At 37.9% G+C, this 288,358-nt stretch overlaps 4 protein-coding genes and 1 non-coding gene across 9 annotated transcripts; 3 read left to right on the top strand and 2 right to left on the bottom strand.

Annotated features, from left to right (window-relative positions):
• The first annotated feature begins 38,664 nt into the window (after positions 1–38,664).
• LOC149845484 (uncharacterized) lies at positions 38,665–48,158 on the top strand. Of its 2 annotated transcripts, XM_089995779.1 has the most exons (8): positions 38,665–38,893; positions 39,681–40,153; positions 40,262–40,334; positions 41,253–41,333; positions 41,483–41,546; positions 45,924–46,011; positions 46,152–46,236; positions 47,846–48,158. In XM_089995779.1, exons 1-8 carry the CDS (start codon positions 38,801–38,803, stop codon positions 47,882–47,884), a joined length of 996 nt encoding a protein of 331 aa, XP_089851905.1. In that variant the 5' UTR covers positions 38,665–38,800; the 3' UTR covers positions 47,885–48,158. The 2 variants fall into 2 exon arrangements, with proteins under 2 accessions (XP_089851905.1, XP_089851904.1); XM_089995778.1 differs by lacking the exon at positions 46,152–46,236.
• A 5,694-nt stretch (positions 48,159–53,852) lies between these two features.
• LOC149845483 (phragmoplastin DRP1E-like) lies at positions 53,853–59,846 on the bottom strand. 3 transcript variants are annotated; one of them, XM_089997642.1, is made up of 7 exons: positions 59,345–59,846; positions 55,632–57,409; positions 55,450–55,496; positions 55,098–55,291; positions 54,899–55,018; positions 54,663–54,787; positions 53,853–54,277 (listed from the first exon to the last, which is right to left on the bottom strand). In XM_089997642.1, exons 4-7 carry the CDS (start codon positions 55,203–55,205, stop codon positions 54,181–54,183), a joined length of 450 nt encoding a protein of 149 aa, XP_089853768.1. In that variant the 5' UTR covers positions 55,206–55,291; positions 55,450–55,496; positions 55,632–57,409; positions 59,345–59,846; the 3' UTR covers positions 53,853–54,180. The 3 variants fall into 3 exon arrangements, with proteins under 3 accessions (XP_089853768.1, XP_089853769.1, XP_089853767.1); XM_089997643.1 differs by having other exon boundaries at positions 55,098–55,248; XM_089997641.1 differs by having other exon boundaries at positions 55,098–55,243.
• A 2,916-nt stretch (positions 59,847–62,762) lies between these two features.
• LOC149845482 (pre-mRNA-processing factor 19-like) lies at positions 62,763–105,538 on the bottom strand. The gene is made up of 18 exons (XM_089995777.1): positions 105,355–105,538; positions 105,154–105,239; positions 104,987–105,058; positions 104,812–104,874; positions 103,428–103,514; positions 83,098–83,245; positions 82,866–82,987; positions 82,570–82,686; positions 81,820–81,915; positions 81,536–81,595; positions 65,733–65,807; positions 64,488–64,601; positions 64,296–64,412; positions 64,112–64,189; positions 63,855–63,951; positions 63,534–63,585; positions 63,342–63,412; positions 62,763–63,265 (listed from the first exon to the last, which is right to left on the bottom strand). The coding sequence occupies exons 1-18, from the start codon at positions 105,365–105,367 to the stop codon at positions 63,153–63,155; spliced, it is 1,581 nt and encodes a 526-aa protein (XP_089851903.1). The 5' UTR covers positions 105,368–105,538; the 3' UTR covers positions 62,763–63,152.
• A 24,865-nt stretch (positions 105,539–130,403) lies between these two features.
• On the top strand, positions 130,404–130,475 carry TRNAT-CGU (transfer RNA threonine (anticodon CGU)). The gene has a single exon. It is a non-coding gene; the product is annotated as a tRNA-Thr (tRNA).
• Positions 130,476–130,766: 291 nt separating this feature from the next.
• Positions 130,767–243,326, top strand: NMNAT (nicotinate/nicotinamide mononucleotide adenyltransferase). 2 transcript variants are annotated; one of them, XM_089995775.1, is made up of 11 exons: positions 130,767–130,886; positions 131,142–131,223; positions 136,791–136,861; positions 138,577–138,662; positions 139,349–139,432; positions 192,010–192,094; positions 218,285–218,364; positions 218,844–218,945; positions 239,242–239,300; positions 239,631–239,737; positions 243,057–243,326. In XM_089995775.1, the coding sequence occupies exons 2-11, from the start codon at positions 131,147–131,149 to the stop codon at positions 243,119–243,121; spliced, it is 816 nt and encodes a 271-aa protein (XP_089851901.1). In that variant the 5' UTR covers positions 130,767–130,886; positions 131,142–131,146; the 3' UTR covers positions 243,122–243,326. The 2 variants fall into 2 exon arrangements, with proteins under 2 accessions (XP_089851901.1, XP_089851902.1); XM_089995776.1 differs by lacking the exon at positions 243,057–243,326 and having other exon boundaries at positions 239,631–239,922.
• The last annotated feature ends 45,032 nt before the right edge of the window (positions 243,327–288,358 follow it).

Genomic DNA, 288,358 nt, shown 5'->3' with positions numbered 1-288,358 from the left:
ACCATGCTTAAAATTCAAAAACAAAAGGGGTGCCCATGGTGGATTTCATGGCAAAAGCATAAAAAAAAAACTTTAAATCCATGGTTGAACTTTACCTTGGATGGTTGCATCTGCAAGAGAGGAAGGAAGGCTGGTTGGGAGGAGAGAGAAGCTCCAAGAAATCTCAAAGAAAGGAATAGGGGATGACTCCTTTTTTTGGCTCTTTAAATAGAAAAAATTTAGGTCTAATTTAGAGGAAGTTCTAGTTTAATTAGAACTCTTCACATGGGGGGGATTTCTTTGGGGATTTCCTATTATGACCCTAGCTTTAACTAACCTAATTAAACTTCTAATTAATCTAAAAGACTTCCAATTGTGGCACCACCTAGTGTGGGCCCACATTGGGTTTTTAAAACTTGAATTTAAAACTTTAAAACCCACTAGTTAAAAACCAAAGCAAAAGTGGATTTTTTAAAATCAATTTAAACTCTTCTAAACTTCTAACCTAACTAGAACACTGACTAACCTTAGTCTAACCCTGATTTCTTCAAATGTAGCGCCACCCAGAGTGGGCCTCGTTTGATTTTTCAAAAATGATTTCAAAACTTGAGAAAGAAGGATTTTCAAAAGAGGTTTAAAAGTAGACTTGAAATTGAAAGTTTTGAAATGACACAGAGTCCTGATTAGATCAGAACTCCTCCAGATATGGTGCCAATAGAGTGAGCCACACATCAGAGTTTTGAAAAAGTTGAAAGAAAGACTGAAAATGGTTTTAAAATGGAGTTAAAATCAATAGGTGAAATTCAAAGGTTTTGAAAATAGAGTCCTAAACGGACTGAAACTCTGGACCAGAGTCCTGAACCAACTAAAAGTCTGAGATTTAGGTTTTTGAAAGCCAAATTAAAGAAGTTTTTGAAAGATTTTCTCAGAATTGGTGAAAATAAGTTAAAAAATACAGTCGAGGTTAAAGTCCTAACTCAACCGAAACTCTGAAATAGAGTCCTGAATCAACTGGAACTCTGCAAAATGAACTAATTTTTTACAACAAGTAGAGAAAATGAGAATGAAGATAGAAACAATAATCAGAATGGAGTCCTGAGCAGATTAGGTTTATGGATCAAAGTCCTGATCGGACTGAAACTCTAGATTTTTTGTATTTTCTAAAAAACATATGAAGAAATTTTCAAAAATCAGTGAAAATAGCAACAAGCAATGAAATCAAAACAGAGTTCTGATTCAGCTGGGACTCTGGGGACAGAGTCCTAATTTTATTAGGGCTCTTAAAATTTTAGATTTTTTTAGAAAACAAACAAGAGGATTTGGGAAAACAGTTGAAATAAGGTAGAAATTAAAGTCTGGTTCAGAGTCCTGATCTGACTAGGACTCTTAGAAAGAGTCATGATCTGACTAGGACTCTTAGAAAGAGTCCTAATCCGACTAGAACTCTAAGAATTTTTTATTTTCTAGAAAGCAAAAGATGAGATTTTAAAAAAACACTTTTGAAAACAGGTAAAAATAAAGTAAGAAAATGAAATCAGGATAGAGCCCTGATTCGATTGGGACTCTGGGATAGAGCCTCAGAATTTTGAAACTATGTGATAAAAGTGTAACAGTTTTGGTTTCTGAAGAAATTTTTGAAAGATTCTCTCAAAATTGAAATCAGGGTTAGAGTCCTGATCCAACTAGGACTCTTTAAATAGAGTCCTAGTTCAACTAAAACTCTGAGTTTTTGACTTCTTCTGAAAGGTTTTGAAAGATTTGGTTGAAAACAAGTAAAAATAGCAACAAAAAATAGAGTCCTAATCCGACCGACACTCTGAAGAAGAGTCCTAATCCTACTGGAACTCTAGAATTTTAACTAAAATGAAAGATTTTAAAAGGTTTTCTCAGAAAATTGGTAGAAATAATAGTAAAACGTAGAGTCCTGATCCGACTGGGACTCTGAAAAAGAGTCCTAATCCAACTGGGACTATGAGATTTTGGCTATTTTAAAAATCAGATTAGAAGGTTTTCGAAAACAGGTGAAGAACAGGAGTAAAGAATGAAATCGAGATAGAGTCCTGATTCATATAGGACTCTGGGAAAGAGTCCTAATTCGACTGGGACTCTAAGATTTTGGCCAAAATGAAAAGAATGGGCAAGGGATATGACTATATCTAGTTTAAAATCAAAATGGAGTTTTGAAGAGGTTTAAAAAGATGAAAAGACAGAGTCTCGATCCAACTAGGACTCTAAAAATTTTAAGAAATCTAATAAATAAAGGAATCCAAAAGTGACACCACCTAGATGGATCTCATCTGAGAATTAAAATCAATTAAAATTGAGTTTAAAATGAATCCAGATTGTTTTCTGTGAAAATATTCTGAAATATAAGATCCTGGGGGTTGGCAAATGGCAAAATGTCGATTTAAAACCTAGATTTTGAAATTGATTTCGAAAGAAAAGTTTTAAAACTCGAATCTGGATTCAATATTTTGAAAACAGGAGTGTTGGATCTCGATAATGAGATGTAATGGCATGCAATGCAATGAAGTGATATGCCAAATGCATCCAGTGATATGCAATGACACATAAAATGTAAACTCTGGACGAGGGAATTAAAATCTCGGACCCCTGACAGAGACAAAGAATTTGAAGATTCTCATTTGAGGGTGAGAACTGATAATTGAAATTGAGCCAAAATAAGGATTGAATCTTGATTGTAGGATGGAGTATTAAATTTTTTGTAAATTTTGGGCTATGAATAACCCTGGCTCAGATATTGACCAGTTGGTTCCCTGAAGACTGCAGAGAGTGGGTCTCAGTGGTAGGAGGTAGGTGTTTGTGAATGAGGGTGAAAATTTTGGGTGTTTACAATAAGGTAGGAGTTTACTGACTTTGAATATGTGTATGGACTAGGGCACACGATTCATGTATTGTGGATGATTTTCCTATGCATCCCAACACATATATTAGTCTAGATCTATGTAGGATCTAATATGTGCTATGTATTTATGCTTTAAAAAATCTTGAAATAGGTTTTGAAAATCATTTTTAAACACATTTTCTTTATGGAATGATTGTTCTCATGTATGGGTTCATGATATGTGTTCTATATCCATATCTACAACATGATTAGATGATTGCATGTATGGACTAATATTATACTAGATATGGAGGTTTTAAGAAACTCCAATAAGGTTTTTGAAAAATAGCATGAATCATTTTTTTAAATTGTTGTATTAAAATATGATCAGCATGTATTCAATTAGTACGATGTTAAAACTGATATTAATTGTTTATGACTGATTTAAAAATCTAAGAATAAGATTCATCTATGTGAAACTGATTTTTTTTTAGAAATCATATTTTCCTATGTAAATATATTGGATCTTGCATTTGATTCATATTATGAATTTGATCTCTTTAATTCCAACAAGCTTAGATGTGTGCAAGCATGTATATGATGTGTTTATAATGAATCAAAATCATGTGATGCTTGATTATGCTGTATTTTTTATGAAAAATATAAATTTTTTTATGTGCTTATTGAAAATGCATGTTGTCTTGTTATTACTATTCTGACCAGTCTTAAAAAATTTTACAATAAACCTAAAAATTCTTTAATTTTAAAGAGAAGTTTTAGGCATGTAGGAGCAATTCAAAGAAAAAATGTTCGTTTGAGTGCTGAGTTGGGAGATACGACTTATGCACGTCATCCCAAATAACAAAAATTTTGTATAGGGTGCACATTTTTATTGATTTTACTACTCTCAGACCACTTTAGATTTATGGCCAATATTTTTATATGTATTAACTTATATATTAAAGAAACAAGATAAAAATTTGGTGCATTGATTTATTATGGTTTGAGAATTAAAAAACACAAAAAAATTGTCCCTAAACCTAAAACTTTTGGAACACAATTTGTCTAAGAACAGAAATAGATTGTAGTGCATTCATTTTAATTCTTTACTTGTATGAATTTTAGACCTAATTTCTTTTGAAACTTGTATCAGACACATCAAGCTAACTATAGTAAAAATTATACAATTTATTTTATTTCGTAAATTCGTTGACTGATGTTTCTTCGAAAAGACCAAAGTGGACAATTATGTTTTGTGAACATAAAACAGGATTCAGTTAGAGATTTAATATTCCTTGATCCAAAATGAGTTTGGGTTTGAGTATTCTCCTGTAGACAGCTAACATATATATGCATCTATAGTAAATATCTTAGATTTAAATTCATGGTATACAAGTTATGAAAGAATTTACACCAACTGATAAATTTTGTTCATGCAGTTCCAAGATTTGAACTCTTATTTGCATACATGTTATGATTCAAAAAGTAGACCAGTTGAAAATAAATGAGTTTCAAAGCTGAAACAGATGGACAAACACCTTATTAGAGTGTAGTATGTGGGCCTAATGGGGTTATATAGTTGTGCATTTAATTTGAAACATGTATTGATTCATATGATATAATTTTTTTATAAAATATTAGAATGAGTTGCATGCTTTATTAATATGCTTGTGTGATGACATGATATGCAAAATGATGATATCATCTAGTCTGAACTAAATTGTACATACAAATACAAATGATTGTAGTTTATGTGTGTGTGGAGAGAGAGAGAGATATATGTGTAGCTTCCCAACAATTTATCCCCCAAAGTGTCTTAGACCCCATTGAAAGACACAGTTGCTTGTATTTTTGCTTAATCCAAACCTATACATGTGGTCTCTAAAGTCTTTTATTAGAAAAAGTATATTAGATTAAACATTTTTCATGTTTGGGTGTTTTTAACTCATTAAAAAATCAACAATTCATTCACCCTTCGCCTTGTAGAAGCACATAGGTAAAGAAATGAGCATTCATCTCTTTTGATTTGAGCTAATGAACTTTTGCTTTTTGCTTTCATCTAATACACTCTCTCCCTCTCCATTCTCCAATACACTCTACAAGTTTTTGCCTTTCAATTTTCGGTTTTGAAACCATTTCTGTCACTAACATCCTCTTCCCGCCTTTAAAGCACCTTCAATTGCTCCTTCCGATCATGGAGAGTAGCTTATCAGTAAAGGATTCGATCAAATACATAATTTTTAGCATACAATCAATGATAAACAAACTTACATGTTTAGGTCGAGCAAAAAATACATGTATAAACTATAAATTATGTTTTTATCAAGTGTTTAGGACATTTTGGAGATATAATAAAACTGTCTATGCAGTTTAAAAAGGAAAAACTATAGTGTAAATAAACGTTGTAAGCGATATAAAAAAAAGTTAATTGACACATCACGAATATAATGCTATATTAAAGCGTAGTCAGTGTATACTTTATTGTCATCTATCATTGGTGTGTTATGTTAGGGCCACCAAGGGCTTGTTTGAGGGCTTAGAAATTATGATTTTTTAATTAATAAAATGCATTTCTCTTTGTTGTTGTTCTAATATTCTATGTTTGCCCACCATGGGTTTATGTGAGGGTCTACACAAATTATGTTTTTTTTTTTAAATAAAACTCATTTCTCTTTGTCTTTGTTCTGATATTCTAAGACTTAAGGATACTCCTGCACGTTTGACTCTTATATAGATATTGACTGGGTTGGTCGATAGACAAAAAATGGGGTCTGCTATTATTTAACCCATTGGTTTGAATCTATATATAGTTCTTTATTCCAATCAACCACATTTACTTTTAAATATTATATCACATTCGATAACTTTAAAATATTATCTTTACTCAAAACACACTTTAAAATATTATCACCATTGTGGAGGTTGCCCACACGGCGAGGCCAGCGGGGTGGTTATGAGGGTGTTGAGTTGAAGGCACCGGATCAAACCCCGCTGACACATGGATGTGTCTGTAGCATTCAAAGGTGGGTCACTTATGGCAGGTTGGTTGTGAGGCCCCACCTGAGATTTTTCCTTGATTCGGTGTGGGTTCCTCATCATAAAAATAAATAAATAAATCTACTTGTCTAGCCAGAGCAGTTAGTGCACATCACTTTGTGTTGGGACGTTGCAAGTTGGGATCCCAATGGTATATGGTTGTATAACTGCTAGGGGTTTGCCTAACTCCAGCTTTCTCTATAAAAAAAATTAAAATATTATCACGTTGAAACTTTTTTTTTTAATTGTTTGATGCACTAATATGCTAATGGGAGTTCGATACCTCAGTTCACTCAATCCACGAGCTAGAAATAAAAGAAATTAAGGAAATTCAAAAAGTAATAGGAAATTTATTGGATGCTTAAAATATAGAAATTATCTCATACCCCTCTTATCTATATATAAGTGAGATACTTTTTTATTATGAGGAACCCTTACCAAAGCAAGGAAAACCTCGGGTGAGGCCCGTGACCACTCTGCTTTACGTGGCCCATCTCTAAAAGCTATGGACACACCCATCCACCAACAAGGTTTGATCTGGTGCCTTCGTCTCATCACCCCACGGGCCCCATGGGCGACCCCGCGGTGGTATATAGATGAAATATTACAATCTCAAATTATTCAAGTTTCTTATTTGGATGAGAACCTAACCAAGAAAGGTAAACTTTTTTTGGATGTGTTAGGCGAAACCCTACCAGTTATACAACCATACCATTGGGATTCGAACTTGTAACTTTCCAACACAAGGTGGCGTGCACTAACTGCTCCTGCCAGACTGCAAAAGTAGATCTCAGCTCTACTAAAATGTTAAAATGGAATACTGATCAATTACTCTAATCTAATATCTATTACAAATGACCCAATATATGAAAATATCCAAAATTAAAAATATGGATCTCAAATAATCCAATGAACCTGGTTCACTCAACTCCCCTCCCATAAACATGTTTTATATTCAATTTATTATGTTCGCGTGAACGCAGACAAGAACCCAATGAGACTCAGCAGACCCAAACTTCTAAGTGATTGAGCATGATAGCTCTCTCTCTCTCTCTCTCTCTCTCTCTCTCTCTCTCTCTCTCTCTCTCTCTCTCTCTCTCTCTCTCTCTCTCTCATGCTGACACAAAAGATCTAACACAGTAAAACCTATAAATTTTGGATATTATTAATAAATAAATAATTTATCTTTATCTTCAAGTTAGAAATGTGTTTTCATCATTTGAATCTCATTTATTGGTGTTTAAATGCTCAATTACTCATTTCTGGCTAACAAGGGTAAATTTGGTATTTTTAAAATTATTTTAGATATTTGACAATTAATTATATTACTTCTGATCAAAAATATATTTTTAAAAGTTTTGTAAAATATTGGTGTGATAACATTGAATTTTAGAATTTACTAGATGAATTTTGCAACTTAAAAAACTTAATTTTTAACCAAGGGGCATTTTGGTTATTTTAATCAAAAGTACTATTTAAAATATTTAATATATGTTTTGCAGTAACTAAATTTGGTGAGATGGAGATGTTGGTGTAGCAGCATTTTTTGCTCGACAGTTAATATTTATTGGTGGTTCACCCTATCTTTCTAGATTTTTGTGAATTTCATATTTTAGAGCTTTTGATATTTTTGACCGTGCACCAAGTGTTCGGTGCATCATTACTTAAGTGGTCTTTGTGGATTTTGAAACTCCTTGGTCTTTTGGGTTTCAATTTATTGTTATTTACATTATTAAAGTAAGTTTCCTTAACTGAACTTGTAAAGAGCATGTTTAGGCACTAATTGCATAAACATGATGTTGTTATGCTAACTTCACATAATTGTAAATACAAGTTATGCGTACACACCGCATGTAGTTGTGGATATCTAGAGGTGTTATAGTTGCCTATATGTTTAACTGATTTGAGTGCATGATATACTAAAAATATGATACTTATGATGAGTATCAAAACAATTACAAGCCAATGTGCATTGAATGCAATGCAATGCAATGTGAAATGCATATCAAGTAAATGTTTGTGGTAAGTACGTGATGCAAATGCATCACTCAATAAATTTATTTTTATTATATGCAACACTTTACTGCTCATACACACCAATTAGTTATGGATATCTAGGACTGTTGTAATTTTAGTTTTAAGATCATGCTGAGCATGATTTAAATATATGAAAATAAATATAATTTTTTATCGTAGTTCAGAGATCATACTCGTTATGATTTTAGATAGCAAAATATGGAGTGCGTTTGTTGCAGGTACGTGTTTGAGAACACATTTGTAGAATAAATGTTGCATGAGTTGATGTGTTTGATATAACTATATTGAATGCTAGTATGAAATAATAACTATGTAATTATGCACAAAAGCATGAGCGATAGAATCATGTTCATGATAGGATTATACAAATATTGTTATGCATGGACTGATACGTCTCGTGCTCTCATAAATGAACCATGATTTGTGTGAATGCTATATATATATATATATATATATTTATATATATATATATATGAGACACATTATGCATGAAATGTTTACTTTGGATATTGATTCATGTGGTGAAACAATGCATATATGACTTGAATCTTGTGAGAAAAACTCGAACTACGTAGGAGTTACGTATGTTGAGGTTTAGTTGCTTTCATATTATGAAATATGCATATTCACGTATACATGCATAGAACTCATATTTTGTTTACGCATGCTTCGATGTTCAATTTATAAAATGCAACATTTTTTATAGCGATGATATAATGCGTAGGATAATATGCTTCTATATGATATGACTGAAATACCACGTGATATGAAATTGTGAATGCATGTGATAAATGTTTAAATTTAATAGTGAACTATGGTTTATGAAACCTTATTTGGTTAAATATGTGATTTTATGATATAAGTGTCATATTAAGTGATGTATAATGTGATGCATATTGATTGTATGCATGCTTGTGCTCGTGTTGGTGGCTATCGACCTTGGGAGTGGTCAATTATATTGATGCATGTATCATAATAGTTTTTACTGGCTATGATACCCGTTAAGAAATTGTTCTCAAAGGATTCTCTATAAGGGTGTGCATGACCAGATCAGGTAATCCGGCTAGAGCAGTAAGTTTCTGTGAGGAAGCGCATTGTCCAAGAGTGGGTAGCCTATGAAAATGGTATATTCGTGTGAGAAAGTGCATTGTTCAAGATCAGGCAGACCATCCGTCTAGGGCAGTAACTCATTGTGAGGTTATATATTTCTCAGACCAAGCGATCTGACATGGATCTTGTAAATATTTATATGATTAAATGAAATGTTATGATAAATTATGATGATCTTCTGAGTTGATTGAGATAGCTAGTTATGAATCTATAGATTTAGATTTTCTATTATAACATTATTATATACTGAACTCAGATGTGAGAATCATATCCTTATTGATTTTAGATCTTGATATGATGTTATAATTATAACATTTATCTTAGCGTATATGTGAATGACGCATCACACCTACAAATGACTAGTTTTGACTTATTAAGTGAATGATACATCACGCCTATATAGTTTCATTGAAACTTATTGCATTATGAATGTCTGAGTGAATATATCACACATATGTATCATGATTGATGTGTATCGTGAATATCTAACTAAATTACTTAGAAGGTATGTGTGTGTGTTTCATGTTGGAATGGTCAAATATGATTTGACTTATTGTTTATATGAATTATGAATCATATGAAAATGATGCAATGATCTGAATATATATATATATATATATATATATATATATATATATATATATTATTTATTTATATGATGACTTGTATAATTGCATATAGATTATGCTTTTATTATGTGTGTTAAGGTTGAATAGAATATTAAGTGATGAAATATTCTTAAATACTTTATGTTCGAATGCTTGAAATGAATGACTCATAGGACGTTGTTCTCTTGTCTATCACTTAACAATTGATGAATAATATATCATGTCTTTACCTTTAAATGCTTGATATATTTTTTTTAAGTTTGAGTTTGGGTTGCTTTACCAGACTTTAGCGAGTCTGACTCTATTTTATGGAGGGCGGGTAATGCAGATAAAGTATGATGAGTAGTTGGAGCGAAAGACTAGTCGAGTTGCATCACCGAGAGTTCACTCTTACCTTGCGATCTTGGTAGACATGATCTTTTTGTTTCAAGTACTTGATCAAGTAGAGATTGAACTATTATTTTTATACTCTGATTTGAAATGAAATTAAAACTTTTTATATTTCAGTCTTATATTGTATGTGGTTTGAAATGTGTATATCTCGTACATTTTGATTTGATTGTTATTTTTAGTGTAACTATGTCCAATGTCTTAACCATTTTTTAAAATCGTTATCATATTATAAGATCTGATTTATTTATACTTGTCAAAAAAAAATTGATCTCAAAATTTTAACATTTAAACAATAATTAAGGTTAAAATTTTGAGAGTGTCATTGTGAATGCTCTCTCTCTCTCTCTCTCTCTCTCTCTCTCTCTCTCTCTCTCTCTCTCTCTCTCTCTCTCTCTCTGTGTGTGTGTGTGTGTGGCAAACACAAAAGATATTGTGAATGGCCCCACATATGCAATCTATCCGAGCAGATATGGACTCAATACAGAAAGCAGTTTTGAGTAGATGTCCAGCCGTCCATTCCAAAGAGAGTCTATCATCACTTGTGTTTTTAGTGCAAGCACAACATTATCAAAGAAACTGTTCTTTGATCTACACAATCTTATCTCCAAGGTAGAATGAAAAAGGTTTTTTAAAAAGCATCACACTATCAATTTAAAGTCAAATCATTTCTCCAATATGATAGTTACAGCTAAGAATGTTATGTCCATGTCTAACATAGATGGTTGCGGACCGACCACCCTAAAGCGCCATCCTTGCAAAGCAATGCATATCCTAGAGATGGATGTATGGCCCTTGTTGGATCAACCCATGTCATAGAATTTATTCAATAATTTTCATAATTTATCAAACATCTGCAACATCTTTGGTGTAAAGAATCCAAGACTTAGACACAAGGGGTTTGGTGTAGTGGGATGGGGCCTAGACCGTTTGACAGGCAGTCTCTGTTCAAATCCCATGAGCGTTAAGACGAAGCTTGGTGACTCCCTGGGTTTGAGGCGCAAGTCTTTAGAGTTTTACACCAATATGAACAGAGACCGTATGTAGGGCAGGCTGAGCCAGTGCAGCTAGCTAGGTCTCTGCGCCTGGGGCGGTTTCTCCTAGTAAAAAAAAAAAGAATCCAAGACTTGTCTTCCCAAACTTTGTCGCATTCGTTTGTTGGAGAATATCTGGATCTTTGGAACAATTAGGATGTCATGAAAGTCTATCTTTTAGGTCTTTAGAATCATGTTGACATTACCAATTAATTAATTGACAGGGACAAACTTATATGCGTTGGAAAGGCCAGGCTTTCTTTAGTTAATTGACAGCTTTCTATACTAAATTCTCTCTTAACATAATTCTAAACATTTTCTTCCAAGGCATGTTTGGATTGTCACATGAAACGCGACCAAGTTCAAAAAATTCTTGTTTCTATTAGTAGAATTTCATGAACTTGGTCAGTTTTTACCAATACGCTTACCGTGCATGGCATTGAATTAGCTAGCTCTAACTAAGAAATTCATAATATTTAGGGTATCACTTGCATTCGTTTTATGTAGGTTGGCTGGCATTTCCATGATAAGATTTGAGATGACAACTTTTCCTCTCTCTCTCTCTCTCTCTCTCGATCTCTCTCTGTTACTGTGGCAATGAAGCCTTAAACTGTGCCAGCAAAAAAACTTTAAAAAAATTGCCATCCATTGTATACATAAAAAATGATTTCATATGGTTTTAGGTGTTTGATTCAATATGTTTATTGATAGAGATCCGCTTTTTGAGAAAATTTATATTGGAGCAGAATTAGATATATGATAAGATTTGAGATGACAACGAATATGAGTGGTGAAAGTGATTTTGGGAGCGCCATCTACTCTACCTAATTCTATTTCCAAAGACAGTCATTTACTAAAAACAAAAGGAAGGAAAAGAAAAAAAATACGTGAAACTCGAGTAGAAAGTGAGGTCATTGTGGTCGATCTGAAAAATCCGCCTGCTACAAGAAGGTTGGCTAAAATTTCATGTGTGTTTGCATAGCATAGTCACAAATCTCGGCAAAGGAAAAACATAGCGTTAAATTAAAAAAAAAAAATCGTTTTTCTAGTAAAAAATCTGAGGAAAATTATTGTTATATTTAAATTTTAAAGTATATAAGAAAATTATAAAAAACGCATTGAAATATATAAAATGTTAATATTTAAATCTTGAAGTATATAAGAAATTTATACAAAATATAAGAAAAAACATTAAAATATATAAAAATGTAAATATTGTGTTAATAGCCTGATAACATCACAATAAAAACATGACATCTTCAAAAGTATTGCATTTTTCTGGATTATATCAGTTTCATAAAATGATTGATATTTGTGACTATGGTGTGTAGCTCCAATGGATCATGCTTCATAACTGCAAAAATGGCACAAGGATGTGTGTGTGTATGCCTGCGAGAGCTTGCGCATGTACGTGCAAGTGTGTGTATGTGTGCAGCTCCAATTGAACAAGGATTCATACCTGCAAAATGGCACAAGGAAAATCCAAAATTTTCTACAGTTGAGTGAAGATACTCAAAACCCTTTTATTCCTTTCTAAAACAAAATACATTTTTTTAGAGGAGGAAAATACAAAAATATGTTAATGTCATGAAATAAATCCATCCTTTTACTATTCTTTTACTAAGGGAGAGCCTACCAAGACAAACAACATAATGGCCCTACCATAACCCCCAAAAACAAGCAACTAAATGGCCCTGTGATACAGATCATGAATCTTCTTCCACGACTCCTCCCTCTGCATCTTCATCTGCTTGTAGAAGTTACCAATGAAAATCTCTGCTTTGGCAAACAGCTCCTGTGCACTCAATTCATCAGCGCCCACCTCCTCTTCCTTCTCCTCTTCAGTTGGCTCATTATGGTCATCTATAAAGAACAAGCTAGGAGTAGATGGGCATTTCTTCACCTTCCTCACTCTAACAGCAACCTTCACAAATTTATCAGCAGCAGTTTTCTTCTCTACCACCTTAGAACCAACATCACCACTGACACTGCTGCCTCCACCATGAGTGGTTTTCTCATCTTTTTTCTCCTTGTGAGAGACAATGATGGTGGTAGAAGGCTTATTCTCCTCATGGGATTTCTTATTGAAGTTGGCAAAGATGCCTGACTCGGCACCAAGTGCAAGAATGAGAAGATTGAGAAGAAGGAAGAGAAAAGAAGGTTTCATCCATGTAGAAACAAATGGAGTGAACAGGAGAACAAAGAGAGCAATCAAAACTAGCTTAGCCAACTGTGATCTCTTCAGCTTTTCCATCACCCTTGGCAAATGAGAGAAAAAGTAAGGTGTAAGGCTACAACCAATTCTCTGTGTATATATAGAAAAAAAAAGAAAAACTTTTTTTAACAAGTAAAAAAAAGTCTCATTCATACGTCATATACTTTGACCACATCTATAACCATATAGTAGCAGCAATTGGAGATCATGCAAATAGACAAATACAATACTGTACCAAAGTAGGATTGGCGCATAAAAATACCAACTTTGTTCTAATTTTGACTTTACAAATCACCAAGACAACTTCTTGGTTAACTTTTTCTCCTTAAAGAGTATATATGATACTTTGAAGTGTAGGGGTAGGCAATGGCCCAACCTGGACCCATTTATCTTTGGTCCACCTGATCCAAGGATGACCCGACCCATTAAGGCCCATTTACTGACAGGTTTGGTTTTACCAATCACCCTGGTTTGATATGGGTCCGGGTCTCAAAGTTTGCCCGGACTAGGTCATAACTGCCTTCCTATACTTATTCAATTGTGGCAAATGCTAGCATAATGCCTACTAGGACAGGGGTTTTTTATTGGATGTTGGGACAAGTTTTTGTAAAATCTTTGGTCTTTAAGGGGGTGTTTGAATGCCGTGGATCTTTAAAGACATTCATGGACATGTGGATTAAGCATGGAGCCCACGCATTGATCCGACTCCCTCTCAAACGAGGGATCTTAGATCCGTGGATTTGAGATCCTTGTTTTAGCCTAAAATCTCACCAATATCTGCAGATCTCTAATCTGATTGAGGTGGTGCGGAGGTGTTTCAGACTAAAGATCCTTGGATCTTAGATTTAGAGATCTCTGGTCTGAGATTTGAGGGATTTAACCCCCTGCCCTGGTACAATAAGGTTCATCCTGGAAAAGATCTAATCCCCCTTGAATTTAGGCAGTTTTCTGAATCTCTCTCTCTCTCTCTCCTCTACAGTTTCTCTGTTTTTCTCCTCCCTCACTGCGCACACCCTCAATCCTAAATTTCCTGCACCATTCAGATTGAGCCAGGTTTCAGCCAGATATGTAATGGGTCATGACTTAAAACCCTGACCCAAACCCATCTCAAGGTCAGCCGGGTGGGCTTGGCCTGCTGGCGACCCGATCCGTTGCCCACCCCTACTCAATAGTAAATGATACTTTTGTCATACATGAACAAATAAGGCAGTATTCCACTCGATAGGTGGTGTCTTTCACCCAAAAATGCAGGGAGAATTTATTAATTTTATTTGCATAGAGAAATATTGAATTTAATTGGAGGAGGGCAGATAAGGTCGGTGGACCATATAAACTTAGCTTGATTTCTACGCTGCTGCAATTCATCAACAAACAGCACGTCTTTCTTCCAACACCAAAAGCAGTAGGCCCAGTGTTTCCCTTCTTTAGGATGTCTGCTGCTCATTTCAAAGGAGAGAATCTTTGTGGGCGAGCTTCCCACTTGGGGGGGAAAGTGCAAGTTTTGGTCCCCATCTGTGTGGTATTACAACAATATTGTGAATGTAAAACCTGTGGTAAGGAAATCAGATACGTATACTCCCTTGAATGTATTACTGAAATTGACTTGATTCTTCAAACTGCATTGGCTTTTGAATGCAGCTAAAAGCTATGTAACATGGACACGCCTAAAAGGACACAGGACATACCGTTCGAGTTTAGCCTTTAATTAAGAATGATATACAAGGGATCCCTTGTGTCACATGGATACTCCATTTTCTGTCATTCTGTATCAAGGGATATGGGAGCCAGACGCTGCGGAAACCAAAAAAAGGTTTTGATTTGGTTACCAAAAATGAAATGAAGTTTTCACCTTAAACTACATTACATGGACACAGCTAAAAGGACACGGGGCACACTATTTTTGTGAAGTTTTTCATAAAAAATAATATACTGCCAACAATTGAAAAACTTTCATAAAAAATGACTCTATCCACGTATCTGCAGCTGTATCCATGTGACATGGCATAAGAATAAAATTGGAGTATCCTTATGCCATAGGCCAAAGCTTGAGGGAGACTAATAACCATCTCATCTCGATTTTATTATCATGGTCAAAAAAATCACAAATTCTAACGAAAACGCCCTATTTTGTGAAATTGGTCACACTTCATGTCATGCATAAATGAGTTTCTTTTTTTTTCTCTAAGAATATCCAAAAAGCAATAAGAGAATCTTAGTGGGCATTTAATTTTCAGCTATTTTCTTGTTTCTTTTGGCCACCTACAAGATTCTGGGATTATTCTTAAGCTTCTATCAATTTGAGGAGTACCAAGTGATTAGGGTACTGAGAAATCTCTCAGAAAGTTTCTCTCGACGACCTTCTGCAGCCTACTTTTCTTAATTCCACGGCAAGTGGAGCCTCATATTGTACTGTACTCCTTAGACTAGAGGGATGATGAAATGGGAAAAGTGGAAAAAGGGAAGAACAGAAAGAGATAATTTCCAAAGAGTAGAATGTAGAGTACAGGTAGGAGGATCCGACAATGGGTTGCTTTCAGCACTTTCCTTTCACGCACTCACTCGGAGGCATAACAGATCTGAATGGAATATTGCAGTACTTTTTTATCATCTGTACCATACAAAGAGATGAATGTGGTTAGCCGAATGGCTTGGACTGCTTTCTCCAGAAATACCTGACCTTAAATTTGTCAGACTAATTGGTTATCAAGAGAGAGAGAGAGAGAGAGAGAGAGAGAGAAGTGTATGGCTCCAAAGAAAATGTCCTTAGTTTTCTGTCTACATCAATTCATCATGCTTTTAAATAAGATAACAAAGATACCCAGTTTCTGCTTTATCCTTTATGGCACATGAGTTGTCTGTGAACATGCACAACCAACACCAACTACAAGAATTGTTAGTGTTACGTCAAAATAACATCATTCGTGGTTTATTCTAGGCCAGATCTGAATATGTTTTGCAATGAACAGACTTTCGAGTCTTTATAATCCTCCCACTTGGACTAGCCAACTTAACTGCTGGTTTTGAACAGAGCTATTCCCATGCCTGCTGTTTAACTTTGTCAAAAACCTTTCTTTTTCATTTCCATGTTCACATTGATACTCATTCATCTTATATACATGTATCGAAGACTACCCTTCACAGTATGTTCTTTTTTGTCCGACTATTTTTGGAGAAATCAGAAAAGAGAGTTATTCTTAATCAACTTTCGGTAGTGCAGTTGAACACTTGATGGAGACATTAAGGCTATGCTTTCCTTTGTCTTTGAAGTAGATTTCCACTGTATTAGGTGGCATCCAACTAAAATTCAAGTCGGGGAGTCTATCTTAAAGAAAACGGTTCTGCAATGCAATCAAAGCCATAGGCGTTGTACCCTTGATTTTAATTTATTTCTGTCAATCTGCTGAAAATTTGGAGCATATTTCTCAACATTCCCTCCAACTAAATGACCAACATATTCAACAGTGTGCAACAAATATCCAAACTTAGCAGCATATACATTAAAACAATCAGCATTATTGGTCCAAGCCAACATAAGGGATAAAAGGGAATAGCCCAAGTCCTGACCTACCTCAGCTTGGTCATGTGGCCTTAGTAGGTAGGTTCATGAGGGATCAGGTTCAGGCTTGATAGAGAAGAAGGCTCTATAGCAGGGAAAAGCTTGCAAGAAAAATAATGAACGAATCGTCAAGAGTTTAATGGATATGAGGATGGCTAGAGTTCACAAGCAACTGGAAACCATTAAAAAATCAATGTTTTTGTTATAATCATTAATGAAGGCAAGTTGGCAGTCTTTCATAGATTAGACTAAGACAGGATCAACTTTGAGTTTCAAAAGATTCAGTTAACTCTGGCCAACCAAACAAGTTTCAAGAATGGTGACTTGGGCTAGATATCAGCAAAAGCCAGGCCAAATAGCATAAAGATCACCAACCCAAACCGACTTTGCCGAACACAGAAAGATAAATGGTCTGCATAGCACACGGTAAGACTTACATAGTAAGTACCTTGAAAGTTCTCGTGCTAGAATATTAAAAGCTCTTGATGATTTTCATTCATTTTCCTTTTCATGACTGCATCCAATGAGTTTAACAAATTATAAACTTCTACAATATGTGGGTGTGAGCTGTCTCCAGCAAGAAATACATGCACACAGTCCTTGATCTCTATCCAACTGCAACCAGGTTGTTTTTTTACACCATTTTCCCTCATCAGAGCAAGAAGCTCCCCTGCATCCTGTCTCCTTCCTTGAGCGACATATAGGTCAGACAACATTAAATATGCAGCAGCATTACACGATTCGATCAAAAGAACTTGCTTAGCTGCAAGCTCACCCAATTCAACATTTCCATGAATTCTACAAGCCCCAAGCAAGGCACCCCACACACTTGCACTAGAACTGACTTCTTGAGATTTCATCTGGCATATGAACTTCAGCGCTTCATCAAAAATTCCAAATCTACCAAACAAGTCTACTATGCAAGTATAATGCTCTGAAGTTGGTTTGATGCAATAATGCTGTGTCATGAGATTAAAATAATACTGGCCCTTATCGACAAAACCAGCATGACTACAAGCATTGAGAACACTGATGAAGGTTATTTCATTTGGTTTAATATTTGTTAGTTTCATTTGCTCAAATAGTTCAACTGCCTCCTTTGCATTACCATGCTGAGCATATCCGCATATAACAGAGTTCCAAGAGATGACATCATGGTTAGTCATGTATATAAATTTCTTTAGAGATGAAGTGATGCTTCCACATCTAGCATACATAGTTATAATAGCATTCCCCATGGCAACGACCGAGTCAAAACCAAACTTGATTATTTGTCCATGAGCTTGTCTACCACAATCTAAAGACGATAATGATGAAATAATACTCAAAACACTGATAAAAGTAGCATGATCAGGCTTCACACCTTCCGCATGCATCCATAAGTACAGAACTAGACCCTCTTCACCAAGCTCATTCTTTGAGTAGCCAGCAATTGCTGCATTCCATGTAACTTCATCCCGAACCGGCATCACGTCAAACAATTTTCTGGCTGCACTCACATCTCCAACATCGAAATAACCTATTGTTAGATTTGTCCATGAAACCAAGTGCTTCCATGGAGCCTTCTCAAACAGAGCATGAGCTTCCTCCAGCAATCCACAATCAATCAAACCCATAACAATACTATTCCAAGACACAATTGGTTTTTCTGGTGATTCCATGAAAAGTCTGATTGCATCAATAAACCTCCGACAGCCAACGAACCCGGTAATCAGTTCCAACCACGAGCATGTATCCCGTTCTGGCATCTTTGCAAACAGCCCTTCAGCAATCTCAACACTCCCATTCTTTACATATCCAGAAATCATCGTGTTCCACGACTGCACATCTCTCTCAGGCATGTCTTCAAACAATCGGCGTGCATCACGAATCCGACGCTCACCAGCAAAGGCCGATATCATGATCGTCCACGAAGCAACATCTCGTTCGGGCATCCTTCCAAACATTTCCTCGGCAACACCCACATCAGGTTTACATGCGTACCCACCAATCAACAAGTTCCAGGAGATTACGTTTCGCTGTGGCATCTCGTCAAACAGTTTGTGGGCATTCTCTAAATTCGAGCTCCGAACATATCCCATGATCATGGCGTTCCAGGAGACGATATCTCGTAGAGGCATTCGGTCAAAATACTCGAGAGCATCCCTTAATCTCCCATTTTGGGCGTAACCAGCGACCATAGCGTTCCACGTGACCACATCTCTTTGAGGCATTTCATCGAACAGTTTCCGCGCGGTTTCCACCATACCAGCTTTCATGTACTTTGTTATGGTCGCATTCAAGGAAACAAGCTCTCCGGAAATTGCTTTTCCGGCGTACTTCCGAGTGCATATCCGGATCTTTAGATGTTCGATCAGCCGCTGAGCCAAGATTCTGGCGAGGCCGTGGAATAAGATCAGCATGAAACCACCATCTGGTAGCAAGAATAGTTGCAAGCGTGAGAATAAAAGCCGTTATTGGAAGCAGCACTTCCATGGCCGTCCATCGTGCAAAGATGATACGTGGGGCGTTCATCTTCATGGTGCGCTTGATACAAAGGTAGTTAATGAAGAAACAAGGCCCGCACTAGTCTCCTGCCACGTTAACAGTCGTGAAGATATTCTAAGTTAAATGGTCTGCAAAAGACTTAAACCGCTAGTGTATTTAAAGATCAAGAAAAGCAATTGCGACCCTGCGATCTGTGTGCCTCACTGGGCCGGATAGCCATTTGGAAAAAGATTGAGGTGTTTTCTTAGAACAAATTAATAACTTTAGAAGTGGGGGAATGCAAATTGGAGAGACTTGGCTTAGATTTTACCTCAGGTTTAACTCGAGCTCACTATGAACTCAAACTCAGCTTAGCTTGCCACAAGAACGAGTCAAGCTTGAACACTTCAAACTATGTTTATCTCGAGCTCATCATAAGTTCAAACTCAGCTTGGCTTGCCACAAGAATGAGTCAAGCTTGAACACTTCAAACTCATAGTTCGGCTTACTTACCAGCCCTTCCAACAATCAATGGGTTTTTATTTTACATATTTTTATTTTTGTTTTATCTGCCAATGTAATCAAACATGCCTATTTCCAACTAGTCCTTCCTTAAACTTTAGTGAGATCACAACAAATAAGTACAAAATGTAACCGAAACTTTAGCTTTATTCTGAAAAACTTTATTATATCATAGAATGTCCAAATACAAACTCTCATTAAACCAGCATATCATAAAATGATAAAACACCTATTCGAGCAGTATGCTCGTGAAAGACCTTGGGTGGCAAACCTTTAGTAAGCAAATCCGCAATCATGGAGTTTGTGCCAATATGTTCTAGCAATATCTAATCATTCTACACTCTTTCTTTAACAACAAGGAACTTAATGTCAATAGGGTTTGACTTTGATGAGCTCATGTTATTATTACAATATAGCACTGCCAAATTATTGTCATAATATAACTTTAGCGGTCTCTCAACATTATCCAAAATCCTCAGCTCTGTGACAAAATTATATAACCATATTCCATGATTGGATGCCTCATAACAAGCTACAAATTTTGTTGTCATGGTGGGAGAAGCAATGAGTATCTTCTTGGCACTCCACCAGGAAATAGCTTTCTCGGCCAATAAAAAAACATAACCTAACATGGATATGCGACTGTCTTAGCATCCTACAAAGTTAGAATCAGAATACCCAATGATCTCCAACTGATCTGACTTCCTGTATGTGAGCATGTAACCTTTTGTTCTCTGCAAATACCACATAACCCGTTTGGCTGCTTTCCAATGATTCATACCTAGGTTACTAAGATATTTGCCTAACATCCCAATAATGTATGCTAAATCTAGATGGGTACATACCTGAGCATACATACTCTCCACAACAGATACATATGGAATTTGTTTCATATCCTTAATTTCAGACTAGTGTTCGGGGCACTGAGCGAGACTAAACTTGTCTCCCTTAGCAACACGAGTATCTTCTGGTTTGCAATCATTCATGTCAAATCAATCTAGAATTCTTTCGATATATCTCTTTTGCGCTAATTCAAGAATACCCCAAGAGTGGTTTCAATGTATTTGGATCTCTAATACAAAAGAGGTATTTGTTACGACAATGAAGCCATACATGATACTTCAAGAACAAGGTTTTGATGATGAGCAAGTAGAATCAACTGCATTTCAGCTAAGGCTATGAAGAAATTGAAGAATTCGATGAAGAATCTTTGAAGACTAGTGTGCAAATGTTTAATTCATTAAAAGTCTTAGATTCTTGTAAGAGCCTTACTTAGAGTGCATATTTAGGTTGCATTTCACCTTAAAAGTCTTTAGAAAAACTTTTCTAAAAAAGAACCCTCTTGAAAATCTTTTTAAAAAACTATTTTCTTAAATTTTCATGTTTATTAGTCGACCAATAGACTTACTAGTCGACTAATCCTTTTGTGCCATATTTTCTATAAAAAAAAGTCATTTTTGTCAAATTAGTCGACCAAAGGTTTTATCAGTCGACTTGACAGAATGTCTGTGTTCTGGAATATTAGCAGCAGTCGACTAATGGTTTTATCAGTCAACTAAACAGAACATGTGTTTTCTGAAAATTTAGCAGCAGTCGACTAATGTTTTTATCAGTCGACCGGACAGAATGTTTGTTTTTCAGAAGATTTTAGCAGCAGTTGATTGAAAGGTTTTTTGGTCTACTGATGATATTATCAGTCGACTAATTTTTCTCTAGTCGACTAAGTTTCAAAAGTTCATATTTTCAAACGGCTCGATTAACAGATCAGTCGACCGACGATAACTGTCAGTCTACTAATAACTAACTATTAGTCGACTAACTGATGTTTCAGTCGACTAATTTTGTTGTTTTCCTAAAACTTCAAAAAGGCGTGTCTTCTCATTTTTCAAACATTTTGATCATTCAAAATGGACGGTTTTGACACCCTTTCATACTCTCAACGTATGGAATCTTTCAACTATAAATATGAGTGCATTTTACACTAAAAAAACAAGAATTCAATCGATTTGAATCATTTACTTCTTGTTTTTCACTCCTATTTATTCAAGTATTTGTTTTCTCACCCACTTGATATTTTCACTTCAGTTTTTCACTCAAATCACTTTGGGAGATAGTGAATTCGTGAGTAGAGTATTTCAACAACCTCAAAAGCCAATTGCATCTTATTCGCATTCAAAAGAAAGGCTCATAGGTTGTATTGTAAGTTGTTACTTATTTTCTGTAAAAAGAAGGACTTCTTGGTATAAATGAGTTGTTTGCTTTCAGTAGGGTTGTTACTAAAAGTGGGACCGGTTTTGGTCTATGTGATCTTGTAGTTAACAAGGTTGATAGTGGAAATCTCAAGCTGGTTTTGCTTGGGGACTGGATGTAGGTCGGGATAGACCGAACCAGGATAAAATTTTGTGTTCTTTGTGTGTTTGCTTTTCAAATTGCAAAATCCTTCAATATTCTGCAAACAATTTTTAAAAGCACTATTCATCTCCCCCCCCTCTAGTGCTTGTTGCCTCAATCCTAGTGCACTTTCATTTGGTATCAGAGCAGGTTTGCTATTATTTTGATTTGATCATCATCTAGCATGACAACTACAACATCTCAGCACAAAGAAGGATGCTCCTCTATTTGTCCTCCTCTCTTTGACGGAACAAACTATGGTTACTGAAAAGTAAGAATGACAATATTTTTGCAATCCATGGATCTAGATATTTGGAGAGTTGTTTCAGAAAAGTACCAAACTCCATCAACTGATTTCAGCCGATGGATCGATGAAGAAAAGAAGACTGCTTCACTTAATGCAAAGGCAATGAATGCATTATATTGTGGCGTTGACAAGGTAGAGTTCAATCACATCTCTCAATGCTCTACAGCAAATAAAATCTGGCATACTCTTCTCGTGACACACGAAGGTACGTCAAAGGTAAAGGAATCTAAAATTGCTTCTTTAGTTCATAAATTTGAATTGTTCAAAATGAAGCAAAATAAATCTATATCGGACATGGTAACTAGAATGACCGATATAACTAACACTTTGAAATCCCTTGGAAAAGAATATTCACAATTGGATTTAGTCAAAAAGATCCTAAGGTGTTTAACTCCTGAATGGGAGAGAAAAACCACTGCTATTGAAAAAGCAAATGATCTTAATACTCTCACTCTTGAAGATTTGGTTGGTAACCTTATGGCATATGAAGTCCAACTTCAAGACAGACAAGAAGAAGAGCCCAAGAAGAAATCTCTTGCTTTTAAGGCTACTTCTGACTCAGAAAATTTAAAAGAAGATGAAGATGAAGATATTGCCCTCATCACAAGGCAATTCAGAAGATTCATCAAAAAGAGAAGATTTCAAAGAAAGGTAAAGAAAGCAGATTCTTCTAATCCCAATGAAGTCAAGTGCTTTAACTGCAAAAAGGCAGGACATATCAAGAAAGGTTGTCATCTTCTCAAAATCAAGCCCAAGGACCAATTCAAGAAGAAAAAGGCATTTCAAGCATGTTGGGATGATAGTGACTCATCTTCCGATGAAGAATCAAATGAAGAAGTCGTCAACATGTGTTTTGTAGTACAAGAAGATTCGGTAAGTCAATTTGACTATGATGAATTATTTGAAGCATTTAATGATTTATATGATAAATTTAAGAGTCTAAGTTCTAAAAATAAAGAGTTAAAAACTGAAAATTTAACTCTTGGCTCTCAAAATAAAGTGTTACTTCAAGAGATAGAAGATCTCAAGAAGGAAAACTCTTGCCAAGCATTTGAGATAAAAGAAGTTGGAGTTAGAACAAATCTCTTACAAAAAGAAATATCTAGTCTAAAAGAAAAATCAAATGATCTTCTTTTCATAGTGACCAAATTCACAAATGGTCAAGAGAATCTAGAAAAACTTCTTGGTTCTCAAAGATGCTCGGTTAATAAAACCGGATTGGGATATAGCTTCTTTGATACTCAAAATAGACCAAACTATGTGGTGAAAAATCAAAGACATTATTCTCAACCTTTTGTTTATAGAACTAAACTTTCTAGTTCTAATAGAAATGCATCTAATCATGGAAACTATAATGCTTATATGCCTAAACATGATTATTCTAGACATGATAAATCCTTTTATAGAAAGAATATTTATTATCAAAGGAAACCAAAATCCAAATGGATATGAGTTTCTAAGACTAACTCTCATGGACCCGAAAATAGAAAGGGGTCAAATGCTCTGTTTTCTAATTTTGTTGTAGGTACACAACATAAGGAGCAAATGGATATTGGACAGCGGTTGTTTCAAACATATGACTGGAAGGCAGGAGTTATTTTTCACCTTCCAAAATAAGGATGGAGGAACCATCACCTTTGGTGACAATAACAAGGAAAAAGTAATAGGTATTGGTAATATTGGTAATCCAAAATTTCCTTTGATAGAAAATGTTCTTTTAGTAGATGGTTTAATGCATAATTTAATATCTATTAGTCAATTATGTGATAAAGGTTTTCATGTTTCTTTTGAAAATGATTCATGCTTAATTTCTGATTTTCAATCTAAAAAGATCATTTTTAAAGGTAAAAGAAGGAACAATGTGTATGAACTATATATAGATTAATTACCCACTTTTAATGAAAAATGTCTTATTGTTTCAAATGAAATTCAATGGTTATGGCACAAGAGACTTGGACATGTTAACTTTAAAATTATTTCAAAGTTATCCAAGAATGATCTTGTAAGAGGCCTACCTAGAATACCATATAAGAAAGATCACTTATGTGATGCTTGCCAAAGGGGTAAACAAATCAAGAGTTCTTTTAAAGCAAAAGATATTGTTTCAACAAAACGTCCTCTTGAACTTTTACATTTAGATCTATTTGGACCATCTAGAATTCAAAGTTTGAATGGTAGCAAGTATGCTTTTGTTATAGTAGATGATTATTCTCGGTTTACATGGGTAATTTTTCTAAAAAGCAAAAATGATGCTTTTTCGGAATTTTCTAAACTTTGTAGAAGAATTACAACTGAAAAATCTACATCTATAATTAAAATTCGTAGTGATCATGGTGGTGAATTTGAAAATAAATCTTTTCTAAAGTTTTGTGATTTACATGGTATATCTAACAACTTTGCTTTTCTTAGAGCGGCTCTACAAAATGAAGTTGTTGAAAAAAAGAATAGAACTTTGCAAGAATGTGCTAGAACCATGCTTCAAGATAAAAATTTACCAAAATACTTTTGGGCTGAAGCAATAAATACAGCATGTTATGTTTTGAACCGTGTTCTTATTCGACCAATTTTACCTAAAATATGTTTTGAATTGTATTATGATTGTATACCAAAGATCTCATATTTCAAAATTTTTGGTAGTAAATGTTTCTTGTTAAATACCAAAGATAATCTTGATAAGTTTGATTCAAAATCAGATGAATCAATATTTCTTGGATATTCTTCTAGAAGTAAAGCTTATCGTATATTCAATAAAAGAACATCTTGTATTGAAGAATCTTTACATGTTGCATTTGATGAGAATTGTGAGCAGATTATACCTCTAAGCGAAGGAGAAGAAGTAATACTTCAAGAAGAACCCTTGATAGAGAGTACTTCTCAAGAAAATATTTCTCTTCAACCGGTTTGGAAAGAAGTTCCTAATCATCCACATGAACAAGTTATTGGTGAAATAAAGAATGGTGTCCAAACTAGAAGGCAATTAGAAAAATATATTGCAAATGTTGCTTTCATATCTAAATTAGAACCAAAAAATATCAATGAGGCATGTGATGATGAATTTTGGCTTTTGGCCATGTCTGAAGAACTTAACCAATTTACTAGAAATGATGTTTGGGATCCAGTTGATAGACCAAAGGATCATCCAGTAATTGGAACAAGATGGGTCTTCCGAAATAAGCTGGACGAAAATGGTGAAGTCATTCGTAACAAAGCAAGGCTAGTAGCACAAGGCTATAATCAAGAAGAAGGCATAGATTTTGATGAAACCTATGCACCAGTGGCTCGATTAGAGTCAATTCGAATGATGCTTGCTTTTGCTAGTTACATGAACTTCAAGTTATATCAAATTGATGTTAAGAGTGCATTCTTAAATGGACACATCAATGAAGAAGTTTATGTAGAGCAACCTTCAGGCTTTGAAAATGAGAAATATCCAGCAAAAGTCTACAAATTGAAAAGAGCTTTGTATGGACTCAAACAAACACCAAGAGCGTGGTATGAAAGACTACGAAATTTTTTAGAACAATCTGGTTTTTCCATTGGTCGGGTAGACTCCACTTTATTTATTAAAAATCTTAATTCAGATATTCTTATTGTGCAAATTTATGTCGATGACATAATATTTGGTTCTACTAATGATTCTCTTTGTCAAGAATTTGCTAAAGCTATGCAGGAAGAGTTTGAAATGAGCTTGATGGGCGAATTAAACTACTTCCTTGGACTTCAAAAAAAGCAAATTGAAGAAGGAATCTTCATCAATCAGGCTAAGTATACAAAAGAACTTCTTAAGAGATTTGGGATGGACTCATCGAAATCAAGAAGGAATCCTATGAGTACAACTACTTCTCTTGATAAAGATGAAAATGGTAAAAGTGTAGATACTAAGCTCTACAGAGGTATGATCGGATCTCTATTATATTTAACTGTTAGTCGACCTGATATTATGTTTAGTGTTTGTATGTGTGCAAGATTTCAAGCTAATCCAAAGGAATCTCATTTAACTGCAGTAAAACAAATTCTTCGTTATTTGAAAGATACTTCAGATTTCGGTTTGTTTTACCCAAAATCATCTTTCTTTGATTTAGTTTCATATAGTGATGCAGATTTTGCAGGAAGTAAATCTGATCGCAAGAGTACTAGTGGAACTTGTCATTTCTTAGGAAATTCTTTAGTCTCTTGGTTTAGTAAAAAGCAAAATTCAGTGTCACTCTCAACAACTGAAGCAGAATATATAGCGGCTAGTTTAGCATGTTCACAAGTACTATGGATGAAACAGACCTTAAAAGATTTTGGTTTAAATTACTCCACAACAACTATTTATTGTGATAACACTAGTGCTATAAATCTCTCGAAAAATCCTGTTCAGCACTCAAGAACTAAGCATATTGAAGTTAGACATCATTTTATAAGAGATCATGTGTTAAAAGGAGATATTTCGTTAAATTTTATTTCCACTAAAGAACAACATGCCGATATCTTCACTAAACCTCTTAAAAATGAAGATTTTATGAGAATTAGGAGAGAACTAGGTATTTGCTCGTTTTTGGATTTATAAAAATGTTAATTTTTAAACAAAAACTCAAAATCGCACTATATTAGTCGACCGACAAAATTCTAGTCGACTGATGTTTTAAAATTTTAGAATGAATCGCACCATATTAGTCGACCGATATATTTCTAGTCGACTGATGTTTTTAGAATGAGTCATACATTCTTAGTCGACCGATAAAGTTTTAGTCGACTAAAATTTTTTAAAAAAATTTAAATGAAGGGACCCGATACCCCTTGGATTTTAAAAAAAAAAACGTCTTTTTTAAATAGGCATCGTTTCACTTCAATTTCGTACCTTTTCATTTTTCTTAAAAACGAAACCCTTAAAACGAAAACCCTCTTTCTCTTTTGCCTCTCTCTTTTGAAAAACCCTCGGAGTGTCGTTCGATCCCATCTTCGCTGGGATTTTCTTGTCGAGACAGGGAGACGCCGGAATCTTCTGGCCGTGATCTTGAAACGTCGGAATCCTCTTGCAGTAACTGGCGCATCTTCAAAACACGCTGGAACCCTCTTGCCGTGACAGTGTATTTTATGCCTTTGCTGGAATCCCCTTGTGGTCGACTTCACACTCACCGTCAGCCACCGTATCTTCCTTCGTTTCTGAACGTCGGACAACATTTTCCTTTTGCCGGACGTCATTTGGAAGCCGACATTTTTTTTTGGTAACTCTGTTTTTAACCATGCCTCGTACGAAGTCTGCATCTGCAAAAGGTTTAGGTTCTCATCCTCCTACACCTTCTTCAAGACATGGTTTTTCACTAAGATTACTCTCAAATCCTCTCTTATATGATACTTTTGGATCAATTTCTGCACTACCTATTTTACCAGGCCAAAATGTTCTATTTCACCTATTTTCTCGTTACAACATAAGAGAATTATTTCCTGGAATTTCACATCTTTTTTATGCTTGTGCAGATACCCTTCACTATCCTTTTCTGATTTACTTGTTTTACACGAATTTACAAATTAATCATGAAACTGGAGTTTTGTCCTCTCTTGTTCGTGATGTTGAAATCGAGTTTGATTCGAAACTACTTGGAGAAATTCTTGAAATTCCACCTTCAGACACTCTTTTCAACACTATTAATTAAATGATGAAAGAATTTTTGAATAAATTCTTCTTCCAGGTGCACCTCACTGTCCTCCTTTCAAAAATACTAATCTTCAAATTTGTGCACGCATTGCTGGACGAATCCTTGCCCACAATGTTCTTCCTAAAACTGGTTCTTTTGATTATTATTCCACAGATCTATCTACGGCTCTTTATGTTTTATTTGCAAATATTTCTGTAAATTGGGCCAATGTGTATTTTACAAATTTGTGGAAACAAAAACCATTTCTTCCTTATGGATGTCTTCTAACTCGTATTTTTAGACATTTTAAAGTTCCCTTAACAAATGAAAAATATATTGAGCAAAAAGAGTTCTTTGATCAAACAATTTTTAAAAGAATGAAAATTAAATATCTGTCTCCTTTAAATGTTGATCAAACTGAACCATCTGATCCTACTGAACCATCAATTTCTGAACCTTCACCTTCTGCGACACCTTCATCTCATGCAAAAAAAAAGAAATTTTCTACAAGTCAAGACAGTGATGAAGTTATGCAGAGACTGGAAGCTTTGGAGTTGCATCAACACACTTTTCGTGAAGATGTGACTCAACAACTATCTTCGATTCAGAAAGAGATTACTTCAATCAAGGATTTGCTCAACTCACTTTTTTGATCTTTGTTGTCTAAACTTTCATACTTTATGGGTTGTAATATTTTAAACTTATATCTCTATTTTGCTTATGCTATTTCTGCCCTTATTCTTTTTTATTATGACAAAGGGGGAGAAAAAGATAAAAGATAAAATATAGCATTACATTGAAATTGCAGGAGATCTTGCAAGAGAAATGCAAAATTAAAAAAAAAAAAGTAAGCTTTGAATGAATGCATTTGTAAATGCATGAAGTAATGATGAATGGAAATGCAAATCAATCAATATGTGATATATGTGCTTTAAATGTGCTAACTTTTAATGCTTTGCAGCATATTGATAGGGGGAGTAAAATCTCCATCTATGCAACTAAATGCTTCATCTTTGATTAAGTTTGTCATCATCAAAAAGGGGGAGATTGTTACGATAATGAAGCCATACATGATACTTCAAGAACAAGGTTTTGATGATGAGCAAGTAGAATCAACTGCATTTCAGCTAAGGCTATGAAGAAATTGAAGAAATTGAAGAAATTGAAGAATTCGATGAAGAATCTTTGAAGACTACTGTGCAAATGTTTAATTCATTAAAAGTCTTAAATTCTTGTAAGAGCCTTACTTAGAGTGCATATTTAGGTTGTATTTCACCTTAAAAGTCTTTAGAAAAACTTTTCTAAAAAGAACCCTCTTGAAAATCTTTTTAGAAAACTCTTTTCTTAAATTTTCATGTTTATTAGTCGACCAATAGACTTACTAGTCGACTAATCCTTTCGCGCCATATTTTCTAAAAAAAAAAGTCATTTTTGTCAAATTAGTCGACCAAAGGTTTTATCAGTCAACTGGACAGAATGTCTGTGTTCTGGAATATTAGCACCAGTCGACTAATGGTTTTATCAGTCAACTGAACAGAACATGTGTTTTCTGAAAATTTAGCAGCAGTCGACTAATGTTTTTATCAGTCGACCAGACAGAATGTTTGTTTTTCAGAAGATTTTAGCAGCAGTTGATTGAAAGGTTTTTCAGTCTACTGATGATATTATCAGTCGACTAATTTTTCTCTAGTCGACTAAGTTTCAAAAGTTCAGATTTTCAAACGGCTCGATTAACAGATCAGTCGACCGACGATAACTGTCAGTCTACTAATAACTAACTATTAGTCGACTAACTGATGTTTCAGTCGACTAATTTTGTCGTTTTCCTGAAACTTCAAAAAGGCGTGTCTTTTCATTTTTCAAACGTTTTGCTCGTTCAAAATGGACGGTTTTGACACCCTTTCATACTCTCAACGTATGGAATCGTTCAACTATAAATATGAGTGCATTTTACACTAAAAAAAACAAGAATTCAATCGATTTGAATCATTTACTTCTTGCTTTTCACTCCTATTCATTCAAGTATTTGTTTTCTCACTCACTTGATATTTTCACTTCAGTTTTTCACTCAAATCACTTTGGGAGATAGTGAATTCGTGAGTAGAGTATTTCAACAACCTTAAAAGTCAATTGCATCTCATTCGCATTCAAAAGAAAGGCTCATAGGTTGTATTGTAAGTTGTTACTTATTTTCTGTAAAAAGAAGGACTCCTTGGTGTAAAGGAGTTGTTTGCTTTCAGTAGGGTTGTTACTGAAAGTGGGACCGGTTTTGGTCTGTGTGATCTTGTAGTTAACAAGGTTGATAGTGGAAATCTCAAGCTGGTTTTGCTTGGGGACTGGATGTAGGTCGGGATAGACCGAACCAGGATAAAATCTTGTGTTCTTTGTGTGTTTGCTTTTCAAATTGCAAAATCCTTCAATATTCCGCAGACAATTTTTAAAAGCACTATTCACCCCCCTTCTAGTGCTCGTTGCCTCGATCCTAGTGCACTTTCAGCATCCCCAAAATCTTTCATTTCGAATTTCTTTATCAAAAATCTCTTAGTTTCATATAGTATCCTTATATCATTACTGGCAACCAATATTTTATCAATATATAAAATTAGGAAAATATATTTACTCTCACTTAACTTATGGTATATGCATTCATCAACTAGATTCATCTCAAAGCCGAATGAGAGAACAACTTGATGAAATTTATGATACCACTGACAAGAAGCTTGCTTAAGTCCATAGATGAATTTTTTTAGTTTGCAAACTACTTTCTTGGCATCGCCTGAGACAAAATGTTCTGGTTGAACAATATATGTTGTCTCATCAATGTCACCATTAAGGAATGTAGTCTTTACATCCATCTGATGCAGCTCCAAATCATAATGAGCCACAAGTGCTATCATAATCCTAAAAGAATCTTTCGTAGAAACTGGAGAAAAAGTCTTTTTGTAGTCAATGGCTTTCTTTTGAGTAAACCCTTTTGCAATAAGGTGGGCCTTATATCTTTTCATGTTACCTTTTGAATCTCTTTTGGTTTTAAAAATCTATTTGCAGTCAATAGGTTTTACACCTTCAGGTAATGTGACAAGATCTCACATGTCATTGTTCTTCAAGGATTTATTCTCCTCATGCATTGCTTCAATCCACTTTGAAGAGTTAGAACTTTGTGTTTTTTGATGGAAGTTGATTGGATCATCTTCCCTTAAACCAGTATCACCCTCGTGTTCTTGTAGAAAGATAATATAATCATCTGAAATTGTCCTTCTTCTTTCTCTAGTAGATTTTTTTAGTAGCACTGGTTCTTAAGGTTGTTGAGTTTGTACTATAAGAGTAAAAACTTTATTTTGGATAGAGATATCTAAAATATTGCCTTGATCCAGATTTGTAGGGACAATGTTAGAAATGGAAATCTGAGCATTATCAACTACAATTGTAGAAAGAGAATGAGATTCTTCTTCAAAAGCAATGTCTTTTACTTTATCACTCTCCCCAAACTCAGCACCCTCAAAGAAACAAATGTTTTCCGTTTCAAAAAAGAACTTATTCCAAGAGTTATAAAACTTATAGCCCCTGGATCTTTCATAATACCCAACAAAGTAATATCTAATTGTTTTTAAATTTATTTATTTTTTATGTGGTATGTAGGGCTTAACCTCAGCTAGACATCTCCAAATATTAAAATATTTTATACTAGGCCTTTTGTCTATCCACAATTCATATGGGTCTTGGTTACTTCTTTAAAGGGTACCTTATTCAAAACATAAGTTGTAGTCTTTAATGCATCTCCTCAAAGGGACTCTAGTAAAGTAGAATAAGAAATCATACTCCTTACCATATCCTTAAGGGTCATGTTTCATCTCTCAGCAACACCATTCATGCTAGAAGTGTCTGGCATGGTATACTGAAGGATAATCTCATATTTCTTTAAGAATTTAGCAAAGGGCCTTGGACATTGTTCACCTGACCCATCATATCTATCATAGTACTTATCACCACGGTCAAATCTGACGGCCTTAATTCTTTTGTCAAGTTAGTTTTCAACTTCAACCTTAAAAGATTTGAATACATCTAAGGACTGCGACTTTTTATGAATTAAATATAGGTACCCATAACAAGAATAGTTGTCTATAAACGTAATAAAATATTGTTAATCATTCCAAGAAGTTATAGGAAAGGGCCCATAAATATCTATATGAATTAGTTTTTTGACATCTTTTCTCGTTTCGGTACCTAATTTCCTTATGTCTGTTTGTTTCTCTTTTATACACTTGATACAAATCTGAAAGTCGATGAAATCAAGAGAATCAAAAATCTCACTCGACACAAACCTTTTAATTCTTTATTTAAAAATATGATCTAAGCGCTTATGCCATAATAAAGCAGAATTCTCATTTGTTAATTTTTGCTTTGTACCACGAGAACTTAAATGCAAGGTTTCATTATACGAGACAACAGTATTAAGCAAATAAAGGTTATCAACCGTAGATAAAGAACTGGTCCCAATAAGATTTGAATCAATAAATAATTTAAATTCACTATTTTTAAATAAACAAGAATAACCATATTTGTCTAAAGTAAAAATAGAAACAAATTTCTCCTAAAAGATGGCACAATAAGTGTTTCTTTCAAATCTAAATAAATTTTAGTCTCTAAAAGTAACCTAAATATCTCTATTGCCTCGACTTAAACTGATTTTCCATCACCCATATAGATGAATCTTTCAGCATCAATTGGCGGTCGGCAACCATGTATAAAAAAACTTATATGAGTGGTAGCACCAGAATCCATCCACCAAGTGTGTTTAAGCACATAAGTTAAATTAACTTCAGAACAAACCAAAGTAAGGAGTCTATCTTTCTTTTCACATCAGGCATGATACTTAGTACAGTCATTCTTCATGTAACCCTCTCCTTTGCAAAAGAAACAACTAAACTTTGGGTCCTGATGTCTTTTTTGTTTCTTCTGTGATTGAGGGTCCACTGGAGCTTCCTTAGTCATTTTCTTTTTCTTAAACTTGTCTTTAGAGGTCACTACCAAATGAACACTCTTTGTCTTCTCTTTCTTCATCATATTCTCTTCTTGCACACATTGTAAAATATGTTAATTAAGAGTCTATTTTTCCTTCTAGCAATTATAACTGACCTTAAACTTGCTGTATTGTGCAGGAATGGATATCAAAACCAAGTGCAAGAGTAAGTCCTTAAACAACTCTAACTTCAATGCCTCTAGTTTCGAAGCAAGATGGGACATTTTCATAATGTACTCCATAATGTTCTTGTTACCTTTGTATCTTATAGAAACAAGAGTCGAAAGAAGAGTGTTTGTCTAAGCCTTTTCGTTATTCGCAAAATATATTTTTATTTCTTCAAGAAAACCTTCGGCATTAACCACTTTGGACATAGTGCCCCTGAAGGATTCAGGAATTATACGTTTCATGATCATGAGACTCATATGATTAGATTGATTCCACCATTCAAAGTTTCATTTATCCTCAGTGGAACTCCTATCCGTAAGAGCAGGTGGTTGATCTTCTCTTAGTGCAAGATCCAAATTCATACATCCAAAAATAATCATGACATTTTCTTTTCAGTTTTTGAAATTTAAACCACTCAAAACAGAGATAGAATTAATGTTTACAGATATCATAGAAGCAGAGATATTAATTGAATCAAGAACAAAAAAAGCTCATGATTAACATACTTTTTATATGCATTAATATAAAATAACATATTTAAACAGTGGTGAACCCCGTCATAAGATACCTAGCACAATATTGACATTTAGTCTTTGGACAGAAATGTTAACTTATAAGTGGTACACTCGATACAATAATCAAACATGGACAATTAATTCTGTCAAACAACACGCATTTCTTTGGATCGACTCATTATTCACATAGAAAATTGTATAATTATCCCATATTTATTTCTGAAAAAAATACATATTTGAGTTCATCCAAATAGTAATCTTCCTTTGGTCTGATCGCTATTCGCATGAACCACAAATATATAAACATCGCAATATTCCAAAACAAGCTAATCTACACAATAGAGGTTATTTTGGCAACATATTGATTCAATCAATTCGATTTAGAATATCAAACCCATAATCAAAAGAATACCAACGTTCAAGTATATTAATCAATGCATATAAACATAAAGAAAGCACAATAATAATATGCATGAGGCCGAGAATAACTGAATTTGACCCTCCAAAGTGGCTCATAATGCATACCCAATAGCCTTAATAAAATCCTCAAAAAAAAATTTTTATGGCTAGTGCACGGGTCCGGCCAAACCGACCTGGCTGGACCCACTTGCGGGTCCCAAAAGTGGTCTAACCCGGATTAGATCAGACCCAGCAACAACATATGGTTGGGTACTGACCCAAAAATAGAATCGGGTTTGACCCGGTTCAGCCCCCTCCAATGCAAATGGGGACTAAATTGATCCCTGAACCCCACCTAACTTGATTCAGCCCTCAACTAAATCAGGTTGAATCGGGTTAGCAGGCTCTCACCTTTGAAGGATACTCAGGCCGACTCGGTCCAGGTCTGAGCACCGAACCGGCTGGGTTGCAAGTGAAGCATGTACTCGATAAAACACAGGACCAAACTGGTCCTATGCACAGAGATTGTATCGACCTGGACCAAACGGTCGAACCGACTCTGAAACAAAAGCTCAACCCGACCCGAGACCAACATCCAGATAGCCATGCCTGACTGAGTCGAAAAATGGCTATCCTTCACGCCATCGCCTCCCTCCTCTGCTTTTCAATTTCTTCCTCCCTTTCCCTTTTCTTCTCTTCCTTCTCGTGCTTTTTCCTTTTACTTTCCTTCTCTTCCTCCTCTTGCTTTTTCCTTTCACTTTCTTTCTCTTTCTCTTCCTGCTTCTTCCTTTCTTTTTCCTTATCTTCCTTGTCCTCCTTCTCCTTCCTTTGCTTTTCATTATCTTCTTTGTCCTTCTCCTTCCTTTGCCTTTTCTTCTCTTCCTTATCCTGATGCTTCTTTCTTTGCATTTCCTCTTCCATCTTCATCATTTACCTTTCATTCTCTTCCTCCTCTTTCTTCTTCTTCAATTGCCTTTCCCTCTCCTCATTTTCCTCCTTATTCTTTTTTTGCCTTTCCCTCTCCTCTGCCGCCTTCTTCATTTGCCTTATCCTCTTTTGCTTTTCAAAATATTTTTGCTTCATCAGTTGTCTTTTCTTCTCTTCCGACTCTTTCTTCTTCAATTGTCTTTCTCTCTCCTCCTCCTCCTCCTTCTTCATTTGTATTTTTTTTATTTGTTTTTCATTCTCCTCCTCCTTCTTCCTTTGCCTTTCCCTCTCCTCTGCCTTCTTTCTTTGCCTTTTCTTTTCATTTTCCTCCTTCTTTCTTTGCTTTTTCTTCCCTTCGTCATCCTTCTTCTTCTTCTTCATCTTTAGTTCTTCATCATTCTTCCTTTGCTCTTCATCCTTAATATCTGATGGATAATTCTCTGCATAATACAATTCCAACGCTTTGTCCATATCTTTATCATTCTCAATCTTTATTATATTTTGGTACCTTTCATAACGCTCATATAGATGGGACTGGCAGATAACTTCTCTAATATTCATCCCATAGAACGAAAGAAGATTTCTTGTCTTACGAATTGTAGTCATTGCTAACTTGCACAACACATAAATTTAACCGCATCATTATATGTTACAACCGCCTCCCCAAATATATATTAATACAAATTATCTCATTCGTTACACAATCACCAATATTACAAATCATCGCAATATTTGGCTTCATAAGTAAACATTGTTATAAGAATTAGCAAACTTAAGTACAAATTGAGGTAACTTCATAAATACACATCACTAGTACTTTAAATGTATAAATTGTTGTTGCTTCAAACTTACAAATCGTTGTATAAATTGCAACCTTCATAAGTGCATATCGTTGTAATGTTTCGCTTCATACATATACATTGTTATACGATTTATCAAACGTAAGTACAAATCGTGGTAGTTTCATTAAATCGTTACTATTTCAAATGTATAAATCGTTGTTGCATCAAACATATAAATTGTTTTAGAAATTTAGCCTTCATAAGTACACATCATTCAAATGTTTGGCCTTCATCAGAATAAATTGTGCTAACTATTTTTCAACGCCCAGTAGGTGGATAGGTACAAATCAATTTGTTTTAGTATGAAAATAGGTGTTATTTAGCATGAATAGTAAAACCAGCTGTAAGATTTAGCATTCATATTTACAAATCAATTTGTTTGCATAACCAAACCTTGGTAATCCGACAATAGAGGAGAAACACACAGAAGGTAGACACAGTCGATGGTAGCAACGATGATGTCATTGCGCAGTCGAAGGCAAAAGATGCTTTGGCGGCAGCAGACGACAAAAAAGGGTGCTCCAAAGGCAGTAGACAACGGCAAAGGATGCTCTGACGACATCAGACGATGGCAAAGGAGGGTTCTGTCGGTCCGGTGGCAGCAGACGACGTCAAAGGATATGTCATCAAAGGGAGTTTCTGTTACAACAGATGGTGCAAAAGTTTATTGCTTAAGGCAAAAACGGAACGTTTGGACTTTAAAGAGTTAACATCATTCTCAAACCGGCGTTTCACTTTTCTAGATGGAGGATCTTGAATCGTCGTTTCCCTTTTTTTGAATGGAGGACATTTTTGTCATCTTTCTGAACCGCCATTTCATGACAAGAATGGCGGGAAAGGGTACTTATGTTTTTGCAATTGCACCGGATTACAATGCTAAGTAATGCCGACACACACAGGGATATGAGCCCCACGAGCTTATATATGTAGCACTCATTGGGACCCCTGAACACGCACTGTGGCTAACGGCCATCGGGGGGGGCATATAACGCTTCGTTCTATCAGATATGGGTTGAATCCTACATGATCTGATTCTGGATTTGAATTGTATGCACATTATTCTAATCCAAAATAGATCCAATGAACTAAGATGGAATCCAATCTGAACTATGTGGTAATACTGGTTTGCAAAAGCATATCCAAAACCTGCTCTTTGCGTGTAAAAAATGCAACAGGTTCAGATTTTGACCTGAATTCGAATAACTCAAAATATTCATTCAAATCCAAAATTTATCCAATAAAGTGAATCCAAGTTCAACTCAAATGCACATTCGGGTCGGTCTTGAATTTTGACTCCAAAAATTGTATGCCAGATTTGGATTGGATATCCAATCATATCCCATAAGTTTGCACCTCCGAGGGGAATCGTTTCTTTCAGTTTGAACCCTAAAGTTTGGCACACAATATAGGCATTTACACAGAGAGCCAAACAAAGAATTACACTGAATAAGGCTTCTTAAAATTTTGGCATAAGAACTATCAGGTTTCGTTCTCCATGCAATTTAAAAGAAATCTTTTTTTTGTTGGGTAAGAAAAAAAAAACACTTTGCTCATTGAGTTTATTGGTGTAAAACCGCAATCTCCCTTGACTGCACCCAACATGAATACCTGGCCACGCTGGCTCAGCCTGCCATACCTAAGGTGGTCGTGCAGGCAGCTAGGGGTGTAAACAGAATGGGTTTGGTTCGGATACCAACCAAACTGAACCCTTTTACTCAGGTTTGGTAGAAAAATTCAGATCCAATTAATAATCAGATTCAGGCCTATATTGAGTTTTGCATTCAAACCCGAACCTGCCCCTGATTAAGTATAAATGTTGGGTTTTAAGCTAGCCGGTTCCGGATTCAGTTTTATCTGATTCTATCTGAACCCGAATCCAAAACAAAAACTGATTAGGCCACACCTGATTAAGTCAGACTTGATAATACCTAAACCCGATTCCCATACCAGTTATACAACTATACCATTGGGTTTTGAACCTGCAACATCCCACCACAAGGCCATGGGCACTAGCTGCTCCTACTAGACAATCTGAGAGAGCGTGCCATGAAATGAGATGTGTTGTGGGTGATAGAAAAAATTCTTTCACCCTTTTTCAATAAAAATTTATTTTTTCTTTCTTACATTTTTCTTACCATTTTTGCGCTTCCCTAGTTTACCGGATCAAGTGGCACCTTTCTCATTGACTATTGGATCTGACTCTGTTCAATTCGGTTCGGAATCCAGACCCCGCCAAAAAGCTTCACACGGCCATCGAATCCGGATCAGAACGAACCCAGATCCGAACCATTTACAACCACGAGGCTTCGCGGCAATTACGGAACCGCGAGTGTGACCGTGACAACAGCCGGGACTGCGACGAAACCGATGAGAACTCTCCTTACATTACTCGCCGAGTAACACGGTATCTCCGCAGAAGGCGGTCGGTTAATTTATAACAGTACGTTGACTTAATGTCGAACTCAAAGGTTAAGTTACGTGCTTTACGCCACCACTTGTACATAAGGTCCCATCAAAATTTAGCAAACATAATTTACGGAACTACGTGGCGAGAAATTAATGGAGGGTTTAATTTTATAACTCAATCAATTTTCTTCCAACTGTTTCACCTCCCTCCCTCCTGCGCTTCCCGCCTACCTTTTTTAACCCTTGCCGCTCGGCCCCCTCGGAAGAGCAACAGCTTCGCAGATCGGCGGTCAGTAGTTGCCACCGACACTCCCTTCTTGTCGCTCCACCCACCCTTTCTCCAGACTCATCAGAGAATTTTTATGGTTAGGTTCTTCTTGCTCCGCCGTATCTCCGGCCGCCGGAGATGAATTACTGGAAGGAGAAGGTCGCGGACAAGCTCTCCCGCCTCCTCGCGGACTCTCCGTCGACTTCGCCTCATCACCGAAGTGAAACTCAGGTCCATCTCCTGTGTCCTTTCTCCTTCTTTTTCTATTTAGTCGTTCCAGTGAGAAATTGCACTCAATGTCAATTAACTTTGCATCGACACGGATGCAGCGCTGATATTTCAGATAATCTCAAATTATTGTTTATTCCATGGATGGTTTCAGCGATTGTGTCATTGTCCTTCTTGGACAGTTTTTTGTTGTTTTTCTGGGTGGTGTGTTGAATTTCTGGAGAAATTTGATCGATTCGTATTGATATCTTCGGTGATCTCTGTTGTTCAATAGGGTTTAAGTTTTGGATCTGCATTATAAGCGTATATACGACCTAAGAGGGATTCGTTTTTGTATCAATATATATATATATATATATATATATATATATTGAATCCGGAGCCATCAGAATCAGATCGATCTGTATTTTTTGTTTTCTTGTCGTTGTTGAGTTATGCTGTGCTGTAGAGCTAGGTTTTAAGTCCGTATTATAAGGATGTGCATGCTTCAAGATTGGAATTGTTTGTCTACGGGAATCAACGATTGCTCGGAAATTAGGGGCTCTGGATACAAGTGGATCTGATGCAAATCTTGCTTGCAGTTGTGGCGTGGAAACCTTGGTACATGTTGATGGGTGGAATTTATATGTTTTTTTCAATGCGTTACTGTTAATAGAAGCCATGTTTCTGGCGATAGTTGATGGAGATATTGATATACGAATTTGAGATTGGAGACGAGATGAAATTTATTATTTGTGGATGTTTGATACCAAAACCTTGTTAATCTGTTTTATGCTTTTGATCTTAACAGGCAACTCCCTTGTCCACCGAGAGTTTACGTGATCCAAATGATCCATCTCTCTCTTCCCTTCTTCTGTCACTTCTCCCAAATCTAAGCCCTAGATCTACTGGGCACAAAGTGAACAAGAGTTCTGAACAGCATAAGGACACATCATCTTTGTTTCGATCAGTTTCTTGCAGGATACGGAGAAGTAAAAACTTATTATTTGAGGAAAACGCTGTAGATTGCAGCCCAACTTTCAGAAAAGAATGTGGCTCGAATGGGAGCTTGGAGACTTGCGAAGAAGATGGAAATTTCAGTGACCTTCGGAGACACACAAATATCTCTGACAGTACCGATGAAGTCTCAACCTCGGATAATATATCAAAGAGCCTTCCTAATCTCATGGATGATTCTTCATTCATATCGACCGACTTATATGAGTTTTTGCATTCTTCAATTCCCAATATAGTGAGGGGTTGCCAGTGGGTACTGCTTTATAGGTAAGATCAGTAGGACACTTTTCTTTCAATGTAAGCCCGATTGCGGCCTCTCTCTTTTTTTATAATTTTCTTTCATGATTGTAATTTACTCTTTCAAATGAAGGGCAGTACGGTGAAACATGGAATTTCGCTCCGCACTCTTCTACGCAATAGTGTCGATCTTCCAGGCCCTTGTTTACTGGTAGGTATGCTCACAATATGATAGTTTTTTTTGTCTGAAGAAATGTATTCTAAACATCTCAAATGGGAAATTCAGAACATATAGATCTTTTTTCCCCTTCCCACTTATTGCACATGATGCACACTTTTGACATGTATCAAACAGGTTGTATACTTGTATTCATGTATTATTGAGTTCATATTGTCACTTATTTATTAAAAGAATGTTTCTACAAAACTACTATAAGATAAAGGATTTTGTATGGTGATGAGTGTTGAGCAACTTAGATAGCGACAAAAGAACAGTGTGCATGTTGTGGAAATGCATATGTTAAGATGGATGATTGAATTACAAAAGAAGATAAGACCAGATGTGAATATATCAGAAAATGTTTAGAAGTAATACCAATAACCTCAAGTGAAAAAAATTAAAGAACATTATTTAAGATGGTTTGAAAAATGCTTTGTAGAAACCTATCACAACTACATTAAGAAGGGTTGACACAAGGAAAATAGAAAAAATTTGGGAAAAAGATGAAGACCATTGAAGACTTGGAGGGAAACAGTGAAAGGTTCTATGAAAATAAGGTGACTGTGGTTGTAGCTCTGGACAGGAAAGATTAGAAAAGCAAGACCTCTAAAAAGACTCATGTAGTTGGGATGAGGCTTAGTGATGATGATGATGATATTGTCATGCATTTCATGCATATGCATATGTGCACGTGTAGGTCATGTTACTCATGCATATTAAAGTCACAATTGTAGGCAATGTGCATATATGTGGGGATGAATAAATGCTGATTTCTTATTCTCATTCACTGAGTGGCACTGATTATGCACTTACCACATGCATTGTAGAGTTGAGAATTCTGTATGTAATTTTTTCGGCTTCATTGTTTTGCATCTAATTCTTTTTTTTTCTTCTCCCCTGGATTTTTAGGTTGTTGGGGATATGCAGGGTGCTGTATTTGGTGGATTGTTGAATGGCCCTCTGAAACCAACAGCAAAACGGAAGTATCAGGTAAGTGTTCACAGATTTTATGTCGCATATCCACATTGAGCAGCTTTTTTTTGTTCACTTGTTTTCCCTTTCATTTTTTCTTTCCATATTTTATATATGAAGCAGCTTGGTTTCCTGCTAATACCAACTTGGTCAAATCTTGCTTACAGGGGACAAATCAAACTTTTGTGTTTACAACTATATATGGTGGACCAAGACTTTTTAGAGCAACAGGTAAATGGCACAATGGGAGCTCTTTATTTTCTCCATGTTGTAAGTCTTACTATATTATTTGTCTCTCTTTGTCACAACCTGATTGGTATTACCAAAATATTGGGTAGTCTTCCTGACTCCAGTTAGATTATCCACCATGCTTTTTTGCTTCTCATGGGTTACATTTTTCTTGATCAGATTAAAATGATCTTACAATTCGTTTGTCATGCACTGTTGGCATTCACTGGGATATGATATGGAGTACTGTAGATGCATCTATTTGGAAAGTTACATAGGAGCACCTGACAAGCATGTTTTCTATTGGAAAGAGGCTATACTACTAAAACGTGGAGAAGAATGCCTAAATATCATGTTAGTGAGAATAATAATACAACCTAGAATTCAGGCAGGGTCCTCTGATTTTCCAATGATCAGATACCTGAAAGGCACAATATCAAAAAATGCAGTAATTTCAATTTACTACATTGGTTATCTAGTTGTCTGTAGGTACTCATGTGAAGCTATCCCAAGCATATGGGTCCCATCAATGAATTTTCAAGTCTATAGCTCATGGGCACATAAATCTATTCAGATGTAGATTGTAGGGATGATTTTATGTATAGAGTTCATGTGGGTGGGTAGATGCGCTTATATGATTGTTTATTTTTTGGGATGAAGTTGTTTGTCAGCGTTACTGTTGATAATAAATTAATAATAGTATAAATGACTGGCAATGCCTGCTTCTAGATCCATCATATCCATTTGATACAAAATTTATCCCTTGAGCGTAAAAGACTAAACTACCGTCTGCATACTTTTTCACATGTTGATCTTAAGATCTACTTGAGGAAGATCCAAGGGTTGTAATAAAGTAAGGTTGTGTACCACAACTATGTTTATTGAAATCTATCTACTTGGTGAGACAGATAATGGAACAGAGTGGGGAGGGGGAATACTAGGGGTATGTTCGAATACTCCTTTCAAAACATGATTCAGAATCACATGGGTTCTCATGTGATTTTGAATCTCAGGCAAATTAGAAAGTGACTATCATTTTCAAAGGCAAATGAGATTCACTTTCTCACAGCTTACCTTTTTTATGTTCGGCTGCTTATACAAATGAGATTCACTTTCTCATTTTGCTTGAGAGTGACTCTCATTTGCAAAGGCAAATGAGATTCACTTTCTCACAGCTTACCTTTTTATGTTTGGCTGCTTATACAAATGAGATTCACTTTCTCAGGCAAATTAGAAAGTGAATCTCATGTGATCCAACCGAACATGCCCTATGTTTAGCTTTCTTAATTTTGTGTACAAGCACCTTGGAGATGATCTTGTGCTTCTAACATTGCAACTATATAACCAAATATACAAGCCCATGGATTATGTATTTGATGGTTGCTATTAATCTTCTTAATGACCTTATGATTGCTATGGACTTCAAAGCCATGTTAACGGTGGAGCATGTGGTTTAATTCGATGCAAAGTGAAGGAATCAGGGCTTGACATGCCACGAATCCTCTTGGTTCCATGATAACATAATACCTAGGTTGAAAATATGAAAACTAAGGGGAATACCATAAGAACGAGGAACTCTATCAAGTGAAAATTAAAGAGCATGCTTATATGCGTTGTCTCACATACTCTGAAAGCACTTGATTAGCCATTGGGTGTGAAGGTTCATAACCAATTTAGCTTCTGCATGAACCAATAATGGGAATATTCACCTGGGAGGTGACTTCATTCTAATCAAATAGGCTACAAAAGTTTTAGCTCATGTGGGTTGACCCAACATGGGGCCATGGGATAGGTTCAGCTAGACCTACAAGGAAAAACCAGTGGGTCAACTCACAGTGTTCTGCAGACAAACAAAGTGACCAAGAAATATGTAAACAGGCCAAGACATACATCTGGAATCTTGAAAGATCAGTTTTGGTGAGAATGGATGTTTGTTAGGACTCCTATAAAACTGGATACATACATAACAGATTTGGTCAGTGCAATTCAGTTATTTGAGCAAGTGAAATTTACGCTTAGTGAAAATATACAGGCATAGAGGGCCAATGACCTGTCACCTGGGTCAGATGGGTCTCAAAAATTTCCTCCCTCTTCTAGGATACTTTGAAGACCAAAAATGCCCTAGTTCCAATAATATCTGTGTTTGAGGAACATAATCTCCTTTCTTGTCTTGATTTTAAAAGGAGTGCCAAGTACATTACTAGATTTTAAAAGGAGTGCCAAGTACATCATCACTAGTCTTTGTTGAAAAACTTAAAGTTGTAACTGCCCAAAATAGCTTCTATAGATGAAATGTGCTGTCAAAGGGGCATGCACACTCGGCAGAATGGGTGGGATACGTGAAGTGGTACACTGCTAATAAAAGTAGGACCAAAACACTTCTACTAAAGGTTGACACAAAAAATTCTCTTTGATCAGGTGGGCTGGTTTTTCAATCTTCTTTCCTAAGGAGATTGGCTCTTAGTTTGAATATAATGAATTTTGTGGGGCTTATTTTTCATCCCTCAGTGTTCATGTTGATCATTTTTGGAGCAATATTTCTAACTTGTGTGAAACTTGGTGATGGGTATACTTGTTCTCTTTATTTAGGCCATGTTTGAAATGTGCTGTGATTCTTGAATCCTGTGATTATTAATCACAATCACCATACTTTCTCAAGGTTAGTGGAACATAAAAAAGTAAAAGTTGGGATTGTGATTGGCAGTTGTGATTGTTTTTGTCTCTTTTTGCCTTGAATCTTGTGAAAGTAGATCAGATTGACATTATGATTCACAATCACATCATCTACTTTCTCACCTGTGACCAAAGCAAACATGCCCTTAATGTTGTGAATCCCTTTCTACACCATTGAAGTGAAGTGTTGGAGTTGGAAATGATTGGTGTCATGTTATTGCAATTTATTTGCCTCTGAATTCTGATTCACTTGCTCTGTGTGGATGATAAGCTATCTCACATAGACACGTCCCTGGACCCCCTGGACCCATGTCGACACAGCAGGACATGGGTACCAAACTCAGTGTGGGTATGCACTGGGTCGGGTCCAACCTTGACCCGGCCCAAAACCCTTTTTTAGGGTTTTCTTACCTTGGTCAAAGGGGTGGGACCATTTTGGTCTTTGGTCCCCTCCTCACCACTATAACACCTCTCTCTCTCTCTCTCTCTCTCTCTCTCTCTCTCTCTCTCTCTCTCTCTCTCCACGATAAAACCCCTCCCCCACTCTCTCATTTACCTTCTTCTTCCCTCTTGTCTCCCTCCCCCACTCTCTCATTTACCTTCTTCTTCCCTCTTGTCTCCCCCCCCCCCCTCTCTCTCTCTCATTTTCCCCGTGATTTACCCCCTCCCTGGTAATACGATAGAGAAAGAGGAAGAAAAAGAAGTAGAAGAGAGCATATCGAACCCGCTTCTTCTTCTTCTTCCAATCTGCCAGAGAGAGAGAGAGCTTTTGTGCCCTCTCAGCCCAAACTCACGTATGACCTACCTTTTTAATTAAAAAAAAATCATTCCCCCTCCCCCTTCTTTTCAAAAATTACAGTCCCCTTACAAACTTTTTTTTTATTTCTGATATGGATCCTAATATGGATTCACACTTGATCCAGACCCAAACTATATATATAGCTGTGTCCGTACCCATGTAACATAGATGATAACCATATTTCTATATTTTGCATATATGGTGGATTTGGTTCATCCTGAATTGTTTTAGGCAAGCTTAGCACTTAGTGGATCAGGCAATTCACCCTTAAGTTGAGCAAGTTGCTTCCTTGAAACAAGTCTGAGATGTAAGGTTGATCACCTTCTTTTTAAACATCTTGGTTTGCTAACTTGCTATGTAGAGGGCATATTGGAAGATAGTTGAAGATAGTATTTACAAGTGTACTTCATCGAGCTCTTTGCAGGTGTTATATGCAGGTACATAACTAAGATGCATACCGGGAGGTGCCTTAAGGATACTGGCTGGGCTATCCTATGGTTAAGGCATAGAAGAGGGTTGCCTAGTGCCATTCTACATCTATCTCTTAGGGGCTTGCCTAAGGATCCATCCAATATGTTTGCCCATGCAACTTTTCAAACTGAAACATTTCCCTTGCTAACTAGTAGGTGGTGTCATTTTTCTGTGACAGTAGATCTGTGATTCAACTTGACCAATTATTTTATCGAACATTTAGCATTTTGTTTTGTAATCCTCATCTGCGTTCATATTTTTGGTATTATTGAATCTGATTCTCCATCCATTACATTTATATTTGCTCGTATTCAAAGGGAGAGATTCTTCATATGTGCACATATGTCTGTGCATATATTTATATGTTCAACTGTGATATTTTTATATTTATATATATTGTTACTTGTGGCAACAATAGTGATCTTTTCTGTATTTAGGTGCAAATCGATACTACTACATCTGTTTGAATGACCTACTGGCACTTGGAGGAGGTGGCAATTTTGCTCTCCGCTTGGATGGAGATCTGTAAGTCTCTTTTGGCACTGCTATTGTGAAAGATATCATGATTTTGTTGATTTAATTGCTAGGTAGTGCCAACGACATGGACCTTTATGTTTTAAACTTTTAATCATCATTTTGATTCCTGAACACGTTTTCTTGGAAAGGTTGCATGGAACTAGTGGGCCATGTGAAACTTTTGGGAATGAATGCTTAGCTCATAACGAAGAGTTTGAATTGAAGAATGTTGAGGTGAGAATTAGGTTGGACTTTTCTTCTTAATGCGCTCTCTCTCTCTCTCATATTTATCTTGTGCAGTATGCCATAAAAGAGATGATAATATTGATTTAGATGGTTGATATAGTATCACAAGTGCAGTTTATTGAATGTTGGTTGTTAATGTTCAAAAACTCAGTCAGTCGGGACTGGGCTCATTTCCGTTTGACTCATGATTTGACCAGGTCAATAAGTTGATTCGACCAAGATCTGTCAACTTCTGTTCTTATATAAAATAGTGAATTTATTGTCAAAGATTCATGATGACATAAATGCATGTAACATTAAGAAATAACTCAAATAAGATTAAGCTAATGAACAATTCAAATACATTTAGTGATAAAAATTGAGCAACTAAACTAGTTTATATTGTATGACACAACGAACTATGAAGACCAAGACCAAATAAAAATCAACAAAATCAAGCAATCAAGATTTTCAAGTCCAGCACAAGAAAATCAATAGAAAAACATTAGTAAAGTAGTATTTACCAAAAAGATTTTACTAGTGTCTCAACAACAAACAAGCAACAATTAAAGGGCCATTGTTAATTTTCATATTTGATGATACTTCAAAGTTCACTTTAATTTTAAATGGGTATACATGTACCTTGACATGAATTCACCATTCACAAAATGATGCAAAGGTTATGGTAAAAGTTAAAGCAATATTGTATCTAAAACATTACCAGTCACTAGGGTTGGGCAACAAGCATGCAAAGGTTATGGTAAAAGTTAAAGCAATATTGTATCTAAAACATTACCAGTCACTAGGGGTGGGCAATGGGCCGGGCTGGCCCGCTAATGGACCAGGCCGGGCCAAAAGCCCAGTTCGGTCGGGCCGGGGTTTTAGGCCCGGTCCAGGACAAAAGCCCAGTTCGGACCGAGCTTGGGCCTAATTTAGCAGTTTGACCATAAACTGGTTTCATGCATCCATTATCACCATCATTGGAACTTAAGGGCACAATTTTATAGTCTTTTAATGTGTTATTCTGATCTGATTACAAAAGTGTCATAAGTAATGCATGAAACCACCATTTCATTTTTAAATTCTTTTGGTGTCCCCAAGGGGAGTTTGGCGTAGTGGGGATGGACCTTGGCTATCAAACGGGTGGTTAAGGTTCTATCCCTGTGAGCATCACCTTCCTGCACAAACCAACACCCAGCATAGGCCCTGGGGTCGAGGGTCCTAGCCACGGAATTTCCCCCCCTGGGGGATCTATCTATGATATACCCGTTCCCAGGCCTTGGGTTTCTCCATCTAACTAGATCAAAAAACAATTCTTTTGGTGATATAAACTTGAGGTGAATGTGTTGACGTCCACAGCACACGCTCGTTGCTTCTAATAATTTAAAAGATATTTTTCAGCTAGAGGTAAGGCTTTGTTGTTAAATAAACATGCATGTCGAGCGGCATAAGTCCTGTTAATATAGAATATTGGCATCTAACTAATGTCTGAGCGCAGTAAAAGCTGTGAATGAGAATTTTTTGCTTTTAAAATGCCTCACTTTGATCATTTGCAATTCTTATGGAGTGGTATTATGTTTATTATTTACTTAATGCTCTTGTTTGTTGATCTCTACAGCTTTGGGGTTTTACTCATTCTTCGAGATATCTTGCCTGAACGATTAGCACATGTTTCAGTTCGCCATTGGCATAAACAAACGACGCTTCTTTCGTGGGGACAGTTAATTTCCTCTCATCTTTTATTGTAGTTTTGGTTCTTTATATGCATTTAATTATTTGTGGTATGTAATTTAGAAATTTGAGTGTATATTGCCAGATAGAAGATCATAGGAAGAACCATCCTATGCTTCCCATGCCATGGGACTTGTGAGGCTTGATTGCATATTTTCTTGGTATGAATAAAAAACCCTTCCAGATTTGCTTTCACGTTATCCAATTCTTTATTTATTGGAATGTGAGTTCTGGTGGTGTGGTATCTTGTTAGGTATTCCATTCCTTGTGTTATGATTTACTCTTAATGCTATTTCTTGGTAATTGCTTCTATGGGTTTTGGGTTACTACCATAAGAAGCGGAATCAAGAAAAGATACAGGAATGTTATGTCATTCTGATTAACAAGAAAGAGGAAGATGCAGAAACTATTCGAAACTAACGTGAAGCGAAGAAAAAAAAACATTGTAATTCAGAGCGTATTCAATTGAAAAAGCAAGCTTTTAAGTAGTCTTTTGCCGGTCACAGTCCTCGTCAAGTTCACCCCCCCCCCCCCCCCCCCCCCAAGGTCCTATACTCACCAACTTGGCCTAGCATTATACAACTCTATTTATTTAATATATTTATTATTTTCTCAGATGGTTCAGTCATTGAGTTACATGGTCTGCTGGGTCCCAGTGTAACTGTAGCCCATTGTAGAGCCCCAAGCCAAGTTGGCTTCACCTGGACCATCACAGTGTTGGTGTCTCTATTTGCTGAGCTGGGTTAGGTTTACCAGGAATCTGAACCATGTCACGAGCCAAGCCTCAGGGTGCGTGTAGCTTCGGCTTACGCACAAGAGTTGCCCACTGCAGGTTTCGTACATGAGATGTGGAGGATAGCACTGCCTCTGTCACCCGATGCCAAACCACATGGGCGGTCCGGACCCTGCAGGGCTGGATGTGTGCTACTTTACTACTTTACATATTCATGGCTGTGAAAGACATGCAGCTCGTCCCTTTCATGAGATCCTGCAACAAGTGAGGTTGGTGACCCCCATGGCTAGCTGCCTCAATAGAAGAGCTTGGTGTTAGGCTTAGGGCTTGTGCTATGTTTTAAATGGGATGGAGGGGAAGGTGTATGCTTTCTTTTCCATACCTAACTGTGAGTTGAGTTGAAGAGAAGTCTTGTGAAGGTGACAGTTCCACCTTCAAGACTTCCAAGTTAAGGCGTTTAGGAGGGTTGCATGCTACATTTAAACAACTCATTAAAAGCAAGCTTCTGCTTGGGAGATGTCCATGGGTTTGGATTTCGGGTACGCAATTCAAATAGTGTTTTATGACAGATCGGATCTTGTTGCCTGGTAAGTTTGGATCGGTATCACCAACCATGGTGTACTAGAATATGCTGCATTTGGTGTGGACTCTGTCACGTGGGTGCCGTTCCAGGTTGAACCTCTGGTACTGGGTTCAGATCCAGGTCAGGTGAAGTTTGGATTTTATATGTCCAATATGGTCTAAAAAAAAATCGACAGAGAAAGCTGGGGTTAGGCAGACCCTTATCAGTTATACAACCATACCATTTGGGGTTCGAACTTGAAACGTCCCAACACAAGGTGACGTGCACTAACTGCTCCTGCCAGACAAGCCCGTTATTAATATGGTCCAAACTTGGCAAAACCAAAAATGATCCATCACCACCTTAATTCTTGGCAGTTCTCGGTCAGAATTGGAGTGGTAGGTTGCTATGGTAGTTGGATCCAAACCATATTGATCTTGAATATGTCTGATCCCATTCACCGGTTCTGTTCAAGTGTCAAAAGCACCATGGTTCCTTTGCATGAAAGGTGGCTAAACTTGTGAACTTAACAGACTAACAAACCATTTTTCTTTGTCCTTTGAAATTTGAGCCGTGTCAGTTGTTGAGAGGTCCAACTCCACAAGTGGAGTGGATTCTAGACTGTCACAAAGACACTTGGACACGAGGATGCGTGACACAGGTTGGACTCGTAAGTTCGAATTTTTCTTTTTTGAAAAACGCAGAGAGGCTGGCACATTATGTGACCTGATTCTCAGTGAGGGTTTTCCTTCGTCATAAGAAAGAATACATGGACGGGGTTTTTAAATTTTTTAATCAATAAAAACCTATTTTTGATATCTTAATGTTAAAATTGTATTTTTATTGAAATACTTGTAAGCATTAAAAAACATTAAAATATTGTCCATACACATTGGTGTTGGTGTCAACATGTCCAAGCGTGTCTGTTCGTGTCACCAAGGACACACCAGCAAAATGACGTGTCCCTGTGACAGATTCTAGAAAAGAATGTGCATTGCTTTGTGTATAACTGGATACCCTTTACTTACGCATAACAATTGGCACCATTATATTTTCCTGTTCTTTTCTGGCCATGATTAGGTTTGGATTTGGATCAGTCGTGTCAGGTTCAATGACATCCATCACGAATTTGATGCCGTTTGAGCTGAGCTTGGTCAGCATTGTGGACCTCAGCCTGGCCTGAAACCTCACATAGGTCAGAACCTTCAACAGGCTGGTCAGTCCAGCCAAAAATACATGGGCTGGGCCAAGCCAACCCAGCAGCTTGCCTTATTACAAGAGCAGGCGGCCTGTGACCCACCTGCCTGGGTTAAGGCAAGGTTGAGATTTTGAACCCTGACCTGGCCCGTTCATTTGGACGTACAAGGCGCTTTTGACTGGGCTGCGGCTTAACCTAATCAAAAAATGAGGAGAGCTAGGCTGGGCTGGACATTATTTACCTCTAATTGCTTGCAAAGAGAAAGCCTAGGGTTTGATTCCTCCAGTTTTCTTCTTTTTTTTCGAGCAACCACCATTCTGGTTGGGGTTGGACATCTCCGATATGGGCTGGGAGGTGTAAAGTTGACTGCAGACTTGTTTTTGGTGTGACCCCTCAAGCTATATTAGCTTACTCTACTTGTAATTTGATAGGGTCTGCCTAACCCCACCTTGCTTTTAAGAGAGAGAGCGAGAGAGAGAGATGCCCAAGGCGTTTGACGTAGTTGGAGGGGACCTTGGCTGCGAGTGGTCAGGGCAATGTTGTCAGTATCGAAATCGGACCTGTATCATTTGGCCAACGATTCAGTTGAATTGACCCATACCAATTCTCAAGTGAATGGCTCTGAATCAGAACGTGACACATGTTAAAGCTATTAAAATAATTTTAATTTTTTTATATTTATTAAAAAATAGCTGATTCAGGTCAGTAGCCTATCAATTTTCTGGCAATACGCACCGATACTGGGTCAGGGTTCCATTCCAAGGGGGTGTCAGCCCCTTGCATATAAGAAGGGGCAAAGACATTATGTCCTTTACTGGTGCCAAAGCAAAGGTATTTCAGGGGCAAGTTGCATATAAGAAGGGGGCAAAGACATTATGTCCTTTACTGGTGCCAAAGCAAAGATATTTCAGGGGCAAGGTGTGTCACGGGTTTACACCATCAGAAAGTCTCTGATCCCATGGGTGGTTTCCCTGTTCCTTTGAGAGAGATGCACAAGAAACCTATTCCGTTGATCACTTTCCTGTATTATTTTGGTGTTCAAGATACAAAAATTTAAACTTCAATTCTATCTAATTACCATAGTCTAAAGAAAGGCTTATAGATATTGGCCCAGTCTGGAGAAATGATTGGATTTATCGTTAGAGAGTCACCAACATGTGGTCAAGATGTTTATGATGCAAAATCAAAGGATTTAACACCAAAACGCAAACTGCACTACTTTACCCAATAATCCAAACAAGGTCCAAGTTGGTGAATGCTAAGCTCCTCTAAAATTGCATCTATAGATGAAATTAGCTCGTTTTCATTTAATCTAATGTATTATAGAAACTATCCAACTTTAAGTACAACATTCAAAAAGTTGGACATTTTTTTATAAAAATAAATAATTATAATCCTTGATAAATATTTTCATACCAAAAGAAAATATTTGCTTGTCTGCTTGAGGGGTCCCACATCCCAACTCTCCCACACAAGACTGACTATTCCCAACATTGTGGCTCAAAGAACTGGTATGAATCAGGAAACTCATCAATGAGTTGGGCTTAGTCGCATGGAACAAGTTAATTCCTTCATGGTTCCCACTTTGACCGAAGGGGGTGAAATTTTTAACTGAGCTAGCCCAGTTTAGCGAGTCTGCGATGTAGTACTAAGAATTGGAATAATGTTGTTAGCAGGTCAGCTCCAGCCACATTCTAGTTATTTTAGAATAAAGACCATGCAGAGGATTTGACCTGGCTGCAATTGGTCGCCTAGGGCTGCAGATGGTTTCGATCTGTGTCAAGCACCTAACTTAACCCAAATCTAGTCAATTTCGGATACTGGCATGATGCAAGAATGGGGAAGGCTTGAAACCCACAAATTTGACACCCACATGATACTAAAAACTAAATTATCTAAGAACAAGATCTATATCCAAGAAAATGTACTGGTATGAATCAAAATCTGGCTGAACCCAGACATTTCACACCCCTAGATGACATTTAATTGTGATCTAACACTAGGCGATGCCGGCAACTAGTTGACCATGTTGGTGAGGGGTCACTAGCCAATGACGTTCTTGTGCCCGCCTGGTGGCCAAGAACCGAGGTGTAGCTCCGGGGAACGCCCTGTGAAGAAGAATCTTGGACCATGCCCATTGAGTGTTCTTGATGCGGAGTTGAGGAGGGGCTACTGCCGATGCCGCCAACCAGTTGACCACATTGGTGAGGGGCTACCAGTCGATGGTGTCCAACATCATGTTGCATAAGCTTCAGCTTTATGAACTAAGGGTGGTCCGTGGGCAATAGGCAGACCCATCAATGGGTTACACCACCAGTCGAACCGGCAGGCTCAATCTGATCACAGGCTGGTTGACTAGGCTATGACCCAAAAATGGGCGTGTCTTCCATTTTGGCTACCGAAAAACCAGCCCAGTCCTAGACCAAATGAGTTAAATGGCAGCCTACAAAAATGGACTCAGCAAGCTAAACACGAACACAGCTTACTACTCACCATTCACAAATGATGTATAAGTTATGATAAAACAATATTACATTAAAACCATTACAAACACCATATTAGAACAAAAAAGTATAACCTAAATTGAAGGTTTAAATCGATGATTAAGATAAAACTATATATATATAGAGAGAGAGAGAGAGAGAGAGTAGGTGCTTAATGGGGTTTTCAGGTTTTTTCGTTTTATTTTTAAATTCTGACCATACAGATGTGATCTATGTACTTGATTTTATAGGGATCAGCTCTTGAAGTGTTCGATTCTTGGGTGAATTTTTATAAGGTTCAAAAAATCAACTGTCTAAAATCTTTGTAAATTTTTAGGCTCCAAATATCATTTTTTTCAGCAAAAACACATGATCCAAGTGTGGATTATTTGTAAATCAACCATGCGCAACACATTCATGGGGTCGGAACTGCAAAAAAAATACCGGAAGAACAGAAAAACCCATTAAACACGTATGATTAAGCACCTACACTCTAGACAGGCGTATCATGAGACATAAACATCGGACATAAACAACAAACTAACTTTAACCACTGATCATCACGACATTAAAGTCGCTTTTTTGCACCACATCAATGTGCATGGTGTGTTCAATGTTTGTTTGCCGATAAGGCGTTCACCGTGTCTCTGTATCTCTCAGTGTGATGCGCATAGTGCGTTCATTGTTTGTTTGTCTTTTTTTTTAATATATTATATTTTATTTATATATTTTATATTTACGTTTAAATATATTTATATTTTTGTATTTACAATAAATAGATAGTTAAATATATTTATATAAATGGCATGCATGTCCACACGCACAGACATGCGAGGACTTTCATCTTAAAAGAAAATGAATTGATCAGTCAATATTACACACAAACACACGCATGTCCACACGCACGTGTGAGCACATACACCACACAAAAAACAATTTTATTTCAATTCTTACAAACTCCGAAGAACATATTATTCATGACAATGCCCTCACAACAAACATCTTGAACCACAGACACTGAACTTCACAACGGAAGGTATTCTCAAAACGCAAGCTTCAGGATCAGTTATAATTGCAAGTCTGTACAACTATCCGATGGAAGATATGAAGATATGAAACAACATAATCTTAGAGAAGGAAATGATTACTGCATCAACCAATGCTTCAGTTGGTCCCTTGAAATAGTCAAGAGCCCCATCCATCAGACTTCTGCTCAGGAGCAATCAAACGAGGTTGACCATCAGCCTCAGACACCACTTTCCGCACACTCCTGCGGCAGTTTTCTTAAAGCCGCAGGAAGTTGGTTGTCAAAAACTCCATATATCCGATCGCCACCAGGCCGTCTAAGAAGTTGGAGAACAGAAAATTTAAAAAAAAATCATAAAAAAAAATGTTAAAACCATGTCTTATGTAGTAAAAAGTGCAGTAATAGAGAAGAAAAATGGCACCAACAGTCAGAATTAATTTATTCAAATGGGGTAAGCAAACAAAACACATGGCATAGAGAAGTATCAGTAAGCATTTCATGTACATGTCTATAACTGTTAATCATATTGCATACTAGTAATAAGATAAGTATTACAAACTCTAGAGGAAGCATATATGCACGAGAGAGAGAGAGAGAGACCCATTCTAACACATGCACATGCAAAGATTAAAGGTTATTTCCCTTATTCTGGCTATATGATTATGAAAGAGAAATGAACAAAAGAAAAGTTAATGCCCCACCTGCCATCAAGATGCTCTTTAAAATTACGATCAAACGTACGACAAAACTCCAAAATTGTGTACAATTGGGCCTCTTTAAAAATACGATCAAACACACAAAACTCCAAAATTGTGTACAATTGGGCCTGAAGAAAACACAAAGTTTCAAATTACAGATGTTTTCAAGCGCCAATTTGTTGAAATGGAGTGAATAACAATCATAACAGCAACAATAACTACGACAGAAATAGCAATACCCCAGCATCAACAACAATAGGTCTATCAAGATGGTCCATCTCTGCCTCCAACTCATCAATGCTTTTGTTTATCAGCGATGATATACTTGGTATTTGTGCCTTAATTACAGACTCCAAGTGCTGCAGAATGAATAAAATTATCAAAAAACTGTCACAGGACAACTAACTATAGTTTTACATATGCAACAAGATGCGTTACCCTTGAGAGAAGTTTTGCAAGATATTCAGAGCCCATTTTACTTGCTAGGTGCCCGTAGTCAGGGCTTGTTGCAAAATATTCCCTCTCCTTGTGTCGTGCAGCAATCATGTCAACATTCTTGTTAATATCTGCTTCTGAACGATTCACTATCCTAACCCAAGGATGTTGTAATCTGTAAGCTTTTCCTTCAAGAACTTGAAAAGCAGAGTACGAATTCAAAAAAATCCAAACAAAAAAAAAAACTATTTTTTGGGGGCAAATGCAGATTCTTTCATAAAACAAACAGTCAAAGGATATCAATAAGAAACCATAAACAGATATCAAATTGTCATACATCTAATGCATTTGTTACCTTGTCCATTAGATCAAACTTGGTCAACACTCCAAATGTCGTTTCACCTAAACATCACCAATTTAAACAAATTTCATCACATTGATCAGTAAAACTAGATACACAATAACTAAACTACAAGAAATCAAGTACGTGCATAGGCTCAACAAAATGGATTTTGACCAACCAACACCACCAATCACCTGTTGGATCAACTTCTCTTGCAATTTTAATAGCATCAGACGTTGCTAAGTCCTGATTTGCTGGTGATATCACCAATATGATGCAATTTGGCTACATAAACAAGTACCATCATTGCACACAACAAAATGAACAATCAATAACAACAAATTGACCAAAAAAGGTGACATCATATATATTCTAATTCTAGAAAACAGGATGACAGGCAGCATTTACATGCATGTGTGTGTACTTGTGTGTTCATCTGTGTACGTATTATGTTTACTATTATGGCCTAGACAAACAGACAGGCAACCAAGAAATAAAAATATTAGTGATGAGCAACATATCAAAATCAGTAGTGTTATATTTTGTATGCACAGTGTAACTAGAAATCCAAGGGGAACACTACAAAAAAAATGATTAGCAACAAAACTTACCTCTATCTGAAAAAGGATTTGAGTCTGTGACAAACATCACATTCACTGTATTTGAATTACTCATTCAACAAAGTTATAATGAGAAATGGGTTAAAGGAAGCTGTCACATGCAAAACCTCCACTAACAGTAAATGAAGGCATTGGAAAAATATTGTACTCAAGAACAATGAAAGCATGGAAAGTATGATCATATAGCATCCCTGAAACATTTCTGATTCAATCACAAACCTTCTACCAATTCATCTAGAAATAATTCAAGATCAAGATCATGTATTACAATCTATTAAAACAAGTAAATGATGTATTACAATTCAAGATCAAGATAGTGTAAATGGTGCATTCATTGAAGCACATTTCAAACATAACCAGAATTATGTAAGATAACAATGCCATCATATGTTAAATCAACAAGGCTTTGCTGTCATATGTAAAGTTATTAGAGCATATTCACAAAATCTCCTTCCCCTTTTCCATGTATTACAAAAACACCCTTCACTTGTTTTACATTTATATCTAAAACTTTAAACATATAACCATAATTATATAAGACTGAAAAACAAGAAAAGCATATAGTGCACAAAAAAGACACGCATCCTAAACTATTTGAGATAGACCACCCCCACGATATTCTCTGTGCTCCATAGACTGCTTGAAAATAGTATTATTATTCCAACTAAACCTATCGAGGTTTAAAGAATAAATTTTCATGGAGTTTGCTTTCACTCCTTCACACTTCTTTTGATAGCCAATCTAAGATTGATGGCCACCTTTTGGCATGAAAACTTTCTATGCGAAAACTCCAAGACATTGTCACCAAGTCTCTCCACAATGCATTGTATTAGCCAAATTCAACATTAAAACAGTTCACAACCTTTTGTCACAAGACATCAAAAAAACTTTTATATTTTCAAAAATCCGAGAAAAAGAATGCATGGTAACTGCTGATAAAAGAATATGAAATTTCAGACAAATAGAAAGCATATAGGGTTCATAGTGAAGAATAGAAAATATGTACCTTAACCTTGTTGAGGATAAATCAAAGGGCCAACAAGAATCCACTTGGGGAAAAGTGAGAAATAAGGCAATATATCACAGATCATCCAAACTTATGCCAAGAATGCTTTCAACTCAGCATTATCAGAAAGCAAAAAAAAATTACGTAGAGAAAAATGAATTTGGATATTACAAATGGATGGCACAACTTCATAGTGATGGTATTAAGACACAGGGAACTTATATGAATGTGTGGTGACCTTGCTATGAACTTTGCCAATGTGCTCCATTGTTTAAAAGCTTGATATAGGATTCCTTGAAATCTTCAAAGAACTTTTTTTCAACACTTGCAATATGTTGTGATCCACCTGCAGGGATGAATAAAATCTTAATACAAATCATAAAGTTTAACATCAGCAGTTTAAGCAATATACATAAACCTTAACACTCATCATCTTCAACTGATAGGGTGGATTTGGACTGAGCCATGCATTGCTCCTTTTCTTTTTTGAAAGGCAAGTTGGGGTTAGGCAGACCCCTACCAGAATCCATTGATATAGAAGAATCAGTACATAATGTTATATACGGTCCCTCAATAGGGACCAGTCTAGGGGGTGGTCCTTTCAGGACTTACTCAGACCCCCTTTTCCATGTGTGCACTGTGCATATTCACAAAACCCCAAAAAACAAGCTTCCCTATATTCCACTATTTGTCTTGTGGTACATGTATAAAGATATATACATTATAGTTCAATAAAATTGAAAAATCGTTCTCTTGGCATGCAGCAATCAATCAAATAAATGCAGTGTGAAGGGTGCTGACTATGACAGAAAGTAGTTTGAAGACAGTAACAATCGTTTTACAAGGTGCTGTTAGAGGCTCCAACGGGATACGCCTTTAAATCCCCTAGCTAACAAGAATCTTAGAGGCCTAAGCCTATTTCATGGGTAAAAGGGGGGCGATGACTCTTTCCCAAAGAGGCCTAGCCTCCATGTGAGGCTTAGGCTTCTATGAGAGGTATGGGCCTCTCAATAAGCTTCACATATACAACATTACCTAGGTAACCATCACTTGGTCATCTTATTAAAGAATTACATAATAAGAATGAGAAAGTGATACATCTTAGACACCCTTGTAAAATAAAAAATTTTACCAACAACTATTGAAAGTTAGAAAATTGATATAAGAGAGTACTGTTGACATGTGATAGAGAAGCATAGCGAAAAAAACAGAGATAGCTTTTTCTTCTTCCTAGGTTATCCCTTGTTTCAGAAGGAGCAAGATGTAGCACCTACTAGCACAATCTGCTACTAAGACAGCATACACAATCATAACCTCAAAAATAGCAGAGATAGTGATGCTTGATACAGGTTACTTGCTGTGGACTGAATTCAACATATTTTGAGAATTGTGATGTTACACATATTGCCAAAATACTCTGAATTCATGAAAGAAAATGAAAATTTATTATCATGTCCACCAAGAATTTTGGGTTGGGATGATTTTGCTTCAGTATGTCTCAATACAAATGCTTTCTTAACTCTCCTATTACTCTCTTCCTCGGAGACTCTTGAAAGTTTTAGCCTCCTTTTCATATCAAGTTTGTCATGTCATATATCACTATTCAGCTAATGAGAGTGAAGCCTTGTATGCTCTCCTCCTATTTGCTCACCTTCATAAGCACAAACCTGCATTAGAAATTTTTCAAATTCTTGGACAGTTGCTCAGTTCGTTGGATAGTTGTGACCTAAAATTTTTTCTTTTATTTGATATGATACTCAGACTACCTTGTAAGCTCACCATGGATGGCTTTAAATATCGTTCCAGCTTGCATGTATGCTGCAGCATTCATCGTGATGCAACTCACAGACTCGAACCTAATTGACAAAATGTCCAAGAACTGCATACTTCAACATTTGAAACAATAAATAGTTCATCCTAAATACATATGTTTCCAACACAATTTTCCATGTGCGACCTGACAGAACTATTTGATTGCAAGCTATGTAACATGAGCACTTCAAGAGGGTGATGTGCCCATGTTGCTTTGACGTGAGAGAATGGAGCATGAGAAGACTCATTTTTCAAACCAAAAGTGAGTTGTTTTCTCATTTGCATGTAACTCAGATAATAACAATAATGAACAATGAATAATAAACAAAGCAACTAACTAAATTCATCAAATATTTGAAAAAAATATATCAATATCATAAACAAACAAATTTCACCGAATGTAAAACCCTAACTATCGACACAGTGAAATTCATTGGAGCTAAAGCACAACGATGGCGTTAACCCCAACCTAAGCGAGAGAGGAGTGCGCGAGTGAGCTGCTTCCTCAATGATCGGAGTGTTGCTTGCTTGCTTGAGAATGATCACAGGTATTTGGATGATCAGAGAGTTGCTTCTTCAACGATCGGAGTGCCTATTGACCTATTGAATGATTTTCAGGCATTTCGATGATCAGACAATGAGGGTTAAGACGGCCGATCTGTAGAGATCGAGAGACCAAATCGACCTCCACCGTGGGGTTCCCGCGGCTATCGACGATCTGCCTCGTCCTGAGCGTCTTCACAGCGCTGTCCTTCACGGCCCTTGCCGGAGCCACGGCGATGGAGCATCGAAATCCGAAGGGCTCGGTCCTGAAAGCCGGCAGGGAAGAGGTGGAGGAGGAGAGAGAGGAGATCTCCGGCGAGAGGGAGGGCCATCGCTGGAGAGAGGTATGCAGAGTGAAGGGTTAGCGCATTCATCGCTGGAGAGAGGAGATCTGTTTCATGAATCCAGGCTAATAGGAAAAACTCAGGTTTATTGAGATTACTCTTTATGTGGATGGATGACAACATGAATGGTTTGCATTTTCCATGTCTTAAAAGGACCAAAGTGACAAAAGCTAAAAACGGCAAAATTTCGGCAGCCAAAAAACTCGGGAGATTTTGAATTTTTTCATAAATCTCGTATTTTTTCGTCAAAATCTTGGGAATAAAAAATAATTTTTATAAGAAAATATAAATAAAACACATTTAAAATAAAAACAGAGTGTGAGAAATTGCCGTTTTAAACTTTCAGGCAATTTCTCAAAATATATCGGCGAAATTTTTTATAAATCTCGCGATATTTGTCACTGAACTTAGGACATTTTCAGTTCATCTCACAGCCCATACGTTATTAGAAATTAGAGTTGTTTTGAAAGATATTGTTCCAAATGTCTTTACTGATTCTCCGGTTCTTAGTTCCTTTATTCCGGCATTTCATATTCTGACAATAAAGTATATATATATACCAAAGGAAGGGAGAGGCCTCCGCGTGGAGAGAGAGAGAGAGAGAGAGAGAGAGAGAATAGGATGCACATCAGGTTGAAGGGTCGGCTGAACTGAACGAGAGGTGAGGCCTTTTTTTGCATTTTAGTGACGGTCTTGACTGTCACTATAACTAAAACTCAATGGATTATAAACTGTCACTGTTTTCTTGTAGTAACATCTTCACCATCCGTTGCTTTATCCCCAGTGTTATCAGTAAGTCGTAAAAAAATTTTATTGTTTTTAGGCCGATACAGCTGAATCGGCAGCCCAACGACTCAGGGCCGATACCGAATACCAATACCGTCAACATTGTTCATCCCACAAGGACCTCATGGTTCTTGTGTACGGTGAGGATGCCAAATCACTTTTCTAAAAGTGATTTAGTGATTTGGCAGATCACTTGATATGCTCTCTATATAAATTGATGTCATCTGAGTGGTGCTCTTAGGTAGGGCTCTGCTCATCTGGTAGGAGCCACTTGTGAATGTCACCAATTTGACGAGACTTCACAAGTTTGAAACCCACAGGTGGTGTCCCTTGTCGCAAGGTCAAAACTGGGTGTACCTTTCGATAGACAGGGGGGACCTCGAGGGTTTTACCAACCGGAGGGTAGCCAGTGTGGGGTTGGTGATGTTTAGGGGGTCAAATGGACCATCTTTACAAGTCTTGAAACTTTGTACTTTCATCCACATGGTAACATAGATAGGGACATTGTTTTATGAATAAGCACAGCTATTTTCATATAGCTTGATGGATTTTTATTATCACTATCAGCATGTTTTAGATCTTGAGTGATCCATTAACGAATTGGCTCTTATGTAATGGAACTCTCTCTCCCTTTCTTCTGTATTCTCTTTAATAAATAATGTATTATTCTTATTTGTTCAAATTTACATCGTTTGCAAGTTGGGGAGCGAGACCGATGCCAGAATAGCTTAAAGGATTAGTTGTGATTGAATTCACCAAAGCGAACATAGGAGCATTTACAGGGGCATGAATCAAACTATGACTGGTGAGTCTTTACCTGAATAAAATGTAGAGCATCTGCATGAACTAGCATGATAACCATTCAATGACCTACAGTCCCACCCTTTCTCTGAATGACTGTGGCACATTCTCTTTGTGAAGATTTGTTTAGATTTTTCTTTTATGACAATTTCATAAGTTGTTTGGATGGAGGTGGGATAAACTGTTCTGCTAAATTTTTACGTATGCCTTGTATGTCGGGCTGATATGCATCCTTGAACCTCGGTCTGTATCGAATTAGATTTAATTTAGTTATATTCAAAATGATTTTGTTTGTAATCAAGTTGAATCTAAACCACATTGGGTTGGTTCTTGAAGTCTTGGTATTCCAACAAGCTAGGTGAACACCTTGAACCGAACTAACCAAACTTTCATTGTGTTGGTGGTGGGAGAAAGTCATGCTGGACCCACATGAGAAAAGGAGAAAATTTTTCGAGGAAGCCTTTCTTTTGCTTCACCCACCCCCCATCACACACACACACATTTCGATTGAGTGGATCTGAAATGATGAAGTCTCCTTGCTCTCCAACTAGAGATTTTGAGTCCTCACTTTCTGTTTGGTTGCTTGTCCCACCATTCTCCTTGAGGCAAGAGGTTATGTTTTAAAGCTTTTCTCGCTTGTGTGAATGTTTCTGCTTTTTATTTAAATTAGCTTTTTGGTTCATTTCTTGATAATATATTCTCTTAGTTTTTTCTGTTTTCATATGAGAAATGTGTAAGACCATATTTGGTTCTTCTCCCTCAACCCCACCCCCACCTTTTTTTTATTGGGTTTTGTTACCATGAAGAAGACATTTGGTAGGGGTTAGTTTTAATTATTTTAGGTGGTTGATATTGGGACAGGATTGAGTTTGGACTCATGTCAATTGTTTGGACATGGTGATCAATACGGTATGTTTGGTGAGTGTTGGATTTTAAATGTATAGAATTGTATTGAAACTTTGTCTTTGCTTAACTAAATGATTGAATTGAGCATAGAGAAACTCTTTTACTGTAATTCAAAAAAAAAAGTTGACTACCCGAGGGAAAGTCACTTTTTAATATGGAAGTTTGTGAAATAAGTTGCCATTTATTTATCTAAAACACCTAAATGTTGTGTTTGTCATTAGGTTTGTTGTTTTTTTTTAATAAAACTTTTTCATACGTCTTTATTCTTTGCAAAAGTCAATTTTTTTTACCATTTCAGTCATCTTGCAGACCCCTGACATATGGACGAGCCGATGGTCTGGTAATAACTATAAAAGCATATTAGCATCACCAAAATTTGACATACAGATAAAAACATATCTCACAACGAACCACACACAAAACGCATGTGTGGGGGAGGTCGATTTCTATTTTTAAAATCGATCGTTAGCCTTGACCAATCCAGAAGCAGTGAATAGGAACAGAGAATTTTTCAATAGTCTACACGTTAATGAGACCAATCCAGAAGCGCAAATTACAGTACGATGGATCTCGACAAAGTACCCTCTTGTCCACACTCTACGTGCCAAATTACAGTAAGAAAGATTTTGACTCGGAAGATCGATTTTAATAAATTCCACATCAGAGCGCTGCAAAAATGCCTCCCTGTGCAAGCGTATGCCTTTTAAACCTCACAGCAAAGTATTAACGTGACAATAAAAATACATTAAAATGAAAGATGAGACACATGCAGAGAAAGACAGGAGAAAGACAACCATTGAATCGGACAGTTTCTGTTCGTTTGCTTTCTCTTATCCGAGGCAGCTAATCTGCAGCTGCAGGGAAAAAGGAGAAGCTGAGAGATTTCATTGTGCGTGTTCATGTCTCTTCTGATCCAGCTACAGGCAAGCCAAAGGTACGAAGGTTTCTGTCCATAGTCCCCACTGCTAAGTACTTTGCATCCGGCCCAAATTTGACCGAAGTAACTCTTTCTGCAGCCAAAAACATACAATAAACATAAGCTTTGCGCAGGGGCACGGGCACACACACACACACACACACACACACCTGTTCCCGACAAATCTGGTAAGGTGTTAATACAGTCCCATTCTTGTTTGACGCTACCAACGTTATAGATCCTGCAGCAATTCAAATGTCCCTATTGTATCATCCTTTCCACACAGAAGATGCTATGACCTCTAAAATTAGGCTTGCGGAAATTTAGTACAACCGTTTCTTTCCATGACAGAAAAGACCAACCTTATGTCTGAACCAGCTATTGCAAGGTAAGAACCACTGTGATCAAATTCCACTGCAAAGCACATGATATGTCAGTTCACCCATCCACAATGCAACCTGAAAAAAACATATATACTAGACCACCTAGGCCAAGGCCAACCAATGTTAAAGGTCTGTACATAACTCAGCACGTCTTGCAGTTGTCCAGCCAATCAAATAAAAGACCGAGATGGATTACAATTCACAACTGAGATATGGAACTTTCAATCTTGTCAACAAAAGAAACCTACTACTAATTCTGAACTAGATTCTCCAGAAATAACCATGTGGAAATAATCTAACCAGAGTTTGTTGGTGTATTTGGCTCATATGGGCTGAAGGAACGAAAGTTTCTTAATTTACGCAGATCCCAAAGTTTCACGCCATCTCCAGCTGCAGTCTGATATTTAGTTGAAATATAAGTTATCAGTACTTCATCTTCACTTTTCAGCATTATTGCAACTTGTAATAACCATAAGCTGATGACAGGTTTTAAAATTGCAATGCGTAATACAGGGTAATCAGGATTTTGAAATTCTATGTTATGGAACAACACTTACTGCAAGGTAGTATCCGTTTTCTGAGAATGAGATAGCAGTCACTGGTCCAACATGTCCATCAAAAGTTGCAACATTTGTCTACACGTAAACAACATAAAAATAATAAATAGAAAAGGATATGCAGGAAAAGAACTGCTGTTAATTCCATAGAAATTTAATACTAATTGATATAGATTCAGGATACCTGAGTTTTCACATCCCAAATTCTCACAGCAGCTCCTGCAGTTCCAGTTCCAAGGATGAGACCATCAGGATGAAAAGCAGCAGAAGTATATCCTTCCTCACCAGAAGAATCATCAGCCTGCATAACCATCTCAATCAAGTAGCTGCACAACCTACATGCATGTGCACACGGGCAAGAGAGAGAGAGAGAGACCTTCAGGACTTGTGCCAGGCACATCCCTGATGTGATATCATAAAAACACCATGTTGCATCCATAGAAGCAGTCACAAAGTAATTATGAGTGGCATGTACTGTTACAGCTTGCACCTGGCAATAAAAAATTGGGAGGCTAATGAGCAGAAAGATGCATCATGCAACTGAAAAACAGAAAACTAAAAGGAAGTCAGGCACACAGACACATAAAAGATCAACAGTTGTGAAAGGAATGCATTTTCCACTTTGTTGCCCTTGCACATGAAAAGAGATACAAGTGGTCTAAGAACTAAAATGACAGAAGAAATTGCCAAGACCAACAACCTGGACAAAATATAATGATCAGAGCAACAATATATATAACCATAATTTCAGCTCGAAAACTTTCAAGTCTATTGATCAAAAGCCATTTAAAAGGAACCAGATTCTTCTACATTAGACATGAGGACCTCCTGAATTAACCTCACGTGATATTGATTGTGTGAAGAAAAGACCACCTGTGATTCATTGAGAAAATACCATACTTTATGGCTCCTAGTTTGTGTAACAATAGAACATTTACATGTATGATAGAAGGGTTAAAAGTTAAAACTGCATTGTTAAATGATGAATTAGAAAATGACACACATGAAAAGATTCAGGAACAAATCCTTAAGACTGATTTTCATTGTAATTCCCTTGATACAGATGATCTTATGCGGTCAGGATGTTTGTAATCCTCATGGTTATCCACACACACACACACACCTGTAATTTTCACTTAAAACAAATCTTAATAGCATCAAGCAACAGTTCAAATGGTGAAGATTCTTTCCACCAAAGAGTGGATTCATCCCTTTACATAGATATCAAGTATAATTAAGAACTCAATGTGTCCTCCAAGCATTCAGAATGCATTTAACTGACCCCCATGAAAAAATATACCTAATAGTGTAATATGCAGTCCACCAGTTCTCATCAACTGACATCCGTGCATGCATGCAAATACATTCTGTCTGTGTGTGTGTACAGGAGGTACGAGCAAAATGTGCATTCAAAAGAATGTAGCAACACAAGTATAAGAAACCAAATTAATGTGTCAAAACACTTGAGACAGATTTTAACCATAAAGTATTTCAAGATCCAGCTTCAATTGTTCATCCTTTCTCATAAGCGATGGATCAAACTCAGAAGTTGATAGAATAATGTGCAAAAAAGATACATTAGAAGAGTCAAGAATAACTTTTTAAGTCAAAGAAAATAAACCTCTGCTGTATGATCCTTCAAGATGTGCAGACAATTGTAGTTCTCAGTTTCAGACCCTTTCCATAAGCGGACTGTCTGCAATAAATAAAGGCATTTAAAAATATTAAACACTATGCCCAAGCTCTGAACAGTGATAAAAAATTAAAACAAATGACTAAGCTTAAACTAGGTACTTATTACACATCAATTTAGAGTCTAACGATTCTAAAACCTATTCCAACAATGGAGCACAATTTCTTGCATGAATATGGTCATGGCATAGATAAAAACCAAAAAACAAGAGGATGCAAAAGGGCAAACCAAGAAATCTTTCCTAGAGGGAAAAAGAAAAAGGATGTTTAGAAGTTAGTTTGCTTATACAATGCAGTAAGATTCGTAAATCTATGAACTAGAGGTGAGAAGCAAACTCAAGTAAAGGAACTCAGAAATGGGTCTAAGATCTCTACTGGTCCATAAAACTTAAATCCATGTACTGGTCAACTATGAATCACATTCACATTATCCATGAGAAATTGAACCTCTCACATTATTTTCATACTATTGTTAAAACCCTTAAGAAGAAAAAGACTTTGTAAGCACTAGAATTCAAATATCTCATATTTTGCAAAATTATCATGATAATATCGTGTCACATAGACACATACAGGTATGGGACAGGACATGGACATGCTTGATACGGTACACAAATTTCGTACAATCAGGACACGAGTGTTAATATATATATATATATATATATATATATATATATATGTGTGTGTGTGTGTGTGTGTGTGTGTGTGTGTGTATGTATACCAGATAGGGGTATTTTAGTCTTTTTACATAGTTGCTTCTAAAAACAACTATTTTAATTTAGGGAGATTCCTTTTTTTTATTTTTCATTTTATTTCTTTTTTTTTCTTTTTAATATGCATTGGGGGTCCCAACATAGAGTCGTTGGGGACTCCCAACGACTCCATGTGGGAGCCCCCAATGGCTTTTCACTTCTTCTTTGTGTATAAATAGGGGACTTCACCCCTTGTATTGGTCATGCCTTTCAAGGCTCTCTTGAATAAATATTTCATTGTTTTTCATGCTTGTGTAGCCTTTTTAGGCTTTTGTATAGTCCCTTGTGGACTTCTTACTTGTATGCCTTAGTGCTTGTCCATTGAGTTATATTTCCGCATATTTCCTTACATGGTATCAGAGCTTGGTGATCAAGCTAAATTTATTTTCGGTGCATCAGGAAACATGCCACTCAAAGTTTGGAAAAGAAGTGAAGTTCCTTTCAAAATCATGATCGTTGTGTGGCTTGGATTCAAGGAAAGTATTTACCCAGTATGTATCTCATATTTTCTAAGTATTTCTTGTATTATTTATTTCATGCATTATGCATGAGAAAACACTTATTTTCTTTATCAGTATATATATATATATACTTTTGTTATTTTTAAAACAAAAAAAATCCTTTTAAATGGTTTTTTAATCATCGTTGGACTTGTTTTTTTATTAAAACTTATTTGGTTATTTTTTGAGCAAACTAGATACATGTATTTTCTTTCGATTCTCTACTTTAAATATTTATGGTATGCATTTAAAATGTCGTAGCTTCTTGCTAAATATGTTAAAAATGAATAAATTTTTAAATTAATTATTAGAACTTGTGCGTAAGCAAGTTTCCATAAAATATTTGTTTTAATTATGCATTTCATCATAAAATTTATATTTTACAAGAATATGTGTTTTTCCTTTGAAATCTTAAATATTATACTTATCTTTCATGTTGCTAATTTGCTTGTTGTACGTATTTTGTTTTATCGTAATGATCATTGGTGATTCTAGACATGTGTTAAAACATGTTTTTTAGGTATATTATATGAATTTTATGTGTTCCTTAAAACTTTAGAATCTTGTACGATGTATACCTAAGTCATCATGTTTTTTAACTCTTTAGCAATATCGTGGATATTTTGTATATTGACATGTTCATGTCCCATATTTTATGTGATTTCAATGGTTGACTTCAAGATGTCTCTCTCATTTTGCAAAAATAATTCTCTGAAAAACATACTCTATTGATTATGCTTGAGAATGATCTTAGATATTTGTGTTCATCTCTATTTGACATTCGCATAGAAAATGAATCTTGCATTGGATGCTTTGAATGTATTTTATAATGCTAACTCGTTTTCTCTAAAAATGTGTAATAGTTATACAAAATAGATTGTATTTTGCCCCCTAGTGGGTTCTAGTACTTGTGCCCCTTAGAAGGTTTATGTTTGATGCATTATGAATGATGTTTGGTATATTAAATTTCATAGCTTCTGTATAGCCCAGAGTTACCGGAAGCGCCTATGCTTGAGGGGAAGCATGCTTCCCCGATACGCGCTTCGGAAGCGCGAAACGTGATGCTTCCGAAACGTACGGGGAAGCGCACTTTTATATCAGGAACTGTGTACCCCTTTAAAGTGGTACGCGTACCCCTTTAATGGGGTACTTAATGGGGTACGCGTACCCCTTTAAAGGGGTATGGGTAGCCTATTACTATTTTGCCCTTTTGTTTTAAAAGAAAGAGTTTTTTTATCAAGGGCAAAATGGGAATAAACTCGTGAAAAGAAATCTTAAAAGAGGGCTTTAGGGTTTTTTTCAGGCCTCTTCCGAGTTTGTCTTCCTCCCTCTCTCTCTCAGGATTTTGGCCACCGACCGGCGACCTTCAGAACTTACGGTGACCTTTTCCGACGTTCGGCGACCTCCACCGACCGGCGATGAGGATATTCAAGTACGTGTATCTATTTTCCCTGTCTCTTCTCTCCTCGCTCTATCCCGCCCACGAGATGCAGATTCATCAATTTTTTTCTTCCTCCACCCTTCAACTTCTAGTGGAGCTCGTTGTGAGCTCGTTCCTCTCCACCCCGCCCCCTGCAGCCCTACTAGTGGAGCCCGTCGTGAGCTCCTTCCTCTCCACCCTTCCCCTGCAACCATGCTAGTGGAGCTCTCCATGAGCTCCTTCCTCTCCACCCCTCCCCCTGCAGCCCTGCTAGTGGAGCTTGTCGTGAGCTCCTTCCTCTAGACCCCTGCTAGTGGAGCTTGTTATGAGCTCCTTCCTCTCCACCCCTCCCCCTGCAGCCCTGCTAGTGGAGCTCGCCGTGAGTTCCTTCCTCTCCACCCCTCCCCCTGCAGCCCTACTAGTGAAGCTCGTTCCCACTGCGCTAATGGCCCTGCTGGCCTGCTAGCAGTAGTAGGTCAGGTGGGATTGAGCCCACCTGATTCGGGTGAGTCAGGCAGGTTAGTAGCCCTCTTCCCCACATTCTTGGTGAGACAGAGTGAGTGTGAGGGAGGAGGTTCGTGTAGACCATGGAAAGCAATTTTGGTAAGTCGCCTCCTTTTTTCCTCTTCATTTTCGTATTGTTTGAGAGAGAAACAGTGAGATAGAGTTTCTTGTATTTGTTTTTTAACCAAATATGATCTTGGTTCACGGCTAAGTCACAGGGACTCGGCAAAACAGGTGTCGCACCTGTGTCGACGCGACGCGGGTGCGCGTGCGGTCAACACGGCTTTGGGTGCGGTCAACGCACCCAGGGTCATTTTTGTCTACTATTTTGGAGTTAAAAAAAAATCCCCGATGAAAAGGAGGATTAGGGCAAAAAAAAAATTTGCCCTAATCTCTCCTCTCCTCTCCCCCGAGCTCGATCTCTCTCCTATCGACGCCCCAGCTCCGCCTCTCGGTTCCTCCTCTCCTTTCGCAGGTATGTACCCTCTCTCACTCTCTTCTTGGGGGGAGGGGCTGAGCACCCCCTTCCCTTCTCGCTCTCTTGTTGGGTCGACAGGGAAGGGGCCAAGCCCCCCCCCCCCTCTCGGTCTCTTGTTGGGTCGGCAGGGGAGGGGCTGAGCCCCCCGTGCTCCCTCATTTTTCGGCACAGGAGGGGCCTACCCCCCCCCCCTATCCTGAAACTTATGTCTCAAGATAGTAGTTGTGATAATAAAAGTGCTTGCTCACCGGATCATAGCACTTGTACTCTTTATAGTCATCAGCATAACCCACAAACTTGCACTTCACGGCCTTATCCTGAAACTTATGTCTCATTGAACTGTCAACATGAACATAGCATAAACAACCAAACACATGCAAATCATAGTAGTTGGAATGTACACCAAAAAGAGACAAGTAAGGAGACTTGTTTTCCAAAACAATCATGGGCAATCGATTTATCACATGAACTGCAGAATGAAAAGCCTATGTCCATAAAGTGATCGGAAGACTACTGTTATGCATCATGCTCAACGCACTCTCAACAATATGGTGATGCTTCCTTTCAACAATCCCATTCTGCTGAGGTATGTGTGGGCAAGACACCTTTTTTCTTATCCCGTTACTTTGAAGAAAGTTAGTAAAGTCAATGGAAGAAAATTCACCTCCTCCGTCACATTGGAAACTTAGGATGTTTTCAGAAAATTGGTTTTTAACAAAGGAATGGAAGTTACGGAACAACTTGAAAGTCTCAGATTTGTGTTTCATGAAAAATATCCAAGAATAGCGAGAATAACTGTCAACAAATAAAAGATAATATCTAGCTCCAGATATGGAAGCAACTGGAGCAGGCCCCCAAACATCAAAACAGATAGTCTCAAAAGGTCTTGAAGCTCTTTTATTGATAGAATGAAATGGTAAAACATGGCTCTTACATAAGAGACACTAGAACATTTGTTGTCATTGACATTTATTCCTAAACTTGACTTGGAAATGAGGTTATTTGAAACAAGCTTTTCAATGAAACTACTACTGCAGTGACCTAGACGACCATGCCAAAGGTTTGGCTTATTGACTTCAGAGACACTAAAAACACGATTTTCAGAAGGCAACGATGATTGGAGCTTCAAGTTTGGGTCTGCATAGCGAATATGTGTTGAAGGATCTTCTTGAAAAACATACATATTGCCTTGCCGTTTTCCTCTGGCGAACGTCTCCTTCGTGCAGAGATCCTTGACAAGAACAGAAGAGGGAGTAAATTCAACTGAGGCTTTGATATCATCAACAAGTTTAGAAACTGAAACGATGTTTTTCTTGATATTAGGAGCATAAAGAACCTTTGAAAGGTTGATGGAAGATTCGGGCAAGGGTATAATGGAGTTTCCAATATGAGAGACAGAGTGGTGTGATCCATCTCCAGTAACTATACTACTACCAATGTAAGGAACAAGTTTTAGGAGCTTACCTGCATCACCAGTAACGTGAGTCGCTGCGCCAGAGTTCACATACCAAGTACCTTGCTCGTTTTGTTTCATATTCAATTCTGCTAAAGCTGACAGCAAAATTCCTTTACTTCTCCGTTGGTCCTTGTACTGCTTGTGCCTCTTTTTGCTTCAGTTTGTGTTGATTTTCCTTTATTTAGGGGATTGAACCAGCAGTTAGCTTTGATATGCCCCTTTTTATTACACAAAAAGCATGTAGGAATTGGCCTTTGTCTTTGTGGATTGGTATATGTGTTGGGTGTAGGCAATAATCCACGACCTCCTTGACCACTTCTCCCTTGTGATCCCTTTCCCTTAATATCATAGCTTCCTCGTCCTCGTGCATAAGTAACCCCTGTAGCAAGAACTTCTTGTGCCCCAGTATGTATAGATGATTCTTCAGAAAATCCCTTTAGGTTCATCTCATATTGTAACAATTTTGCACGCAGATCTTCAAAGTTGGGCAGCTCAGGTAAACATAACAGGGAAGTGACAATCATATGATAGTCGTGTCCCAATCCACTGAGGGTTTGCTGTACCAAATCTTTATCAGTTACTGTGCTTCCAACAACTGCTAACTGATCTGTGATAACCTTCATTTTGTTCAAGTATTCCATGATGGTCATGGAATCATTTCTTAACATTTGAAATTCTCCTTTAAGAAACATAATCCTGGCCTGAGAAACCTGTGAGTATGTCTGAACAAGTCTGTTCCAAAGTTGCATGGCAGTGCAGTCATCTGGAATGGCTACAAGTACTTCTTGTGACAGTGTAGATGTAATATAAGCAACTAGCGCTTGGTCTCTTTTCATCCAAGCCACAAATTCAGGATTTCTAACATATACTGTAGTAGATTCCCCTTTGTTGTCCCTTTCTTCTCGTGATATGAACTCAGGAGGAACTGGAATAGATCCATCCAGATGTCCAGAAAGATCCTGACTCCTAATAAAAGGTATGATTTGCCTCTTCCAAGTCAAGAAGTTACCATTATTTAACTTTTCAGACACGAGTTGACTGAGGAAACTGGAAGAAAGAACCAATTGGCTAGGAAGTGAATCCATGTTTCACAGTATTAAGAGTGTGTTCAGCACAATCTGCCTACAGTTTCTATAACCTCTTTTTTTTACAGAAACTAATTCAGATCAATGGCTATCAGATTGCTGATTTGAATAGGAAATTGAATATTGGATATGAAAATCACAAAAAAAATTGTGAATATGAATTCCCACTCGGTATTGAGTCATTGACGCAATGCTTTCAAGCTAAAGGAGATAAAATGGTAGAAATGAGGGTGTATCAGCTTGATCAGATCTGATCAAGGGTGCAGCTGGATCAAAATAGGGCCCCGATTGCGTGATTAGATCACACTGTGATCAGAAACGAAAAACAGGGTATATTGATGACAGAATATAGAATGAAAGAAAAAAATTTATATTCAACAAAGGGTTTGGGGTCGAAAATCTGGGCTGAGTCACTCAGTCCTCTCTGGGTTGACTCAGATTAGGTAGGGAAGATATTTTGATCAGATCTGATCGAGTTCAAGAGAGAAAAAAAAGAAGGCAGATCTGATTATCGTCAGATCTGATTGGGGAAAAGAAGGATTGGGGAAAAGAAAAATTTCAGACGAGATTGGGGAAAAAAAATTCAGACGAGATTGTTGAAAAAAAGAATTTTTCTTGACTTAGAAGAGATAGATCTTTCGGACATACCTTTGAGATCGATTCCAGTTTCAGCTGAAGCGTGGCTCTGATACCATGTTCGATTTTCAATCTCCAAGTCGTTCCACGCGTGAGAGCTGAGAAACAGAGAGAGATAGAGAAAGGGAGAGAGTAGCTGGGGAAAAAACCGATACCCTATTATCTTAGGATCGACTGCTGTGTAAACTCACTCATATTAACATGCTGTTACAAAAATTAGGGTACTAAAGTACCCTCATTACAATAAATTATATTACACAATGCCATTAATGAGAAGTTAATGTCACGAGTCTGGATCTCCAGATCCATGACCCGTAACAAGGGAAAACACTTCTTCTTTTCAGTTGTCTATTGCTTTTATTCCTCTTTATTTGTCTTTCGTTTGTGTCTTAGGTTTTGTAGACTGTACCACTTCATGAAGTGGTTTCAAAGCCTTAACAGGCCAATAGGTTGTGAAGCAGTTTCAAAGCCTTAACAGGGCAATGAATTTTTCATGTTTATTTTATTTTATTTTATTTTAAAATTTTGATAGTATAAATGTGATATGTGTTCTTGATTTTATAGGGATCAGCTCTTGAAATGTTGAATTCTGAGACATGAACAGGTTTTTAAAACTTTCAAAAAATCAATCGTCCAAAATCTTTATAAATTTTACAAAAATGTATTACCGAGCATGATTGAGCTTATCATTCTTTTCTTTTTTTCTTTCTTTTTTTTCTTTCTTTTTTTAATTTTGTCTGCTTTATCATAATATATTATAGAATCATAGATCTTTCACCTCCTTAAATGATGTTTATTTTTTTGTTTTAGTAATTGGTAAATTATGAGAGTAATGATTTGTATTATTCACTCTCCATCCTTTGTTGGTAATAATAGTTTTTTTAAAGTGTTTTAGATTAATTCTTATACTTTTATGATGCAGGTATATTTGCTTGTTCTTTGCTTTACTAATGACCATCACAAACTACGATCATGACAATTATGATGACGATGATGATTATTTTTGCAATTTGGATGTGTTGGAAATGAGAATGCAAGGAAGGGCAAGAGGTCTTCTCATTGTCCATATCAGTTTGATGACATAAACGCAAATTGTTTTGATGAGGAAGAATATGACTTGGATGACTACTATTCTGAAGATGACCAAGATGATGAACCACGATGATGAACCACCTAGCATGCATAAAACAACAGTGCTATGGCGCCATGTATTGAAACAAAAGAAGAGTGGGCAAGGAAAGCAAGGTGGAACCCAGGTTTTTATGTGAAGGCACTGCAAAAATATTTATCATGGGTCATATACTCTAGTTTTTGCACATCTCATGGGGTGGAGGTTTCATCAAGTGCATTTGAGTTGAGGAGATCAAGAATTGATAAACCGAAGAAGCCTATGACTAAATCATCTAGTGGAAGCCGAAAAACAGTTGATATTTGTGATACCTTTAAAAAGGTAGAAAGAGATTATGTAAATCATAAAATTATCAGATTTTTGTGTGCAAATGACATACCTTTCAATGTGCTTCGATCGCCATATTGGGAAGAGATGATATCTGTGGTTAGTAAAGTGTCCGGATATAAACTCCCATCATATGAAAAAGCACGAACAACGTTGCTTGACAGTGAGAAAGAGTGTGTTCACAGGGAGTTAAATGAATTTCGAGAAAAGTTTGAGCTTGGAGTTTCCATTGTCTCAAACGGTTGGACAAATATCAAGAACAAGCATTTGATAAATATACTTGCATCAAACTGTTTTGGCTCGATGTTCTTATATGCAAGCGATTTTTCTAATGTGCAACAGTCAGCTGCAAACATTGCCGAGTTTTTGAAGACGGGATTTAAATTTGGGGGGTTTTTAATGTAGTGCAAGTGATTACAGACAATGCAACAAATTGCAAGTTAACAGGTGAAGAATTAAAACAAATGTATAAGTATATTTTTTGGTCACCTTGTTTTGTGCACACACTTAATTTGTTCTTTAAGGATTCGGCACATGAGTTTCATTGGTTGGGAGAAACATATTTGCAGAGTAAAGAAATTGTGAAGTATATCATAAATCATTCAAAAGCACTAGCAATCTTTAGAAGCAATGAAAAATTAGAGCTAATAAAGATTGCATAAACAAGTTTTGCTTCACATTATACTACTTTGAAGCGATTGCTTGATGTGAGGGAGAGCTTGAGGCTTACAGTAATTTCAGATAGATTGAGCAAGTGGAAGCAACCATGCACGGATGAAATTATAAAAAAAAGGGTTGTTACAACAAAAACAATTGTTCTTGATAAAGAATATTGAGATTTTGTACGTTTAGCATTATTGATTACAAAACTCATATATAAGATTATTAAATTTTGTTATCAAGAAGGCCTATAATTGGTGAAGTATATGAAGGCATGGACAACATGTTGGGAGAAATCAAAGACAATCTAAAAGGACAACCAAATTTGTATGAAAAGATTCATAAGATTGTCTCAAATAGATGGGATAGAATGAATGTGTCTCTCCATAGTCTAGCCCACATGCTTACTCCAAAATATTACGAGTCAGAGTATCTCAAGATCACAGCAGCAGGAGGGGTCAAACGAGTTTCTCCTGGTAAAAAATTTATCCTATTTATTTAATAAAGTTTAAAGTTTAATGATTTAATTATTTTATTATTTCATTTGCATTTTCTTCTTATAGTTATTAAACTTTTTTTTGCAGAAAAGGATAATGATATCTTAGACGGTGCAATGCTCGTGCTTGAAGTCATATCTGCTGGAAATGAAGAGCTTCGTACACTTTATAGGTCACAACTTGTGGCTTTTGCATCAAGAAGTGGAAGATTTGGCCGAAATGCAGCAAGAATAGATGCATTGAATCCTACAATGGCAGTGCTTAATTGGTGGTGTTTTATGGTGGTGATACACTTGAGTTGAGAGCATTAGCCATTAAGGTTTTATCTCAACCTATTAGCACATCTTCTGCAGAAAGAGTGTGGAGCACCTACAGTTATATTCACAATGTTAAAAAAAATAGGCTCAATGAAGATCGTGTTGATACCTTGGTGTATATTCATTCCAATCTTCGATTGATTGACAGGTATAATTAAACTGTGTTGTACTTTTGTTTTGGTATTTTTTTCTCTTTTTCTATCATTGATTGTTTATTATGCTAATCATATTTTATATTCTTGTTATAAAAAAGTGCAATAATCGCTACAAAGAAGGACATAATCGAAAATGGGATATCAATCCAGAACTTCCTATTGTAGAAGAAAATACGTCGAGATTGGAGGACATGCGTTGGAGAGATTTTGATGATAGTGCACAACAATCAAGCACTATTTCCAAATCTAAACCCAAAGATGCACAACCAAGAGCTCCATTACCTCCAATAATCAATACACAACCAAGAGCTTCATTACATCCAATAATCATACGTAAAAATGAAGTTGAAGAGGATACAAATCAATCCAACAGAGCTAGTAGAACTGCAGATATACAAGAGCGACCATCAGTTCCTCAAGGCCGGATTGATCATTTCTTTAGCAGGAGACCTAGGCAAGATATGTTGATCTTATGTTTTTTATTTTTACTTTTTTTTATATATGTATTTTTTATATTTTAAATTATGGTTTTTGAATATTTTCATTTTTTAACATATTCATTATAAAAAATGAAGGAAGGAGCAGAAGGCATGGTTGTGGAGGACAAGAAGCATGTGATGATGCAGAAAGTTCTCGATCTATTGCTGACTTGAAGGGGAAGAGAAAGATGACAGATTAATGAACTCTTGAATTCTTAATTATTCTTTTGATAATGTAGTTGGAGTAGTCCAAATTAAAAAAATTTATGTTACTTTTTTGTTATGGTCTTGTAATATTTTGTTGGTTTGATATATACTTTTATTTTGAACCTTGCATGATGAAGTGAAGTAGTGGATTATGTTAATTTTAAGTTTATAGTTTAGAACTTTATAGCTTATAATTTACAGTTTAGTCTTTAGAACTTTAGAACTTTATAACTTAAAATTTTAACCATATCTCTATGTAATCTTTAAGTTTATTGATTTCTCATTTTCTATGTTGTAGAGATCATAAGATTTACAACAATCAAGTCATTTAATTCTTTTATTGAAAAAGGTATGTTTTTAATCAAATTTATTAATTTTCTTAATGCATTATTTAATGCTTGCATACATTTCTTAAATGGTTGCAACAGGAATGTAATTTATGATTTCTCATGATGTATTTTTTTTAAATGTTTGAAAGTTGCAAATGATGCATTTGTTAGATAATTACAACTTATATTATTTATTGTCTTAGATACATGTTTTATTTTGTCAATAATGACATAAATCTTATTTTTTGATAAAAGAAAAATATATAATTACATTTTCGTTTCCCTTTTGATTCTCTTTCGCTTCTCATTCGAATCCTATGTCGCTTCCTTCTTCGCTTCTTAGGTGGCTTCTGGTTCGCTTCCAAGACGCTTCCCGGTTCGCTCCTAAGTCGTCTCACGCTTCCCGCTTCCTAAAATTTTAGAAGTGCCTCGCTTTCCGCTTCCGCTTCCGCTTTCTGTATCGCTTCCCGCTCCCGCTTCCTCGACTGTCAACTCTAGTATAGCCTATGTGGTTATGAGTTATTAGATTATCTTATTCATGGTTGGTAGTAATTATGTTTACTTTTGGAATTGTAAAAGATTCTTCTAAAAACTCTATATGCGTTGTCTCCTTAATGTTACATGTTTGGTCTGTCTCATAGTAGACTTTTGATTTAAAAGACTTCCTTTTAAAATAATATGTTTTTGTCTTTTCTTTAAGAGTTATTAGATCCTTTGTATGTAATGTGCCTTCATGCATTTATTCCTTGATTGGTGAATTTATGACTTCAATTTGAAGAATTAATTATGTTAAGCATGATTCTTGTTTATTCAAGATTGTAAAAAGTTGTCATGAGACATTCTTATACATATGATTGCACTTTATTCATCCTAAGGTTGGTCATCTACCTTTATTGAATTTGATTTGAAACTTGTTTTTCTCAAATCAGTTTTTTTATATAAACTCACCCATTTAGAAATTGATTTTTGTATGTATTGCTTTTTATGGCATTTGGATTCTCCATCACAGAATTTTATATAATGCATTCTTTTATGTTGGCCTTGTTACTGTTGAATCAAATATGTTTGTTGGGGTGAGTTATGTGCACCTCGTTTTATGTCATTTTAGATTATCAACCTGTAATTTGACTCTAGCTGACAGTTATGTGATCTTTAATTGTGAGCGTATTTAATCACTCATTTGCTAATGGCCATTGTCTTTATTATAGATGCTTATAATTATGTGTATCTTTGACGGCTATTTATTTTAAAACCATGGTATTTCGAAATATGGTTAAAATTGATATTTTTAATGGCATTAGTGTATTTTCATTGCAAGCTTTCTTAACTTGAGTGTTTTCTCATTTTTATGCCTCTTATCTAAGTGTCATCATATGTAGACAAGAGATGTGTGTTCACTTCTTCGTGTGTGTTTTTAGCCCTTGATTGACATTAAGATTATACTCTTGATCTAGTAGTTGATACACTTATTTTTTTAGTATCATTATATGTAGACAAGAGATGTTTGTTCACACCTTCGTGTGTGTTTTTAGCCTATCGTTAGCATTATAATCTTGATTTAGTCGTTGATACACTTGATCTTTAGTGTCATTATATGTAGGCAAGAGTTTTTATTTACACTGCGTGTGATTTTAGCCTATTGTTGGCATTATGCGCTTGTTCTAATAGTTGATACACTAGTTTTAAGTGTCATTATATGTAGACAAGAGATGTTTATACATAGCTTCGTGTGTGTCTTTGACCCTTCAGTGACGTATCTATGCTCTTGTTCTAGTCGCTTATATACTTGATTTTTGAGGTTTGGAGGCCTAACGAGGTGATTGCTTGTGGTGGTCTAACTATAGTTGAGATTTGCAAAATATTATTTCTTGATATTCATGAGATTTTTTAAACATGTTATCTTCCGCAAATTGGTTTTGATTTGCATATATCATTCTCTTTGTTATATGGGATTTTTTAAATCCTTTCATGAATTTTTTAAACCTTTACTACTTGTTTTTTCCTTGTATGAAAAAATATTTATCAATAAAACTTTATGCATTTCATTGATAGCATATATATATATATATATATATATTGTTATTTGGTCCTCTATAGTTAAACTCATTCTAGGATGTGTGAGTGAATTTTGATGGGATTGCTCTCATTCATTATTATGTACATTCATTAACTATTGCATATATATATATATATATATATATATATATGTTTCTAATTGATTATCTTGTCCACATTGTTATACGCATAAGTTTAATTAACTCATCTTTTTTTATAAAAATAGTTATCTTTTCATTGTTGTTTCATGTGCATTAAATATGCTATAAGTGTATGTGTCTATTAGCTTGGTTCACATAATTGCATACATGAATTTAATTAGTTCCTCTTTTTATTATATGCATAATTGAAATGTTTAGGATATTATTTATGCATAATTATTTATCTCTTCCTGATGAATCATGTCTTTTAATTATCAAATTTTCTTATGATCAATGTTATGGTTTCTTGAAAATTAAGTTGATTAGAATTCAATTTCATAAAAAAAAAATCATCTTTGAAGGATACGCCTCTTGTCTTTCTTAATGATTATCTAATGAGTCGAAAATTATTACTATTTTGTTTAAACAATTCTATCCTTATTTTTTAAATATATTGTTTTTAAAACTTTGTAACACTTGGGCTAGAACATTTTTCTTGTCTACTTGGAGTCTTTTCTTATTTGTTCTCTCACTACAGGTTTTTAAAGATGTGATACCTTCAATACATCATGGAGATAGACAATGAAAGTGCTTGGGGATGATCACCAATGAAGACATTTGAAGACTTATATTTGTAAAATTCTCTTATATGCCATAAAGATGAGATTTCCCTTGAAGACTTGGATTCCTTCCCTTGATTTTTTTGTTGTATTTCCAAACTTTCGGGATAACTTTCTCCGTAAAGTTTGAGAGAGGGTGTTAATATATATATATATACCGGGTAAGGATATTTTAGTCTTTTTACGTAGTTGTTTCTAGAAACAACTATTTTAATTTAGGGAAATTCTTTTCATTTATTTTTCATTTTATTTTTTTCTTTTTCTTTTTAATATGCATTAGGGGTCAAAACATAGAGTCGTTGGGGGCTCCCAATGCCCCCGATGACTCAAACGTGAGAGCCCCCAATGGCCTTCCACTTTTTCTTTTTTGTGTATAAATAGGGGACTTCACCCCTTGTATTGGTCACGCCTTTCAAGGCTCTCTCTAATAAATATTTCAGTGTTTTCCATGCTTGTGTAGCCTTTTTAGGCTTTTGTATAGTCTCTTGTAGACTTCTTACTTGTATGCCTTGTTGCTTGTCCATTATTGGACTTTGTGAATGCTTGTGCATTCTTGAGTTATATTTCCGAGTACTTCCTTACAATGAGGACACCGGGTACAATCTATGTGTGTGTGCTTAACTAAAGAAATAAAGCATGAATATCACCCTAACTGCAAATATCCTGATATTGCACTATCATTATATCGTAATCTATTTTCATCACTTTTGGGAGATGGAGGTGATGGTGGTTCAGACAAAATGCAACTTTTGTAGGGATGGTAAACAAGCCATGCCCAGGATGTCTGGGCTCAGCTTGTTTAGGTCTAGACCCAGCTTGGGGTCGAGATCAGGACAAGCCCAATAGATCGTACAAAAAAAAATATGCACATATTTTATGGAGTAAAAAAAAATAGAGGTTGAACAGTAAACCTCCTCTTTGCAAACCATGCATCCTAACCCATTATCCTATGCTATGTTTTGTAACATAGTAACACTTAAGTTTATATATATACACACACACACAAGCTTACATGAGCCAAGCACACCAAACACCATCAGTTAGTGCTCGACCTGTTTATGCTAAAAGAGTTGCCCATGGCATGGCTAGATGAGCCCACTTGACAAACCCAAACAAGCCTCGTCAAGCTGAATCAAGTCAAGCCACGAGCAGTTTTGTTTGTTTACCAGCCCTAACTATTTGTTGGTTGGCCCCTGACTGGGGAGTCAAAAGCAACAAAGGAGAAGATGTGGTCCATGTTTACCAGGAAAAGGGTGTATATAGGAGGCAATCCAAACTGCTCCAGTAGGTTTATTCTGACGTTATATATTACGGCAAGTTGTAGATGACTTGGCCAGCAAAACCTTCTTCAGCCTCTCTTTTGGAAGGAAAGACAAAGGATTGCCTGACTTTTGTAACATCTAAGTACATTAGCAGGTGAATATAGACCCCAACCCTGTGCCCCACTTCGACCCCACCCAAAAAGAAAGAAAACAAGGGAAGGAAAAAAGACAGTGGTTTCACCATCATTAGATGGAAAGTCAAGAATGGACTTCATTAAGCATGAAGAGTGTCTTTAACTGGATAGACACCCCAGTGGATCAGTTATAGTAACCATTCAAGAAGAAAAACCCTTAGACAACAGACAACAGATCCCAGAATTTTGGTTCTTTGAGCTTTATTTTGGTATCCTTCCAGCCTTAGCATGCATGCTGCTTTCAAAACAGATAACATGTGCAACTGTTCGACTTATGACATGATTATACAGAGCAAACTTGGCTGAATCACATACAGCAACAAGAATGAAACAAGAAACTACTCATTGACTCAGGTAAATGAAGACATGTATAGTTATTTTTTCTTTTTAAAATAAAAAATTCTATATTGGTAAGAACCGACCAATTCAACTTGTATGACTTGGATGTCTCCTGTTTCTCAAAAATTCTATGTCATAAGCAACGAACCAAAGTGCTAGAAGAGAGCAGCAAAGATGCACTTTTAACATACCTTATCACCTGAACCAGTTATAAATAGCTCATCTCGAGGTACAAATTTGACACTTGTAACCTGGGAAAGTGATAAGCAAGCAGGAAAAAAATTAGGTCATGCAGGATACCTAAATTCCAGTAAAAATTAAAACTGGATTTGGGTTGTGGAATTCGTGGTCAAATTCATTAACTCCAGATTTTCTATAACAACCACAGGTTCATGATTCTGGTGACATTAGAATGGCATCCGACATACTCTTCAAGCACTTATTCCAAGGAAAAGAAACAATTAGTACAAGAAACCTTCTTGGTGTGCCCACTAAGAGTAGAGAGAATCTGTCCAGTTGAATGGTCAAAAACTACAGCATTTGTGTCAACTCCTCCTGTTGCAATGACATCCTGCAAGACAAATAAAAAACATGCAAGTGGGTAATAAAACAAGTAAACATTTGGAGACATCACTAATCACTAGCCACATCACACTCCTAAAGGAGGGTTAAAGAATGAAGGTGATAAGCTTTTCAAATTTTGAAAAACAAAATCTTGCAACACTTGGGTAAATCAAAGTTACTTTTTATTTCCTTAAACAATTTTTTAATTAAAAAAACAATCAAAACATGTGGGCGTGTGTGTGAGAGAGAGTAATATCCAAGTTCCTTTTTACCTAAAATTAGTACATGAGTAAATGGAAAGGTGCATATTTCTCTATTTAATGTGTTTTACATTTCTTAAAAAGCTCCAAATATTCCCAATACAACTAAAAAAGAGACACTTCGAATACAAAGCTTTAATATGCTGTTTTCAAATACTTATACAGCCAGTCAAAATTTTCACAAGACTATTCCATCAAATTTAGCAAATATTGGATGAAAACCACAACGGTGCCATAAAAAATCAAGAATAAATCTTTGGATTAAAAAAATTAAGAATCTAAACACAATGCACATTAATAAAGCATATCAATTGGCCTTCTAATCTCAAAACTCTCTTCATGCATCATGAAACATGTACACAAGTACAATATGGGAACGTAGTGAGTTCATGAAATCTTACCTTGGATGGATGGATATCAGCAGACAATATCCCTGGCTTGTTGGTCTTATGCAGTGGATGACTAGAAAACTGAGTGTATCTCATCAAAGACTCTTTAGATGCCAGTGTTGGTGGAATCTAGTAACAAAGGAGTATGATTACCTTTAACTATGCATCCCAAAACAATAAAAGAGAAACTTGTAAAGCAATTCTGAAAATGGCTAAAGCAATGAATTGTTTACAAGAGTGAAAGTTTATTGGCAGTACAAACAGAAGCAGATCCAGGTGAATAAAACAAGTTAAACGAGTAGTGGTACCTGGCGCTTCTTCCGCTGTCCTGACAGCATTGCATTGCACTCTGTGAGTTCCTCAATTATTTCTGCAGATATACCAGGACGAATTTTCTTGCCACCTGGACCCAGGTCCTCATCTTCAGCAACTGCAAATCACAAAGAAATTCAATGTGTTATAATGTTAGGTTATAACAAATTCCACGTATAAAATGTTAATTGCTGAGGTAATTTTCTTGGTTGTGGACATCAACTGTACCTCTTTTACCATTGCTAACAACTGAATCATTCACTGACACACCAGTAGATGCAGTAAATGGAATCTGTCTCTCTGCCTGAGCCAGTAAAGCCTTTGCTTCATCCCTTTCCCTCTTCAGTCTTGCTATGACTCGGCAAGCTGCATCATGCTGATAAAAGTGAACATAATTAGTCCTACCTTTAAGCTGTTTCCATTTATTCTTTTCACGAGGCAAATTTCCTACAGGTAGTGCTTCCATTTTCTTTTCCTATAGAAAAGACTATAATTCAAATGCAAGTTTTTTTGGTGAAACATAATTGCTATGTCACACAGATGTGTTAAAAAGGCCGTTGCACCCATGTCGCATTTTTTTTTGTGAAACATAATTGCCATGTCACAAAGATGCGTTAAAAAGGCCGCCGCACCCATGTCGCACCGACGCGACATGGGTGCAGTATTCCTATAGAAAAGACTAGAATTTGAATGCAAGTTTTTTTGGTGAAACATAATTGCGATGCCACATGAACGCGTTAAAAAGGACGTCGCACCCACGTCGACATGATGCCGGTGCGGTAAATGTTAAAGTTTGTCGCACTGGGTGCGGTCAACTTGCACCCAGGGTTGAAATTGGGTGGGGTGGGTTAGGGCACGATCGCGACACCCCCCTACCCCCACCCCTCTGTTGAAATATATGTACTCATATATAATTATATATATATATATATATGTATGTGTGCGTGTGAAATACCTGATAGGGGTATTTTAGTCATTTCACATAGTTGTTTTAGAAACAACTATTTTCATTAAATAAGATATTTGTCTTTACTTAATTTATTTTTTTAATTGCTTTTTTATAAAAGCATTGGGAGCCCCCAATGGCTCCCACTTCTTCTCCCTTTTGTATAAATAGGGGGTTCCCCTCCATTGTATTTTATGGCTTTTTAAGCCCTCATTTAATAAAGATTCTTATATTTTTTATGTGTTTGCCTTCTTTGAAGGCTTCTTGTGTTGTCCCTTAGTGGACTATTTCTATATTCTCCATTGTGGGTTTATGCTTGTTCATTATTGGACTGCGTGAATGCATTAAGCATTTTTATTATACATTTTCGCATACTTTCTAATATGGTATCAAAGCTCGGTTATAATCAAGTTAGTCCTTCAGTGCATCGGGAAGCATGATATTCAAAAAATTGAAAAGTGGTGAAGTATTTGTTACCTCCTTTCTTTCTCTATCCTTTGGTGAAGTGTTTGTTATCTCTTATCTCTTTTTCTTCTACTTAGAATTACTTGGCATGTATTCTTACACTTTGCAATTATTTAACCCATGCATTACGCATGAGAAAAACACTTGTTTTTTCTTTACCATTATATATATACACATGTTTTGCATGATTAAAATAAAAATGAAATGTATGTTTTTTTGAAAATTCTAAAAAGTATTTTAACCATCATTGAACTTGTTTTAAGGAAACTAGATATATGTATCATGTTTGAATCTTGAAGCCTTTTCAAAAATAACTCATATATATATATATATATATATATATATATATATATATATATATATATAAAATCATGAATTATTAATTCTAGATGTTTTGTCAATCATATTCTTTTCTTAATGATTTGATAATGATGTCTTATTTTACAAAATATAAACTTGCATTTCACACACACACACACACACACACACATATATATATATATATATATATATGTGTGTGTGTGTGTGTGTGTGTGATAATCGTCAAATACAATTTATATTTCATCTTTGATAGACATGCGTGTTCATGTTTAAAACCTTTGACTCATTACATGCTTAAAATGTAAATTTTTATATAAATCCTATCACTTGCATTTATTTGGTTGTAAACATGTCTTCTTTATAAGATATGTGGCCTTAATTATTGCATGAGTTTTTTTTCCTCTATGAGAATATATGCACTTGGTCTTTTATTTGACTCTCTTTAATGATATTAATTGTCTCATAATCATGTTGTGAGCTAAATCTAAATAATATTTTTCAATATCATTTACATTATTTTTAGAATCATTGGATTCCTTGCATATGATATGCCTTAGCATTTATCTCTTGATTGATGTACTTATGAACTCTTTTTGAAGAATTGCTTATAATAAGCATGATTCTTATTAAAACTTACTTTTTTGTGTGGGTTCATCCCACTTTAATGAGATATATTTTTCTCTCTTGGTGTGTGCACTCTTTTGAGTATTTCGGTTCTTGTGAGTGTATTGAATGAATCTTTGTGTTCATTGAGAAAGATCGCTTGTGAGGTTCTTTTTGAAGTTCCGTTTGGGGTTCTTAAAAATGGATTAGTTGTGGGTTTTATCCTACTTGAATGAAATTCATTCCTCTTTTATATCTTGCTTTCACTTTATTGTTCTTATGTGTGAACCCTAGTGGTTCGTGTGAGAAAGCTTTGTGTGTGAACCTATATGGTTCTTGTGAGAGATCATTTTGTGAAGAATCTTTTTGTAAGTTCTATCTTCTTACATCGCCAAAATTATCATAGGAAAATTTTTGGAACTTTATATGTTCCAATCGATTCCTTTTATAAACTAGATCAAGTTAGTTGTTTATACTTGCTTATGTTAAGCAATACTTATAATTACATGAGCATATAAGTCCAAGTTTTTCCATCTACCATTATTTGATTTGAAACCATGTTTTTTCAAATCGGTATTTTGCTTGGAAAATAACTTCTATAAATATTTGTTGCCTTCTTATGGCATTTGTATAGCTCATCACAAACTTTATATAAAGAATCAATCTTCTTGGCCTTGTTATTATTGAATCAGAGATGTTTGTTGAGGTGAGTTATGTGCACCTCGTGTTATGTCATTTTATATTGTCAACTTGTAGTTTGACTCTAAATGACATGTTATGTGATCTCTGAGTATGAGTGTGTGGTATCACTCGTTTGTTCTTTAGCCATTGACTTTGTTATGGATGCTCTTAATTATGTGTACGTGTGATGGATGTCTAACTTTTGAGACCATAGTGTTTCTAGATATATTGAAAAATTGATATTTTTTAATTGTATTTCCATTACAAGCTTTCTTGCCTCAAGTGTCTTCTCCTTTTATGTCTCTTATCTAAGTGTCATCATATGTAGACAAGAATTGTTTGTTCACACATTTGTGTGTGCTTTTAGCCCATTGTTGGTTGTTTGCTCTTGCTCTAGTAGTTGATACACTTGTTTTAAGTGTCATTATATGTAGACAAGAGATGTTTAGTCACACCTTCGTGTGTGCTTTTAGCCCATTGTTGGCTTTGTACTTTTGTTCTAGTCGTTGAACATACTTGATTTTGAGTGTCATTACATGTACACAAGAGATGTTTATTCACACTTTCATGTATGATTTTTAGCCCATGGTTGGCTTTGGTACCGTTGTTTTAGTCGTTGATACACTCATTTCAAGTATCATATGTGGACAAGAGGTATTTTTATGCACACCTTCGTGTGTGTCTTTGGCCCTTTAGTGGCATCATATCTATGTTTTTTACCTACTCGTTTATACACTTGATTTGTGGGTTTTTGAGGTCTAATGAAGTGATTGCTTGTAGTGGACGAACTATTGCAAAATTCTATATTTATGAGAATTCTTAATTTGGTCTTGATTTGCATGTATAATTTCATTTATCATATGGGATTTCTTACTAATTCTGTAAAGATTTTTTAATTTTTTTACTACTCGTTTCTTTCTTGCATAGAAAAATATTTATCGATAAAAGTTCATTAATAATATGCATATTTGGAAATCATTGTTACCTTTTGGCATTTACCCTATAATGGATTAGTGAATTATGCACACTAAGTGCTTGTGGTGTTAAGCTTTCGAGCAAAGCTCCTATTCACTTCAATAAAAGTTCTTATTTTTTATGCCTTCGAGCATTTGTGTTTCCATTTATGCAATGTGACTTTGTGCACACTTGTTTCAAGTTCTCTTTTTGTGCCTTTGTGCACATATCACATATTGAGGATTTAGTGCCTTTATGCATATATCACATATTGAGGATTTAGTGCCTTTGTGCACATTGCCTTTGTTCGGCTTTCTAGTGGGCTTTTATATTTTCCCAATATTTCACTCTAAGATGTGTGAGTCATTATTGACTTATCTTTTATTGATAAAATAAATTATCTCTTCATTATTGATTTGAACATACTTTAACTATATAATGTGTGGACTCTTTCGTATACCTTTGTGCACTTCCCGTTACGAGGAATTAGTGCTTGCATACACTTAGCTTCCTTGTGATTCTTGGGGGTTAATCAAGTCATCTTTTGACTTGATCTTATTGAAGATATTCTCACATTAAAGTCATCTTTCGAACTTGATGTTTTTTTAGTCTTGATGACATTCTCACAATTATGCATAAAAGTTATGTATAATGTATGTATTAGCATGAAGTTAAGTAGCTCTTTCTAATGCATAGACCTTTTTGCTCTTCTTTTAATAAAGATGCATTGTTTTATACCACATATCCCTTTGTGGAAGTTGGTGCTCTTGTATGCATTGTCTCTTTGTAGACATTATACATTACTTTTTTTTGAAGACTTTTTCACGTAGTATTGAAATGCTTAAGTAGTTTTTGATAAATAAAGATTCATTATTCTATTGTGATCTTCCACTTAGATATCCTTTTTATGGGATTTGTTTAAAATGTATCTTAATAGACACTGTTTTGCGAAATTAGTATGTTTTTTAGAAGACCACTATTTCTTCTAAAATATTTTTTATGCATAAGTGTTTATTTCATCTTAATGGATCATGTCCTTTAAATAAGATAATTATGATTTACCGTCGTACTTGAGAAATGTTGCCTTTTATCTAATGATTTGAAAAGTTGTTATTATCTTGTTTAAACCACTCTTAGTTTTCAATATATTATTGTTGCAACTCTTGGGTTAGAATATTTTTTTTCTTGTATACTTTGAGTCTTCTTTTGGTTTATTTTTTTTGTGCAGGATCTTTAAGATGTGATACCCTCATCATAGAGATAATCAATGAAGAGACTTGGGGATGATCACCAATAAAGGCTTTTTTGAAGACTTAGAGTTGCACGAATTTTCTGAAATACCATAAAGATGAAGTTTTTCTTTGAAGACTTAAGACTTTTTTACTAAAGCTCTCCGTCTTATTTTCCTACTTCTCAAACTTTTGGTCATCTCCCCAGAAAGTTTGAGGGGGTGTTAAAATATATATACTCACATAAATATACTCATAAGTATATATAAATATGAAATACTTAATAGGGGTATTTTAGTTATTTCACATAGTTGTTTTAGAAACAACTATTTTCATTAAATAAGATATTTGTCTTTACTTAATTTTTTTTTTTTTTGTAATTGCTTTTTCATCAAAGCATTGGGGGTCCCACATGTAGTCGTTGGACCCCCAACGGTCATAAATATGATTGTTGGGGGCTCCAACGACCATATGTGGGGAGCCCCCAATGGCTCCCACTTCTCCTTTTGTATAAATAGGGGGTTCCCCTCTCTTGTATTTTATGGCTTTTTAAGCCCTCATTTAATAAAGATTCTTATATTTTTTATGTGTTTGCCTTCAAATGTATACTTTCTAACACCCTTCTCCTCCTCCTGCCTTTTTTCTTCTTTCTTCTCCTCCTTCATCCTCCTCCCCTCGTTGACACAAGGGTTGAACCCAACCCTGCTCCAAAAGAGGCTTTGGTGAACCCAGGCTTGGGTTTACTAAAACCAAACCTAGGCCGAATGGGTACGACTCTGGTGAACTTAGGCCTGAGTTCACTAGAACTGAACCCAAGCTTGCGAACAAAGTTAAAGGAATTGCGGATAAAGGAAAAGAACTTGTGAACAAAGGGAAAGGAATTGTGTCATCTTCATCTTCTTGTGTAAGTTTTGTTGCTAGTGCTAATGTTGTTGGTAGTGGTAGTGGTAGTGTTGGTTCTCGTTCTTCGGTTGCATCAATGTGATGATGGACCACTATGGGCACATTTGTAGAGGCTTGGAAAAGCTAGAGGAGGAGGTGTAAATATGAGATTTTGGTGCAAACTTTATGAGAGAGTTTTTGTTGGGTCTTACACAATAGTTAGGCTCATTTGTTGAAGATATCAGTGTTAAACTATGTATATATATATATATATACATATACTTATATATATACATTCGTATATATATAAGTATATATATATACATATATGTATATATACTATTTCTTCTTTAGTGAAATACCCGATAGGGTTATTATTGTAAAACCACCAATGTACTTTTCTATTTTTTCTTTTTTTACTTTTTTCCTTTTTTCTTTTACCTTTTTTTCTTTTATTTTTCCCTTTTGTAATGACCACAAGGGGGCCCACACTTGTAGTCGTTGGGGCTCCAACGGTCAGATTTCTGACCGTTGGGGCTCCCAACGACTACAAGGGAGCCCCCTTGTGGTTCCTTTTTAGAGCCTCTATGGGTTTTTACACCCTTCTCTTCCTTTCTTCAATAAATCCAACTTATGACTTTAAGTCATTTTCTATATTTGAGAGTTTTGTTGGTGCACATTTGGTGTTTGTGTTCTTGGCTCTAGTAGTCACTCTTAAAGAGTGACTTTTTGCCCTATTGGTGCTTCCGCCTCTTTTCATTACATGGTATCAGAGCTCGGTTGGTGATTGGGCTTTTTCTTTGTCATCTTGGAACGCGTGCCTCTCAAAGTTTTGAACAAATGAAGTATATTTGGTGTCGATGGAACGTGACTCTAAAGTGGAGCTTTCTTTCAAGCTAAATGGGTCCAACTATCTCATGTGAGCCTCCGCTATGGAAAATCATCTAAGAGGTAAGAAACTTTGGGGCATTGTTATGGGAACTACTCCCGAACCCTCTCTTGTTCTTACCAAAATTGAAAATGAAGTTGAAAAAGCTTTAGATGGCGATGAGCGCATCAAAGCCATTAATGAACATCAATCCAAAATTGAGGATTGGAAAAATAACCTTGGCATGGTTTATGAACAATGTAGAACTTAAAAATTGTGCTAATATTGCCAAATTTAGAAGAGCCAATGAGGCATGGTTTTTCCTTAAGGGTATGTATACCCAAAAGGATCTTGATCGGCAATTTTTTTGTCAAGAACAAATTCGTTCCACCAAACAAATGGATATGAGTGTCTGGGACTATTTTAGCTCTTTAACCCCTCTTTGGGATGAGCTTGCCCTTCTTGAGCCTAAATGGGTTGCTCCACAAGATATTGAACTAAGAAGGGAACAAATTGAAAAGGAGCACTTTTTTCAATTCCTTCATGGACTTCGCCCGGAATTTGAACAAGGGCCTCTCTTCTCCATAGAAGCAAAGCCCTACCTATTGAAGATGCCCTTGCCGAGATTTGTCAAGAAGAAACTCGACTTGGCTTGAGCATTAGGAGTGATGAAGTTTTGGCCGTTAATAGGCCCGGATCAAATGTTAAAGCATATAGACCTCCCCACTTTAACAAAAATAGCAATGGGCCTAGAAAGGGAATTATATGCCACTATTGTAATGAACCGGGGCACATTAGACCGGTTTGTCCAAAGCTTAAAGGAAAGATTGCCGCGGTTGGAGAAAGTTCTCCAAAGAAGGAAGAAAGTACCAAAGAAGGAGATATCAAAGAAACTCTTAATAATATCTCTGAAGTTCTCCAACACCTTCTCAAGTCTTCTCCTTCAACATCCGGAGCCGCCATCGCCTACTCTTCATCACCTCCAGGTACGTAGATACTAGACTCTGGTGCTTCTTTTCATATGACATCTCATAAAAACTCTCTTTCAAATGTTTTTTCCGAACCCATGTCCTCCTATGTTTCAACGGCCGATGGAACGTCATTGAAAATTGAAAGTATTGGAACATTTGACTTCAAAAATTCTCAAAACTTTTTCGTTCCAAAAGTAAGAGTCGTTCCAAAAATCAATTTAAATCTCTTTTCCGTTTCCCAAATCACCGACCATGGATGCCAAGTCTCTTTCTCACCTAAAGATTGCACCGTGCAAGATCTCCAGTCAGGGAAGCTGATTGGGCAAGGCCATAGAAGGGGTGATCTCTATTTTATGGACTTTTTGACGCTTCCATCTAAGTCATCTTGCAATCTTGTTAAAGACAAAAGTATTGGAATTTGGCATGAGAGACTTGGTCATCCAAATTTTGTAAAAATGTCTCTTTTCCCTTTTTTGAACAATACTTGTAAAGACAATCACATGACTTGTAAAGATTGCATTTTTGGGAAATCAATAGCTACTCTGTTTCCTCAAAGAAGTTACTTTACCACTCGGCCATTTGAACTTGTTCATTCCGATGTATGGGGACCCTCCCCAATTTTGTCTAAATGAGGTTTTTCGTATTATGTGGTCTTTATTGATGACTTCACTAGATTTACGTGGATATACTTCCTAAATCGCAAATCTGAAGTCTTCTCCTTAAAGAATTTCATGCAATGGTTAAAAATCAATTTTTGGGAAATCTATCTATTCTTAGGTCTGATTCGGGAGGTGAATATATGTCTAATGATTTTCAAAGTTACTTAAAAGAAAATGGAATTTGTCATCAACGTTCGTGTCCCAACACTCCGCAACAAAATGGTCTTGCGGAAAGAAAGCATAGGCACATAATAGAAACTACAAGACCATTATTGATTTCAAAAAATATTCTAAAATCCTTTTGGGCCGAAGCGGTTCTAACCTCAACATATCTCATCAATAGAATCCCTTCATCCTCTTTGAAAAATCTTTCTCCATTTGAAAAACATTACAATATGTCTCCCGATTATAAAAGATTAAGAATTTTTGGATGTAAATGCTTTGTTTTAACTCGCAAAAATGATAAACTTTCTCCTAGGGATATTGAATGTATTTTCTTGGGATATGGCGAAAAACAAAAAGGTTATAGATGTTTTGACATACTAAAAATCAAACTTTATATCTCAAAAGATGTCACATTCCTAGAAGAAGAAAATGGTTTTTTGCATCTACCAAATGAAAATATTGACTATTCTTTTTTATTTGACTTGTTACCTCAAGAAAACATCATAGATGATCATGTTGATCCAAGTGAACCTCTTAATGAAGATCTTGTTGAACATTCAAATAATGATCAAAACTTAGAAGAAAATGCTTCAAGACAAATACAAGTATACTCTAGAAGGAATGAAAGAAATCCTCCTTGTTCCCTTGAAAGATTTTCTCAAAGTGAGTCGATAGAAGAAACCTCTCAAAGAAGATCAAATCGCATTCCCAAGATACCAAATAGATTTGTTTCTTATGACACTTTTTCTCATAATTATCGAGCATGTCTACTTGCCCTTCACTCCTTTCATGAACCATCTCATTACAATGATGCTAAACAATATGCTCATTGGAATGAAGCTATGGAGCTTGAACTTAATGCCCTTAAAAAGGCGCAAACTTGGGAAATCATTGATCCTCCCAATGGCAAGAAACCCATTGGATGTAGATGGGTGTTTAAAGTAAAAACTAAGAGTGATGGTTCATTAGAAAGATATAAGGCTAGGTTAGCCAAAGGATATGCCCAAGAGTATGGGGTAGACTATGATGAAACTTTTGCCCCAGTTGCTCGAATGACTAGTGTTCGAGCCCTTATTGCTAAAAAATGGTCAATCTTTCAACTTGATGTTAAAAATGCATTCTTGAATGGTAATTTAAATGAAGAAACATATGGAACCACCTCCAAGTATGAATTTAAATGGAAAAGTTTTAAAATTAAAAAAGGCTTTATATGGACTTAAGCAAGCTCCTAAAGCTTGGTATGACAGGTTTAGTAATGTATTAATCAATTTAGGTTTTTCTTCTTGCTATACTAACACTGCTCTTTTTGTTAAAAGGACAGATGACTCCATGATTATGCTTCTGCTGTATGTTGATGATATGATCATCACTTGGAATGACAAAAAGGGAGTAAATGATGTTAAGTCTATGCTAAAAGATACTTTTGATATGTCTGACCTTGGTTATTTGAGATATTTGTTAGGAATTGAAGTGGCTTATTCCGCACGAGGATACATCTTATCTCAAATGAAGTTAGCTGCAGAAATTTGTACCAAATCAGGAATATCTGATGAAAAGAAAGTTGAGACTCCCGAAGTTATCAATGAGAAACTAAGACTTGAAGGTGGTGTTCTTCTTGAAGATCCAACTCCCTACCGTCAATTAATTGGATCACTCACCTATCTATCCATCACCCGTCCTGACATAGCTCATGCGGTTCATGCAACAAGCCAGTTTCAGCACGCACCTACCACGGTTCATATGGCGGCCGTAATGAGAATTGTGCGATATATCAAAAATATCATCTCCAAGAGACTCTTCTTATCCTCTTCCTCATCTCTTGAATTGACTGCTTTTACTGATGCTGACTGGGGAGGAAATCCCAATGATCGAATCTCAATTACGGGTCTTTGTATTTTTTTAGGTGAATCACTCATCTCGTGGAGATGCAAGAAGCAGCAGAAGGTCTCATTATCATCTACTGAAGCTGAATATCGGGCTATGGCGATGACAACTATGGAAATTGTATGGCTCAGAAGTCTTCTTGGTGACATGGGCGTTCCCATTTCCACTCCCACAAAGCTCTGTTGTGATAACAAGAGTGCGATATACATTGCCAGCAATCACACCTTTCATGAGCGGACCAAGCATATCGAAATGGATTGTCATTATGTTCGAGACGAATATCTCAAAGGGATCATCACATTGCCATATGTCACTTCAGAGTATCAACTGGCTGACTTCTTCACCAAGGCGCTTCCAACTCCACGATTTATGTTCCTCCTTAGCAAACTTTCGGTCTTCTCCCCGTAAAGTTTGAGGGAGCGTGTTAAAATATGTATATATATATACATATACTTATATATAGATATCTGTATATATATAAGAATATATATACATATATGTATATATACTATTTCTTCTTTAGTGAAATACCCGATAGGGGTATTATTGTAAAACCACCAATGTACTTTTCTATTTTTTCTTTTTCTTTTTTTTCCTTTTTTCTTTTACCTTTTTTTCTTTTATTTTTTCTTTTTGTAATGACCACAAAGGGCCCCACACTTGTAGTCGTTGGGGCTCCAACGGTCAGATTTCTGACCGTTGGGGCTCCCAACGACTACAAGGGAGCCCCCTTGTGGTTCCTTTTTAGAGCCTCCCTCCTCTATAAATAGAGGAGGTATTCTCCTCTTGTAAGTATGGGTTTTTACACCCTTCTCTTCCTTTCTTCAATAAATCCAACTTATAACTTTAAGTCATTTTCTATATTTGAGAGTTTTGTGTGTGCACATTTGGTGTTTGTGTTCTTGGCTCTAGTAGTCACTCTTAAAGAGTGACTTTTTGCCCTATTGGTGCTTTCGCCTCTTTTCATTACAATCAGGACATGGCATTTCAAGATGTAAAAGAGTTGATGAGGCAGTGCGAAAACAATACAAAAAAATATAAGATGAATATGAAAACATGAAGATAATGATTGATTCTTGTGCAATCAATATACTCATTTCAAGCGAGCAAGAAGATACTCAAATAAAAAAAAGTTGTCGTAAAGGGTAGAAAAACAATATAAGTATCATTCAATACATATGGAAGGGAGGAGATTAATAGAAAAGTAAGGATGTATTTTAATTTTAGTTCACTTCCATTTAATGTGGCTAGAAATCCTTATTGAAAATAAGCAAATTGTAACTTGAGTGACTATGTACCTTTCAACTCAGAAAAACTACTAAACGACAAATCTTGAAAAAGATGGCAAATGTTGAGAGGTTGCTAGAGATTAAGAAATTTTCATGAAAATAAAATGGAGTTTTTATTGTTTATGATGGAACTGATATTTAGATATTCAAAAGCGTTCACTGGTTAATTTCATTGTTTTCTCGCTTAGTGGGTAAGTATTCTTTAATGTAGTTGATGCATCTGAGCAATAAAAAAATGTTGTTTATTTGAAAGAGATGTTTATAAAAGTAATAGAAGAGGTGGGTGATGAAAAGATTGTGTGCAGATCATCACAAACAATGTTCCAGTTTGTAAAAGTGCAAAAGTACAGCATTGAGTTTTAAGAGAGTATTCTCACATGTTTTGGACTCTATGTGTAACACAGCTTGAATCTGATCCTCAAGAGTATTTACAACCTAAAAAAGGAAGAAGATTCATCTGCATATGCTCTATATTCATGAATTGAGAATTAGAAAAATATATCAAAAGCATTAAGAATTTTATTATCAACTATCATCATGCTAATGTCATATTTAACAAGCATTATGATCTATAATTATTGAAAGTTGTTGAAACATGTTGTGTCCATCATTATGATGGTGAAAAGAATTAAGAAAGTCAAGAATATTTTGATTAACATGGTGAATGATGATAATTGGACATTTTATCATGTTGATGATGTTGTCAAGGCCTAAGAAATGCATTATTGATTATGAGTTTTGGGATAGAGTCATGTACTTCCTTGAGTTTACGCAACTTGTTTGAGAAATTGACAATGATTAACTCATGTTTCACAAAGTTTACGAAATGTATGATAGTATAATTGAAATTTTTCAAATTACAAATTTCAAGCATGAGGAAAAGATCCTGAACTTGATTCAGAATTTTTCAATCATATATATTTAATTTTAGTAAAAAGATGAAATAAAATTATAAAAGCAATACTCATTTGCATTCTATAATGCATTCTCTCAACCCCAAATATTATGCAAAGTAACAAGAAGGAAGTGTTGGTTGTGTCCCTCCAAATCTAGACATAGAGCTATCACATAATAGGAATATATGTATGACAAGACTTTACTAAGAACAAAGTATTATAAAGCAAATCACACAAAAGTTTTAAAATTTTTCCTCTGTGAGGTTAAAAGAACAGGCATTACTAGCGAGAGAGGAGGAGGATATAGATCATATCACATGGTGATCAACATATGGATCAGAAACACCTCATCTCTAGTGTTGTAGATTGAGATTGCTATCAGAGTCTGCTACATCATCATGTTGTAAAAGAAATTAGAGCACATGTGCTCAAATTCACAACATCAAGAGAAACAAATCCACCAACAAGCGTGCAGAGGATTTAATCTTAGTTCATTGAACCAATCTTCAATTACTTTTGCGAACCAATGAGGAATACAAGTACTATTTTTTAATTTCTCTCTTAGTTACTTGACTATTTCTTTGTTTCTTCAAGTAAATATGCATGTATTTCACATTTTTAAATTTTAATTATAATGCAAGCAAGAATCATTAAAATTTTGTGATGTAAACCCAAAGGAGTGTGACTTGAAGGGAGAGCATGATTTCAATGCTATAAACATGGACTTACCTAGGCCTACTCTTTCTTCTTATGATGGACTTACATTGGATATGATATACTTTTGATATGCAATTATGCATTGTATGATTATTTTATTAGTATAATTTACTTCTTTTATGCTTGACTTGTTTGATTTTCCTGTTTTCTTAATTCACTTAGTATAGTCATAATATATTTAAGTTAATTTAATTATGGTGTTATTTTTTATTGACGAGGAATAGCAAGTGTAGATTGTTATTTGATATATTGCATAAATTTATGCATGATGAATTGATGGTATGATAATTGTTTTTATTTAATTAGTATTAACTTAAAATACTAATGAAATAATCCTAATAAATATATTAGTTAAAAGAGGTCCGGGTAGGCCTAGGAAGACATGGATGAAGGTGATAAGAAAGGATATGAATGCTTTAAACCTGACCGAGGACATGGCATTGGATAGAAATGAATGGAGGAGAAGGATTCATGTGGAAGACCCATAATGATTTTCTTTGTTGGTTCATATTGCCGACCCCAATTGTTTTGGGATGAAGGCGTAGTTGTTGTTGTTGTTGTAGTATTAACTTAAAATTGTGATGACACTAATAAAATAAAAACAATTATCATATCATTAGTTCATCATGCAATAAATCTAGGGGTGGCAAAACCTGACACGACCCGCCAGCCCGCCTCTTAGGCGAGTTCGGGTTTGGCTTAAACGGTTCGTGTCATAAACGGGTCGACCCGCCTAACCCGTTTATTAAACAAGTCGAGTTCGTGTTAGGGGTATGCCAACCCGCCAACCTGGCTGACCCGTTTAATAAAAGGGTTAGGCGGGCGGATCAACCCATTTACCCGACCCGCCAACCCATTTACCCGAGCCCGACCCGCCCGCCAACCCGGCCCGCCCGCTAACCCGCCAACCCGTTTATTAAACGAGTTAACCGGGTCATGTCGGGTTACTCGTTTAATAAATGGGTCGGGTTTGTGTTTGCCACAGCCGACCCGTTTAATAAATGGGTCAGGTTCGTGTTGAGGTATGCTGACCCGCCAACCCGACCCGATTGTCACCCCTAAATAAATCAAATTAATCCATAATTGTTATTCCTCATAAAAAAAAATAACACAAGGATTAAATCAACATAAATATATTATGGCTATGCTAAGTGAATTAAGAAAACAAAAAAAATCAAACAAGTCAAGCAAAAAAAAAAGTAAATTATACTAATAAAAGAAGCATGAATAGTTGCATACCAAAAGTATATCATTCAGAATGTAATTGACGATAAGGTAATGATTCTAATAGTTTTTTGTTTCATCATCAAGTTTATCATAAGGAAGATTAAGCACAAAGTCCATGTTTATAGTGTTGAAATCATGTTTCACCTCCAAGACACTACTTTGAGTTTACATTCCAAAATTTGAATTATCTTTGTCTGCATTACAAAAGAACTAAAAAATAGACAAATAACTAAGAGAGAAATTAAAAAATAGTACATGTATTTCTCATTGGTTCGCAAAAGTAATAAAAGATTTGAATAAACAAAGACTAAATCATTTGCACGCTTGTTGATGAGTTTGTTTCTCTTGATGATGTAAATTTGGGCATTTGCGCTCTAATTTCTTTCGCAACATGATGATGTAGCAGGTTGTGATAGCAATTTCAATGCAAGACATTAGAAAAGAGGTGTTTCTGATCCATATATTGACCACCATCTAATAAGATCTATATCATGCATGTCCATATAACCTCCCAAAGGAAGAATTTTCAAATTTGTGTGTAACTTGCTTTATAATATGTTGTTCTCGATAAAGTCTTGACATATACATATTTCTATGCTTTGATAGCTTTGGGTTTAGATTTGGAGGGGCACGACCAACGCCTCCTTCCTGCCACTTCTTTGCATAATATTTGAGATTAAGAGAATTTGTCATGCAATGCAAAGGAGTGTTGCTAAATCTAAACCATCGAGTGCAAGATCTTTTCTCTCATGCCTGAAAACTGCAACTTGAATTTTTTCAATCATATTATCCAACATTTCATAAACTTTGTGAAGCATGAGGTCATCCTTATCAACTTCTCTCAATATTTCTCAAATAGGTTGTGTAAACTCAAACAAGTACACGACTCTATCCCAAAACTCATCATCAATAATGCATTTCTTAATTTCTTGGATCTTAGCAACATCATCAGCACAAAAGTGTCCAATTATCATCTGTCAATATGTTAATCAAAACATTTTTTACTATTAATTCTTTTTATCATTGTTATGCAAAACGTGTTTAAGCACCTTCAACAATTTTATATCAGAATGCCTATTAAATATGGATTAAAATGATGGTGGTTGGCAACAAAAATTTTAATGTTTTTGACATTCTTTTGTAATTCCTCAATCCATAAACATAGAACATATGCATGTGAGGGCAAATGCTCTTGAGGGCAATATTCAAGTTGTGTGATACATGGGGAGTCCAAAAAATATGAGGATACTCATTCTTCAAACTAAATGTTGTACTTTTATAAATTGAAGCATTGTCTGTAATGATATGCATTATTTTTTTATCACCAGCTTCTTTTATTACTTCTATAAACAACCCCTTTAAATTCTCAGCATTTTTATATTACCCAAATGCATCAACTACTTTCAAAAATATTTATTCACTAAGCGAAGAAGCAATGAAATTAATTAGTGAATGTCTTTGAATATCTGTTCACCCATCGTAAACAATGGAAACTTCATTTTATTCCCATGAAAATTTATTAATCTCTAACAACCTCTCAACATTTATCTTCTTTTGCAAGAATTGTCGTTTATAGTTTTTCTGAGCTTAGAGGTACATAGTCACTTAAGTTACAATTTTACAGTCAAATAATTAAATACTTTCAATAAAGATTTCTAGCTACTTTAAATGGAAGTGAACTTAAAAATAAAACTATCTCTACCTTTTATTTATTTTCTCCCTTTCATGTCTATTGAATAATGCTTGTATTGTTCATCTACCTCCTCCATCCACTTTTTTTAGCATTTTCTTGGGATCTTAAAAGGAGTGCATTGATTGTACAAGAATCAATCATTTTCTTACTCTTCTCATATTCATCTTGTATTTTTTTGTATTGTCTTCGCTTTGACTCAACTTTTTTACATCATGAAATGTCATGTCCTGATATCTTCAACAAGTGAGCATTAACTCTTGCATAAGACCCAACAAAAACTCTCACAAAGTTTGCACTGAAATCTTATATTTCTACCACCTCTCCAAATGTGCCCATAGTGACCCACCCAGTGTTGTGAAAAGCGTTGAAGCGTAGCGAGGCGTAAAGCATAATCCTCAAAAAAAAATTGAAAACTTAAAAAAAACTATAAAAAATATTTAAAATTACAAATAAATAAAAAATGCTTTATTGATGAAGCAACAACCAACAAGAAATAAAAATTCTCAAATAAATACTGAAAAATATGAGATTAACATGTAAAAGTAACATTAATGCAACAATTCTATTTTCTACTATGTCACCTGCAATACATAGATTTGAAATTCAATCTAATTCTGTTTTCTACTATGTGACATGCAAAATACAAGCAGTGGTCTTTGATTAAAGAGGCATCAATACAATGGCCTGAAGGTGAGTAACATTAAAGCTACAATTAAAATTATAAGAAAATAAGGTGTCAAGCATACTTAGCAAGATAAGAAAACAACAAAAATAATTTAGAAACAACATATAGTAAAAATCAACCACTAATATTGGTCTTTACCAGTTTTAAGAATAAACATTATGACCAACAGCAAGGCCAAACTAGCAACTCAGACATTCACAAATAATCATTATGTTATACCAAGTTTTTAACATAATCAGTAGTTGCCAATACAAACATGCACACACATAGACACACATGCACATACATATAAATGTATATACAATGCATGTTGTACAACATAAATTCTATCTATTTCATGTTGTATACCAGCCCAAATTTTAACGTTAAAGGAGAGTAGAACTCAATCGAACTGCAAACTGTTATTTCACACAGAAAAATAACAGAAAAGAAAAATATATACAAATTTCTTTCATATCTAAATGACAGAAAAATAACAGAAAATAAATTTTGTAAATAAAGAGGGGAAGGAGCATTACCTAAATGAAGAAGCTTGTGTGGTCGAGAGAGAGACTGTGTGTGAGAGACGAGAGAGAGACTGCATGTGAGAGACGAGAGAAAGAGATTGCGTGTGAGAGATGAGAGAGAGAGAGAGATTGTGTGTGAGAGACGAGAGAGATTGCGTGAAAACAGATATAGGGTCGGGAGCCTTTTTTAAACCCTATTTTTTTATCAAATGAGGGCTTTGACCCCTCATTTGACCAAAATTTCAAGGCGTGTGAGACTCATCTTAAGGCGCGCCTTGCCTCGAGGCGTGCGCCTCAAGGCCTATGAGGTGCACGCCTCGGGGCTTTTACGCCTTATCCTTGCACCTCAAGGCTGCACCTCAAGGCCTATGAGGTGCACGCCTTGGGGCTTTTACGCCTTATCCTTGCACCTCAAGGCATAAAGCCCCTCGCCTTGAGGTGAGGCGCGCTTTTTGCGCCTTGAGGCATGCTTTTTGCGCCTTGAGGCGCGTTTTTAATAACACTGGACCATCACATGATGCAGCCAAACAACAAGAACCAACACTATCACTACCACTACTAGCAACACTAGCACTAGCAGTAGAACTTGCATGTGGAGATGAGGATGATGCATTTCCTTTCCCTTTGTTCGTGAATTCTTTCTCTTTATACGCCATTTTCATCCTTAAAACTAAAAAAATAAAAATTTTAATAAAATAAAATTCATACAAAAAAATGATTGAACTGAAAACCGAAACCAAGCTTGGATTCGATTTTTGGGGAACCTAGGACCGAGTTCACCACAGTTGAACTCATGCTTGGGTTCACCAAAGCCTCTTTTGGAGCAAGCCTGGATTCAGTTCTATTGAACTGAGGCATGGGTTTACCAAAATCGAACCTAACGGGCTTGGGTTCGGCCCTTATGCCAACGAGGGGAGGAGGAGGAAGAAGAAGAAAGAGAGGAGGAGAAGGAAGAAGAAGAAGAAAGATAGGAGGAGAATGAAGAAGAAGAAAGGAGGAGGTGAAGGAAGAAGAAGAGGAGGAACTGATAGAGAGAGAGACGTATCTATTTCACCTCATCGACATTGCCACCTTCGGAAGAGGAGGAGGGGAGGGAGAGGAGGAGTCTGGGTCGAGGTGCGATCATGCCCTACCCCCCCCCCCCCAATTTCATTTTTTCAAATTGAACCAAAATGGACTCGGTCAGAGTTGATCGAGTCCATTTTGGACAAATATAACCTTGGGTGCGGATTGACAACACCCAAAGGTATTTGACCGCACCAAGTGTCGCACCTGCATCGCGTCCGTGTGACATAGGTTCATGCCCTTTGCCTTTCGAGCAAAAATAGGTTGATAGACTTAACAATTTTTATTCGCAGTTTTCATCTATCTCTTTTTATTCCTGCTTCCATAATTGTACTCAATTGTCCTACTTTCGCTTTTATTCTTGTCTTCTTTTTAATGATTTCTAATTAGCTCATGATTCCCTTTTTTTGTATTTTCACATTTTTAACCTATTAAATAAAATACTGAATTAATGCACCCACCAAACTTCTCCACCATTCAGCTTCCTACTTTAGTTTGCATTTCTTTTCATCCTTACCATGTGCCTGAACAGTTGGCGTTCTGTGCACTTCAGCTTTTTCGTTCAGAAGCACAGTTCAAGAACAAGTTGAGTGGGAATGGTCATAAAAGGACAACAAACTAAGGATTTACACTAGGGTCGTCAAAAATACGCTTAAGCGCACATAACCATGGTTTCACCATATAGCTGCTAGCAAAACTAGTTTCCTCAAGCTTTCATGGACACAATAGTCTTAAAAGAAATTAAAAGATTCAATTCCACAAGTGAAAAATACTAAAATTTGCTTCAAGAGAAAGTTAATGGCATGAAATATTCGATCATATGAAAGTTTTCAAACTAAATGCTTTTTCAGGTATGCAAATGACTTTTGTTTGGCAACTTCCCTTGAGAAAGTAACTCATAGGGCCAGCAAAATCTTAGCTTTGCTTATCATGGACTTTTACCCAAGCTAGAGTACAACGCATAAACACACCACTTTGTTTGGTAAGCTTCCCTAGGAAAGTGATTCCACAGGGATAAGAAATCCTCCCTTTGTTTGCCATAGACCTTCCACCTGCTAGTATGCAGGAACATACACAAAGCGTACATTTACATATCATTGCATCTCCCTGGATCTAGACTAAGGTTTACACCTTGAAGCATTTTGTCCGCCTATTTGATGTCATAACTCACAACAAGAGGTCTCATGTTTTTTGTGACAGTTACAAACTTGAAAGCTAGTTCTCAAACCTCAGCAAAAGTGAACCTGATCATATAATAGAGATAGATAGATAGCACGTGCCTGTGCAAGAGAGAGAGAGAGATGGTAAATAATTCACCCCATCTTGTATGTGTTTCAGTGCTATAGTTCCTATCAACCAAGGCAACAGTTTTTTGACTATTGAATATCCATCATTGATCTATTCATATTCAGTTTCCAGAAGATACAATCACAAGAACCAAACATGCAGTTCAAGCATATGTGCATGATTAAGATCTAGATGTTTCAAATCTAAACTACATGCTCCAGCGCATTCAAGTGCAATCTTGTCAATGAAATAAGAGAGATCGGAAATCATGAATTCAAGAAGAATAAGCATACTCATGCAGGGTAGAAATATAGATGTGCAATCATCAAGATTATCGTCACCTCCAATTGGTACAACTTACCACGAAAATAAGACAACCAGGATTGATTAAACACCAACATATTTGAAAGCACATACAAAAAAGTAACAAAGATGAGCTCTACAACAAGTTGAACAGGTTGAATAAGACATCTACAAAATCAAAAGAAACAGAAATCTATCTTGACAAAAAAAAATAAAAAAGAAGTTTACAACATCTAAGGAAACAACTTAATTGATTCAGTACCTGGTATAATGCATGACTTAGTTCATTTCTTGAGATATTTAGTTGTTGTTCCAATGCGAAATTAGACAACATAAGAGCATCCCATTCCTTGCAAACATCAGAAAAGGCAAATCAGAACCATGAGATGTCTGCTTCAAGAAAGAAATACTGCCATCATCAGGTTATAGCCTGAAGGTGAAACAGAATTTATTCCACAACAGAAAGAAAATATATAGTAAGGCCATGAAAAGGGCTATTGAAACATGAAGGTATATTAGAGAATTGGAGAGCATATTAAAAATATTAACGCATATTACATATTACAGGACTCATCAATTCCAATGGTACTCAATTAATTACATCGGAGCACGGTCTCTGATTCAACTTAAATAAACAAAATTAGTTGAACTGGTCCAAGTTTCAGGAGATTTAGACCAACTAAACCAGTTCCAGCATCAATCTAACAGTGGATTATTTTTACTCAGAAATTAGAATATATGCCACCAAAGGGCTGAACCTTCGTATTTCTACTGAAAGACAGTTACCGGAGCAGGTTTTTTCTGAAATTGAAAAATCAACTGCCATAAATGCATCAAATTTTTTCAACTAAAGAAACATGCATTTTCATCAAAAAAACATGGTCCAAGGCTCAATTCCCACTAATTTAAGCATTTTAACACATCTACAAAAAGATTGTACAATACACACACATACATAGAGAGAGATAGAGAGAGAGTTTTAATCTTCTTAAGCTTCCTGCTAATCAAGGTAGATGAAGTTTTCTTTTACTTAATGAGTTGTGTAAAGGCTCCTAACTGATAATCCCCTCCATAAACCTTTTTTTGAGATAAAGAAATATTTAGAAACTTGGAATCTTTTTGGACAAAGTACAATGACAGTGCTATCATCATTATTATATCTGAACATCTACTAGAACCATAATCTTAACTTGATCAAGTAATGTGTGTCGGAGTAAAGATGTTAAGCAAGATAAGTGTTCCGTGCGGTACAAGTAAGATGACTAGCAAATATGGCAAGACATACGCCAATAATACTGCGTACAGACCAAATCTTCCAAGCAGATCAGTTGCATTGGAGTATACATTGGAATCAGGCAAACAATCAAGTTGCACCAAGCGAGCAGTTACAAAAAAAACTCAACAAACAATACCTCACGCTCTACCCAGCCGGTGACAATTTGCAAAGGTACTTAAAAGATGCATAGATAAAAAACTAAGCAGCAAAGCAAAAAAAATCGATATCGACAACCATATGAAGGATATAAGAAAATTAGCACGTAACTGCACTGCAATGTTTTAACAGCACTGCATAGTGCATAGGCCTGTTGGCTAAATTGTCAAGAACAGTAACAGGAAACGAGAAAGGAGGGTCAGATCGTGCGTACGTTTTGGAACAAACCGAGCATCCCTGGAATGCTTGCTGCTTGGACAGGCCTGGGCTTGACCGCCTGCGCAATGAAGATGCCGGCAACGACCCATTTCGTAGACAAACCAAATCCGGTGAAAACCAGAAACAACAAAAACAGGAGAAAATAATGCATCGCCGAAAACGGGATTTACCTTATTCGTCTTGACGGGAACAATATCGTCCATGGTAAGAGGTTCTCCAGTAACGGGACACTTCCCATACTCCTGCATAAAGAACCACACGAATAAACACTAAAATCAACAACTCTTCGTATTCTTCGCTGTAACCTCGTGGAAAGAAAAATGGGGGGAAAGAAAACCGAAATATGCCGCTCGATCAATCTTTTCTCGAAAAGGAGACCGGATTTCTTCGAAACCACGGGTTCCTCCGGCGTGATGCCGGAAACTGTACAGTAAATGCGAAAAAGAAACAAATAGAGAGTGAAACGGAATTTCAGTAGGAGATTGAACAACTTAGAGAAGTGATTCAGAAAAAAAATTGAGGGAAAAAGAAAGCGTACTCGCACAGAACATTGTAGCTTAGCGTTTCTAGGGTTTTGACTCGTCTCACTTCTTACGGCCGGCCGTCGTGAGGCTTGTAAGGAGAAGAAGAAGGAAGGGTGAGGAGAAGGGTTTTGTTGGATGGAGGGAGGAGGAAGAGAGAGACCCGACTAGGGAGAGACCGAGACTCCCTCTTTCCCTCCGAAATATCGAGGGAAGCAGTGATTAGGTCATATAGCATATGATTATGTCATATGGCATATGATGGGGCGCTCTCATATCCCAACCCTGGCCGTTGATGCCGGTGGTAGGATCGCCACGCGCCGTGTTGTAATTTTGGAATCGTGATTTCGAATCACATATTCCACATTGAGATTTCAAAATCACACGAGATTCACTTACAAACGTGAAATGGCCATTCAATTTCTTGTTTTCATTTTCTTGTTTTTGTGCAAGAGTTTTTTTTTTTTTATGACAAACAGGGGTTAGGCATACCCATACCAGTTCATTAAACAAAATTCTGAGGGGTGATATTTTAGTGTATTAGTCGTTCCTCCTCTAATTAACTATGCAAGTTTTTCACTAAAACATGTGTTTTAAAGTAATTATAGCTCACGTTGATACTTTCAAAACTGTACAAAGTAATTAACAACTCCATGGGTCCTTCCAAAACTTGTAATACTGGATCAAAGAAATTCATCCGGCTTGTTTATATGGTTACTTTCTTTCAACCCCCTTACTCTTTAGGATCTTTAATCATGCTGACCACTCCCTTTCTTCCAACTTCAACATAGGATAAACTGTTAGGAAATTTTAAAATTGATGATTTATTTCCACCAAAAGTGTTTTAAAAAGTTTAGTCCCATATCTAAGAGAAATCAGTTTTTCTAATGGTTTAAATACAGACTTTGTTCTCTATTCTTTACTTTGGTAAGCCTTGTGTCCATGGGTGGCTTGTGGACGTTGCTGCGCATCATGCAGCAACGGACGCGCCGTTCGCGCTCGGGCACTTGAGGCGCAATGTGGCGTTTTGATGACGCACTTCGTGCATATGAGGTGCAAATATCCGTTTTGATTTTTCGGTTTTGAGATATCTGGCCGTTTGAAAAGTTTTAAAATCATTTATATTGAGTTTAAGGCTCTTTGTGACTGTTGGACGGTTTTGAAGGCCTTTGATTAACAGTCAAAGGTGGGTGACCGTTCAGGTACCTTTTCGTCCTATTTTCAAACCGTCAGATTTATGACCATTAATTTCATTTATCGCAAAACGTTTTGGCCTCTCTAAAAGTCTATAAATTCTTTTATTTTCGTCTTTAGAAGATCATCAGAATCTCTAACTCTCCAGTTTTCTCCTTTCTTTCTTCTCGGTTTGGCTTGCAGAGTTCATGTGTGGGAGAGGTCATCTGTTTTTGCGAAGCAGTGACTCTCTTGAGGTTCAAGCCTAGTTGTATCCTGGGAACTCAGTCGTAACAAAACCCTTTTTCGCATCTTCGGAATTTTCGGAGTGGGACGATTGAAGTTTTAAAGATAGCGATCTTAAGAACGTGCCTCTACGCTTGAAATCTCTTTTCAGAAATCCAATTTTCACCAGGTTGGTATAACAATTTTAGAACTTCATTTATGGCCTCTGGTTCGACATCCAACTTTATCAATCTGCTTAGTCGTGACCTTGAAAAACTCGATCAATTTGATGGGTCAAACTTCAAGCGGTGGCAATCAAAGGTATCTTTCTTGCAGTCTGAGCTGCATATCGACTATGTCCTCAAAAAGTCTTGCCCCACTGTCGTTGTTGGAGAAGTTGAGACAAAAGAACAGAAGAAAGAGCGAGAGAAGTGGCATACTGACAACTACAGATGCAAAGGGCATATCATGAACACGCCTTTGATTAACAGTCAAAGGTGGGTGACCGTTCAGGTACCTTTTCGTCCTATTTTCAAACCGCCAGATTTATGACCATTAATCTCATTTATCGCAAAACATTTTGGCCTCTATAAAAGTCTATAAATTCTTTTATTTTCGTCTTTTGAAGATCATCAGAATCTCTGACTCTCCAGTTTTCTCCTTTCTTTCTTCTCGGTTTGGCTTGAAGAGTTCATGTGTAGGAGAGGTCATCTGTTCTTGCGAAGCAGTGACTCTCTTGAGGTTCAAGCCTAGTTGTATCCTTGGAACTCAGTCGTAACAAAACTCTTTTTCGCATCTTCGGAATTTCCGGAGTGGGGCGATTAAAGTTCTAAAGATAGCGATCTTAAGAACGTGCCTCTACGCTTGAAATCTCTTTTCAGAAATCCAATTTTCACCAGATTGGTACAACAATTTTAGAACTTCATTTATGGCCTCTGGTTTGACATCCAACTCCATCAATCTGCTTAGCCGTGACCTTGAAAAACTCGATCGATTTGATGGGTCAAACTTCAAGCGGTGGAAATCAAAGGTATCTTTCTTGCTGTACGAGCTGCATATCGACTATGTCCTCAAAAAATCCTGTCCCACTGTCGTTGTTGGAGAAGTTGAGATAGAAGAACAGAAGAAAGAGCGAGAGAAGTGGCATACTGACAACTACATATGCGAAGGGCATATCCTGAACACTTTAGTCGATTCACTCTTTGACTTGTATTCACCATTGGAGTCGGCTGGAGAGTTGTGGAATACTCTCGAGATCAAGTACAATGCAGAAGATGCTGGTAACAAAAGGTTTATCGTAGATCAGTATGTTAATTTTTCTATTGTTGATGATAAGCCGATACTTGATCAAATTCATGAGATGCAAATACTGCCCTGTAAGATTAAAGGAGAAGGTATCTATCTTGATGATGACTTCCAAGTTGTTGTCATCATTGGGAAGATGCTGGATTCCTGGAAAGAATATAGGAATCACCTAAAACATAACAATGAGAAAATCACTTTAGATGGCCTTCTTAAGGACATTCGAATTGAGGAAGAGACTCGTCTTCGTGACAAAAAGAATTTAAGTCCTAAAGAAGGTTATGCTAATGTGAATCTTGTTAGTAACAAGGGTGGCAAAATCATGAAAACCCAGAAAATCAAAAAGAATTTTGTGAAAGGGAAAAAGCCAAATGATAAAAAGAAAATTAGTTGCTATGTTTGTGGCAAGTTTGGCCAGTTTGCTAGAGAATGCAGAGAACGAAAAAGGACTGGTCTTAAGCTAAATGAGTCAGAAGAAAGGCTTGTTGTTGTAATCTTTGAAACCTTTATGGTGGCTGTAAATAAGGACTGGTACCTGGATACTGGAAGCACTGTTCATGTGGCAAACGACGGGAACTTGTTCAAGTCGTATGAAGTAGTGGGGGAGGGATGCAATCACTTTATGGGAAACTCTTCCTCAACTAAAGTGCTGGGAAAAGAGAGTGTGGAAATTAAGTTCATTTTCGAGAAAGTCCTAACACTTGAAAATGTCCACTATGCTCCAGAAGTTCGAAAAAATTTAATCTTTGCATATCTACTGTCACGAAATGGCTTTAAGATTATTATTGAGTCTGGGATTGTAACTGTGACCAAAGGAAAAATCTTTGTAGGAAAAGGGTTTGCCACTGCTGGTATGTTCAAGATGAGCATAAATGAAGCTACTACTTTTGTTTATATGGTTGACTCTTATTTTCTTTGGCATTCAAGATTAGGACATATAAATTTTCGTTGCATTCATAATATGAATAACTTTGGTCTTCTTCGTTGTCATGTTAGAATAGAACATAAACATAAGTGTGAGACATGCATTCAAACTAAGTTAACTAGACTCCCGTTTCCTAGTGTAGAAAAGAATTATAAATTTCTTGAATTAGTGCATTCTGATGTGTGTACGATGGATAATGTTTTAAGTCGTGGTGGCAATAGGTACTTCATTACCTTTATAGACGATTACTCGAAATTTTGTTATGTTTATTTAATGAAACATAAATCTGAAGCATTTTCCAAATTTATTCTTTATCTTGCTGAAGTACAAAATAGGTTTAAAACAAATATTGTACATTTAAGAACAGATAGAGGAGGTGAATACTTAGGAGAAGAATTTGATAAATTCTGTGGAGATAATGGCATTATCCATCAAACTTCAACACCTAGAACTCCTGAACAAAATGAAGTAGCAGAAAGGAAAAACAGAACACTTGTAGAAATGATGAATGTTATGCTTCTTAATACGTGTTTGCATTCCAACTTATGGGGAGAGGCTATACTTTCTGCTTGTTATATTCTTAATCGAGTTCCTTATTCCAAATCTGATAAATCACCTAATGAATTATGTTTTGGTAAGAAACCTAATCTTAGTTATTTTCGTGTTTGGGGTTGTTTAGCATATGTTAAAATTCCAGAAAATAAAAGGAAGAAGGTTGGACCTAAAGCATTTAAATGTGCATTTGTTGGGTATGCTGAACATAGTAAAGCATATAGATTTTTGGACATTGTTAATGATGTAATTGTAGAATCTAGAGATGCATCTTTCGTAGAACATAAAAATGCATTTTATTCTCTTCTTGATGGCAGCCGGATTATAGTAGATGAACTTCCTGTAAATGACATGATTGAATATTCTAATGAATGTGTTGATGAACCAGAAACTGAAGTTAGACTCAGTAAACGCATTAGAAAACCAACTAATTTTGGTTCTGACTTTTATACATTTCTAATTGAGAATGATCATGTGTCTTTTCAAAAGGCTATGTCTTCTCAAGATGCTGCCTTTTGGAGAGAAGCTATTAATGATGAAATAGAATCAATTATGTCTAATAATGTTTGGAAATTAGTGGATTTACCTGTTGGTTGCAAAACTATTGGCTGCAAATGGATTTTCAAAAAGAAATTAAAAGCTGATGGTACAATCGATAAATTTAAAGCACGATTTGGTTGCAAAAGGCTTTAAACAAAAAGAAAGTATTGATTATTTTGATACTTTTGCTTCTGTAACCATAATATCTACTATTAGAATTCTGATTGCCATGACTGCCATATATAAGCTTCAAATCCATCAAATGTACGTGAAAACAACCTTTTTGAATGGAGAATTAGATGAAGAGATATATATGGAGCAACCTGAAGGTTTTGTAGTGCTAGGGCAAGAGCGCAAAGTTTGCAAACTTGAGAAATCCTTATATGGATTAAAGCAAGCCCCTAAGCAATGGCATGAAAAATTTGATAGTTCTCTGGTGCATAATGGTTTTAAAATTCATGATGCGGACAAATGTGTCTACAGTAAAGTAGATAGTAGCTCAATTATTATTACTTGTTTATATGTTGATGACATGGTTATTTTGGGTAACAATAGTGAATGCATAAATCAAGCAAAAAGATTTTTATCTTCCTTGTTTTGTATGAAAGACTTGGGTGTTGTAGATGTTATTTTAGGAATCAAAATTATAAGAAATAAAAATGGCATTGTATTATGTCAATCACATTATATTCAAAAAATTCTTACAAAGTATAGATATCTTAATAGTTCACCATCATGCACCCCATATGATCCAAATATGAAATTGACTCCTAATGATGGTTCTAGTGTTCAACAATTAAAATATGCCAGTGTTGTAGGTAGCCTTATGTATGCAATGAACTGCACAAGGCCTGACATTGCCTATGCAATAAGTAAAGTGTGTAGATACACTAATAATCCTTGTCATCAACATTGGAATGCAGTGAACAGGATTCTTAGATATCTAAAGCATACTTTAGACTATAGAATTCACTATACCGAGTTTCCTGCTGTTATTGAAGGGTATAGTGATGCAAGTTGGAATACTGACTTTGAAGATTCCAAGCCTACGAGTGGTTGGGTTTTTACCCTTGGAGGAGGAGCAGTTGCATGGGGGTCTAAAAAACAGACCTGTATAACTCATTCTACAGTGGAATATGAGTTTATTGCTTTGGCATCTGCTTGTAGAGAAGCTGAATGGCTTAAGAATATGCTAGTGGATATTCCACTAGGTGAGAAACCTATACCTGCTATTTCAATGTTTTGTGATAGCCAATCAGCTATATGTAAAGCAGGTAATATGAAATACAATGGGAAGTCTAGACATATTAGTCTAAGACACAGTTTTATAAGACAAATGAATGATGACAATATTATTTCATTGAAATATGTGAAGTCATGTCAAAATTTGGCAGACCCATTTACGAAAGGCTTTTCGAGAGATGTCATCAATAAAACATCGAGGGGAATGAGAATTAAGCCAATTAAGTCATCACCTAAGGATAACCAACCTAGAGCACTGGAGATCCCACATGCATAGGTTCAATGGGAAACGAATTGGTGAATGACAGATATTGAGCATATTTATGTAAGCCCATTATTGATGTGTGCTCGTGAGTTGTAACTAATATGAGGGTTGAGCTAATAGCTCTTAATGAGTTTGTAGGCCTTAAGGCTAAGGTGTGTGTTACAGTACACCTAGACAAACTCACCTATATGAGTGTAGAAATGTGAGTCGTTTCTTATGAGAATTGGCAATTCTCTAGAGCACTCATGAATCCAGGAAAACACAAGGCTCTAAATGTGCCAACATGAAATCCATACAATCGAACTTTTGGAAAGCTATGTATGATTGAAAACTCCGTTGACAATATAAGGAGCTAAGTTCAAGGTAAGTCCACTTAGCACCTTGGTTAATTTAGGTTTTCTTTCAAATAGTGGGGGTTCAAGTCATGCTGACACTCTCACTGATAAATAAGTTTCTATGCAAGCCAAATACATTTTAAAACTAGTGGAGGATTGTTAGGAAAGTTTTAAAATTGATGATTTCTTTCCACCAAAAGTGTTTTAAAAAGTTTAGTCCCATATCTAAGATAAATCAGTTTTTCTAGTGGTTTAAATACAGACTTTGTTCTCTATTCTTTACTTTGGCAAGCCTTGTGTCCATGGGTGGCTTGCGGACGTTGCTGCACATCGTGCAGCAACGGACGCGCCGTTCGCGCGCGCGCGTGCATGCGCAAGGGCGCTTGAGGCGCAATGTGGCATTTTGATGGCGAACCTTGCACTTCGCACGCTCGCAGCGGTGCGAGGTGCATATGAGGCACAAATATCCGTTTTGATTTTTGGTTTTGAGATATCTGGCCGTTTGAAAGTTTTAAAATCATTTATATTGAGTTTAAGGCGCTTTGTGACTGTTGGACGGTTTTGGAGGCCTTTGATTAACAGTCAAAGATGGGTGACCGTTCAGGTACCTTTTTGTTCTGTTTTCAAACCGCCAGATTTATGACCATTAATCTCATTTATCGCAAAACATTTTGGCCTCTCTAAAAGTCTGTAAATTTTTTTATTTTCGTCTTTTGAAGATCATCAGAATCTCTGACTCTCCAGTTTTCTCTTTTCTTTCTTCTCGGTTTGGCTTGCAGAGTTCATGTGTGGGTGAGGTCATCTGTTCTTGTGAAGCAGTGACTCTCTTGAGGTTCAAGCCTAGTTGTATCCTGGGAACTCAGTCGTAACAAAACCCTTTTTCGCATCTTTGAAATTTCCGGAGTGGGGCGATTGAAGTTCTAAAGATAGCGATCTTAAGAACGTGCCTCTAGCCTTGAAATCTCTTTTCAGAAATCCAATTTTCACCAAGTTGGTATAACATAAACAACCTGCTTCCACTGTATAACCTCCTTGGTTGCTAACCGTGTACCCCCAAATGCCACTTTTCTTGGTAGATACGGGTACCACCTCATGGGGTCTCAATGTCGTGAGTGCCTTATCCATCCATCTTCATGTGCTCTGCATGCTTGAGTATGCACATCACCTGCACAAAGTGAACTGCCTCCTTTATGTCGCAAAAGTTTTGGCAACTCCTTCAAAAATTGCCTCATTCTTTTTCTTTTGTATCATTCATATCACTACAGGGTAGGCACTATCCCGACTTCTTTGAACATTTTTTTCTTTGAATTTCTACTTGTCCACCTAACCAAGTCGTCTTTTACATTACTGTAGATATTCCAATATCTCCCAAATAAGTTAAAAACTGATTTCCATATATGAATTGCCCAATGACACCTTAAGAATAAGTTGACTTCAATTTTTTCATTCCTTTTGCATAGTTCACACCTACTTAGCATTTGAAAACCCAAACTTTTGTAGGTGGTTTTGAGTGAGCAACCTTCCTCCCATTGTGAAGCTTAAGGTGATGGACGCTCTTAGAGAGGCTTTGTTATTCTATACCCTCTTGAATGTTTTATCTTGCGGGCACTTCTCTCTACCGGTTCCACAAGCACTTCTCATAGATTATTCTTTTGTTGGTACCCGTTGAAGCTTGTATTCTATCTCATGTTGCCATTTTTTATTCTTTATCTCTCTCATGGTTTTCGAGAGTATTTGTACCCTCGCATCAACCAAATTGATATTGGGGCGAGTGACTTTATTTATGACATCCCTGAGTTGAATGTTGTCAATCATTTGGTACAATACCTTATAACAATTGTTGTATCATAGGTTCCTGAGACATCTTTGGATCAAACCATAAATCAATAGATCTTCCTTCCCTAACCACCCATGTGGCACCATTTGAATGCTATGGGGCCAGTACAAATCCCCTTCCACTTATAGGATGTGGACTTGTTGTACCTAACTCATCTCATTAAAAAGATGTTTTTTTTTAAATAATTGCATAAATTATACCCAAAGATCTGAAGCCTTACAGACATAACACAATACAAATCATAAGAGATCTTGCATTAACCATCAATCAACTAATTAATTTTATTCATCAATGATTAAAGTTTAAGAACATAATCAAATAAATGTCAACAATAATGGAGTCACATTGTCTCCCAAAAAATGTTAAAACAGTCTCGTAGACTCCCTATGAGAGTTAGTCTCGTCATTGAGCTTCAAAGGCTATAAAAAATATAAAGAACACAGGGTCAGAATCATTGATCCTATATACGAATCTCTCTAACAATTCAAATATGCAAGAAAAAACATAAATCAAATTCATGTAACATTTTTCAGAGAAATGTAATTACAACAATTTCATAATCTAAATAATCACTCATGAATTTAAAAATAATTATCATACAACAACAATATACTACATGTAAAAGAACAAGTAAGAATGCATGAACTAATGTAGAACAATTAATATGCATGATATTAGTGCATATGCATAAGTAACTTATTACTTATTATCAGAGTTTTTTTTTATGTATGTCTCTATTAAATGCACATAATTTTAGTTTCACTTTTTATTAAAACCTGTGGATACTCAAAATGAGCACAACAAATTCCTAAAGTTCAAGATGAGTTCTCAGTTATAGCTTAACATATAATTTGTATTTCATTAATAAGTTTCACACTTGGCGCTCAACCAATATCAAGAATCAACATCATCCATCGAAACATTAGAAATCAATATCTAATGTTGGGATACCAGGAAAATCAACATCCACTGATGCTATTGTCTTGGTATACCAATAACAATAGTTGTGTCTACACACCATCCTTAGGCAAAGTGACAAAAACTCTCTAAAATCATGATCGGAAAGTGAACCGTTATATCGGGTTCAGAGGCTTGTCAATCACACACGGAGTTTTAGTATCCTCATGGTTCTTCAAAATCGTCATCTAGGATTCTCACACTGTGGAAGAGACATCCAGAAATAATATTAATTACATGATTTTATTTTATTTATCTTTTTATTAGAATACAAGTTCTTTACAAAAGCTTTGTTTTGCAAATCAACATGCAAAACACAACTTGAGATTGTTGCCCGTTACAAAATTTAACATTGCAATTAATTTAGAAATCAATTGTTACAAATAGGTATTTGTGGTGCATAAAATAAAACTTAGAGCAACACCTGCTCGTGGCCCACATGCCTATAGTGGTTTACATCAGACCACTAGTGCATTTTATGCAAAAACCACAACGAACATGTGAACACAATGATCCAAACATGTTCATAAATGCTCATTCATTCACACACAATACAAATGCACATAAATACACAATTCACATATGCATATGAACACATGTTTGCAATATGCAAATTTTGGTTTCCACGATTCATCTTATGCATATCATGCAAATGTGCACATGATCATGCTAATGCAATAACAATGTAAATTTCATAATTTACGTGTCCACTATATGCATATTGAAGCCATCATAATATTAAAGTTTATAAGCATATGTAAACAACTACATTTTTACCATATTTGAGCATGCTCGGGTTACCAATCAAAACATACCGAGCCCGAAGCTATGTTGCCCGTACACGAGACAACACTAAGACTTCATTGGAAATCGATTGGGCTTAGGCAAAACCATCCCAGCCCTAACTGATAACCATGTGTAGTCTCATATTATTTTTTGCATATATGTGATGTATCTTTACTACACTTAACCATACAAAAAAAAATGACATTGTATGATGCATGAACAGTCACATAAAAGCATGCATGGTAATCACATGAAACATGTCTAATGGTTATATGAAAGCATGCGTAATAGTCATGTGAAAGCATGCATAACAGTCCTATCACAAGTAAAATACAAAATCTGGACAATAACAAAAATACATAAATATGAGCATTCAACTTGTATAAATCTAAACATTCAACATGTATAAATCCGAACATTTAACATGTATACATCTTGTCACACGGACCATATTATGTATATATATATATATGTTTGATCATGCATAAGAACACAACCCATAAGCGTTAATCATCACATACAGAAGCTATTAAGCATATGCAAGAAACAACCCATCAAATATTTATAACATATTATTTATACATTTTATTTTTCTTTGGATCAACATGTATTCATGACTGGTTCACACCCCATACCGTATATAATCGGGTCTGCTTAGTCGCCCGAAACTGCATGAGTTCTGGGTCTGATAGGTACCCGAATACTATGTAATTTAGGGTTTGATCAACACCCTCTACTACTTGTGTTTTGGGTCTGATCAATACCTAAAATTTGTGACAATTTCGGGTTTGATCAACATCCTCTATAACACGCGTTTTGGGTCTGATTAGCCCCGTTTCATTATATTATATATTTTTTTGTTTGTATATGAGTCCATCCCCAACCGACTATAGTCAACTGGGGTGCAATACATGAATTATGTCCAGTTGACTGTAGTCAGTTGGGCTTGACAGGGATAATACACTGCTCAGCCGAACCGACTGGGCATTATAGCATATAAAACAAGCTCAATCGACTGCAGTCAGTTGAGCATAAATGTGTTTGAGATATGCTTAGCCGACTGCAATCGGTTGGGCATATCTATGTTCCACCTATATATATTTAAAACTCAGCCCAACTGACAACAGTCGGCTAGGCATGTGCATAAGAGGACCTCCTCAATCGACTGCAGTCGACTGGGCTGTTAACATATTTTATTTTGCACAGTTTTGCAAACTGGTTCACAAAATAAATACACATATTTATTAAGCAAACATAGTTTTGCAGCGGGTTTAACATAGAGACTCACAAATCTCATTCTTCATAGATTTGCAAAAATAAGTGCACATACTTTATTTTGAAATACATGTTGTTACACTTAATTGGCCTGCCATACCTGATCCAAATCAGCCTATCACGATTAAGGTTAACCTTGGCCGAGCCCCACTCATATATATATATATATATATATATATATATATATGTGTGTGTGTGTGTGTGTGTGTGTGTGTGTGTGTGTGTGTGTGTGTGTGTGTGCATTGATCATTTATAAAGCATGCGCTTGCCATGAAATAAAAAGTTTAAATCTGAAATACCTAACATAGGTCATGCATACACTGGGTTCCATAGATTGGTCATGCACAACCAAAATCAGATTCATGGTTTTCTATAAAAAATCTCACCTAAATCTGATTTAGGTTGTTCCCTTCCATTCGAATCAAGATAGAGGAACCTGTACCTTTTTTTGAAGATTGAAAATGACCAAAAAATCTCAGATGGCCGGAGAGGAAGAAGGCTTTCTTCTCCTTCTTATTTTTCTCTTCTTCTCCTATTTTCTTCCTCTCCCACGATTTTCATTTTTCTTTCCCTCTCTTTCTCTCTTTCCCTCTCACTTTCTTTTTCTATATTATTTTCTTTCTTTCTATCTTCTTTCTTTTTTTTATAGTTATTATATTAGAGGGTGACGCCCCTTTAGGGCTTCTCCATATGGGCTGAAGATAGAATTTCTCATATGGAATTCTATCTCCAACCTACTTTACTAATTTCTCTCCAAAACTTTTGTTAACTTTTTTTTTCAACTTTTTCTTCTTTCAAATACCTACCTCTTTTTTTCTTATAGTAATTAAAGAGCTCTTTTAGAGGGTGATGCCCCCTCTAAAATCCATAATTACATCTTATCTAAACTTTCAAGATTTAGTAATTAAAATGTTTATTTAATTAATTATTAATTATTTATCATTTAATAAATACCCATAAAAATTTAGAGGGTGTCATGTCCCTCTGGGAGTCTTTTTAACTGTAAATTCCCTTGATTAACCCTTTACAATGAATTTAAAGAATTAATTTCGTTAGACTTAGACTTTAGATATGGATCTGCATTTAAGATCCAAATCCATATTAAAAAATCTATATAGTTCTTGATCTGGAACATGTCCTAATTAATATGGATCTTGGACTAAGTCTAAATCCATATTAACTTTGATCATATAGATTGGATTTAGCCAAATCCAACCGAGACCCGGCCTCATCAAGATGGGCATTTTTTGAAAAAATATGATTTCCGGGCCAATCGTAGCCCAAATTCAAACAAAAAAAAAACATTTGATTCAACATTTTGAGGCACATCTAATGATGTGTAACTTGAAATTGTATAACTTGGATTTTGCTCAAATTTCACATAATTTTTTCTTGATTTTAAAGGTCAAAACTAAAAAAATTTATCACATTTTAGTTGGCTCATTTAGGTATTGTCAATGAGACCTAGGCCAAACCCAGATTCAATTGATGCCACCTAATATTGCGCATTTATTGATTTTTCTACAACACTTAGCCAAGAGTTTAAAAAACTTTAGATATAATTAAGTGTAAAAACACATGATATTACACTTGCTCTTTCTTTACACCCACATAGACTCTAGCTGCATGTTTTTTTATTTGACTAGTGAAGCCCGAGGAGTAACATGTAGTTGGCCTAGTGTCCATGCTAATTTTGTGATACTAGCTATGTTGGTCTCCTCAATGCTCTTGATGTCAAAACCCCCTTCTACCCTAGGTTTACATATTTGGTTTTAGCTAAGAAAGTGAGAGGGTCTCTATGACTCTCCTTCATGCCAAAAAAACTTTTGAATGATTCCTTCTATCTCTTGTATGGTAGTATTGGGAAGATGAAAGCAACTCATCCAATATATTGGGAAGGAGAGTAAGACTTACTTGATTAGGATACTTTTGGTTGCCATGGGTAAAAGTTGCTCATTCCATGTATCCAATTTAGCTCAAAATTTTGCTATTAGTAACTCACACATCCTTCAATTTAATGCTTTTTTGAATAGATAGAGTTCCAAGTATGACACTAAGAGAGCTTTAGATTGCCACACACTCCATTGTGATTGGTCCATGTGTGAGATAGGTTAAAGGGAATTAAATGTTTATCTTTACTTATTTGAGGTCCCAACACTCTCTCAAACTTTCTCATAATTATCAAGAAGTTCCTAACGAAATTCCTATAATCTTGTAGGAAGAAGGGTGTGCATCATCTGCATGGAATTTGTGATGCCACTTAAAACCTCTCACCTTGACTAGGAATATATTTCTTTTCTTTTTCTCACAAACCATTAAGTGTAATAACCTTTCCATTACCATTAGAAATATATAAGGGGACATTGCTCTCACGGGCCTACTTCCTTCAATGGGCCAGCGCGGCGCGACGGTCCTTCCTCACCGCCGCAAGCCTACTCGTCAGCTCGCTTGCCGGTCACGGAAGCTTGTAATCAAAGTGCAAGAGAGCAAGAGAGAATAGAGGGAGAGAAATTGCAATCACAAGAACAGTTCAAGTATACGGGCTGCCCCTTCGGGGTATTGATTCACCTGAACCGGGCAGCTTACATTAGACTCAACAAAAGCAAAACAAACTCTAAGTGCAACTGTACACTGTAAGTCGCAAGGGAACATGCTCCCCCCTTCAAATCATGCGCCGTCCTCGGCGCCATCTGTTTTGTGGTAAGCCCTGACTTCAGCCGGGTAGCGGCTGTTCATTCGAAATGCAGACTCTCACGTTGGTTCCGTTGTTTCCTCCCACTGCACCAAGTATTTCTTCGCTTGTCCCAAGTAGTTGACATTGTGGTGATGGATCTGAATGAGGTACTTCTCGGCCCGTTGTGTTGTCGGGGCCCTCTGCATGATGGGAGTGCGTTGTGGCACACTGCGTTCCGGGTCTTCATCATCTGGATGGAACTGCTTGAGGTTGCACACGTGGAACACCGGGTGCACCTTGAAATATGTGGGCAACTACAGCTTGTATGCCAGCTTGCCCACCTTCTTTGTGATGGTGAATGGTCCCTCATACTTTCTGAGTAGTCCGCGGTGCCGCCCGCGGAAGATGCCTGTGTGACCAGAATATAACTTCACCAACACTTGGTCTCCAACTTGGAACCCTGCGGGCCGACGATGTTTGTCTACTCACTTCTTCATTCTCTTTGCCGCTTTGTGTAAGAATGTCTTCGCCAACTCATTTTGCTTGTGTCAGTCACGAACAAACTGATAGGCAAATGATGGCCTTCCATTTTCTTGTGTAGCAAGAGTGTGCAGGGTCAATGGCTGCTGCCCCGTGGCTATCTCGAACGGACTGTGGCCTGAAGACTGTGGCCTGAAGACTCGCTCTTCTGCAGATTATAACAAAATTATGCCACATCAAGGAGCTTCACCCAATTTTTCTTATTGGCACTAACAAAGTGCCCAAGGTACTGCTCCTGTATCCCGTTGATACGCTCTGTCTGCCCATCTGTCTGCGGATGGAAGCTTGTTGAAAACAACAACTCAGAGCCAAGTACCCAAAATACTTCACGCCAGAACTTGCCCGTGAAGCGAGCATCGCGATCACTCACAATTCTCTTTGGTATGCCCCAGTGCTTCACCACATGCTTTACGAACAACTCTACAGGGCACTCCTTGGAAGCTGGGATGAATGTGGCATACTTTGAGAAACGATCCACCACAACCAAAATAGAACTGAGGCCCTCTACCTTCGGCAGACTAACAATAAAGTCCATGGAGATAATGTTATCCCAATGACGTTCTAGAATTGGTAGAGGCTTAAGGAGACTAGCAACCTTCTGGTTTGTCCCCTTATCTTGCTGGCAGATGAGGCATGTCCGCACATACCCCTCAACGTTGTCTCTCATCTGCGGCCAATAGTAGCCGCGCTCAAGGAGTGCTAAGGTTCGCTCCTGACCAGGATGGCCGGTCCATAGTGTATCATGGCACTCCTTGAGTAGCTCTCGACGAAGGCTTCCCCACCGTGCTACAAAGATGCGTCCCCCTTTTGTTACGAGGAGGCCATCCTGTAGCCAAAATCGTCAAGTCTTCTCTGTCTGCGCTAGAGAAACAAGGTGTTGTGTGGTCGGATCCTGCTGCGTACTCTCGCGGATGCGGCTCAGCAATGCATCCTCCAAATGCACTTCAGAAGACTCTGCGCGCGCAACTGCCAGTTCAGCCCTATGGCTCAGAGCATCCACCACAACATTGGTCTTTCTAACCTTGTACTCCAAGACAAAGTCGAACTCAGCCAAAAACATCTGCCATCATGCTTGTTTAGGCGTCAAGTTCTTTTGTGTCTGAAAATAGCTCGTGGCCACATTGTTCGTCTTGACGACAAACTCGACACCCAAAAGGTAGTGCCGCCAGGTTATGAGGCAATACACAATGGCGGTCATCTCACGTTCGTGCACTATGTAACGCCTCTCTGCATCCTTCAGCTTGCGACTCTCATATGCGATCAGATGACCATCTTGCATAATAACTCTGCCAATGGCAAAGTCTAAGGCATCAGTGTGGACTTCAAAGGATATCGAATGATCAGGCATTCGCAACACTGGCTCCCTCACTAAGGCTTTCTTCAAGCCATCGAAGGCATCTTGGCACGCTTCTGTCGAGAGTCATACTTGATTCTTCTTTAACAAATCTGTGAGGGGCGCAACAATGAGGGAATAACCTTCGATGAAACGTCGATAATAGTTTGCCAAACTGAGGAATGATCGCAATTCTAGCACTTTGCTTGGAGGAAGTCATTCCTGGATGGCCCTTATCTTCTGCCCATCCATACGCAGCACATCATGCCCTACAACGTGGCAAGGAATCTGATCTCCTCCTGCCCGAAGAGACGCTTCTTTCGTTTGACACAGAGGTCATTGTCCTTCAGCACCTGAAACACTATTCGCAAGTGCTCGACATGTTCCTTCATGTTGCTGCTGTAGATCACAATATCATCCAGGTAGACTACCACAAACTTGTCTAAGTAAGGGTAGAAGATCTGGTTCATTAAAGTCGTGAACGTGGCTGAAGCATTTGTTAACCCAAATGGCATTAGTAGAAATTCGTAAGCACCATAGCGGGTGACGCAAGTTGTTTTCGGCTCATCACCTTCGGCAATCTTCACCTGTTAGTAACCCGATCACAGATGTAGCTTGGAAAAGATATGGGCACTGCCTAGCTGATTGAACAAGTCCGCTATCAATGGCAATGGGTACTTGTTCTTTACCGTGACCTTGTTCAAGGCACGGTAATCCACACATAACCGTTTAGAGCCATCATGTTTCATCTGGAAAAGGACCGGGGCACCAAATGGGGCTTTTGATTGACGAACAATGCCTGCGTCTAACATCTCGTCTAGCTGCCTGTGCAGCTTTTTTAGCTCAGCTGACCCCATATGGTATGAAACCATTAAAGGAGGCTTCGCTCCCGAGGTCAACTCAATCTTTGGTTGACCTCGCGTCTTGGCGGAAGACGCTTTGGCGATTCCGGGGGCATCACCTCCCGAAACTCCTCCAATAGTGGGGCTAGGGTTGGCGACACTGCTGCTTCTACCTTCCCTTCATCTGTACACACTGCAACTAAGAATGTCTGCTCCCCATGCTTGACACCCTTCTTCAGTTGCATTGCCGATAACATGGAAGACTTGCCTTTCTGCGTAAGGCACTGCACTGTGTGTGACAGGTCTGACCCCATGATCGTCAACGTGTTAAACTTTGACAGCATCATAACATTCTGGCTTCGCAGAAACTTCATACCCAGAATCACCTTGAAATCGTTCAGGGGCACCACAGAGAAGTTGGCTTTGCCGACCCAACTCCCCATTTGAGTAGCCACATCTCTTGCTTCACCAAGGATGGGCTTGGCCTCAGAGTTTACTGTTTTGATAGTCCTCTGTTTTGGCCCAGTTTTCAAGCCCAACCACTCTGCCTCTTTCCGCGAGACAAAGTTGTGTGTGGCTCCTGAGTCTACCATTGTTGAAGTAGACTTTTGATTCATAATGACTTCTACGTACATAAGTTTCTTACTAACCTGCATGTTCTTAGTTGCGCAACTTTTAACTGCGTTAATCGATCACATGACCCCCATCCTTGGTTGCATGGTCTCAGTGTCACTGCATTCAGTATCGCTGCATTCTTTTCGTGCAGCATTGACTTGCCCGTCGTTCTTTACAAGGTGCTTTTGGCACTGCCTGGCGATATATCTATCGTCGCAGAACCAGCATGTCACAATCGCACCCTTGGTGCTGTTGTTATGCTTTGTGAAATTCTGCTTCTTTTCGAATTGATGGCGTGTCGACGCCTCACCTTTATCATTGCGCTGCTCATCCTTCTTGCCTCCGTGTTCAGGCTTCTTCCCAACTTTGGTTGATGGGGTGAAAGGCTTGCGTTGAGTGTCAACTAAGCGCTCAGTCGCCACATATGCATCTTCTAAAATACAGGGGTTGCTCCTTTCCACTTCAGACTATGCCCATGACTGAAGTCCCACAATGAATCAAAAGAGCATGTCGTCTTCTGGCATGTTAGGTATCTCCAGCATAAGCTTCTGGAACGTTCTGACATAGTCTTGCAACGAACCAGTATGTTTGAGCTCACGAACCATCCGATAAGCCTGCCTTTGCGCATTTCTTGGCATGAAGTAGTTGCACAACTCCATTTTGAAGTCATCAAAGGTGTCTATCACACATTGACCCCTCTCCAAGTCATTGTGCTTCCGCCTCCACCAAGCGATAGCATCCTCATCAAGTAAGGCGGCTGCAACCTTAATCCTTAGATCTTCAAGGGTCACATTTTGGATATCCAAGTAGTCTTCTACTTGGAACAAGAAGTTCTCAATGACCTTGCTGTCACGAGAACCATTGAATTTTGCGGGTCTTGGCACATCAATCCTTGATGGCATCTCACCATTTCTATCATTTAGGGTGACCGTCCGCTGCAACGTACGGTTCTTCAACTGAAGCTCCCCTACTTCAGTCTGCAAGTCAGCCACTGTAGCGTCAACGAAGTGACCTGCCCCATTAATAAGGTAACCTGCTCTTGCAGGCTCGCCACCACATCATTCAGTCCATTGAATGATTCACATGCGCATAAAATCGCTTCCTCATGCGAAGTCAGCTCTTTCACCAGTTTGTTAACAGTTGCAGCCAACTCTTCTTGGCCCCGAGGTGAACCCATCTCCTCAGCTTCAGCAACTGCCTTGCCTTTGGTGTTGCACAAGTTTTGATAAGGCGCCACGATGTCTTGCTCACAAATCATAGTCTGTCGGCATGTCTGATGACACGGACTCCAGAGTCCCTTCCCCAGCACGAAAACGGGCTCTGGTACCACTTGTCACGGGCCTATTTCCTTCAATGGGCCAGCGCGGCGCGACGGTCCTTCCTCACCGCCGCAAGCCTACTCGTCAGCTCGCTTGCCGGTCGTGGAAGCTTGTAATGAGAGTGCAAGAGAGGAAGAGAGAATAGAGGGAGAGAAATTGCAATCACAACGAGGGTGAACAAAAGAAAGCTCAACGCATTTACTTAATTCACAATTTTGCCTGCAGGCTATTACAGTTCAAGTATAAAGGCTGCCCCTTCGGGGTATTGATTCACCTGAACCGGGCAGCTTACATCAGACTCAACAAAAGAAAAACAGACTCTAAGCGCAATTGTACACTGTATGTCACAAGGGAACAATTGCATTCCCTTGTCTAAGTTTCCTACTTCTTATAAAAAAGCTTGCTTGCCTCTCGATTAATGATGATGACAAGTAATGGAGATGTAACATGTTCCATTATGCGAGTGATCCAACATTTTGCAAACCCAAACAGTTTTATGGTGTTCTCCAAAAATTTCCACCTTACTCTATCATACGCTTTGGTTATGTCTTTTTTTACATCATGCTCTTCTTCCCCCCCCCCCTCCTCTCCCCCCCCACCACCACACACACACACACACACATTATATTAACCACAACCCCCACATTATCTCAATACTATTAGGACATCGTCCAGGTTAAACAATTGATAATTTTTTCCTCTCTTTGTGTGTGTTTTTAAAGTAGTTGTTATTTGGCATAGAAAATATTAATTTAATCATTTTCTAATTGATTACATGGCTAATAAATTATATATTTTTCTTTATTATTTAGTTATGTCGACTAAAAATATTAGAGATTTGGTTTAAAAAAGACATAGGTTTTTAGAAATCTAGGTTTTCTTGTTGTCACTTAAACAACACATGACTTTTTGAGTGTGTATTTGCATGCTGAGGAAGAGGGTTATGTGGCTCATCTTTCGTGGAGTCCTCTTTTGCTGAAATGGAATCGGGACACTCTCCCGTGGTAAAAGATTCCACAAAAAGGGGTGGTCTCTGTTGAAAACAGGGGGACCCTTTTCATGAGAAAAGGGAAGCCCATGTTTTTGTTGTTGTAGAGGAGATTGTGAAAACACGGGTTCCCGTGTTTCAATGGAAACCCACCACTTATGTGATACACGAATGCAACCTAAATTGTCAAGATTAAATAAAGAAAGTTACATATTTTTGTTTGTTATGTATGAAAAATATTGGGTATACTTGTAAGCTCCAATTATTGGGTATATATTTTTTTTTGAAAAATGGTTGTACTGTACAACAAAAACAAAGTATTTCTGAAAAATCCTATAATTTCTCAAAATTTGCCTATGTCCAAAACCAAAACTTTTTTATTATAAAAGAATCTTTTCACCCTTCACACATGCAAATTCCAACACCTAAATATTTAAAACCTAAAAAATGCATAAATCTTTTTTTTTATGACAGTGAAAAGACAACCTTTTTTACTCCAGTTAAAAACATTGATTGATAACAGTAAGTCATAATAACACTTATAAATGATTCAACTCCAAAATCAGAGTGTTCTCATTCCAAAATAAATCGTAATGCTTATACAAAATTAATATAACCAAGTACTTAAAATACATATCATGAAGATGGGAAATGCCTGACTTTCAATGCTGCCACAACTTCTTTCTATGCTCCTATAACTATTCAATAACTTTAATTTGTTTGGGGTCAATATCCACAAACCTCTAGTAAAAATACAATGACAAAACATAATTGCATAGAAACATGCATACATAAAATGATAGACAATTACAATGGAGCCAAACATCATATGCAACAATCTTACTCATGCATGATCATTCAATTCATGCATGATGTACTTATGCAAGAGAACGTTCACAATAAGCATGAATAACTTACATTTCTTTCATTTATGTTTCGCTTTCTTAAATGATGCACGTCATGCTTCATTAAGCACAATACACTTTGTTTATCTTTTATAATACTATGAGGGTACAACATTGACAATATTTGAATTAGAGGCACAACACAGTGGGTACATTCAATTAATTGGTGTCTTATTACCCAATGCTCATATTAGTGTGGGACAACAGTGCTGAGAGAGAGTTCTCACCACCCCCAACCTGATATATCAAAATTATTTTAAGTTCAACCAATCTCACTACCACCCTGTGGCACCAGTGATAATTATTCTCTATCTTTGCGGTTGGGAAAACAATACTTCGTACTTAACAATATCCCAGAGAGCCTAGTGTATCAATTATCCTATTATTATAAGTTATAAAAGAGTATGCATTATTTATCATTTAATTTAATTCTCCTGACATACATGCATAATTTACATATTATCAAACCCGTATGATTTCAATTAACACATAATAAGGTTCTCAGCCACCCATCTCGGGCACTTAACACATATCAGTCTAGTTGGCCGTACACAATGTTGGGAGCCACCCATTTGGGCTTGAACCTTCGTAAAATAATAACTGCATAACACATTCTTCATTATGGACATTGGGCAATTCATATATCGTTCAATATTCATTTCATCAAACATCATGTCATAAGCATGCTAATATTTATTATAAATCTATATTTTACTCATGTATCAAACTCTGTGCGTAATAAATTCAGAACTATGCATATTAAAAAACACAAACCACATACCTACATTTGCTTGTAAATTTCTAAAATATATGTGAACGTGGTGGGGAAGAGAGAGAATATGTGAGGGGTAGAGTTTCACGAGAGTGAGAGAAGGAACATGGAATGGGGGAGGGTAGTGCATGGACCGAGTATTAATTAGGGAAGTGGGTGGTAAATGACCTTAGAGGGGGACACGAGGTCAAACAGATTTGGTGGGATGTGATGTATTCAATTAAGATGATGTGTTTAGGTGAGGGAGTGATGAGATTGGGTTGGTTGTGTGACCCATTTTGCTCTTATCAAATCTAAAGTCAATCTAAATTATTATTATTATATATATATATATATAGCGAGAGAGAGAGAAACATATTTACATATATATTTTTTAATTAAATTTATGTAGGTCTCAAATGAACCCAAATTCTATTTATTTAAGTAGGATCCATTTAGAATTTAGACAGATCCAAAACTTATTATATTTTAGTGAAATTGATTTGAATATTAAACTAATGTAAATCTATATTTTTTTAAGTGAGACTCATTTGGGTTAGGTGGATCCAAACAAAATTTACAATACACTAAGATGATTCATTTAGATCATAAGTGAATCCAAATATTGTTTTCTTAAGCAAGATCTATTTGGGTCTACAATTGAATTCATATCCAAACAAATTCATTTTACCTTTATGAGTTCCATTTAGGTCTCAAATAGTTTCAAAAGCCTTATTTACTTATTGAAATCCAATTGAATCTCCAAATAGGTACAAATGTTAATTTATATAATAGAATCTAATTGAGTATTGAAGTAGATCTGATATCTTATTTTCTTAGTATGATCAAATTTGGTCTTCAAATGGATCTAACATACTTTTTACATTAGAAGAGATCTATTTGAGTCTTAAATGAATCAAAGTCTCTTATAGGTCCGATCTAAACCCTGATATGAGTTTAAACTCTTTCCATATCTATTTGGGTTGACCCAAATACTCTCCGAATATCTCATAAAATTTTTAATTAAACATTAAATAACTTGAATAAATGTTGAAATATTATCGATAATAAATTTGCTAAATAACCAACCAATAAGTTTTCAGAAAAAAATACGATATTTAACTATAATAATTCACAAAAATATCATTTTCGTTCATTTCAAAATTCTAAAAAATTTGTGGACTTTATACAAATTTTCTCTCTTATGCGAACTTCTTTTTCAAATATCTAAATATGCAAATTTTCTCTTGTATTTATGATTTTTCTCCCAAATATGCAATTTTCCTCTCAAACTTGTGAATATCCTCGTGCATGCTTCCACATTTGCGATTGTCTTGTGAATGTCCTCACGCATTTGCTAACATCCTCTTTCCTGAGCACCTTATGCATTTTTTAGTAAAAAGAGTGTTGAAAAAAATGACACTTAAAAAGTGCAATGGGCATTTAGAGACACTTTGAAAATGCTAATAAAGCCTTTTAACGATATTTCAAAAGCGCCACTAAAGTCTTTAGCACTACTTCAAAGGCACGATGAATATTTTGCAACAATTCAAAAGCATCACTAAAGCCTTTAGCGATGCTTCAAAAGAGCGATGGGCCTTTAGTGACACTTTAAAAATACAACTAAAGCATTTAGTGTCACTTCAAAAGCACGTAATTGAAGAAAAAATCACAAAATACAGTACAACATTCTCATATTTGGAAGGACACTCGCATATTCTCATATTTTGAAAAAAAATTCACAAATGTATGAAATGAGATTCACATATTTAAGAGAAAATTCGTAAATAAAAGTGACAATTCACATATTTGAATATTTTAGAGGAAAGTTTGCATGTGCAGAGGGCGAATATGTTGTTTACTTGTAAAAAAGTTGTGGTTTTGGACACAGGCAAAATTTCAAAATTGTATGGTTTTCGGAAAATACATCATTTTTGCTGTAAAATACGATCATTTTCATTTTTTTTATAACAAAGAAAATCTTCACTGAGAACCGGGTCACTTAGTGAGCCTGCCACACTAAAACTCGTTTATTTTTTCTCCTAAGAAGAACACCCCCTACGTAAATGATCTATTTATTTGTTTACTAGAAAATCATGTTTTTGGCAACTTGATTGTGTACTTGCCTATGCAAGTTTGTTAAGAGATTAAAAAAACAGTGATCCAATTTCTTATATTTAGGTGGCGTGTCATGCGTGGCACAAGTCGGACACAATATGACACGTTGAAACCTGCATTCATTTAATAGGCTGATTAGTATTTCATTCATTTAATAGGCTGATTAGTATTTAATTAAAAAATGTATTATTAAATAATAATTAAATTAAAATAATATTTTAACAAACAAGTAAAAAAAGTGTCCTCATATCCTATTCATAAAAATTTGTCTTAGTTGGCGTGTTGGGTTGTATGGGCACCTTCGTGACATAGCAATGACTATGCAAATACTAAACTTTATTGATTGAAACTGATACGTTTTTACATTGAACAAACTCAATCCAAAGTGTGATCTCTAGGAAACGAACTACATCATACGCATTGTGGGGTGAAGTTGATTAGATAAATTTCCCACTTGTAACATTTTCTAGAGCTAGAGGAACCATCTTCTATTCCGTAATAATGCACAGTGATTGTGCAGCACTCTACGATCAGCTGAGATGGGAAATCTTCTTCAGGACCCCTAAAAAATAGGGATGGCACTGGATCGGGGAAAATGAGGCCCGGCCCAGCCTCACCCCGTTTGGATCGGGGATGGAAGACATGAAACATAGATGGAGGTTAAAATCAAAACCATGCGGGGATGGAGGCGAGGATGGACTTACGCTTTCTCCCGCACCGCACCCCATCTTTGATCCTTCTTTAAGAATGGCAATGGACCGAGGGGAAACGGGACCCCGCCACGTTTGGACCGGGGATAGAGGACATGAAACGGGTATGGAGGTTAAAATAAAAACCTGTGTGGGGATGAAGGTTAAAATAAAAACCCGAGCGAAGATGGAGGCGGGGATGGAGGGCAGGATTTTGAGACGGAGCGGGGGTGAAGACCTTGTCCCCCCGCCTCTGACTCGGTCCACTGCCATCCCTAATAAAACATAGCCTGGGACTGCCATTGACTGGATAAAAGCAGACGCATTATAGCATAGAGCGCTGGGTTTCTCTATCTTCCAATTGACCTTGCTTCTCTATTTGTTTTTTTCTGCTGAAACGCGCCCTATTTCTCATTAGTTTGCGTGGACTGTGGGCGTGATAGCTCATCACTTCTCACAATTCCTGCATAAATCTATTATGCTGAATGAATTACTTTCTTAAGAATTTTTTTTTTCTAGAGCTTGTGATATAGTTAGATCATAAATACAGAGAGAGATGATATGAAAATGTTGCCCAACATTTTATGGATAAATATTTAATAGAAAAGATTGGCCATGAGACCAATATTTGGAAATTCTGCCATAATCTTTTTCACCAAATATGCCTGTAGAGCAATGCAACTATTAAAGAACTTGTTAAAACTTAATGAACATTTAAAGCAAAAATTCAATACAGCATTTAAAATCTGCAGAGTTTGTAGAGGTTACTGCTTAGTCTGCTTTCTAGGAAACAATTTTAAGTAGATGGCAATATCGCAATAGGTTTTTTACAATAGAATTTTAATACATAATATTAAGGAAGGGATATATCTCAACAAGCTTCCATAGCATAGTGGTAGTGCGTTCGCTTCGTAAGCGAAAGGTCGCGAGTTCGATCCTCGCTGGGAGCTCTTAGCATTAAAAACTTTGTCCTTACCTAATCTTTTTACATTCGAGCCAAGCTCCATATTTTCCTTCAGGTAACGTGGCAACACAAGAAAGCCGTGCTTACTTTTGAAGCTCAATATGGAAGCAATCAACTTCCTTAGCTCGTTGTGTTTTTTTTCCCTAGTTTTTATTATCCTTAATTTATCGTCTAATAAATAAAGTTACTGGTCAGAGCGCGTGGGCCCTGTGTCGCGTAACGTCTATTTCTGTTCTTCAAAAAAAAAGGCGGTGACCAAAAATCCGAACCCAGAAAAGGAGAGCCGAGAGAGATAACAGAGCGATCGATCTTGGAATCGGAAACCCTAGTCTGCGTGGGTTCTCCGGGAAGCCCATCGACGGTCGTTTATCCTGTTGGACGACGGGAAGGGGCACAGGTGAGCTCCGGCGAACTCTTTCCCTTTTCTTCCTGAACTCTTTCGTCTTCTATTGCAGAGATCGCGTTCTCGTCTCCGTTCCTCTCTTGCTTCGTTATCCCATCGATCACGCCAAATTTGTTATCCAACCAATCGATCGATACTAATCGGGTTTCTTCATTTTCGATTGATGTATATCGTTCGAAGCTGTTTATCGAAGTCTCGTTGAAGCGTTTTGCATTGCGTCTGATGCCTTCTTCCTTTTTTTTGTATTAGGATCTATGGACGTACCGCTGCCATCGAATAAGCTTTCCTTTCCGCTTGCAAGCCAGGCCGGCTCCGTGAATTCTTTGACGAGGTATGCTTGATCTTTAGCTTCCCATTTCAGGCTTTCAAATTCGGTTGCATTGCTGGTTCGTCGATTGTTAGTGACTAGCGAGGTAGAATAGTTGTTGTCCTTTTGCATTTCACCATGGCAAATTGGGGAGGTACTCGAGAGTCTGGTGCGGTATCTTGATGCGTCCCTACTTGTTTTTGCATGAAATTGACACGATTGATCTGTAACGGTTATTCGCAAAAAAAAAAGTTTTTGGTGTTTCTGAAAACGATTGAAAGCATTTGTGGATCTAAAACATTAAATGATGAACTTGCACGAACTTCCAGCTTATGACCTTTTTTTTTTGGGTTTGGTTGTGAAACATATAAAGAGGAAAACAGGAAATTGGAAGGGACACATGAATAGGTTGCATTGTTTTAATCTTGTTGCATGAAAGCCAGTTATCTTCGCGATTCTGATGGTCATGTTAGTGTAACACCCCAAAAATCCAGGACTTGTAACTTTTAGAATAGTTTAGAAAGCTTTGAAATCATATAATTATCAAAGTATAAATAGTACTTCAGCGGAAAAATGATATTTTTAAAACCACAAGTCAATGGACCTTGAGTGCATTACAACGTAAAATTTCATTTGCCGAATTCCGCACAACTATTGAAATCAAATGGTTTTAAAATGCAATTTCAATGATTTAGAATTTGTTTGTTGAAACCAAGAAGAAGTTTACTAAAACAGTTTTAGTAACTCAAGGTTTAATAAAAAGAGAAATTTTGAAATACATTTTATACCAAATTTACTAACATGTCCTCAGGAGCAAAACGTCAGGGAAAGAGCTCTATCTTGATCTTATCGCGCCATTGTGCCATCACAGAGTGTATCACCTATACATCACCTGCCCATAAAATGGGCCAGTTTCACTAAAAACTGGTAGGTGCACATACAGGACGATATAGAATATAGTTAAGCAAAATAATTTAATATGTCAAGTAGACAGACAATTATATAGCAATTTAATTTCAACAGATTCATGGAGCAACTATCATGAGCAAAATGCTAAAACTAATACAAGCATTTCACTGGCACAAATAGGCTAATTATTATAAGCAAAGCAATGCATAAGTAATTTAACTAGCAAAATACAATGCTACATCAACCACACACACAATTCCATAAGTATTGAAACCCGTTGCATGCTATAGCTTTCATACGTGCATAACTCAACAAATTGTGGGATCAGATTTAAATTATGTTTCGATATTAACTGGCCAAGTGGGTATGCACAAGGCACGACTCTAGAAACAACCTAGACTAATCCAGGGGTTTATTATGCTATGTATTTTATGATAACCTGGATAGCTGACTGAGTCCACACCTAAGGGGACGGTCGGTGACCAAGAGAAAAATCCCCAAAGCAGCATAGACAATGGATGCATCCCGAACATGGAGAGCTACCACCTAGGATAATTATGGTAGTCTCCTTCCCCTAACTCCGATGACTGGGGAAGCCGAGTCTTTTGCTCATAACTGCCATTAATGGCTTGTCCATCGAAGTTTTTGTACCTTCCCGTTCTCTCTCCTGACAGGAGTCAACGGTTCGAATGAGTTCATCAGAGGTAGTTAACTGAAGACCCATTCTATATACTCTGGTCTTTCGACCCAACTCGAGTATCTTGCCGGTGAAGGCAAAAATCATCACTTATTTAGGTGATCTCAGCAATTTGTTATTTGCACTCATCAAGGTTGCCACAACCTACTCATCCAATCATCGCAATGTAAGAAGACGTACTTGTCAAAAAGTATGGACGTACTTGTCAAAAGTACGACTACGATAAAAGGGATATGGTTTCACCAAAGAAACCCCAACAGATATTATCTGCATAAGAACACAACACAATTTGGCAAGATAAGTCTTGACTTCATTTCAACAATATTTTGCATATTTCATGATACAAGGTCGCCTCAGATCTCTTGTCCGATCAACAAAGTACTTAACATGTCGTGCATGTCTAAAAGTACGCAACACTGAAAAAGAGAGGTGCGTAGGCTTCTCAAAAGGAACACACAACACACAACTTCATAACGATCCAAAGAATATAGGAGTGCTCATTTGACACGATTCATCCTTAAAAGCCACAATGCCACATTAAGTCATTCACACAAGGCACAACACTATCAATCTTGCATCCAAAATTTATCTTAGTATCGACATGCGACACTAGATTGATAAATGAAGAATGGGTCCTTCAATAGAACCCCACTCATTCATAGGCTCATGCCCCTGATCGGGGTTATTCGAATTGGGTTTCAACTCGAATCAGGGTTATAAAACATTTCTCCCAAGTGTGGACTTGGGAGGACCCAAATGTGACTTCGCAATCCGACAGGACTTAAAACTTAACTTTGCAAAAGCTGTGCATTTTGAAGAGCACTGGGTTTGCAGAAGGAAACTCACTTTTAAAGAACTGCAATGCACAAGCACAACTTCTAGTGTTTTGAAAACAAGTGAAATCAGGATAGGCACAAAACTACATTTATGTAAGTACATATTTACCATAAGTGTGAGCATATGCAGATTATAATATGACAACAAGTAACTCTCGACTTGCAATGTCACACATCGAGCGAAAAGCACATAAGTAACACACGAGGTACCAAAACCATACCTTGACCACTTAGATAGGCAAACACATAAGGTCACAAGTAATACACGAGACACGAAGTCGTACATCACTCAAAGAAAACGTGCAGGCAAAAATGGATGCAAGCAAACAAGGGCATATGTATTTCAAGAAATACGAAACCACACCTCAACTCATAAGCAACTATGCAAAATAATGATCGAAGAATGAAATTGTACATCGACCCATAGGAACGTACATGCAAGTATACATGCAAGTATATATGCAAGCAATTAAGGGCATAAGTATTGCAAAAAGTACGAAACCACCTTCAACCATATAAGCAAATACGCAAATTAATACTCAAATAGTAAAATCATACATCGACTCATAAATATGCAGACAAGAAAATATGCAATGCAGAAGCAATATAAATCTAAGCATATCTAGCATGGGCATCTTAATTATTTTAACTTAAATAGGTTCATTTATTGCCCTTTGTGCGACTTTACCCTACCTCAGAATGTTGTGTAGCTGCGTACGCCTATGCGTGAGGATAATACGAGGGTCGGGCCGCGGAGCACGAACGGGGCCTATTGCGTAAATCTGCAAGAGTGTGAGAGTTATAATGACGTAGTTGACAAAAAGAACAGAAGGACAGTGGTAAGAACTGCCCTATCGGCGGAATCAAATGAGTGGTAGGGGTATCGGCCCTTGACTGACCAAACAACGAATGACAGGGGCCACGACCCCTGTCTGACAGGACAACAGATGGCAGGGGTCTCAGCCCCCGCCTGACAAAACAGTGAATGGCAAGGGCCGAGGCCCCTGTCGGCCAAAACAACGAACGACAGGGGTCTCGGCCCCTGCCTGCCAAAACAATAACGACAGGGGTCTCGGCCCCTGCCTGCCAAAACAACAAGCGGCAGGGGTCTCGGCCTCTGCCTGCCAAAACAACAAACGGCAGGGGCCTAGGCCCCTGCCTGACAAAACAACCAATGGCGGGGGCCTCGACCCCTGCCTCACGAAAACAACAAATGGCAGGGACTTGGGTCCCTGCCTGACAATACTGGACGACAGGGGCCTCGGCCCCTGCAAAGCAATGAATGGCAGGGGCTTCAGTCCCTTCTAGACAAAACAGAAACTGGCAGGGGTCTCGGCCCCTGCCTGACGAAACGAATAATGGCAGGGGGTCCGGCCCCTGCCTGACGGAACAACGGCGAAACAAGGGGGAATGTGCGACGGGGGGGGGGGGGGGGGTTGTCGATCCCCTGCCACCCTTCAGGTAGGCATAGAGGGAAATAGGAGGGCACGACACAGGAGGTATGCCATATGTCGGCCACTCGGCAAGCCCTCCAGGAGAAAAAAAAAAGAGGAGGAGGGTGCCGCAGGGGTGACTGGCCCCCTGCCGGTTCTCCGACAACTTCAAGAGAGATGGGGAGACGACAGGGGCCCCGTAGGCCACCTGTCGGGCCTCCGATAGATGCAGAGGGAGCGGGAAGAGGATCAAAAGGCGGGGGGAGGAGAAGGGGGGAAAGGCATACCTTTCGAGGTCACCGGCGGTGGTCGCAGCGGCGGCGGCGATCAGACCAGCAGGAGGAGGCGTCGGCAGGCAGACGAGAGAAGAAGGAGCGAGGGGAGGTGTCGGTCGGGGCTGCCGGCGAGGCTGTCGCCCGTAGGGAACGAGGAGGGGGAGGGCGGTGTATCGATTCTCCCCTCCCGCAACGCTCTTAAAGAGTTCGGGGAGGGGCGATAAACGAGGAAACCCTCAAGGGGTTTCCTTAATCTGCCGAGGGGTGGAGTGGCGCGGGTGAGGTGCGGCGCACAGGGGAGAGGATTTGTTTTTAAACAAATCCTCCCTCTGTGTCGGGTTTTAAAACCCTGCCGATAACGGGCCCGGGTCGGGTCCGATATATATATATATATATATATATATATATATATATATATATATATTACGTGGGTTTTACAGTTAGTGTGCTCATGTGAATGTTGATTTGTTCCATTACAACCTTTATCAGGATATGTGCGATAAGCTGGGAAATTGCACTGTGCTTCCGAACTCAGCACACTTTTCTGGTTAACTGGGTGTATCCAAACACCCCTTGAGAACTTGCAGCGATCAATTGTTACCAAAATCATCGATCAAACAAGCTTTTTCTTCAATATAAAAAGAAATGCTCTGCATGTTTCTTTTTGTCTTTCTCTATTTGACATGATCTCGTTCTCCTCTGTAAATTGACCAATATGATGCTGATATGAATTTGAAGCAAACCTAAAAATTGAAGAAAAAAAGAATCTTGAGAGATGGCACGAGATGTGGTAGTGGATTTTAAAGTTTACATTGTCATGTGTGGTTTGGTTTGGCTGGTGAACACGTAGAAGGCTAAATCAAATTGTTTAAATTTCAGATCTTATTTTGGTCACAATAAGATATTAAACTTGGTAGTATTGTGGATGGAGGCTGCTTTATTCAGATTGAGCAGCAATGGATATAATCTCAAACCCTAGAGAGTTGGAACACATTCAGTGTTACTTTCTACTATAAGGGATGATTGGATGCACCCACTTATCTGGGAGAAAAAAAGTAACATAGGCTATTCATTCTGGTCACAGTACTCCAGGTCGTGCCCATTTTCTGGATCAGTGGGTTCATCCCAGGTCAAGTTCATCATAAGCACTTGATCTGAAACATCTGCGCTAAATTCTGCACCAATAGCACATTTTTCTGTTCCTACAGTTTCATGCCTTGGTTTCAGTGTGAATGTTAATGTCCCGTTAACTTGGATTTTATATGCTTATGAATTGTATGGTTATTTGGATTTTGGAGCTCACAAGTTGCACTGGTGACATGTTGTGTACTTGCATTCTTTCTCTCATTGCATGTATTAAAAAATTTAGGTCCAAGTGTTCTATGTTTCTTTGATAGGTAACTTGAATGTGATTCTTCTACCCTTTCTTATCCCACTTCAGGGACCAACTTGTCGTATTGGTATCAACTGGCAGTTTTAACCCTCCAACATACATGCATTTGCGCATGTTTGGTAAGTAGGAACCATGCTTTGTCTTGGTTTATTTATTTGCAACTATGCTGGTATGTATTTCTTCAAAAGTCTGCCAAATTAATTTTAAATAACTTTGAGGAACCTTGGATGTTAGTGGTTATATTTTTTGATGGCTGGTTTACATTGGCAAGCAGCACACATGGGCAATGAGCTTTTCTTTATCTCTCTCTCTCTCTGTTTTTTAATATCTTATTTATGAGAACATGTTTTGTGGTTAAGATATATGAAGAGTTGCATTAGGGAATCCTGTTCCACAGGACACTGTTTTGGTGATCCATTGCTTTGGTTTAGCTGGAAAAGTTGTTAAGCTCACCAGCATGATTTTCAAGCTTGGCATATTGTCCCAATAACAAATCATATACTATTTACTGTTGTAAATTTGCAATGCGTATCACTTTTTATATCGATATGCAAGTTCCTATGTTTTAGCTTAGCTGTAAGTAGTTTGATATAGAATAATAAGGTACAAAGTTAAAAGCAACCCAACAAAAGTAGGCAGGTGTTGGCTAGTATTTGCCACCTCTGGAAAAAGTCTTCATGCATTAAGATTTATGAGCTAGCCAAACATAAATTGAGGTTTTCCATTGGTGATTTCTTTCCTTCAAGTGGTTTATGTCTGACGAGATAGTGATAGCTAATCTCACGGCCTTTGACCGAAGTGCTGTAGTTGAGAAAATAGCAAGCTCTCACATGATTCATTACAAATTTCATATCTTCTACGATTTTCCTATCAACATGAACTCCATTTCATCTCCTGTGCACTTTGTCTTTCAACTTTCCAACTTGTATGAAGGAAGCAGGAGTGTGCAGTACACAAGAGGAGTGACTGGAAATATGGTCTGGAATATTCAACTCCTTAAGTATGTTGTTATCTTTGACCTCAGGCACAATAACTGAAGTGCTGTAAAAATTTTGAATGTCGTCCCCCCAGTGGCTCCAAACATATGGAGATTGATTGTCATCACATTTGTGAACTCTTTTATGTGCGTGCATGCATTGATAATTGAACGAGAGAATCATCTAGCCCTGTTACAATACTAAGGCTGGATGTCAGTTTCTTCAACTCTTTCTGTTCTACTTCTTTATCTTTTTCTTTCATTGCTAAGTGCCACAAGTTCTTCTGAGTTAATTGTAAGTCTTCCTTGTTCACCTTCTCACTGATCTTGCATTTCATTTTTATTTCTCTTTTGATCTTTCCTTTTCCTTCTCTATTTTCTTTATTCAATTTTATTATCCTTTATGGGTCCTCTTGATCTAGCAGTCATTTTTACTCAGCTTTGATGTTCAATTTTTTGTAATAAAAGTGCTACATTAAGGCCTTATTTGGTCAGTTTGTAAATCTAGAGAAAGCAAGATTTGAGAAAAACAAGTTTGGGTGAACACATTTATTCCTTTAAGTGCATTGCGTCAGGCAGTACGAAATTTTTAATTGCTATTTTATGCATGAGTTAAATTGTGATGAAATTTTACAACTGCCACATACAAATATGTAGCCTTAAACAAGTTACTTTCAGTAATGTTTGCTTTTATCATCTTGGTAAACCTTCATTTTGTGACAAGTTTTGAGTGCTTATGTTATTTAGAAGACGCGCGCCTTCTTGAATTGTTTACTTATGGCAAGTCTACTGCATGCATAATTTCAAGAAACTATTGCTGTTTTAGTAATTCCTCGTATACTTCTTGCCTACGTGTAGAGTTGGCAAAGGATGCATTAAATTCAAGAGGATTCTATGTCATTGGTGGATACATGTCACCTGTAAATGATGCATATGGGAAAAAGGTGCGTAGCGGCCATAGACTTTAGTTACATTGCATTGATACATGACCAGGATCAACAAAAACGGGTGCAAGTGCCCTTAATTACATTTCATCAATATATGATTATGACTGATGGTTATTATTGCAAAAAAAGGGGAGGGTGAGTATAGGTTTAAACTTTAAACTTTATTCATTATGAATAATACAAGCTTTGGTTAGATTGCCTTTTTTTATTTAGGGTGAGCAACATGGTTGAGGCATATTGTTTCCGTGCATGAGGGATTGAACTCTATGACAAGGAGTTAGGAATAAGGTAAGGACAAAGAACAAGATAGATCCTAGGTCTCTGTTTGGGAGCTGGAGATGAGAGCGGAGATGGGGAATCCGTAAACAATCTGCCAACTTTGAACATACAATCCTGAATTTTAAGATACATGATGTTGGGTTCAAAGTTGCTACTTAATATTTTCATGCTTGATAAATGGTAACTGTAAAATTTGGCGCCCTGGTTTTGACGTATGGTCTCAATTTCACATTGTAGCTACTGATCTGTTGATTTGAAGTAATGTTTTCCTGTCAAAGTGATATATACAACAAACTTTGAAAATTTCCTTTTTTATATGGATTTGTTTAGGATATGTGGAAAAGACACTCCAATAAATCAGTTTTTGATGATTCCCTGACATTGGAAACTGTGCCATTTTTTAGCTACTTGCTTCTGCAGAGCATAGGATTCAGTTATGTGAGCTGGCTTGTAAGAGTTCATCATTCATAATGGTTGATTCATGGGAGGTAATTTTTTGTTGCTTAATGACAGTTAACTGAGGGTGGTTCATTATTTATATTTTGCTGGTAAATATTGGGTTATTTACATCGTGGGATGTCCAATAGAGCTCTTTTTCTATACATATAGTTGTTCCCAAAGTAGTCCTTTTCTGAATACTCTTGCATATTTGTTATATTTACATGTTTTAGTTTCTCTTTAGATTTCTAGGTTGTCAAACCTTCCTAGCAACTCTTCAGGTGTCTTAATTTGAACTCATGTTATTTGTAATGTCAAAGCCATACTAGCTTAAGCCAAAATGTTACTAAATTATAAAAGTTTGGTTTAGGATTTTGCAAGATTAGGGACTTGAGTGGTCGGGTTTCATCTGGCACAATTTTGAATCGGGTTTCAAAATTAGACCCAAACGTGAATTCATAATTGATATAGATTAGGTTCAGGTTTAGTCATGCTATTTACTTTAGATCCATGTCAGCCATTGGATTCAGGTGTTAATGGAGTTGGGTTTAGTTTGGATATAGATCAGGTCATATCTATTGTAATATCTCATAATTTTTTCATAATGTTTAAGCTGAAAAATATAATCTTTAATTAAATATTTATATTTAATGACAAAATTGTGGTAAAATATTTAAATATGGGTTGACGTCAACATGGGTCTGGACATGGTCCAGGCCCCTTGACAAGATCTCTATATGATAAGAAAAATCTGCGAATTTATTTGTTTTTAACCTTTAAATTTGAGCAAAATTTGGATAAAATCATGATAAATTTAGGCAAAATTCGTGAGCAAAATAGATCTAAGACCATAGTTTGATCCGTTTGAACGTAGATCTCGTAGGAGATCTGTTTTATCTAATTTAGATATCGGTTGGATAAAAAAATGTATTTTTCTAAATTGACCGGCCTCTATTTTTGGGTATGCTTCAATTTGGATCAGACTTGACCCACTCCGTTGGACTGATGTTAATATGGATTTGGACCCCGTTCAGGATCCATATTAACTAATACAAGGTCTAGGTTGAGATCCAATTAGAATTGGATATGGATTCGGATAATGGTTCCAACCCGGACCCATAATCCATCCATACCTTTTTAAAACTAAAAGGAATTTAAACTTTAAAAATAAAAATATTAATTTAAAGAGAAAAGATGAGGTAGAGTTCTACCCCCACTTAAATATCTAGAAAGGGGCGTCCCCCTAGTGTGGAATATTCCACAGGATTTAAAAAAAATATAAGATAATTAAAAGATAGATGTTGGTTAGAGGTATAACTTTATCCCTAATCATCTAGAAGGAGGCGTTGTTAGAAAATGATCTTGAACACAAGAGGTTAAAAAATGAACCGATAAATACGCACATAAGGTGCGAATACACAAACCCACTAAGGGGTAACCGTAAGCACATGAAGTGCAAGCACACAAACCCACAAAGGGGAAGAGCCAAAAAGGCTAAAATAAATTATATCTTCATTGAGGTGAGAGTTCAACTCAACACTTATGAGAGGGGGGAGACCCCTTTATATACAAGAGGGAAAAGGGAGCCATTGGGGCTCCCACTAGGTAGACGTTGGGGAGCCCCAACTGTCATATTTATGACCGTTGGGCACCCCAACGTCTACACAAGTGGGGCCCCCAATGGTCCCATGTTGGAACAATAAAAATAAAAAAAGAGCAAAATAAAAAATAAAAATAAGAAAATAAAAAACCTAAAAACTATAATTACATGATAAAAAGACCAAAATACCCCGATAGGGGTATTTTGGATACAACTTAAAATATACATATATATATACGCATGTATATATATGTATATATGATACATGACTATATTTTAACACGCCCCCTCAAACTTTGCATGGGGGAACGAAAAGTTTGAAAAAATACAATAGTAAGAATTTCAAGTCTTCAAAAGTCTTCAATAAAAATGCCATCTTCATAGAAGATCAGTGAAGTTAACAAATGTCTTCTTCCAATTGATCTTGCCAATGAGCTCCCTAAGCACTTTTTCAGATAGACTTTATAGTATATAAGGATTATTCTTTCATCTTATCTTGAAGGACCTGAAAAAAATAAAACTGGAAGCTCAAAGTATACAAGAAAATATATTTACTTTAAAACAAGTAAGAATCTTCAACTCGTAATCATATAATGTAATGTGCATTCAATGATTCACATAAGCTTAAAAACAAACAAACAAACATTGGATGCAAGATCGAGTCATGCAATACTGAAAATAAGCAAAAGAAAGAAAATTTCAATAAGTGCCTAAGAATAATAGCCACATACGACATCATATAATGAAATAAATCAATATTAAAATAAGTCATTTATGGATATGCCCTAATGACACTTCTACCAAGTATATTACTTGAGCCTACAAGAGATGAAAGACAAGATTTATTGAATAGAGCAAATCTCTTGAGGGAGATTTTTCAAAGGAAATGCTTAAAAGAAAAGCTTATGATAAAAGAAAAGGTATGAACCTTACACCAGAACAAAGTGTAAAAACACATGCAAGTCCACTTATGGGACAAAGATATATCCTTAGATACAAAAGAACACGTGCACATACAAATTGTGCAATATTATGCATATTGGCATACGAAAGAAAGTACATAACTCAATAATGACGAGACAATTAATTTTATCAACACATCTTAGAAATTAACACCAACGGATGTCATGTATGACCTTGCAAGAACACACACCAATTAAGTATATCAATCAAAAACACCCACCCAAGAGTCAAGAATGAATATTATTTGAGTAGAGAACCTTACATATTGAGGGATGAAATTTATGACAATACAAAAGCCCGCTAGAGGGTCGAAAACCATAAGCACTTAATGTGTAAAATCCATTATAGGATAAATGCCAACAAGGCAAAATCAAGTGATTTCCAAATATGCATATATTATCAATTATACATATTGCAGAAACATGTTGATAATCATTTTTCACTTAGAAAATTTCATTGATTATACAATTTATAAGTTAAGACCCTTTGAAAAAGCACAAAAAATCTTTACAATAGTTTTTCCACTACAAACAATCACCTCATTAGGCCTCCAAAACCCATAAATCAAGTGTATCAACGACTAGACCAAGTGCATAAAAACATGCCACTAAAAGGCCAAAGATACACACGGTGTGTATAAAACACCTCTTGTATACATAAAATGATACTTGAATTGAGTGTATCAACGACTGAAACAAGAATACAACAACCAACAATAGGCTAAAAAGTGACACACAAAAGTGTGAACAAACATCTCTTGTCTACATATAATGACACTCAAAATCAAGTATGTCAGCGACTAGAACAAGAGTACAAAGCCAACCATGAATAAAACACACACACGAAGGTGTGACTAAAACACCTCTTCTCTACATAAAATGACACTTGAAATGAGTGTATCAACGACTAGAACAAGAGCACAAAAGGCAACCATGGGCCAACATCACACACAATGGTGTGAAACAACAACTCTTGCCTACATATAATGACACTCAAAACAAGTGTATCAGCTACTAGAGCAAGAGTACAAAAGCCACTAATAGGCTAAACAAATCACACACAAACGTGTGAACCGACATCTCTTGTCTATATATAGTGACACTTAGATAAGAGGCATAAAAGGAAAAAGCCAATGAGGTAAGAAGGCTTGTAATGAAAACACTAATGCAAATAAAATTGACAGTTTTAAGCATATTTCGAAGCACTATGGTTCCAATAACAATAGATATCCATCACAAGTACTCATAATAAAAAACATTCATAATAAAATCAATGGCCAAAGAACAACCGAGTGCTACCACACAATCATGATCGAAGAACATACAACCGTCAGTTTGAGACAAACCATATGTGACAATAAAAACTGACCTAAACCGAGGTGCCCATAACTCACCTCAACGAATATCTGATAAAACAATAATAAGGCCAAAAAGGAGTTTATGCATCAAATAACAACAACCTATGATGGACAACAAAAGCGCCATAAAGGGCAAAGAATACTATTAAAAAGATATTCTTTCAAATACTCAATGCCATGTGAAAGAACCATTTTGGGATAATCTAAGAGTCAAATCAAGTTACTATGTTACTATGCAATTATATGCACAACAAGTGCAATTTAATGCAAAAAATCTTGAACAAATCACGACAAGTGTAGGCATCCTTTAATAGAGATGATAAAATTAAGAAGTTTGAAAATCTCACGCGGAAAAATTCACACACAAAAGAGAAGTTTACAAACTTGCAATATTAGGAGAAAATCCAAACTTAAGGGATTAAGCTTGTAAAACAGAATGGAATTCTACAATTAGACCTTCAAAAGCTTACAACAAAACTTCCCAGGATTCTCAAAAAGCAATCCTTCACAAACCAAAACTTCAAAGGATCTTCACAAACATTCTTCGCACAAGAATCGTGGAAGTCTCCCAAATAGTATTCACCAACAAGAACTGCAACACTAAAAAATGAGTATGCAAAGCAAAGAGGAAAGATAAAAAACTTAATTCAAATGGGAGAAATCCACACTCAAGAATTACTAGAAGCATTCATACATTAATTACACAAAGAGTAACAAAAGTGCACTAAGACACATAAACAAGACTATTAAATGAGAGAGCCTCACAAAAAGTGATTAGGTTACAAATGAGAGTCAAGTGCATTAAGCAAAAACCAATAAGACTCATTAGCAATAAAACACATGATTTTCGAAGTTAGAACCAACTCATAAGTCAATCACGAAACAATTATACGAAAAGAGAATATAACAAGCATTAATCTAGTCAAATAATGGACATGTATAAAGCTTACAATGAGACACATAATTGAAGATAATCATATTTGAGATTCTTAAGAAAAACATCACTACATAAGAGAGAAATCTCAAAGCAAATAACAAGTCACGATGATTCCTTTTAATAAATAAGGCAAGAGTAGTTTTAAATCAAATATTGCTCAAATATATATGAAATTACTCATTAAGTAAACTTTGTTGATCATATTATAGAAATTTCATGGACGGTCCAATTATATGTCAAGGTTTTTTCCGGAAAACACACAATATTATAAAAAACCATTTATAAGACTTTGAATGCATAGGCACAAACATGTAAGGAATCTCTAATAAACATCCTTTCACTACCCATAATATACAATAACAATTATGGTTTTTGTAGAAAAGTATGCGAATTATCACAATCACGTATGTCCATCAATACAAATCTTTAAATCAATGCAAGACTTGAAATCAACAATATAATCATAAAAACTCCTAAAGCCATACACACGAGTTCAAGTAAGATTGACATCAAATTATGCTTGGAAGATAAACATGATAAACGACCCATTAAAGCAAATTTTGAGCAATCATATATCTAGAAAAACAAGTTCACCGATTTAAAAATTATCATTTAAAAAATTTCAAAACATGTGAATAAGTGAAATGTGATATGCGAAAAAGTAAGGGTTCAATGAAGGCCCAAATAACACAAGTACTTAATGTGCAAAATACATTTTGATTTAAAAAGCATAATGATAGAGGAAACACATGCATATAAATGATCAAGAATGTAGCTTCATAATGCATGATACTTCAAGAAAAAGAACGCATACCGAATAACTTCAAGAAAGAGAAAAGAAACAACGAATACTTCATTTTTCTTGAAGTTTCTTGAGTGACACACTTCCCGATGCACCAAAGAACAACTCGATCACCACCTAGCTCTGATATCATGTTAGAAAATGATCTTGAACACAAGAGGTTAAAAAATGAACCGATAAATACACACATAAGGTGCGAATACAAAAACCCACTAAGGGGTAACCTTAAGCACATGAAGTGCAAGCACACAAACCCACAAAGGGGAAGCACCAAAAAGGCTAAAATAAATTATATCTTCATTGAGGTGAGAGTTCAACTCAACACTTATGAGAGGGGGGAGACCCCTTTATATACAAGAGGGAAAAGGGAGCCATTGGGGCTCCCACTAGGTAGACGTTGGGGAGCCCCAAAGGTCATATTTATGATCGTTGGGCACCCCAACGTCTACACAAGTGGGGCCCCAAATGGTCCCATGTTGGAACAATAAAAATAAAAAAGAGAAAAATAAAAACAAGAAAACAAGAAAATAAGAAACCTAAAAACTATAATTACATGATGAAAAGACCAAAATACCTCTATTGGGTATTTTGGATACAACTTAAAATATACATATATATATATACGCATGTATATATATATATGTATATATATGATACACGACTATATTTTAACAGGCGTCACCCCCTCTAGAGGCCTCTCATATTATAAAAGGGTAAGAGAGCCTCTCTCTCTAGAAACCGTCTCCGAGAGAGAGAGAGAGAGAGAGAGAGAGAGAGAGAGAGAGAGAGAGAGAGAGAGAGAGAGAGAGTGTAGTGAAAAATGTGAATAGAGGGAGAGAGAAGAAAAGAGAGAAAGAGAAAAAGAAAAAAGAGAAAAATGTCTCCTTTAGATATAATTTTTTTATGAAAGTTTCTCTCTTTTTTCGATAAAATAAGGGTTTAGAATGTCTTAAATCACGTGGGTTTAAGGGCAAATCATGTCTTAAAATTTCTGCTTGCATATTTCATGTATTTTTGATGTTCTTGATGCTTAAATCTATGATTTTGCATCAATGTACAAGTCTGAAAATTTCTGTTATTTTTAATTTTCTTGATGCTTAAATCGATGTTTTTGCATTCATGAACATGCTTGAAAATTTCTGTATGCATATTCCATGTATTTTTGATGTTCTTGATGCTGTTTGAAAATTTCTTCATGCATATTTCATGTATTTTTGATGTTCTTGATGCTTAAATTCATGTTTTTGCATCCATGAACATGTTTGAAAATTTCTGCATGCATATTCCATGTATTTTTGATGTTCTGCTTAAATCTATGTTTTTGCATCCATGAACATGTTTGAAAATTTTTGCATGCATATTCCATGTATTTTTGACGTTCTTGATACTTAAATCCAAGAAGATACATCTCTAATCATATATGCAAATTTCTAACATGTATGTTGTTTATACGACGGTTTAATGTTTAAAAATATATTTTTCTGCATCTTTAACCATGCCTGCGTTTCGGGTTGATTATGCTCGACTTGTGACAACAATCATGCTGTCGGCATTGTTAAAATGTATCCCTCTTTTATATATATATTTACATATATCTAAAGAGAGATACATATATATGTATTATATATGTATATGTATCCATCTTTAGATATATGTAAATATATGTTTCTCTTTCTTCTTGTAAAACCCACAAGGGTATTATAGTCATTTCCCCACTTTTACGCATATTCATAATTATGAATATGTTGTAATATTTTTTACTTTTTTTCTTTTTCATTTCCTTTTTCCTTTTATTTTTGTTGACTAAAGTCAACTTGGAGGGGGCTCAACACTAGCTATTGGGTCCCTCCAACGGTTAGAATTCTAACCGTTGGAAGGGCTCCATAGGCTAGTGGAGCCCCTCCAAGGCTCCTTACTTCTTATAAATAGGTGAGATCCCCCTGTGTATTTCTTCACTCAATGGAGCTTATGTTCTCTATTCTTCTCAAATAAAGATTCTTTATTTTATGTGCCTTTGTGTATTTGCGTTTCTCTATTGTACCTTTGTGTACATTTGTTCTAAAGTATTCCTGTGCCTTTGTGCACATACCTCTTGTGGTGTTGTGCACTTTATCTCTTTTTGAGATATTTTTACATGGTATCAGAGCAAGGTTGAAGTTTGAAGATCGTGGGACTCTTCGTATTTGCAAGTCCCTCGAAAAACGTGCCTTTGGTTTCTTGGTGAAAAGTGTGGGGGTTTCTCTTCCTTCGTTATTTTGGAAGGTTTTTACGTCAAGTAAGATTTAAAAATCCCTTTGTGGTACGTATTTTTTCTCCACTCTTCCCTCTCTAATGTGTGAAAAAGAGCCATTTTTCACTTGGTTTTAAATTAAATGACTTCAACTACCATATTTGGGCCGAGAATATGGATGCTCACATTAAGGGAAAAGGTTTTTGGGGATACGTCAAAGGAACCATTCCCGAACCCGAACCTAAGATCACCATTATTGAGAGGGGTGAAATCAAAGTTCTTGGTGGTGAAGAGAGAGAAAAAGTCTTTGAAGAATACAACAAAAAGCATGAAGAATGAGAGATGAAGAACTACAAAATTCTTTCATGGTTCTTCTCTTCCGTTGAAACAAAAATAAATGCCAATATTTTGAAGTTCAAGAAAGCGTTTTAAGTATGGGAGTATCTTAAAATAATATATACTTCAAGAGATTTGTCCCATAAATATTATCTCCAAAAGAAGGCATTAACTCTTCAACAAGGTGAAATAACCATTAGAGAATACTTTGCCGAGTTATCCACGATTTGGGATGAACTTGCTCTCCAAGAACCTAAATGGAGTGGAGAGGCAATTGAATTAAGAGTCAAACAATTAGAAGATGATCAATTCTTTAACTTTTTAAATGGGCTTAGACCTAAATTCGAACAAACTAGATCCTTTCTTTTGTCTTCGTTTTCTTCTCCTCCATTGGAAGATGTGCTTACCAAACTAAGTGGAGAAGAAACTAGATTGGGGATGAATAAAACCAATCCAAGTGTGTTGTCCGTTCATTCTAAGGATGAGAATGAGGGTGCTTATGCCGTCTCAAGATCGAAGAATAATGTCAAAACATATAAACCCCCTCACTTCAACAAAAGTCAAGGAGGAAGAGAAAATGGTGGGCATTATGGAAAAAGAGATTATAGTAAGATCATATGCTACTTTTGCAAAGAACCGGGACATATTAAACCGGTATGTCCTAAATGGAAAAAGATGGTGGCTATGTCTACAACTTTCCAACCAATCAAGGAGGAAGGACCTTCAACTTTTAACCATGCTACTTTGTCTCCAAATCAAATCATGGAAGCTCTTCAACCTCTTCTCAAGGGATCCGTCTCCGGAGTTGCCATGACTACCTTCTCTCCTCCCGGTAAGACTCTTTGGCTCTTAGACTCGGGTGCATCCTTTCACATGACTTCAAATGTTTTTGCTCTTTCTAAATACTCAATTTTTTCCCCTTCTTTTGTCTCTACCGCAGATGAGGCTTCTCTTGAAATAAAAGGAATTGGAGATTTTGAAAGTCAAGGTCTTTTTAATCCTAAAGTTAGATTTATCCCAAAATTGAATTTAATTTGCTTTTCGTCTCTCAACTATCGGATCATGGGTGTGATATCAAGTTCTCATCAAATAAATATTGGATACAGGATTGCCGGTCCGGAAAGTTGAATGGGGAAGGATTTAGGAAGAGAGATCTATACTTCATGAAATTTCTTCAAATTCCATGAACAATATTTTTGTAATATTGCCCAACATAAAAATATAAATGTTTGGCATAAACGCCTTGGGCATCCAAATATTGCCAAGCTCTCTCATTTACGTTTTGCTAAAAAGTGATGTAAAGACAATTTCAATTGTAATGATTGTACAACAACAAAACAACACACCTTCATCCCAAAACAATTGGGGTCGGTGATATGAACCCAAAAAAGAAAATCATGTGTATAACTGTTTGGTTATACACTGCCGGTCCCAAGCTCGGATAAAGGAGGAGGGTTGCGGTAGGCCAGTGACAGCCAGCATTAAAACTTAGTCACACCCTATGAATATGAACCAATTCAATTGTAATGATTGTATTCTTGGTAAAATGAGAAGCTTACCTTTTGGACAAAGAACTATGTTTTCATCTAAGCCTTTGAAATTATGCATTCCGATGTATGGGGACCGACACCCATAGTGTCTAAAGGAGGTTTTTCATATTCTGTTATCTATGTTGATGATTTCTCAAGATATAGTTGGAATTACTTCTTCAAACATAAACATAAGGTTTTCTCTACCTTTAAGGTTTTTCATATGATGATACAAAATCAATTCAATAGTAAATTACAAATTTTTAGAACTGATTCTGGCGGAGAATATCTTTCAAATGAGTTCAAAAGTTACATTGAAAATAATGAAATTGTTCATCAAAGGTCTTGCCCAAAACACCTCAACAAAATGGATTAGCTGAATGAAAACATATACATATAATTGAAACTACATGGACCTTATTCATTTCTCAAAAATTTTAAATTTTTTTGGGGCCGAAGCAGCTCTTGCATCGGTTTATCTCATAAACCGACTTTCATCCAAAAATTTGAATCAAATATCCCCTTTTGAAACCTTATATAAAAAGGAACCCGACTACAATAGACTAAGAATTTTTGGTTGTAAATGTTTGTCCTCACTGACAAGAATGATAAACTATCTCCCAAAGCTATCCCATGTGCGCTTTTGGGATATTCCAAAACACAAAAAGGATTTAGGTGTTATGATATTAAAAATGACAAACTATATGTCTCAAGAAACGCAACTTTTTTAGAAAATATGAGTGGTTTTGAAGAACATAAAACTTATGAAGATAATGCCGACTACTCTTTTTTGTTTGAGTTATTATTGAAAAGATGTCATCATATGTCTGACCCGATCCATTTATATATTGGATCGGGTCCAGACCCAATTGGTGTAAATGTAAATTATCACGTTAAAGGGGTATTTCTGTACCCTAGGTTTATTTTACTTAATGTATTTAATAGAATGAAAGGGTAAGTCGATGATCGACAAAACCCCTTTCTCTGAAATCACTCTCCCTCCTCTCTCTCTCTCTTCTCTCTCTCTCTTTCTCTGTTGCAGGTAAGCGTGGAAGATCGAAGGCTCCTTTCTAACATGGTATCAGAGCAGCGTGACGATTGTGCGTGAAGAGCTACCTTCGTTTCACGGTGGCTTGATTTTACGGTGGCTCGATTTCACGGCGACTGTTACACGGGGGCTCGATTTCACGGTGGAGTTTTCACCGTGATAGTCGATTCTTTGGTAAAAAACTGTTTCTCTTTGGTAAAAGTGACTGTTTCACGGTGACAGTCGATTGTGACAGTCGATTTTTGTTCGATTTCACGGTGGCTCGATTTCACGGTGGAGTTTTTTCTCGATTTCACGGTGGCTCGATTTCACGGTGGAGTTTTCACCGTGACAGTCGATTTTCTCTCTTTTCACGGTGACAGTCGATTTTTTCTGACATCTTTTCACAGTGAGTTCGTGATTCTAAATCTAAATCGACCCTTTCTGGAGATATTCACGGTGAGTTCGTGATTCTGTATCGACCCTTTCTGGGAACATTCACGGTGTGTTCGTGATTTTGAAAAATATATCTCTGATTTCGTGATTCTGAATCTGTTGTTTCGTGGGTTTTGGAAGTATTACTGTTGTGTGAAAATATTTCTGAGTTTGTGATTCTGAAATTGCTGTTTTCGTGGGTTCTGGAATTGTTGTGCGTGATTCTAAAACTGAACTGATGTATCTCCCATGTTGGAACTGCTGTGCGTGATTCTAAAACTGTTGTTTTTTCGTGGGTTCTGGAACTGCTGTATCTCTGAACTGCTGTGCGTGAGAACTGCTGTATCTCTGAACTGTTGTGCGTGATTCCCATTTCTATTGATCTATACCTAAGTGTCAGCCGAGTACCCTGTCAGTCGAGACCTCGACTGTGATATCCCTAAAACCCTGTTAGCCGAGTCCTCTGCTGTGAATGGATTCCTCTTATGGACAGTCATGTCTGTCCTCAAGCTTTCTTGGTCAGCTAGTCTCTGAGAAATTGAATAACTCCAATTTCTTAACCTGGAAAAGACAGATCATTCTATTTATAAAGAGTCAGGACCTCTCCGGTCATCTGGATGGATCTGTTCCACCACCTACAGAATTCCTCTCACAAGAAAAGGCGGACGATAAAGGAGAACAATCTGTTGTTCTTCACAAGAACCCAGAATATGTTGCTTGGATGAAGAGGGATCAATCGTTAGTGGCCTACATCACTTCAACTCTCTCACAGGAAGTCCTTATTGCTCTTCCTGATGATTGTACGGCCAAGGAACTGTGGGATGAGTTAGTTCAGACGTATTCACAAATTTCTGAGGCAAGAATTATGTATCTTAAGCGTGAATTTCAAATGCTGAAGAAAGATTCCATGTCTGTTATGGAATACTTGAACAAAATGAAAGGCATCACGGACCAGCTGGCTGTTGTTGGGTGTCTTGTCAGTGAAAAGGATAAAGTACAACAAACCTTGAGTGGATTGGGGTCAGACTATCATGTTATGACGACTACCTTATTATGTTTACCAGAACTTCCAAAGTTTGAAGATCTTCGTGCGAAACTATTGCAATATGAGATGACTCTGAAAGGATCTTCTGAAGATTCTCATGGGAATTCAGGAACACAAAATGTGTTGGCTATGGGAATGAGTTATGGCCGAGGACAAGGAAGCTCTTTTCGAGGAAAAGGAGGCCAAGGGAGAAACACCTATGGAGGTCGTGGCATACTTCCGACACCAAATATACAAGGACAAAGACTCATTCCCACTTGTTTTCTATGCAACAAGAAAGGACACATTAAAGCAAATTGTTGGTTTAATCCTCAAAACAAAGGGAAAGCTTCACAAGCAGAGGCTAGGAAGGATGGAGAAGTAAAGGAGTTGCTGTTGGCAGCCTTGACAGGATTGAATATGAAGCAAAATGACAAAGGAATTTGGTATGTCGACTCTGGAGCAGCTACTCATGTCACAGGTGATGCAGGTAAACTCTTGACTCTTACACCTTATGTTGGTAAGAATAGCATAGTCACAGGAGATGGATCTCATCACTCAATCTCACACACTGGAAATGCCATTATACCAATGTCAAAGTCTTCTCTTAAACTTCCAAGTGTCATCCATGCACCTAATATTCAAAAGAACATTGTTTCTGTCTCAAAACTTGTTGATGATGCCAATGCTTCAGTTGAATTTACTCCCTCTTCTGTTTATGTCAAGAATCTTCACACGAGAAAGACATTCGCTGAAGGAAAACGATGGGGCAACATGTATATCTTTCAAGAAGATCCTTCCTCCATTCATTCCGGCTATTCATCCTTGAAGCCTCACCAACGTTAATTTGTTGATTCTGGTTTTATATTCAATATTTCTGAATGTAATAAGCCAAGACTTTGGCATAGTTGTCTTGGCCATTGTGGTCGTCATTTTATTGAAAAACTTGTCTTGAATAATTTTATTCCTAAGTCCAGTCTGAGTTCAGAGGTCGTTGATACAAAGTGTTCTAGTTGTCTTTTATGTAAGAGTCATGTCTTACCTTTTGCTTCCATCAATAAAAGAGCTTCAAGGCCATTTGAGGTCATTTGTTCAGATGTCTGGGGTCCTACCCCAATTACTTCTCTTTCTGGCAGTAAATACTATTTTATTTTCATTGATAGTTACTCACGTTATACTTGGATATTTTTTATGAAGCACAAATCAGAAGTTTTTGGATTGTTCCAAAGATTTCATTCTTTTGTTCAAAATCATTTCTCTACCAACATCCTCAATTTCCAGTGTGATGGAGGAGGTGAATTCTCCTCGAATGACTTTGTTGTTTTCCTTCAACATAATGGGATAAAGAGAAGAGTGTCTTGCCCGCATACACCTCAACAAAATGGGATTGCTGAAAGGAAGCATCGACATATTATAGAGACTGCAATGAGCATGATGCACGGGAGCAATCTTCCTGTATCATTATGGACTGAGGCTTTTCACTCCACAGTCCATGTGATAAATCGATTGCCCATGTGTATCTTAGAAAATAAGTCACCATATTTCTCTCTTTTTGGCATACAACCTGATTACCATGCATTACGTGTGTTTGGGTCTGTTTGCTATGTTTACATTGACAGCTCACTCAGACACAAGTTCCAAGATAAAGCCTTAAAATGCAGGTTCATAGGATATGCAGAAGACTACAAAGGGTACAGGTGCTATGATCCTCTAACTAAGCGTGTCAAGATATCAAGGAATGTAATTTTCGATGAGATGAACTTTGATGCTCAGGATGCTAATTCAACCCTTCATGCTGATAACTCAAGCCCCAGCATTGAGGTATACTATCCATGGTTAAATTCAGAATTTTTTTCCAATGATAGATTAGACTGTCCAGAAAATTGCAGTCAGAAGGAGACACATGAGGAATCAGCAAATGAAACTCAAACGGAAGAAACTGTTCCACATGTCTTGGAGCCAGCAAGGTATAAAAGTATTGTGTACACCCGGCGAGAAAAAGAGCCCTCATTCCCCCCGCGTACGAGTACAGATTCATCTTTACAGACAATGGATATCAGAAGATCCTCAAGGATTCGACATCCACTTGACAGGTGGATAAGTTATAAAAATTTTTCATTGGATTTTCAGTTCTTCTTGACATCCATAAGTAAAGAGGAAGAGCCCCTCATGTTCTATCAAGCTGCGAGCTCTAGAAGATGGGTTGAAGCAATGAATGAAGAAATAAAAGCTTTACATGAATGTGGAACATGGGAGATTGTACCCAGGCCACTAAACAGAAATGTTGTTGGGTCAAAATGGGTGTACAAGATAAAGTATAAACCAGACGGGAGCATTGAAAGGTACAAGGCTAGACTTGTAGCCAAGGGATTTACACAAGAGGAAGGCCAAGACTTTGATGAAACTTTTAGTCCTGTAGTTAAAATGGGGACCATTCGCATTGTGTTGGGTCTAGCTATTAAATATGGTTGGCCATTGAGCCAGCTGGATGTAAAAAATGCTTTTCTGCATGGGGATTTAAAAGAAGAAGTTTACATGGAACAACCCACTGGATATGCAGAACGAGAAGCCAAAGAATATGTATGCAAGTTAAAGAGAGCACTCTATGGTTTGAAACAAGCCTCTCGTTCCTGGTTCGACAGTTTTTCTCTAGAGATACAACGACATGGATTCTCTCGGTCCCTTCTGGATCACTCATTATTTATTCATAATCTACAAGGAGTCACTACTTTCCTATTAATATATGTAGATGACATCATCATCACAGGGAACTGTAAAAGTCACATTGAGCAGGTGAAGGCGTTGTTAAATCAGAGATTTAAGATGAAAGATTTGGGAGAGCTGCGATATTTTCTTGGGGTAGAAGTTGATAAAAGAAATGATACTCTCACCCTTACTCAGCACAAATACACGTTGGACATTCTCAGCAGAGCAGGCATGACAGATTGTAAGCCATTGACAACTCCAAGTGTCATTCATCAGAAACTGAGTTCAAAAGACGGGGACATATATGAGGATCCCACTAACTATCGCAGCTTAGTTGGCATGTTGCAATACCTGACTTTTACTAGACCTGATATAGTATATTCGGTTAATCAGGTATCCCAGTTTATGCATGAACTTCGTATGTCACATATGGAGGCAGTCAAACGTATACTTCGTTACCTGAAGGGTACAATTGGTGATGGGCTGGTATACAAGAAAAGGGAATTAGATCCAGGCGGGGGCCATGAGGGCCATGAGATCGTCACTTATGCTGATACTGATTGGGCGGGTGATCCAGACGAACGACGATCAGTATCCGGTTATTGCAGCTTCATTGGGCCAAACTTGGTATCCTGGAGCAGTAGAAAACAAAAAGCGGTTGCTAGATCGAGCACTGAGGCTGAATACAGATCCATGGCCACTGCCACGGCCGAGGCTACATGGATAAGACATCTCCTGACAGAAATGGGAGAACCGATTGCTCGGTCACTGTTGCTGTGTGACAATCAAAGTGCCATCAACATGTCCTTCAATCCCATTCATCATAGTCGAGCAAAGCACATTGAAATAGATCAACATTTTATTAGAAAAAAGGTTGAAGATAAAGAGATTGAGCCTATGTATGTGCCAACTGAAGAACAAGTTGCTGACATTCTCACTAAAGGGTTGACGAAGGACAAATTTTGGTGTCTGAAAAGCAAGTTGTACATGGTTCAGCACCATGCACAACTTGAGGGAGGCTGAAAAGATGTCATCATATGTCTGACCCGATCCATTTATATATTGGATCGGGTCCAGACCCAATTGGTGTAAATGTAAATTATCACGTTAAAGGGGTATTTCTGTACCCTAGGTTTATTTTACTTAATGTATTTAATAGAATGAAAGGGTAAGTCGATGATCGACAAAACCCCTTTCTCTGAAATCACTCTCCCTCCTCTCTCTCTCTCTCTTCTCTCTCTCTCTTTCTCTGTTGCAGGTAAGCGTGGAAGATCGAAGGCTCCTTTCTAACAATTATCTAGGAACGAGGATTTGTTTAGCGATGATGAATTAAATGAGGATGAGGGCATAAGTGAAAATATTCCACAACCCATCCAACATGAAGAAGAAATAAGAGTTGAACCAATTACCTATACACATTGAGATAAAAGTACCTTTAGAAGTGCAATAGAAAAGTATAGTGACCTTAGTGAACCTTCTAACCACTCTCGAAGAACCGAAAGACCTAGGAAAAATCCTTCTAGATTTATATCCTATGAGTCCTCTAAAAAACATAGGGCATGTCTCAGTGCCATTCACTCATATCAAGAGCTTATGAATTTTGAAGAAGCTAAAAAAATAATAGAATGGAGGGATGCTATGGATAACGAACTTAGAGCCCTCAACAAAGCCAAAACTTGGATCTTTCAATATCTTCCAAAATGAAAGAAATCAATAGGTTGTAGGTGGGGTTTTAAGGTAAAAACTAAGAGTGACTGGAGTCTTGAAAGATATAAAGCACGACTTGTTGCAAAAGGCTATAGCCAGAAATATGGTATCGATTACGAGGAGACTTTTGCTCTTGTTGCACGAATGGTTACCGTCTGGTGTTTGATCACTATTGCATCCATTAAAAAATGGAACATATACCAAATGAATGTAAAAAATGCATTCCTAAATGAAGATCTAAATGAAGAAGTTTACATGGATGCTCCTCCAGGCATGGATGTACCCAAAGGTAAAGTCTTTCGTCTATAAAAAGCACTTTATGGCTTAAGGCAAGCCCCCAAGGCTTGGTATGATCGATTTAACAAAATAATGGTACAAAATGGTTTTATTTCATGCTATACTTGTTAAATTATGTATATATATATACATATACTTATATATATATATACATTCGTATATATATAAGTATATATATACATATATGTATATATACAATTTCCTTTTTAGTGAAATACTTGATAGGGGTATTCTTGTAAAACCACAATGTATTTTTTCTATTTTACTTTTTTACTTTTTTTCTTTTTCTTTTTTCCCCTTTTGTAAGACCACAAGAGCCCCACACCAACGACTACAAGGGAGCCCCTTGTGGTCCCTTCTTTGAGTCTCCCTCCTTTATAAATAGAGGAGGTATTCTTCTCTTGTAAGCATTGGGTTTTCACCCTTCTCTTCCTTTCTTCAATCAATCCAACTTATGACTTTAAGTCATTTTCTACTTTTGAGAGTTTTGTGTGTGCACTTTTAGTGTTTGTGTTCTTGGCTCCTGAGGTCACTCTTAAAGAGTGCTTTTTACTCCATTGGAGCTTCCGCCTCTTTTCATTACATGGTATCAGAGCAAGGTTGGTGATTGAGCTTCTCTTTATTATCTTGTAACGTGTGCCTCTCAAATTTTAAGAAGAAAGGAAGGATTTGGTGCCGATGGAACATGATTCTAAAGTGGAGCTTTCTTTTAAGCTAAATGGGTCCAACTATCTCATGTGGGCCTCCGCGATGGAAAATCATCTAAGAGGTAAGAAACTTTGGGGTTTTGTTATGGGAACTACTCCCGAACCCTCTCTTGTTCTCACTAAAATTTAAAATGAGATTGAAAAAGCTTTAGATGGCGATGAGCGCATCAAAGCTATCAATGACCATCAATTCAAAGTTGAGGATTGGGAAAGTAACCATGCAAAAATTTTGGCATGGTTTATGAACAATGTTGACCTTAAAAATTGTGCTAATATTGCCAAATTTAGAAGGGCCAATGAGGCATGGTTTTTCCTTAAGGGTATGTATACCCAAAAGGATCTTGCTCGACAATTTTTTTGTCAAGAAAAAATCCGTTCCACCAAACAAATGGATATGAGTGTCCGGGACTATTTTAGCTCTCTAACCCCTCTTTGGGATGAACTTGCTCTTCTTGAGCCTAAATGGTTGGCTCCGGAAGATATTGAATTAAGAAGGGAACAAATTGAAAATGAGCACTTCTTTCAATTTCTTCATGGTCTTCGCCCGGAATTTGAACAAGTCATGGCATCTCTTCTCCATAGAAGCAAAACCCTACCTATTGAAGATGCCCTTGCCGAAATATGCCAAGAGGAAACTAGACTTGGCTTAAGCATTAAGAATGATGAAGTTTTGGCCATTACTAGGCCCAGATCAAATGTTAAAGTCTATAGACCTCCTCACTTTAACAAAAATAGTAATGAGCCTATAAAGGGAATAATATGCCATTATTGTAATGAACCGGGACACATTAGACCGGTTTGTCCCAAACTTAAAGGAAAAGTAGCCGCGGTTGGAGAAAATTCTCCAAAGAAGGAAGAAGAAAATGCCAAAGAGGGAGATATCAAAGAGACTCTTAATCATATCTCCGAAGTTCTCCAACATCTTCTCAAGACTTCTTCCTCAACATCCGGAGCCGCCATCGCCTATTCTTCATCACCTTCAGGTATGTGGATACTAGACTCCGGTGTTTCTTTTCATATGACATCTCATAAAAACTCTCTTTCAAATGTTTTTTCTGAACCCATATCCTCTTATGTTTCAACGGCCGATGGAACATCATTGAAAATTGAAAGTATTGGAACGCTTGATTTTAAAAATTCTCAAAATTTTTTTGTTCCTAAAGTAAGAATAGTTCCAAAAATTAATTTAAATCTTTTTTCCGTTTCTCAAATCACCGATCATGGATGTCAAGTCTCTTTCTCACCTAAAGATTGCACCGTGCAAGATCTCTAGTCAGGGAAGCTGATTGGGCAAGGCCATAGAAGCGGTGATCTCTATTTTATGGACTTTTTGACTCTTCCATCTAAATCATCTTGCAATCTTGTAAAAGACAAAAGTATTGGAATTTGGCATGAGAGACTTGGTCATCCAAATTTTGTAAAAATGTCTCTTTTTCCGTTTTTGAACAATACTTGTAAAGACAATCACATGACTTGTAAAGATTGCATTTTTGGGAAATCTAAAGCTACTCCATTTCCTCAAAGATGTTACTTTACCACTCGGCCATTTGAACTTGTTCATTCCGATGTGTGGGGACCTTCCCCTATTTTAGAGAATTTTCGTATTATGTGGTCTTTATTGATGACTTCACTCGATTCACGTGGATTTACTTCCTAAGTCGCAAATCCGAAGTTTTTCCTTCTTTAAAGAATTCCATGCAATGGTTAAAAATCAATTTTTGGGAAATCTATTTATTCTTAGGTCCGATTTGGGAGGCGAATATATGTCCAATGATTTTCAAAGCTATTTAAAAGAAAATGGAATTTGTCATCAACATTCTTGTCCCAACACTCTGCAACAAAATGGTCTTGCAGAAAGAAAACATAGACACATAATAGAAACGACAAGAACGTTATTAATTTCAAAAAATATCCCAAAATCCTTTTGGGCCGAAGCGGTTCTAACCTCAACGTATCTTATCAATAGAACCCCTTCATCCTCTTTGAAAAATCTTTCTCCATTTGAAAAACTTTACAATATGTCTCCCGATTATAAAAGACTAAGGATTTTTGGATGTAAATGCTTTGTTCTAACTCACAAAAATGATAAACTTTCTTCTAGGGCTATTGAATGTATTTTCTTGGGATATGGCGAAAAACAAAAAGGTTATAGATGTTTTGACATACTAAAAAACAAACTTTATATCTCAAAAGATGTCACATTCCTAGAAGAAGAAAATGGTTTTTCACACCAACCAAATGAAAATATTGATTATTCTTTTTTATTTGAGTTATTGCTTCAAGAAAACATCATAGATGATCATATTGATCCTAGTGAACTCCTTGGTAAAAATCATTTTGAACATCCAAATGATGATCAAAACTTAGAAGAAAATGTTTCAAGACAAATACAAGTCTACTCTAGAAGGAATGAAAGAAATCCTCCTTGTGCCCTTGAAAATTTTTCTCAAAGTGAGTCAATCGAAGAGACCTCTCAAAGAAAATTAAATCGGATTTCCAAAATACCCAATAGATTTGTTTCTTATGATTCTTTTTCTCCTAACTTTCGAGCATGCCTACTTGCTCTTCACTCCTTTCATGAACCATCTCATTACAATGATGCTAAACAATATGCTAATTGGAATGAAGCTATGAAACTTGAACTTAATGCTCTTAAAAGGGCGCAAACTTGGGAAATCGTTGATCCTCCCAATGGCAAGAAACCCATTGGATGTAGATGGGTTTTTAAAGTTAAAACTAAGAGTGATGGTTCATTGGAGAGATATAAGGCTAGGTTGGTAGCCAAAGGATATGCCCAAGAGTATGGGGTAAATTATGATGAAACTTTTGCCCCAGTTGCTCGAATGACTAGTGTTCGAGCTCTTATTGTTATAGCCTCTGTTAAAAAATGGCCAATCTTTCAACTTGATGTCAAAAATGCCTTTTTGAATGATAATTTAAATGAAGAGTTTATATGGAACCACCTCCAGGTATGAATTTAAATGAAAAAATTTTGAAATTAAAAAAGGCTTTATATGGACTTAAGCAAGCTCCTAAAGCTTGGTATGATAGGTTTAGTAATGTATTAATCAATTTAGGATTTTCTTCTTGCTATACTGACACTGCACTTTTTGTTAAAATGACAGGTGACTCCATTATTATGCTTCTACTGTATGTTGATGATATGATCATCACTAGGAATGACAAAAAGGGAGTAAATGATGTAAAGTCTATGCTAAAAGAAACTTTTGATATGTCTCATCTTGGATATTTGAGATATTTTTTAGGGATTTAAGTGACTTATTCCCCGCGAGGATATATCCTATCTCAAATGAAATTAGCTGCAAAAATTTGTACCAAATCAGGAATATCTGATGAAAAGAAAGTTGAGACTCCCGAAGTTATTAATGTGAAACTGAGACTTGGAGATAGTGTTCTTCTTGAGGATCCAACCCCCTACCATCAATTAATCGGATCTCTCACCTATCTATCCATCACACGTCCAAATATAGCTCATGCAGCAAGCCAGTTTCAGCATGCACCTACTTCGGTTCATATGGCGGCCGTAATGAGAATTGTGCGATATATCAAAAATACTATATCCAAGGGACTCTTCTTATCCTCTTCCTCATCTCTTGACCTAACTGCTTTTATTGATGCTGACTGGGGAGGAAATCCCAATGATCGTATCTCAATAACGGGTCTTTGTATTTTTTTAGGTGAATCCCTCATTTCGTGGAGATGTAAGAAGCAACAGAAGCTTTCACTGTCATCCACTGAAGCTGAATATCGGGCCATGACAATGACAACTATGGAAATCGTATGGCTCAAGAGTCTCCTTAGTGACATGGGCGTCCACATTTCCACTCCCACCAAGCTTTGCTGTGATAACAAAAGTGCGATATACATTGCCAGCAATCACACCTTTCATGAGCGAACCAAGCATATCGAAATGGATTGCCATTATGTTCGAGACGAATATCTTAAAGGGACTATCTCATTACCATATGTTACTTCAGAGTATCAACTACCTGACTTGTTCACTAAGGCGCTCCCCACTCCACGATTTATGTTTCTTCTTAGCAAACTTTCGGTCTTCTCCCCGTAAAGTTTGAGGGGGCGTGTTAAAATATGTATATATATATACATATACTTATATATATATACATTCGTATATATATAAGTATATATATACATATATGTATATATATATACAGTTTCCTTTTTAGTGAAATACCCGACAGGGGTATTCTTGTAAAACCACAATGTATTTTTTCTTTTTTACTTTTTTACTTTTTCTCTTTTTCTTTTTACTTTTTTTCTTTTTCTTTTTTCCCCTTTTGTAAGACCACAAGTGCCCCACACTTGTAGTCGTTGGGGCTCCCAACGACTATAAGGGAGCCCCTTGTGGTCCCTTCTTTGAGCCTCCCTCCTCTTTAAATAGAGGAGGTATTCTCCTCTTGTAAGCATTGGGTTTTCACCCTTCTCTTCCTTTCTTCAATCAATCCAACTTATGACTTTAAGTCATTTTCTACTTTTGAGAGTTTTGTGTGTGCACTTTTAGTGTTTGTGTTCTTGGCTCTTGAGGTCACTCTTAAAGAGTGCTTTTTACTCCATTGGAGCTTCCGCCTCTTTTCATTACAATACTGACACTGCCTTATTTGTCAAAAAGTTTGATGCAGGAATTGTAATTTTATTACTATATGTTGATTACAGGTAGTGATATCAAGGGGATCAAAAGTATCAAAAATACACTAAAAGAAAGATTTGAGATGTCAGACTTAGGGTATCTGACATATTTTTTAGGCATTGAAGTTGCCTATTCTCACAGGGGTTACTTTTTATCACAAACTAAACTTGCGTGCGAAGTTAAAGGTTTGTGAGACTCCTGAAGTTGTAGGATCCAAAATGAAGATTGATGACAGAGTACCCTTGGATGATCCTACTCCTTACCGACAACTCGTGGGATTATTAATGTACCTTAGCATTACAAGGCCCGATATCTCACATGCCGTACACACTGTAAGTCAATTTCAGCATGTCCCTACATCCATCCATATGGGCGTCGTTCTCCAAGTTATCAGATACATAAGGGGAACCATAAATAAGAGAGTGTTTCTTTCTTTATTTTCAGAATTAAATTTAATTGCTTATACTGACTCTGAACTCCGCCTGTGTAGTTATACAGTGCCGGTCCCAAGCCCGGATAAAGGAGGAGGGTTGCGGTAGGCCTGTGACAGCCAGCATAAAAACTTTGTCATATCCTATGAAAATGAACCAATATGAGAATTTCGTTGGGGCGTTCCCTACTGAGCGACGCGCTGTACTCTCTAGGCCCGGAGGCAGTGATAAATGTGCAAGGGTTGCTAGGTCGTCGCCCAGAAGCGACGCGTCACACCGGCGCCCGGGTGTGGTGTCAAATAGGCAAGGGTTCCCTCACTTTGTTGGACGGGTGGGGGTAAAGAAGTTAGTCCAAGACCATAAAATTAGGTTAGCCACTTGGAACATAGGGTCTTTAACTGGTAAGTTGGTAGAGTTAGTAGATGTTATGTGTAGGAGAAAGATTGATATTTTATGTCTTCACGAGACCAAATGGGTAGGTGAGAAAGCTAAAGTGATAGAACCTTGGGGATATAAGATTTGGTATACAGGAATAAATAGGAATAGGAATGGAGTAGGGATTGCTATGAGTCGTCAGTTTATAGATAATGTAGTTGAGGTCCGTAGGAAGGGTGATAGAATTTTACTTATTAAATTAGTATTAGGTACGGATATTATTAATATTATTAGTGTTTATGCACCTCAAGTAGGTTTAGATGATTCCATTAAGCATCAATTTTGGGAAGATTTAGATGGAGTAGTACAAGAGACATCTTATGGAGAAAAGCTTTTCATCGACGGTGACCTTAATGGACATGTAGGCATTAGTAGGGATGGATTTGAGAATATCCATGGAGGCTATGGTATAGGAGAAAGAAATGAAAGTGGAGAAAGGATTTTAGATTTTTGTTTGTCCTATGATATGATCTTAGCAAACACTTGGTTTAGGAAGAGGGAGTCTCACCTAGTAACATTTAAAAGTGGGGTTAATACAAGTCAGATAGATTTTTTCCTACTTAGAAAGAGAGACAGGGGTTGTTGCATCGATTGTAAGGTTATACCAGGAGAAAGTGTAGCTACACAACATAGAGTCTTAATTTTAGATCTTAGAATTAGACAATGCCGCAAAAGGGATAGACATAGGATAGATCCTAGAATTAAGTGGTGGGCACTAAAAGGAGCTAAACAAGGAATGTTTGTAGAGCAGGTAGTTAAGGAAGTTGATTGGTGTCTCGAGGAGGATTCAGAATCAATGTGGAATAAGATAGCGGGTGGTATGAGAAAAGTAGCTAAGGAGGTATTGGGTGAGTCTAAAGGCGGTGCACCACTAGGTAAGGATACATCATGGTGGAACGAGGATGTCAAATTAGCTATTAAGGTTAAAAGAGAGTGTTATAGAAATCTAAGTAAGAGTCGTGATAATGAGAATTTGGAGAAGTATATGATAGCAAAGAAGGAAGCTAAAAAAGTTGTTCGAAACGCGAGGGCTAAGGTATATAAGGAGGTTTATGACAAGTTGGATACCAAAGAAGGCGAGAAGGATATTTATAGGCTTGCAAAGATGAGAGATAGGAAATCGAAGGATTTGGGTATGGTTAGATGTATCAAAGATGAAACGCAAAGGGTTTTAGTCAAAGATGAGGAGATTAAGGAGAGATGGAAAGATTATTTTGATAAGCTATTTAATGATAGTCATGCTCAAGATCTTGGAGACTTCTCCATTCCTTTTCATGAGATAAATCGTGACTTCATGCGCAAGATTCAAAAGAAAGAAATTGCAGAGGCTTTGAAGAAAATGAAATCAAGAAGGGCAGTTGGCCCAGATGGTATACCTATCGAGGCTTGGAAATGCTTGGGAGAGAAAGGTTTAGAATGGTTGACAAATCTTTTTAACTTGATTTGGCGAACAAATAAGATGCCTAATGAGTGGATGAAGAGTACTTTGGTGCCTTTATATAAGAATAAGGGTGATATACAAGATTGCACAAACTATCGTGGTATAAAACTCATGAGTCATACTATGAAACTTTGGGAGAGGGTGATTGAGTCTAGGTTGAGGAAGGTTGTCATGATATCGGAGAATCAATTTGGTTTTATGCCTGGAAGATCAACTATGGAAGCTATACATCTTCTTAGACAACTTATTGAAAGATATAGAGAGAGGAACAAAGATTTGCATATGGTTTTTATTGATTTAGAGAAGGCATACGATAGAGTACCTAGGGACGTTCTCTGGTGGACAATGATGAAGAAAGGTGTTTCTCTCAAGTACATTATTATAATTAAAGATATGTATGAAGGAGTAGTAACCAATGTCCGCACTTGTGGAGGGGTGACAACCAATTTTCCGATAACGGTTGGGTTACATCAAGGATCTGCTTTAAGCCCTTTCCTATTTGCGATAGTGATGGATGAGCTTACGAGATCAATTCAAGAAAATGTACCGTGGTGTATGTTGTTTGCTGATGATATTGTTTTGATTGATGAGTCTAGAGCTGGGGTTAATGCTAAGTTAGAATTATGGAGACAGACATTGGAAGCTAGAGGTTTTTAAGTTGAGTAAGAGTAAGACTGAATATATGGAATGTCGGTTTAGTAAGCAACGAAGTAGTGATGGGAGTGTAGTGAAGCTTGGTGAGCAAGATATACCGGTGAATGATTATTTCAAATATTTGGGATCCATCATTCAAAAGTATGAAGAAATTGATGGAGATGTAAATCATAGGATAAAGGTTGGGTGGATGAAATGGAAAAGTGCTACTGGAGTGCTGTGCGATCGTAGAATGCCATTGCGGTTGAAGGGAAAGTTTTATAGGACGACTATTAGACCCGCTTTACTATATGGTACGGAATGTTGGGCTGCCAAGAGACATCATATTCAAAAAATGAGTGTAGCTGAGATGCGGATGGTTAGATGGATGTGTGGAAATACAATAAAAGATAAGATTCGGAACGAAGAGATACGTAAGAAGGTAGGTGTTGCACCCATTGAAAATAAGATGCGAGAGAATCGTTTACGGTGGTTTGGACATATTCGGCGAAGGCCTAATGATGCTCCAGTTAGAAGGTTGGAGAAATGGGAAAATATATTAGTTAAAAGAGGTCGGGGTTGGCCTAGGAAGACTTGGATGGAGATGATAGGAAAGGATATGAATGCTTTGAACCTCACCGAGGACATGGCGTTGGATAGAAATGATTGGAGGAAAAGGATTCATGTGGAAGACCCAAAATGAATTTCTTTTTTGGTTCATATCGCTGACCCCAATTGTTTTGGGATGAAGGCGTAGTTGTTGTTGTTGTATACTGACTCTGATTGGGGAGGTGACCCAAATAACCGTTACTCCACCACAGTTTTTTGTATTTTTTTAAGAGAATCACTAGTCTCATGGAGATGCAAGAAACAACAGAAGGTGTCTTTATCATCCACTGAAGCAGAATATCGAGCCATGACTTCTACAACTATGGAGATTGTCTGGATTCATCAGTTGCTGCAAGACATGAGAATTCAAATCCAAGGACCCAAAAAGTTGTGTTGTGACGACACGTTTCGAGAAAAATAGCAGACAGATGAGAAAATGGCTAAAATTCTGGGAAAATGTCCCTGACAAACAGAGGAAGATTTCCTTTTTTTACAGTATTGGGATTCGGGTTATTGTTTGAGAGAGAGCAGAGGATTATCAGAGACCTAGATCTTTGAAATTCTCGGACATTGGAATCTGACAGACAGGGAAATTAATTTCGGGAAAAATACATAGGTTCTAAAAATTCTCAAATTTTGGAAAACGACAGAGGGAAGGGTTAGGAACAACTTCTATGTTGGAAGTTTTGGCATTCAACCTATGAGTTGAACGAACACAGCGGATTAGGGTCGGTCTAGACCTTGACAAGGAAGAAGTGAGATTTTCCTAGGGGTCTGGGAAAATCGATTTTTAGCAGAACCTAAATCTTATTGAAAAATTCTAACAAAATACTGAAAAACAATATATTTCAACATAAATCTACTATATTTTTTTGGGGAAGATTTAGATCATTCATCTAGGAGATCTCGGAGGTTCTTGTCTGCTAAAACAGTACTTGGAATTTCGGGAGGGTTCAAAACCCAATGTCAATCTTTTGTTTTTTTATGAAGTTCCGAATCTCAAATTAATCCAATTTTTCTGCAGGAATTTAAAGGCACACAGATCTAATCACTATAAAATTTACAAAATTTATTGATGAAGTAATTCACATGAAATGACATATAGACTTTGCACATAAACGATAATCTATAAGTCCTAAATTAAATAACAATGAATCCTATGTGACATGAATAAGATGGAATAATAAACTAAACTAAATGCACCCTTTTTTTATATGAATGACATGAAATATAATACTAAAATGAAAGTCTATGAGGGTATGATCCATCTTTTTTTATTTTAGCTCCCGAAATAAAAGACCCAATCCATTGAATAGATGGATCTTTCACTTCATAAGCCCAGCCCACACATGTAATATGTGTGTTTTTCTTTTTAGAATAAAGAACACATAAAACGAAAGCAAATATTAACCTACTAAATTGAAAGCATCCGAATTTAAAACTCCTTATCTCATAGCATTGGATTCACACATGGCGGTTCATTCAAAACCTTTTCGTTTGGGTCCTTCTTATGAGAGATTCCAAAACGAACCTCACTAAGGCTCGATTATTAGCAAACCAAGTTCATTTTTCTCAAAAGAATGATGTTAATATCGAACTTGCAACAAAAGAGGGCGCATGACAAAATAGTTCAAGCAAGATGAGGGGGTCTAATAGGCAAAAGAGGCCCTACCTTGGATCAGTTGGAAAGGGGCAAGGAAGATGGCTTGGGCGTCGGCTACTTGGAGGTGGCTGGACCGAATCCAACAATGACTTGTGACCGCAACGGTTGGTAGGCTGCTTCAACGTGGGTGGTGCTGAAGATGGTGGAAGCTCGCAACTGCAACCTTGATGGAGTGGATCGACTGGCTTGAAGGGGCTGCAAGGGAGGCACTAGAGTGGATGGTGATGGTCGACCAAAGGGGCTGCTTCAAAGTAGGCGCCGACGGGAGCTTGAAAGGGGCGGTTGAAAGTGCTGCAGCTGAACCGAGTGGGGGCTGTGGCAGCTACCACCAAGAGAGGAGGTAGTTGCTACACAAAGGGAAGCTGTAGTTGATGGTTGCAGCTGGAGGAAGCTGGAAAAAAGAGAGAGAGAGAAAGAGATAGAAAGAGGGAGAGATAGAGAGAGCTAAGGGGCTGAGAGATGGGTTGAGTGGAGAGAGACCAAGTGGGGCTGGCATGAGATCCTTAGGGGAATAGAAAGTAAAGGGGGTCTTAAGGTGGCTGGACCAAGGAAAAGGGAAAGAAAGGAGGGAAAGGAAAAAGGAAAGAAAAGGGAAAGAAGAAGGAAAGAAGTGGGAGATGAGAAAGGAGGAAGAAAAGAAAGGAGAGGGGGAGCTGGTCGACCAAGGGGAGAAGGAAGGAAAGAAGAAGAAAAAGAAGAAAGAAAGAAGAAAAGGAAAGGAAGAAAGGAAAGAAAGAAAGGAAGAAAATGAAGAAATAAGGAAAAGAAGAAAGAAGAAAGGAAAGAAAAGGAAGAAGAAGAAGGAAGGAAAAGGAAGAAAGAAAAGGAAGCAAGGAAAGAGAGAGAGAGGCTGGTCGACCCCCTTGTGGGTCCCACGAAAAAAAAAATAAAAAAATAAAAAGAAAAGTGTAGAAGGTAAGGTGAGATGCGCAGGAACCGAGGTAGAGAGAGAGAGAGCTGCATAATAAGAGAACCTCTTAAAATGAATTAGGGCTAATCTCTATATTAAATAGAGATAGTCCAAGTAACAAAATTACACCCAGGTCCCTCATTAAATATTAAGATTCAAATAACCTCTAGTTTAGAAAACTTATTTACTAAAAGCCTCTTAGTCTCAACACTCCCCCTCAAGCTGGAGCATAGATATCAATCATGCTCAGCTTGTCACAACATTTTGAGAAATTTGGTCTCGCCAGGGCTTTGGTAAAAACATCAGCTACTTGATCTTCGGAAGATACATGATTGGTGCTGATATACCCAGCCTGAACCAAGTCGCGAACATAGTGACAGTCAACTTCAATATGTTTAGTCCTTTGATGAAACACTGGGTTGTTGGCAATATATGTAGCAGCCCTATTGTCACACATCATCAACATAGGTAGGGATACTTTCTCCTGAAGCTCGGTCAAGACTGATTTTACCCACATAATCTCAGCTGCAGTCTGGGCCATTGCTCGGTATTCAGATTCAGCACTCGACCTGGCTACAACGGTTTGTTTCTTACTCCTCCAGGTAACAAGATTTTCTCCCACAAACACACAAAATCCAGATGTTGACTTCCTATCTTCAACAGATCCTGCATAATCTGCGTCAGTGTAAGCAACAATGTCCAAAGATGGATTTCGTTTAAACAACAGACCTTTACCAGGAGATGCCTTTAAGTACCGAAGAACCATCATAGCTGCATCCCAGTGAACTTTTGTAGGTTTGTCCATGAACTGACTGATTTTACTCACAGCTAATAAAATGTCAGGTCTAGTAACAGTCACATATAGCAACTTACCCACCAAGGATCTAAAGCCGACACTATCCACATACTCAGACTTCTCATCGAACATGTGAGTTTGGGGATCCATTGGAATATTAGCTGGCTTAGCTCCTAGCATTCCAGTCTCTTTTAATAAGTCCAACACATACTTTCTTTGAGACAACACTAAGCCCTCTTTGTTTCTTGCAACTTCGATACCCAGAAAATATCAAAGGTGACCAAGATCTTTAGTAACAAAGTGTTTCTGAAGATGATCTTTTGTGGCAGAAATATTTTGGGCACTGCTCCTTGTTAATATGATGTCATCGACATATACCACCATAACAACAATTCCAGCACTGGTTTTCTTGATAAATAAGGAGTGATCTGAAGTTGACCTGACAAAGCCAAAACTCGACATTACCTCAAATAATTTGTGAAACCATGCCCGCGGACTCTGCTTTAGGCTATAAATAGCCTTCTTCAACTTGCACACCTTCTGACACTCCCCCTGAACCTCGAAGCCTGGGGGTTGTGTTAAAATATGTTGATCCTTAAATGTACATATATATATTTATATATATATATATATAAAGATACGTATACATATATATATATGTATACATATCTCTATTTATATATATATAAATATATATATTTTATCTTCCTAAAATACCCTCAAGGGTATTCTTGTAAATTAGCATTTTACGCATATTCCAATTGGAATATGCATTGTAATTTTTGTTTTATTTTTATTTTTTGTTTTTTATATTTTTGGATTTCGTACCACATTGGGGGCCTCCCAAAAGTGACGTTGGGAGCCCCCAACGGTCACAAATGTGACCGTTGGGGGCTCTCCAACGTCCCCTTTGGGAGCCCCCAAGGTGGTCCCTTTTCATGCTTATAAATAGGGGATTTCCCCTTTGTATTTGGCATTCTTGAGAGAGCTTATGCTCCATTGTAATGGGGTTTTCACCCCTTCTCCATTATTCTTCAATGATATGTAACTTATGACTTTAAGTCATATTATTCCCTTTTTATGGGTTTTATGTATTGGCACATTATGTGCGTGTGTTGTTTCCCTTTAATGGGTATATTTGCACTTTACGTGCATAAGTATGGGTTCATTATTGAACCCAAGGTATTCCAAGTCACTTTCTAACATGGTATTAGAGCAAGGTCACGATGGGGTTGTCTCTTGGTGCAACGGAAAGCGTGTCGCTCAAGAAATGGTGAAGTATTCATTGCTCTTCCTAAAGTATTATGCTTTTGAAGTTATTCGGTATGTATCCCTTTTCTCAAAAAGTATTATGCATTTGAAAGTATGTTTCTTGCATATAGTTTGTTCGTTTTGATGGTCATGATAGTTGAATTATTTCTTTTCACATTTCGTGTGCTCATATATTTTGAAAATATCTCCTTCTAAATTTGGTGAAATCGTTTGTTGTCCAAATATAAAATTCGTGTCTATTTATCGAACTACTCATAGCATATAATAGTAATTTATGTTTTTAAAAAATTACCTTCAATTATGTGAGATTTATAGTTCTTAAATAAGTATTTCATGATTGACCTATAAGTTAACTTTTAAAATTATATATGATCTCTTGCTAAAATAATGATCTTTGCTTAAAATTTCTTAATTCTCATATGAACCCTAATTTGATTTGAGTTCCTCTCTTGATTATGGATGTTAGTGCATTTTTTTGAAAAAATTGATATAATCATTATATGAGAATCTCTCACATCTAAAATCTTTGTTGAATCCTAAAGTAGTTCTTGTTAATGATAACTTATAAGAACTCCTAAAAAGTTTTTCAATGTTTCTTTTTTTTGAAAAATTATTTATGATAAACCATTAGGAAAGATTGTTTAAAAAAAAAAAAGGAATTTCCCACATAGAATGCATAGTTCATCTATTGCATCCTTTTTTGGTATAAATGATTTCATTTTTCATCCTTATAAACTTGTTGGTTTGTATTTTTCATAAGGTTTCGAAATCTCTTAATAATATCTTTAGAAATGCCTACATTGGCCATAATATAGTTTTAGTTGTCCTCAAGGGCACTTGTCAAGCATGTAATTACATAATTAAAACTTGAGAATTTCAAGCATTGCTCTTTTTATAAAGTGCATGCTTGCTCACTTTTGTGTATTTTTGTATTTTGTGCACATTTGCTTCTCAAAATATTTGCGCTTATATGCATTCCCTCTTTTCTATGATATACATGCCTTAGTGCATGTTTGTTTACACCTTGGTGTGTATTTGTTCAAGTATTGTATGAATGCTTTCGTGCACATCTTTTATAAAGCCTTGTGTGCTTACATGTGTATTGTCTCTTCGTAGACGTTTTTGCATTATGGAGCCTTTATGCATATTTCTTATTGTGAAAAGCATAATGAATTTAGATATTGAGTCCTTTTTAAATCATTGTAAATGCTTATAACACTTTGTACGTTTCCGCATATCTCATCTCAATCAAAGAATATTTAAAACTTGTTGTATGGGATTTAATCCCAAATCTATAAATTTTCAAGTACTTTTTCCTTGAGTATTGTGTTAAAGCCTTCTTTGTGAACCATTACGGTTCTTATGATTTCTTTGATTAAAAGCTTGATTGTCTTGATGAATTCTTTATGTTGTGGTCTTTTTGATACAAGACTTCTTTTAAAGATTAGGCATAATTCGTGTTTATGCAAAATTGTTTTTTGATGGATTATATTGGACCTTTGATTCTTTTTGTTAATCGGTCCTCTTTGTAAAAACTTTTTGGAAAATGATTCCTTATGTGTTTATTGCCCTTTTGTGGCATTTATATTTGTCCATCACATGTTATTTAATGCATCATTTATTTGGCCTTATTATTGTCATATTAGAGATATTTGTCGAGGTGAGTTATGGGCACCTCGTGTTGTATCATTTTAGATTGTCCACCTTCCATATTATAGATGGTTGTTGAGGTGAGTTATGAGCACCTTGAGACTCTAAAATGAGTTGTTATTTGATCTCTAATTATGAGTGTGTCACTCATTTTTTCTCTTGTGGCCATTGATATTATGGATGCTTCTATGTAAATGTGATGGACATATGGTGTTTGAAACCTTAAATGCTTTAAGGTATATTTAAAATCAAGGTGTTTGGGATTATAGCCCAACCTTTTATTTATGAATCTTATGAGTGCATTTGCACATTTGTGATTCCGAATGTTGTGCTTATTGTGCACATGTGTTCTTGTGTTTTTTCACAAGTGTTCTTGGTGTGTGTATGTTCACACATTTGTTCTAAAGAATATTATTTTATCATCTTGTTGAAGATACTTTTACATGCATTTATTCCAAAATGTTATTGTTATGAGTATTCATGTTTTAAAAGGAATATTGTTTCATTCGAGGTTTATTTTCATTACAAGTTTATTGCCTCAAAAGTCTTTTTCTTTTATGCCCATTATCTAAGTGTCATCATATGTAGACAAGAATTTTATTACACCTTCGTGTGTTTTTAGCCCTTTGTTGGCTTTTGCTCTCTTGGTCTAGTAGCTGAACACACTTGTCTTGAGTTTTTTATATGTAGACAAGGCACGTTGATTCACACCATGGTGTGTGATTTTTAGCCTATGTTGGCGTTTGTGTCCTTGTTCTAGTCGCTTAAGATGTATGCCCATGGTTGACTTATTTCACTCATTTCAAGTGCTATCATATGTAGACAAGAGATGTATTATGTTTTAGCCCATGGTTGGCTTATTACTCTTGTTCTAGTAGCTGAACATACTTGGTTTTAAGTGTATTTTTTACGTAGACAAGAGATACTTTTTAGTCCATGTTGGCATGTATTCTCTTGTTCTTGTCGTAGATGCACTTATTTCAAGTATTATTATATGTAGACAAGAGGTTCTTTTACACACCTTTGTGTGTGTCTTTGGCCTTTAATGGCTTTATATTCTTGATCTAGTAGCTTATACACTTGATTTATGGGTTTTGGAGGACTAATGAGGAAGATGTGTGTAATGGATAAACTATTGTTGAAATTTGCAAAATTTCATTCATGACTTGTGTTTTTCAAGCAAATCATATTTTTGATATGCATATCAAGTTGATTTCTTAGCATTTAATCTATATATTAAGTGCTTATGGTTTTTGCCACCCTTATATGCAAAATGAGTATTATGTATGTCTTTCATAAATGATTTTAAAACCTTGTGAACTCTTGGGTTTATTTTGCCTAAAGTATGCTTGGAGACTTTGTTTCTCTTATTTGGCACTTCATTACATGTTTGAAGCATGTTCATTAATGAGTTCTTTGAGTATTAATTCATTTCATGATAAGTATATGCATATGCTCTTTATGGCCTTGTTTGACCCTCATTCAATAATGTTTATGTATATCATGCCTCTTCGTAGGCTTATTGTGGTGTCCCTTAGTGGACCATTTTTGTTATTCCCCATTATGGGGTTATATTTGTCCAACGTTGGACCTTATGAATGCATTATGCATTCTTGCAATTTATTTCTGCATAATTTGCTTCCGCTCATTTTTGTTTTAAACATGATATATGATTTTTTGAAACTTTGGTTTCATTTTTGCATAATGTGCATCTCTTCTAACCTGAGCTAGTTAGAAATGTTCCATTTGAATAAAAGTACAAAGATTTATTTTACTTGTTTCTTTGTTGTTATTTCACAGGATCTTGGAGATAGGACAACGAGAAGTACCCTGGATAGTTCGGGAAATTTGAAGACAATAGGAGGAAGGCCTTTTCAAGTTCCATTGCATCCTTGCCGGAGCCTCTTGGAGTCTTGCCCTTTGTTCAATCTTTTCGTTTCCCTGCAAAGATTGAGGGGGGGTGTTAAAATATGTTGATCCTTAAATGTACATATATATATATATTTATATATATATATATATATAAAGATACGTATACATATATATATATATATGTATACATATCTCTATTTATATATATATAAATATATATATTTTATCTTCCTAAAATACCCTCAAGGGTATTCTTGTAAATTAGCATTTTACGCATATTCCAATTGGAATATGCATTGTAATTTTTGTTTTATTTTTATTTTTTGTTTTTTATATTTTTGGATTTCGTACCACATTGGGGGCCTCTCAAAAGTGGCGTTGGGAGCCCCCAACGGTCACAAATGTGACCGTTGGGGGCTCTCCAACGTCCCCTTTGGGAGCCCCCAAGGTGGTCCCTTTTCATGCTTATAAATAGGGGATTTCCCCTTTGTATTTGGCATTCTTGAGGGAGCTTATGCTCCATTGTAATGGGGTTTTCACCCCTTCTCCATTATTCTTCAATGATATGTAACTTATGACTTTAAGTCATATTATTCCCTTTTTATGAGTTTTATGTATTGGCACATTATGTGCGTGTGTTGTTTCCCTTTAATGGGTATATTTGCACTTTACGTGCATAAGTATGGGTTCATTATTGAACCCAAGGTATTCCAAGTCACTTTCTAACAGGTTGTTGCATGTAGACAGTTTCATGCAAATCCCCATACAAAAAGGCATTCTTGACATCCAACTGAAACAGGGGCCATCCATGGTGCACAGCAACAGAAAGAACGAGACGAATAGTGCCAAGACGAGAAACTGGGGAGAAAGTTTCAAAAAGTCAACACCATAAGTCTGAGTGTAGCCTTTTGCAACCAACCGGGCTTTGTACCGTTCAATCGACCCATCCGAGTTATATTTAATGCTATATACCCAGTTGCAGCCTACAATATCTGCATCTGTGGGAGGATCAACCAAGTCCCAAGTGCTTCGAAACCATAGGGCATCCATCTCATCACGCATAGCCTGCATCCAGTTGGAGTCGACTAGAGCTTGACTGTGATGAAGCAGAACAAAGGAGGCAGACAACAGAAATAAAATTCTTCATAGATGCCCCAAGATTAACTTTTGATACAAATTGTGAGATGGGATAAAGAGTGCACTGTCTCTTGCCCTTGCGCAGAGCAATGGGAAGATCATCATCAGATGTAGGGACAACAGTATGCTCAGAAATACTTACCTGAGGAGAAGGAGGTGATGGCGACATGGAGGTAGCAGGAACCCTGTGAGTGTATACTATGGGAGGGTTTCGGAAGCGAGACACACCCGACGATGGAGACAAGGACTGAGGAGGAAGCGACTCTAACGGAAAGGGAGGAATCGGCAGAGGAAGGATATCACCAAGGCTCTCCTGTAGTCTTGGAGTAGTACTTGAAAAATAAGGAATAGACTCAAAAAAAGGTAACGTCCGCACTGATATACTCTTTATGAGATATATGGTCATAACAACGATATCCTTTTTGGTTCTTAGGATACCCAATGAAAACACATTTAATAGACTGCGCAACAAGTTTATCTCAATCAGGACCCAGCTTATGCACAAAACACACACATCCAAAAACTTTAGGGGGGATAGGAAAGAGAGGAGCCTCTGGATGGAGAATTTGAATTGGGATCTGGTCTTCTACAGAGCTTGACGACATGCGATTTATAAGAAACCCGGCTGTCAAAACCGCATCGCCCCAGTATGAAGCAGGCATATTGGATTGAATCATAAGGCACCGAGCAACATTAAGGATTTGTCTATGTTTCCTCTCAGCCACCCCATTTTGCTGGGAGGTATGGGGACATGTAAATTGAGGTTGAATCCCATTAACATAGTAGAATTAAAGTAAGTCTTTGGATTTGAACTCAAGAGCATTATCAGTGCGAACAATTTTAACACATACGTCAAATTGAGTTTTTATCTGTGCAATTAAAGATTTAAGAATGACAGGACTTTGAGACCGATCTTTTAACAGAAACACCCACGATAGCCGAAGTCATCAACAATAACTAGATAATAACGACACTGAGACCTATTCGGAATCCTACTCGGACCCCACACATCTACATGAAGAAGATCAAACAATCCTTGACTTGACGGACTCTGACCGGAGGGAAAAGAGCTTCGACAATGTTTTCTCAATTGACAAGTTTCACACTGAAAAGAAACTGAGGGAGGTCTATGAGGAATGACACGACGAAGTTTTATCACTGAAAGGTGACCCAAACGATGATGCCACAATAGAGGACTTGAGGATGATGTAACAACAGAATAGGTCGAAACCTTTGGTTGGAGTAGGTAATACAGACCACCTTCCTCGTAGCCGCCACCAATCCTTCTCCCCGTCAGCAAGTCCTGAAAGGTGCACCCCATAGGATCAAAAATCACTCTACAATTCAAATCTTTTGTCATTCGACTGACGGATAATAAATTCTGTAGAAACGAAGGAGCATGAAGAACATGCGATAATTGAAGAGTAGGGGTAATAGACATGTTTCCCTGCCCTATAATTGGGGAAGAGCTACCATCTGCAAGACGTACCCCTTTTTGACGAGTCACAGGTTTTAAACTCAAAAAGTTACTCGAATTTCCGCACAAGTGACCAGAGACTCCAGAATCAATGATCCACCTACCACCTTGACCAGATAGGCCATCACCTGTCGAGCACACAACCTCCGCAACAAAAGACTTCGAATTGGATGATCGTAAAGCAAGGAGCTCGTCATATTCAGCACTGCTAAGAGTGACATAATCATTGGAGGAATCTGCATCTGATTTAACCACTTGAGCCATAATATAAACTAATGGGCTTGATTCACAAAATGCAGGAGCAACCACACGCGCACACCCACAATCAACTACGAACCCGACTATATCAAGTTTTGACTTCACCAATGAAATCTGAGAAACACGACCTTCGACTGTTCAGATCCAAACTTCAAATATAATTTTAAAGAAACTTGACCAAAACCTTCCACCTCAACCAAGGATGGCTATAGGTTGCAAATCAAGATCACACATCCAACACGACATAGCGTGTGTTACCATCACCCATCAACCACTACGACAACCAGTAGCAGTACTCAACACAGAATCCCACGACAAAAGAAAAGGTTCCCACAAACAGAATATTTTTTCAACACAGCAGGGAATCACGCCTGCTGATTCCAAAAAAATTATATTAACCTGCTGCTTTCAAGCCTGCTGAGTCAAAAAGATCAAGACACAGCACCCAGCTGCTTGCTGAGTCAAAAGGATCACGACACAACACACAGATGCACGACCAACAATACTATGAGCACGCAGAGACTAGAAATCACGCCAGCTGCTCACCAAATAGAATCTGAGCACAACCAGTGATAACATGAGCAAAAATTTTTTTTTTACTCACGATAGCTGCTCCCAGCCATATACATCATGACAGCCAAAACAAAATCAGTTTCACGACTTTTGCACAACACTTGTACTTATTAACATGGATAAAGGTATTCGCGAGAGCTGCTCCCAGCCATATAAATCACGACAGCCAAAATAAACTCAGTTTCACAACTTTTGCACAACACTCGTACTTATCAACATTGATATAGATATTCACCATTGTTAGAATTGTATTTGTATCGGATATGGATCCGATATTGGATCCATATCCGAGCGTATGCTTTCCCCATGCTTGGGCGGTGGCATACTTGTAATCCTGTATATTTTTCATGTATTTTGTTCAGTAGTGTTAGATCCTATATATATCTTATTAAGAGAGGGTCACGATACTTTTAACGTGCCCTACTTTCCATTTGGCATCCTCCTCCTCTCCCCCTCTCCTCTCTTCTCTTTATTTTGTATTTTCAGATTGAAGGCTATTCTCCAAAGCTTGAAGGCGCACTATCTTGAAGCCCTTTTCAGATTCTTTCATGGTATCAGAGCCACCCACGATCGACGCCTGTTTCTTCAGCCACGATCGAGTCTTCCCCAGCCACGAGCGAGTCTTCTCCAGCCACGATCGACGAACTGCTGAGTTACGTCTGCCTTCTTCATCACGCCTGTCAACCAGGCCACGATCTGCTGAGTTTGATCTTCATTCTTCAGCCGAGTGCCTGATCCTCATCCTTCAACCGAGTGCCTGATCCTTCAGCCGAGTACCTTTGGAAACGCAAATATTATATCAGCATAATCATGTCCACCCTCTCTTCGAGTTTTCTCTCCCAACTCATCTCCCAAAAGTTAACCCATTCCAACTATTTGACGTGGAAACGTCAGATAGTCCCTTTCATTAAGAGCCATTGTCTATATGGTCATATTGATGGCTCTACTCCAGCCCCGCCTGAATTGATTTTGGGTGAAACAAAGGATGCTACTAGTTCGGTGACTGCTACAGATAATATCCCTAATCCAGCATATGCCATATGGATGGCACATGATCAAGCTTTAGTTGCTTATATTACTTCTACCCTCTCTGAAGAAGTGCTTGCAGGTATAGATGATGATATCTCAGCTTTTCAACTATGGAATACGCTTGCAAATACATACTCTCAAGTTTCAGAAGCTAGATATCTTCAATTGAAGCGTCAATTTCAAAGCATAAATAGAGGCTCCAGATCTGTACTTGAGTATCTCTATGAGATTAAAAATGTAAGCGATCAACTTGCTGTTATTGGCCATCCTATTTCAGACAAGGATAAAGTTCAGCAGGCTCTTAGTGGTCTAGGGTCAGAGTTTGATATATTTTGCACTGCTCTGGAGGTTCTCCCTGTCTTACCCTCTTTTGAAGACTTAAAGGCAAAATTGATCCAGCATGAGGCTAGTAGAGTTCACAGGCATGATGCTTCCATTTCTACTTCGCCCAGTATTTTAGTTACTTCTACACATGGTGTGTCAGGACAGCGTGCACATACTTGGGCTCATACATCCGGACAAGGAAAGGGTATTCTTCCTACTCCTCAGGGCAGCACTCTTGTTAACATGCCAAAGCGTATCCCTACATGTTTCTATTGCAACAAGAAATCTGAATGTTGGCACAATCCTCAGAACAAAGCTAAGGGAGGTCGACGTGATCACAGGCCAACCCCCTCTATCATTTCTAGAGCGTCTTCCTCCTCATTCACGCTCGATGCACAACAACTCTTAATGACAGCTATTTCTAATCTGAATCTCAAGCAAAATGATGATGGTGTTTGGTATGTGGATTCTGGTGCTGCCGCCCATGTGACTGATGATGCAGGTAAACTCTCTAGTGCATCTCCATATTTAGCAAAAGGTTCTGTAGTTACAGGTGATGGCACTCACCACAAAATTACTCACATTGGTAATGCATATGTTTCTTTGCCGCATACTTCTCTTCCTTTACACAATGTTTTAGTCGTCCCTAATGTCAAGAAAAACATTATTTCAGTATCTAAACTCATTGATGACTCTTCCACATCAGTTGAATTCACTCCTTCCTCTGTTTTTGTCAATGATCCTCTCACCAAGACGATATTCGCTGAAGGAATTCGTGAAGGCAACATGTACGTCCTCAAAGAAGCTCCTCCAGTGTCCAAGTCCAGTTCATCTGTTTCTTTTCCTATCAGTCCGAATGAAGTCAATTTGACTCAAATTGATATGCCGTCCATTTGGCATAATCGATTAGGCCATTGTAGTCATTCTTTTATTTCTAGCCTTGTTAATAATGGATTGTTGCACAAATCCAGTCTGAGACCTGTTAGTGAGTCAGGCATGTGCTCAAGCTGTCAACTTTGTAAGAGTCATGCCCTTCCTTTTAATTCCATCAATAAAAGAGCTTCTAAATTGTTTGAAACGATTTACTCTGATGTTTGGGGACCAGCTCCTGTCTCATCTCCTTTCGGCAGTAGATACTATGTCATTTTTGTTGATTCTTTTTCTCGCTATACATGGATACACTTCATAAAACACAAATCTGAAGTGTTCCGTTTGTTTAGCCAATTTCATGCCCTCATCCAAAATAAATTTTCATCCAACATAGTGCATTTTCAATGTGATGGTGGTGGTGAATATTTATCATCTGAATTTACTGAATACTTGCTAAATCATGGCATCACTAGACAGATATCTTGTCCACACACACCACAGCAAAATGGCATTGCAGAACGCAAGCACCGACACATTGTAGAGACTGCCTTAAGCATGCTCCATGACACTGATCTCCCTATGACTCTATGGACTGAGGCATTTCACACGGCCGTTTATGTTATAAATCGATTGCCTTTAGCTCTTCTCGCAGGGAAATCTCCTTTCTTTCTTTTGAATCATGAGCATCCTAAGTATGATGAGCTTCGGGTTTTTGGATGCATTTGCTATGTTCATGTTGATTCCAGCCTCCGGAACAAACTTCAGGCTCGAGCTATAATGTGTCAGTTTGTGGGCTATGCAGACCATTATCGAGGCTATAGGTGCTATAATCCCCTAACAGGCCGTATACATATTTCAAGACATGTTGTTTTTGATGAACTCAGATTGCAGTTTCACACTTCTTCCAAGGCTATTCATGATCCAGCGTCCAGACTATATGATCCATGGTTATGTGCTAATATCTTAGGCGATGGGATTCAACCGACCACTTTTCCAGCCCCTTCTGACAGTACTCACATTGAAGCAGAAATGTCTGATGCCCAGATGGATAGTACTCACATTGAAGCAGACATGTCTGATACTCAGATGGCTGATCCTCCTTTAGACAGATTTTCTGGCTTGGTTTATTCTCGTCGCACTCCTGCCTCTACTACTGATTCTGTCATTGTTCCTTCTCATCCACGAAGGTCCACTCGAGCGAGACATCCCGTGGATAGATGGATAAGCTATAACACTTTCACTTTGGATTTTCAGCTTTTTATGACCAGTTTGCATAAACAGACTGAACCAAAGTGTTATTCTCAGGCCTCTCAAAATTCCCGTTGGATTGAAGCCATGAATGAAGAAATGGAAGCCTTGAATGAATGTCAAACATGGGAAGTCGTTCCACGGCCAAGGGATAAGAATGTTGTTGGGTCTAAATGGGTTTATAAAATCAAATATAAACCAGATGGCAGTATTGATAGGTGTAAAGCTCGACTTGTGGCTAGAGGTTTCACTCAACAACATGGGGAAGATTATGATGAGACTTTCAGCCCTGTTGTTAAGATGAGTACCATTCGAGTTATTCTCTCTCTTGCTGTTACTTTTGGATGGTCATTACATCAACTTGATGTCAAAAATGCTTTTCTTCATGGTTTCCTCAAAGAGGACGTCTACATGGAACAGCCACCAGGATATGCTACTAATGATTCTAATCTATGGGTATGCAAGTTGCACAAGTCATTATATGGGTTAAAACAGGCTTCTCGTTCATGGTTTGAAAGGTTCTCCCTTCACATTCAAGAAGCTGGTTTTCAGAAGAGTGCTCTTGATCATTCTCTTTTTATCTATCACAAAGGAGGGATCACTACTTGGTTATTGATATATGTGGATGACATTGTTCTCACGGGAAATACTTTCTCTCATATCGTCCAAATCAAAGAAGTGTTAGAACAACACTTCAAAATGAAAGATCTCGGGGACCTCAGATATTTTTTGGGTGTTGAATTAGACAGGACTGAGGATTCCCTCACTCTTTCTCAACACAAGTATGCCCTTGATATTCTCACATCCTCTGGTATGTCTGATTGTAAGCCCATTAACACGCCCAGCGTTTTGCATGCAAAGTTGAACGTTTCAGATGGCAGTCCTGCATATCCTGTTCCAACCCTTTACCGCAGTATTGTTGGGAAACTTCAATATTTGACATTCACTCGGCCCGACATTGTATATGCTGTCAATCAAGTTTCCCAGTTTATGCATGCTCCCACAGACACTCATATGGAAGCTGTCAAGCGTATCTTACGTTATCTCAAGGGGACTATTGGCGATGGACTTACTTATAAACGCATGTCTCCTACTGTGGATGGTCATATTATCTCTACTTACACTGATGCTGATTGGGGAAGCGATCTTGATGAACGCCGATCTGTTTCTGGCTATTGTGTCTTTCTCAATTCTAATCTTGTCTGTTGGAGTAGTCGCAGACAACGCGCCATTGCAAAATCCAGCACAGAAGCTGAATATAGGGCCATGGCTGCTGGCACTGCCGATGCTACTTGGCTTCGTCACCTCCTTGGGGAATTATCTCTTCCTATTGCTCAATCTTCCATGCTGGTTGACAATCAAAGTGCCATTAAAATTTCATTCAATCCCATACTTCACGGTCGTACCAAGCACATTGAGATTGATCAACATTTCATTCGTCAGAAAATAGAAGATGAGGAAATCTCCCCTGCATATATACATACTTCTGAACAAGTTGCTGATCTTTTCACCAAAGGACTCACTGGATCACAGTTTTGGCATTTGAAGAACAAGTTGGGCATGATGAAAACTCATGCACAACTTGAGGGGGGATGTTAGAATTGTATTTGTATCGGATATGGATCCGATATTGGATCCATATCCGAGCGTATGCTTTCCCCATGCTTGGGCGGTGGCATACTTGTAATCCTGTATATTTTTCATGTATTTTGTTCAGTAGTGTTAGATCCTATATATATCTTATTAAGAGAGGGTCACGATACTTTTAACGTGCCCTACTTTCCATTTGGCATCCTCCTCCTCTCCCCCTCTCCTCTCTTCTCTTTATTTTGTATTTTCAGATTGAAGGCTATTCTCCAAAGCTTGAAGGCGCACTATCTTGAAGCCCTTTTCAGATTCTTTCAACCATAACCATTAGATCTGATTACAGATCTGAGTCATGACATTTGTCAGATCTCAGATCTGTATCACTTATTTCGAAACAAAGATCAATCATACCTTTTCCGTAACCACTCGAACTTGGCGCAGGGCACGAGATCACGCTCCCAAGGTCGACTGCTCTGATACCATGTAGAAGGTAAGGTGAGATGCGCAGGAACAGAGAGAGAGAGAGAGAGAGAGAGAGAGAGAGAGAGAGAGAGACGGCTGCACAATAAAAGAACTTGTTAAAATGAATTAGGGCTAATCTATATATTAAATAGACATAGTCCAAGGAACAAAATTACACCCAGGTCCCTCATTAAATATTAAGATTCAAATAACCTCTAGTTTAGAAAAACTTATTTACTAAAAGCCTCTTAGTCTCAACAAAAAGCAAACAACATAACAAGATTTTATTTATTTATTTATTTATTTATTTATTTAAAAAGAACATGTAAATGGAGAAGCCATCTCAGAGTGAGCTCTTTTTTAATTTTGAAATTCATTTTGAAGATTATAGGGGTAGAATAGTATTTTTAGAAAATTTCTGGACGAAACAATCTATTTTTGGCAGTTTTTGAAACGAGCTCAGAATTTAAAGTTTCATACCCCGTTGCGAAGCAAATCCAGTTTAGAATTTGAAAATTTGAGTTTGAAAGAAATTCAAATTGTTTTTCTCGAGAAATTATTTCCAAAATCTTGGGGGTAAAAATGTTAATTTTGGAAACCCAGGGTTTGAAATTGATTTCTGAAAACTTTTAAAACTCAATCTGGATTGAAATTTATAAAATTGGAGTTCTGGACTTCGAAAATGAAATGAAATGTGATTAAATGTTATGAAATGCTGAGAAATGATATGAAATGATGAGAAATGACATGAAATGCTATGCGAAATGCAGACCCTGAATGAAGAATTTTGGATATTGGACTTTGATTGACACTTGTACTAATTTAAAAAGTGTTAAAATTGATAAAATTTGCAAAATGGTTCAAGAAATGGTTTTCGGGTTCTACCGGGCCAGAGTTACACTGAAAATTGGGGTATGAGCTGGATTGAACTGAAATGAACTAGATTGAGCTGGGTTCTAGGGTTTCAGAACTCAACTGGACCGACAAGACACTGACTCAACTGACCTTTCCGACTAAATTTTCAAGAAAAGCTGCCATTTTTAGAGAAATGGTACGGAATGGTCACTAGAGTGAAGTGAATTATGAATCTGAGCTGGGTTTTAGCTAAAACAAAGGTCAGTAACACTGAGATGAACTAAAACTGAAGCTCGAACACTAGCTCAACTGACTGGACTCTACTCAATTTTAGCTAAATGAGCTGAAATGGGCTAAAATGGGTTACTGGACACTTAGAAGTGGTTTTGAACCCATTTTTAGAGAAATGGTACGGAATGGTCACTGGAGTGAAGTGAATTATGAATCTGAGCTGGGTTTTAACTAGAACAAAGGTCAGTAACACTGAGATGAACTAAAACTGAAGCTCGAACACTAGCTCAACTGACTGGACTCTACTCAATTTTAGCTAAATGAGCTGAAATGGGCTAAAATGAGTTACTGGACACTTAGAAGTGGTTTTGAACTGAAACTGGAGCACTTGAACTCCTGGTGCGCTCAAGCTAGACTCTGGGGAATAGGATTGACTAGGAATGACTGACTCAGAGACAATTGGCTTGGATTTAAGTGAGAAATGAGCTCATTTCTGAAGAAATGATCCCATTTTGGCAGGAATGGCCAGAAATGAAAATGGTCTATTCACTGTGAGCTCAGGTGAGCTTAAAATGACTGATATTTTAACTGTTCTGAACTGACCAATGAACATGGTTGACTTCGACTGACCAGGGGTCTGGGATGATCTAGGGGTAAAATGGTAATTTTCTTAATGAAAGTGGGTAAAATGATAATTTTCTGACACAAACTTGGGGTTTGACTCCTACACTAACCTACCAGGGTTGACACTGCATGAAGGGTGTGTTTGAAAATGAATGAGGAAAATTTGGAGTGTTTACAGAGTGGTGTGTAGACACAACTGTTGTTTTGGTATACCAAGAAAGTGACGTCAGTGGATGCTGATTTTCATGGTGTCATCGACGTTGGATGCTGATTTCCAATGGATGGTGTTGTTTCCTGATATCGGTCGAAGGCTAAGTTTGGAACTCAGTAATAAAATACAAATTGTGTTCTAAGATACCTTGAGAACCTAACTTGACCTCGGGGATTTTACCCGTTTGGTATATCCGCGAGCAATGATAATTAAAAAGAGAAACTTAAATTGTATGCATTTAATAGGTAGATGCATATGAAAAAGAAAATTTTAATAAGTAATAATTTACTCATGCATTTCACTGAAGCCATGCATATTCCTGCCGTATATTAGAACATGCATACTTTACCTGTTCTCTTAATTATTACTTGTTGGTAGAAGCATGATGTTTAATTTCTAATGCATGTTAAATGTCTTGCTTACTTAAATTGTGATCCTTGTTATTTATTTAAATGTTCTTTCATGCTTAAGAAATGCTCCCTATTGCATGAATGCTTAATTGAATTATGTAATTGTCATAATTGCATTCTCCTAAATTATTATATGAAATCTTATCTGTATTCCTTAGCTCACTTGTTTCATTAGAGGTACCTCTGTAATGAAATATGCGGAAAAGTAAAGAGTGCTCTAAGCACTTACAACATCCACTAATGAACAAACAACAAGGGCTAATACCCAAACCCAAAGGAGACAACACAACATAAAAATATAAATGCCTCTTATTGAAAGAGAGAGAACTCTCAAGAGTGAAAAATACAAGAGGGGTTCACCCCTATTTATACACAAAAGGAGGAGGGAAGGAGTGGCCATATGGCCTTAAAAGAAGAGCCACCTAGGGGCTCCCATGGAGTCGTTGGGAGCCCCCAACGGTCACAAATGTGACCGTTGGGGGCCCCATCGACTCCATGGTGGGGCCCCTATTAGGTGGACAAAAAACCAAAAAATAAAAAGATAAAAAATAAAAAAAGAAATATACAAAAAGAAAGAAAAGAAACAAGTACCCCTATCGGGTACTTGTGAAATGACTAAAATACCCCTATCGGGTATTTTAGATTATACAAATATATATGTATATAAATATATACATATATATGAATTACATATATTTTAACACCCTCCCTCAAGCTTTACGGGGATATAACCGAAAGCTTGTTAAGGAGAAACAAAAACCGAGGAGCTGCAAGAGCCTTAGTGAAGAAGTCCGCCAACTGGTACTCTGATGTGACGTAAGGTAGTGCTATGGTTCCTCTTAGGTATTCATCACGAACGTAATACGCTCATGGAAGGTGTGATTGCTTGCAATATAGATTGCGCTTTTGTTGTCGCAACACAGCTTCGAAGGAGTAGAGATGACAATGCCCATATCACTAAGGAGGCTTCTTAGCCACACAAGTTCCATGGTTGTAGTGGCCATAGCACGATATTCTGCTTCCGTCGAGGACAAGGATACTTTGTGTTGCTTCTTGCATCTCCAAGAAATCATAGAGTCACCTAAGAAAACACAAAATCCGGTAGTTGAGACTCGGTCATTGGGATTTCCTCTCCAATCTGCATCAGTATAAGCAATTAAATCAAGGGACGAGGCAGAGGAAAGAAAAACTCCCTTAGTTATGGTATTTTTGATATATCTGACGATCCTTAAGACTGCACTCATGTGCACAGTTGTAGGTGCATGTTGAAATTGACTGACAGAGTGAACGGCATGAGCAATGTCTGGCCGTGTGATGGATAAGTAGGTTAGAGACCCAACAAGTTGCCGGTAGGGAGTAGGATCCTCGAGAGGTGTTCCATCTTCCAACCTTAATTTTGCATTGATGACTTCTGGGGTTTCTGTCTTCTTATCGTCGGAAATACCAGATTTGGAACAGATGTCAGCAGCAAGTTTCATCTGAGAGAGAATGTACCCTCGAGGAGAGTACGCCACTTCAATTCCTAAAAAATATCTTAAGAATCCAAGGTCAGACATATCAAAATTTTCTTTCAAAACCTTTTTAATATCATTAATGCCTTTCTCATCACTTCCTGTGATGATCATATCATCAACATAAAGTAGTAAAATAACTACTGAAGACCCTGCACTTTTCACAAACAAAGCAGTGTCAGTATAACATGAACGAAAATTCAAACTTGTCATTACATTACTAAATCTATCATGCCAAGCCTTTGGGGCTTGTTTTAAACCATATAATGCCTTTTTAAGTTTAAGAATTTTATTTTTACCAATACATACTCCTGGTGGAGGATCCATGTAAACTTCTTCATTTAATTCGCCATTTAGAAATGCATTCTTAACATCGAGTTGATAGATAGGCCATTTTTTCACTGACGCAATAGCAATAAGAGTCCTAACACTAGTCATTCTAGCAACAGGTGCGAAGGTTTCTTCATAATCTATACCATATTCCTGAGCATATCCTTTAGCTACTAACCGTGCTTTATAACGTTCTAATGAACCATCACTCTTGGTTTTAATTTTGAAGACCCATCTACATCCTATTGATTTCTTTCCAGTGGGTAACGAAGTTATTTCCCAAGTTTTTGCTTTTTCAAGGGCACTAAGCTCTAAGTTCATGGCTTCAACCCATTGGGGAATATTTTTGGCCTCATTATAGTGTGAAGGTTCATGAAATGAATGCAACGCAATTAGACATGCTCTATATCTAGGAGTTAGGGACTCATAGGAAACAAACCTATTAGGTGGGTTGGAGATCCGACTGGATCTCCTTAAAGATGTTTCTTCAATGTTGGATCCTTGAGAGTATTTTTCTAAGGCACTTATTTGAGTTTGTTGACCACGCCTAACATATGTTTGGATTGGTCTATTATTCTCATCTATAGCATTATCAAGAGGAATTTCCTCTAGGTCATTCAAAGACTCATTAGAGATTTCCTCTTCTTGAGGAGTCTCATCTTCTTGAGATAGAAGATCAAATAAAAAAGTATATTCACTTTCGTCAATATCTTTAGTTTTCACAAAACCATTCTCATTTTCCAAAAATGTTACATCTTTGGATACATAGAGTTTGTTATTTTTCAAGTCAAAACATCTAAAACCCTTTTGATTTTCTCCATAACCCAAGAAAACGCATTCAATAGCTTTAGGAGATAATTTGTCCCGTTTATGAGTAAGGACAAAACATTTGCATAAAAAAACTCTTAATCTATTGAAGTCTGGTGTTCTTTCAAATAGTTTTTCGTATGGAGATGTATTCTGTAAGGATGAAGATATCATTCTATTTATTAAGTAAGTTGAGGTTAAGGCCGCTTCGGCCCAAAAATTCTTTGGAATTTCTTTGGAAATAAGGAGTGTCCTAGTGGTTTCTATGATATGTCTATGCTTTCTTTCGGCCAAGCCGTTTTGTTGGGGAGTCCTAGGACACGATCTTTGATGACAAATTCCATTTACTTTTAAATAGTTTTGAAATTCATTTGATAAATATTCTCCACCCGAATCGGATCTAAGAGTAGAGATATTACTTGAAAATTGATTTTTAACTATCATATGAAATTTTTTAAAAAACTCAAAGACTTCAGATTTTAAATTGAGAAAGTAAATCCATACATACCTAGTGTAGTCATCGATGAAAGTGACATAATAGGAGTATCCTCCTTTAGACATGACGGGGGAAGGACCCCAAACATCCGAATGGACTAACTCAAAAGGTCTTTTGGACACAAAAGTTCGGTTTGGAAAAGGAGTAGATTTCATTTTGCCAAAAATACAATTCTTGCAAACAAAATGTTTCTCATTACAAAATTTCTTTCCAAATGGAAAGGAGTACATTTTTGAGAAACTTGGATGTCCAAGTCTTTGATGCCAAATATCAATATTTTTATCTTGGACATGGTTACAAAAAGAGTTAATGGGGAGTTTCAAGTTGCTCATGTAATAGAGATCTCCCCTTCTATGGCCTTGCCCAATCAGCTTCCCGGACCGGAGATCCTGTATAGAGCAATCCTTAGTTGAGAAGGAGATTTTACATCCATGATCGCATATTTGAGCAACAGAGAGGAGATTTAAATTAAGTTGAGGTACAACTCTCACGTTTGGCACAAAGAAGTCTTTTGAAAAGTTTAAAGTTCCAAAACTTTTTACTTGTAAAGATGTACCATCGGCAGTTGAAACACAGGAGTTTTTATAATTATTACATAAATCAGAAAGCTCATTTTCAAGGGGGGTCATATGAAAGGAAGCTCCAGAGTCAAGGATCCAAGACGACATACCTGGAGGAGAGGAGGAAGCTACGGCGGCACCCGAAGTTGATGGAATCTTGAGTAGAGTTTGTAGTGCCTCCGATAGTTGAGCAAGAGAAAAAGAGTCCGTTCCTTTGATTGCTTCCTCTTTCTTTTGAGTAGCTTCTTCAACGGAAGCAACTTTATTTTTTGGTGCTTCATTCAACTTAGGGCAATTAGGTCTTATATGACCCGGTTCTTGACAATGATGGCAAATGGCTTTTCTATAGTTGCCATTATAGTTATTTTGCCTTCCAAAATGTGGAGGTTTGTAGGTTTTCATATGGTTGCCGGGTTTAGATACGGCCAAGACATCATTTCCTCCTTTAATCATGCCAAGACGGGTTTCTTCTTGGCATATTTCGGCAATGGCATCTTCCAAAGGAAGAGGCTTTGATCTATGTAGGAGGGAGGATCTAACTTGTTCATACTCGGGCCTAAGCCCATGTAAAAATTGGAAAAAGTGTTCTTTTTCCATTTGTTCTCTCCTTAATTCCACATCTATACTAGAAACCCATTTTGGTTCTAGCAAGGATAACTCATCCCATAGAGGGCCAAGAGTGCTAAAGTAGTCCCTAACACTCATTTCTCCTTGTTTGATAGTCCGGATTTTTTCTTGAAGAAAGAATTGACGAGCAAGGTCTTTTTGGGTAAACATACCTTTCATGAAGAACCATGCTTCATTTGCCATCCGAAATTTGGCAATGTTGGCGCAAATCTTAAGCTCCACATTGTTCATGAACCAAGCAAGAATCTTGGCATGCTTACTTTCCCAATCTTCTATTTTAGATTGGTGATCTTCAATGGCCTTCATGCGGGCATCTCCTTCAAGAGCTTTTTCTTGATCGCCTTCCATCTTAGTTAGTTGGAGTTGTGGTTCCGGAATGGTGCCCATAACGTATCCCCAAAGCTTTTTCCCTTTGAGGTTGTTTTCCATGGCGGCGGCCCACATCATGTAGTTGGATCCATTGAGCTTGAAGGAGAGATCAATCTTTTGTTCTCCTTCCATAATAATCACACTTAAAAGGATAAAAGAAGAGAGAAACAACAAGAAACAAATATAGCTACACAACTAGCTATATTAAGAAGAAGAGCATACACAAGGCTCTGATACCATGTAATGAAATATGCGGAAAAGTAAAGAGTGCTCTAAGCACTTACAACATCCACTAATGAACAAACAACAAGGGCTAATACCCAAACCCAAAGGAGACAACACAACATAAAAATATAAATGCCTCTTATTGAAAGAGAGAGAACTCTCAAGAGTGAAAAATACAAGAGGGGTTCACCCCTATTTATACACAAAAGGAGGAGGGAAGGAGTGGCCATATGGCCTTAAAAGAAGAGCCACCTAGGGGCTCCCATGGAGTCGTTGGGAGCCCCCAACGGTCACAAATGTGACCATTGGGGGCCCCATCGACTCCATGGTGGGGCCCCTATTAGGTGGACAAAAAACCAAAAAATAAAAAGATAAAAAATAAAAAAAGAAATATACAAAAAGAAAGAAAAGAAACAAGTACCCCTATCGGGTACTTGTGAAATGACTAAAATACCCCTATCGGGTATTTTAGATTATACAAATATATATGTATATAAATATATACATATATATGAATTACATATATTTTAACAACCTCTGCTCAGGATTTCGGTTCTGACACCCTACTTGTATGTTTTTTTGCAGCCACAGGTAATCAGTGAAGCGACTGACTTCTGGGGACCGCAGGTTCTGACACCCTACTTCGGTTCTGACACCCCTTAAATGTTCTTTCATGCATTTGCTAGACAATTTACAAATGGACAGCACGACTCAACTTATCTTTACTTTTTCTTTTATATTTAATTGTCTATGCACTCTGAATTTCATTTATGCATTTGTCTCGCGACTTATCATTTATTATTCAATAAAAGTTTGGTTTGGTATGGATGATAAGTGTAAGCTCTATTGTGGTTGATTGTTTTATTCAATTAGGAGTGGAACTGTAAAGGCCCCGGTCTTTGGAAATATTTTCACAATTGATTTTTTTTTTTAAATTCCTCATTCTTAAAGGGTATGAGTTGTGGTCGTTACACTGATACCATGTGAAACAAACACTTGAAAGTCGTGTCCTGCACAATAAATAGACAAACGAGAAAGGCGAATAGTAGCAACCTTGAAAACTGAATAGACCTCTCAAACCCAACCTAGGGTGACATCTTTTCTTTTATATTAAAGAGTGTCATGACTGATTACAATATTGCCCTATGGTACAAAAATAAATACAAGTGTACATACATGATATAATCAATTTTGGATTTGGATTTGGATTTGGATTTGGATCCAACAACTTGACAGAGAGAAGGGAGAGATCCCCTTTATATACACATGGGCTCAATAGAGCATCCCAATGGCTTGAAATAGAGTTGTTGGGATTTCCCAATAGCTCTATTTGGTCAATGACCAAATAACCCTTAGTCAAAAGGGAAAAGACAAAAATATAAAAATAAATAGAAAAGACAAATGTGCCTCTAATGGGTACATCCTATTCCAGTGATTGAAAAGACCAAAATGCCCCTAATGGGTATAACCTATTACAACAATGTACAAACAATACAATATATATAGAGCTCCCAACAGCTTTATTTGGTCAATGACCAAATAGCCCTTAGTCAAAATGGAAAAGTCAAAAATATAAAAATAAATAGAAAAGACAAATGTGCCCCTAATGAGCATAGCCTATTACAGTGACTGAAAAAACCAAAATACCCCTAATGGGTATGACCTATTACAACAATGTACACACAATATATATATATATTCATATTTATATGTATATATTATATACATACACAAGTGTATATAGCTATATGTACATATTAACATATAAGTATATATAAGCTATTTTAACACTTGATTCCTGTTACAACAATGTACACAATATATATATATATATATATATATATATATATATATATATATATATATGCATATTTATATTTATATGTATATGTTATGTACATACAGAAGTGTATATAGCTATATGTACATATTAACATATAAGTATATATAGCTATTTTAACACTTGATTCCTGAATTTTCATAGCCAGGAACCAATCCTTTTAAATCCCTACTTGGAGTCTTGGATTGAGTTGATGAGTTGAATTGGCAAGTCTGCCAACTATAGCGTGCATGGATGTTCTAGGCAAATCCTCTCTTTTTCCCTTGTGCTCTCATGCTGTTGCTCCTGCTCCTGACAAGCATAGTTTGTATATCCTGTTTGCTGTCTTATTATCAATGTTCTTTGCTTGCTCAATTGTTTTAAACTTTTTTTTTCTTCCGAAATGATTGTTGTGTTTGCTTTTTTGTATAATCGATCTTCTAGTTTTTAAACTATAGTCTCTATCTTTCATTTGAAGCCTCATATCTTATATTCATTTGCAAATATAAGCTGTTCCTAGTGACAAAATCTTTTCTGTTGCTTCTGTAGGCACAGCAAAACAGCTATCAGCGCACCTTGACAGTTTTGGGCAGAATTCAGAGTTTCTTTCATGGAAATGGATTAATTCCTAAAGGTGATTATGGAGTGGTCTGGTGGTATTGGCACTTGAATGGTGTATATATGCATGGCCAGGGTCGGAGCCAGGAATCTAGACTGGGGTGGGCACAAGTGCACCTATCTTCAGGTGTGCCCACCCTGACCCGATCATACACAGGGTCAGGGTGGGTCAGGGTGGGTACTGCCCTGAAGTCTAGGTCCAATGTGGCTCCGCCCCTGTGCATGGCATATATTTCTCTTCTATTATTTTATGTGTGTGTGTGTTTAATGCTTCTCAAGTTTAACTGATGAAAGCCCCACTGCTATTCATGGCAAGTCCATTTCTGGTTTTTTTGTGTTAAATAAAAGTTGTTGATCAACTGTCAATAATTCTATCATTTTTCCCAGTCAGAACCTTTGAAAAAATGGAGTTTCTCTGACACTGCAGATTTTATGCTAAAAGAAAAAATCATAGCATGTTTTGTTTTGTTATAACCATATTATAGTTCCAGCATGACCGAACCACATATTTCTGATATTTATATATATATCATCACATTAAAACATCATGCTGAACTGACAGTTGATCACAAGGTTGCCAAACTAGGAAGCAAAAGCGGGAAACGATACGGGAAGCGAAAGCGAGAAGTGAGGCATTTTAAAATTTATAGGAAGCAGGAAGCGAAGTATCAATTTGAAAGCGAAATATGAATACAAAATGAAGCAATATGGTAACTGAATAGGAATGAAACAAGTAAAAACTAAAATAAAATTAATCATTCTTATATTTCATGATTTTTCAAGAGATAAATTTTTGTTAAAATCTAACAATGATGGTTACCAATTTAGAGAAAGTACATGGGAAGTGAGAGGAAAAAAACATTAGAAAAGCATATAGGAAGCATAGACTATGCATGTGTGAAGCATAGAAGAAGCGTGGGGGGAATCGAGATTCCCATGAAGTTTCGGGAGTATCGAGCTTCCGAAGCGAGTTTCTGGGAAGCGAGCTTCCCACCTACCTAAGAAGCTTCCGGTAACTCTGGTTGATCACTTGACTGTATCAGATTTTACTGCGCTATGGTCATACTGAGAAATCCACTTTGAAGGTAAAAAGTTGTACTATTGGGTATAACTCATTTTGAAAATAAATGTTTAAGTAAAAAGATGAATGATGGAAGAAAATGCCTAATCTGGAAGGCTATAAAATTGATGCAGCTGGAGTGTTGTTGATTCCTCATACAAGATCTGGATCTGCAGAAATCTTCATGAGGCACAAATTGATTAATCTGACATTGATTAGGGCAGCATCAAATGGTAAAATTTTCCCTCTTGAAAAGTACCCTGTTCTTGGAAAAGAAAGATGAGAGAATGTTGATATCTCCAGGTACCACAACACAGACATGGTTTAACAGCATGAGCTAAAAATGTTGACCATGGCGTGAAAGCAACTTTTTATAAAAGTCAAATAAAGTGTTCAAACAGGACCTGATTCAGTCACAAAGCAACAAATGATATGCATCAAGCTTAATTAAGTTTCCCAAGATTCTTGCAGGTTGAGTCAATCATCTGTCAGATTTTGTGACTTTTACAATGTTGTGAAATGCGTTGAGGCACAGCGAGTCACTCCATCAAAAATTGAAGCAAGGCGTAAAGCGTAAGCCTCAATTTTTTTTTAAACTTAAAAAAGCTTTCAAAAAATATCTAAAAATACAAATAAATAAAAGAAATGCTTTATTGATGAAGCAACAACTAATAAGAAATAGAACATCTCAAATAAATACCGAATAATATGAGATTAACATGTAAAAGTAATATTAATGCAACAACTTGATCTATGTAAGTATCTAAGAAATAAAATATGAGCATTCAATACAAAATTAAGTAACAAAATCTCTAACAATCAATAAAATCTATTATTTCTTTTCTTTATTGTTATTTGTATTCTTTTTTCAAAATATAATTGTAACGCCCCAAAATTTCAACTTGTGATTTCGAAAACATTATCGAAAAACCTTTCAAAGATTTAAAGTTTTCACTTTTAAAAGCGACAGCGGAAGACATTTAGAAAGGAGCACAAGTCAATAATCTTAGGTATGTTAGCTGAAAAACCATCATTCAATGAACAACTACTTAAAGGAATTGAAGAAATAAGGCAATAGATTAAAAATCTGCAGTTTATTACAAAACGAGCCTTTTCCCAAAGTTCAATAATCTAAAGAAAAACTCCAAAACTCAGAGCCAAGATGCCAGCAGAAAGAAAAGAAATCTTGAGCCATGTTGCACCACGCCATCGGCCGCTTGTGAAGTCCTACTCATCACCTGCCCATGAAATGAGTCAGTTTCATAACAAACCAGTAGGTGCACGAATAGATAAAGTAGAATAAAAATAAAATATGACATTCATGAGATAAACAGTTTATTACATTAAAACAACAAGTACAATTGTAATCTATTCTAGCAAGTGCAACATATGCAAGGAGCTATTGTTTGAGATATTTCAAGCAGTGTAAGTCTCAATCATCTACAACTATTTTAAAAAAATATTCTTTAAGTTCTGATATTAACTGGCCTGTGGGTATGCACAGACGCGAAACGTAGAAACAACCGAGACCGATCCAGGGGTTTATTATGTCAGGTGTTTTCATTAACCCGGATGGCTGGCTGAGTCCGCTCCTAAGGGGACGGTCAGTGACCAAGAGAGTAAATCCTCAAAGGCATTCGTTGTAAAAACCAGTTAAAAAAAAAAAATTAAAAAAAATCGGACCCGGGTCGAGTCCAGACCCGACCCGGATCCAACCTGTGCCAGCCCCTCGAAAACCCTTTTCGAGGGGACTGGCAGCCCACGGCAGGGGGCCTCTCCGGCGACACAAGGGGCGGGCCCTGTGTGCGCCCCCTCCCTATTAAAAGACGAGAGGGGAGAGGGGAGGGCCTACGAGCCTCCCCCGACCCCCCCGACTCTCTCTCTTATCTCTCGTCTCTCTCCCCTTTGCTCTCTCTTCCCCCGACTCCATCTCCCTCTCCCTTTGCCGACGCAGGCCACCCCCCCCCCCCTTCACGACGCCACCCTCTCCGGCGAGCTCCCTCCTCGACAACCACCTCCCGGGCGTCCTCCCTTCTCTCCGGCAGCCGCAGGTGAGCCCCCTCCCTCACTGTCTCCTCTCCTGTTACGGCAGGCAGGGGCCAAAGGCCCTTGCGACTACCCCCCCCTCCTTCTGTTCACCTTTCGGCAGGGGCCATCGGCCCCTGCCCCCTTTTTTTTCTAGTCCCGCAGGGGCCAATGGCCCCTGCCCCCCCCTTTTTTCTCCACGAACGACAAGGGCCATTGGCCCCTGCCGCCTCTTAGATAGCCGCAGGGGGCCTTTGGCCCCTGCGCTCTCTCCCTTCTCTTCTGGCAGGGGCCCCTGACCTTCTCTTTTTGGTAGGGGCCGATGGCCCCTACTCTTCTCCTTAAAAGAGAAGCAGGAGCCACTTTGGCTCCTGCCTCCCTTCTTTTGGGAAAAAAACCCAGCAGGGGCCATTTTGGCCCCTGCCCCTCTTTTAACCGACAAGGGCCAGAGGCCCTTGTCTCTTTTTCTGGCGAGCAAGGGCTCGGCAGGGGCCTTTGGCCCCTGCACTCTCCCCCTATGTATTCCCTTGGCAGGGGCCTTCGGCCCCTGCCCCTTTCTTTTAAGAAGGCTGGCAGGAGCCGAAGGCTCCTGCCCCTCCTTTTAAAAACCCAGCAAGGGCCTCGAAGGTCCTTGCCCCTCCTTTTGAAGACTTAGCAGGGGCCAAAGGCCCCTGCCCCTCTTACTATTATCAGGGCAGGGGCCGATGGCCTCTGCCCTCCTTTAGATATCCGGCAGGGGCCGATGGCCCCTGCACCCATCTCCTTTTAGTGGCATGGGTCATTGGACCCTACCCCGTTCTCTTTCATAACGGTAGGGGCCGATGACCCCTGCATTGAGTTGCGGAGAAACTGAGTTTTCTGCCTATCTATATTTATTTTATGCATGCTACACTACATACTTTTGCAGTGTTACGCAACGGAGCCCGTTCGCGCCCCGCGAACTAAACCGACGATCACTTACGTTCGTAGACGGCTTTATTCTCGCAATACTCCAAGGTAGGAGAAGTTGCACAAGGACTTAAATAATTAAATCAAGCTTAAATAATTGATAATCGAAAGGACTTAATGATATATTTATATACTTATATGTATATAAGTACACTTTTAAATCAAGGACGCGATTTCGCGATCCTTGTCCTTTGCTTTCGCATTTCAGTTTGCCGTCGCGCTTTGCGCCCAGGCTTTTACTTTCGTATTTACTGCTTATTGTCTTTTAATTCAAGGACGCGGTTTCGCGGTCCTTGTCCTTTGCTTACGCACTTTCTGTTTCTGTTGCCGTCGCGCTTTGCGCCCAGGCTTTTGCTTTCATAGTTACTACTTACTGTCTTTTAATTCAAGGACGCGGTTTCGCGATCCTTGTCCCTTGCTTTCGCAGTTCCTGTTTGCCGTCGCGCTTCGCGCCCAAGCGCTTCCTTTTTACATTATTATCTTTTGTTTCTTTTCCTTGCCATAGACTCAGTGTATTCGAGAGGAATACCTATTCCTCTTTCCACCCGATGTGTTTTGGGAAAACCCTTGATCTGGAGCAAGACCAAGTTGTTGGGTGATAGGTTCCTTTGTGAAACCCATTTACCAAAACCAGTGTCGTGACTTACATAGCACCCAGACACTGCGTCATCGGATGTCAGATTCGAGAAAATCACATGCCTTATGTTGGCAAGATTGTGTGTCGTTTCGAAAGATTTGATATGTTAAAATAGTTTTAAAAAAAACATTATATCTTTGCGAAACACACTCCCGAGGCTCCTATTAAGGACCTGTATCCCTTTTCTCGTAAGCGTACTTCTAAAACATGCGAGACATGTTAGTACTACGACGATTGGATGAGAGAGTCTTATGACCTCGATTAATGCTTAGTGCAGGTTGTTGAAAACACATATAAGAGTGGGATCGCCTTCATAGGCAAGATGCTCGTTTCGGTCTAATGGACCAGAGCATGAAGAATGAGGCAACGGCTAAGAAACCCCGTCGCGCTCAATTCAACCTTGCTTCGTCAAGAGAGAGGACGAAGGGTACCAACTCCGATGGACAGTCCATTTATGGCTTTCAAAAAAAGGGCAAAAGACCCGTTTTTCCCCAGTCATCGGAGGTTAGGGGGAGGGATAGGGGCTACATAAGTTAGCCTAACACTTCTGCAGAAGTTGGATGCATCCCTATCAGGCCTTGGGGACTTACTCTCTCGACCATCGGTCGTCTCCATAGGAATAGGATTCAGTCAGACAACCGAGGTATATTAAAATACTTAACATAATGAACACTCGGCTTGGACTCGACTGTTTCGACTCACGTGCCATGTATGTACCCGCATGGTCGGTTATCAAGTAATAACTAAATTGAGCATGCACACCCTTTTCAGTTTGTTGTACTTAGCTTATTCCTCCAGTCTATCTGCTTAATTCGCTCGTTACTACCTGCTGCATAAATTATCTATGCCTAATTTAGTTCTTTCTGTCTTTGTACTCTCCTGCTAGTTTTTCACAAAACTAACCCATCTCATGGGTACATGTGACGATTAGGTGCATCAGGCGATGGCGCGACTGCGAGATGATTTAAGGATCCACTGTTTCTGCTCGTAGTGCTTCTCTTGGACATTTTTGGTTTTTGATACGATTTTCCCTTGAGGAAACCCAAATTTTGTACAAACTTGATACTCTCTTCAAATAGAAGGAATGGTTTCCTAAGTATTATTGCAGATCGTCCATGGTAAATCTTTGTTTTCTCGCTAACGTGCCCAAGGTTGTCAAACCTGTCCTTTTTCTTTTAAAAGAAATCGTTTCCGCTGATTTAGAAATAAACTCTGTAAAGAAAAGGAATTTTCCAACTATTTCAAGGAATTTATAAGGTTCGAAATTTTGGGTCGTTACATTCGTGGCCCATGGATGCATCAAACTTCTGCAGAAGTACCTACGAGTTACCACCTAGGATAATTTATGGTAATCCCAATTCCCCTAACTCCGATGACTGGGGAAGCTGAGTCTTTTGCCCGTGGGGTGGTTGTTAACAACCTATCCATCAGAGTTTTTGTACCATCCATCCTCTCCCTTGATGAACCGTGAAGGTCGAATGGGTGCGACGGAGGTTTCTTAACCGCCGCCCCATTCTACATGCTCTGGTCTGTTAGACCCACTCGAGCATCTTTCCTGTGAAGGCGAGTTGTCACCATTTATGTGATCTCAGTATTGTGCTAAATGCACGCTTCGAGGTTGCTACAACCTCATCATCCAAACATCGTAACACACATGGGACGTACTTGTCCAAAAGTATAGTCGTATCTTCCTAGAGGTACGACTACGATGAGAGGGCAACAATTAATGTCTTATGATTCTTTTGGTTCATACATGACATGTATTGCTCTTTGTGCAATTGGCCTGTGGAGGCCGACATTATCTCATTTATATCAATAAAATGTTGATTGCCCACTTTAAGGTACTCCATGACCTCTCGTAAAATTTATACCGTACCTATCTTAAGGTCCAATTACAGTAGCAATTGTCGTGGGTTTCTCTCTAGAAATGAGTCTACCCATAAAATTTACATTAAGTATGCAATTTCAAAAGAATAAGGATTAGGAAACGCAAGACAGACAATCACAAGTTAAGTAATCCTACAGGTAAGCATGTATGCCAAATAAACTATTCTATCACAAAATCTTTATATTTTATTTCATTCATACCAACTCTTCGTGCGACTTTCCCCTACCTCAGGATGTCGTGCAACTGTGTGCGTCTACGAGTGTAGATGATACGAGGCTCAGGCCGCAGAGCTAGAGCGGGGTTCGATGCGAAGTCTGCAAAAGTGTGAGAGTTATTATGACATAGTTGTCAAAAAGAACAGAAGGGCAATGGTAAGACCTACTTGTTAGCGGAATCTGATGAGTGGCAGGGTCAAGGCTTCTGCTTAACAGGAAAAAAAAAATAGAATGGTAGTGGCCCAAGACCTCTGCCTGACCAAACAGCGAACTGCAGGGGCATCAACCCTTGACTGACCAAACCACGAATGACAAGACAGTGGATGGCAGGGGCCTCAGCCCCTGCCAGACAGAGCAGTGAACGACCCCTGCCTGACAAGCAGTGAATGGCAGGGGCCTCGTCCCCAGCCTGCCAAAACAACAAACAGTAGGGGCCTCGGCCCTTGCCTGAAGAAAGCAATAAATGGGAGGGGCCTCGGCCCTTGCCAAACACAACAGCCAAGGGCAGGGGCCTCGGCCCTTGCCTCACAAGAGTAACAAATGGCAGGGACTTCGGTCCCTGCCTGACAAAACTGGATGACAGGGGCCTCGGCCCCTGCAACCCAATGAATGGTAGGGGCCTCAGTCCCTGCCAGACAAAACGACAATCGGCAGGGGTTGCGGCCCCTGCCTGACGAAACAAGGAAATGGCAGGGGCGAGGCCCCTGCTTGATGAACGAATAATGGTAGGGGCCCCTGCCTGACAGAACAGGAAATGGCAGGGGCCTCGGCCCCTGCCTGACATGATTATAAACGGCAGGGGCCTTGGCCCCTGCTCGTCCAAATATGGAATGCCTAACGAAACAAGGGGTGGCAGGGGCCTCGACCCCTGCCTAAAGAACCGACGAATGGCAGGGGCCTCGCCCTCTGCCTGACAGAGTCACAACGACAACAACAAAAAAGGAAAAGCATGGCACAGGGGGAGCGGGAGGGTGCAGGGGGACGGCCGACCTCTTGTCGGTCGTCCGATAACCCATAGGGAAGAGAGGGGGATGCTGCAGGGGCCACTGGCCCCCAATGGCTCATCGGCAACCTCAAGAGAGAGAGAGAGAGGGAGACGACAGGCCCCCCCGTAGGCCACCTGTCGGGCCTCCGATGGCCACAGAGGAAGTCGGAGGGCGCGGTAGGAGCCGTGCGCCGCCTGTCGACCTCCCGACGCATCCTCAAGAAGAGGGTGAAGAGGGAGGGCACGGCAGGGGCCATCGGCCTCCTGTCGTGCCTTTCGGCGAGATGACAGAGAGGGAGGTGAGGGGAGAATAAGAGGAAAAAGGGCATACCTTGGAAAAGGATCGTCGGCGTCATCGATTGGCGGTGGTCGCAGCGGCGATCAGCGTTGGTGGCGTGCGCAGGGAAGGAGGAGAGGGCCGGCGTGAGGAGAGCGAAGAGATTCGAGAGGGAGGCGTGCCTCCCCTCGCCCTCCTGCGATGCTCTTAAAGAGCTCGGGGGGGCGATAAATGGGGAAACCACGGTTGGTTTCCCTTATCCGCCCGAAGACGCAGGTGGGGTGCGGCGCTTGGGAAGAGGATTTATTAAAATCCTCTTCCTGAGTCGGGTTTTAAAACCCTATCGAGGATGGGCCTAGGTCGGGTCCGGGCCCGACCCGGGTTCGATACAAATTTTTTTTAAACGTGGGTTTTACAATAATATTATTGGTGACTAAGGTATACATATAAAGGATACTTGGAAAACCAAGTACCACTATAGTTTATAACTTGAGAATTTTTAGAATTCGAAGCATTTAAACAAAAAAGAAGAGATAAAGACAACACTAATTATTTATATGCAAAGAAATACACGTCAATTTCATCATAACACTCATATAGGCTTACATTTATTGAAAGAAAAAAGAAAAGATCACCCATTTGGCTTCCGAACTTCTTAAAGTTTCAACTAAAGATTTTGTTTTTCATCCATATAACTTTTAGAAAACAACAATGTGATGGGTACCAACGTTGTGCAGAAAAAAAAAAAAAACAGAAAGAGAAGAAAAAATTAAAGGGTTATCAGAAAAAAAAAACAAAAAGAGAAGAAGAAATAGTTAAAGGGTACCAACGCTATTTCTTGTAGTTTGTGATCTCTCCTCTCTTGCAGTTTGAGCTCACGCACCCTGAAATCGCCGCAATTCTCTCGATTCCTGATGGTTTAGGAAAGTCAACAACATGGAGAGGCAGAGAGGGAGAGCGAGAGAGAGACATTGAGAGGGAGAGAGAGAGAGAGAGAGAGAGAGAGAGAGAGAGAGAGAGAGAGAGAGAGAGAGAGAGAGAGGCAAAGAAGAAGAAGAAGAAGAAGAAGAAGAAGAAGAAGAAGAAAGAGCCAAGGGAGTGACATAGAGAGAGTATGTACCTCAGAGAGAGAGAGAGGATGCATGCAGTTGCTCCTCTCTTCTTCTTTGACAATGAAGAGGAGAGAAGAGAGGAAAAGAGGAGACGAGACGAAAGGGGAGTGCCCTAACATCGGGTCCCTTTTTGTTTAGTTTTTTTTTTAAATGTATTTTCAATCAAATAAGGGTTTTGACCTCACTTGACCTTGTCAAAATGAGGCGTGAGCCTTGACCATAGTTGCGCCTTGGGCCTTACGCATGTTTTTAACAACACTGGTCTTTTATGATACTTTTATATAGGAAGAAAACTTCTATAGGTGAACAATGACCTTAAAATAGAAGATATGCAGTCTTGGTTTGTGTGATTTTAAATATAACAGTTTCAACCAAAGTAGAAAAAAAAATGACAAGTATAGATGGACTAAATTTGTCGAATCTTGATCTTATGGTCTCAGCAACTGAATTCATGTCATATGAAGAAATACCTTAAATATTTGAATCAGGTAATTGCTGGCCTAAATTGAGCAACAATTCCTCTCTTGCTATCAGTTTGAAAAAAACACTGGTCCATAGCTACTATCATGCATGTAACGACCCCAACTCATACCCGTGAAAAAGAGACAATTTTTTTTAAACAAGTGCGAAAACAATCCCAGAAACCTGGGGCTCTTACAGTTAAATACAACCACCACCACAAGGGATGTTATACCCATTAGTCACACTAAACACAAACTTTATTTATTAAAATGCATAGAGTTTGAGGCATAAGCAAATAAAATATAAATAAAGCAAAAAAAAAGAGCCACGTTGTTCAAAAGTATTTGCTAAGCTATCGTGTGATCTCCTCGTAGCTCCTCTCAAAGCAAGTCGCCTTACTGAGCATCTGAGGTTGTGAAAACACAAAAGTAGGGGTGTTAGAATCCAAAGAATTATGTGTACGAATCCCTCTAATAAAACAAATAAGTAAAAAGAATATAAATAAAATTCATGCAATATTTTATAGGGATGCAATTATAACAAATTCACAACTCAATTATCTATTTATGCAATAGGGCATAATTATTAAGCACTAGGGACAATTTAATAAACAATAAGGACTACAAATTAAGCAATAAAGACATTTAACATGCATTAAGGAACAAATATCATGCATTCACCAATATATCACAATTAAGAAAATAAGTAAATATGCATGATCTAATGCATACTTAGGAATATGCATGATTTCAGTGCAATGCATGAATAAATTATTATCTTTTATTATAGTTTTCTTTGCATATGCATGTCCCTATTAAAACGCATACAATTTAAGTTTCTCTTTTTAATTACAGTCGCCTGCAGATACACCAATGTCGGGTCAACAGGGGCATCCAAATCCACAAGTATCACTTCTTTGGTATACCAAAACAACAACTGTGTCTGCACACCACTCCTAGGCAAAGTGTCGGATTCTTCTTAAAACCGTGGCTAGGAGAAAAATTGGGTTTATGGGCAACAACAACGCACACGAAGTTTTATTACTTCACGGTTCTCCAAAACCGCAATGTCCAAGATTCCCATACTATAAAAAGGACATCAATGAAACGTAGATTACACTGTTCTTTAATTTTTTTATTTTGTTACTAATTTATCTTTTTTAATTTGCAATTCAACATGCAGAATTAATAACACAAGTTCGTACATCCACATACGAAACTCTTCACGAGACCACAACCCATGACAATATAGAACAATGCAATTAAAACCATAATATCACATTTGATTTTTGCAATGCATGAAACAATTAAAACAAAGAGCAACACATGCTCAAGGCTCACACGACCCATGATAATTTCTTTTGATCATCTATGCATTCTCATGCAAAGATCATGAATCACATGCCATTATGCATTCATTCCACATGTCTTTCCATATACAATCATGTATGCTAATATAAAAATGTGCATCAAACAACAATATTTTTATGCATGCGTATAAGTTCACATATTCATGTTAAATGCATGCTTTTATTTAACACACATATTCATGTTAAATGCATGCTATCATTCATGAATCACTTCACTTAAAACATGTGAACATGCATGCCATTATGTACGTGCAAAACATATCTATCTCACGTATGCATATGCACATGAAAGCACTACACATTATTACTTTGAACATGCATAGCACAACCAATCTAAACATGTGCAAAATATCATTATTTTGCATGCACAGGGCTCAATATAATATGAATAGCAAATCTGAAATTTTAGAGGCATAGCTGAAAATAGAATATGCTTATATGACCCTCTCACTCATGCACAAATTGAGTCTACCCCACACATGAAAACCGTATGTATAAGCCCAAGTAAGTAGAGCATTTTGTTTCAGAGAAGGTGAATTTGTCAAACACACAACCATGTACGTGTAATCTTCAAAACCTACTTTTAAAATTCTCTCTCTCTCTCTCTTTTTTGACTAACACCCAGCCGACTGGGTCGGTTGGGGCTCGGCTCCAGCCCAGTCGACTGGGTTGGTTGGGCCTGGCAGGGTACCACACAGCCCAGTCTGGGCCTGTGCACCACCTGCCAGGGCCTGGCAGTCATCCTCGTGCCAACCAGCCTAAACCAAAAATAAGGTTTTTTTTTTTGTACCTCTTGCCAGCCAGCCATTTGGCTAGGCCTGGTAGGTATGTCAGGCCCTGGCAGGCTAGCCGAATCTGATTCGGCTAGGCTGCCAGTCAGCCTAGCAGAAACCAGAAAAAAAACCAGTATAACAATAAAAAAAAATTAATATAACTAAATCCGGATATGCTTGCAAATGATTCAGTTATGTAGGCACATACAAATTTGTATCTCAAACGTGCAGGCATAAGCATGTTTATATTCAGTTATATGCAGTTTCGTAAATCAAGAAACATGCATATGCAGCCCTCATGTAGATATGTATTTGCAAACATATTATTTACAAGTATACATGCATATTCTTATATTCACATCCAACATAATGCCAATATGCACCAATACACGCTCTTCCAATCATGAATAAAAAATCAAACGAACTTTCTGTTTCACTTGACAATAAGCATAAACAGAATTTGTTTCTAACTATTTAGATTTCATTGAATCCCCTTTTTTTTCCAAAACTTTAGGCACAAGATCTGCGCATGTTAAATACATGGCAGATCGGTCCAGCTCCATAGCTTTACGACACATTGAAAAAATATATACATATATAAACACACACACACACACACATATATATATATATGTATAGATTTTGAAAAGGAGAAAAACATTAATCTCAACCGTGAATCTAGAGTAAATATTTAGATTTACTCTTTTCTCATGGGTTTTTGTTAAAATCTTGCATTGGAATACAAATCCATGCTCTTCTTCTCATTCGATTCAAGAGAAGGACCCGTACTTTACGCAAAGATTGAAAGAAGAACACTAATGGATGGTTGAAAACTATGGATGATTCAAGAAGGTAGCATTCTCCCTCTCTTTTCCTCTCATTTTCTCTCTTTCTTTCTCCTTTTTTTCCTTGTCTTTCTTTTATTTTTGATCTATTTATACAACTCTAAGGGGGGACGCCCCCCCTTCTCCAACCCCTTCTAGATGGGCTAGAGAAGAGAGTGCTGTAATGAAAAGAGGCGGAAGCACCAATATAGCAAAAGCACTCTTTAAGAGTGACACCAAGAGCCAAGAACACAAACACTAGAGGTGTACACACAAAACTCACAAAAGTAGAAAATGACTTAAAGTCATAAGTTGAATATTATTGAAGAAAGAAAGAGAGGGGTGAAAAACCCATGCCTTACAAGAGGAGAGACCTCCTCTATTTATAGAGGAGGGAGTGCAAAGGAAGGGACCACAAGGGGCTCCCATGTAGTCGTTGGGAGCCCCAACGGTCAGAAATCTGACCGTTGGGGCCCCAACGACTACATGTGTGGGGCCCTTATGGTCTTACAAAAAGGAGAAAATAAAAAAGAAAAAAGAGAAAAGAAAAAAAGGAAAAAAGTAAAAGAGAAAAAGGGTACATGTGGTTTTACAAGAATACCCCTATTGGGTATTTTAAGAAATGGAAAAAAATATATATATATATATATATACATATACTTATATATATATACGTATGTATATATATATATAAGTATATGTATATATATATATACATATTTTAACACGCCCCCTCAAACTTTGCGGGGAGAAGACCGAAAGTTTGCCAAGAAGAAACATAAATCGTGGAGTTGGGAGCGCTTTGGTGAAGAAGTCAGCCAATTGATATTCTGAAGTGACGTATGGTAATGTGATAGTTCCTCTGAGGTACTCATCTCGAACGTAGTGACAATCCATCTCGATATGCTTGGTCCGTTCGTGAAACGTATGATTGCTTACAATGTAGATCACACTTTTGTTATCACATCAGAGCTTGGTGGGTGAGGAAATGAGGACACTGTGAAAATATCTCAAAAATGAGATAAAGTGTGCGATAAGCACAACACCACCAATGTGCACAAATGCACAAGAACACTTAGAACAAATGTACACAAAGGTATAATAAAGAAACTCAAATGCACAAAGGCATACAAAATATAAAGAATTTTATTGAGAAGAATGGAGAACAAAAGCTCCAAGAAGTGAAGTTTACAAAGGGGGAACTCCCCTATTTATAAGAGGGAAAAGGAGCCTTGGAGGGGCTCCACTAGCTGTTGGAGCCCCTCCAACGGTTAGAATTCTAACCGTTGGAGAGGCTCAACAGCTAGTGTTGAGCCCTCCAAGGTTGACTTTGAGTCAACAAAGAAATAAAGAAAAAAGACAAAAAAGGGAAAAGAAAAAAGAAAAGAAGAAAAGTAAAAAAAGCAAAAAGAATTACAGCATATTCATAATTATGAATATGTGCAAAATGAAGAGAAATGACTAAAATACCCTTTCGGGTTTTACAAGAAAAAAGAAACATATATATTTACATATATATATATATATATATATATATATATATAGATACATATACATATATACGTGATGTATATATGTATATGTATCTCTCTTTATATATATATGTAAATATTTACATAAAGAGAGATACATTTTAACACCCTCCCTCAAACTTAGGGCACAATGACCGAAAGTTTGCTAAGGAGAAAGTTGAATCTTGGAGAGCAAAGCGCCTTGGTGAAGAAATCTGCCAACTGATATTCTGACGTTACATAAGGAAGATCGATGACTTTTTGTAGATATGCCTCACGGACATAATGACAGTCCATCTCAATATGCTTTGTCCGCTCATGAAACGTATGGTTCTTAGCAATATAGATTGCACTCTTATTATCACAACATAACTTTGTGGGTTCTTGAATTGGAATCCCATGTCTTGCAGCAACTGATGAATCTAGACAATCTCCATAGTTGTAGACGCCATGGCTCGATATTTTGCTTCGGTGGATGATAGAGACACCTTCTGTTGTTTCTTACATCTCCATGAGATCAAGGATTCACCTAAAAAAATGCAAAAGCCTGTAGTGGAATGACGATTATTTGGGTCACCTCCCCAATCAGAGTCAGTATATGCAATCAAATTTAACTCAGAAGATGAGGAAAGGAAAACTCCCTTGTTTAAAGTTCCCTTTATGTATCTGACAACTCGGAGAACGACACTCATATGAACGAATGTAGGAGCATGCTGAAATTGGCTTGCAGTATGCACGACATGAGAGATGTCCGGTCTTGTGATGCTAAGATACATTAGAGATCCCACAAGTTGCCGGTAGGGGGTAGGATCCTCTAAAGGTTTCCCATCATCGATCTTCATTTTTGATCCCACAATTTCTGGGGTCTCACAGATTTTATCATCAGTATTACCTGATCTGTCAAGAATCTCACAGGCAAGTTTAGTTTGAGACAAAAAATAGCCTCTATGAAAGTAGGCTACCTCGATACCAAGAAAGTAAGTCAGATACCCCAGGTCTGACATTTCAAACCTTTCTTTTAAAGTGGTTTTAATGTTTCTGATGCCCTTTATGTCACTACCTGTTATCAACATATCATCAACATACAACAGTAAAATCACAATTCCTGCATCAGACTTTTTGACGAACAGAGCAGTGTCAGTGTAGCATGAGGAAAAACCATTTTGAACCATCACATCATTAAATCGATCATACCAAGCCTTAGGAGCTTGTTTTAAACCATAAAACGCTTTTTGCAAACGAAGGACTTTCCCCTTTGGTACGTTCATACCAGGGGGAGCATCCATGTAAATTTCTTCATTAAGGTCCCCATTTAGAAATGCATTTTTAACATCCATTTGGTAAATATTCCATTTTTTAATAGATGCAATGGTGATCAAACACCTTACAGTAACCATTCGTGCAACAGGAGCAAAGGTTTCTTCGTAATTGATGTCGTATTCTTGACTATATCCTTTTGCGACAAGACGAGCTTTATATCTTTCGAGAGTGCCATCACTCTTGGTTTTGACTTTAAAAACCCATTTACATCCTATTGTTTTCTTTCCTTCGGGAAGACATTGAAAAACCCACGTTTTGGCTTTGTTGAGGTCTCTAAGTTCGTTGTCCATGGCATTCCTCCATTCTATCATTTCCTTAGCTTCTTTAAAATTTCTAGGTTCTTGATATAAGTGAATGGCACTAAGACATGCCCTATGCTTTGGAGAAAAAGACTCATAGGATATAAATCTAGAAGGATTTTTCCTAGATTTTTCAGTTCTTCGAGAGTTGTTGGATGATTCACTAAGATCACTATATTTCTCTATTGCACTTCTAAAAGTGTTTTTATCTCTATGAGTATAGGTAATTGGTTCATTTATCATTTCTTCTTCATCATGAATGGTTTGAGGAATACTTTCACTTATATCCTCATTCTCATTTAATTCATCATCGCTAAAAAAATCTTCATTTCTAGATAATAGTTCAAACAAAAAAGAATAATCGGCATTATCTTCATGGGTTTTGTGTTCTTCAAAACCACTTATGTTTTCTAAAAAGGTTACATTTCTTGAAACATATAGTTTATCATTCTTAATATCATAACACCTAAAACCTTTTTGGGTTTCCGAATATCCTAAAAACGCACAAGGAATAGCTTTGGGAGATAATTTATCATTCTTATCGGTGAGAACAAAACATTTACAACAAAAAATTCTTAACCTATTGTAATCGGGTTTTTTTTTATACAAGATTTCATATGGAGATATTTGATTCAAGTTTTTGGATGGAAGTCGGTTGATGAGATAAATCGATGCAAGAGCCGCTTCGGCCCAAAATCTTTTTGGAATTTTTTGAGAAATTAGCAAAGTTCTTGTAGTTTCAATTATGTGTCTATGTTTTCGTTCGGCCAACCCATTTTGTTGGGGAGTTTTGGGACAAGACCTTTGATGAACAATCCCATTATTTTCAATATAACTTTTGAAATCATTTGAGAGATATTCTCCCCCGGAATCGGTTCTAAGAATTTGTAATTTACTATTGAATTGATTTTGTATTAACATGTGAAAAACCTTAAAAGTAGAGAAAACCTCATGTTTGTGTTTGAGGAAGTATATCCAACTATACCTTGAGAAATCATCCACATAAATAACATAATACGAAAAACCTCCCTTAGACACAACGGGTGCCGATCCCCAAACATCCGAATGCACAATTTCGAAAGGCTTAGTTGAAAACATAGTTCTTTGTCCAAAAGGTAAGCTTCTCATTTTACCAAGAATACAATCATTACAATTGAAATTGTCTTTACATAAGGTTTTAGCAAAATGTAAATACGAAAACTTGACAATATTTGGATGCCCAAGGCGTTTATGCCAAACATTTATATCCTTATGTTGGGCAACATTACAAAAAGAGGTTTTTGGTATTTGAAGAAATTCCATGAGATAAAGATCTCCCTTCCTAGAGCCTTCCCCAATCAACTTCCCGGACCAACGATCCTGTATCCAACATTTATTTGATGAGAATTTGATATCACACCCATGATCCGATAGTTGAGAGACGGAAAGTAAATTTAAATTTAGTTTTGGTATAAATCTAACTTTAGGAATAGAAAAACCTTGTCTTTCAAAATCACCAATTCCTTTTATTTCAAGAGAAGCCCCATCCGCGGTAGAGACAAAAGAAGGTGACAAATTTTTTAAGTATTTAGAAAGTGCAAAAACATTTGGAGTCATATGAAAGGATGCACCCGAGTCTAAGAGCCAAAGAGTCTTACCGGGAGGAGAGAAGGTGGTCATGGCGGCTCCGGAAACGGATCCCTTGAGGAGTGGTTGAAGAGCTTCCATGATTTGATTGAGAGCCAAAGTAGCATGGTTGGAAGTTGATGGACCTTCCTCCTTGGTAGATTGAAAAGTAGTAGACATAGCCACCATCTTCTTCCATTTAGGGCATACCGGTTTAATGTGACCCGGTTCTTTGCAAAAATGACATATGATCTTACTATAATCTCTTCTTCCATAATGCCCACCATTTTCTCTTCCTCCTTGATTTTTGTTAAAATGAGGGGGTTTATAGGTTTTAACATTATTCCCCGGTCTTGAGACGGCATAAGCACCCTCATCCTCATCTTTAGAGGGAACGGCCAACACACTTAGATTGGTTTTATTCATTCCCAATCTAGTTTCTTCTCCACTTAATTTGGTAAGCACATCTTCCAATGGAGGAGAAGAGAAAGAAGACAAGAGAGAGGATCTAGTTTGTTCAAACTCGGGTCTAAGCCCATTTAAAAAGTTAAAGAAATGATCCTCTTCTAATTGTTTGGCTCTCAATTCAATAGCCTCACCACTCCATTTAGGTTCTTGGAGGGCAAGTTCATCTCAAATAGTGGATAACTCGGCGAAATACTCTCTAACGGACATTTCTCCTTGTTGAAGGGTTAAAGCCTTCTTTTGGAGATAGTATTTATGGGACAAATCTCTTGAAGTATACATTCTTTCAAGATATTCCCATACTTGATATGCCTTTTTGAACTTTAGAATGTTGGCATTGATTTTGGTCTCAACCGAAGAGAAGAACCATGAGAGTATCTTGTAATTTTTCATTTCCCATTCTTCATGCTTCTTATTGTAATCTTCAAAAGCCTTTTCTCTTTCTTCTCCCTCAAGAACCTTGATCTCCCCTCTCTCAAGGGTAGTAATTTTTGGTTCGGGTTCGGGAATAGTTCCTTGAACATATCCCCAAAGACCCTTTCCTTTTATATGGGCCTCCATATTCCCGGCCCATACATGATAATTCGTTCCATTCAATTTGAAGCCAAGAGAGAAGTGAGAATCCTTTTCGCCCATTAGAGATGATACAAAGAGAAATAAATGCATACCACAATGTGAAATGAGTCCCTTCTTGATGTAGGAAGCTTCTAAAATATAGGATGAAGAGCCGAATCTTCACTCCAACCACCACAACTTAATGGCACACTTTACGAGGTACTCCAACGAAGAGAGAAAAAAGCACGATCTTCTTTTCCTTTAAACCTAGCTCTGATACCATGTGAAAATATCTCAAAAATGAGATAAAGTGTACGATAAACACAACACCACCAATGTGCACAAATGCACAAGAACACTTAGAACAAATGTACACAAAGGTACAATAAAGAAACTCAAATGCACAAAGGCATACAAAATATAAAGAATTTTATTGAGAAGAATGGAGAACAAAAGCTCCAAGAAGTGAAGTTTACAAAGGGGGAACTCCCCTATTTATAAGAGGGAAAAGGAGCCTTGGAGGGGCTCCACTAGCTGTTGGAGCCCCTCCAACGGTTAGAATTCTAACCGTTGGAGAGGAGCCCTCCAAGGTTGACTTTGAGTTAACAAAGAAATAAAGAAAAAAGACAAAAAAGTGAAAAGAAAAAAGAAAAGAAGAAAAGTAAAAAAAGCAAAAAGAATTACAGCATATTCATAATTATGAATATGCGCAAAATGAAGAGAAATGACTAAAATACCCTTTCGGGTTTTACAAGAAAAAAGAAACATATATATTTACACATATATATATATATATATATAGATAGATACATATACATATATACGTGATGTATATATGTATATGTATCTCTCTTTATATATATATGTAAATATTTACATAAAGAGAGATACATTTTAACAGACACCCATGTCACCAAGGAGTCCTCTGAGCCACACGATTTCCATTGTCGTCATTGCCATAACCCGATATTCAGCTTCAGTGGCTGATAGTGAGACCTTTTGTTGCTTCTTACATCTCCACGAGATGAGAGATTCACCTAAAAAAATGCAAAGACCAGTAGTTAAGATACGATCATTGGGATTTCCTCCCCAGTCAACATTAGTAAAAGCAATTAATTCAAGAGATGAGGAAGAGGATAAGAAGAATCCCTTGGATATGGTATTTTTGATGTATCACACAATTCTTATTACAGCTGCCATATGAACTGTAGTAGGTGCGTGCTGAAACTGGCTTGCAGCATGAACTGCATGAGCTATGTCTGGACGGGTGATGGATAAGTAAGTGAGAGATCCAATTAATTGACGATAGGGAGTTGGATCCTCAAGAAGAACACCATCCTCAAGTCTCAGTTTTGCATTGATAACTTCGGGAGTCTCAACCTTCTTTTCATAAGATATTCCAGATTTGGTACAAATGTCTGCTGCCAATTTCATCTGAGATAAAATGTATCATCGTGGGGAGTATGCTACTTCAATTCCTAAGAAATATCTCAAGAATCCAAGGTAAGACATATCAAAGGTTTCTTTTAACATAGACTTTATATTATTTACCCCCTTTTTGTCATTCCCAAAGATGATCATATCATCAACATATAATAGAAGAATAACGATGAGATTACCTATTTTATTAACAAAAAGAGCAGTGTCAGTATAGCAAGAAGTAAATCCTAAATTGATTAAAACACTACTAAACTTATCATACCAAGCTTTAGGAGCTTGCTTAAGACCATATAGGGCCTTTTTTAATTTCAAAATTTTACCATTTAATTTCATACCCGGAGGTGGTTTCATGTAAACTTCTTCATTTAAATTTCTATTTAAAAATGCATTTTTGACATCTAATTGAAAAATAGGCCATTTTTTAGCAGAGGCTATTGCAATAAGAGCTCAAACACTAGTCATTCGAGCAACAGGGGCAAATGTTTCATTATAATCTATCCCATACTCTTAGGCATATCCCTTGGCCACTAACCTAGCCTTATATCTTTCCAATGAACCATCACACTTAGTTTTTACTTTAAAAACCCATCTACATCCAATGAGTTTCTTGCCATTGGGAGGATCAATGATTTCCCAAGTTTGTGCCTTTTTAAGAGCATTAAGTTCTAGTTCCATAGCTTCATTCCAATGAGCATATTGTTTAGCATCATTGTAGTGAGATGGTTCATGAAAGGAGTGAAGAGTAAGTAGACATGCTCGATAGTTGGGAGAAAAAGAATCATAAGAAACAAATCTATTTGGTACTTTTAAAATACAATTTGATCTTCTTTGAGAGGTTTCTTCGATTGACTCACTTTGAGAGAATTTTTCAAGGGCACAAGGTGGATTTCTTTCATTTCTTCTAGAGTAGACTTGTATTTGTCTTGGCATATTTTCTTCTAAATTTTGATCATCATTTGGATGTTCAAAATGATCTTCAATGAGAGGTTCACTTGGATCAATATGATCATCTATGATGTTTTCTTGAGGCAACAAGTCAAATAAGAAGGAATAATCAATGTTTTCATTTGGTTGGTGCGAAAAACCATTTTCTTCTTCTAGGAATGTGACATCCTTTGAGATATAAAGTTTGTTTTTGAGTATGTCAAAACATCGATACCCTTTTTGTTTTTCGCCATATCTTAAGAAAATGCATTCAATTGCCCTAGGAGAAAGTTTATCATTTTTGTGAGTTAGAACAAAGCATTTACATCCAAAAATTCTTAGTCTTTTATAATTGGGAGACATATTGTAAAGTTTTTCAAATGGAGAGAGATTTTTCAAAGAAGATGAAGGGGTTCTATTAATAAGGTATGTTGAGATTAGAACCGCTTCGGCCCAAAAGGTTTTTGGAATATTTTTTGAAATTAATAACATTCTTGTGGTTTCTATTATGTGCCTATGCTTTCTTTCCGCAAGACCATTTTGTTGCGGAGTGTTGGGACAAGAACGTTGATGACAAATTTCGTTTTCTTTTAAATAACTTTGAAAATCATTGAACATGTATTCGCCTCCCGAATCGGACCTAAGAATAGATAAGTTTCCCAAGAATTGATTTTTAACCATCGCATGAAATTCTTTAAAGAAGGAGAACACTTCGGATTTGCGACTTAGGAAGTAAATCCATGTAAATCGAGTGAAGTCATCAATAAAGACCACATAGTACAAAAAACCTCCTTTAGACAAAATAGGGGAAGGTCCCCACACATCGGAATGAACAAGTTCAAAAGGCCGAGTGGTGAAGTAACTTATTTGAGGAAATGGAGTAGCTTTAGATTTCCCAAAAATGCAATCTTTACAAGCCATGTGATTGTCTTTACAAGTATTGTTCAAAAAAGTAAAAAGAGACATTTTTACAAAATTTGGATGACCAAGTCTCTCATGCCAAATTCAATTACTTTTGTCTTTTACAAGATTGCAAGATGACTTAGATGGAAGAGTCAAAAAATCCATAAAATAGAGATCAACCCCTTCTATGGCCTTGCCCAATCAGCTTCCCTGACTAGAGATCCTGCACGGTGCAATCTTTAGGTGAGAAAGAGACTTGACATCCATGATCGGTGATTTGGGAAACGGAAAAAAGATTTAGATTAATTTTTGGAACGATTCTTACTTTAGGAACGAAAAAGTTTTGAGAATTTTTAAAATCAAGTGTTCCAATACTTAAAATTTCCAAAGATGTTCCATCGGCCGTTGAGACATAAGAGAATATGGGTTCGGAAAAAACATTTGAAAGAGAGTTTTTATGAGATGTCATATGAAAATAAGCACCGGAGTCTAGTATCTACATACCTGGAGGTGATGAAGAATAGGCGATGGCGGCTCCGGATGTTGAAGAAGACGTCTTGAGAAGATGTTGGAGAACTTCAGAGATATGATTAAGAGTTTCTTTGATATCTCCCTCTTTGGCACTTTCTTCTTCCTTCTTTGGAGAATTTTCTCCAACCGCGGCTACTTTTCCCTTAAGTTTGGGACAAACCGGTCTAATGTGTCTCGGTTCATTACAATAATGACATATCACTCCCTTTCTAGGCCCATTACTATTTTTGTTAAAGTGAGGAAGTCTATATGCTTTTACATTTGATCTGGGCCTAGTAACGGCCAAAACTTCATCACTCTTAATGCTTAGGCCAAGTCGAGTTTCTTCTTGGCATATTTCAGCAAGGGCGTCTTCTATGGGTAAGGCTTTGCTTCTATGGAGAAGGGATGCCCTAACTTGTTCAAATTCCGGTCGAAGACCATGAAGAAATTGAAAAAAATGCTCATTTTCTATTTGTTCCCTTCTTAACTCAATATCTTCCGGGGCCACCCATTTGGGCTCAAGAAGAGCAAGTTCATCCCAAAGAGGGGTTAGAGAGCTAAAGTAATCCCGGACACTCATATTCATTTGTTTGGTGGAACAGATTTTTTCTTGACAAAAAAATTATCGAGCAAGATCCTTTTGGGTATAGATACCCTTAAGGAAAAACCAAGCCTCATTGGCCCTTCTAAATTTGGCAATATTAGCACAATTTTTAAGGTCAACATTGTTCATAAACCATGCCAAAATTTTGGCATGGTTACTCTCCCAATCCTCAACTTTGGATTGATGGTCATTGATAGCTTTGATGCGCTCATAGCCATCTAAAGCTTTTTCAATCTCATTTTCGATTTTAGTGAGAACAAGAGAGGGTTCGGGAGTAGTTCTCATAATAAAACCCCAAAGTTTCTTACCTCTTAGATGATTTTCCATAACCGAGACCCACATAAGATAGTTGGACCCATTGAGCTTAAAAGAAAGCTCAACTTTAGAATCACGTTCCATCGACACCAAATATTCTTTCTTTCTTCAAAAGCTTGAGAGGCACACCTCCCAAGATAACAAAGAGAAGCCCAATCACCAACCGAGCTCTGATACCATGTAATGAAAAGAGGCGAAAGCACCAATATAGCAAAAGCACTCTTTAAGAGTGACACCAAGAGCCAAGAACACAAACACTAGAGCTGTACACACAAAACTCACAAAAGTAGAAAATGACTTAAAGTCATAAGTTGAATATTATTGAAGAAAGAAAGAGAGGGGTGAAAAACCCATGCCTTACAAGAGGAGAGACCTCCTCTATTTATAGAGGAGGGAGTGCAAAGGAAGGGACCACAAGGGGCTCCCATGTAGTCGTTGGGAGCCCCAACAGTCAGAAATCTAACCGTTGGGGCCCCAACGACTACATGTGTGGGGCCCTTGTGGTCTTACAAAAAAGAGAAAATAAAAAAGAAAAAAGAAAAAAAGGAAAAAAGCAAAAAAGTAAAAGAGAAAAAGGGTACATGTGGTTTTACAAGAATACCCCTATTGGGTATTTTAAGAAATGGAAAAATGTATATATATACATATATGTATATATATACTTATATATATACATATGTATATATATAAGTATATGTATATATATATATATATATATACATATTTTAACAAATGCAGCCCCACCTGAAACTCTCTTGAGAGTTCCAAAATTTTAAAATTCTCCAAGTTGACTTTTCAAAGTTTTATTTTAATAGGTTTTCTAAAACCTTCTTAGAGGCTTCCATAAATGTTTAAGGACTTTCTTAAGAGTCCTAAACAAAAACCAAATTAAAATTTCAGAATTAAATAAAATTAATTAATTAATTAATTAATATTAAATAATAAATAAATTTCTAAAAGCTTCCAAAAGTTGCCAAATGAATTTGAGAGACTTCTTGACATTAATTAACTTTAATTTAAAGGTAAAAAATGAATTTAAAGTTAGAAATTCGATGGACATGGATTTGGATTTGGATCCAAGATCTAAATCCATCTCCAAAAATCCAAATGGGTCTTGGGCTAGATCAAATCCAGATTAATATGGGTCTTGAATAGAGTCCAGATCCATATTAATTTGGATCAAATCCATCAGATCCAGTTCGATCCAAATCCGGATCCGTTCCGACAAACTGCTCATTTTTTGAAAAAAATGCGATTTTCGGGCCAACCGTATCTCGAATCAAGGAAAATAAAATATCGTTATGCTTAGAATTTTGAGACGCATCCAACAATATATAACTCAAATTTCGCTTCCGAAATTCGTCCGAAAATAACCCGAATTTCGCTTGAATTTAAATGTCAAAAATAAAACTTTTCCTCATGTTTTGATTGGATCGTTCAATGAGACCTGGGCCAATCCCAAACTCCAAAGCATCGGCCTAAAATCGAGAATCTACCAATTTTTCTTCCATACTTAGCCAAATTTTCGAAAATCTCAAATTTAACTAAGTGTGAAAATACACGATATTACAATGCAAGTGAATATGTGCTCTTAATTAAAACAATCATGTATAATGTGACCTATGTTTAACAAGAAGTGAGTATTGGTGTAGAATGTTATATCTCAGTCAATTTATTCATGAGGAGATTTGGTTGAGATATGTAGTTCAGTGTCTTGATCTGGTGGAAAATTCTGAAGAATATGGACATAGATGTGTATTTATTTAAATACGATTATGCGAAATTGTGAATTCCCATTGGAATTGATGCAATATCCATAAAACGGTAAATGTAGGAGTAGGGAAGAAGATTTTAGAACAAGGGAACCACAACCTCTACTTCCCTTTCTTGGAGTGTGTGGCCTTTAATGAACCTCTTTGTTAGTATAGGGCAATCCTAAAAGGATAAGTTACAGGAGGATTAATAAGAATCTCCAATACTATATTATACATAATCCAAACTATCCATACATCATCTATCACAAATCAAGCAAAAAGAAATGACCATACTGACCTTAAGGATTGTTGTCCCAACAATGTAAATGACTGTTTTACCCCTGTACCAAAATTACAAATTTACTCTCGTCTTCTCAACAGAAATGACAAGAATGTGGTAATGGCATCTGTCATAGAGATGGATTTTCCTCCAAAAACACTTCATGTGGTATGCGTTTTACTTGATGAGTAAAATGGAAAAACTTTTTGCTATATCTAAGGGTATGAAAATAGGTGCTTTCTTGAGATGGTTATTTGTTGATATTGAGGTATAATTCTTTCTTTCAAATGCTTTGGGATCATAAACATAAGTTCGGTGTGCCCATTGCAAAGCACCTCAATTTTCACGGAAGCGTCCAAGCATATAAGTATGGATTGCCTATTGCCTCATATTGTACTGGAGAGAGGTCAACTTAATAAAGTTTATGGTTGCATGCAACCAAGAGAAATGGAAACTTCCTCTGCTCTTCCATGATGACCCGTGAAAGTTTTAGATAGTTTATCAGTTGTATATTGTAGGGACTTCCAACTTTTCTTCTGCTTATCCTATATTCTGTCACTTTTTGTACTGGAGTTCTGGGTTCTTGTTTTTCATTTATTTTTTTCCTTATGTCCTGGCAAGATTTCCAGTCAGTTGTTCTTTTCATCATTATGCATAAGAGTGTCAATCCCTTTGTGGAATTTTCAGGGCAGTAATCTTGATGAAAATATTCCTCTCTTTTCCCTCACAACTTTGTCACAAAGTTCATTATTTCATGTGTCTTTTCTTAGAGCTGGCTAATCTTTTCTCCATGGATCAGGAGGTCCACAATGAACCTTAAAAGTGATAGTAATGATCACTTCCTTTCCAAATGTTAATTTATGAGGCCTACTATTTGCTTTTTTAAATTATGAAAGTTCTGGAATGCTAATGTAATTTTCTGTCACTTGTTTGTTGTGATGCTGTGGTAATTTGCTGCCACTTAGGGTTGTTATAGTAGAGGCCTAGGCATTTGATTCTTTCATGGCTATAGGTACTCATGATGATTGAGCATGATTATCCTTGACGAATCTGATTTGATTTGTTTTTGACACTTGACTGTTTTTTCCTATGTTTGGAGCACGTCGCTGAGCAGAGCTTGTAAATTTTTGCCTTTGCATGTAGGGTCCCTCAAGATCATGCTTTTGTGTGGTTCTGATTTACTTGAATCTTTTAACATCCCTGGAGCTTGGATTCGTGATCAGGTAAGTTGACCTTCTATGTTACTGCAGTTTACTGGTAAACATAAAGAGTGTGCCCCCTCCCCAATAATAGGATGGAGAAAAAAACCTGAGTTGTTACTAATTTCTTTGACTTATTTCTCATTCTTTTGCTATAATTTTTGTTTCTCATTATTTTGTCATGCATTGATCCAAAATTCTTAGCATTATTACCTAGGATGCTTCCTGTTTAAATGTGTAATATATATCTAATTTTAAAATCTTCCTTGAAAACGGTTAAAGGATCATGTTACCATCAAGGGGAGATGACAAAATGGAATTTGATGTTTTGAGTATTTTTTATTTTCTTATTGATTTTGCCTTAGAAATATTTGACATTATTTACTCATACAGAAAGTTTCACCTTTTTTAGTGATTAAATTGATACATTTGTTGAGTGTCAGTCTCCTCCTATACAAAGTCAACTTTTGAGTTAAAAGAATTTTATTTTTAGCAATTTTCAGGTCAGGATGATTTGTAGAGACTTTGGGGTTGTATGCATTCGTCGAGAAGGAAAAGATATGGAAAGGATCATAAACACAGATGATATCTTGCATGAAAATAAGGTATGGTTTTAGCTGTCAGCCTCTTCTACCTTTTATGGTTTCCCAATATCTATGAAGAGATGAATGTTCTTTCAATGCCCATATGCGATACCTAAATTGTTTCTTTGATGGATCAGTTTTTTCAACATTTATAAGTTGCTGATTTATCGTGGACCTTTGTAGAAGTTGTCCATTTGTTTGAAGAAATGTGTAAACAATCCCTAGACAAAAGATGCTGGAGTTAAAAAGTGTTATTCCATGCAATTGCAGTTGCAATTCAAGGACCATTTAGAGATCATTTGCAATGAATTAGATCATGAAGGCATCGTTTAAAATGCCGGATATTGAAGGGATGAAACCGGCCATTTTCCCATTTATCATTTTAGGAAATAGTATGATACTTGAGGCACATTTGCAAGCACCCTCAATAGAGTCATTCTCAGTTTTTTGGGAGAATGGTTTTCATCACAGCCATTTTCTCACTTTCTTGAAAACATGAGAAAATGGAGCCTGTAAGTCATTCTCACTCCAGAAAATAGAGGCCCATCTCCCTAAGAAAGGAAGTCACTGTAATGAAAGAAGAAAAACGATACAAGTAGGTGCACTTATGGGTCAACACAAGCACGCATGCACAAGGGCCTTCTAGGGGCCAAGAACACAAGTAAAAATATATGTTTATTGGAGTTAATATGCTTGAGAAAGCATTGAAAATACAAGAGGGGAACACCCCTATTTATACACAACACAACATTTCATAGAGTCGTTGGGACCTGGGTCATTTACCTAAATACCTTCAAGCTAAAACTTAAGTATTAAGTTACAAAAATAAAAGAAAAAGTATAAAAGACTATTGTGTCCCTAATGGACACAACCTATTATAATACTGTGAAATGACTAAAATACCCTTAATGGGTATTTCCTATTACAACACTATAAATACTATACAATATATATACATATATATGTACAATGTAAAATAAATAAATAAATAAATTTTAAAATTTAACACTCCCCCTCAAACTTATCACCGAAAGTTTATCAAGAAGTGAAACTAGGGAGAAGGAAGCCCCTTAGAAGAAGTCAACTAGTTGAAATTCTAATGCTACATATGACAGGATGATAGTCTTATTGAGATGCTCTTTGCGAATATAGTGTCAATCCATCTTGATACACTTGGTCCTTTCATGAAATGTGTGATTGCTAGCGATATAGATGACACTTTTATTATCACATCATAACCTTGAGGGTGACTATATACGTCCCCATGTCTTCGAACAATCTTCTTAACCACACGATCGACGTTGTGGTAGCCATGACACGATACTCAGATTCAGTTGATGACATAGATACTTTCTGCTGTTTTTTGCATTTTCATGATAGATCCAGTCAACCATAAATCCAGATGCACCTTAAATATCACTTTAACAAACATCACCAGTAGTGTTTATCAAGGATATCAATGTTTATGAAATTTACAGTGTGTATGGATTTAGGGTTGACTAGGTAAATGTGAATTCTCATTGGGGAGAGATGTGAATTCATACAACTTATGAAAAGTAAAAAGTTAATGGACTTAACAGTTTAGGGAAATACAATTACCACCTCTATAGATAATAAATTGGATTACAATGGAGTCCTACATTTGTCCTTGACTATTAGTAATTTAGGAGAAAGCTGAATAAGTGGGATTCTTGTAGAAGAATCTCCATACAAACGGGACAAATGAGAATTCTCATTTGCTAGGATTCTCACCTTGGTGTCCAAACACAACATTACAGAACCCTCTATAGGAATGCAATTACCATCTCTAGAGGGAGTATCAATGGTGAGGCCAACTTTTGTCCTTGGTTTAGTAATTCAAGAGAAAACTGCAAAGTGAGATTCTTGAAGAACTAGTCCTCAAACTAAATAAATTGTGGGGTCTAGTGAACATTCTCATTTATGAGAATTCTCACCTCTATCAAAATGCACAATTACAGAACCCTCTACAAGCGTGGAGAACTTGGCTGGCCTTAGGTTTTTTAGGCAATCATTGTTAGTTTTTCACCTGTATAGAGAAAAGAGAGATAGGAAGTGAGAGAGAGAGAGACGAAGAAGGAATCCAAAAAAGACTTCGGCTGTCACGATTTCTGTTATAAAATCGTGACCTAAAACAGTGCTTTTATAATGTTACAATACAGAAATATGGATCCGGGTCTGGTGTATCTAGACCCGACAGTCTGGGTACGTTACATGGTTGTACACAATCTTTACATGGATCGACGTGGATCGGGTCGGATCCTTTTGCACCTTTTTCACCCCCCCTCAAGTTGATCATGGTTTTGGACCATGAACAACTTGCCTTTAAGCATCCAAAAACGATCCTTTGTTAACCCTTTGGTAAATAGGTCTTCAACTTGTCTTTCAGTATTGACGAACTCAGGCTCAATCTCTTTTTCTTCAACCTTCTGTCTCACAAAGTGTTGGTCGATCTCAATGTACTTAGCACGACTGTGATGTACTGGATTGAATGACATGTTGATAACACTTTGGTTGTCACATAGCAAGGTAGTGTGGACGATCTTTTCTCCTACTTCAGTTAGTAGATGCTTGATCCATGTGGCTTCGACAGTAGCAGCAACCATAGATCTATACTCAGCCTCAGTGCTTGATCTAGCGATGGCCTTTTGTTTTCTACTGCTCCAAGAGACTAAATTTCTTCCAATGAAGACACAATATCCTAATGTAGATCTTCGTTCATCAGGATCTCCTGCCCAGTCTGCATCATAATATACAGTGAGTCCGTGCTCATCTTTGCCATATGACTGTGGTGAATATATCAATCCATCCCCAATAGTCCCTTTCAGATATCTAAGGATCCTCTCGACCGGTTCCATATGTCCAGTACGTGGCGCATGCATAAATTGAGACACTTGATTAACTGAATAAACAATATCAGGTCTAGTGAATGTGAGGAACATTCCTATTATGCTTCGATACCTGGTGGAGTTATCACACAGATCTCCATCATGAGCGCTAAGTTTTTGATGAAGCACACTCGGAGTTCCCAGAGGTTTGCAGTTTTTCATGCCTACCTTACTGAAAACGTTTACGGTGTACTTGTGCTGAGTGAGTGTCAAGCCATGAGCCTGGTTATCAACTTCTACACCAAGAAAATAATGTAGAACTCCAAGATCTTTCATTTTGAACCTCTGACCTAGTAAGTCTTTTACTTCTTGGATGTGGGCCGCAGAGTTTCCTGTGATGACAATATCATCGACATAAATTAATAACAAAGTGGTCACAGTCTGACTTCTAAAAATAAATAATGAGTGGTCCAGCATGGAACGTGAAAATCCATGTTTCTGAATCTCTAGCGAGAAGCTATCAAACCATGAACGAGATGCTTGCTTTAGACCATAGATAGATCTTTTTAACCTGCACACATGAGTTTTACAATTTTGTTCTTGATATCCAGGGGGTTGCTCCATGTATACTTCTTCCTTCAAGTCCTCATGCAAGAATGCATTTTTCACATCAAGCTGATTCAACTTCCATCCATGTTCAACAGTCAGAGAAATAATAATTCAAATTGTTTCCATTCTTACAACCGGACTAAAGGTCTCATCATAGTCTTGCCCTGCTTCTTGAGTGAATCCTTTTGCCGCAAGCCTTGCCTTGTATCGTTCAATGGTTCCATCCGGCTTGTACTTTATTTTGTAGACCCATTTACATCCGACAACATTTTTGTCAGGTGGTCTGGGAATAACTTCCTAAGTTCCACATTCATGCAAGGCTTGCATTTCATCATTCCCCACTTGGTAGAAGTGGCTGCCTGGTAATACATGATGGGCTCATCTTCCTTATTGAGGGCAGTTAAAAAGAGTTGAAGATCCAAGGAGAAGTTGTTATAACTAACCCACCTGTCAATGGGATGTCGTATGCAGTTTGATTTTCTGACCTCAAGAGTATGAGAAGGAGTCAGATTGCCGACTGAGACATGATCTGAATGGCTTGATGTTGTCGGTCTCTGTCTAGAATAGACAATGCCTTTGTATCTGCCTGACACTTCCTCTGCATTCTGTGATCCCGACGTCCCAGTGTTCTTAAACATCTCTTCTCCTTGCTGCATGCAATCTGAGGAACATGCTTCATTGGAGTTAGCAAAAAGTTCTGAACTCAACCAAGGATAATAAACTTCAGTTGGCATATTCGTTGCATCAGCTCCGTCATCAAAATTTTGTTCATCAAAGACAACATTTCTTGAGATTCTGATACGTTTGTTGGTGGGATCATAACACCTATATCCTTTGTAGTCATCTGCATATCCCACAAACCTATACTTCTGGGCGTTGTCTTGAAACTTGTTTCTTAGGGACTGATCAATATGCACATAGCAAACACATCCAAAAACACGCATATCATGATAACTGGGATGAGCTCCAAAAAGACAGTGATAAGGAGACTTATTCTCCAGAACAACCATGGGCAGTCTATTTATCACATGCACGGTAGAATGAAAGGCTTTTGTCCATAGGTTGATAGGAAGATTACTGTCATGAAGCATACTCATGGCACTTTCAACGATATGTCTGTTTTCGTTCAACAATCCCATTTTGTTGAGAAGTGTGAGGGCAGGACACCCTTCTTCCTATTCCGTTATTTCGAAGAAAAAAAAATCACGGGATGAGAATTCCCCACCTCCATCACATTGAAAAAATTGAATGGACTCAGAAAATTGATTTTTGACAAAGGAAAGAAAATTTTGAAACAAAGAGAAGACTTCCGACTTATTCTTTATGAAATATATCCAAGTGTATCGAGAATAACTATCAACAAAGATTAGATAGTATCTGCTCCCAGATTCAGAGACAATTGGGGCAGGTCCTTGTACATCAGAACAAATAATTTCAAAAGGTTTTGAAACTCTCTTATTAATGGAATGGAAAGGCAATACATGACTCTTGCATGAAAGACAATTGGAGCATTTATGACTGCTCTCATCCCCATTGAGACTTTCTTTTGGAATGATTAGAGACAAGTTTCTCAATAAAATGACTCACACAATGTCCTAACCGACTATGCCATAAGAATAACTTATTACATTCAGAGATACTAAAAAGACTGACAGAAGAGGATGAACACGACTCTAATGAAGGCTTCGAATTCAGATGAGCAGGGCGGACAACATGACATGGAGCTTCTTCAAAGACATACATATTGCCTCGTCTCTTTCCTTCAACGAATATTTCCCTCGTGCGACTAATAAGAATTACTGTAGAAACACAATAATAAGTGAATAAAATCAAGGCATCTACAATAAAATCACAACAGTGAGCAAGTATAGAAACACAATAATAAGAATTACTGTAGAAATGAGTCTACTCATACAGTATAAATCAAGAATGTAATTTTTGAAGAGTAGGAACAAGAGAACACAAAACAGGTAATCACAAGTTATATTGTTCTACATGTAAGCATGTATGCAAAATAAATTATTCTATCTCAGAATTCTTATACTTTATTTCATTCATCCAAAATCCTCGTGCGACTTTCCCCTACCTCGGGATGCTGTGTAGTTGCTTGCGCCTACAAGTGTAGATGATATGAGGCTCGGGCTGCGAAGCCAGAGAGCGATTTGTCGTACAAACTGCAACCAAACAAAACGTGATTATCGACACATCGCAAGCGTTGGCTGAGTTGGGGTTGATCCCAATCCGGCATTCGACACCATAGGGTTTTGGACGTGGTTACGTGCTCTAACAGCTTTACCAAATAGCACAAGCGAAAACCCATTTGGTTCCACTAAAAGGGGAGTCAGGCAGGGAGTGCCAGTCTTGCTTGCTAGAACAGGAGGGTGGTAGGGGCGAGCCCCCTGCCATTCGAAAACAGAGAGACAGCAGGGGCCTTGCCCCTGCCTGCAGGAATAGAAGGGCAACAGGGGCATCGCCCCTACCTGTCGGAATAGAGAGGCAGCAGGGTCTTGCCCCTGCCTGTCGCAAACATCAAAGCGAGGGAGAGGGGAGGGAACGACAAAGGCCGCCAACCCCCCTGTCAGACCTCTGACGCCCAACAGAGAGAGAGACCAAGGGCGGCAGGAGCCACCGGCCACTAGGGATGGCAGTGGACCGGGGGAAAGCGGGGCCCCGCCCCGCCTCGCCCCGTTTGGACCGGGGATGAAGGGTATGAAATGGGGATGGAGGCAGGGACGAAGGTTAAAATCCATCCTCGTCCGGGGGTGGAGGCGGGGATGGACGTGCACTTTTCCCCACCCCGCCCGTCTCCACCACGATCCCCGCCCTGACCACTTTTCCCCGCAATATCCTCGCCCCGCCCCGCCCCGCCTCATCCCCGTTTGAACCGGGGATGGAGGACATGAAACATGGCTGAAGGCGGGGATAGAGGATAAAATCCATTCCCTGCCGGGGATGGAGGCGGGGGTGGAGGATAAAATCTTAAGGCGTGGCGGGGGTGGAGACCTTGTCCCCCGCCCCGCCCCACTACCATCCCTACAGGCCACCTGCCGACCCCCTGGCAGGCAACAGAGGGGGGGCAAGGGCGGCAGGGGCCGCCACCACCTGTCGACCCTCAGGCAGGCCCCAAACGTGGGTGGGAGGGGCGGCAGGGGCCACCTGCCGGACCCTTCCCGTACACAGAGAGAGGGAGGAAGGCACGACAGGGGGACTGTCGACCTCCCGTTGGCCCTTCGCTAACCCATAGGAGAGGGAAGGTGCCGCAGGGGCCACTGGCCCCTTGCCGGCTCTCTGGCAAACCTCAAGAGAGAGAGAGAGGGGGACGACAGGGGGGGCCGTCGGCCACCTGCCAACCCTTCGACAGACACAAAGGGAGTGGGAGGGCGCAGCAGGGGCCGCCGACCTTCTGCCGTCCTCCCAGCGAGACAACAGAGGGAGTGGGAGGGCACAACAGGGGCTGTGGGTCGCCTGTCGGCCTTTCGACAAGCCCTCAGGGAGAGGGGAAAGAGGGAGGGCACGACAGGGGCCATCAGCCTCCTGCCGGCCTCCCGGCGAGACGACAGAGAGAGGGAGAAGGAGGGAGAGGCACGACAGGGGGCCGACGGCCTCTTGCCGGCCTTCTAGCAACAGAGGAAGAAGAAGAGAAGAAGGGAGGGGCGTACCTGGGAGAGGAACGACGGCGTCGGCGTTGCTGTCGTGCGCAGGGAACAAGAGCAGTAGAGAGGAGACTCGAGAGAGAGGGGAGGAGGAATGCAGGGAGGTGAGGCGTCCCCCTCCCCTTACGTGCTCTTAAAGGCACGGGGGAGGTGATAAACGGGGAAACCCTCAAGGGTTTCCCTTATCTGGTCGAAGGGGGGAGAGCAACACAGGTGGGTCGCGACGCACAGGGGAGAGGCTTTTTCTTAAAAACCCTCGCCCTTGCGTCGAGTTTTAAAACCCTAACGAGTACGAGCCCGGGTCGGGACCGACCCGGTCCGATTTTTTTTTTTTACGTGGGTTTTACATTAGTCTTTCTTTTTTATTTTCTTTTTGTCTTTTTTATTTGATCTAAGGGCATTATTGTTCTTATCTCCTAGAGCCATTGGGACCTCCCCAACTGCTATATTTATAGCCGTTGGGGGGTGGTCCCAAGGGCTCTAGTTCTCTCTTTTGTCTATATAAAAAGGCTAATCCTCCTTGTATCCAATGCTTCTCTTAAGCATTTTTGCTCAATAAGAAGTATATTTTTTTATGTTCTTGTGTTTCTCTTTTTGACTATTTGATGTCTTGTATGCACTTAGTGCTTGTGTAGTGCCTTAGTGCTCTTGTATTATTTCTTATGCACTTAGTGCTTGTGTAGTGCCTTAGTTCTCTTGTATTGTTCTTTAGTTGGACTTGTGTATCCACATTGTGCACTTTGTTTTATAATTCCACATACTTCATTACATGGTATCAGAGCAAGGGATTCTTGATCTTGATATCTTGTTCAAGTTTGTGCTTTAAAAGGAAAATTTGGATTGATATATAGCTTGGACTTGAAGCTCTCGAATTTCGGTATGTATCTCTTGTTTAATCTTTAAAAGGTATTTATGATATATATTTTTCAAAATTTGTTTGAAATATTATGGTTATTTCTCAGGTATGTAAAATATGTTTTTCTAAATCAATTAGAATTAGATTTTGTGAATTTTCTTTTAATGAAATATTGTTTTATTGGCTCTTGTATATGCTTGAATGGCCCTTGTGTTTGTGTTTTGGCATTAACTCATAAGCAATTTATTCTTGTGCTATTTATGGTATTGTTATTGTTTAATACAAAAATATATTTATTATGCTCTAGTGTATGTGCCTTGGTGGATTTGTGTATGTGTTCATTCAAAGTATATATATTTATTTTGGGGATTTTAACACCTTTATGATTATTGGTGACTTTATGCATGTTCTTTTTGTTAAGACAAGGAAGTTGTACACGATAAATCAAGTACAAGATTTTGATGATGAACAACTGGAACAACTGAATTTCAGCTAAGGCAATGAAGAAAGATGAAAAGAATTGAAGAATTCGTCGAAGAATCTATGAAGACAAGTGTGCAAATGTAAATTTCTTTAAAAGTCTTAGATTCTTGTAAGAGCCTTACTTTATTGCATATCTTACTTGCATTTCACCTAAAAATACTTAAGAAAAACTTTTCTAAAAGAATCCTTGGCAAAAATCATTTTAGAAATCTCTTTACGCACATTTTCAGGTTATCGGTCGACCAATAGACTCATCAGTCGATCAATTTTTTCGCACCAGTTTTTCAAAGCAAAATGTCAACTTTTTGATTAGTCGACTGACTCGACAGTTTGATTTCTAGAAAGTTTAACAACAGTTGACTGAAGGTTTTCTTAGTCGACTGGACAGAATGTTCGATTTCTGAAAAAATTTAGCAGTCGACTGAAAGTTTTTTTTCAGTCTACTGATGATTAATCATCAATAGACTAACTTTTCTTTAGTCGACTAAGTTTCAAAATCCAGAATTCAAAACTGTTCGGCTAGATACAGTAGTCGACCGACGGTAACACTCAGTCTGCTAATATTTGATTTCAGTCGACTAATAACTATTCTAGTAGACTAATATAGATGTTTTTTGAAACTTTTAGAAGTTGTGTTCTTTCATTTTTTAAACGTTTTTGACTGTTCAAAAACCTCAGTTTGACACCCTTTCGTACCACCAACATCTTGAATTCTTTAGCTATAAATAAGAATGAGATCTACACACAAAATTATCAAGAGAAACATCAAATTCTTTGTTTTTCACTCCTATTCATTCAAGTATTCGTTTTCTCACTCACTGAGTATTTTCACTCTAGTTTTTCACTTCAATTCTTTTTGTGAGTTAGTGAAATCGTGATTTGAATATTTCAGTAGCCTTAGAAGCCTATTCCACTCCATTTGCATTCATAAGAAAGGTTCGTAGGTTGATTGTAAGTTGGTTATTTCAATTTTTCTGTAAAATGACAGTCTCCTTGGTTTAAAGGAGAAGTTTGCTTTCAGCAGAGTTGTTGCTGAAAGTGGGACCGATTTTGGTCTGTTTGATCTCATGGTGACACAAGTGTGATAGTGGAAATCTCAAGCGGGTTTTGCTTGGGGACTGGATGTAGGTCTGAAAGATCGAACCATGATAAAATTCTTGTGTTCTTTGTGTGTGATTGCTTTGCAGTATTCAAATTCCTTAAAATTTCAAAGACGAATATTAAAAGCACTATTCACCCCCTCTCTAATGCTCGTTGTATCGATCCTACAATACTTTAATTTGGTATCAGAGCAAGATTTGTTATCTTTTGATCTTACCATCATCTAGCATGGCAACAACATCGTCTTCTCAGCACAAAGAAGGATGCTCTTCAGTTCATCCTCCTTTCTTTGACGGAACAAACTATGACTATTGGAAAGTAAGACTGACAATATTCCTACAATCCATGGATCTTAAAATTTGGAGAGTCATTTCGGAAAAGTACTAAGCACCATCAACTGGTTTCAGCTTATGGAGCGAAGGGCTCGTCGAGCGGCATCCTCGAGATTCCACTCTTACCTTGCGATCTTGGTATTCATGATCTTTTCGTTTTAAGTACTTGATCATGTAGAGAATGAAGTATTGTTTTCATACTCTAATTTGAAATGAAATTAAAACTCTTCATATTTCAGTCTTATATTGTATGTGGTTTGAAATGTATATATCCCGTATATTTTGATTTGATTGTTATCTTTAGTGTAACCGCGTCCAAAGTCTTAACCTTTTTTAAAAATCGTTTTCGCATTATAAGATCTGATTTACTTATACTTATAAAAAAAAAATTGGTCTCGAAATTTTAATATTTGAACTATAATTAAGGTTAAATTTTTGGGGCGTTACACTTGAATCGGTATGCTTCTTGCTTTACTTGTTTATGCATTTCAAAAGTCATATTGGTTATTGTGGTTTTAATTGTACTGTTCTGCATTTTTCCACGGGCTAGAGTCTCGTGATGAGCCTCGCATATGCGAATTTGTTTATGAATTGCAAATTAATGAAACAACTATTAATAACAACTTAAAGAAAAGGAACAGTGTAATATATATTCTGAGATGTTTCGTCGGGAGTATGAGACTCTTGGAGTTGCGGTTTTAGAAAAAAATAAAAAGATACAAAAACTCTGCATGCGTTGTTGTTGCCCTTGAACCCGATATTGAGGTTCTTTCTCCTGGCCACGGTTTTAGGGAGTTTTTGCCACTTTGCTTGGGGGTGGTGTGTAGACACAACTGTTGTTTTGGTATACCAAAAAAAGTGGCACTTGTAGATGGGTGGTCCTTGGTGTCCCGATATTAGATGAGTGGTCTAATGTTTCGAAGGCTGTTTCGGTGGAGGGCTAAGTTTGAATCTCAGTAGTAAAATACAACTTGTGTGCTAAGTTATCCTGTGAACCCTATTTGATCTAAAAAATTTTTACCCGTTTGGTGTATCCGCGGACAACGGTAATAAAAAGAGAAACTTAAATGTGTTCATCCTAATAGGGACATGCATATAATAAGAGGACTTGATAAAGATAATAATTTACTCATGCATGTGCACTGACATCATGCATATTTACTCGTTTTCTTACTTATGATGCATCATTGATATTATGATATTGCATCCTATTGCATGCTTAATGTTTTTATTGCTTAAATGAAATTATTTAAATTGTTCTAGTAATGTCCCTTTAAATTATTGCATAAATTTTATCTGTATTCATGCATGTGCACTGACATCATGCATGTGCACTGACATCATGCATATTTACTCGTGCATGTGCACTGACATCATGCATATTTACTCGTTTTCTTACTTATGATGCATCATTGATATTATGATATTGCATCCTATTGCATGCTTAATGTTTTTATTGCTTAAATGAAATTATTTAAATTGTTCTAGTAATGTCCCTTTAAATTATTGCATGAATTTTATCTGTATTCTTTATACTTATTTGTTTCGTTAGAGAGATCCGTAAACAAAATTCTTTAGATTCTAACACCCTACTTTTGGTGTTTTTCGTAGCCTCATATGTCCAGTGAGGTGACTTGCTCATGAGAGGAGCTAAGAGGGGATCACATGACTGCTTGACAGACTTCTATGGACAACAGGGCTTTTTTTATTTTCCTTTTTGCACCCTGATGTTCTTATTTATTTGTCTCATGTCTCTATCATTTTTTAATTAATAAAGTTGATTCAGTTTGGGTTTGGATTGAAAGATGGAGTGTAAGATCCCTTATGGTGTGTCGAGTTTCCTAGTTGTGGTGGAACTATAAAGGCCTCGGGTCTCTGGGAAGATTTTTGCAATTGATTAAAAATAAAAAATTCTACACTTTTTCTTAGGTATGAGTTAGGGTCATTACATAATCCCCCTTCTTGTGTTCAATGCTTCTCTTAAGCATTCATGCTCAATAAGATGTATATTTTTATGTTCTTGTGTACTTTTTAACTATTTGATGTTTGTATGCACTTTGTGTTTGTGTAGTGCTCTTGTATTGTTCCTTAGTTGGACTTGTGTATGCACATTGTGCACTTTGTTTTGTAATTTTGCATACTTCATTACATTTGGATCCAAACCAATTCCAAGGTCCAACGGTGCATGTAAATATTGATAACCAAATTGTAATGAAATGGTGGTCTTCCACAAAAGCATGAGAAACCTTCAAGGAGTGTTTATTGGAGACACCTCGTACACAACCCATAAAAGGGTAAAATTGAAAGAACACAATAAAATAATAAATCTTTATTTATTCACAAGAAATGCTTAAAAAACAGTGGTACATTATTGACGGGGATCACCCCTATTTATACAAAATGGGAGAGGGATAAAGGAGAGATCTCCTTAGGAGTCGTTGGACCTAATCCAACGGTTCTAAATATAGCCGTTGGATATTGGACTAGGTCCACCGACTATATTCTAATCAAGTCCGAGTTGGGACTTGACTAGATTATAAAATCTAGTTCACAATGAACTAGATAATAAGACAAAAAATAAAAAGGAAAGAAAATAAAATAAAAATAAAAAATATATAATAATAATATAATATATTATTATTATTATTGTTAAAGATAAGTCGACCACTTTAAAGCAAAGTTTATTTAGTCTTAAGGTTGCTTTTGGTATTTTATACATAATAAGGGACTTTAATGTAATTTTGTTATCTTGGCTAATCTCTATTTAAACTTAAGGAGATTAAACCTAAATTGATAAACCGAGTTCTTTCTTTTCTCTTTCTCGTTTTTTGTGCATCCTCTGAGCCTTAACTTCTACATGGTATCAGAGCCATCGATCTGGGGAGGGTGATCTCAAGTTCTGCGTCAAAGTTCGAGTGAAGGGTTTTAGTTCACGTGAAGAAGATCGAAAAAAAAGGTTCATGTGAAAAGATCAAGAAAAAGGTGTGTCGTTCTTTTCCTTTCTCGAGTGGTACAGATCTGATAACAGATATGAGATCTGACAAAAGTCATGACTCAGATCTGTAATCAGATCTAAAAGTTCCGTGTGTTATGGGTCTCTGTCGACCAAACTGAATGGATACAAGTATGGGTTCTGTGCTGAAGCCGTAAAGGGGGTGACGGTAATTTTTTTTTGGTATCGTGGAGTTTCTGAAGACCGTAGGCTTTGGGTATTTCAGATCTAATAAAAAATCTGAATGTAGTGGGGATTAAATATATTTTTTTCAGTCGTGGACATGTATATTTTGGTTGGGTTCGTTCAAATCTGGTTGGTGTGAAGAATATTCACATTAAATAGTCGTGAATCTGCAACTTTTTCAGAGATCTGATCACAGATCAGTGTGGTGAAGATTTAAAATTTCTGTCATGGACCTGCGTACCTCTGTTACTCTATATTAAATTGTCGTGTTTTTTTTTTTGGATCTTTTTATAGATCTGCTGAGTGTGGTGAAGACTAGATATCCTGTTCAGTCGTGGAACTACATACTTCTATTTTTGGTTCACTCATAAATGGTTGTTGTGAAGAACATGTTATCTTCAATAGTCTTTTTTTAATTCTGGTTGGTTCAGATCTGATTGCAGATCTATTGTCGTGGGGAAAACTTATTATAGTAGTGGATTTGCACAGTGTGGAAGTTTATTGCAGCAACACTATTAGTGGTGACTACTGAGGAAGTGGTATCAATATGGGTGACGTCTCGAAATCTGATTTCAAGAATGAGGTTATTAGGGAATATAAAGCCTTTGCAAATCCTTTCTCCTATGGTTCTTCTGTGAAATTAAATGAAACTAATTATGCACGGTGGTCTAGAACTTTTATGATGTCGGTGTCTGGACATCGTAGAAAACATATACTGTTGGAATCAGGACCTGATGATAAAACAGGAAAATATAATACTTGGTACGAAGATAATGACATTGTTATGTCATGGATCATGAATAGTGTAGAAGGTAGAAGTGATGCACCGAAACCTAGGTGGAGAGAGAGGGAGAGAGAGAGAGGAAGAGAGAGAGAGACGACTGCACAATAAGAGAACTCGTTAATGATATTAGGGCTAATCTCTATGTTAAATAGAGAGAGGCCAAAAAGAAGAAATTACATATAAGTCCCTCATTAAACAAAAATAACAAATAACCTCTAGTCTAGGAAAACCTAAACTTAAAACCTCTTAATCTTCAACACTCCCCCTCAAGCTGGAGCATAGATATCAATCATGCTCAGCTTGTCACAACATTTTGAGAAATTTGGTCTAGCAAGAGGCTTTGTAAACATATCTGCAACTTGGTCCTCCGACTTTAGATATTTGGTAGAGATATGACCAGCTTGAACCATATCTCTTATATGAGGAAATACTATGCATGTTAGAGGCAGAGGTCGTGGAAGAGGTATGAGAGGTAGAGGCAAACTCCAATGTACCTATTGTGGAAAATCAGGTCATTTAGAAGATCGCTACTGGGATAAACATGGACGACCAGGTTTTTCTCCATTAAAGCCAAATGTTCCAAAAGCTAATGTTACAAAACTAGAGGTGGAGTGTGAAACCAATTCTCCTAGTGAATCTATCACTCTTAGCCGTGCAAAATATGAGGAGCTGGTTTCTCATCGTCCTTCAAGTTCCTCTTCTCCTGTTGCTGGTGTGGCCTACTCTACTGGAGACCATCTTTCTCCCTATGATAGTAAGTGGATTATTGACTCTGGTGCATCTAGACATCTATGTGGAAACTCTCAAAATTTTTCAGATCTAAAGGCTATTACTGCACATCGGGGAGCCTCATTAGCTGATGAGAGTTTTTCCCCGGTTATTGGTCAAGGAAATGTCTCTATATCCTCTTCCTTGCAGTTGAAAAATGTTTTTCATGCTCCTTCATTTCCTCAAAGTTTATTATCAGTGAGTTGCCTTACAAAAGAGCTAAATTGTAGAGTGATATTTGATCCTATGTGCTGTCATTTTCAGGATTTACCAGAGTTGCCAGTTGAGGAAGCAGGAGCGGGAAGCGAGGCACTTTAAAAAATGTAGGAAGCGGGGAAGCGTGAGACCACTTAGAAGAAAATTACGATCCGTCTCGGAAGCGACCTAGGAAGCGAACCGAAAGCGAAAAAATGAAAAAAACGGGGAAGCGTGGGGGAAGCGCGCTTCTCATAAATGAGAAATGTGCTTCCCATAAAAGGAAAGCACACTTCCCAAAAAAGGGGGACACTTCCCCACGCGTTTCGGAAGCGCGACATTTTGCGCTTCCGAAGCGCGTATCAGGGAAGCGCGCTTCCTCATTACCCTAGGCGCTTCCGGTAACTCTGGGATTTACTGATGGGGAAGAAGATTGGTGGAGGCTATAAAGAAAATGGAGTCTACTATCTACATCACTCTGTGAGAAACATTTATGCTGCAGTCGATTCTTCCTCGAGTCGTGTTCAGTGGCATCGTCGTCTCAGACATCCTTCATTGTCGAAGCTTCATCGTGTCATTCCTCAAATTCCGTCTACTATATCATTCCAGTGTGAAGCATGTCAGTTGGGCAAGCATCATCGGAGTTCATTTCCTTCTAGTCAGAGTCAGTCCAGTCATAAGGTTTTTGAACTTCTTCATGCGGATGTATGGGGTCCCAGTAAAATTCCTACCAGGACCCAATGTCGTTATTACCTTGTTATTGTTGATGATTTTTCTAAGTTGTCTTGTGTGTTTTTAATAAAAGAAAGATTTGAAGTTCCTAGTATCCTTAAATCATTAGTTATTAAAATAAAAACTCAGTTTGAATCTGTTGTCAAGATTATTCACACTGATAATGCTCTTGAGTTTAAAACCAAAGCTCTATTGCAATTTTATCGAGACCATGTCATTCAACCCCAAACCACTTGTGCCTATACTTCCCAACAAAATGGGGTGGCTGAGCGAAAACATAGGCACCCGCACCCTTATGATTCAATCCAATGTTCCTGCTTTATATTGGGGTGATGCGGTTATCACAACTTGTTATTTGATCAACCGCATGCCTTCATCATCCGTGGAAGACCAAATTCCTTTGCAAATCCTGTATCCTAATGTATCTCTCTTCTCTCTTTCGCCCAAGGTATTTAGGTGCGTTTGTTTTGTGCACAGACTCGGACCTGATCGTGATAAATTAGCCACTCAAGCCACTAAGTGTATGTTTATAGGCTATCTAAAGAATCAAAAGGGGTATCGATGTTATGATCCGATTTCCCGTTGGGAGTATGTCAATGCGGATGTATCTTTCTTGGAGTTTATTCCATATTATTCCAGTAGTGGTGCTCAGTTGCAAACCGATTAAGATGACTCCTCTCCTCTTCATGTTCCTCCTTTTCCTTTGGAATCGGTGCCCCCATTACCGAATCCAACTCCACCTTCAACTCCACGGTTTCACAATCCTCCATTGGTATATGCCCGTAGACCTCCACCTCCTCCAGAGCCTCTATCCTCTTCTTCTCCTGAGGTAAGTGTTCCTGATAGCAATAACATTCATGTTGATGATAACAGGCCAATAGCTCTACGAAAGGGGACACGACAATGTACCTTATATCCTATATCTCAGTTTGTGTCAGATGCTAGAATTGGTAATTAGATGAAAGCATTTATCTCGGCCTTATCTGCAGAAACTATTCATCTGAGTTATCAAACAGCCGTTCTCGATAGCAGGTGGAAGCAGGCTATGCAAGATGAAATAGACGCTTTACTATCTCAACAGACATGGGACCTTGTTGATCCCCCAGTGGATGCGGACATCGTTGGATGCAAATGGGTATATACCATTAAGTACAACTCAGATGGTTCAATTGAAAGATATAAGGCTAGGTTAGTAGCAAAAGGTTATACTCAGACATATGGTGTTGATTTCTTTGAGACATTTTCTTCTGTCGCGCGGATGACAACCATCCGTCTTATTCTCTCGGTAGTTGTTCACCATGGATGGAGTTTGTGTCAACTAAATGCGAAAAATGCCTTCCTATATGAGGATCTGTCTTAGACAATATACATGCAACAACCTCCTGCGTTCGAGGTTGAGGGAGAGTGTCAGAAGGTGTGCAGATTAAGAAAGGCGATATATGGGCTGAAGCAAAGTCCTCGTGCATGGTTTCAAAAGTTGTTTGATGTGATGTCAAAGTTCGGTTTTGATAGGTCAGCGTCAGACCACTCATTATTTATTAAGAAAACTAACTCAGGCCTAGTCGTTATGGTGGTATATATGGATGACATCATCCTTACAGGAGATAACATGAAAGAGATTACAACTACAATGGCTCATCTTCAAAAACATTTTGTTACCAAAGACCTTGGTCCACTTAGATACTTTCTGGGCATAGAAGTGGCCAGGAGTAGTGAGAAAGTGGTTTTGTCTCAACAGAAGTATGTGCTTGATCTATTAAAAGAGACAGGAATGTTGGGAGCTAAACCCGCAAATATTCCCATGGATCACAAAGTTCATTTATTGGATGAGGGGTCAAAACCCGTCGATAGCATGAAGTATCGCTCGTTGGTTGGAAGGTTACTGTATGTGACAGTTACTAGACCTGATATTGCTCTGGCTGTAAGCAAGGTTAGCCAATTCATGGACAAACCGATAAAGATACACTGGAATGCTACAATGATGATACTCAGGTACTTAAAATCTTCTCTTGAAAAAGGGTTATTATTCAAGAAAGGGGATACCTTGGAGGTAGTTGCTTATTCTGATGCTGATTATGCTGGGTCTGTAGAGGATAGAAAATCTACCACAGGATTCTGTGTATTTGTGGGAGGTAACCTAATCTCTTGGAGAAGCAAGAAGCAAACCGTGGTTGCTAGATCGAGTGCCGAATCATAATATAGGGCTATGGCCCAAACAACAACTGAATTAATGTGAGTTCAAACTGTATTGGCTGATGTTCAAGTGAAGGTTTCATCGCCTATGGTGATGATGTGTGATAACAAGGCAGCTACATATATAGCCAATAATCCTGTATTTCATGAGAGGACAAAACATATTGAAGTTGATTGTCACTATATAAGAGATATTGTTCAAGCTAGACATATCTTCACCAAGCATGTGATATCTGAGGATCAAGTTGCAGATATTTTTACAAAGCCTCTTGCCAGACCCAGTTTCTCAAAATGTTGTGACAAGCTGAGCCTGATTGATATCTATGCTCCAGCTTGAGGGGGAGTGTTAAAGATAAGTCGACCACTTTAAAGCAAAGTTTATTTAGTCTTAAGGTTGCTTTTGGTATTTTATACATAATAAGGGACTCTAATGTAATTTTGTTATCTTGGCTAATCTCTATTTAAACTTAAGGAGATTAGACCTAAATTGATAAACCGAGTTCTTTCTTTTCTCTTTCTCGTTTTCTGTGCATCCTCTGAGCCTTAACTTCTACAATTATTATATATGTTACATTTTAACACAAATCCCTTACCCAAACAACCTAATCCTAAATCAAACCCAAGATCCAAACACAAACCAAAACAAAATCCAACCTAACCCATTCCAAAACCTGCCCCAACCCAACCCAATGCAACCTATGCCCCCACCTAGTAAACCTGATCCCTCCTCTTGGACCCCCACAAACCCAAGGTCCACGTGCTATTGGATCCACATCTAGTTCCTAGTGAGATCCAGTTTGTGCAACTAGGTGTTCGTGTTTCTGTTTAGAATGATTTTGCACATCCAGTTCGTGTAGTGGATCGACAGTTGCTTAACACGCAAATCGAAGTAGACACACAAATCCTCTTCTAGATCATTATGATGATAGTTGTGTCCAGTGTCCCATAGATCCAAATGGGTGACGACCTGTATGCGATCCAGATTGAGTACAAACTTACGGTATCAAGGTTGACCTATCAGAGTTTACGGGTCGACTTGATGCCAATGCTTTCTTTGAGTGGTGTGTAGCGATGGAGTGGCACTTGGATTGCCGTCATGTACCCAAGCATTGTAGAGTGGCACTAGCTACAACTCCTGTATGCAGCAGTTTGGCACTATGGTGGACAGATTTGCTCCAGACTCGACAGGGTCAGGGATTGGGAGGTGTAGGGACGTGGGACCAAATGAAACAAATTATGCATGATCAATTTGTCCTGTGCCATTTTTTCCAACTGGTCTACAATCTATACCTTCAGCTTCAGCAAGGATCGAGGTCTGTTACTGAATACACAGGATTTCCACCGTCTGAGCTTGAGGAGTGGAGTACAAGAGGCCTTCAATCTTTGATTTCTGATGATTTTAGTTGTATTCCAGTTTTGTCAGTGGCTCAGGCATACCAATATGCCTTGAATGTGGAGGACAAGTTAAAATTGAAGAATGATGCACAAACATCTTGACCCAAGGATGCTTTCCCAACCCAGGGAACAAACTCAGACCACCACGATGCTTCGGCCGCTAATCAGAACTCGAAGCCACCACTACGGCATGAGGATTTGGGGCCTGTGTACAATACTCGGTCTCACATGCAGGCAGGCGAGGGCTGGCAGAGGTGATTCTGTTGTGACGGAATCAGACATTTTGCAGCACAATGTTCAACTGTAAAGAAGTGGGTCCAGTTAGCAGAGCACGAAGAACACAAGGAAAGTGCAGAAAAGGGAGAAGATGCAGAGCTGGAAGAAAAATGATTTATTTCCATGGGGATGATCTTTTGTGCAGACTCACGCTTGGCGAGGCCAATGCTGCTACATTCGATTCACCATAGACTAATCTTTCTCAATACAGGGAGGATGATGCACCCGCGAATCCGGATACAGGACAATCCACCAAAAGGAAGAGCAAGATGAAATTGGAGAATTATTGATGATCCAGGATCCAGTTCATTAGGTTTTTATTTATTTATTGGTTTAGGAGTCATTATTGGACATTGGATCTATCCAAGATTCAAAAGTAGGATTAAGGTTTTTCTTAACTATAAATACTTGTTACGTGGTGGGATTTAGAGTAGTTGATGGATGAAAACTTTGATTATTTTCTTTGTTTAATTGAATTTTAAATTGCTATTTCCATTGTTTTCTTGTTAGCCTTTGATTTCCATGCATAGAAGTAGAATAGCGTAGTTTTTTTCTGTATCTTCTGGATCGAGGTTGCATAAGTAGACATGGGTGTGGGTTGGAGTGATAAATGTCTTCATGAGAAAGATCTTTACTGTGCAAGTGTGCATGAAAATGGTCTCATTATGGCCACCATTTGGTTAATTCCTACCAAATGAAAACTTGTCCTTGAAGCTCCACAACCTGGTAAGTTGTATGCATAGCTATGATCATGGTGAATTGTTCATCTGTTTATGATGGGAAAATATCTGATTTTGAATGGGCATATGACAAGGCAAACTCTCTAGGGATATCAAGTAGGAAGTTTATTTTCTGAGATTATTTTAATGATCTAAAAGTAAGTTACTTTGGCTAAGCGATTGTTCCTGTTTCACAGGATAACATAGTTGTTGTCGATGAGCTGGTGCCCAACCATATCAGTTCAACAAGATTAAGGTAAATTTCTTTCTGGTTATTCATGCCAATGGAAGGAGTGATGCCTGCATCTACATTTAAGTAGAGCATGTCTGTCATGCTTGGCACTCTAAAGAGTTGCCAGCCATCAAATGTACAGTCGTATTGGTTCATGTGGCCTCTGTACTTGAAAGCAATCTATATCAAGCTGGCTTTGCTTTGTCTACTACTGGATTTCAAAAATAGTGATTATGCAGATGGGCTGAACACTGTAAATGTCATATATGGTCACCCTGTCATGCTTCCTGCTCTATACAGATCTATTGATGGTCTTAACGTTTGACATGGTGTGAGTTATTTCACACTCTGCAGGGAATGCATATCAAGAGGGCTCTCTGTAAAATACCTGACTGCAGATGAAGTAATCGATTACATTCACCAATATCAGCTATACGTGAACACAGAAGAAAAACAAACAGGTTAAGAAAAGCTAATTCTGTTATCTGGAACCTGTATGAGCAAGGACTGCCTATATTTAGATATTTTTGTCGCTGTGTTCATGTTCTTTTTGTGCACACTCTCATGTGCCATGTTCTTGAGCAAAGGGCTCCATGGTAAGAGATATCTATTATTGTGCTAATGCATAAATGAGAACATTTAATTATTTTGGTTTTTAAGTGCCTTGTGGTCGCACCAAGGAGTTTGGCATAGTGGGATGGGGCCTAGGCTGCAAGGTGGACTCACTGGGGGCGAGGGGTAAGCTACCATAGGTTGGCAGGGTTAGTCCAGCGTGACCAGGTCTCTTATTCCGGAGGTGGTTTCTCCTTTCTTTGTGGAAAAAAAAGTGCCCTGTGGTCAACTTTTTCAGTGTACTGAAGTACTGATTATCCAGAAAAAAATCTTTAATGCAGTAGTTAACCAAGATTTGTATAGGTTAATGAGTCAGGTCAACTCCAAAAGATAGACCCAATTGAAAAATGGATCGATTAGAGTATCCAGCTCTTCAACCCTAAATGATTTATATCCTTTGATCCAATTTCCATAATATGTACTCGAACCAACGTGTTAGTTTGTCACATACCCGATCTGTGTTGTCTGACCGGATTGGTTATTCACAATGTGTCTGAATCAACCTAGAAAAAACCTTTTTGTGCCCCCAACCGGATTCAGAGTTGGTTTAAACCTTACTTTTTTGGATAGGTTAAACCCTACTTAGACATATGCATAGTTCTAATCTGTGGAGCTACTTAGCCATGATCTAGACGTTCTTCAACATTATCTATTAGAAATTTTGGAAAATGATTGTATTGTATGGCAAAATGATGCGTTTTCCAAAAAAAATGGCACATTTTTCATTATTTTTCTCATGTCAAAAATCATAATTATCTGATTTTAAAAAGCCTTTTTTAACCCTTTGCACATTCAAACTTTATTATGCAATTTTTCTTTCAAATGTGATTGTTTTTTGTAGAACAGATTCTGTTTCCATATCTATATCTCTAAGATTTGACATCGAAAACTTATGTTCGTTGAAAAGTTGAGACATAGACTTGTAACTTTTTTGTTTTGAGTCAGAATCGAAAATCACTCTAGGGTTCTCGTTTATGAGTTTATAAAACAAGAGATGAACAATCATTGTTGTGCCTTTTTTTTATCTATTTTCTGGTTACATGTGCCAAAAATTTAGAAAAACAACAAAAAAGACAAAGATGTCAAGATCACTTTGATCTAACGAACCGTTGAGGAAAAATGTTCTTTGAAAGATAGACTTTTCGTATGTATTATATCAAAATCCGTACGATTTTTTTTGCAATCCTCGTAAAGTCTATATAAAATATAGGCAAGGATGATGAAGTTCATATAAAATATAGGAGAAAATTGATCAATATTTGTAAGGGTTAAAAAGTTTACATATATTTTGTGCGAGGATGATGAATTCTACATATATTTTGTGTGAAGGTAAGGAAGTCGCATATGTTTTGTGCGAAGATAAGAAAATCTACATATATTTTGTGTGAGGATAAGAAAGTTCACATATATTTTATGCGAAGATGAGGGGTCCACATATATTTTTTGCGAGGATAAGAAAGTTCACATATATTTTATGCGAGGATAAGGAGGTCCGCATATATTTTATGCGAGGATGAGGAGGTTTGTATATATTTTTTGTGAGGATAAGAAAATTCACATATATTTTTTCGAAGAAGAGAAAATCAGCATATATTTTATGTGAGGATAGAGAGGTTTGCAAAAACAATTGTGTGAATTTACTTTTTAGTTATAAGGTGCGATACATCTAAAAAAACTATCTTCAAGAGGATGTTTCTCTCAAATTGCTCATCAGATCAAGGCAATCTTGGTGGCTTTGAAAAGTTAACGTGGCGATCTATCTGTCATTTTTTATTGTTTTTTTTGGATTTCTTAGGTGGACAAAAAAAACATGCAATTTTTTGCATTTTTTTATTGAAAATCAATAGTAAAGTATGTCATAAAGAAAATTCGCATATCTCTGACTGCACATGTGAAGGTTAAAATGATCATTTTAATACCCAACATTTACGATTTTGGACATGGGGAGACTAGTGAAAATTGTAAATTTTTTTTGAGAAATACATCATTTTTGCCGACGGTAGAAATTTTATGCCTACCTTAAACGAGTATAAGTTCAACTTTATGCTAAATCTGAACTTTGTGATCCATGTGGGTATGTGATAAACGTTAGATCTAAGCTCAAGCTATCTATAACCCAGACTTTATTCATGTTTGATTTGGGTGTGGGTCTACTTTTTCACTCCACTCAATACCTATTCCGACAAAAACTGTTCTTTAAAAAAAAATCTGACAAAAACTGGCTCATAAGAGCAGTCTTGTTGACCCAATTGGACTTAATAGATAGATTCAACATGGACCAAATGCTAGAGATCAGCTGTTGGATGGGTTTTTCTTGATGAGAAAATATGATTTTATGAGTTGAGAAAATATTACACATTATAGGCTGCTGTTTGTTCAAGGCTCATAAAATCGTATCTACATGTCATAATCAGACAATCTAAGAGCCGATCTCTACTAATCCTAAACATATAGATCACATACTTAAGGGTAGTTTCATGAAAAATGGCAAAAAATAAAAAAAAATCATTTGTAGCTGTTGACGGCATGACCAAATGTAAATCCATATAATAAATATATAAGAAAAAAGACTATCAAAATATACAAAAGAAATAATATTAGTGAAAATTTTAATAATACATAATAGGGAAATGAAAACCTACAAAATGGGAACAAAGCTAAATGAAACATGCTAATGGATTTTTGGCAATTTTTTTTCGAAATTCTGACCCCATCAATGTGTTTAGCATGATTGATTTACTAGAAATTGACACTTGAATCATGCTTTTTGGTTTAAAAAAAAGGTATTTGGAGCCTCAATAATTTATGAAAATTCTAGGAATTGATTTATGAAACCTTATAAAAACCTATCCATGCATTAGAATCAAATGCTACAAGAAGTGATTCCTATAAAAACAAAGCATATAGATCACATCTGTGCAGTCAAAATTTCAAAAAAAATACCAAAAATCCAGTACCATGTTTCCATTTTGTAAGTAACTAAATCTCAGCCCTTCATTAGCCCTTTCTCATCCACAATGTGGTGGCATTCATAGGTGGGGTTACCAAAAGTTGGCTTTTACTGTGTGAATGGTTGTTTAAAGTTTTAGTAATTAGGCAAATGTACTGATATGTTCCTTGTGATAAACTTTGTTTTTTATGCTAACGGGGGATCCGCGTGGTTGGTAGGAGCTGTCAGTGCACGACTCGTTGTGGTGGGATGTTGCAGGTTCAAACCCCAGTGGTACGTTTGAATAATAGCTGGTGGTGTCTGCCTAACCCTCCAGCTTGCCTTTCAAAATTATTTTTTATTGTATTTGTTGTCATTTAAAGCGACTGTATAATCATGATAACATTGCATTTAAAATAAGATTTTGAATATCTCTGGATTTTATTAAGAATGCTAAGTTTTTTTAATATTTTGCAATAATATGATGATATTTTCAAAATCTCGGCCATTTTGAGAGTAATGGTTTGACAGCTTTAGTTGCACAGGCGCTAGAGCATGAGCAAAACAAATGAATTAGTTGTCAGTGCCACCATCTCTTGACAGGGCAATATTCATGTAAGACATGCCTAGCCAATATAGGCTACATTATTTTGAAATCAGGTTCTCCAAAATAAGCAAAGAATGTATGGCGTGATGTCTCTTAAACAATGGAGATGACAGCCTTTGCTCCAAGAGTCTAGGATGTACACACACACACACACACACACACACACACACACACACACACACATATATATATATATATATATATATATATATATATATATATATATATATATATATATATATACTCGTTCTGCCTCCCTTAGGCCTCTTCAAAAATAGTATTTTTTTTTTTCATTTTTTCTCACATCTAACACCATAGATGTGATCTATAAGTTTTGTTTAGTGGGAACCGGCTATTAGATCACTGGAATCTGACCTGTATACAGGGTTTTTCGGTGATCCAAAATGGCTATGAAGGCATCAGTTTTTTCCAGCTCATAAAATCGTACTTTTTTGTCAAAAAAACATGATCCAAGAGTTGATTCCCACTAAATCGAGCATGCTAAACCCGTCTAACAGTTTAGATCTATCATAAAACACTTCAAACTATGGGGCCTAACGGGCAGAATGAGAAAAGTGAGCCTAATATGTTCGGTTCTCTCTTTGTCTATATACATAGAGAGAGTTTATTTTTGACAGCAATGATTTAACGAGGAGAAATAGGATACTTGGGCTCACAGCTTTCAGCATGTGGAGCTTTTACTGAGCCAGACAAGGTCCAACTGACTGTTCAGTGGTCCTGATCCCCAACTGTGACAATTCCCCAGCCACTGTGATGCCTCATTAGGCCTTCTTTGAAATCTGTCAAAGTAATTAAGAGTAAAGTTTCATGATTATTGCATGATGTGCATTTATCCGCAATCTAGAAAAGGTTCGAGTATTTTGCATCTAAATCTGCCAGAAAATATGCCTGCTGTGCCAAATGTTGGCTGCCATCTTCCTGAAAACAACTGTACAGAAAGTGAAGAAATATTGGACATCCATCTTGAAGTCTATAATGATATATATGTTAATCATGTATTCAAACTCCCAACATGATGCCTAAAACATGTGGCAGCATGTGTGAAAGCATCCATATGGAGAATGAACAACTCAAAGCACAATATCACACCATGTATTAATCTTTTAATTACAAATTAATCAACAAGCTGCTCTAATTGTGAGAAAATATCAACATGGAAAAGGAAGATCAAGTGGCTTCTCCCATAGAATCTTTATATAAACCATGTATTAATCTTGTAATCACATTTTTAGAAGTCCTTTAGAATCTTCACACATGCAAATGATTTAAAGATTATGTGCCTAGACAGCACATAATCCACAGTACAAAGCAGTGAAGATTTTTGTCTGCGAAAAGATACAGATTGCTGGTCTTGAAGGAATTTCTTGACAATTAAGGATAAGAAGGGAGCTTAAGACTTCAAGAAGGTGGTAAACAATTACTTCGAATAATTAAGATGCTGGACTCGTGCTGCAAGCCCCACTAAGGGATACGACAGTGTGACTGTACGGACCAACTTGTCCCTCAGGTAGGGATAAGGTTCCCATAGTGACAGATATCCGTGTTCTTTCTTTTTTCTTTTTGAAAAAAAAACTGGCTTTAGCGAGCTAATAATTGAGTTTAATACTTTCTGACTTTTAAATTTATTTCCTTTGCAAAAATCTGCCTTCTATTTTTTCATTAATTCTTTGCCGATATCTTCAAAATGGTTCTGCTCATCCCTATGTCATCCCTGTCTGCATACTCATTGGGATTTCATTGGTGCAAGTTGTTTTGATCAAATGGGACTCCACAGATGTGATCTACAACATTCATTTAGGGAATATTGACTTTTTGGTGATTCAAAAAATCAACCATTGAGAAATCACAAAAGTTTGTGATTGAAAAAATCATATTTTTTCATTGAAAAAATACAATAAAAAAATTTCTATTCTAGTTCTATCATCAGCTAAGGGCCCATTGTTTCTATTAAATCGACCATGCTGAATTCATCTATAAAGGGTCAGACTTAATCAAAACAACTTTCATCATAAGATTTAAGAGGGGTATGAAAATGGGGATGGCATAGGGGATGAGTGGAACTCTACTGCAGTATCTTGCCTATAAAAACATGTGAAAAAATAAAAATTATGGAGTTATTTTCCCGTTTTATAAGTTTGTACACTATGGATAAGGTATTCAAACCCCGTCAAGGGAAGATATATTTGAGTCAAATGAATACATAATTGCATGTTAAGGGAACCGATACAGTAGGTTCCTTGTCTTTCTGTTGTCTGAAGAGCTGGAGCTGTCTCCAAGTTGCTCTTTTTTTTGTTAGATTCCTGGCCTACCTTTTTCATCTAAGTTGGAACACCCTTCGATTGTGCCCCCTCGTGAAGCTTCCTTATCTCTTTTCCACTTTATGACTCCTTCAAGTTCTTAAAGATTCATTAAGGAAAGTAAGCCAGTCATTTGAATGATTTAATTATGGGGTCAAATGTTAAAAAAAAAATTTACGGGGGTCAAATATGGACTATTCAGGGCCTTGCATATGTTCATTTCTATTGTTTATTGCAAACTATGGCGTGAGAAATAAGTGAAAAGATCAGGTGCAATAAGATTGCACAAATATTTGTGCATTAAGCACCTTATCACCCTTCATCTTGGGGACAGGGCCTGTCAGTTGTGGGGCCCAAGGCTTGATGGAAGGCAATCAGGGCTTAATTCATAAATTTTGTGCCATGTGATCTATATAGTTTGTTTAATAAAAAAACATGTTCTTGAGCAACATCATTATGATGTTCTGTAAGATTTCTCAAAGGCATAAAAAGTCCGAATGCACTCAATTTCATGCCTTAGAAGATCATGATTTTTTTTTGAAAAAACATAATTCAAGGCTCCTTGGACCTGATCCTCTCTCAAATCATACTTTTTTTTTACTCACCAGGAACAAGGTGTTATTTGAGAGAGGATCAGATCCAAGGAGCCTTGGACAGAACAACCGACCAAGGCACCTGCATCCCATTCATCTAAGAAATGAAGGGCACACAACACCTACCAAAAGCACTCTGTTTTGGATGATTCCGAACCGTCCATTTATCTGTCATTGATGCCATCCATCTAAGAAGTGAACGCCATCAGATTTTCTTTTGTGGGGCCTATCTAGGTAAAAGTCGACCTTTTGGATGGGTTTTGGGCGATTCATCTCCATGATGGAAAGCATTCATGTCTGGGTGATTCATCTCCATGATGGACACCATCAGCTCTCATTCCTAACAAGCAAACCATGCTTAACACATTTATAGGTTTAGATTGACTAAGAGATGTTTTATTGTTCCTGGGGTACATACATCAAAACTTAGGAAATGTGTTTTTATATATATATATATATATATATATATATATATATATATATATATATATATATATATATATATATATATATATATATATATATATATATATATATATATATATATGCTAAATCTGAACCGTTAGATGTGTTTATCATTGCTTATTCATATAAAACATGTTTTTGATTAAACATCTTTGTGCTTAAATATGTATTTTAAAGAGGTAAAAGAAATCAATGGTTGGTATTGTACTAAATTTTTTACATCAAATTCATTAAAAAAAAGCTTGCATTTTAATAAATAAGCAATGATACACACATCTAACGGTTCAGATATAGCAAAGAACACATAAAACTATGATTTTTGGAGGGTCCTAACGGTGACCTAATGAAAAGAGAGCAGCACAATCTCCACTCTCTCTCTAGCTTTCAAACCATTTATCTCCCGGACTATCTCAAACTTCTTTAAAAAAACATAATTACATATGCTTTTTGCTTCTAGATGTGTTTATCATTGTTTATTTACTAAAAATCATGCTTTGGATTGAATCAATTTAACAAGAATTCTTGACTTCGGGTATTCAAATTTCGGGTATTCCTACTAAACAACCATGTAGATCACATCTATAACATTTGATCTACAAAAAATTGAAAATATTTGAAGAAAAAAAGTGATTTTGACTCATTAGTTCCTTACCATCATTAGTAACCAATATTTACCCATATATATATATATATATATATATATATATATATATATATATATATATATATATATATATATATATATATATATATATATATATATATATATATATATGTGTGTGTGTGTGTGTGTGTGTACGTGCACACTCGCTTTATATATTATATATTAGTAATACCATGTAATCTAGTAGAAGTAGTGGGTATTACTTGGTCAATCACTCTATAAATGTATTTTCGGTGGTTGCTTACTAAACAAACATGCGTCGAATCTAATGTTCTTGAGATAAAACTTTAAATTTTTTTATTGCCAAAGTGTGGTACATTGGGGGCCATTAATATTTTTATTCTTTTTAAAGACCTCTACTGTAACGCCCCGAATTTCCAAAACAAATCTACGTTAATTTTTTTCATAATTTTTTTTTCTTTGCAGCGGAACTTAGAAAAGCTTTTAGCAGTGGAATCAGACGATAATAAGTCATCGATTTTAGAAAACTTTGGGCAAGTCACAGGTATGTGGTCAAGCTCTCCTTGACCACCAAAGTGTTGCAATTATCAAAACCACTTGTTCATTACAAACATCACTGCTTGGAAAAAACAGTATTTGGTTTAATAAAGGAAGCACTACAACATTGTCTAGAGAAACCCTGAAACTCGATGCCATCTTGCTCTGCATATCGCAACGCAGGTTCAACACCCAAAATCCCCATAAAACGGGGTCAGAACCACTGATGGTCTGGTAAACAACCATTCATTCATACATCCATTCAACTCAAGTAATTGCATTGACCATTCATACATCCTTTACTAAGGTTATGCAGGACTTGACACAACAACGTTCATTCATTCATACATTCAATATATCGTTGAACCTAAAGCTAATGCATTGTTTCAATATTATTCTTTTCTCCCTTGGTACGCAGAAGAAGCTTTATCCAGGTATCAACGCGATGTTTTGTGGGTTGATTATTTCATATATTTTAGATACCCCAGAGGCCTATTGACCCTATCCATAGTAGGGTGGTAGGCTCGTATCAGGAGAACCCTACTAGGTCGAATTCGAATGCATCCTCTACTTGCAGTAGTTGGGTTCAATCCTTAAATCTTAAGGATAACCACGACCTCAAACCCCTTGAGTGACTGAGGTTCCATTGAACTTTGTGAGGTTCATAATTAAATACATGTCACTCGGGCTGTACCATCATCGTTCATCACAGTGAGCGATACTCATGAAGGGGTCTGACAGTCTTACCATTACTTATCGGATATGCACATGCTGCTTGGGCAGCCAGTGCCTCCCGCACTGAGAACATATGTACTCGACCCCATTCATTGTAATCTCCCCTAACATGATTCTTTGACCACGGGGTTCATCATACTTTAAGTCTTATTCATATGCATGCTTGACCCTACTCTCGGCATTTATAGCCATCATGGGCATCTCACCTCTTTTGGATGGACAACGTACTCTGACATGATGACCCTTATGAGCAGTGGCCTAGTCAAAGCGCAACAACTACTCTGGCTCTGCGACCCTTATGAGTAAAGTGCCCTTACAGGCGAAATATGAAAATGGGTCATTCTGGCAACGTTCCAATAACAGAGCATTCTCGTGCCATTCGACTGGTTTCGGTAGCTCTTCTGCTAACCATTTCGATAGCACTTCCTTTGCTTCGATGGCAGGAGTGAGTCTAACCTTTCTACATTATAGAAAATACTTAACAGAATATGTGCAACACCTCCTCTGTATGATGGAGTAACATGCTACACTATTTCCGAGTTTGATTAATCTTCTTCAGAATTTTTTGCAGCACTCCCTCTCCTTATTTGAGGAAGCGTGCGTTTCTTTTAAGCTCGGTGAACATCTTTTCAAAATTTTCAGCAGCACTTCTCCTTTTGACAGGAAAATTGCTACATTTTAACTCGTGAATGGATGCGCACCATTATGCATACTTTGCATCTATCGAGGTTCGATGGAACCTTGGGCTATATCCATGCCATGCACAAGTGACTTAGTTCTTACGAAAAAATGGTTTTGCGCAAAGGCGAAGCCTTTCCATTAAGAGCTTCATTCGTCAAGCAAAATCTTGATCGAAGAGCGGTAATGAAATCACATTGGCGATTTGGAGTTGATCTTTATTTGAATGCTCATTTATGCGCACTATATTTAATATAAGCAGAAGTTTGTGCTTTATATGGCGACGTCGTAAAGGAGTGTATATACATATTGTTTGAGGGGTGAAACTAAACGAAATATCTTACATATATAATTGCAGAAAGCAGGAGCCTGAGCATTGTTCGATGCGGTGGCAAGACAAAATGCGTAATGTAAGTGCATAATATAAATTGCAGAAAGCCAGAGCCTTGGCATTATATAATGCGACGGCAAGACAAAATACATTATACACGAGAATCAGCATCCAACGATAGTCGCAAGGCACGCGCGTGAACACCGAAGTGTTCTAGAGGGCTCAACCAAAGACTACGGGTGAGATACTATTTTTAAGAACGCATATACTGCGTATTCAAACATATATATACGACGATAGTGATAAAGCGAGCGTGTGAACATCGAAGTGTCCTAGAGGGCTAAACCAAAGACTAGGGTCATATACTACTTCAGAAGGTATACATCGTATACAGGCAAGCAAATACTTGAGAGAGATGGATCAATGAAGCGAACTTACTTCAAATCAGGGAAGAAACGACTCTGGAACGCTTCGACTGCTTCAAACGAGGTTCGATCCTTCCTTCGAGAGTTCAGACTAGATCAGATGAGGTCGACCTAGTTGAGAAAGAGGAAGAGCAGGTCAAGTTGCTAAGCCTAGGTAGTTTGAACCAAACTGGGTTTGGTCCAAGTCAACTGGGTCAAGTGAATCAAACCAGGTTATGAGACTAAAAGAGACTTTGACTTTGACTAAATCCAACTAGGTTCAAGCCAAGTCAAGTGAGTTTGGACCAGGTCAGGTGGGTTCATACTAGGTCGGGTAGGCTAGGACTAGGTTAGGCAGGCTCAGGCTGGGTTAGCTGGGCTAGGCTCACTGGAGGAGGTTCTAGAGAGAGAAAGGAGTGGGGGAACGATTTTTATGATTTTAGAGAGAGGGGGGCATGACTATTTATAGCCAAGATTACTTGGCTCCCAAGTAATCTTTACTTGGTCTCCAAGTAATCCCTTTTACCCTTTTGCTCCTGGCTTTCCGGATAAGGATAGAAGGTTCCTTTTGAGGTGGGGCTCACAAGATATTTCCATGGGATATTTTGTGGGTCCCATAAGATATTTTTTGAGAAATATTTTTGTGAGTCCTACTAATATTTTCGTGATTCCCGTAAAATTTTTGGGTTTTCGATGATTTTTAAAAAAAAATTCTTAGTACGCCATTCTCTTCGTATTGACGTAACTAAGAAAGTTGGCTCGTGCAAATCTCTTGATTTTATTCAGGGAGAAAGTTATGACTCTCTGACGGTTTAAGCATATATTCGCGAAGATATGAATATCCTAAGCATAATTGGTTCATACAAATTGATTCGATTTATATTCCAGATTCAAATGTTATTTTTACTTGAAAATGCCTTGTGAATTTATTCAGAAGTTGTACTGAAAAATTATGGGTCTTACATCATTACCCCCTTAAAAGAATTTCGTTCGCGAAATTTCGTTAAGAGTACTAAGTGTGTAACTCAGGATATTTCTATCATATATTAGATTCATAATGTTGTTCACTTTGTTCGACATCGTATTGATTTTAATCATAACTTCATATTATGATCCATGATCGATGAGGGTATGCTTCTCATATCTGAGTTCAAATTACGCTGCAACAATGACAGTTTTTTTGCTGAATCGATGTTCTTCCAACTGGCTATCACTCATAACCATTCAGTGTAACTATTTCATACACCCAGATCATTCTCATAAGGTTTAACCATATTGGAAAAAGTCCCATGTCAGATTACCTGGTCTTAGAAACGTACTTCCTTATAGGTTTGCCTTAGGCAGATTTACCTGATATTGGATCAGTACACCCTCACAAAATCATACTAGCCAAGCTACTGATTTTGGAGCATGTACACTCACGTAGAGATGTACACCCTCACAGACTATCTGATCTTGAATATGTAAATCTTCACAGGACTTTCTTCTTGGGAACAATTTCTCAATGGTTTATTTTATTAAGTATCTTTTAGGATTCTAATTATGCAAACTTAATTTATTAATCATGAGATCTATAGCCATCAATTTTGGGCATAAGCACTTAAAATTCAATTTGACAAATCCAAAATTACTTTAGAGAGCAAGGATACATATCGATCCAGATGACCGTACACAAGGTCATGAGCCTCTTGTCTAGAGCATTTATTGAATATTGTCTTTCAATTGCTTTTTACCCAACACAAACTCTATCTATTAAGTTATTCAGACTCCTTGATACAGTCATTATTCCTGAGTTGTTCGATTGTCATCGCATAGACACGACCTGCCACAGGTTTTTGCTCTACCCTCGGTAGTGGCAGTTGTTGTTGTTATGTTTGTTGAGAGGGTTCTCCAGATCCCATATTTCTCTGTTGAAGATCTGAGGCCTTCTTGCGACATTCTCTTATATGATGCTCTGATTTGCCACAATATAGGCAACCTCCCGTATCGCAAGGACAAACCCCTCCGGAGTGATCTGAGCTATACCTTAAGCATCGAAAATTAGACTGTTGGTAGGGTTGATTAGCTTCTACTATCTGTAATGGCTGCTCGGCCTGTGCAGTAAAGTTTTTTTCTCGAAAATCTCTCTTATAAAAAGGTGGTCATGATTCTTTGCCACCTTAGAACGTCATCTTGGTGTTTCCATTACTTGTTATCGGTCTCTTTTCTATAACCCCTTTAGATCTCTTTCAGTTTGCGTTAATCTTCAAAGATGTTGCCACAACAACATGAAATGTTTGAGGCATACTGGTTATCACACGAGATTGTAACCCTCTCTGCAATCCATTTATATATTTATTGGCTCTTTTCTGGTCAGTGTCGAATAACCTGGAGCAGTACCTCTCAAGATTTTGAAATTTGGTACTATAGTCAATCAGACTCATACCACCCTACTTTAGTTCTAGGAACTCTATCTTTTTCTTATTTCTGAAGTGCAATAGGAAGTAGTTATCCATAAATTTTTTTCGAAAGTCATCCCAAGGGATGACCTCAAGTTGTGAGAACTGGATGATCTTAGTGGTATCCCACTATTTTCGTGCATTGTCCTTCAGCCTATATGTGTTGAAGTTAGTCTTTTTATCCTCTAGTACTCCCAATACCAGGAATGCACACTCTGTTTTCTCGATCCAGCTTTCTGCAAGCTCTGGATCAGCTCTTCCGACTAAGACCGATGGGTCAAGTTTGGTGAACTTTTCATAAGTTATTCCTCCGATGTTCTTATTACAAGGTGGGGTTGGTTCTTGTCTTATTTCACGAATGGCAGACACAAGTTTGTTGAGTGTCTCTAGCAGGAATCCCTGCATATGGGACTCCTCGCTTGGCATGGTTCTCCTTGTGGTAGGAGCCATTTATAGTTTGACAAGAGTTTAACCAGTTAGAGAGTATAAAAATTATACTTACAGTGCGATACCGCGAACAAGACGGATCTTAAACTAGGTTTCTCAGACACTTACTCTGATACCAATTTTGTAACGCCCCGGATTTCCAAAACAAAGCTAAGTTAAAATTTTCATGAATTTCTTTTTTTTTCTTTGCAGTGAAACTTAGAAAACCTTTTAACAGTGGAATCAGATGGTAATGAGTCATCTGTTTTAGAAAACTCTGGGCAAGTCACAGGTATGTGACCAAGCTCACCTTGACTACCAAAGTGTTCCATTTATTAAAACCACTTGTTCATTACAAACATCAGTGCTTGGAAAAAACAGTATTTGGTTTAATAAAAAAAGGAGTACAACATTGTCTAAAGAAACCCTGAAACTCAATACCTCCTTGCTCCGCATATCGCAATGCAGGTTCAACACCTGAAATCCTCACAAAAATGGGGTCAGAACCACTGATGGTCTGGTAAGCAAGCATTCATTCATCCATCCATTCAACTCAAGTAAATGCATTGACCACTCAAGGTCATAGTTAGTAATAACGACGTTCAAATCTCCACGACTTAGCGTATATCGCAAGAGCCTTCTCTAGGCTATGAGTTGAACAATTCGCTCAAGTCTTCATGACTTAGCGTGAACCTCTTTAGGGTTGTGATTTGAATGTCTCATTCAAGTCTGCACGACTTAGCATAAGCCTCTTCAGGGTTGTGATTTGAATATCGCACTCAAGTCTCTACGACTTAGCGTAGACTTCTTCCGAGTCTCGATTGGGGTGTCAAAGCTCAAGTCTTCATACTTGTTACATCTGTATCTTACGAGCCTAAAATACAAGCTCCTCGAGCTTTACTTAGTTGTGTAGATACAACACAGGTCTTTGCCCTATTGGTTCAGTAGTATACCGATCATGACACCTTTACTAAGGTTATGCAGGACTTGACACAACAACGTTCATTCACTCATACATTCAATACATCGCTGAACCTAAAGCTAATGCATTGTTTTGATATTATTCTTTTTCTACTTGGTACGCAGGAGAAGATTTGTTCACGTATCAATGCGACGTTCTGAAGGTTGATTATTCCATGTATTTTAGATACCCAAGAGGCATGTTGACCCTATCCATAGTAGGACGGTAGGCTCGTATCGGGAGAACCCTACTAGGCCCAATTTGGATGCATCATCTACTTGCAGTAGTTGAGTTCAATCCTTAAATTTCAAGGATAACCACGACCTCAAACCCCTTGAGTGACTAAGGTCCCATTGAACTCTGTCAGGTTCATAATTAAATACATGTCACTCAGATTGTACCATCACCGTCCGTCATAGTGAACGATAGTCATGAAGGGGTCTGATGGTCTTACTATTACTTATCGGATATGTGCATGCCGCTCGGGCAGCCAGTGCCTCCCGCACTGATGACATATGTACTCGACCTCATTCATTGTAATCCCCCCTAACATGATTCTTTGACCACGGGGTTCATCAGACTTTAAATCTAATTCATATGCATGCTTGACCCTGCTTTTGACATCTACGACCATCACGAGCATCTCATATCTTTTGAGTGAACAACATACTCTGGCACGACGACCCTTACAAGCAGTAGCCTAGTCAAGGCGCATCAACTAATCTGGCTTTGCGACTCTTACGAGTAAACTTCCCTTACAGACAAAATATGGCAACGAGTCATTCTGACACCGTTCCAACAACAAGGCATCCTCGTGCCATTTAACTGGTTTCGACAACTCTTCTATCAACCATTTAGACAACACTTTCTCTGCTTCGACGATAGGAGTGAGTCTAACCCTTCTACATTATAGAAAGTACTTGATGGGATATGGGCAACACCTCCTATGTATCATGGAGTAACATGCTACGCTCTTTCCGAGCTTGATTGATCTTCTTCAGAAAATTTTGTAGCACTCCCTCTCCTTATCTGAGGAAGCGTGAGTTTTTTTTAAGCTCGGTGAGCATCTTTTCAGAATTTCCAACAACACTTTCCCTCTTTGACGGGGAAATTGCTATATTTTAACTTAGGAATGGATGTGCACCATTATGCATACTTTATATCCATCGAGGTTTGATGGAACCTTGGGCCATATCTAGGTCATGCGCGAGTGACTTAGTTCTTAAAAAAAATGATTTTGCGCAAAAGGCGAAGCCTTTCCAATAGGGGCTTCATTTGTCAAGCAGAATCTTGATCGATGAGCGGTAATGAAATCACATTAGCGATTTACAGTTGATCTCCATTTGAATGCTCATTTATGTGCACTATATTTAGTATAAGCAGAAGCTTGTGCTTTATATGACGATGACGTAAAGGAGTGCATATATATTGTTCGGGAGGTGAAACCGAACGAAATATCTTGCATATATAATTGCAGAAAGCAGAAGCCTAGGCATCGTTCGACATGACGGCAAGACAAAATACATAATGTAAGTGCGTAATATAAATTATGGAAAGCAGGAGCCTTGGCATTATATTGCGCGACGCTAAAACAAAATACATTATACACGAGAATCGACATCCAACGATAGTCGCAAGACGAGCGCGTGAACACCGAAGTGTCCTAGAGGGCTCAACCAAAGACTAGGGCGAGATACTATTTTTAAGAACGCATATACTGCACATTCAAACATATATATCCGACGATTGTCATAAGGTGAGCGCGTGAATACCGAAGTATCCTAGAGGCCTCAACCAAGGACTAGGGTCAGATACTACTTCAGAAGGTATACATCGTATACAGACAAGCAAATACTTGAGAGAGATGGATCAATGAAGCGAACTTACTTCAAATCAGGGAAGAAACGGCTCTGGAACGCTTCGACTGCTTCAAACGAGGTTCGATCCTTCCTTCGAGAGTTCAGACTAGATCAGATGAGGTCGACCTAGTTGAGAAAGAGGAAGAGCAGGTCAAGTTGCTAAGCCTAGGTAGTTTGAACCAAACTGGGTTTGGTCCAAGTCAACTGGGTCAAGTGAATCAAACCAGGTTATGAGACTAAAAGAGACTTTGACTTGACTAAACCCAACTAGGTTCAAGCTAAATCAAGTGGGTTTGGACCAGGTCAGGTGGGTTCAGACCAGGTTAGGCAGACTAGGACTAGGTCAGGCAGGCTCAGGTCAGGTCTGGTGGGCTAGGCTTACTGGGGGAGGTTCTAGAGAGAGAAAGGGGAGGGGGGACTATTTTTATGGTTTTAGAGAGAGGGGGGTATGACTATTTATAGCCAAGATTACTTGGCTCACAAGTAATCTTTACTTGGTCTCCAAGTAATCCCGTTTACCCTTTTGCCTCTGACTTTCTGGATAAGGATAAGAGGTTCCTTTTGAGGTGGGGCCCATAAGATATTTCCATGGGATATTTTGTGAGTGCCACAAGATATTTTTTGAGGAATATTTTTGTGGGTCCTACCAACATTTTTGTGGGTTCTGTAAAATTTTTGAGTTTTCGATGATTTTTTTTTGAAAAATTCTGAGTACGCCATTCTCTTCGTATTTACATAACTAAGAAAGTTGACTCGTACAAATCTTTTGATTTTATTCAGGGAGAAAGTTATGACTCCCTAATGGTTTGAGTATATATTCGTGAAGATACGAATATCGTAAGCATAATTGGTTCGTAAAAATCGATTTGATTTGTATTCTGGATTCAGATGTTATTTTTACTTGGAAATGCATCATGAATTTATTCAGAAGTTGTACTGAAAAATTGCGAGTCTTACATCTATTGAACACCAAAATCCCTTGATTTGATTTATGTCCTCCATTAAAAAACTAGAGGATTACACATGTACCAGATCATATTCACAGAAGTCAGAACATGCAATGCATGTATTAGAAAATAAGTAGAGTTACTAGATAGTATGGTACTATGTATAGTACCAAATATTAGCCCTATATATATATATCAATAATGTTTTCTGTAAACTTGAAAGTCACAATGAGTTGAAAAATTTTAATATACCATTGTTGGGAGGCCTGTTTAAGTCCATATATAAATTTGTTGAGCCCGCAAACCAAACGATCATTTTCAGAGAAACCAAGAGGTTGATCCATGTATACCTCTTCATTTAGATCCCCATTGAGAAATGTTGTTTTTACATCCATCTGATGTAACTCCAAGTTATAATGAGCTGCGAGGGCCAAAATTATCCTCATTGACTCTTTAGTTCAGACAAGAGAGAATGTCTTGTTATAGTCAATGCCCTTCATCTGGGTGAAAACTTTAGCAACCAATCTTGCTTTATGTCTCTCTAAGTTACCTTTGAAGTCCATTTTTGTCTTAAAAACCTATTTACACCCTATGAGTTTTACTCGTTTAGGTAACTCGACAAAATTCCATACTTGATTCTTAGTCATAGAGTCTAACTCTTCATTCATGGCTTCTATCCAGTGCAAAGATTGTTTGCTTTTCATAGCTTCTATAAAGGTCAACGGGTCATCGTCTATATCTATAAAATCATCAGGCTCCTAAAGGTACACTACATAAACAAGATGTATGGTAGATTTTCTAATTCTTGTGGATCTTCAAATAGGTCATTCTTCAGGCTCAGATTAAACTTGATCATCCTGTTTGTGCTCTTCTGCATTATCCACAATAGGTTCACTTTGGATTTGTGCATCAACAACCAAATGATCAACCATATCAACATTAGAAATGATAATATGGTATTTTTCGGTGTTTTCTTTAACAGGTAGTGAAACTGGATCCTGTACTTTCTCAAAACCAAGGTTTTGAAGTGCACTTAATCCTACTGAACCATCTTCAAGAAATTTTTCCTTATTTGTTTCAACAAACTGTGGTGAGTGAGATGGGCAGTAAAACATGTATCCTTTTGATCTTTCTAGATAACCAATAAAATATTCACTGGTTGTTCTTGGATCAAAGGCTTTAATGTGGGGGTTATACAACTTAGCCTCTGCAGGACATCCCCATATGTGCATATAAGACAAAAATGGTTTCATACCTGTCCATAACTCGTAGGGAGTTTTAGGCACAAATTTTGTAGGTACCTTATTTAAAATATGCCCAGTTGTCCTTAAGACTTTACCCTACAACTTAATGGGAAGAGTTGAATAATTTAACATAGTTCTAACCATTTCTTTAAGCGTACAATTTCTCCTTTCAATTACACCATTCTGATAGGTACTACCAGGCATGGTATATTGAGGCATAATGCTTTCTTCTTTGAGAAATCACGCTAATGATCATCCCCTTTGCCCCATCTTAATAAACCTACCATAATATTCGATACCTCTATCAGACCTGACTATTTTAATAACTTTATCGGTTTGTTTCTCTACTTTCTTAAATTCTTTAAACATATGAAAAATATCAGTTTTTTCATAAATCAAGTAGAGATACATATACCGTGAATAGTTATCAATAAAAGTGATAAAATATTTTTTGCCTGTGTAACAGGGGTTAAATGATCCACATACATCTGTGTGGACTATCTTCAATATCTCACTACTACGTTTGACACCCTCTTTATATGTGTTTGTATGTTTAGCCTTTATGCAATCAACACATGGGTTATTATCGGTAAAATCTAAAGATTTTAAGATCACTTCATTTACAAGTCTCTTTATTCTCTTTTCAGATATATGACCCAACCTTCGATGCCAAAGCATGCAGGATTTATCATTTATCATGCTACATTTATTCCCAACCAATGAGTATTCAGAAGTCAAAGACTCCTGAGTTTAGATCTTCACGTTCAATTTATATAAACCATTATAAATTAATGAAAAACCAATTTTAATAGAATTTTTGTAAATGAATAACTTAGAATTTTCAAATTTAAAGCAATATCCAAATTTATCCAAACTTGAAATTGAAATTAAGTTTTTACTATATGATGAAACATAAAAGACATCACGAAGATCTAAATCTATGCATGCATCTAAAGTGATCTTGCAGGTCTCAACACCCTTCACATGCAAACACATCTTGTTCCCCAAATATATGCTCTTCTCATGCATTGTTGGTTTTCTTTTGCTCAGGAACAACTATAAACAGTTGAAAATATAAATAGTAGCACCAGAGTCAATCCACCAGCTATTTTTAGGAATTTGTATTAAATTACATTCATGAGAAACAAAAGATAAATTACTTTTTTTTTCTAACCATTTATTGTACTTTATGCAATCTGCCTTCCTGTGTCCCTTCTTGCAAAAGAAGCACTTCATGGAGCAGAATCAGTTTGCTTGCCTTGCGATGTCTTATCTTCTGCTGACTTCTTCTTACCATTTTTCTTTAATGCATTCTTCTTCGGTCCTATCTTGGATCCATGAGAAGTCATATGTGTACTCTGCACCTTCTCTTCTTTCAATCTCTCTTCTTCTTCAGTACACTTGGACATAAGTTCATTGAATGTTCATTCATCATTATGCGTGTTGTAAGAGATTTTGAAAGGTCTATATTCTAAGGGTAAGGATACTAGAACTAAATGCACTAGGAATGAATAAAAAATGACCAACTTCATGTCATTCAGCTGAGACACTATATTCCTCATTTCCAAAATGTGCTTGCGAATATTGCCCCCTCCAGAATATTTCATAGATATAAGCTTTGACATCAAGGTACTGACTCTGGCCTTATTTAAACTCACGATTTGTGCTTCAATAGCACTCAAAAATTCTCTCATTGTCCTGCATTGTGCGAGATAGCACTGCGAATATTCATAGCCACTTTAAATTACAAAAGCAATAGGCTAAGCCTATTCGAGCGCTTTCACTTCTCAAAAGCACTCTTTTGATCAGCAGTGCTTTGATCAGTCAGGGCAGCGGGTTCATCTATCCTAAGGGTCAGATCTAAATCCATATACCCTAATGTAAATAGAACAATTTCTTTTCAGTCACTAAAATTAGATCCATCAAGAAAATGAATAGAACTAGAGTCATCTACACTCACAAGACTAGAAACTGCATGACAAAAGACATGTATCAAAAGAGCATTCATGCGAGACAAACTTAAAGAAAAAAGCAATAAATGAAAAAAAAACTCTTGATATGATTATTTTCAGGCGAGTGTAGGGGGTCATACTTTGGTAAGAGCTCCAATACGCGTAACCACTATGCCTACCGACCATATTTGGTAAAACTAAGGCTCTTGTGAAGCTAAACCATCTACACAAGGTACCTTTGGTTACACATGTTTGATGTATCTCAACATATTTACCTTATTTTACCCTACCTAAATTCCAAACACAATAAAAACTTTCTTTGGGTCATTTATAGTTTCATGAATCTAAGTACACTATTTATATTGACTAAAGTTGTATGATAGTACTGGAATTTTCGACAACATACGTGTATTAAGTCACTTTGATGACATGAATTCACTAAATTATCTAACTATCCTTAATATCAATATTGAACATTCATAAAATGATGAAATAAAGCTTTAATCATGTTGTAACTTAATGCTTATGCCCGTAAACCAAAGAAAAAACATATATTCATGTCAAAAAATTGATAAACCGATGAAACAAAGGCTTGAAACAATCATTAATTAATTGAATCGATTCTCAATCCTTATGAACCAATGATAAAACCTCCAAACCAGTGACATATTCTCTTGAACCGGTCCCAAAACTGAAAGAACCAGTCAAAAGACCCATGAACCGGTCACAAAACTGAAAGAACCAGTCAAAAAGACCCATGAACCAGTCACAAAACTGAATGAACCGGTCAAAAAGACCCCTGAACCAGTCTCAAAACTAAAAGAACTGGTCAAAAAGACCCCTAAATCGGTCTTAAAACTCATTGAACCGGGTCTGTAATAGTATGAACAAGTATCTGCTACAGTGAACCAGTCTCAGGTGACTGAGAACCAGTTCGAGAGAGACCCGAATCAATCCAAAAATAAGCCAAACTGGTTGAGACGATTCAAGCACTGTTAGAGTGCATTGGATCTGATTCTATCATGCTGACGCATCCATAACCATATAATTTGGTTTTAACCAGATTCTGGATCTATCACTAAAAGAACTAGATCCAACTTACCCGGATCCGATCCAGATATCAATTGATTTTTGGATTCGGATTATGAGACTTGCAGCCTCATATCCAAATCCAACCTAATAGACGTTATGGGTTGGTACGGGTCAACTGATTTAGATCTGAACCATAACCCGATCCAAAAGAACATAGTGGATCAGGCATGTATCCAGAAACCCAAAAATGGGTTTCACAAAACCCAACTCGAATCCAAAATCAAAGCAGGTCTGGGTCACAAGGATTTTGGATCTCTTATCTAAGAACTGAATTCGATCCAAATAACTTTTATGAATCAGTACATGTAAGTTGGATTCAGGTCCAATTATAGACCTGATCCGGATCCAAATCGACATGGATCAGGGTTTCTTACGAAACTGGATCCCTCACCCGAAACACAAACCCGATCCAGCTGTGCCTTATGGATCGGTTCGGGTGGGGTGGATTCGAATCCAAAAATGGACCCGACTCGAATCAATAAGAAAACCCGATTTGCGAAATAGGGTTTCAGAAAGCCTATTTCTCGGTCTTCTTCTCTCCCTTCCTCAGAGAACGACGTCGTCGTCTCCGACGGTCCGACAACCCAATGGTCGCTGGTGACCCCGTCGGCATGGATGTGGCACCCTCCACTATCAGTGGCCCGACGACCATCGCCTTCGACGGTGGGAGACGCGACATCGCCGACAACCTGACACACTGTAGAGATCCGACAACTCGACAGTCGCTAGTGATAATGCTGACACCTCTGCAGTGCTTCACAAGAGAGAAATGACAGGTAAGAACGGTCGATGGCTCTCGTTCTCGATTGACGCCCAAAATGGAGGTAAATGATTTTTTTTTGGGCATTTTCGGGAAGAAGTCGGCTCATCTACCGTCATCACCGAAAATGACAATAGATCACCGGCTTGGGTCCATATATGGCGTTGCTCCTTCTTCCTTTTAAAAAAAATTAAAAATCAACCCTAATGAAGTCGAGAAAGAGGAAGAAAGGGGGTATCCATCCCGACGATGATCCGTCAAGGAAAACTTTGGTTGGAAGGGCATAAGCGCAGTAAAGGCGTGGGCCCATAACCCAATGTTGAGCCTGTACATAAAACAAAGCATACATGAAGAGCGTACCTGAGGCGGCCATCAAAGAACCAGATGATGGTTGGTGGTTGGCGTTGGTGGCTGGAGCAGGATGAATTTCACTCCTCAGCTAGACTGCAGCCATCTAATGAGTGCAGGCTCCCTTTAGCAGTTGGTGAGCAGGATCCCTCTTCTCTCACTGAATGGAAAAACACTCAGAGGAAGGGTAAATATTTCCTGATCTTCTTCTCATTTTTCTTCTTGATTTTCTCATGCATGTGTTGCTCATTGATACCTGGATTTATAGTTCTCGTAGGGGATCAGTTAGCGTAACCGTTCTCTCTTTAATTTTTCGTATGTTTATCAGAAGGAACACTAAAAAGAGGGAGGCAGCCATACTTGGGTAACTTAGCCATGGCACATAGCCTCTCCTTGTTAGGGGTGGCAATCGGGTCGGGTTGGCGGATTGGCGGGTCGTGTCGGTGGGTCAACATACCTCAACACGAACCCAACCCATTTATTAAACGGGTAACCCGACACGACACGGTTAACCCGTTTAATAAACGGGTCGGGTCGGGTAAACGGGTTGGCGGGCGGGTTGGCCGGTCGGGTTAGTGTTAGCGGGCGGGTAAACGGGTTGGCGGGTCGGGTTCGGGTAAACAAGTTGACCGGCCCGCCTAACTCGTTTATTAAACGGGTCAGCCGGGTTGGCATACCCCTAACACGAACCCGACCCGTTTAATAAACGGGTTAGGCAGGTCGACCCATTTACGACATGAACCTGTTTAAGCCAAACCCGAACCCGCCTAAGAAGGGGGTTGACGGGTCGGGTTGTCGGGTCTGTCAGATTTTGCCACCCCTACTCCCTGTCACGTCATCTGGTAGAAGCCTGTTGTGAATGTCACGAGAGGACCTCAAGAGTTTTACGGGTTAGGCGGACCTCAAGAAGCCTGTTTAATGTCGAAAAAAAAAAACAAAAAATGGTGATTTTAACGGATTTGCCACGACATGACCGACCAAAGAAAGGTCTCTACGAGTCAACTGAACCGGTCTGGTTAACCTACCTAGCCATCTGAGCCCACTCTACTACCAGCACGTACTTGATCCATGCAGTTTGAGTGCCACTACTTTGGCATTAACCCCATACTGAATGGCACTCTCGACATTACGGAACCCTGGAAAGCCCTCTTAATCGGCGATCTTTGCCGATCGCTAGGAGTGCGGATCGGTCGCGCGGCGTCCACCCGATTTGATAAGCACCGACCCCCACCGGACGACAGGTCAGCACCCTCCACGTCGGACTTGAGCCGCCGACGTGGCATCGACGAGCGGACGGCCCTTAAGTTCGCGTGCGCCCCAGGACGACGGCGGGTCGTGCTGACGTCAGCGAGCTCGGAACGGTATAAAGAGGCGGGTGACACCCCCCTCTCCCTCCCGACATCGAAGGCCCTCCCCTCTCTCTCTCTCTCTCCCTCTCTCTCTCTCACACACACACACACAAAAGGAAGGAAGAGAAAATCTCCATTGAGTTCAGAGGGAAAGAAAGATGTTACAGGACGTGATTCATCCACTGGAATTTCATTCATCTGTAAACTCTCTCTCTTTCTCTCTCTCTCTCTCTCTCTCTCTCTCTCTCTCTCTCTCTCTGTGTGTGTGTGTTGCTTGCTTGCTTGCTTTCATTTTGTAACGCTCGTAAGCTTTTGGTTTCTTAAAGAGCGACCTCTCGGACCTACCGATCCCGTTGTTCGACTTAACAACGGAGGACATCCTCTTCGGGGAGACGCTGAGCAACCTACCGGAGGTCTCCACCTCTAACTGCTCCGACGACACGCGCTTCTTCTCCTCCTCTCCCTCCGCGGACACCGTCTCCGTTCTCAGCCCGCCGACGAGCTTCGATCCGGCGCTTCCCTTCCACGACCAGTTCGACCTATCCTCGTTCTGCCACTTCTCCTCCTCCTCCTCCTCCTCCTATGAGGACAGCGCCCTTGTGAGGCCTGCCCTCGGCTACGTACTGCCGTCGGTGATCGGGCTCGATTACTCCATGCCGCTGCCGTGCGACTTCGGCCCGCTGGAGTGCCTCTCCCCCTTCGCAGACTTCCTCCATACGGCTGTGCTCGGCCCGATGCTTCCCGGCGGGATGATCCTGCCGGTGTCGGTGGACCAGGGGAGGGCATTCCCGGTGGCCTTGGTGCAGGTGGACCCAGCCGAGTCTGGACTCGTGGCACCCGAGTTCGGCGGAGGCGTAGTCGCCACCGAGTCGGTGCACCGAGTCTATAGCGCCGGAGATATGCAGGTACATCTCTCAGTATTTTCCAGTTCTTGGAAAGGATTGTCGGGATGGTCGTGGGATGCTGATATGTCGATAACCTTAGTACAAACAGTTGACGATATTTTGAGAATATCGTGGGTTTTATCACGTCATTTTAAATGTATAAAATATGACGGTTTGTTTATATTTTTTATGATTTTAGAACTTTATATATATGCTGTTATTTTTTCGAGAAAAACAAAATTTTTAATCTGGCGATTTCTTACATTGTTCTTGAAAAGGGAGGGAAAAACGGAAAATGGGTGTGTCTAGACAAATTTCCTCCCGAGGTTTTTAATATCAATAAAATGTTAGGAAAAGTATTTGTTAGTTAGAAAAGTATAAGATTTTTTTTTTTTAATTTATAACCCGAAAAAACTGCACCGGACACGAAAACCTGATCACGCTAGCTCAGCCTGCTATACCTACGGTGAGGCTAGGACCCCTGCCACCGAAGAAAGTACAAGATGTTAAAAAAGAATACCTTTCATATGTCGCATGTGAGTTGGAAATATTGCGATATATACATTATCACTCTATATTTGTTTTAGAAATTGAATCAAGTTAATTTCTATTTCTATATACGATTTTTTTTTTACCGTATTATTTTTTTAAATATCAGAAATCTTATATTCAGAATTTTGGACACGTCTACCAACTGAATATTAGAGACGTAGGCCCCACTTTGTTACTAGAAAAGTTTAAAGCCGAACCCATGCAGGCACACGCAATAAGACTTTGGTAATAACAATAACCTGGCCTACAAGGAGTAAGGATCAGGTGTTATGTGTGCTGCTGCAAGCATGCAACTGATCACATTCATCATCACTTGGGCCCCCACAGCTGACAGGCCGTATGTCAAAGATACAGGGTGAACACATGCAGCAGCACACTAAAAGTGTGCAATCACATTGTTCAAGGGTTTCACTCATTTTGTGGGGCCCTATGAATGTCACCAAGTTGATAAGACGTCATGAGTATGAAAGTCACAATTACTGTTCCCTGCTGCAAGGTCAAAACTAGGTGTACTCTCTCATGGTTAGAAGGCCTTCAAGGGTTTTACAACCAGAGGCTGGCCAACGCGATGATGGAGGGTTTTTACCTTACTCTAGGTAAAAAAATAACAATGACTCTAATTCGATAGATTGACATTGGTAGAGTTATCATACCACCAGTACATAGTATCGAGAATTGATGCACCAACGAAATTTACTATTTGTGAATCCTTATTTTTGCAGAATATATAGTGTTCATCTCGTATATGGTAATTTCTTGTATAAATATGATTTTCGGCTTCATCTACTCATGCTAACCCTATAAATGCATTCAACATAGTTTGTTTAGTTGTTTCTAGGGATCATACTTTGGATTGTGATTTTGTTTAAAAAAATAAAACTTTAGTGCATTGTGGGCTGTTGCTTTTTGAAGCTCTTAAACATTCCTGCATGTATAATCACATGACTCAAAAACATGTTTTATGCTAAATAAACTATGTAGAAATTTTCAAAAAATGTTAAAGAAAGATTATTTTTACTTGACAAGGATTGGTGCATTATGGCCTGTTGCTTTTGCAAGCCCTTGAAAAACCTTATTACATGCACAATCGCATCACCCATAGCATGTTTTATACTAAATAAACTCTTGAAAACTTTGAAAGGTAAAAATGATATATATATATATATACACACAAAAACCCGTATCATCAAAAGGGTTTTTATCGAATTTGGGACAGACGCAGCAACGCACCGCACATCCAAATAAATTTGAGTTGCATTTTGTGCAAATTTTTTTTGCACCGCTGATCACGCGCACAATCATCAGCGCTAATCAATCATATTTAACGTCGGATTTTTTAAAGTTTTGACAATACTTGTTACTCTCTCTCTCTCTCTCTCTCTCTCTCTCTCTCTCTCTCTCTCTCTATATATATATATATATATATATATATATATATATATATATATATATATATATATATATATATATATATATATATATAAGAGTATCATCGTACATGCCCGGCATGTTCGATTACATTTTTTTTCATTTTTGGACCTTTACCGCAGTACAAGACCGCTGCTAAAGGTCCAAAAATGCAATTTTTTTTTGCTCTGCAGACGATCAGTGACACAAAAGTGTTCGAAAAAGCATCGGACAATATGGGTATTTGACGATGCATCCATCCCTATATATTTATACTAGATTTTGCAACTATGTTTGAAAGATCAACCAAGTGTATATATCATATGTTTGAATGTCCACATCCGTTTCATGGGAGCAGTGGCCTAGTTAGGATTAAAAATTGTGTGATAATCGGGGGTTCCGGGGCAGGGCCCCCGATTTTTTTTTTTGAGATAAAATAAAAAATGGTTATAATTATTAATAAAAAACTATTTCATATGGACGAATCAAACTATTTGCTGCAGTTAGCGCTGGGTTACAAAAATGGATAAAAATCTATTTCATATGGAATCAGGGCTGGGCTAGGACTGGGCTTAAAAAAAAAAGAATTAGCTACGCCTTTGCATGGGAGTGAAAGTGGGGAAGCGGCTACTAGGGCAGGTGGTGTTGGGGTGCATAAAAAAGCTATCCTTGGCTATTATCACTTAAAAGGAGACGGCATACTTGCTTTTTAAAGTGTAAGCATCGATCCGTCAACTTTTGGGCACATGAATGCTAATGTGAAAAGATCATTGCAAAAATATTTATGCATTAAGCACCTGATCACCCTTCAAGGATAGGCCTGTCAGTTGTGGGGGCCAATGCCTGATGGAGGGCTATCAGGTGCTTAATGCACAAATTTTGTGCCATGTGATTGCATTCACATTCTAGTTTGCATATTGAAAATGCTACAACAGGATATTTGATGCATATAGCAATCTCTCTATTTTAAGGGAATTGACATATTTCTTGTGTGCTGGTGGGTTTGGCATAGGGAATTCACGAGGACCAGCTAGTAGGTGGTGGATGTGGGAGCACCTTGACATCCGATATGCCTGCTTTAGAAGAATCGGGCTTCAAAGTTGGTCGCTATTCGCAGGAACAGCGAAAACAGAGGATCCATAGATACATGAAAAAGAGGAACGAGAGAAACTTCAACAAGAAGATCAAAGTCTCTCTCTCTCCTTTTTGTGGGGCATTCAAAAATTTATCTGAGACTGACTTTATGCAGACCACCTAAACGGCACCACCTACAGATTATTCACGATTATGATTCCACTTAAGAGATGACCAGCACTTTTCTGATCTAACATGGTTCTGTGCTTTCTCCTCTAGATTTGGTTTGAAGCCAAACAAAGGGACTCATTTGGCCTAATGAGCCTTCATTTGGAATCGAGTAATAAGTAAAGCACATAATGAAAAATCATGAAATGAGAAAACACTAACTTTTTTTTTTTGGACAAGGGTCTCCCCCTGCCCACAGCAGAGTACACCTGTGGGTTTTGAACCTATGACATTCTGTCAACTTGGTGACATTCACAAGTTGCCACTACCAGATGAGCCGAGCTCTTATGGGCAAAAACACAACACAAAAGATTGAAGAAAGCACCCTTCATTCAATGAAAAGTTTAATTCTCTCCTGACATTAACTGGTAAACTGTGCAGTATGCATGCCGGAAGACACTGGCAGACAGCAGGCCACGTGTTAGGGGAAGATTTGCAAAGAATGATGACTTCAACGATGCAACAATACCAAACCGTAGGCACCATTTTGAAGATGATGAGGAAGTAAGTTGCATTTTGCCTTGCAATTTAGGCAGTTATTAGATCAAATTGTTTGTAATGTTAATAAATCTCAGTATTGGCATAAACTGAAGTTTCTTTTGATTAATTGTTGCTTGTTCAGGTAGGTAATGCAGTAGACAAAGAGCAGGATCTGATTGATTGTTCAGATATCTTTGCCCACCTTAGTGGTGTGAATTCTTTCAAGACCAATTATCCCATTGACTCTTGGATATAGATTATTCCTACCTTGAGGCTGAGTCTGTACATCTCCTTACACTTGCGCGAAGCTGGAAGTGGGGTTTTTTCATAAATAATAGCATTGGATACATCTCTCTCTCTCTCTCTCTCTCTCTCTCTCTCTCTCTATATATATATATATATATATATATATATATATATATATATATATATATATATATATCCATATATATATATATATATATATATATATATATATATCCATATATATATATACTCGGAGAAACCACTCCAGGCGCAGAGACCTAGTCACACTGGCTCAGCCTCACTATCCTGTCAATTTAAAACTCTGACGGCTTACCCCTCAACTCCAGGGAGTAGCCAAGCTTTGGCTTACGTAGGGGATGACACCCATGAGATTTGAACCTAGACTGCCCCGGCAAACCGGCCTAGGCCCCATCCCACAACGCCAAACTCCTTGGGACTAATAACAATGGATAGTTAAATGCACAGAAGTAGGTATATGTCAATGAACCAAATTTTATCCGATATCCAACGGAATTGAATTCCATTTAGTTGTATTTGGTAAGCCAAAACAATATCCTGTTATAATTGTATGTAGATATAGTTTTGATTTTTTTGCTATCGAATCCGAGAAATATCTGAATTTGATGGATATCCAAATCCACTTACATGCAAAAAAGCAGATCTACAATGAGTTTGTCACCATCCAAATCAGAATCTGAATCCGATTAGCCAACATCGGATTAGTCAAATATAGTATTGCCCATATCCAATCCGAATGGAAACAGTTTACATCCCTACCTGTATGAGGTACTTTGCTTCAGAAGTCACTGGTTTTGAAACCTCAACCTTCATTTTTTTTTGGATAATCCAAAGGAAAATCCCATCCCCCCCATCACTGACTGCACACCTCAACCTCCAATTTTAACACCAAAGTTCAAGATCACTACAACAGATGCTACATGCCTGACCTTGTGCTCATAGAAAGGTAAAAAAAAAAACTTTGTGCATATAAGTGGCACTGCAGTAATCACAACACAATTTTTTTACTTAAATTTATATGCTATAGAAAATTTTATATGGAGATTTGAAACCAAAGATACTATATTGACAAAACTCAAAAGCAGCAAGGATTGGTTCATTCTTATGGAATCGATTCAAAGAGATAGATGTTATCGGTATTTTAGTTTTATCTACAAGCATGTCAAATATTCTAAATTTATCGGGTTCATGTGTGCCTAAAAGTCATAAAGTCTGCTCTAGAGAGAATGTTTTTGTGTTATCTCATGTCGAATATCAAATAAAAAATCAGTTCTAATATGAATTAACCATAAATTTATAACGGTTGTTTCACTAATTAAAACTGAGTAGACAAAACAAAATTCTTAAGCTTAACAAACGGTTTGGACAGAGGGACCCCACGTCTCCATATCTGTTTCTTTTGGTCATGGAGCGGTTGCCGAGGAATCTCAATCAAACAAAACTCGAAGGAACTATTTTCCCGGTGAGATTTCGGCGGAATCACACTATATGCTGATGATGCACTCTTTTTTGTGCATGATCAGAGGCAGTCTATTCAGAATTTTTTGAAAATATTGATGCAGTTCGAACAAGTCTCAGGGCTGAAAGTCAATCAAGCAAAGACTGTCTTAATGCCCTTCAATCTCACTCAACAACAGATCCTCCAAATTCACAGTTAAGAGGGAAGCTCAAGAGGCAGATGTGTGAAAGCCTCATCACAAAATTTCGTCAGACAATGTAGAGGTGGAATGGAAGGCAACTGGCTATGGTTGCTAGGCTTGTCTTGGTCAGGTCAGTCCTCGGTTCCTTTCCCTTGTTTCGGATGTTTTGCTTTAAATTGTCAATTAAAGTAACAGAGATGGAGAAAATTTTTTGACGTTTTTTGTGGAATGAATGGGAGGAGACAGAGCGTCGATTCAAGGCAGTACCTGGGATCCAATTAGAGAGGACGAGATAGTTTGTTAAGGAACAATAGAATTTTCCATGAAGGCAGCTTTCTTTTTTTTTCTTTTTTTTTTTATTCACGGAGACAAACCACCCACAGAATCATAGACCTAGCGTGACACAGGATCATAGACCTAGCCGCGCAGGCTCTGCCTGCTGTACTTACGGTCGCTGTCCTGGCAGCATAAAACTGTCACCTTACCCCTTGCCCCTAGAGAGTCACCATCATTAGGCTTGCACAAGAGGTGACACCCATGAGATTTGAACCTAGATCGCCTGCCTGCGGCCTAAGCCCCATCCTACTAGGACAAGCCCCTTTGGGGCATCTTAAAGTAGCTTAGAGATCGAAAAAAGTAATGGGAAGGACTCCATATGAGTATGACCCAGCCCAAGTCTATTAAAAATTGTCCAATTCACACCTCAAATCAGAACATTCATAACTCAAGTAGAACCAATGCCTCAACTAAGGGCTTCGCCTATTTGGGAAGTTCCAATTCACCGCATCAAGCGCCAAACCCAAGCATGAACCAATGACAAGAAAAATGCACGAGAATGACAAAGATACGACATAAATGGTCATTTCATGGGTAATGCCACTTCAAAAAAGCAGCTTTCATGTTAAGGGTTGTTGTAATTTGCATTGCCCAGGCCGGTTACTGTAACACCCCGATCTAGGACCTCGAGAGTTCAAGTCCAGTTGGTATTACTTTCGAGAGGAAAAACATACAGAGTTCACACAGAGAAAACATGGCTAAATTTATTTTTTCTAATAAACTCAATTTATTTGACAAAGTTCATCATTCATAATATATGCCAATAATAATTACATGAGTGTTCAATGACAAAAAAATAAAGCTAACAAATACTCTTTTGTACAGTCGGAGTAGCTGATCATATTCTACCTGCGTTACTGTACTTGAAACCTATAGTTGTAATTATATAGAGGATGAGTCTACAATTCAGTAAAAGAATATTTATAAGTAATTAATGACTTTAACTTACAACTGTAGTGGGTTTTAAGTCCTTAATCTGAATTTAGTCTTTGACAAACCATACAAGGTTTGTATATTTAATTTTTTTTCTTTAACTCTCTCAATCTAACACTCACACCAGACTATAACATTAGGTCAGCTATACCAGTTATATTCGTCTATACGCATAGCAACCCTTGTAGAATACCTCAATTCTACATTGTTGGTCAGATTATGAACCTGATGCAACGAGAGGATTGGCTTTCACGGGCACTTGAAAGTTGAAATGAAGAATACGACTCCCACACTGTGCGTTGCTCAAAAAATAATTGGAATAACCACCGAAATCGATGGTGTTGGGTTTTCTTTATTTCAATATGCACTTCAATCGAACAATAGAATGATCTTAAATTAAGTAGAAACAAGCAATAGGAAGGAATAAAGAACAAAGGAAAATATGTTGGAAGAAAACAGTTCAAAAACAAAAGGTTGCTGCAATCTTCAATAATCTCTGCTCCACGCAACCCTAGAATAGGGTTTTTTAAAGACGTCAACTGGATTCGGGTCTCGGGTTCGGTCCCGGACCCGAGATGTCTTCTTGTTGCTGTTGGGCCTGGGACGCTCGAACCCGTGCTCGTCTAGAATAAGTACGCAGGGGTACACCATCCCTGCGTCTTGGTACCATGTTCTGGGTCGGATCCACTATGTGGGTCTGATCCTCAATCCCATCGTGCATGTCCGGTCTCCTGCCTGAGTCAGGCTGTATGGATCTGGATCGATCCTGCTCTGCATTATTCTCACCTGGTTGGGAAGAAGTCGACTCTGACGACTTGTTGTCCCTACAGTAAGCGTATAGATCAGACACATTGAAGATAAGCGAAATGTGCCAATCTTAAGGCAATTCAAAGAGGTAGGCATTCAAACCCAATTGTCGAATAATTTTGAAAGGGTCATATTTCTTAGGACTCAACTTGCCATAAGTACCCACTGGAAAACGCTCAGGACGCAGGTAAACCCATACTAACTGACCCACTTGGAATTAGACATCTCGACGACCTTGGTCTATGAAAGCTTTATAGAATTCATAACTTTCAACAAGTTTGACTCGAACTTGTCTATGAATATCACACATGTACTCAACGACATCAAACACGTCTGGGGCTGGGGCTGGGTCTGGGAGACTGGTCACAGGGGTTAGATCTACTACATGAGTGGGTGATCGACCATAAACGACTTGAAAAGGAGACTTGCTCATGGACCGGTTGATGAAGCTTTTATATGCGAACTCGGCTTGAGGCAAGACTAGGTCCTATGTTTTGACATTCTCTCCAACAAGACTCCTTAACAAGTTCCCTATGGTGTAGTTCACGACTTTGGTTTGACCATCGGTTTGCGGGTGATATGCACTGCTAAACTGGAGCTTGGTTTTCAATAAGGCCCATAACGATTTTCAAAAATAGCTCATAAAATGCGTGTCACGATCTGAGGTGATCGTGTGAGGCAATCCATGAAAACGGACCACGTCTTTGAAGTAGTATGAGGCTACTAACGAAGCATCGGTGGTTCGCTTACATGGAACAAAGATAGCCATCTTGGAAAATCGGTCAACCACAACTAAGATGGAATCAAAACGATGCGAGGTTCTGGAAAGACCCACAATAAAATCCATGGACACATGTTCCCAGGGCCGCTCAGGAATGTGCAACGGAGTATACAGACCACTATTCTGACGACGACCCTTGGATACCTGACACACTCGACAACTCTGAACAAACTTGACAACATCTTTGCGCATTTTGGGCCAAAAAGTAGCGTTCATCTAACAGAGCGAACGTCTTATCATGTCCAAAATGCTCAGCTAGTCCCCCTTCATGCAACTCAAAAATCAATTGGAGTCTAAAAGAGAATGCAGGCACACATAACTTATTACCTAAAAAAAGGTAGCCGTTATGAATACTAAATCGTGGGTCATTTGTGCTATCAGCGGAGAGGCACCCTACCCAGACCTGCTGGAAATCAGGGTCCGTCGGGTACAACTCCTTGCACTGCTCGAACCTAATGACCTACATAGACATAGACATAGTCATCAGAAGGTTATTCTTCCTGCTAAGTGTGTCAGCTACCTTGTTTAGAGTACCTGATTGATGGCGAATAGTGAAGGTGTACTCTTGCAAGAAACTGACCCACTTGGCATGACGAGCACTCAACTTCTTTTGACTATTCAAATACTTTAATGCCTCGTGATCCATGTATAAGACAAACTCCTTATAAATAAGATAATGCCTCCAATAACGAAGGGCTTGTACCACGGCCTAAAATTCAACATCATAAGTGGAGTACGGACACCTGGCTTGGATCAGCTTTTTACTAAAGAAGGCAATGAGTTTGCGGTTCTGACTCAAGACTGCACCAATTCCCACTTTAGAGGCATCACACTCAACCTCAAAGACTGCGTTAAAATCAAGAAGGGCTAAAACAGAGGCACTAGTCATTTTCTCTTTAATGAGCATGAAGGCTTTTCCTGCAGCAGACGTCTAATGGAAACTAGTACCCTTTAGGCACTCTGTGATAGGGGCCATGAGGGTGCTGAAGTTTCTCACAAAATGACGGTAGAAAGTGGCTAACCCATGGAAACTACAAATTTCTCCTATAGTCTTTGGGGTAGGCCATTCTATAATCGCACGGACTTTGGCGGGATCCGCCTTCACTCCATCAGACGACACAATAAAACCCAAAAATATGACACTTGACATCATAAACTCACACTTTTTGGCATTGACATACAACTTTTCCTTTCTTAAAATCTCTAAGACCTGATGCAGATGACTCAAATGAGCAGACAAAGATGAACTATAAATTAAAAAGTCGTCAAAATAGACAACGACAAACATCCCTATACAAGGGCGCAACACTTGAGTCATCATATTCATGAAGGTACTCTGGGCATTGGATAATCCAAATGGCATGACTAACCACTCATACAATCCATCACGTGTCTTGAATGTCGTCTTTCACTCATCCCCCTCTCGGATACTGATTTGGTGGTACCCACTTTTTAAATCGATTTTGGAGAAGATAGAGGCACTAACCAACATATCAAACATATTATCCAAACGAGGAATGGGAAAACAGTATTTGACCGTAATGCGATTTATCGCTCTACTGTTGACACACATGCGCATGGACCCATCTTTCTTAGGAGTGAGCAGGCCAGATATTGTGTAAGGGCTCACACTTTCACGAATAAAACTCTTTTGCAGTAACTTCTAGACCTGCCTCAACAACTCGGCATGCTCAGATGGGTTCATGCGATACGCGGGGAGGTTAGAGAGACTCGATCCCGGGACAAAATCAATAGCGTGTTGCACCACCCTCATCGAAGATAGACCATCAGGAAGGTCATCTGGCATAATGTCACGAAACTCCTCAACAAGGGGGGTGATGTCCGCGAGAACGGACAAGGACATACTCATCAACGACTTAGCCACCAGGGCATAACAATAATCATCCTCCCAACAATGGCTCAGGAAAGACCGGTAAGAGAGACCCGCAAACCTGAGAACTCGCTCGGGCTTATCCACAGTGGGAAAACTAGTCTCCTTGATAGGGAGAAGGACTATTTTATGGCCCTTAAAAATAAAATAGTATGTGTTCCTACGGTCATCGTGAATGGTCTTGCGATCAAACTGCCAGGGACGACCCAAAAGAATGCGACACACACTCATAGGGGCTACATCACACCACACTTCATGGTGGTAATGCTCCCCCATGGAGAACCAGACTAAACAATGTTGGGTGATGGGAACCTCGTTTCCTTTCTTGAACCATGCCATCTTGTATGATTGAGACAATTTCTCGATTTTCAAGTTCAAGGTGTACACAACACTCTCGGACACCATGTTCTCACACGCACCAGTGTCGATAATAACGTCACACGTATGACCCTCACAGTTGCACCGGGTTCTAAATATGTTATTCTGCAATCATTTTGCAGGGGTCAACTCTCAAGGTACGGTCAAAACATGACGTAGATAACAATTTTTTAACATTGTCGTCAAACTCCACGACTTCCCTATCGTCATCCCCTTCAACCAACGATTCACCATCACTCTCACTATCGGATGCTGACTCAACTATACCCTTGACTAAACGAGCGTTCTTGTTCATGGTGGGGCACTTTGACGCAATATGTTCTAACTCCTGACACCTAAAACAATGGATGATAGACTCACTAGGTTTGACTTTCGATTTGGTATTGAATGCGGGCCTAGACTAGTCAGGTTTTCTAGGATCTACCCTAGGGGTGGACTTTGAGTCTTCCTTCCTAGGGGAGCTCGCTCCCCTAGTTGGGAAACTCGACTTGGGTCGACTGGTCAATACGGGAGACTCTATATTCCTGCCTCCTTTTCAATTTTTACTCAACATTCATGGCATAACTGCTTGCCTGTTCTAATGTCTCGACTGTGACACAACTGAAATAATAAAAAAATAGCATAACGGAGACCAGAAACATACCTCGTGACTTGTTGGCGGGCGGTCTCCTCGATCCACACTCGTAGGGATAGACGATGGAACTCAACAGTGTACTCTGCCACGGTACGGGAGCCTTGACGCAGGGTCAGGTACTCCTTGTAGGCTCGTTCGGCGTGGTCTGGAGGCATGAACTTTGACTGCATTAACCTCTGCATCTCCTCCCATGTCTATACATGCTCTAGTCCCTACCGCTTTGTCGACTTCTGCAGCTCAACCCACCATGTTTGTGCTAGGCCCCTCAACCGAGTTGACACTAGAGAGACACGACGGTGCTCAACTACAGTATGATCGTCAAAGAAAAACTGTACGGCATAGGACCAGTCGAAGAACTGTTCTGCATCGAATCATCCTGCGAACTCCGGAAGGTCTAGCTTCACACCTTAGGTGGAGGGGTGCTCAGGTGCTCTCTGTTGACAGGTCTCTACCATTCTTGCGGGGTACTCATTTCAGAAAGTGTCGTCATCCAACACTGCTCCATCGCCCTCTGCGTGGTACTGCTCGCTTGGATATTGATGCTGACGAACTCCAACGATGGGTGGTCAGCGCTCAAGTCGCACCGGTCCCTGCTGAATCTGCATGGCGATAGCTAGAAACTGCATCGGTTTGGCTTGCCCGTGGGTGGGAGCCATCTGTGGCCAGTGTCGTGGCACTGGTATGAGAGGGGGTCCTACTAAAGGTGGATGGGTTGGTCGGGTCTCGGGCTCTAGGTGGGTAGGAACGGGATAATACGGGTCTGGATTATGAGTAGAGTTAGGGTAGAGGTATTGGGTCGGGTATGGTACTAGGTTCTGGATCAGGGATGGGTTAATGGGTTGAGTCTGGTACGGGTATTGGGTTTGATTGGTGTAATACTGGGATGATTCACCCGATTGGATCTGGATCGGGTCAAGTCCTAAACTACTCGTCGGACCCAGAATGGGGTAGGTGGGATCATGGATCGAATTGTGGTGTGAGAAGGCCTGGTTTGAACTTGATCCTTGATCCGCGATAAGATGGGTCTGGGTTTGACCCGACTCAAATTCAAACTGGAGCTCTGTCCGGGACCGATATGGGTTTGGGTCGACATTGAATCCATTTGAGGGATCAAAAGTAGTGGGTTGGGTCTGATTCGGGGTGAACCGCGAACCAAACCCAACTGGATAGGTTGGGTATGGGGTTTCAAGACTCGGACACGCTCTCGGGGACCCAAAGGATGGTCCCCGGGACCTGGGTCCGAGCCCCACTAGTCTCGGCTCATGATCGAACCCTGTAGGGTTTGGTCCGATCCATAGGGGATCAACCCCCTTTGCTCGCTGGTGGGTTGTGACCGAGCCCCCATGCACGGGTGCTAGGAGGGTCGACAGGCCTGCCCAGGCCCGGGCTGACGCAGATGCGTCTGCAGCTAGGCCCTGCATCATGCTCGGGCCCTGCAAGCCATGTCTGGCCTGCAGCCCCTGAGCCGTGGGTCGGTGCCAAGCCTGTGCACCCAGGCCGACGATGGGAGGGTCTCCAATGGGCCCCGAGGTCGGTTGGAGGGCTTCGACCACCCGAGTGGCAGTCGTGCTAGGGTTCAGAAATGACACCCCTTGCTGGAGCGTCTCGCGGCTGGCATTCCTGCGCAGATCCTCTCCTCGATGCCCTCTAGCTGCATGGCAGGCTGACGGTTCAGTTGGGCTAGGCCGATCACTGCAGCATTGACGAGACCGACATCACTGTCGCCCACTCCCGTACCCATTTTTGGGGTTGGCATTGTGTGTGGCTCCGCTGGCGACTCTAGGGCGACGAGCCGACCTTCAATCCTGTCCAGCCGTTTTGATATCCCTGCCACTTCTTTGTTCATGCGCAACATATTTTCTTGCATTTTGGTCATCATTTTCATCATATGCATCATTGGATCTTCGTTACTGATTTTCTCTAGCTCTTTTCCACTTGTAGGATCGTTTCACGCTTCTTGTGCCATGCCGTTGACGAAAGAGGAGGGCTGGTGCTCTGATACCACTTTGATACAACGAGAGGATTGGATTTCACGGGCACTTGAAAGTTGAAAGTGTGTGGCTCCGTTGGCGACTCTAGGGCGACGAGCCGACCTTCAATCCCGTCCAGCCGTTTTGATATCCCTGTCACTTCTTTGTTCATGCGCAACATATTTTCTTGCATTTTGGTCATCATTTTCATCATATGCATCATTGGATCTTCGTTACTGATTTTCTCTCGCTCTTTTCCACTTGTAGGATCGTTCCTCGCTTCTTGCGCCATGCCGTTGACGAAGGAGGAGGGCTGGTGCTCTGATACCACTTTGATACAACGAGAGGATTGGATTTCACGGGCACTTGAAAGTTGAAACGAAGAACACGACTCCCACACCGTGCGTTGCTCAAAAAATAATTGGAATAACCACCGAAATCGATGGTGTTGGGTTTTCTTTATTTCAATATGCACTTCAATCAAACAATATAATGATCTTAAATTAAATAAAAACAAGCAATAGGAAGAAATAAAGAACAAAGGGAAATTTGTTGGAAGAAAACAAATCAGAAACAAAAGGCTGCTGCAATCTCCAATAATCTCTGCTCCACGCAACCCTAGAATAGGGTTTTTTAAAGATGTCAACTGGAATCGAGTCTTGGGTCTGGTCCTGAACTCGAGACGCCTTCTCATTGCTGTTGGGCCTAGGATGCTCGAACCTGTTCTCGTCTGGAATAAGTACGCAGGGGTACACCATCCCTGCGTCTTGGTACCATGTTCTGGGTCGGATCCACTACGTGAGTCCGATCCTCAATCCCATCATGCATGTTCGGTCTCCTGCCTGGGTCAGGCTGTATGGATCTGGATCGATCCTGCTCTGCATCAGAACCATATGCTCGTAGTGATTTCTGGATCATCAAGCACTATAATGAAACAACAAAGAGGACCCCACTGATAGCAGGAAGGTCAGGCTCAAACTCGACATCGTTCATGCTATATCATAATCATAAATGACCTTCAACCATCTATAATTATCTAGAGTTCCAGATACTGTGTGAATATAAAACTCTAAGTCATACTTTAAGTTCATTACTTTGACCTTACTCTCAAGCTCGTGTTTCACTCATTCTCCTATGAGTATCATCGTGAAATAATCACAACAAGTCTCATTCTTAATCTCAAAATGGCATTAGGGTTTACACTTTGTATCATACTAAGCATGCAACGAGATAGAGTTTCTACATCGTTAAATCACCAGTGACCCACTTTTTATGGTGGCTACACTCTAGCCACAAACCAGGTAGCCCTTTTCACAGGTCACCACTTTCCAGATTTAAGGAGTTAAACATGCTAATCTCAATTTAAGTTCAAACAACATGACCAAATTTAAAGGACTCAAAGCTAATCAAAATCTCATCACAATGTATGTTATTCAAAAATTATAACATAGATATGTTGTCATAAGAAAATATTTTTTTCTAATATGCATGTCATATCACGATTGACATGTGTATATAATCATCTCATTGCAATTAACTCATGCATGATCATTTTATGTATATTATGTTCTGACTCAAGAGTTGCATTTCTAAACATACTAATATACATCAACAATAATAACATGCAATGTAATATGATTTATTTACAACTAAGATTACTTATAATATCTCTTATCGCAACCAAGTCTCAAGTGGTTCTAATAATAAAACCTAATCATCACATAAGCATGTTCATGTTAATACACATGTATTGTCTATATTTTGATAAAATTACCAAAATACTCCTCCTAAGTTGACTTGCCAGACCTCGACTTTTTTTCCTTTTGTTTGACCAAAACTATAGGACAAGAAGATTTTTCGCTGCAATACGAGTCCACTGCACAAAACCTCACTCAATATTGAGTTCAGAGTGCAAAGTTATGTTCATTTCACTTAATCAAATATTGGGTACATACAAGAGTAATTTGGTCATTTCAGCTCCTATGATTTGACCTGACTAATCCTAGGTCAAAACATGTTGGGTCTGAGTTTAGAATACTAGGTTTACTAAACCTAGTCTCGACCCAACTAAGTTTGGTTTGAAACTCAATTGAATTATCAAAAAATCATAATAAATTATAAACTAAATCCATATCCAGGTCTGATTTGGATCCAGAACTGTTAGACTGATCCAAACCTAGTTTTGATTTAGATCCAGAACTGATCCATCCAGCTATGGATTGGATCCAGATCTAGCTATCTGAATAGTCTCGAACTGAATCCAGATCCAGTTCTGATCTAAATCCAGTATTGTTATATCTACTCCATACCAGATCTAGACCCAATTTTGTCTGGATCCGATTAAACTTGGATTGGTCAAGACCGACTAGATCGAACCGGACCCAGATCCGGTCAGGTATAGTTCAAACCTGATCCAAACAGGGAACTATGTCCCTATCAGACCTGACTTGGTCCAGTTCGATCAACCGAGTCGAGTTCAAGACTGTTGACCAGACTCGGTATGGACTGGCCCAGACTGAGTCAGTCTTGGTCAAACCCGACTCGAGACTCAACAGACCCGACTCTGTTTGGTTTACCCCAAAGACTGAGCCAGTTCGGCTGACTCAGGGCTAGGGTTTCAGGCAGGCAGAAGGAACACAACTCCTTCTCGACCTCCCTCCCTTGTCCCAGAGGTTGTCAGCAACCACTTGTTGCCGACCCTCTCTCTCTCTCTTGGTGTACAGAGCCGAGACAGAGAGAAGTCTCTCTTTGTCTCCCTCTGTTCTATCTCAACGCCGAGAGGTTGCCGACAACTCCTCTATTGCCGACTTCCTCCTCTTCTCTCTCACTCGCTCTCCTTCTCTGAAATCTCTCTCAGCAATAATGCCAGCAGCCATGGCTGCCAGTCTTTTTTTTTCTTTAATACGCCAGCAATCATGGCTGTCGGCCTTCCAAAAAGAGGAACAAATAGGGGAAAAGGGCGTACCTGTCGATGGTGGCTCCTTCTGATAGTGTGTTCCAACGACTCTCTCTCTCTCTCTCTCTCTCTCTCTCTCTCTCTCGTGGGTAGGGGGGCACACTGTGAAAACCATTTATACGGTTGTCACGGTGGGTGAGGATAACCTCGCCCCACTTGGCGATCGTGGGGGCTGAGGTTTATCCTCACCTTCCCCCTACGACGAGAAGGGAGGAGACGGTTCCGAAATTGGGGGCACGTCTTCCCCCTGTTCTCAAATCATTTTTTTTACCATCCCCACCTGACTTCATCGGGTAGATTTTACAACTACCCAAATATCAACCTACCTACTCAAGACACCAGTCATGGGTGACTGAAGGATGAATAAGAGCCATCCCTGAGGACGCAAACACCCCTGTGCAAAAAATGCAAACAATGATTATATGGTTAGGAATTTCCACCGTGTACCCAATCTATCATGGATGATCAGTCATATACGCAAGATATCATCGGCACCCAATCCAAGATGAATAGTTTCCTGAAAGAAATGCAAAGTAGTACAGTAACATGAAAATGAAGCACACAGAATATGTAGCTCTTATGTTCAATCATAGAATACAATCTAGAGGAGTTCTGCCAGGCTCCAAACTCTAACTAACAATGCATGGGTCTAAATGACACCAATGGTTGTCCTGGAACAAAGAAGTACAATTTGTGTTTAAACTACAGTTTTTTCCTGTTTTCTGTGGGTAGTTCTTAGAGAGCCGAAAAAACAACTTTGGGCATGAACAAGCTCATTCACACCAACTGAATTCAACTTGACATATGAGCCAACTTGGACAATTCAAATTTCGGAAGTTACAGAACTAGACAAAACAAGCAATAGATGCAACATGAATTAACTCTTATTACTTGCTTTACCAACCAATCAAGTTTCAAGATACTTTCCTTTTTTAGTGTATGTTTTTTCTTACAAAGTATATGAGCAAAATCTGCAAGTTGTAGAATTATTTGATTCAGGCAGAGTCCCAAGTTTGGATTCTGGAGCAAGTTCCAAAGATTTGGACACAGAGAAGCATAACAACTTAAATCAAAATCTTTCGATAATTTTTTGTGAAACTAACAGTAGAGAAGAGTTTTGCTGTTGAAGGATATTTATCTCCTAAGATGAGAAACACAATATCATTTAAAGGGAAATATAGTTTGGGTTTTGCAGAAAGCTCACCTACCTATATGGAAAAGATATAGCAACTCTGATAATTGAATTAGCCAATCCAGATTTGAGCTTCCAATGGTTTTAGAGATGAATGTCTTGAGTTTCAGACTTGACGTTCCGCTAACTATAACTAAAAGACTCAATGAGATATGGAGTTAGCAGAAGATTTAATTCAGCCAGATGGGAAACGAAGACCGTTCAATAGGCTTGAGACTGGTTGAGACTCGAGCTGACTCAATCGAACATGGATAACCCACCTCAAGATGCAAGTGACTCAATACAAAACATAGGGGCCAAGTCACTTCAATTCTCTTCATTTCCTTGTCTCCTACTGCTTTAACCTACTCTTCTAGCCAATAAAAGGCAATTTGAAACACCTCCAAGTTCGAAATCGTGTTCCAATGACCAAGAGAACATGATTCCCAAATGAAGAAGATTGTGTAAAATCATTCTTAAGCGTACTCCAAGAATGCAAATCATACAACTGGCAAAAGCAATTTTACAATCCAAGCATTTATACAATTAAACATTCCAGATTTCGATTAACGTATGTCTCACTTTTGTTATGTTACATCTGTGCACAACAATTTGTGCTGAATTTTCTGATTGACAGGAATTGATAAACAAAGAATGTCACTCATGCATGACTCTACAGCCTCTGTATCTTGTATAACTCCATCATACAAAGACAAAATCCGATACCCATCAAATAATTTTCCGTAACCAAAGTCATTATTAGTTCTCCTAATACACAGACTGAAGCAAGCCGTGTCATTGAAATAATTTCTTGCACATCTTGCAGATGAAAATTCACAATTCCCACCATCTTCTTCAACCACCAGCCCCGCTATTTGAGAGAACTCCCTCGTTAGAAACCCCGTCTTGACGATCAAACCCAGTGCATCAAGTACCCTCTTTACCGAAGCACCAGACTCGATCCCCACAAAAGCTTCTGCCGTTTGCAAAGAATTCTTCGACAATTTATACACTACGCTTAAAATACCCAACAACCCAATTCCCTCTGGCGTTAATGGTGGCATGGAATGGGCATATCTAATCAAATTAAGAACACCAACATAAGATTTCAGCTTCTTTGTCACCAAACCTGAGCTTCTACCGTTGCTTTGGGGAAAATTGAAATGTTTTGACACCTTGTACCCTTTGAGGAGAGCTTTAACAGCAAATACAAATGCTTCAGGAAGAGAGTGGAGTCTTTGGATGGCTTTCGTACCTTTGAGAGCTCCATATGAGACTTTGATTGTGGTTGCTAAGGGTTCCACATAGCTTGCTCTGTGAATGCAGCAGAAGCCTAACCCTAACCCCAAGCAGGTGATGAACAATTGGGTATTACTGAAAAAGGAAAGACGAGCTCTGGGGAGATGGTTTCTGAGAGAGATTGTCTTATGGCAAGGTATTTCTTTATCGGCGTCCATCTAAAACGGCCAATTTTTCATTACAAACAGAGAGAGAGAGAGAAGGGGGGAAGGAAATTATTTGTATTGCTTTGGCACTTTGTAATTTCTGCTTGCTGCTGTTGTTGTTCACTGGTAATTGGCAAACATGTCAGTATACGGGTTTGGGTTGATATCCAACAAAATGGGATCAGTTTATCACTTTGGGTCCGGTAAGCCCCACCCGAGATAGCCCGGGTTTAGGCTGCCGTGTGCAGCCCCAAGACCCCGACTCAGCCTGGCATGTTTATTCATTGTAATTGAGCTTAGGAGTAAATTCCACCGGACCCAGATGAAGCCCGGTAAGTCATGGGCCGAACCAAAACCCAACAAGATCTGTTGGGATTATGTATTTTGGATGAAAAAAATGTTACTTTGAGACTCAAAAATTATTGAAAATTGTAAGGAATTGATTTTTGAAACCTTATCAAAACTTATCTATGCATTGGAATCAAATCGCTCCAAAGAAGTGGTTCTTATAAAAACAAGCATGCAAATCACATTTGTACTGTTAGAATTTTGAAAAAAAACACCTAAAATCTAATAGCATGTTTCATTTAGCACCATGCTCAATTTGTAGGTTTCCATTTCTCTTTTATATATTATCAAGTTTTAAAAAATAGTTTTAAAAACAATAGTTTTAGAAAACCAATTAGCTAATGATTGGCTGGCAAAGCTTGACTCATAATGAGCTCGGGATCCACTTGGTTCGTGCCTGAGAAAGGGTGTGCCCTCAATGACCCGAGCCCAAACAGTCCAAGCTTGGTCTGTTTACCAGCCTTACTTACAAGTTGTGGGTTCTAAGTAGGGCCAAACTCGATCTGGCTTATTTAGTGATTGAGTTTAAAGAGCGTGACTCAGACGAAGTCCGCCAAACCCAAACCTGACAAGAGCTGGGTCAGGCTTAACAGGTCTAATGGGTCCTTGGTGGCCCGATGTCCACTGGTAATTGACATGGTGTTTCAGCTCCACTTGGGATCCACCCCAATTTCTAAGGCGGGGCGGCTGGGGCCAAGTTCTATTGGGCAGGGTGATGGCCCTCAGGTACCCAACCTGGGATGGGGCGGATTTGGGCTGCAGATGGAGCTCAATATCCGATTATCCAATGTCTGACCCAGCTCAAACAGTGCATCAGACTGAGCTTGGATCTGGGTAAAATACCTCCGGAAGTCTGACTGAATTTCATTTCCAACCGTGTTATACATGTGTATGGACTCGGATCCTACATCTTGGCCCGATATGACCTAGGCCTGATAAGAGCCCATGTCATACTTAGGGATGGCAATGGACCGGGGTAGAGGTGGGGGACAAGGTCTCCACCCCCGTCATCATTCCCGCACAGATTTTGATTTTAACCTCCATCCCCAGTTCATTCATCATTTCATGTCCTCCATCCCCAGTTCAAATGGGGCGAGGCAGGGTGGGGCCTCGTTTCTTCGGTCCTTATGTCGCTCCGCCTTCTGCCGTTAGAAGATGGAGAGGAATAAGAAAGGAGAGATTGGAGAAAGAGATTTGTTATGGCTAAGAATATATATATATATATATATATATATATATATATATATATATATATATATATATATATATATATATGATTTTATAATATGTATAAAAGTATAATAGTAATTTCCTTAATGGGGTCAGGGCGGGGAGGGGTGGAGTGAGGTGGGGCCGGGGCAAAAGTAAGTCCATCCCTGCCTCCATCCCGGCAGCACCGGTTTTGATTTTATATTGCATCCCAATCCATTCCTCGTTTCATGGGTCAGGCCCCCATTTTCCCCGGGTCCACTGCCATCCTTAGTCGTGGCTAGCAGTGGTTCTGGGGCTATCCCGGGCCTGTTGGAATCTAATGGGCCTGATCCCGTATCTAACCTTAGCTTTGGTGTTGGAGTTGAAAATATCGAATAAATCTGATTTGGATAAGATCTGAGGCCGATCGCATTTTACATCTAATTTGGATATGTTAAAGGGAGGCTTTAGATGTGTCTTTTGTAAGCTGTCACATTTCTATTATTAAGGCACTTAAAATTTGAAAGGGTGCAAATGGGTCAAATCATGGTTGATTCAAATCCATCACGATTTAAGCAATATGTCCGAACTCCAACCCTGATTTGAACAAGATCCGATGAGGTGGAGTTGATTTTGATCTAATTTTTACATGGTATACTGATCCATTTAAATGGTTGAGACCAAACATTTTCCATATAACAATATAAGCAGATCGGATTCGGTCCAAGACATAGATCCGATGGATCTCAATACAAAAAAGACTGATCTGAATACGCATCGGATCTTATCCAAATCTATTGGATACTAGTTTGTTGTCAACTTTTGAACTTATTGCAAATTAGCCAAGGTCCAGCATAGGCCCTGAGGTTGAGGGTAACTAGCCTCTGAATTTTACGCCTTTTGGCCGACGATCACAAGTATGGCAGGTAGAGCCAGCACGACTAGGTCTTCTAGCCCCCGAGGAGGTATCTTCAGGTGGAAAATAAAGGCTTATTGCAAGTTCAACGAGTCTCAAAACTGAGCGTACTCTCTGACAGGCAAGGAGGAACTTAGGGTGCGTTTGAATGCCTCGGATCTTGGGACAGGGATCTCAAACACACACTTAAAGAGCACATTTCTTTCCTCGTAGAAAGAGATTCATGTGTTCCAATGGCCTGCAAAAGTGGACGGGGCCGTTTGCATTTTTTGTGAAAAATCCCCACTTTTTTTGGCACATAAAACGTCCTGGTTCTGGGTACTTTGAGTATATTCCCAAGTGTTTGACCTTCGGACTGGACTCAACCTTTTGATTTTAGTATGAATTTTCATATCCAAACCCAAACTGAAAACAAAGCACGAGTTCTAGTTTGGACTGGGTCAAAACCAGACCCAGTATAATTTTGGGTATGGATCAGGTCTTAGCCAAACCTTTTATCCTGAAAACTTGATTCAATACCCGACTCACCCATTCTAGGTCCGATATGTTTTTGATCCGGTCATGATCCAACCAGATCTTTACCAAGCCCATTATCCTGGCCACCTTAATCCGAATTCGACCTATAAACCACACCCCACCCAAACCCGAAATTGACCCATGAACCACACCACACCCAAACCCAAAATCAGCATAACGAACCTCTAGCCTACCTGCAGCCACCCATGTACCCTAATTATCATCCACCTAAGTGTGCTTGATACAACCCAAACCTTGTTATTAATTAGACCTTACCAGAACCCAGGTCCACTTCAATGCCCAAATACACAACTCGCTCCAATGGACACTCAATTTGGGCAATACGCACAAGTATCAGGCCACTTGAGGCACCTCTTATCTGTCCGCTGGAAAGGCTTCGTCCTACGGTTTTGAACTCTACCATTGGGTTTTGAACCTGCAACATCCCAACACAAGGTGACCTGCACTGGCTGCTCCTACTAGACGAGGCCGTTGGTCGATCATTACAACTTTGCCTCATTATAAGGTAAACTTCTACCTATTTGGTCTCTATTATTATTATTATTATTATTATTATTATAGGTCATCGATTTCAGCAAATCAGTACTCCTTTTTTTGAGAGAAATCAATACCCATGAATTAAGATTTTAAATAAAACGCAAATACTAAACCTTTAAAATCAAGCTTGTTACTTGTTAGCTTTATGAGCTAGAGCTCCACCTCAACTTCTAATTTGGTTCATTCTATTTAATGAGCCATAAAGAAGTTGTGCATGAACATTTAAAGCTAGTAACAAAGATGAACTGCTGAGCCTGAGCTACTTCAATAGTTGGACGCTGAACACTCAAAGCTCGGTTCGGCTTGTTTACCAAAGGTACAATTTAAGTGCTCCAACTAAAGAATGAAGTATTTAGGAGACTATCGAGCTTGCTCTAATCTACTTTATTTATTATGATTATTATTATTATTATTTTTTTTATAATGAGGAAACCCTTACCAAGGACCGGGTCTCCCCCTTCCCCCCTGAGGTAAAACATCCCAAGATGAGGACACGATCGCCCTGTCTCGCGTGCCTCATCCACGACAAAGCTGTGGACACACCCATGCACTAGCAGGATTTGATATGGTGTCTTCAACTTAGCGCCCTCATGCATACCCTGCAGGTGGTCAATCTATATCACATTGACACGCCACATTTGTGCACATTTTCATTAAGAATAGTACCTAAGGGACACGACACAGACAGGCGAAATTGAAGTATCCTTGTGACATGGACTCCAAATGTAGGGGTGGCAAAATCTGACCCGACCCGCCAACCCGCTTCTTAGCCGGGTTCGGGTTTGGCTTAAACGGGTTCATGTCGTAAATGGGTTGACCTGCCTAATATATATATATATCCCGAAATCCAAGCGGGATGGATGCGTGTCGAGCAAGACTCGCGTGCGTTATCCCAACAGAAGCGAGGAGAACCCCTGCGATACACAAGAATTAGCCGGCTGGAGGGCATCATTTTCCGGCGAGGCTCCGCCCGGTGGGGCTGATCCATCTCAGCGGGGTGATCGGAGATGGGGTCGAACAATTCGATGTGGCCTCCTTCGAGGCGGAGCGTCTGCACCTCGACGTCGAGGCGCGGTGGTCAATGGCGGGGGTTTCTTTCTAGGAGGCGGAGGAGGCAGCGGTGGATGGCGAGGATCTAAAGGCATGGAAGTGGAGGATAAGGAAGAGGGTTTGGGACCTAATGGAGAGAGAGAATGTAGCTCGGGACCTTCGGCCCGTCCACCATCGAATCCCGAACTTTGATGGAGCGCCAATGGCGGCGAAAATGGTGAGTTAGGGTTTCTCTCTCTCCATTTGTTTTCCTAATTTACTTCATAAATTTTGTTGCGAGTAATGATCTTGTGACAATGTGATCACCAAAAGGTCAAGTGGTTTTCATAATGCTGCCACTTAGATTTGGGCGTTTGTGGGGTTTTTAGTAGAAGAAATGAGATGATTTTTACGTGGAAGTCAACCCGCAACCCGTTTAATAAATGGGTCAACCTGCAACCC

The sequence above is a fragment of the Nuphar pumila genome, chromosome 2 (assembly GCF_984573655.1).
Source record: "Nuphar pumila chromosome 2, dmNupPumi1.hap1.1, whole genome shotgun sequence".
Taxonomy (NCBI): domain Eukaryota; kingdom Viridiplantae; phylum Streptophyta; class Magnoliopsida; order Nymphaeales; family Nymphaeaceae; genus Nuphar; species Nuphar pumila.
The sequence above is the reverse complement of the archived record's forward strand: the minus strand, read 5'-3'. Positions and strand labels throughout refer to the sequence as shown.

Coding starts and splice junctions, on each gene's coding strand:
- LOC149845484 (XM_089995778.1), top strand. CDS start 38,801: ATGAATTACTGGAAGGAGAAGGTCGCGGACAAGCTCTCCCGCCTCCTC. Junction 40,154..40,261: donor CAGTGGGTACTGCTTTATAG/GTAAGATCAGTA, acceptor AATGAAGGGCAG/TACGGTGAAACATGGAATTT. Junction 46,012..47,845: donor CTCCGCTTGGATGGAGATCT/GTAAGTCTCTTT, acceptor TGATCTCTACAG/CTTTGGGGTTTTACTCATTC.
- LOC149845483 (XM_089997642.1), bottom strand. CDS start 55,205: ATGATTGCTGCACGACACAAGGAGAGGGAATATTTTGCAACAAGCCCT. Junction 55,019..55,097: donor TTGCAAAACTTCTCTCAAGG/GTAACGCATCTT, acceptor TTCATTCTGCAG/CACTTGGAGTCTGTAATTAA. Junction 54,278..54,662: donor AAAGAGCATCTTGATGGCAG/GTGGGGCATTAA, acceptor CCAACTTCTTAG/ACGGCCTGGTGGCGATCGGA.
- LOC149845482 (XM_089995777.1), bottom strand. Junction 81,596..81,819: donor TTAGTGGGCACACCAAGAAG/GTTTCTTGTACT, acceptor TCACTTTCCCAG/GTTACAAGTGTCAAATTTGT. Junction 64,190..64,295: donor TTTGGGATGTGAAAACTCAG/GTATCCTGAATC, acceptor GTTTACGTGTAG/ACAAATGTTGCAACTTTTGA.
- NMNAT (XM_089995775.1), top strand. CDS start 131,147: ATGGACGTACCGCTGCCATCGAATAAGCTTTCCTTTCCGCTTGCAAGC. Junction 136,862..138,576: donor CATGCATTTGCGCATGTTTG/GTAAGTAGGAAC, acceptor GCCTACGTGTAG/AGTTGGCAAAGGATGCATTA. Junction 239,738..243,056: donor CACAGAAGAAAAACAAACAG/GTTAAGAAAAGC, acceptor CGTGGTTGGTAG/GAGCTGTCAGTGCACGACTC.